Source organism: Mixophyes fleayi, chromosome 11 (assembly GCF_038048845.1).
Source record: "Mixophyes fleayi isolate aMixFle1 chromosome 11, aMixFle1.hap1, whole genome shotgun sequence".
Taxonomy (NCBI): Eukaryota; Metazoa; Chordata; class Amphibia; order Anura; family Limnodynastidae; genus Mixophyes; species Mixophyes fleayi.
The window spans coordinates 94,846,873-95,119,349 of record NC_134412.1 but is presented as its reverse complement, the minus strand read 5'-3'; the positions used below and the strand labels follow the sequence as shown (position 1 = coordinate 95,119,349).

Genomic DNA, 272,477 nt, shown 5'->3' with positions numbered 1-272,477 from the left:
TAGTAACCCCTTATTATTGGTTTTTCAAACTGTCCCCCTTCTCCTAATTTCTTCATAAATATACATCCTTATCATAGCGTCTGAAATACCTCTTATCTATACCCATAAATTATTCCTCATCATTCACTTTACTTTTCTGTACATATTAACCACTTCCACAGACTTGCTAAATAAACCTCCTCCCTAATTATTTCATATATTAACCCACTTACCACAGCCTATCCAAATTAACCCCCTAACATCATTGCACCGCCAGCCAACCCATTCCTTATCATCATCATCACCATTTATTGATATAGCGCCACTAATTCAGCAGCGCTGTACAGAGAACTCACATCAGTCCCTGCCCCATTGGAGCTTACAATCTAAATTCCCTAATATACACACAGACAAACACAGACTAGGGTCAATTTTGATAGCAGCCAATTGACCTACTAGTATGTTTTTGGAGTGTGGGAGGAAACCGGAGCACCCGGAGGAAACCCACGCAAACACGGGGAGAACATACAAACCCCACACAGATAAGGCCATGGCCGGAAATTGAACTCATGACCCCAGCGCTGTGACGTAGAAGTGCTAACCACTGAGCCACCGTGCTGCCTTATATATTAACCCTTTAGCACAAACCCCAAAATTAGTCACTTTTCAATTATAATTTCTATAAATTAACCTATATATCATAACTTTTCCAAATTATCTTCCTACTTCATAAATTAACCCAATTCCATACACTCTAAACATTCCTTCATTTTTAACCCCCTCATAACTCCACCATCCCAACTTCTTCATAAATTAACCCCTCAGCCTCTCCAAATTACCCCACTCAGCAGATTAACCCTTCCTCGTAGATCTCAAAATCATCCTCTATCCTTCACTCATAATTTAAACCCTTATCATAGCTTCCCCAAATTAACCCTAGCTTTGCTATCACAGCATCCCCTAATTACCACCTAACCCAATTCATACCTGGGTAGTTTGAGATGCTTCGGTAGTATATCCAGACAGAATGCAGAATAATATGGACTATACCTGTGAAATTTGATGTTTTCCTTTAACCATTGCCTCACCTTCATTCCCTTGTACCGCCACTTCACACCTACCCTCTTAGCAATATACTACTACAACTATTTCCGCTGACTTGTAATATAACCTGTCACCTGTACACAGTAGAGGCAGCCAGTTATGTGGGCAAAACATTATTTATGAGAATGTAGCCTATCAATTCACTAGAAAGAAGTAATAGCGAGGCATTAACCGCAAGGTACAGGCAACATTTTATGTACTGGATCAATACTTATGAGAATGCAGCCGATCAATTCACTAAAAATGAGTGACATCAACGAGGCATTTTGTGAATTCACAAGTTCTTAGGTAAACTTTACTGTCATAAGTGGGAAATATTCACTAACTTAAATCAGTAATTCCATTAAAAAATTAAGTGTGTTTTTTAACATCATTCACTGTGGCCGGCTATAAGAAGAATGTCAGGTGGCTATTCTTGATTTATAATTCTGCACAGTGTCATGTGACTACCATGGCAACCACAGTCACATAGCACATGATATAGCAAGCAGAGATGCTTTGGAACAACCCTCTTAGCTCTGTCTGCTCTGTGCACTGTAATCATCCCTCCTCCCCCTTCTGCCTTCACATGACATTATGAGAGCTTTGAGTCTGTGTATGTGTGATTAGCAGCTATACTGGTCTCCCCTCCAGAGAGATTTTAAAAAGGACATCATGATTTGTAGGAGGACAGCTAAGAAAATGATGCATATTACTTAACTTGGTATTTAAAGAAAAACAAAATATTCTATGTGGTATTGCTGTGCTATTAAGTTCTCAGCATTTTCGGAGTAAAAATGCTGCTAAAATGCATATTTGCCAACAGTTCCGATTTTTGTGGGACAGTCCCGAGTCCAACAACTGAAAGGGATGTGACTTACTGGGAATTGGGTGTAGTATTACCTGAAATGAACATAGTTTGGGTAGATTTCATCATGCTGTAGTTTGTTCCAATTTTTCATATAGAATGTTGTCAGTTGTACATAATTCTCTCTCTGAGAATGAGCGATACTGTAGTCTTCATGAGATGAAGACGTGTACTTGATGGGTCTCATTATTCATTTCATTTATGCAGTCCAGGAGGTTTTAAGTGTATTGTTCAACAAGCTGTAATTCATTAAACATGTACTGCATCTTTTTATTAAAACATTCATTTTTGTAAATTGAATAAAGGATGTAAATAAACACATCTTTAACAAATATTCCAAAATGAGGAACTATAAGGAGTCTGGTCTTCCTTAGCTTCATCGCCACCCCAGGGCTCCACCAGCTCTGCAGAATTCTAGACGTATTGTGGCTGCTTCCCAGCGTTCTAGCACTGGGATAGGTTTATCTGTGTGCCGTTATATTATAGGACCAGACTTCCCATGATGCATGCTGCACTTGGCCCTTTCAGAAGGAGTCGCTTACAATCCAAAATACCTGCAAAATCAGAGAACAAATTCTCCTTTCGCCTTCCCTCCAAGAACTGCCTGAAATTCAGGAATCTCCCGCTGGTCCGAGAGACTGGATAAGTACAGCTCACTGACATTTGGATGCATCGCTTCAGGAAAACCACATTGCTAGGTGCTCTTTAATGTAATAAAGAAAAAAAACAGAAAAGTGGCATATATTAAACAGGGTCCTGATGTCCCCTCGTTATCATGATTGAAATACACCTGAAGGCAGTCTGAGCAGCATTTTAGGAAAAAAAACTCAATTGTTGACATGAATGAAGGATGATCTTAAAGTGTTGGTAAGTTAGACTTTAAAGTGGAAATCTCTCTTGCCCGGAACCGGGACATACACCAGTAAACTCAGCCCTGTCGCTCCATGAACGCATATGACACTTCAGCCTAAGGTTTTGGGGAATGAACGGGGCATTTTGCAGTAGTCACAGTACAGTAAGGGCATTCCAAACTAAAGCACACAGAGCTACGTCCGAATCCAGCTCAGCGTGTCTCAAAGATACTTGTTTTTCTGCCGTATCTCTTGCTTCAGCTACAGGGCCAGTCTAAGTCCTGATCAGAAGTGATGACAGTGTCGTACGCATGCTATAACATGTGTTTGAAATCAGGAGCTACTGTAAAAATGTATTTTATGTGGGGTAGACATAAACAGCATCCTAATAAATGTATTTCCGAGTATAGGACAAGCCCAAAATGTGGCAACATCAGCCCAATAGAGGGATGAAACAAAGCTCCAGCAGCTAAGGGGTTAACGAGGAGGGGAATGTCAGTATATTTTAGGTATGGTGCTCCAAAGAATGCATTTAACACAAACTAAAATTATTTAGCAAACAAGACATCCGGCCTCTGAAAAAGTTGCAGTATGGAGTATGATAAAATTGATCAAGATAAGCTGTTATGACAGATTTCCTGTTGTTTAGATGGAGATAAACGTTTTACTTATCCAGTGGCAGATGCCTGATCCGCAAGTGAATTTTTGATACAAATTATTAAAACCCACAATTTCTTATATTAAAACATTTTATTATAATACAGGGAGGCTGTTTTCCAAACTTTAGGAATATAAGGGGGCTTTATAGATGCAATTTTTTTTATTAAGAAAACACTTAAATACATTTATATCGAACATACAAACAAGTTTACGCACAGTGGCAAAAAGCAACAATAGGGGTATATTTACTAAACTGCGGGTTAGAAAAAGTGGAGATATAACCTATAGCAACCAATCAGATTCTAGATATCATTTATTTAGTACATTCTACAAAATGACAGCTAGAATCTGATTGGTTGCTATAGACAACATCTCCATTTTTCTAACCCGCAGTTTAGTAAATCTAGCCCTAGAATTAAGGATTAAATGACTTCTTTAAAACAAATTTATCAATGGTTTTGCTAAAGTCTATTTTTTGAGCCCTGTCCTCTTCTATAGACAACGTAGATCCTTTTTGATCATTTTCAATTTTAAAAAAAGATCTCTCTGCCTTGGCTATAGAGAAGGAACAGTTACGTACACGAAACAAGCAGGACGGACGTCTGGATAGCTTGATGACAAGGAACTATGTTCCTTCAGTAACATTACAGCCAGCAGCTAACATCCTTCATTTTATTTATCCTGTCTTCAAATGAAGACCCAAATAAAAGTAGCTGTGATGGGAATAATAGAGATATATATTTGGAAAATATTATTGAAAACGTTCATATAACTCTAAATTGTGGTGTAAACATAAAGCTGTCCACAATTTTCCCTCTATGCAAAACAAATAAACACATTTGTCCCGTCTGCAGTGCAACTTGGTACATTAAGAAGCAAATTTGTATCCTTTTGCTTTAAAAATGCAATAAATGAAAATTATTTAACTGCCTTCTGTCATGTTACATATTCTGTGATGCAAGTACTACATAAGATATACGTTATGGGGCGTATTCAATTGTTAGCGAGACGGCTGAAAATCCCGCGCTCGAAAAAAAAAAAAAAACGCACTCGTTTTTTCCTGTTCGAGTGCTCGTTTAAAAAAAAAACCCGCTCAATTCAATTGTTAACATTGCATCCACCCCCTCGCGCTCTATTATTGGTCCTAGCGAGTTTGAAATGAGGAGTGGTTAAGGCAGTCATTTTAGTATAAAAAATTAATGCAAATTAATGCAATCAAGAAGGGCCCCAGCACTGCAAAGGAGATTGGGCCCCTACACTGCAATCAAGAAGGGCCCCAGCACTGCAAGCAACTTTTGGTTCTACAAGTGCAAACATGCCCTGGATGCCATGGGTACGCTGGTGCTTGTAGTTAGACAAGTAGCAGCATGCCCACACTATTTAGGCCAACATGGCTGGCTGGGACATGTAGTTCCACAAATCAAAATTTATTTATTTTTTGTTTTTTTTTCATACAAAATCCCCATTTATTACCCTACTACCCACAGCCCAGGGGTAGTAGGAAGAGCCCTAGTGCTATCGGCACTGGGCTGGGTGGCCCTAGGGGGGTGGCCCGCTTACATTTTTCAGCGGACCACACTCCCTAGGGAATCCAGGCCAGCGCTGAACAGTGTGTGGGTGTTTAGTCATTATGGCCGTGGGACCCAAACTACGTTCCCCCCCCCGCTATAGTGCCTATCACCCCGGCTGGTTTGCCTAGTGCTGGTTCAATTAAAATAGGGGGAACACTACGCCAAATTTTTCAAAGATTTTAACTCACACATCAATAGCCTGCCAGCACTAGTGTTAAGACTAAATAGAGTGTGGAGCAAACAATTTTGGTTTTAAAAAAGAAATAAATAACATGCTACTTTTCACCGAGAGCTGACTGAGGTCAGGCACAACCACCCCCCCCTTAAAAAAAATGATATAAAGTTTAAATACATGCACCACTAATGTTTTTTTCTAAAGGGGGAACTTTCCAAAAATTATTAATTATTATTACACTTTTTTAAGTACTTTTACGTTTTTAGGTTATTTTTATGAACTTTTACACCTATTTTTTTCAGTTTAATGTATATTTTTCTTAACTTAATAAAAAAAAATTTTCTTTGAGCAGACCAAGGAGGTGCGAGATTAAACAGCAGATTTGCCTGTTTCACCCACAGCGTTAAAAAACAATTGAATAGCTTTTTCCGCTGAGGGTTCGCATCCAGCCTATACTTTAACATTGACAAACTGTTGGAGCGCAATAACACCGTTTTGGTAAAAAAAAAAAAAAAAAGATTAGAATTGCGGGAGAAGCGGGAAAATAAGGAAAAAAAACAAAAAAATGACTTAACGCGCTCGAACTTCTAAACTCGCTAACAATTGAATACGCCCCTATGAGTGTTATCTCAAATAGCCATTCACAATTTTTAGCGCACACTTAAATAGAAATCAACAATGGGAAAGAGTGTAGTGATGATAAGTGGATACTTTTACAACATAAACATCAATAAATTATGTAGTAATATTCCCCCCTACTAAGGGTCCAAACCCGTAAAACCAGGAGTATCCAACCCCAAGAAATGGTAGTAGGTGCTAAATTGTTAAAAATATGCAAAAATCGGTCTCTGTCAAAAACCCTTGAGGCATGTAGTCGTATTTAGCCTAACTGCATTAAAGGTTCTGTAAGGTTCTTCAACTTAGTATTTTTCTTTCTTCTTTTCAAAAGATGGTTTTATGTATGTTTTTCATAACATTAAACTTTTCTGTGAGTGTACACGCTACTCAGTAATAGATTCCTCCTATAATGTTTTTATAATCTCACTGCAAAGAGGTCTCTACAATTGTGCCAGATTTGGTTGGAATAATGAATCATTATAAAATGTACGTTTGATATGCATTCAAGAAGCCTGGTCTGATTGGAACGGCGTGCGGTATTTCTGAGCCAGGCATCCAAGCCACACACACAGATGGTTGTAATAATTGCTCATTCTAATATAAGACTCCAGCACAATATTGTCCCAATAGTTCTACTCTTAGTTAGAGCAGAATTTGGCTCAGTTATGTCAAGACGCTTTCAAAGAATTTTGTTGGATTCGTTTCTGAATGTTTGTATTGTATTCTGTGTTTAATACATATTGGAGAACACCATCTTGCTCGAATTGAGACATAAATTGTCATCTTACTGTTCCTAGAAATTAGCCCTTTTCCAGGATTTGTGGAGACAGTGATCTTGGGACTTTTGTCAAGAAGAGAAAAGTTTTGAAATGTGTAAAAAGTGTGAATGTGATTAACATAATGTAAGTCTCCCTCTGTTGCACTTTTATTCCTTCTATCTTAGCCATGCCAGGACTATTCATTTGCCACAAATAACATATTTATGAAATTCCCAACGTATTGTAAGAGGGGATCCATTAGTGGGCTTAGAGCAGGGTTTCCCAAACCCAGTCCTCAGGGCTCCCCAACAGTACAGGTTTTCCAGATCACACGTGACATAATTAGGACCACCTGTGGATCTGTTACAATGTGTCAGTCAGTAATGAATACACCTGTGCTCCAGCAAGGAGATGAGGAAAACCTGCACTGTTAGGGATCCCTGAGGACTGGGTTTGGGAAACCCTGGCTTAGAGTAAAGTCATCGTTTAGTGTAAGTTCTAGATCTGAATTGACCTCAGGGATTTGTACAAGTGAATCCTTCAGTATCCAAAATTAGAGAGGTCCTGCCGACAGCTAAGTGGTCTGTGGTGATGTAGGACGTATCAGCTCTCACAGACACCCCACGTCCTGAGGGGACTGGTAGTGAGGTACAAGCTGGAGTTGGAGAAGGTAGAATAGTGATGGACAGTAACACAAAACAAGTCTTCTGCCAAGAGCAGAGAAATTCAAAGCTGATGGACTTTATAAAGGCTACAACATGTAAGATGAATTGTTCTGAATGACTTGACCTTTTCACTGAAGGGCCGATTGCAAAGTGAGGAAAGCTGTGCAGTAGTCCAGGTGAGGAGACTAACTAGATTGCTGTTCTTAGCAGAGCGCTGATTACAGGAATTGAGGGAAAGTATTTGTAGCTGTCATTGTGAACTGTTTTATGGAGCTAGTGTTGTGAATCCTCTCAGTAATTGTTCTCAGACAGCTGTCATCTGGAGCTAGTGCTGTGAATCCTCACAATTGTTTTCTGACGGCTGTTATCTGGAGCTAGTGTTGTGAATCCTCACAGTAATCATTCTCAGACAGCTCTCATCTGTAGTTAGTGCTGAATCCTCACATCATGCAACCACGTGGTCATTAAGATAATCCATCAGGGAGATATTAATAGTGTAGATTCCACTAAAAACCTGTGTTTGAGAAAGTTTGGTGAGGATGGGACTAAAATGTGCAGTCTGTTATGTGGGGGTTTGTTGATGCCATGTATCAATTAGGGAGTGAGTCTTAAGACTTCTAAGATGTTTAGAAGTAGGGGGGTGCCAAGCTCGAGCGCACGCAGCCACATCCGAATCCAGCTCTGAATGTCTCAAAGTTGCCTGTTTTTCTTCCGTATCTCTTGCTCCAGCTACAGGACCAGTCTAAGTCCTAATAAGTAGTGATGAAGGTCACCTACATATGCTATAACATGTCTGCAATCACCAGCAACTGTATAAATGTATTTTATGCTCAGTAGACATTAACAACATCCTAATAAATATATCATGGGGGGGGGAACATAACACTGTTTTATCATTAATGTCTTCATTATTAAAAGATGACATTAATTCAATATATTTTTTTTCCTGTGCATTTGTCACAATGAATAAATGATCTATGTCAGTCAGGTAATCAGAGATACTAGGATATCTTCTGTCATTAAGAACCATAAATCTAAAAATGAAAACATGAAAACGATAATTTTCTTATCCTTCCGGAGAGCAGCTTAAATTATCAACGTGAAATAAAATGAGAAGATGAAATATATATAATGAAACTGCTTAATTAGCTGGTGTGTGATCTAATAAGTATGGACTGAGGTCTGGGCACCTTCTGATTTCTCCGTTCCACGTTCACACTTCAGTATCAGACAATTCTTTTGTTGATATATAACCAGAATTACCAGTCTGCTGAGAGCACAATACCCACAGACCGAGACAACTGAGAATCCCGGGTACTTTCTGTAGACAACGATGAACACATGTGAACTTATACAAACACAAGACTGGTCAGAGAACCTTCCAAGACATGCAATTATTTAGATGTTGTCATTGAGCAGAGCAGTGATTTAATTGGTGCTCTTAAAACCTCCCCCCTATTCCCAGTACTATCCACATATTGTTCCTGACTTGCAGATTGGTCTTCGCCTCCTCTCCTAATAATCTCATTAGTGCGCAGTCTATAGCGGTTTTGGAGAGTTGGTGACAACTGCGCAGCCAGTCAGCGCTCAGGAGAAGGGGCTGGGTGACGAGGTGCAGCGGGATGCGCCCCCTATCAATAGAGGAGAGAACTGCACCCCTTCTTCTCCCCTGACTACAATATATTAGGTATAGTGATACTTCTGTATCTCAGATGTATCTGTCAGTCTGGATTTACTGAGGAATCTGGGCAGCAAACCTTATGGTGGAATCTGGAATATTGGGTCAATAATGGCCTTGTGCATGGCCCCCAAATATCTCTTTCCCAGTGTGCTCCAGGGTTCTGCAGCAATCACTGGTTCTCAGTGCTCAGTACAGACAGGGACAGATCAGAGGGAACATACAAGGCCTGATTCATTAAGGAACGTAAATGCCGATATATGTAGCATTTGGCGTAAAAATTGCTCTGCGTCTGCCCAGGACTGGAGCATACACCAGAGAACACGGCAACGTCCAATTCATCTTCAAGTGCAAAGGACCCTTACTACAGCCTACGATTTCATGGGCGTAACGGGGAGAGGACTGGGCGTATGCACGTAGTCAGTGTACAGTAAGTGCTTGGGCACGTAGTCAGTGTACAGTAAGGGCGCCAAGCTGGACCGCACACAGCGGCATCCAATACAAGTTCTGGGCATCTCTAAGGTACATGATTTTCTGTCCTATCACTGGCACCAGCTACAGGTCAGGTGTAGGTGCTGATTACTAGTGATGATGGCTGTGTATACAGCTAGAACATGTGTTTGTAATCAGGAACAACTGTTAACATGTATTTATGTACAGTAGTCATTAATAACATCCTGATAAATGTATTTTAGCAGAAAAAAAAAAAAAAAAGCTAAACACCTTTTATGTATTCTTAAACGTTTTGTCATTAATGACTATAGTCAGTGCTTTTTTTGTAAGATAAAAGGTGCCAGAACTCACATCACGGAGTCACTCACTGTACACCCACCCACACACATCAGTTGTGTAACGAAACATAACGGTCACCGCCCGCAGTAAGCTCTCAGCTCGCTCCCACTCGACCAATCACAAGCTGAGCAGCACCACAAGCCGAGCAGCGCCATCACAACCAGCGCGGACAAATTACGCATCCATCGGACTGGACACACAAGCAGCCGCATGCACCGATTTAATGATTTTGCCTCCGACCTGCTGCGCTCAACAGGGCGATTCAAGTCCACGTGGACCAAACCTCAAATGTTCAAAAGATACTTTTAAAACTCGGAAAATCCGTCAAAAAAAAAAGGTTCCGGAACTCAGTTCCGTTGAGTTCTAGGACAAAAAAAAGCACTGATTATAGTCATAGGTGAAAATAATTTAATATTTTTTTCTTCTCTGCGTTCTTTTGTGACTTTATATTTCACATATATACTGGACGTATCCTGCAGTGTGTTGTGTGTTAGAGCAGAGCGCACCTAGACACGTATTCATCACCAGATGTATCTTCACATCCGCTCCTTGCTGAACACAGATGTGTATACCTAATGTTTGTGCGTTTAAAAAAAAGCTCGTATTACGTTCATTTTGCGTTTCTTGATGAATGAGGCCCTGTAACCCCCTCGGCTGGGTGCGCAGTGAAGCCAGATTGTGAGTCACAGATCGGGCACCCTGTGGATCAGTAACACTTGTAGATTCAGTTGGACCGATCTCAGTTCTGATTCCGGTGGTAGAAATGACTGTAGATAAATTAATATTCAGTTCTTTTGGATGTAGTTTATGCAGATGTTTGAAAAATGATATATTGATGATATATTGATGATGTATTGATGATGTATTGATAATATATTGACGATATATTGGCTTGCAGCCATAATACGCTCTCGCACCGTGTTTAGGGTACAGATGTGTCCTGCATGCAGTATATTACTAATAAGGAAGAAGTCGGACAGTCCGGATAAACAATCAGTGGTCGAGGAAGGAACTTGTTTGGTCTCTTTAATACTAACCTGCCATGACGAGGCCAAGTGGATATAATTATGACACCTCTGATAAACAGCTAATTAAGTAACAATTTCTTTAACCCAATATATATGTCACGTTCTGTCTGTGCAATGAGATATACCACAGATTGGCCCATATGGCTGTCTTCACTGTAAGACATTAAATGGTCCTCTCATCTCCCCACAGCGCAGGCAGCTAATCTGTGGACATGAGGTTACACCCTACCTACCTGTGGCATGATTGAGGCACGAGGCACTAGTGAACGGCGCCTCTTTCCTCAGTGATTGCTCCTAGTGGATTGATAGGCTAGATTTACAGGAATATTATCTGATAATAACATGCCCATTGTAACTGTTATAAGGACACGTCTCTGTCTGTCTCTTTTTATTTTTCTGAGAAGCAGCAATTCTTGGAAACTTCCTCATAATGATGAATGGTCCTGGCGTTGGCTGTTAATCATCCCTTACAAAGAATAAGTTGCAATGCACCAGCTTCCCTGCCTCTAGCACATGGTGCGTTGTGGTTCGTAGGGCAGGAGGCCAGACCCCGCTTGGGTAACATGTAGTTTATACATATTATTTCCAGCACAGTACAAACCGAGGGCTATCAACACGTCGTATTTCTCCCTAAATGATGGGACATGACCACATGATAGGTTGGTGTATGTTGGTGCCTGCGTTTCATTCTTAGTCCTCCAGTATTATATCAGTGTCATATCTGCTATGTTGCATGCACTATGCAGAGGAGCAGGTTGGGTGGTGGAGATTTAATGAACGCTCTAGCACGAAAGCAGAAGCAGATTGCATTGGTATTGTCATCCGGCTGAAATGTCATCTGACACTCCTTAGCAACATCTGTAACCATGGAAACAGTCGTTGCAGCCCGCAGTTTGTCTCCATGGTTACAGATATTGCTAAGGAGTGACAGATATTGACTTGCCTGCCAAATGGCAGTAACAGACTTATCTGAGTCTTTAAGTGCTGATTTCGGGTACAAGTCCCTATGTTATGTTTCAGGAGTTATTCCAATACGTTGTGTTACCCAGTATAATGATTTTAAATAGGCATGGTTTTTTTTGTATTTTTTGGGGAGGTTACTTAAGGGTGGTCCGAAAGTGATGTGAGTGCGCACAACTTTGTCCTAATATTTTGGGGTAGATTTACTAAAGGGACAATTTTTGGGGGGCTACTCAACAATGGGTCCGGTCCTCTAGATGGCGTGGGCACATTGGGTACCAGGGAAATAGTATATATGGTTACAATGTTAAATAAATAAAATATAGGGCCCCCTTAGTGAAAAGAAGGCACATTTACATGTTTTTCCACTTTATCTCAGTTAGACAACAGAAATGACACAACACCAATAAATTATCAATATTTAAAAATCTCTGGCTCTTTGCTTCTGTGCAGGTGCATATAATAAGCGCGTCATGCTGGGGCACTACAATCCCCAGCATGATATATTTGCTAAATGTGCAGTTTTAATATTCCTCTTTCATAGATGTTAATTTAATTTAATTAATTTCCAAAGCTTGAAGAATTACAACTGATAATTGATAGTTTCCCTCACTATGAGGACTTTTACTGTGCATTTGGGCAATACTGAAATATAGGCTCCTGGGTCTGTTCCTGGTAATTAGGGATAGGTAATAATATTTATAAATATTCTGTGTAATTGGGTGGAAGAAATGCAGCAATGAGCCGCAGATCTATGTTGTGGATGTGGATTTTTACCCAATAATTTGCAACTGTTGTACATTTGTTGCTTTTCTGTTGCTAAGAGGGGGTTGTGACTTTTCTGCCGCCTCACAATCTTAAAAATGTGCAACAATGGTAACATTTTTGAGCAAAAAAAAAAAATGTGCGAATAACACAAACAGACTTGTCAACGTTCATAGTCAATAGGGCTCAATTATTGTCTTTTGCACTAAACCACAGCAACCAATCATACGCATGTTTTCATTGTGTACCTGGCACTAGTCAGATAAAGACTAATTGCTGATTGGTTGTTGTTATTCAGTGCAACTTTTGCATTTAAATGCTAAGTGAGCAAATGAGCCGTTCTGCTGATTGTTGAGGATATAACTGTGTTCAGGGCTGAATTTCACCTGCTGAGTGGATGAGCCAGTTCCACTGAATTCTGATGACTCATACAAGAATTCATATAAGGAAGTGGATGAGAGTTATTTCCTCCTGGTACACACTGCGTGCACTCAGGACAAACAGCCGGAGATCCAGTTGTATACTCCGTCCATGGCCCACTACACCAATAATCTACCCCACATATTTGTTTGCTATGTTGGGGCAAACAGACCAATTTTTCCCCCTTTGAAGGGACAGTACTGATTTCACGCCCTAAAATGGGCGATCTATAGGGATGGGCTTGGTCGGATCAGGAGTCAGACTTTTTTATCTGATTTTACTGTTTACAAATGTTTTAATTTTAATTGTGGCGACATAATGAAGGTGCTGCCTGATTGGCGGCAGTAGGGTGTCGCTATTGTGAATGGCGACATTTTCATTATCACCATATCGTACCCAACACATACCCCCCAACTTTACGGATTCAAGCACGTTAAAAGGGGAGTGGCTTAGCAGCAGAACCGTAGCTTAGAATTCTAGCACCCGGGGCGAGAAAGACAAATGCCGCCCCCCTATCCCTCAATTTTAACCAAATGAACCTAAATCATTCCTAAACTGCGCCCCCCTTCAGCGTTGCGCCCTGGGCGGTCGCTCCTATCGCACAGCCCTAGTTACGGCCCTGGGCTTAGGCCAGAAAGCAGACATGGTTAGCCCAAAAGTGGGTGTGGTTAGGTGGATTTGAATGGTGGGAGGGTGTTGTCTTCAATACATGATTTGCGCAGTTTGAGGTGGGGCTTATTTTGTACTGATTTTGCCTGTATAATTGTGGGATAATACCTATGCGGTTATAGTCACGGATATCTTTTTGCTACAGCTCGCTACAGTTCTGTACCTTACAACTTTTGTGAATTGGGATACTACATGAAAATGAGACATGGACACCTACCCTCTGTGCGTGGCCCGTTTACTGCCACTCCTCTGGGCACATTGGAAGTAAGAGGGGCAGTCGGGACAAAAGTCCTGAGTGTTTTGGTGGCAGGACAGTCCCCAAAACGCAGGACAGCTGGGAGGTATGTGGTGATGTAGGTGAAAGGCTCCTGGGCCTAGAGCAGACTCAGATCTGGCCCTCTGTGCATGTGGAAGCACTCACGTGGCCTACTTAGAAGATACTGGATATTTAAAGCTAATTTCATGCAAGAGTTCCAGGGGATATTTTATACAAATTGAAGCCCCAGGAAGAAATCAACCTGACCTGACGCGTTTCCTCACCGAAGTGACTGAGTGAGACCCCGATCTGAAAATACTATCACAGACGGCAAGCAATCTCAGCGAGACGGATTGCGGGAGATTTCTTCCTGAGATATTGCGATTGTCAGCACTATTACAGAAGTCCCAGCGAGACGCCACTGTGGGAGATTTCTTCCTGAGCTATCACATATAGTCTGTCAGCGTCTATACAGAAGTCTCAGAGAGACCTAGAGGGAGATCTGCTTCCAGAGATATTGGTGAACTCCCAGAATGACTGAACTTTATTTGCTGTTTTTGGAGACTAAGCAGACGATGCCGAGTTGGTCGCAAAATGAGCATAATTTAAATTTAAAAAAGCCAACGCTGAAAATAGCATATTTACGCCCATACGTAGGCATCCCAAAATGCATCAAGCTCTGCACCTGTAGTGTGCACACCAGGTATACGTCACGTGTACATACACCCACATACACATACACACAACCAAGACAAAGGCACAAGAAAAGCTTGTTAACATTTGAATTAATAGCGAAAAACCACATTCACTCTTAGGCATGATATAATATAGCAGATATAATACAGCAGATATAATATTCCTTCTTGCGTAATATAAGCGCAAAAAAAAATCTAATGTTTTTAGAGTAACCTTTGGCTGCAACACAACTTTGATTGTGATTGGCTGGAGGACTGGACAGCAGTGTGACATACATGGCTTAAGAGGTTGCCCCGGAGTAGGATGCATCGCCAAGGAGTTAATTCGCAACAAATTTGAAGGTACTCCACTGCTAATTGAACATGCCCCGATGTGTCAGGAGGTTTGCTATCTTTTTAAGTTACTTGTATTTATTTTCAGGAAAAAAGCACCATCTAGTGGTAACTATCTGGAACTGCACTTAAGAATTTGGCATTTCAATGTGATTTCTGCAACCAATGGCCTGTTCATTAAAGAACATAAAAAGCCGATTCTTGCAATGCACATTTGCAAAAACTAGAGAGAGAACGTAAGTGTGTGCGATTCATCACTGAGCGGCAAAGGACAATTCAGACAGGTTACTATTTCATGGGTGGACCAGGGCAGTGACTGGGTGTATGCATGTAGTCAGTGTACAGTAAGGACGCCAAGCTCCAGCGCACACAGCAGTGTCTGATTCAAGTTCTGGGCATCTCTCAGGTACGTGATTTTTATTTGTATCACTGGCACCAGCTACAGGTCGGGTGTAAGTGCCGATTAGTGATGACGGCTCTGTGTGCTGCTAGAACATGTGTATCAGGAGCAACTGTAACAATGTATTTTATGTGCAGGAGACATTAATAACACCCTGATTAATGTAGTTCACGTGAAAGAAATCAAAAGAAGGAATTTTTTTTTTTATTAATAACTATATATGTTATTAACAGGTTAGAATAATTGAACACTTTTTTTTTTTCTCTGCGTTTTCTTGGATCTTTATATTAAAACGTATATATTGAACGTATCCTGCAGTGTGTTGTCTGTTAGAGCAGAGCGGCCCTTACAGACTGGATACTGTCCTGTTCCTCCTCTTCCTTCACCTCCCATCCCCCTGTCCTCTCCGCTCCTCTTCTTTCTTCTACTCCCGCTTCTCCCTTTCTCCTCTGCTCCTTCACTCCCTTCCCCTCTCCTGTGTCTCCCCTACCCCTCTGCTCCTCCTCTCCCGTGTCTCCCCTACCCCTCTGCTCCTCCTCTCCCGTGTCTCCCCCACCCCTCTGCTCCTCTCCCGTGTCTCCTCCACCCCTCTGCTTCTCCTCTCCCGTGTCTCCTCCACCTTCTCTGCTCCTCCTCTCCTGTGTCTCCCCCACCCCTCTGCTCCTCCTCTCCCGTGTCTCCCCTACCCCTCTGCTCCTCTCCCGTGTCTCCTCCACTTTCTCTGCTCCTCCTCTCCTGTGTCTCCCCCACCCCTCTGCTCCTCCTCTCCCGTGTCTCCTCCACCCCTCTGCTCCTCCTCTCCCGTGTCTCCTCCACCTTCTCTGCTCCTCCTCTCCTGTGTCTCCCCCACCCCTCTGCTCCTCCTCTCCCGTGTCTCCTCCACCTTCTCTGCTCCTCCTCTCCTGTGTCTCCCCCACCCCTCTGCTCCTCCTCTCCTGTGTCACCCCTACCCCTCCTCTCCCGTGTCTCCCCTACCCCTCTGCTCCTCCTCTCCTGTGTCTCCCCAACCCCTCTGCTCCTCCTCTCCTGTGTCACCCCTACCCCTCCTGTGTCTCCCCCACCCCTCTGCTCCTCCTCTCCCGTGTCTCCCCCACCCCTCTGCTTCTCCTCTCCCGTGTCTCCTCCACCTTCTCTGCTCCTCCTCTCCTATGTCTCCCCCACCCCTCTGCTCCTCCTCTCCTGTGTCACCCCCACCCCTCTGCTCCTCCTCTCCCGTGTCTCCCCCACCCCTCTGCTCCTCCTCTCCTGTGTCACCCCTACCCCTCCCGTGTCTCGCCTACCCCTCTGCTCCTCCTCTCCCGTGTCTCCCCCACCCCTCTGCTTCTCCTCTCCCGTGTCTCCCCCACCCCTCTGCTTCTCCTCTCCCGTGTCTCCTCCACCTTCTCTGCTCCTCCTCTCCTGTGTCTCCCTCACCCCTCTGCTCCTCCTCTCCTGTGTCTCCCCCACCCTTCTGCTCCTCCTCTCCTGTGTCTCCCTCACCCCTCTGCTCCTCCTCTCCTGTGTCTCCCCCACCCTTCTGCTCCTCCTCTCCTGTGTCTCCCCCACCCTTCTGCTCCTCCTCTCCTGTGTCATCCCCACCCCTCTGCTCCTCCTCTTCCGTGTCTCCCCCACCCCTCTGCTCCTCCCCTTTCCTTTTCCTCCATGCTTCAGTTGGGCTGATGTTAGCTGACTGGCTCCCCAGAGACTGCACAGAAGGCAGATAGAGGACTCCCACAACAAAGGCCTGCAGAGCATCCTTGCAGATGAGTATTGCGGTGGGTTATTAATGTAATGTGGGGGAAATTACGGTTATGTAGTGGGGCTGCTCCACATTACATTAATGTATGTTATGGCTGTTATGGACTTTTCATACAAGGTATCAGCAGATGTGGGCTATTAGCATAGTGTGTGATTTCTTTCTATTAAATGTGGGGGCTATTGATATATTGTAGGGACTAATAATGCAAAGTTGGGCTTTTCTATTAAATGTAAAGATTATAACTTAATGACCGTGATAGTTGGGGGAAAGTGTGGGCTCTATTGATTATAGCTTTTTTGTAGCTTGACCCCGATAGCCAACACCATCGAAGGCTGCGTTCGCTGCTGTGGTCTGTAGGCTGCCGCATTGCTGGACAGGAATCCTTAGATCCTTTCCGGTAGGCAGGACTGTGCACATCTGTAGCTCGATGGTCGCACAGTACAGACAGCGGGTCTTCCTTTCACCGCTGCGATGTGCAAACAGCAACAGAAGACATTGTGTAATACGTCCCTTAGAGAAAATATAGGAATGAACTAATGTTTACAATCTTAACACTCCTGCAGTTCTAGTATCCATTGATAGGAAGTTAGTGAGCAGTGTGAGCCAGCCGGGGGAGAAGCTGGACGGATACTTGGTGGTAGGAAGAGGTATTAGTAGCAGGAAAGGAGGTTGTGTTACCGGTTTATAGGTCCAGCCCAGTGTACAGCCTGTGAATGTGACTGTAGTTACACCCGTGTGCTCGGTGTACAGCCAGTGAATGTGACTGTAGTTACACCCGTGTGCTCGGTGTACAGCCAGTGAATGTGACTGTAGTTACACCCGTGTGCTCGGTGTACAGCCAGTGAATGTGACTGTAGTTACACCCGTGTGCTCGGTGTACAGCCAGTGAATGTGACTGTAGTTACACCCGTGTGCTCGGTGTACAGCCAGTGAATGTGACTGTAGTTACACCCCGTGTGCTCGGTGTACAGCCAGTGAATGTGACTGTAGTTACACCCGTGTGCTCCGTGTACAGCCAGTGAATGTGACTGTAGTTACACCCGTGTGCTCGGTGTACAGCCAGTGAATGTGACTGTAGTTACACCCGTGTGCTCGGTGTACAGCCAGTGAATGTGACTGTAGTTACACCCGTGTGCTCGGTGTACAGCCAGTGAATGTGACTGTAGTTACACCCGTGTGCTCGGTGTACAGCCAGTGAATGTGACTGTAGTTACACCCCGTGTGCTCGGTGTACAGCCAGTGAATGTGACTGTAGTTACACCCCGTGTGCTCAGTGTACAGCCAGTGAATGTGACTGTAGTTACACCCGTGTGCTCGGTGTACAGCCAGTGAATGTGACTGTAGTTACACCCGTGTGCTCCGTGTACAGCCAGTGAATGTGGCTGTAGTTACACCCGTGTGCTCCGTGTACAGCCAGTGAATGTGACTGTAGTTACACCCGTGTGCTCCGTGTACAGCCAGTGAATGTGACTGTAGTTACACCCGTGTGCTCCGTGTACAGCCAGTGAATGTGACTGTAGTTACACCCGTGTGCTCCGTGTACAGCCAGTGAATGTGACTGTAGTTACACCCGTGTGCTCCGTGTACAGCCAGTGAATGTGACTGTAGTTACACCCGTGTGCTCCGTGTACAGCCAGTGAATGTGACTGTAGTTACACCCGTGTGCTCGGTGTACAGCCAGTGAATGTGACTGTAGTTACACCCGTGTGCTCGGTGTACAGCCAGTGAATGTGACTGTAGTTACACCCGTGTGCTCAGTGTACAGCCAGTGAATGTGACTGTAGTTACACCCGTGTGCTCCGTGTACAGCTAGTGAATGTGACTGTAGTTACACCCGTGTGCTCAGTGTACAGCCAGTGAATGTGACTGTAGTTACACCCCGTGTGCTCAGTGTACAGCCAGTGAATGTGACTGTAGTTACACCCGTGTGCTCAGTGTACAGCCAGTGAATGTGACTGTAGTTACACCGTGTGCTCCGTGTACAGCCAGTGAATGTGACTGTAGTTACACCCGTGTGCTCGGTGTACAGCCAGTGAATGTGACTGTAGTTACACCCGTGTGCTCGGTGTACAGCCAGTGAATGTGACTGCAGTTACACCCGTGTGCTCAGTGTACAGCCAGTGAATGTGACTGTAGTTACACCCGTGTGCTCCGTGTACAGCCAGTGAATGTGACTGTAGTTACACCCGTGTGCTCAGTGTACAGCTAGTGAATGTGACTGCAGTTACACCCGTGTGCTCAGTGTACAGCCAGTGAATGTGACTGTAGTTACACCCCGTGTGCTCAGTGTACAGCCAGTGAATGTGACTGTAGTTACACCCGTGTGCTCCGTGTACAGCCAGTGAATGTGACTGCAGTTACACCCGTGTGCTCGGTGTACAGCCAGTGAATGTGACTGTAGTTACACCCGTGTGCTCAGTCTACAGCCAGTGAATGTGACTGTAGTTACACCCGTGTGCTCGGTGTACAGCCAGTGAATGTGACTGTAGTTACACCCGTGTGCTCGGTGTACAGCCAGTGAATGTGACTGTAGTTACACCGTGTGCTCCGTGTACAGCCAGTGAATGTGACTGTAGTTACACCCGTGTGCTCAGTGTACAGCCAGTGAGTGTGTGACTGTAGTTACACCCGTGTGCTCAGTGTACAGCCAGTGAATGTGACTGTAGTTACATCAGCTTTTCACCCTCATGTATAATAGGGGAAGTTTTCTTACCGTTGTTAGTGGCCCTGGGTCAAGTGGTGCATTGGTTGTCTAGGATGAGGAGGAACCAGTCACCAGCTGAGGACCCTCGGTGTCTTCCATACTAGCATCCTACAATTCAGGGGCTTCTCAGAGGCCCGTCTTGCTGGAGGGGGAGCTTCTAATTGGGGAAAACCAAAAGCGTTGCACAAGCATTCAAGAAGGCTGCAGAGAAAGCTATGGAGGTGAGTGATCAGGGGAAAGTCCTCAGCAGTTACTCACATGTAGCAGTTACTCACATGTAACAGTTACTCACATGTAAGACCACTCAGGTCCTGACAATAATGAGAGCACTAGATACCAGCATCTCCCACATCCTCAGACAGGGATCAGACATCACAAATAAGAAAAAGAACATTGATAGTTATTAAAACTAGTTTATTTTTACAAGGATAGTCGTATTTATTCAGAAGTAACCACCTCTTTCAGCCACTTATATCTAATTTATGTAAAATATACAGTCATTTCATTGGCACACGTATCCGGTGGATATACATACATTATATACACAGTTAAATTAAAATACAAATCAAAGCATTAAGGAGCAGACAGGGGCTGCACAAATCATCCTGAAATAAGTACAATGTAAAGGAAGCAATCGAGGTACCAGAGCCAGAACCAGAACCAGAAGTTCAGTACAAGGCCGGGTGTTTCTCCACATCTGTCCGCTGGTTCCCTAGAACGTCAGCCTCCGTATAACCGAAGGTCTGTGTGCTCAGTAACCAGGAGGACCATACGCATAACAATGCACCGTATTCACCTAACCGGTCAACGTAAAGCCTAACCGCAGCCTCCGGTTATTACACAAGACCCAGTGACAGCGTTAATACATGTACTATACATCCTGATCACCTACCCCAACCTATCCAGTCTATTCAGAGATGTTACCGGTACTTCCTGTTATTTATACATATAACTTATGTCATGTACGAGGATATGGACACTCGCTTTTAAAGGTCTTGTTTTAATTTGTGTATTTTGAGATTTTGTGAGGGTATGTTCTGTAAACACTTCTTGTATTATTTTCCGTTAGCACTAGAAGTTTGCCTTGGTGGTTTTAATAAGTGAAAACTAAAACATCCTCGGCAACTAAATCATGAGCTTCTATGTACTAACGTCCTCCTCTGTGTTTCCTGCATTTTGCTCCATCAGATCAGACCCAATCGATCAGAAAAATCTAACTCATAACCAGTCTAATAATTAATCCCAGGGAATATAAACGAAGGTCAGCAGACTTTATACCTGAGTTTCAATGTCATTTTCTCTGTGATAACTTATCAAGCTGGGCTATATTATCCTGTGTGATAAGCCACCAGCGTAGAGCGTCCCCGTTCTGCATGTCAACACTGCACAGATTACATACAACAAGCGTCTCCTCACCAGCTGTAGGAATTAACTCCACCTTATTCACTAAAATATACATTGCAATTATAGAGGTTACCTTGAATCATGTTGGAATTATGACTGTTATCCCTTATAACGCAGCGTAAACGGTGGCGCAGAGAGAGGCTAATCTACAGAGATAACAGTTCCTCAAATTAAACTTAAATAAGGTGCACGAGCCGTAAGAGGATTCAGGTTCGCTGGTCTCTCTCGGATCTTATTTCGTCTTTCTCTCTTCCTGGTTGTTCTGGTGATTTCTCTCTTCCTCCAGCTTTTTGCAAACATCGTGTGGACCGTTTCCTTCACGAGCGGAGGGGTTCTTGTAGGACCCCCCTATCTTATCCCAGAGAGTGAAATACTGCCCGTAATTGTAATCAAAATACAGGTGATGGTCCGTGTGATGAGCGGCCCCATTAATGATATTCTCAAGATACTTAGGGACGCGGTAATCTCCGTCGTGGATCGAAACCGTCCAAATATTGACGAAAATGTAAAGGCCCAGATAGGTTACCTTGTGCAAGGGGAAGATAAAGGGATAGATGTGATAGGGCAAGCTCTGCAGGAAGCCATCTAAGGGGTGAAACGCGTGGCTGGCGAAGGGCGTGGTCACTTTCCAGGTGTGGTGAGGCTTGTGGACAGTCTGCAAAACATGAAACAGGGCACACATGTATAATAAAAATAATATACAGGATATAGCGCACACTACACAGACATAGGGATCTTGTGGCTGTCCGGCTGCGGTAGAACTAGAAGTTCCAGCATGCCTTGTCAGGATGTGCCCTATGCAGACGTCTGCATGGGAAATCTACAGCTTGATGTTACCACTTCAAACTCCTTTTTTGAAGAGGAATAACAGCCTACAGCAAGACCATGGGGAGTCTATTCTACAATAGCCAACACAAATGAAAATATTATCAAATATTACAGAATTTATCAAAATTACCGAATGTATCAAAATGTCAATTGTAAGAGTCATTTTTTTGGAACTTCCTTGGAAAATTATCTAAAAAAAAATGTGTTAAAATGTTCTTAATGAAATTGACGTTAAAAGAGTGATTTGTTTTTAAATGAATGAGTTGTTTTTAAGTAAAAGGTTGTCTGGAGTAACCGAGGCTGTCAGTTTATCCATGTTTATTTTGGAGTGGTCTGTCTTTACTTTGTCTGCAGTGCTGAAGGGGACAACCCAAAATGAAATGTATAGCAGTGATTTATAAAACAAATACTTTTGCTTTGGAATATATGATGATAAACTGGAGCTATTTTCACACAATACGGACGTAATGTAATTTTTAAACATGTTTTTCTGCCATTTCTGCCCTGCTCCCCTTAGACTCAGTGACGGTAAGAGCAGAAGTACAGATGTGATGATACCTGGCCCTGTACACCATCAGTGACTTAGATAACTGGCTGTTATCTGCTGAGGGTTCGACCTTGTAAAGTGATCTAAGCAGAGCGGCAGCCTGTACACAACATAGAGCAGAGGTCACATTAATCCCTGTGTGGTGACGTATGTATAAGATGTGTACATCACTCTCCGCTTCTGGTCTACACTGGGATATTCTGCTCTAGAAAACACTGAAAAAAAAAAAATGAACATTTTGGGTCTCCATTTCCACATTTATTTGGTGGCAATATGTTACATCCCATTGCTCCATCCCCTAATGACTGTACAACATATCAATGTCATGTCCAGGCCAGCCCCAGGCGTGCGACCCCCAGTTCTATGCGCCATAACAGCGTATAGGTTTAAGGTCCTTGTCCAAGGTTTACGTAGGGAGAGACACCGAGGTTTTGTTTAGTACGCTCGTCACTTAGCAGAATGCTCGTCAAGTCAGAACACTGTTATTACAACTGCTGACTTTAAAAGGGACATCAATTAGGAAGGAAATAGTTATTAAAATGTAGTTGTTTTTGTTTTTTTTAAATGACCGCTAAACTTTAAAATACAGATTACACACAGACACTATACCTTGTAGATCAATTTGTGATGCAGGAATCGATGGATCCAGTATATAAACATATCGGTGAAGAAGAGGAAGGAGAACATACTGAAAATGACCCCGAACCAGCCTGTAATATAACACACACATAATTACCAGCTTTCCAGTAACCGGCAAGTAACACAAACATTTTTTCACATTGTGTGTATTGAATGTCACATCTACGGCAAATAACAATCCTTAGGTAAGATCAGCATGATAGAAGTACTATGTGTGCTTGATAATAGCTTTATAAGCTACACTAAAGCTGGGTACACACTACAGAATTTTCCACCAACTTTTTATGCCGAGCGATTTTACATGTGACCGATGGTCCGATCGCTCGGTCCATGGACTGCATACACACTAGCCTTGTTTAGGACGATAAAGGAAAGAGCGGACGTCCCTTTAGCGACTTTTTACAGCCATGTTGTCGTGAGCAATGACTGTAATTTTGTACTCACAGTTGTGGATCGGTCGGAAGTTTATACACACTGCACAACGGAAACGAGATTGGAACGAAAATATTAAACGGTACGACCAACCAAATGAGGCGACAATCGTCCATTTGGGCAGACTTTCGACCATCGTGTCACTGCACACACTGACCTGACTTTTGAACGAGCGGTCGTATGTCGGCTGATTTAACCGATTATTGGATGAAAACTGTGTAGTGTGTACCCAGCTTTAGCAATACTCTGCAGGATATATTACGTATATTACTAGGGGAATTATCTAACCCTCTGCTATCTCTGTATGTAGATGGACAGACACGAGTTCCTTAAATGCTGTATTACTGCCCCTGTGGGGGCCTAATAACACATTTATAAGTAATAGCCTTCAGTCAAGCACTAAGATATAGCCAATATTGTCTTATAGTCCTATCTGTGGTATCATTATAAGTGTATTTTGGTATCTCAGAATTATGTCTGATGCTGTAAAAAAAGGATTTGTCTGCTACGGTCGATTTCTTTATTCCTTTTTTCCTAATTTGTCAATTTTAATCGTTTTTACAAATTAAAACACTAAGAAAGTTACAAAAACATTAAGGGAACAAATCCAAATTTGCACATGCGCAAAAAAAGCTCATAGTTGGAGCTGAACTTTGTAAAATGCTTTGTGATGGGTACAGAGGGCACAGAATCATCCTATGATCCTGTTGGCATATTGGGACAATTTATGTATGTATTGTGTCCTTGCAACAGCATAAATGAGTAAAGAGTAAGGAAAGTACCACAACACTTTATAAACATAATAACAGAGCCGTAGGTAGGTATAATACACAGTGCGGCAGAAAGTGCTTCCTCTTATGTATCCATTACAGTGACATTATAATGGTGCAGTAAGGCCTGTGCCATTGGTGGGGAAGCTCCAGAATATGTGGGTGCAGGTAAGTTACCGTAAGGCGAACTGTCAATGTTGTCATAAAGCCGACTGTATCCCCGAACTTCAAGTAAAAATAGGGCGACCGTCGGAATACTCATCCAGGGCATGGACTTCACAGAGTAGACAATCTCTCGCCGGACTTGGTTCTAGAAACAAGAATAAGACCAGTGAATATACACGTTATCTTCTCCCTGCAGCACCAAACGCAAATCGTGACGCAGTGTTGTTTTTCTGGCGCGACAATTACTCTGAATCTTGCAGTAAGATTATACCGCAGCGTCTAGGGAGTCTGTCCTTCCACTTAGTCCCATGACACTAGAACGTGATATAATTCTACAGTAGTGCTCCCCGGCCTGTATCCCCGGTTGCCTGTCAGTTCCCCGGCCTGTATCCCCGGTTACCTGTCAGTTCCCCGGCCTGTATCCCCGGTTACCTGTCAGTTCCCCGGCCTGTGTCCCCGGTTACCTGACATTGGAACATGATATAATTCTACAGCTGTGCTGCCTAAAAGCCCATCTGAATTTTAAATAGTAGATTTCTCACCCCACTTACTCAGAATGATGCACCAAGATAATAATAACTGATATAAAGCTTTCAGGACTCGTATTACCCTTCTATATTTCATGCATCTGCTATTGTTGTTTTCTTTGGTAGAGTAACGAGTATTAAAATGACGGTCTGCGACCCTTCACCCCACATCATTTCCATTATGCTCCACACAACCATCTACCAGCTGTACGCAGCGAGCTGGGTGTACACAACTCTCCTCACCTCTAGGAACTGCGGGTGTTTCATCAAAGAGTGGTCGAATATAAAATAGTAACTAAGAGAACCAAAGAGAAAGTAAATGACCAGACCCCCCAGATTGGTGATAGCCATTAGACCGATGAACTGGCGGATGGGATCATCTGCACTCCAGGAAGCCGGGTACACGTAAGGGGTGAACAAGTAATTGTCTGCGACATCTAGTACCAAATCCATGGTAGCACCTGGAAAGGGGAAGTAGAAAAAAAGAGAAATTGTCAAAGATTTTAACGTCATCTCTGTCACACATCTGTCAACCTTCAGTCTACCTGTCCTGTGAGAATTGTGTGAAGAAAGCAGTTACTATGTTACAGGTAGCAGTGCGAGACCCCCGAAATCCCACGTTACCTGTCAGCTCCCCACTCTGTGTCCCCAGTTACCCGTTAACTCCCCGCTCTGTGTGTCCCCAGTTACCCGTCAGCTCCCCACTCTGTGTCCCCAGTTACCTGTCAGCTCTCCGCTCTGTGTCCCCAGTTACCTGTCAGCTCCCCGCTCTGTGTCCCCAGTTACCTGTCAGCTCCCCGCTCTGTGTGTCCCCAGTTACCTGTCAGCTCCCCGCTCTGTGTCCCCAGTTACCTGTCAGCTCCCCGCTCTGTGTGTCCCCAGTTACCTGTCAGCTCCCCGCTCTGTGTGTCCCCAGTTACCTGTCAGCTCCCCGCTCTGTGTCCCCAGTTACCCGTCAGCTCCCCGCTCTGTGTGTCCCGTTACCTGTCAGCTCCCCGCTCTGTGTCCCCAGTTACCCGTCAGCTCCCCGCTCTGTGTCCCCCCAGTTACCCGTCAGCTCCCCGCTCTGTGTCCCCAGTTACCCGTCAGCTCCCCGCTCTCTGTGTCCCCAGTTACCCGTCAGCTCCCCGCTCTCTGTGTCCCCAGTTACCCGTCAGCTCCCCGCTCTCTGTGTCCCCTGTTACCCGTCAGCTCCCCGCTCTGTGTGTCCCCTGTTACCCGTCAGCTCCCCGCTCTGTGTGTCCCCAGTTACCCGTCAGCTCCCCGCTCTGTGTGTCCCCAGTTACCCGTCAGCTCCCCGCTCTGTGTGTCCCCAGTTACCCGTCAGCTCCCCGCTCTGTGTGTCCCCAGTTACCCGTCAGCTCCCCGCTCTGTGTCCCCAGTTACCCGTCAGCTCCCCGCTCTGTGTCCCCAGTTACCCGTCAGCTCCCCGCTCTGTGTCCCCAGTTACCCGTCAGCTCCCCGCTCTGTGTGTCCCCAGTTACCCGTCAGCTCCCCGCTCTCTGTGTCCCCTGTTACCCGTCAGCTCCCCGCTCTCTGTGTCCCCTGTTACCCGTCAGCTCCCCGCTCTCTGTGTCCCCTGTTACCCGTCAGCTCCCCGCTCTCTGTGTCCCCTGTTACCCGTCAGCTCCCCGCTCTGTGTGTCCCCAGTTACCCGTCAGCTCCCCGCTCTGTGTGTCCCCAGTTACCTGTCAGCTCCCCGCTCTGTGTCCCCAGTTACCTGTCAGCTCCCCGCTCTGTGTCCCCAGTTACCCGTCAGCTCCCCGCTCTGTGTCCCCAGTTACCCGTCAGCTCCCCGCTCTGTGTGTCCCCTGTTACCCGTCAGCTCCCCGCTCTGTGTCCCCAGTTACCTGTCAGCTCCCCGCTCTGTGTCCCCAGTTACCTGTCAGCTCCCCGCTCTGTGTCCCCAGTTACCCGTCAGCTCCCCGCTCTGTGTGTCACCAGTTACCTGTCAGCTCCCCGCTCTCTGTGTCCCCAGTTACCTGTCAGCTCCCCGCTCTGTGTCCCCAGTTACCTGTCAGCTCCCCGCTCTGTGTGTCCCCAGTTACCCGTCAGCTCCCCGCTCTGTGTCCCCAGTTACCCGTCAGCTCCCCGCTCTGTGTGTCCACTGTTACCCGTCAGCTCCCCGCTGTGTCCCCAGTTACCCGTCAGCTCCCCGCTCTGTGTCCCCAGTTACCCGTCAGCTCCCCGCTCTGTGTCCCCAGTTACCCGTCAGCTCCCCGCTCTGTGTGTCCCCTGTTACCCGTCAGCTCCCTGCTCTGTGTCCCCAGTTACCTGTCAGCTCCCCGCTCTGTGTCCCCAGTTACCTGTCAGCTCCCCGCTCTGTGTCCCCAGTTACCTGTCAGCTCCCCGCTCTGTGTGTCCCCAGTTACCCGTCAGCTCCCCGCTCTGTGTGTCCCCAGTTACCCGTCAGCTCCCCGCTCTGTGTGTCCCCAGTTACCCGTCAGCTCCCCGCTCTGTGTGTCCCCAGTTACCCGTCAGCTCCCCGCTCTGTGTCCCCAGTTACCCGTCAGCTCCCCGCTCTGTGTCCCCAGTTACCCGTCAGCTCCCCGCTCTGTGTGTCCCCAGTTACCCGTCAGCTCCCCGCTCTGTGTCCCCAGTTACCCGTCAGCTCCCCGCTCTGTGTCCCCAGTTACCCGTTAGCTCCCCGCTCTGTGTGTCCCCAGTTACCCGTTAGCTCCCCGCTCTGTGTGTCCCCAGTTACCCGTCAGCTCCCCGCTCTGTGTGTCCCCAGTTACCTGTCAGCTCCCCGCTCTGTGTCCCCAGTTACCTGTCAGCTCCCCGCTCTGTGTGTCCCCAGTTACCCGTCAGCTCCCCGCTCTGTGTGTCCCCAGTTACCCGTCAGCTCCCCGCTCTGTGTCCCCAGTTACCCGTCAGCTCCCCGCTCTGTGTGTCCCCAGTTACCTGTCAGCTCCCCGATCTGTGTCCCCAGTTACCTGTCAGCTCCCCGCTCTGTGTCCCCAGTTACCTGTCAGCTCCCCGCTCTGTGTCACCAGTTACCTGTCAGCTCCCCGCTCTGTGTGTCCCCAGTTACCTGTCAGCTCCCCTCTCTGTGTGTCCCCAGTTACCTGTCAGCTCCCCGCTCTGTGTCCCCAGTTACCTGTCAGCTCCCCGCTCTGTGTCCCCAGTTACCTGTCAGCTCCCCGCTCTGTGTCCCCAGTTACCTGTCAGCTCCCCGCTCTGTGTCCCCAGTTACCCGTCAGCTCCCCGCTCTGTGTCCCCCCAGTTACCCGTCAGCTCCCCGCTCTGTGTCCCCCCAGTTACCCGTCAGCTCCCCGCTCTGTGTCCCCAGTTACCCGTCAGCTCCCCGCTCTGTGTGTCCCCAGTTACCCGTCAGCTCCCCGCTCTGTGTCCCCAGTTACCCGTCAGCTCCCCGCTCTGTGTCCCCAGTTACCCGTTAGCTCCCCGCTCTGTGTGTCCCCAGTTACCCGTTAGCTCCCCGCTCTGTGTGTCCCCAGTTACCCGTCAGCTCCCCGCTCTGTGTGTCCCCAGTTACCTGTCAGCTCCCCGCTCTGTGTCCCCAGTTACCTGTCAGCTCCCCGCTCTGTGTGTCCCCAGTTACCCGTCAGCTCCCCGCTCTGTGTGTCCCCAGTTACCCGTCAGCTCCCCGCTCTGTGTCCCCAGTTACCCGTCAGCTCCCCGCTCTGTGTGTCCCCAGTTACCTGTCAGCTCCCCGATCTGTGTCCCCAGTTACCTGTCAGCTCCCCGCTCTGTGTCCCCAGTTACCTGTCAGCTCCCCGCTCTGTGTCACCAGTTACCTGTCAGCTCCCCGCTCTGTGTGTCCCCAGTTACCTGTCAGCTCCCCTCTCTGTGTGTCCCCAGTTACCTGTCAGCTCCCCGCTCTGTGTCCCCAGTTACCTGTCAGCTCCCCGCTCTGTGTCCCCAGTTACCTGTCAGCTCCCCGCTCTGTGTCCCCAGTTACCTGTCAGCTCCCCGCTCTGTGTCCCCAGTTACCCGTCAGCTCCCCGCTCTGTGTCCCCCCAGTTACCCGTCAGCTCCCCGCTCTGTGTCCCCCCAGTTACCCGTCAGCTCCCCGCTCTGTGTCCCCAGTTACCCGTCAGCTCCCCGCTCTGTGTGTCCCCAGTTACCTGTCAGCTCCCCGCTCTGTGTCCCCAGTTACCTGTCAGCTCCCCGCTCTGTGTCCCCAGTTACCTGTCAGCTCCCCGCTCTGTGTGTCCCCCCAGTTACCCGTCAGCTCCCCGCTCTCTGTGTCCCCAGTTACCTGTCAGCTCCCCGCTCTGTGTGTCCCCAGTTACCTGTCAGCTCCCCGATCTGTGTCCCCAGTTACCTGTCAGCTCCCCGATCTGTGTCCCCAGTTACCTGTCAGCTCCCCGATCTGTGTCCCCAGTTACCTGTCAGCTCCCCGCTCTGTGTGTCCCCAGTTACCTGTCAGCTCCCCGCTCTGTGTCCCCAGTTACCTGTCAGCTCCCCGCTCTGTGTCCCCAGTTACCCGTCAGCTCCCCGCTCTGTGTGTCCCCAGTTACCTGTCAGCTCCCCGCTCTGTGTGTCCCCAGTTACCTGTCAGCTCCCCGATCTGTGTCCCCAGTTACCTGTCAGCTCCCCGCTCTGTGTCCCCAGTTACCTGTCAGCTCCCCGCTCTGTGTGTCCCCAGTTACCTGTCAGCTCCCCGCTCTGTGTGTCCCCAGTTACCTGTCAGCTCCCCGCTCTGTGTGTCCCCAGTTACCTGTCAGCTCCCCGCTCTCTGTGTGTCCCCAGTTACCTGTCAGCTCCCCGCTCTGTGTGTCCCCAGTTACCTGTCAGCTCCCCGATCTGTGTGTCCCCAGTTACCTGTCAGCTCCCCGCTCTCTGTGTGTCCCCAGTTACCTGTCAGCTCCCCGATCTGTGTCCCCAGTTACCTGTCAGCTCCCCGCTCTGTGTGTCCCCAGTTACCTGTCAGCTCCCCGCTCTGTGTCCCCAGTTACCTGTCAGCTCCCCGCTCTGTGTCCCCAGTTACCCGTCAGCTCCCCGCTCTGTGTCCCCAGTTACCTGTCAGCTCCCCGCTCTGTGTGTCCCCAGTTACCTGTCAGCTCCCCGCTCTCTGTGTGTCCCCAGTTACCTGTCAGCTCCCCGCTCTGTGTGTCCCCAGTTACCTGTCAGCTCCCCGCTCTGTGTCCCCAGTTACCTGTCAGCTCCCCGCTCTGTGTCCCCAGTTACCTGTCAGCTCCCCGCTCTGTGTGTCCCCAGTTACCTGTCAGCTCCCCGATCTGTGTGTCCCCAGTTACCTGTCAGCTCCCCGCTCTCTGTGTGTCCCCAGTTACCTGTCAGCTCCCCGCTCTGTGTCCCCAGTTACCTGTCAGCTCCCCGCTCTGTGTGTCCCCAGTTACCTGTCAGCTCCCCGCTCTGTGTCCCCAGTTACCTGTCAGCTCCCCGCTCTGTGTCCCCAGTTACCTGTCAGCTCCCCGCTCTGTGTCCCCAGTTACCCGTCAGCTCCCCGCTCTGTGTGTCCCCAGTTACCTGTCAGCTCCCCGCTCTCTGTGTGTCCCCAGTTACCTGTCAGCTCCCCGATCTGTGTCCCCAGTTACCTGTCAGCTCCCCGCTCTGTGTCCCCAGTTACCTGTCAGCTCCCCGCTCTGTGTGTCCCCAGTTACCTGTCAGCTCCCCGCTCTCTGTGTGTCCCCAGTTACCTGTCAGCTCCCCGCTCTGTGTGTCCCCAGTTACCTGTCAGCTCCCCGCTCTCTGTGTGTCCCCAGTTACCTGTCAGCTCCCCGCTCTGTGTGTCCCCAGGTGCGAGTGACAGTGGGCGGAGCTCAGCTGTGGAGTGAAAGCTATGAGGGGGCGGGGACAGATGGACTGATGTGACGTCACGCTCCGTACCACTGGCGAGAAACACGCCAGTCCTGTCATGTGACAGCAAGTCAGCCACTGATTAGCGGGACTCCTGTCTGCAGTCACATTGAGACCCGCCCCTCCTCAGAGTGGAAGCGCGAGAAAAGGCTGGGACGGGGCGTGGCCTCGTGTCCCTTTACATGAAGCAGGAATCGTCGTTATGGGCGGAGCTTCTGAGATCTGGGTGTGGCGACATCCTGGAGGGCGTGGTTAAGTGTATTGCGAATGATGTTATATTATATGAGTGACAGGTTGTGTCCAACAGCGGCGCCCCTCCCCCAACTGTCCCAGACTCCACCCCCCAGCACCCTACATCACCCCAACCACCCCCCCCAGTACCACATCACCCCCAAACTCCACCCCCAAGCACCCTACATCACCCCAACCACCCCCCCAGTACCTCATCACCCCCAAACTCCACCCCCAGCACCCTACCACACCCCCCCGCACCCTACATCACCCCAACCACCCCCCCAGTACCACATCACCCCCCCAGTACCACATCACCCCAACCACCCCCTAGTACCACATCACCCCAACCACCCCCCCCAGTACCACATCACCCCCAACCTCCACCCCCAGCACCCTACATCACCCCCCAGCACCCTACATCACCCCAACCACCCTCCCCAGTACCACATCACCCCCCCAGTACCACATCACCCCAACCACCCCCTAGTACCACATCACCCCAACCACCCCCCCCAGTACCACATCACCCCCAACCTCCACCCCCAGCACCCTACATCACCCCCCAGCACCCTACATCACCCCAACCACCCTCCCCAGTACCACATCACCCCCCCAGTACCACATCACCCCAACCACCCCCTAGTACCACATCACCCCAAACCACCCCCCCCAGTACCACATCCCCCCAACCTCCACCCCCAGCACCCTACATCACCCCCCAGCACCCTACATCACCCCAACCACCCCCCCCCCAGTACCACATCACCCCAACCACCCCCTAGTACCACATCACCCCAAACCACCCCCCCAGTACCACATCACCCCCAACCTCCACCCCCAGCACCCTGCATCACCCCCCAGCACCCTACATCACCCCAACCACCCCCCAGTACCACAACACCCCCAACCTCCACCCCCAGCACCCTACATCACCCCCAGTACCCTACATCACCCCAACCACCCCCCAGTACCACATCACCCCCAACCTCCACCCCCAGCACCCTACATCACCCCCCCAGTACCACATCACCCCAACCACCCCCCAGTACCACATCACCCCAACCACCCCCCAGTACCACATCACCCCCCTGCACCCATCACCCCAACCTCCACCCCCAGCACCCTACATCACCCCCCAGCACCCTACATCACCCCAACCACTCCCCAGAACCACATCACCCCCCTGCACCCATCACCCCAACCACTCCCCAGTAACACATTACCCCAACCTCCACCCCCAGCACCCTACATCACCCCACATTACCCCAACCACCCCACCAGTACCACATCACCCCCAACCTCCACCCCCAGCACCCTACATCACCCCCCAGCACCCTACATCACCCCAACCACTCCCCCAGTACCACATCACCCCAACCTCCACCTCCCATCACCCTACATCACCCCAACCACACCCCAGTACCACATCAGCCCCCAACCTCCACCCCCCAGCACCCTACATCACCCCAACCATTCCCCCAGTACCACATCACACCCCAACCTCCACCTCCCAGCACCCAACATCACCCCAACCACTCCCTCAGTACCACATCACCCCCCAACCTCCACCTCCCAGCAACCAACATCACCCCAACCACTCCCCCAGTACCACATCACTCCCCAACCTCCACCTCCCAGCACCCAACATCACCCCAACCACTCCCCCAGTACCACATCACCCCCCAACCTCCACCTCCCAGCAACCAACATCACCCCAACCACTCCCCCAGTACCACATCACTCCCCAACCTCCACCTCCCAGCACCCAACATCACCCCCAACCACTCCCCCAGTACCACATCACTCCCCAACCTCCACCTCCCAGCACCCAACATCACCCCCAACCACTCCCCCAGTACCACATCACTCCCCAACCTCCACCTCCCAGCAACCAACATCACCCCAACCACTCCCTCAGTACCACATCACTCCCCAACCTCCACCTCCCAGCACCCAACATCACCCCCAACCACTCCCCCAGTACCACATCACTCCCCAACCTCCACCTCCCAGCACCCAACATCACCCCCAACCACTCCCTCAGTACCACATCACTCCCCAACCTCCACCTCCCAGCAACCAACATCACCCCAACCACTCCCTCAGTACCACATCACTCCCCAACCTCCACCTCCCAGCAACCAACATCACCCCAACCACTCCCCCAGTACCACATCACCCCAACCACTCCCCCAGTACTACATCACCCCCCAACCTCCACCTCCCAGCATCCGACATCACCCCAACCACTCCCCCAGTACCACATCACCCCCAACCTCCACCCTTCCAGTACCCCACATCACCCCAACCACCTGTCATCCTGCACCCAGTACCCTACATCACCCAAAGCACCCCCTCAGCCCCACATCACCTCCCCCAACTATCTATCTTCCATCACCCCAACCTCCAGCACCACATCACTCCCCCAACCTGTACCCATCCCCTCCCGTACACACATTGTGGTCTCTCCAGTTCCTCCAGCATCTAACACCTAAACCGTCCCTCTTATCACTCCAAAACCGGCTACTACCCCTGTATAATATACCAACCTTCCAACTGTCCATTTTTTGGAACCTCAACTTCCCCCACTCACTACTGCACATCACCCCCAAACCACGCCCCCTATAGTACACCTTATTGTCTCTCCTGTTACCCCACAAATAACCTCTCTCTGAGCCCCATACTACCCGTGGGATGAGGCAATTACCAGAAACAGGTGGAGGGGGGAGTTGGACCACAGACAGAACACAAGCGGGACTGAAGGTTGGTTGGAAAAGAAAACAGGGGTCATATAGATGTTCCAGCTGGTGGTGATGCCCACGCTCCTGGGCAGCACTGGGCACGGGCATAGGCCAGAAGGAGGATTAGTGCTGACAGTAGACCTGACATCCTCCTTTTAATAGTGGGAAATATTTGTTACTGTCTAGCAGTGCTGGGGGGGAACAGCAAAAGAGATGCAATAGAAGGGATTAGGAAATAGCCAATTGGGAAACAACAGGGCAAATTAAATGGGATTTTCTTGGGGGATTAAAGGGATTTAAAAGGAGATCAGGAACAGCTAGGAGCAGTATGCTGTGGACCACACCCAAGTAAAATGCAGAGTAGTTAATGCTACTTTGCTAACACGTTTTTGCAACAGGGACACAGGAGGAAAGTCCTGCAGTCAGTGGCAATGGGTGGTGCAATGGACGGGGAGGGATTCAGTAATTGTTCAGACCAAACACCAGATGGGGAAGAAGTGTGATCTAAGTGACTTTGACCGTGAAATGATTGTTGGTTTGAGTATCTCAGAAACTGCTGATTTCCTGGGATTTTCACGCACAGCAGTCTCTGGAGTTTACAGAGCACGGTGCGCCAAAGATCCAGTGAGCGACAGCTCTGTGGGCAAAAATGCCTTGTCAATGAGCGAGTTCAGAGGAGAATGGCCAGACTGGTTCAAGCTGACAGACTGGGTACACACCACAGATCTTTAATCCGATCATCAGGATCGTTCGGCCCGATATCGCATTAGTGTGTACGCTTCAGCGATGAATGATTATCGCTCCATAGCTCATCGTATCGCTTGATTTGATTTTACAATCGTACTAAAAATCTTGTTCGGCGATGGAACGATGCCGTTCCAATACTGTAGTGTGTATGTACTAAGGATCAGATCTCTATGGAGGGTGCAGAGTCAGCATCTTTTCAGCCGATGGTTTTTAAAGATGAAGAGCACAGATCTGAGGGTAAATCCTGTAAAACGTGTATAGTGTGTGCACAGGAATCGGCATGATGATCGGGATTCATCATATGCCACAAGGTGGCATATGTATATGTATATAACTGTCATGGACTACCCGATAGTGATCAATGGATAATATACCTAATTATATATATTGCGTTCACCATGTGGCTGAATGAACCACATCTGAGTCACAAAACTGCTTGTTCCCAGCATTACTAGAGCAGACATCTGGAATCCCTGGTCACTATTAGTCCTCCCCCCCTGAATACAATTGTCTTTATTTTCTCTAAGTTGATCGATACCGTGCTTCACCACTAGGTGTCAGTGTGATCACAGTGTATTTTATTCCTATGTCCTTACACCCTGTTCACTGGTGTGGTTCTAAAATCTTTATCTTTACTTGGTGCAATGAGAGGCCATTATTATCTCACAGGCCTGTGCATAGGGTAATGAGGTCAGATACACTAATCAAATTATGTCTTATTAATAAAAATGAAAGTCGCATTTATCACATGAAAACATAATTAAATACACCATCTGCACATCCCTGGATTATCCCTTTAGAAGTTTAATGTGAATTGTCTTTCCTGCAGCAGCCAGTATAGAAAGGACCATAAAGTAATGTAAATAGATAATATATAGTATAATATAGCAGCAATGCTAGTATTTTCATTGCTATAAGCTGAAGAGGGCTATCCGCAATCGGACAACCGAAAGTAGCTACATAGTACTACTGATAATCATCATCTAAATGCACCTCCCACCAGACATATGCCTCCATGTCTGATTGGCTCGCAGTTAGATGATCACACCCTTTCCGTGCCTTCTAGCAGAAAGGACCCTTAGTACAGCCTATGATTTCATGGACAGAATGGAGATGGGACTGGGCGTACGCCCGTAGTCAGTGTACAATAAGGGCGCCAAGCTCCAGCACACACCGCAGCGTCCGATGCAAGCTTTGGTCATCTCTAAGGTACGCGATTTTCTGTCGTATCTCTTGCTCCAGCTACAGGTCTGGTGTAAGTGCTGAGTGATGATGATGACGGATATGTATACAGCTATAACATGTGTTTGTAATCAGGAACAACTATATAAATACACTTTATGTACAGGAGACATTAATAACATTTCTTGGGGAGAAAAATGAAAATTTATTTGTTTTTGTCTTTAAATGTTTGGTCATTAATGACTATATTATTACAGGTGACATTAATTGAATATTTCTTTTTTCTGTGCGTTTTTTTGTGACTTTATATTCCACATATGTACTGGACGTATCCTGCAGCGTATCGTCTGTTAGAGCAGAGAGGACCTAGACCCGTATTCATCACCAAATGAAGAATAAGTATAGATTGTCTACTCTCCGCTCACCCTAGTACGGGATGTGTTTGTCATTAAGCCGCATACTGTAAAGAGTCTCAGAACTTCATGTACGATTCCGCAGGTGCTACACAGATCACTGCTTCTTAATGGTGCCCGCATATAGTTCTGAACGTCCTTAAGAAAATATTTCCTACTGATCGTGTGTTGTTCTCCTTGATGTAAGCTAGAAGCAGGGACCACCTGTCCGCCGTAGAACAATGCATGGCACATAGTTACAGATATAAGGGGTGGTTTATAAACCAAACCCGCAGGACCAGGGCGCCTGGATTTCTGCAGAGATGCCTCGGTTTACAGATCCCGATGACCTTTAGACCTTTATTTGTGGAGGAGCAGCAGTTTGCACAGGTAGGGGGGGGGGGAGGGGGGAGGTAGTTAGAAGGGGGGGGGGGATGCACATCACAACTGTCCAGAAATATGGATGCATTTTACAGAGCTCGATTATTTTAATAAAATAAAGCAATAGAGGAGGAATATTTTTAGGGGTGATCCTTGCTAAGTGAATAGGCGCATGGTCATTTCCAGTATGCAAAATGACTTTGCTTTTGCACCAGCTCAGCTATCGTTCTATCCCTTTAATGATACCTGTTTTGCCCCTGCAAGTTGCCCTTTGGTGGAGATGTACAAAGAGGTCCGCAGTAGGACATAACGGCTCCTTTTATTTTCTCCACTTCAATATCATCATCATTTATTTATATAGCGCCACCAATTCCGCAGCGCTGTACAGAGAATACTTGTCATTCACATCAGTCTCTGTCCCATTGGACTTTATAGTCAATAGGACAGCGGTTCACACACCTGATGTTACTGCACCAGGTGTGTGTTGTAATCAGTCCTGCACAGCCCCCAATAGTCCTTTAAAATGCTTTAATGCTAATTCCTGACTCTGAAACACAGGCAATTAATTCTCAGAGGGAGACACTTCCACCTATGAACAGTGTTCTATAAAGTTGGAACTGTCCATATAAACAAAACATACAAGTTTATTATTATTATTATTATTATTATTAACGATACAGAAATGGGCTTCTTTTATCTTATTTTCACCTTAAACAAACCAATTTCACAAACGCTTCTTTGATCTCTTGGTTCCGTAAAGTGTATATTAAGGGATTTAAGGACGGGGTAATAACTGAATACATTAAGGAGAGAACCTTTAGAACAATAACAGAGTGTCCTGATGCAGGAACCAGGTATATAGCAATAAGTGATAAATAAAATATACAGACGACTGTGAGATGAGAACTACAAGTAGAAAAAGCTTTCTGTCTTCCGGTAACAGAAGGGATGTTGATGATTACAACAAATATACATATGTAGCTGACAATGATGCCGGTGAACGGTAATATAGTCACCGGTGCGGTTAGAATTAAGTCGACAATTTGTAAAAAGCTAGTGTCGGAGCAGGAGAGTTGGAGGATGGGCACGAAGTCACAGAAGAAATGGTCAATGACATTCGGACCACAGAAATGTAGATTAGACATCAAAATAGCGATGGTCAACGTGATGGCAAAACTCAACGCCCAAGACCCAGTGACCAGATGATATCGAAGCTTTGTACCCATTATTGATACATAAGACAACGGATTACAGATGGCCAAGTATCGGTCATAGGACATGGCGGTCAGCAGGAGACATTCCGTGCCGGTGGATGCTCCGAAGAGTTGGAATTGGGTGATGCAGTCGATGAACGGCATGGCTTTTCCATCCTCCAGGATAATATGGAGTAAATTGGGCACAATGTCCGTTGTCAGCAGCATGTCGGACAGAGACAGGTGGCAGATGAAGAAGTACATGGGTGACTCTAGGAGGTGACTGGTGGATACTAGGACAATAATCATGATGTTTCCAACCATACACATGACATAAACCAGGAGACACAGCACGAAGAGAAGTACTTGGAGGCCATGTAGACTGCCGAAGCCAAGGAGAAGGAATTCAGTGACTACAGTCTGGTTTTTCTTATTCATGACTCTTAAACACACAGAGGATCTTCACGTGGGGAGGAAGATTTTATCCGGCCAATTCAGCACCTACAGGCATCTGTGGTTTCCAAAATATGACCATTAGCCCAATGAGCTCTTGGTTTTGGATGTATGTACAAGAGATCAGCTCAGCTATATCATAACTAAAATGTACCGATTAATAATGACATTTTTTTAGATCCCATAATATAGCAAAATCCAATATTTTAAGTGTCCAAATATTGTTCTCATGTTTCATAAGTGTCGTAAAACAAAGTGGATTTTTTTGACCCATAATTGGACTTACATTCCACAATATATCAGGCTCTGTAAGGCACACAGAGAGAGAAGCAGAATGTACAGGTTTATTTAACCCACAGACGTTCAGGAAGACAAACTAGCCAATGGCAGCTGTTTCAATCCTAACACGGGATCTGTATCAATGCTGAAGTACTACTGAACAAAGACTTCTATTAAACTACACAAAAATGGCGGCAACATCAGCCCCTGCAGCATTATGCTTCTCAGCGCCTCATCACGCCGATTGTCATTGGTTCACTAGTACTTCAGCCTTGGTAAAGATCCCCTTTGTTGGATAGGAGTTTACTGTTGGCTCGTTTGTCTCTCCGAACATTTATGGCTTGAAATAATTGTCTGCATTCTGGTTGTGCTTTCCATGTGCTGACATCTTGTACTCTTATTATATGTCTTCCTTTGCCCTGTAGCGGATGATTCACAACTAAGTGAAGTGTGTACAGCACACATCTCTACAGAGAAATGCTGGAAATAGTTACATATTTGTACAGTAGTGCACCTAAGTTAAAGAGATACAGTTGGAGGACATACTGTATGTGTGACAAAATAATAGTAAAAAGTCTGATTTAGCTTACATATGTTGAAGTGGTTTAAAAAGCATCTTTTTCACAGCTAGCAGCAGGCTGACAGGGTGTGTCTGCAATCAAACAGAGCACCTGCAGGGAACTCCTTTTTAAAGGCAAGTTGAGAGTGTCATCTGTCCTTCAAGTTAGGGCTGTGGGAGGAGTATAAACTATTTAAACCATTTTTTTTCCTTTATGCAACAGTGGCCGGTGTCTAGGGAGCTGATCTCTGTAGCATTAGGGTCACAAGGAAAGAGTATGCAAACTTTATGTTATGAATTACTTTGCCATCCTGAGTATAAAAAGCAAAGTAGAAGCAATAAGGTATTCGTGTGTGCATCACCTGAAGTGTACCCATGTCACTATATTATATATATATATATATATATATATATATATATATATATAAAATTTTGTTGCATTACACCATGGAAATTGACATGAAATGAAAACATTTTCCAGCTTTACTTACACATTGTACCAATTAACAATTAATATAATTTAATTACTAGAATACCTGGTTTAGGTAAGTGATCATACCATTAGATTAACCATTGTAAACTTGCTCAGGTACAAACTAATGACCCTCCAGATCAAACAATAAAGGTTTTGGGTTCGTCGGACGATTCCGTTACTAGTAGTACATGGTAAAGCAGAGAATTCATCATGGTTGGAAAGGTGCTTTCAAAGGGGCTCTGAGATGAAGTTGTGGAAAGACACAAGTTAGGAGAAGGATGCAAAAAGATTTTAAAGGATTTTCCTCTTCCTCCGAGTACCGTACGAAGCATTATTAAGAATTGTAAAGCATATGGTGCCATGAACATTGTATAGTCCCTCCATACTGATCAGGGAACCGAGAGGCCAACGGCGACTTTGAAGGATTCACAAGTCTTTATGGCTGAGATTGGTTCAATGTCCATGATGTAATGTGACAAAACGTATTGATATTGATGGTATGAGGATTCTCTATAGGCTCTGTGTATATACAGTGTTATATCTCAGTTCTGTTAGTACACAATGCTCTGTGTGACGTAATGTAAACCTGTTGGTGTATTGTATAAGGGGCCCACAAGGAATTTATGTTGTAGCTATATTATAATCAGAGCTTTATATAACCAATGTCCCACCTAACGTAGAAACCCATTGGAGTCACAATAAACATGAACAGATAGGTCAGTCTAAATTTAAAATTGATACAAATTTGTTAGCATTGAACAAACCAGATCAATTTGTGAATGAAGCCTAATTGGGATGGTAACCAGTGAATTAAAAACGCTTCTAGAATCAGACCGATAACCGCACATTAGGTAGCGTAATAAAATGTGGTAGAAATGCCTCTTGTTCAGTGAAATAAGATTGCAGAGTTGAAGTAAGATATTAACATATTATATTTTACTGAAAGTGGGACAGCAAACTGGACTTTTTAGAAATGTCTTTATTCTTCATTAAACAGAAAAGGGGGAAGGGGTTCAAGGTCAGGGCTGTACGAGAGGGACGACCGACCAGGGTGCAAAGCTGAAGGGGGCGCAAGATTATGAATATTTTAGGTAAATTTGGTTACAACTGAGGGCTAAGGGGCGGCAGTTTTCTTTCGTGCCCCAGGCACTAAAGTTATAAGAGTTCAAAGAATAATATGTCCTTGCAATAACAACAAAAGAATGTGTGTGCTTTAAACATTATCATTTGAAAAAAAAAATAGCTATCACAGCAGAGGTGGATGAAATTATTTTAACATATTTTATGTCAACTGTGCCCAAAAATTGTCTTATAAAGTGCAAAGTGCAAAAAAGGTAAGTGTATACCTTTAGTGGCAAAAGCTAAAAACAATTATGGCAATCATCATTACATAAGTCACAGTTTGTTGTTTGATAAGTTGCGGATTTAAGAATATTGTGATCGAAATGGATCAGTAATAAATCGCATTTGTGATCAGTTTGCCTACCTCTGGGTCCCACAATCTCCCTCTGGAAGGGGTAGGGAGAATGCCAGACTAGAATCTTTTCAAACTCACTTGATGCAGGTTGGCCGGATTCTCTAGCACACCGTTGCCGTCAGGGACATATCCTCCGGTCCGTTCCTGATTGATATAGAGATGGAAACAAGTTGTGTGTGTTTGTTTCATAAGGAGATCGCGTGTAACAGTTAGTGGGTGTCTGCTATATTTTGTACTGTAGATATTCTAATTCTCTCTGGCTGAAGGTTGGTTTTCCTTGTGAACGTTCCCTAATTGGCTCCAGAATATTTCTACCGTCATCTACGTCTCAGATGCTTAAACACAAACACCTCTGAGATAGAATAGCAAATGCAGTAGGTGCTTATACCCAGTTAACAATGCTCCAGAACGTCCATACATGCTTTATTACCACCAGAATGCAACAGTAATATCAATAAGAATAATTTGCAAATTATTTATTGTTAATGAGCCAGTGAAATAAATTGATCTAGAGACAACATGATTAAGTTAGGTCCGGTTAAACATTGTATCTCTAGTTAGAAAACTAAATGCAATTCTGACCATTGACTCTTCCCCTCCTTTATCCTCGTCTAAGAAACCCAACAACTGCCCAGGAACCGAACACGTCAGTGTGTCTTATGGTCACACTTTCCCTTCTAGGAAGATAATTCCCGTCATTTGTAGAGTTCAGAAGATGGATAAGGAGAGAGAGTAACATTTTCCGTAGTTCAGTGCTCTCAGGCCAGTTCCTAATGACCAATAATTGTCCATGATTATCCATCATTGGGTAATAACTAGGTTTTAGTCTATTTGTGGTTGCCCTGTGATGTAGTTTTAAGGAGGCATCTAACATTGTCTTGAAAAACACTCTCTAGTTTTATTTTTACTTTTAATTGTCTATACTCTTCATACCAACAAAAGGATTTACCTATTTATATAACCCAATGTGAAGATTATAATACTGAGTATGTCTTCGGAGAATCAACATTAAATGCAATTCAAAAGTAATCACTGAAACGGTCATAGTGAACGCACCAAGTTACAGTAGGTGTTATTCACAAACAGTATATAGGTGCTGAGATAATGAATAAACTTCTTGTTGCTGAATACAACAATGGTCATCTGTGCACCTATCTTGTCTGTAGTTTGATTAATAAGCCTGAATACGCACAATGCAACAGCCTATGTAGGCCACTCCAGTAAGTCCATACGTCAAGCTAATTCAACACAATAAGGACGATGTAGGAATACGAAAACTGTAAATAGCAGCGCGTCTTTTGTGACGTCACTTCTGTATAAGTGAACCTAATTTTAAAGTTTTAAAGGAAAGTGCACAAGTTCACAGGCCGACCATCCAACAACCTACAAAGACAGAAGCAGGTTGATTTTACAGAGGTTTTTCCAAAGACCCTGAATTTGGGGGCATTTCAAGCAGACGCTCCTGCGTGAGTAAATAAGTACCGTGGGTCCAAAGATTTTGCAATTCACAAATGACCCTTACTGTATTGAATGATAGATCCATATTACGATATATCCGTACCAATTAAAATTTCTGTAAAATCTTATGATTAACACGTGATGGGAAATGCAAAGTACATTCTACAATTTTTCATGGACAAAGCACTTAAATTAGTAAACTTTAATGTCAGAGTAAATACAAGATATCTGAGCGAGACAACAGGTGGACATTGGAGATTTAATTTGAGGTTTGTCCATTTCACCCTGTTTAATTTTTACTCTGGATCCTTATTCTATATCCGCCCCCCAAACATTATATATTTGTGAAGGTGAATTTCTTATATATTAACCTTACCTCCAGTATAGCAAAGAAATCACCATCAAATTGAAATTTGTAATGATCATAATGATGACTTACGGAAAGAAAATATGACCTCCATGTACCCTCTCCACACAGTTCCATTGTCACTACTCCAACAATATCTTTATAATATTCCTGACGTCCCTGGTGATCCCACATTAAAACCAAGAATTATTAGGCAAAATCCCACCTGTCTAATTATTTTAAATGATTTGTTTGTTTTTAGATACACTGTTTTGTGTAGGGAACATGAAGGCCCCACCGCACACAGTAAACATCTAATTAACTGACACTTATTTTGAACACAAGATACTGTCAGACGTATTGTTGTAACTGTTGCACAAGTTTTCTATGTCAGTTTCAGAAAGCATCTATTCATTTTTTAATATTTATGTGAATAGTATACCGTCAATGTTTGTATTAAAAACACAAACCTTGTATTTCTAAACATGTATCAATATAGAAATGAATATGTCATTTAAAATGGTGGTTAAAGTCCCCTTAACTTAGCATCATTATTGTCATTGCAGATGTTGCAGAGTTTTTGAAGTCATTGTGTTGCTTCTTTTTTTGCACTGTGCATGTGCCCCGCAAAGTGAAATAAAAGCTTGTGAACAAATTGTGCTAATGTATGACGGATAGGCCATAAAGGATATCTGTTGGGTCTGTAACTTCTGTTTGGTCTTCTAAATATGTTACTCTGTTAGAGGACAGGTGCTCCTTGGCTGGAGAGTCTGGAAGCCAATTTGAGGCTTCAGAGAGTGGAGCCCGCAAGGACCCCACTTTTATTCTAGCCTACAACCTGTGGCTTTGTACTTAATAAACTGCAGTGCTCCCTTCTCAATTCTTCATCTGTCAAGGCTTTATAATCCAATTCAGAGACATCCCTAAAAAAATCACACAATTTTTAGTATACCAAAGCAATTTATAGGTCATCTCTTACATTAATTATTTTTTTGCTTCTAAATTATGTCCATCCAAAATCTTCAATATTTTGTGGGTTCATTTGAGTCTTTCTGAATCAAAGTGTCAGAAATCTCCTGGTTGCAAAGGAATTTTGGGCCTGAAGAATAGAAGTAAGGATCCCATTCGAGGGGGACGATGTAGGGATCGGACAGCAAGTTCACAGATATAGATGGGAATGTCCGTAGCCAGAATGGATGTAAGAGAAGTCTGTGGACAGAGCGAAGGTCAGAGAGCTGGGAAGGAAGTCAGGGATACCAGAGGGCAGAATTGTCACTGTGCTGGTGGCTCCCAGGAATGAACCACTTGGCTGGGGTAACTATCAGAGACATGAGATCATGTCAAAGCTGAAATCAAGGGATTGGAGAAGGTAGAATAGTGAGGGATGAAGCTAAAGTCAAGGGATTGGGAAGGTATAATGAGGGACAAAGCCAATGTTAAGGGATTGGTGAAGGTATATTAGGGACAAAGTCAAGGGATTGGAGAATGTAGAACAGTGAGAGATGAAGCCAAAGTCAAGGGATTGGATAGTGTAGAACAGTGAGGGATGAAATCAAAGTCAAGGGATTTGTGAATGTATAATAGTGAGAGACAAAGCCAAAGTCAAGGGATTGAAGAATAGTGGGGGACGAATCTGAGCTCAAAAGGATTGGAGAAGGTAGATTGGTGATGCACAGTCAAACAAAACAAACCATCTTGAAAGCACAAGCAGAGAGATCCAAAACAGAATTTTGCTTCTTCGATGGTTTGGTAGAACTGAGGGACTTTATAAAAGGCTACAAGCAGGTGAGTTAAATTGTTTTGACGTTTTCAATGAAGGGCTTATTGTTGAGTAAGGAAAGTCGTACAGTAGTCCAGATGAGGAGACTAACTAGATTGCAGTTCTTAGCAGAGCGCTGATTACAGGAACTGACAGAAGATGTCTGTAGATGACATTGTGAACTGTTTTCTAAAAAGTGTCACCTGGAGCTAGTGTGGTGAATCCTCACAGTAATTGTTTTCTGGGAGCTCTCATCTGGAGCTAGTGTGGTGAATCCTCACAAGAATACAGAGAAACGCTGGATCACGGCCATCTGAGAAGCACGATAATCTGGTAGTTAGTGCAATTAACGGCCAGCTTTATTTACTCCCTTATTTCAATGATTGGCTCCAGACAGGAAGTGGGCGTTAGGCTGAACCGAGCATGCTCCAAGTTCATAGGGTACAAATTCTTTATAATAAAAGTAGAGATAAACTACTGCTGCTAGATAGCGCTACTGTTCCCAATACAAGGACTCAAGTCCCGTGTAGTCCATCTGCACTTTTACTCTTGGATTATACGGCAGCCTCCATCTGTGAGGGATGAAATCAAAGTCAAGGGATTTGTGAATGTATAATAGTGAGAGACAAAGCCAAAGTCAAGGGATTGAAGAATAGTGGGGGACGAATCTGAGCTCAAAGGATTGGAGAAGGTAGATTGGTGATGCACAGTCAAACAAAACAAACCATCTTGAAAGCACAAGCAGAGAGATCCAAAACAGAATTTTGCTTCTTCGATGGTTTGGTAGAACTGAGGGACTTTATAAAAGGCTACAAGCAGGTGAGTTAAATTGTTTTGACGTTTTCAATGAAGGGCTTATTGTTGAGTAAGGAAAGTCGTACAGTAGTCCAGATGAGGAGACTAACTAGATTGCAGTTCTTAGCAGAGCGCTGATTACAGGAACTGACAGAAGATGTCTGTAGATGACATTGTGAACTGTTTTCTAAAAAGTGTCACCTGGAGCTAGTGTGGTGAATCCTCACAGTAATTGTTTTCTGGGAGCTCTCATCTGGAGCTAGTGTGGTGAATCCTCACAAGAATACAGAGAAACGCTGGATCACGGCCATCTGAGAAGCACGATAATCTGGTAGTTAGTGCAATTAACGGCCAGCTTTATTTACTCCCTTATTTCAATGATTGGCTCCAGACAGGAAGTGGGCGTTAGGCTGAACCGAGCATGCTCCAAGTTCATAGGGTACAAATTCTTTATAATAAAAGTAGAGATAAACTACTGCTGCTAGATAGCGCTACTGTTCCCAATACAAGGACTCAAGTCCCGTGTAGTCCATCTGCACTTTTACTCTTGGATTATACGGCAGCCTCCATCTAGGCGGGTGACACATTTCCCGAGACACCACCAGCTTGTGACCATATATTACTAAAGCTATGAGTGACGGTATACTCTCTTCACCAGTGGTGGCAGTGGGCTAATATATAGTGGTGGCAGAGGGCTAATATATAGTAGTGGCAGTGGGCTAATACATAGTGGTGGCAGTGGGCTAATAAACAGTGGTGGCAGTGGGCTAATACATAGTGGTGGCAGTGGGCTAATACATAGTGGTGGCAGAGAGCTAATACATAGTGGTGGCAGTGGGCTAATATATAGTGGTGGCAGTGGGCTAATATATAGTGGTGGCAGAGGGCTAATAAACAGTGGTGGCAGAGGGCTAATATATAGTGGTGGCAGTGGGCTAATATATAGTGGTGGCAGTGGGCTAATATATAGTGGTGGCAGTGGGCTAATACATAGTGGTGGCAGTGGGCTAATATATAGTGGTGGCAGTGGGCTAATATACAGTGGTGGCAGTGGGCTAATATATAGTGGTGGCAGTGGGCTAATACATAGTGGTGGCAGTGGGCTAATATACAGTGGTGGCAGTGGGCTAATATACAGTGGTGGCAGTGGGCTAATATATAGTGGTGGCAGTGGGCTAATATATAGTGGTGGCAGTGGGCTAATATACAGTGGTGGCAGTGGGCTAATATACAGTGGTGGCAGTGGGCTAATATATAGTGGTGGCAGTGGGCTAATATATAGTGGTGGCAGTGGGCTAATATACAGTGGTGGCAGTGGGCTAATATACAGTGGTGGCAGTGGGCTAATAAACAGTGGTGGCAGTGGGCTAATACATAGTGGTGGCAGTGGGCTAATACATAGTAGTGGCAGAGGGCTAATATATAGTGGTGGCAGTGGGCTAATATATAGTGGTGGCAGTGGGCTAATATACAGTGGTGGCAGTGGGCTAATATATAGTGGTGGCAGTGGGCTAATATACAGTGGTGGCAGTGGGCTAATATACAGTGGTGGCAGTGGGCTAATATATAGTGGTGGCAGTGGGCTAATATACAGTGGTGGCAGTGGGCTAATATATAGTGGTGGCAGTGGGCTAATAAACAGTGGTGGCAGTGGGCTAATACATAGTGGTGGCAGTGGGCTAATATATAGTGGTGGCAGTGGGCTAATATATAGTGGTGGCAGTGGGCTAATATACAGTGGTGGCAGTGGGCTAATATACAGTGGTGGCAGTGGGCTAATAAACAGTGGTGGCAGAGGGCTAATATATAGTGGTGGCAGTGGGCTAATATATAGTGGTGGCAGTGGGCTAATACATAGTGGTGGCAGTGGGCTAATATATAGTGGTGGCAGAGGGCTAATATATAGTGGTGGCAGTGGGCTAATATACAGTGGTGGCAGTGGGCTAATATATAGTGGTGGCAGTGGGCTAATATATAGTGGTGGCAGAGGGCTAATATATAGTGGTGGCAGTGGGCTAATATATAGTGGTGGCAGTGGGCTAATATACAGTGGTGGCAGTGGGCTAATATATAGTGGTGGCAGTGGGCTAATATATAGTGGTGGCAGTGGGCTAATACATAGTGGTGGCAGTGGGCTAATATACAGTGGTGGCAGTGGGCTAATATATAGTGGTGGCAGTGGGCTAATATATAGTGGTGGCAGAGCGCTAATATACAGTGGTGGCAGTGGGCTAATATATAGTGGTGGCAGTGGGCTAATATATAGTGGTGGCAGTGGGCTAATATATAGTGGTGGCAGTGGGCTAATATACAGTGGTGGCAGTGGGCTAATATATAGTGGTGGCAGTGGGCTAATATATAGTGGTGGCAGTGGGCTAATACATAGTGGTGGCAGTGGGCTAATATACAGTGGTGGCAGTGGGCTAATATATAGTGGTGGCAGTGGGCTAATATATAGTGGTGGCAGAGCGCTAATATACAGTGGTGGCAGTGGGCTAATATATAGTGGTGGCAGTGGGCTAATATATAGTGGTGGCAGTGGGCTAATACATAGTGGTGGCAGTGGGCTAATATATAGTGGTGGCAGAGGGCTAATATATAGTGGTGGCAGTGGGCTAATATATAGTGGTGGCATTGGGCTATTACATAGTGGTGGCAGAGGGCTAATATATAGTGGTGGCAGTGGGCTAATATACAGTGGTGGCAGTGGGCTAATATACAGTGGTGGCAGAGGGCTAATATACAGTGGTGGCAGAGGGCTAATATAAAGTGGTGGCAGAGGGCTAATACATAGTGGTGGCAGTGGGCTAATACATAGTGGTGGCAGTGGGCTAATATATAGTGGTGGCAGAGGGCTAATATATAGTGGTGGCAGAGGGCTAATATATAGTGGTGGCAGTGGGCTAATACATAGTGGTGGCAGTGGGCTAATATATAGTAGTGGCAGTGGGCTAATATATAGTGGTATGCCATACCGCCACTTCTCCAACTGCTTAGATTATAAAACTATCAAAATTTAATTTACTTATATTTTTCATATCGTAATTTCTAAAATTCCACTTTGACCATTACACTTCACAGTAAATTAGCTATTTTGCACAGCATAATGTATCCATAAAGGACAATTATTTTGAAATTGATACGTTGATTATAGCTTTATTCCATCAAAATATTATGTATAATATTTTTTTAAGTTGGTCTTTGTTTAACATCTGAAAAGGAAATAATATATTACTTTGAAACAAAAGCAAACTTACGCTCACAACGTTAAACAACATCCAAATAGAAAAAAAAATATTATTTTGCAGACATAGATTTTAGTTTCTCGAATTTGTGATCTTTGTCTTTTCCAGAATCTAAAATGTGACCCATAGCCATTGCTCTAAACAATGCGGGTCATACCATTTAATTGGGACAATTTAGAAAGATATATCCCATTTTGGCATCTGGAAATCATCCATTCAGTGCATTAGAACTTTAGGTGGAATTTCTGTCCACATTTTAAGTTTTAAGAATATACTTGGTAAAAATGTGTATTTTAATTTTGTAAACTAAAGCCCCTTCTTTCTGACAAAGGCAGAAGAGAATCTGCAGCACTTCACCTCTGTGATAACCTTTGAGGATCAAAGCATGAAATTGCTTCCATTACTTGCATTAGCTCGAACAGCCGAGACAGAGGCCTTCGAATAAAGTAAGAAATGTATTTCTGAAGCATCTGAGTAACACACTTTGCTCATAACATTTTGTATTACATTGCCTGTTTGCTGGTTCAACTTAGCCTGGATCTGGGCACTTTATTTTAAGCACTACAAAAGTGGATGACATGTCTGCTACGAGCGGAATCTATTTTACATCCAGCAAATGCATCTTCAAATAAAGCTTTTAAACTTGAAATTAGTTTTTAAAATAGCATTTGTACATTTTCAAGAATGTGGTATTGAAGAGATTGCATGACAAGGAAACCGGCCTTTTGTAAGCCCTCTGATCGTATTAAAACCGAATTGTTTCAGAACCATTAATTTAGAGCATTAAAACTTGCTGGGTAGGATAGAGAAGAGGAGAGCAATCAGGAAGAGAATGATATTTCCAAAACTTTTTCGGTTAGACTAAAGCCGCATCTGCAGATTAGTTTCAAATTAGTTGAGAGTCTTAAAACCTCAGAATAAATCCATATATTTCTTGCAGAATGGAATAGACTATGCTGTGTATCTTACTGCTAGAACCACAGGAGAGTTATAAACATTTACAAGCCCTGATTGTGTATAAGGACTTCTTTCACCACAATACTAATTTATCTTTACGACCTCTCACCCCCCCTCCCACTACAACTTACCCAATATATACCAACATTTTATATATATATATATATATATATATATATATATATATACCAATATACATACAATATATACCACCATTTATCCACCACTTTGTTCTCCCAACTTCCACAACACCTTAGATTCTCTGCACACAATGGGCCTGAATCGTGCTCAGACAGAAGCCCATTTACGTGCCATATCTTGCGTGAAATTGCTCTGTGCAATCTCAGAAACTCACCTTCTACCAAATCAACGGATGCGATGTATTTTAGTACCATAAAACGTGATCGTGGGAGTCTGCACTCTTGCAATATATGATCAAATGGTTGTGAATCGAGTGATATGTGCGATAGTTGTATACATGGTTACCCACCTTTCCGACTGTCTACGACTTGAAGAACAGGCTTAGGCGATGTACACTAAGGGATTGCCGATGCAGATGCGACCAATTCAAGTCTTGGGCGTCGCGTACGTACGCCTGGTTTCAGACGTATCATTTGCAGCTGATCTTGAGTTCCGCTTTGACTTGGTTTGAATACACTCGGAACTGTGCTCGAGTTCCGGGCTCTTTATTAAACCGCAAGTTGTGTGCAAGATTTAAATCAGGCTCAATATCACTATCTACTCGCCTACTTCTACTTCATCTACTTACTGTGTCACCTCTAGTCCCTGCCACCTACCAACACTACATTTCATCTGCCTCCCTGCTGTTACTATCCCACCCACCTACCCTCTTTGCTCCCCATCATCAACTTTCTCACCACACTTCCCCAACCACCCACCACTCTCTCCCCTCTTGTATCCTCTGCAGTAGACACGGAACTCCAATGAAAGAGAGAATAAGAAAAGAATAAGAGGCTTGGAGTAAAGGCTTCTGGTACATCCCTACAAGGACAATTGATGCACTGCTCATTTTTACTTTCACCAACAGGGCCGTGCGAGAGGGGCGACCGGCCAGGGCGCACTGCTGAAGAGGGGCGCAGTTTCTCAATATTTTAGATTAATTTGGTTCAAATTGAGGGCTACGTGGGCAGCATTTTTCCTTCTCGCCCCAGGCGCTCTGCTCACCAACAACTCCTCTAGCTTACCACCAAAATGTACATCAAACTAATCGCACCAATCACAAAGGGAGAGACAAGCCCAAGTACACAAAGGTAGTTTATTCTCCCCCTTTATCTCTCCACCAACACACCAGGACCACAGTGCGCCATGGACGGTACTCCAATACTGTGAAGAATCAGGACCACAAACACACCACACCACCTCGCACACAGCTCTATCCATTTACAGGGATCATTGATGGCAGAACTAGCATACGGTCATCCAACTAAGTTGGAAGATCATGAGCAATGCCTTTAGAGACAGTGTACGATGGAGGACAGACGGTGGAAGTGATAGACTACTCCATCCGTGTTCCATCATGCGCCGTCTCATCCCGCAGTACGTAGAGATTGAGAAGATTTATTTTAATCTCTGTTTCCCACAGGTTAACGGAGTGAAGCTCAGAAAACGGAAGAACATTCTTGTGCGCTTCAGCCTAAGGCTATAGGTACAAGAATGCAGAGAGTATCTTTACTAATGGAGAAGATAAATCACATACAAAACAGGGCTCTATAAGTGGGAGAGACAAATGAGGAATATGATTTTACAGACATTAGTGAAACAAATACTGGCGACTGGGCAGAAACAACGCGGATGAAGTGCTAAATAAAATGCCATGAAACGCGTTGGTTGTTTTTTGTCTTTTATATATTTTAATAAACAAATAAAATTTCTTCACCACTGTTCAGCTAACAGGTCCCAGAATCTGCACATTCAGAGCCCTTACCTGAGTTTTGTTTTGGCCAAGTACCAGATTGATTTGGATATAAGTCCATTATTCACCAACAGGTAAAGGTTAGTGTGACAGGATGGACCGCCAATGTCACCCTGTCTGTTGTTGCTGGGAACTGACTGGACTTACTTTGCCACCGTTCCCTTTCGTTATCACAAATGCGCCCTCTTGCTGCAGTAGGAGGGGCTTACACGTGCTGCCACCACTTGACTCCTTACCGGCATCCAGTACAGAGTTTCTTCTGGGTAACCGACGCCGCGAGTGTACCCTGTTATTGGTGTACCTGGGCTGGTACTCCTGACCTCTTACTATGGATCAGGGAAGCTGTGGATGGATCCTCCCTGAAATATCACACTGCATGGGTAGTAGGCAGAATGGTGGTACTGGAAAACTTGGGTCCAAGCCTCAGAACAGCCGGGAACGGATTAGATTTTGAGTCTAATCTGCAGGTCACAGAAATATTGAAAATGTTTCCAAGCAGGTCTTGAAGCAAGATGTTTATTTGCCCTCACATGGGTTAAAGGTACCAGGTAATCACTCAAGTCAGATGAAATCAGAAAAACAAGTTTTCAATACAAGCCAGTGCCTTTTATACAGTTCAGACACAGGCTATTTTTAGAATCAGGATGTAGCCTGTTTACACAAACACGGATTTACATACATTGCAAAGCCAGCAATATTTACACTTATCTATAAAATTCTTAAAAACCTTGCTGTGATATCCTGCATCTTATTTCAGAGGCAGGAGACCTACTAGCAAGTCAAAAGGTCTAACTGGCATGAATACTTCAGACAGTCGCAGAATACACATTCCCAAAGAAAAAGTACAACCCTCAAACAAATAATTTCCCCACATCACAATACACAAAAGACTTTGTAAACAAAGGCTCATTGTATCAGATATATACATCAGAAATGAGACATTTGCTTTAGAAAGGTTAAACAGAAAAAACTAATTTTCTACCCTGGTCTTAAAAATATCTATTTCCTATCTCAACATATACACTATATTCAAACATAAGTGCTTGTGAAATTATATAAATAAGCGCCCTTCGCTATTTCCTTTAAATAAATTCATACCATAAGTTACTTATGAGTGATCCAGTCACAGTTAGTATCCAATATGGACAGTCATTTACTCTTTTTGGAGAATTTGACAAATAGGCACCATTTCTCCTGCTTCCTTGTCAGGGCATATACATAGGGCTCCTGTGTGTCCTGATTTTCATAGAACAGTCCCCTTTTTTACACCCACAATGTGTAGCTCACAGTAATTATTTTCCAATAATTCAGACTCCTTCCACATGCAGATTATCAGGATAAGTGGGGATAGCCTCCTACAAATATTTAGCTTCATTTGGGAGCGGAATTTATGTCCCAAATAAATTTTAGTTCACAGGTCTCTTTATGCAAATACATATTTGCTGAATGACTTTGAACGTGTAATTGTTCAGCTCTAGGCAATATGTCAGGTCTGACTCTTGCTAAACCCCTGAAGGAGTTAATGGCCGTTATGTTGACATGGAAAAATAAAATCGATAGAAAATGAATTTCTAAATAATAAATGCACGTGACAAAGCAGCAAAGCCTCATGTTCCTTACGCATTAGATGGCAATAACCTCAAAATGATGGCAAATAAATTAGAGAAAATGCTCCACTAATTTCACCAAACAATCACTTAACGGGAGCAGTGAATTTGTGCAGACGAGGTGAATGCAGTACTGATACATTATGCCGCGCTGTGAATAAAATAAATCTCGTCTGCTTTCAGGATAAGAAGCCGTATTTATCTCCACACATAGAATCTGTGTGCCAGCAAAGTGCAGGAACTGACAGGAATTTCAATTATTTAATCAAAGACGAAATGAAGAGCTCAAGTAAAATGATTAGAGACGGGCTTTTCGCAGAGATGGCTAATGTAGGCTTACATTGAAAATGAGTCAAAATGGGAAGTAAATTAAGGCAGCTTCGGCAGAAATCATATGGTTACAAATTGTGAATTAGTTTCCCGATGCTTTCATTTAAGTATTTAAGTGGAAGGTTTTATTATTAATATGACATAAAATAAAACACTTGTTCCTCCGTCTCTTGTTCACGCTGCAGACTAAACAAGTATGAAATGGTTCTCAAGCACGTCTCTGCAAATGCAGAAAACTTATACACGTTAAATGGAATCCAGAATAGATGGCCACGTTTTTGTTTTTTTTATGAATTTAAAGCAATCCGGCGGAATACAAAGATATTGCTGTTTGATTGGTACGCTATGTTTTCAAAACATCCATTTTAGAAGAGGGGGTCGAGAGGCCCCAAAAGACTATCTTACACATTCTGGACATACGCTGCATTTATAATTCATATACATTGTTATTCATATATACACACAGAGTAAATTGTCCCCGACCCAATCCGTCTGGGAGTGTGTCACTGCAATAACCTATTAATCAGGAAGTTATAACCAGAGTATTGTGTGTTACAGTCTGGGCTATTTTGGGGGCTTGGGGGTGACATATTTGAGGCCTTCCCAATAAATCCACTCCAGGATAAAGGAATTATGAAAAGTATATTGTTCTGTGGAAAGACCGTCTGGATTTACCAGGGTTTATTCAAGAAGCTGGAAGAGTGTGGAAATGAAAATGTGACATTGGGCTAGTCAACGACCCAAAACAGGATTTTGTGTTGTGGGGCAAGATATTTAAATGAGCAAAGGATGGAGATTGCGCTATCACAGGTATTCCTGGCTTGGGGAGGGGGGGGCAGTAGATTTAAATTAGACAGTAAGACCCGTTTAGAGCTGCACACATACGACAGCAAAATATCATATACAATGTACTACTCCCAGGTATACTGTCGCTCCCACGGCTTATTTAAAGAGGCTATGCCCTTTATGCCAACGACTCCTTATTACTATGTATAATTATCATAATGCCCTAGGCAGGAATGTGGTAATTCAAAGCAGGGTAAAGTACAAGTTTTGTATATACCAACCATCTTTTACTAGTGCTGGCGCAGCTTTAATACAGCATAGTTATGAATAATGGCTTTAATTAGGTAAAACAGTGTTTGTTGTAAGTTTTAGGCAATATTTTAGTAAGAATAAGTAAACCCAGGCAGATGGAGGAGCACAGAGAAACACACGACTGAGTCTAGTGATTAGGGGATAGAGAGTCAGTACTAGACAACCGGAGGGATCCACAGGATACCAAACCATCCAATGTGAGGAGAAGACATCCAGACAGTGAGGACTATGCTACACCACTCTGAAAGTCATATGATCCAGATAAGTGATACAACTATAACAAACACCTTTATATACAAACCAGCAGACAGCATATTAATCTATCCAAGACTTGGCCAAGTAATTGCCTTGAGAATACTCTTACTAGTACTGTACATCTAACTAACCAGAGACTAGAGCATGAAGGACCAATCATAGGGATTGATCCTAGAGCTTAAACCTGAGTGACAGACAGATATACTGAGCCGGATAAAAGACTAGGGGGTATATTTACTAAACTGCGGGTTTGAAAAGGTGGAGATGTTGCCTTATAGCAACCAATCAGATTCTAGTTGTCATTTATTTAGTACATCCCACAAAATGACAGCTAGTATCTGATTGGTTGCTATAGGCAATATCTCCTCTTTTTCAAATGCGCAGTTTAGTAAATATACCCCTAGGTTGGCTGAATTCATTTAGAGTAGGGATAATCAGAACAAACATGGGGACTTTATTAAGAGTGATATGAGGACACATATGTACTAAGGTTGAATGAATTCTATCTGTAGGATCATTTTTATCTACTAATCTAGTGAGTAATTAAGTAATCTAAAGTTTTAGATAGTATGTGAAAAGTTATTTGGAGTATTATAATCAAATTCATTATTTATTGCTAATATACTGTATTAATATTATGCTGATAGAGGAGTTTAGATCTGTAATATGACAGATAAAAAATAAGAGAAATATTTGGGGGTTTTATTGAACATATACAAATATTTATGCCATAATTACTTATTTCTCAGCGATCTTTGCTGAACCCTTCCCTTGTCTCACCCAATAAACATCATCCCTAACTCAGAGTCTGGCTTACTGGGTCTTAGACTAGTTTGGGGCTCATCTGTCTCTGCATTGGGGTTGGTGGCACACTCTCTCTGAGAACAGGAGTTGAGCAGCCGCCATCCATGAGATTAAGACTAGAGCACCACATTTAATTAAACATCCCCATGTATGGCCCTCCTGTTACCTGAAGCCAAGAGATGGAAACAAGAGCACAATGAGTCTTCCATAGCTCTTCAATAGAGCTCTCTAGAAGCCAGGGTCCACCAGTGCCGAGAGTGAACCAACTCTCGGCTTCAGGTCAGGGGAATATATATATTAGAACATGTAAGTGAAACGGAATTTTGGTACTTAGACATATGGAGGCAAACTTGTGATGATGACATCATCACATCAAGATCATGAACACCCCCACACACCAGGTCTACACTGGCACCTCCAAACACACCTATACTAATATATAGAACATGCACTCCAACTCTACACATCCCTCTTAACGCACATGTATTCAAGTCAGAAGTCAAGCTTTCACTCTCCTGTGATTATCCCGGACTCTCCTACCCACAACCAAACCACAATCCCCAGCTTCACCTTCCAGTACGCAGCTCACCACTCTCACAAAAACACAAGACCTCCCGCTCTACAGGGAAATCACCGTCTTCCACCCGCTCTACAGGGAAATCACTGTATCCCACCCGCTCTACAGGGAAATCCCCGTCTCCCACCCGCTCTACAGGGAAATCACCATCTCTCACCCGCTCTACAGGGCAATCACTGTCTCCCACCCGCTCTACAGGGCAATCACTGTCTCCCACCCGCTCTACAGGGCAATCACCATCTCCCACCCCCCAACCTGCTTTCACCATTGCCATCCTGCTAGTTCTGAAGTTGCTCATACATGAGCCAATCCTGTCGCTTTACATGTGTGCTGAGCAACCAGATGACATGGGACCCAGACGGTCAGGTCATAGTCATTGCCCGACCGTATTTTACTGATGTGTACCAGGAAACTTTTAGAACATTGTTTGAGTAATAACTGTGTCTCCTTTTTTGTAATTATTACGTACAGAAAAAAGGACTTTCGATTGATTCTCTGGTCGCACCCTCATTGGCCAACTTATTTAATATTATTATTAATTAATATTCTGTATCGTATACTATTTCTATGAACATTGAAACCAATAATTTCTTGTGCATTATGATCTATTGTAAGAACAATCAATTTTTGCTGTCCCTTATCGCAATTTTCTGCATGAATTCTACATAATTCTTCTCCCCACCATTTGCCTATGATACAGAATATTCTTTAGAGACAATTAATGTGGCTGAAATTGTTTGCATTTGTAATAACTTCCAGAAACATCTTAAACATTGGAATGAAATGATAAATCACTCTGTTAAAAGAGAATATACCAGACACACTTTAGGTACACAGATAGATACGTTGATCATGACTTTATAAATTATCAAAAATAATGTGTCTAGTTGACAGTATATCTACTTTTTCATCTATGTTACATCAAGTTGTAAAACTCTGCTTTATTGGTAAAAAGGATCCCTCATCTAATAACAAATTAATAAACTGCTGGATGTGCGACAGGAATACTCATAGTACCTACCCAAGTAACTGACTAAAAGCAGACTGAAAGTCTGAAACATCCCTGCCGCCAGAGCTACTGTGATCTGGAATGATCCAGGTCCACAGAAATGTAGCACAGCCAACAATTTATTCATGGGTGGCATTGTTGTGTGTATGGCGATCATAGGCTCAAGGTCACTCTGCACAATCTTTGGGTTTCCAGGATGATATGAGGTGGGAGACTAAAGTAGCAAATCATGTCTGAGTCAGGCATCCCAAAGAGGCTTACAAGTGACCGGTACACACTCTCTCTGGTTGCAGAGCCCACTCTGTCTTTGCCTAAGAATGACATATATTTCAGAAAAAAGACAATAATAAAAACATTGCTAAAAAATAAGACAGAAGTAAAAAAAACAAAAAAAAACAACTTGTTTTATGTTGGCTAAAACTTTTAAAAAACTTCCCTAGGTATGTGGCCACAAAATATATAACATAGATTTGCAAAAGAAACACCAATTACTGGTAGAAATCCTGGCATGTTTGATGTCCAAAGCACAATAGAAAGAGAGGAAAGAAAAAAATATTAATTACATTTATTTTTATAGTACAAATTCTAAAACTGTTGCATAGACAAACATAATTGTAATTCTCCTGCATCTGCATTTGCCTTTTTGCAGACATGCATAGAACAACTTTGCCCATTAAAATAAACGGACCCTTTCCAAGCTCTCATTAGTGTATCCAGTTTTGGGCACAGAATGAGGAGATACACAACTCCCAGTGGTAGTGCCAAGGGGTAAACAAATTTTATGCAGGGAAGTAGGGCTGATATTTTTGGATCAGCACTTTTTAAAAAAAAAACTGAGTAGAGTAGGTACATATGCGTGTCCATATATATATATATATATATATTGCTCATTGTTTCCGTCAGCTGGGTTGGGTGCTCGGTAATTTCTAATGGGTGGAGTATTATGTATAAAATCACAGCGACAGGCACTCTCCCTTTACAGATGATGTTCAGGAACAGAATTAATTATTTCCTTCTGTGAATTCTTCTTATAATTATTTATCAATGAATGATTTTGTGAGTGTCCAATCTTAGAGCGATTATGCCCTACTAGACCGGTCCACGTTCCTCATATATTCCTCGCCTCTCTGCCATCCGTGCCAGTCTATAAACATCAACCAGTTTGTGTGTATAGTATACAAACCAACTGATGTCTGTTTAAAACCTCACTATGGGCCCTATGTGCATAGAGCCCCTGAGTCGCAGCAGTCTTCTGTTTTTGTTTTTTTTTTGCATCAATATTTTTATGACATTTTTCCAAAGGCATATGGGGTACAGAAAAAAAAAAAGGAGGAGGGGAAAAGGAAATATAGACACAGGGAAAAACACATAAGGAATCCCCACGCAGGGGGAGAAGGATCACTAAATTAAGAAAAGGCACACAGTATTAACAATATACATTTTAAAATAGAAAAAAGTGGCAAGACATATCAGTCGACATTTTGGCATTCTGAAGGTGATTCCACCATAGATGGGCTAACAGGGGATGCAAGCTGATCAACTCAGTCTTCTGTTTTTGAAAAAAGCGATGGGGTGGTATACATGTTGCATAATTATTACAATTCTCATTATCAAGCATGCATTATGTATCACCGCTCTGATGACTCCTCCTCCGGCGCATGGCCATTCAATGCGGCAGAGAGAGAGAACATTCACAGGGCGAGACCAAGCTTTAGCCAATCAGATAATTTGACTATGAATAGAACTAGTGTAACCTGTAGCCAATTTGAGCATTAAAACATTCATACAAGTAGACAGACCAGTAGCCAATCAGAGACTTAGAACATTCATAGCAGTAGATCAATCTGTAGCCAATCAGAGCATAACAACATTCATAGAAGTAGATTAATCTGTAGCCAATCGGAGCATTACAACATCATAGAAGTAGATCAGTCTGTAGCCAATCAGAGTGTTAGAGCATCATAGAAACAGACTACCTATGGCCAATCAGGGCCTTAGAACATGCATAGGACTAGACCAACCTATAGTCAATGAGAGCATATATTACATCCATATACATGATATATAGATATTATTTTTAACTGTCTGTCTATAAACATCCAATGATTCACAAACGCGCCTTCTCTTACCTAATCATAGTCCCCACTATGAAACAGTTAACTGTCTATTATTTTAAAGGTTACCCAACAATTTCTTATTGAGGGCAGCTGATGTCTTTCTCTATCAGCTTAAATTAGTTCATTGATTAAAAGCCTGACAGCTGTGATGGATTTCTCCGACAAAAGAGTCCACGAGATTAGCTGTGAGAGGCTGTCTCTATTGAAAGGGAGACTGTCTCTGCTCACTGCAGGCTGAGAGCTTTACTAAGCAGATATAATGCACCCAGGGGGGTTATAAAATCATTTACATTCCTCAATTAAATCACCCAGTGATGATCTCCATCGCATTTGTTTGCGGGACGAGTGAACATTATTTGCATTCAGAGAAAAGAAATAGCACCAAGATCAACATAAGATGTCATTATTTTACAAAGCTCCTACAAGTGCGGAGTTTATATCGGTTTATTTGGGTGGTTTTGTTTACTAGAAAAGAAAGTTTTGGTTTTTGTAAACTCCTGAGTGGATACAGCTTTGTAGGGGAACAAGAGCAGGTGTGAAATTTGGTCTTGAAAAGCTACTTAAAATGAATGCATTACTTATAGCGAAAGCCGCGGCTTAAAGCATTACAGAGAAGTAATTTCATGTAATCAAATGAGTATCCAATCTGCTTCTATCGCTCCGACACCGTCTTCCCATTAAACAGAGATACATCAGATCAATTCCATCATCATTACTGCATTCAGTCCAACTTACCTGGGGACAATAGCAGCCAGTTCTCTTATTACTACATGTAACTGCTGCTCAAGGAAAGTTAATGCCGGAGATAGACTACTTCACGGAAATTAAGATGTGAAGCTGTCAGTCGTCCGCGCTCACTGGACAATATTTATCATCAGCGGTTGTAGTAATAGTCCTGTCGCGAGGACGTAGTCTCCTAAGGTGGGTGTAAGCAATCGATCAAATCGAATTGTTCATAAAGCTTCCTGACAAAGTAAATCTGATCAACTTGATACAGAGATCGTGACCAACAAAGAGATGACTCCATTTAATTACGTTCAATTTGCCCACCCACATAGCCGTACAAAGGTTTGGAGTGATCAAAATGTTCAGACTTGGAGACCACATTCCTGGAAAATGTTTTCAAGTGAGATGTTTTGTGTAACACACGTAGCGATACTAGTAAGATCTGCAAGTTAACTGCGTTGGAACATTGTTGTTACATTATTATTATTTTTTTATAGGGCGCCACTGGTTCCATAGCGCCAGATACCGAAGCTGGGAACAAATTGATAAAGTAATACACGTAAGTAGCACAGATGAGTGCGAGTAATACTATGGGGACTCACACAGAGTGCCGCAAAAGACGTGACAGGACGTACGAGGGAGTCAGACAGTGGACGGATGTGGGACAATAGGTAGAGAGGACCCTGCCCCCAAGAGCTTACACTCCTATCAGGATGTGTCTCACCGGATGTTGTGGTCCATTTCTTGCCATCCGAAGGCTTTAACTATGATGGCGAGCCAGCTGTAACCTGCATAACCTACCGCTCAAAGCATTAGGTAAATTGTGGCTTGATGAGTATTGTTGAACTACAAGTCCCAGAAGGATCTGACAGGACATGCTGGTACTTATAGTTTAATAAGAACTAGCGAGCCAAGTGACCCACTGGTGATGTATATATTGTAGAATATATACGTATACACCCTCTGCACTACACTGTGAACCTCATTTGGTGCCCTATAGATAAAGGATAATAATAATAATAATCCAGTAATGGGCAGACTGATACACTTACTATTGTAAGACATACATCTGTTTAGTTGATTTCCTATGAAAGAACAATCCCAGCTTAAGATAATATCTGTAATAAAACCAATATTTGCCAAACAAATTTAGATATATTTTGTTTTATTATTATTTGCTAAATTCCCCATATGTAGTACATTCTGTGAATCCTATTAGCAGTTTTCCAGCTTTGTTTCTTTCAATCTGTTCTAATGGAGGAAGGACAGCCTGCGTGGGAACTAGTGTCAGTGATTGTGGCGCTGAACTACAACTCCCATCATCCATTACGGGTCCAATAACAGCACGGAACGCGGTCTGTCTCTCCCTTATGACATCATCACTATGCTGCCTGCAGAGCTGACTGCTGCAGAGAAAAATGGAGTCTGAAGGGAGAGGGAACAGGACACACAGTCCAAAGGGTGGACGTATCAAAGCTTCTAAAAAGTAAAAGCAGAGGTGTTGCCCATAGCAACTAATCAGATTCTAGTTATAATCCCCTAGAACGTACCGGATGAATGATATCTAGAATCTGATTGGTTGCTATGGGCAACACCTCTGATTTTATTTTTTAGAAGGTTTGATAAATCTACCCCAAAGTCTGCATAGAAGTATTTGACAAAAAAACTAAACAATATTACTCCACAGTATGTAAAGGGTTGTTAAATATTATAATTATTACATGAATATCATACAAGGACATGATTAGACGCTATTGCAAACAGCACACTCATGATATTAGTCTAAGTGTAGTATATTAATGAGAAGGTGTGTTATATACAGTCATGTATATGTTCTTGGTCTGTAGGGCGTACAACATGCTTGGTGACCATGGGAAGATGAAGAGGACACCGATCACTGTCTGTCAATACCACATATTTTCTTCCAATACTAACTATAATAATGCTGGAATAAATAATTAACTTCATAGTAATATAATACATCATATCTATTGTAATCAATACTGAAGCTGATTATTTATTTATGCATTTTCTTATAACTGGCCATATATAAAATAAATAATAAATTCTAAATTTAGAAAAAAACCTAAATCAGAAAAATATACTATGTATGTTCGGTTTCCCCATGTATTCATATTTGTTGTGTATTATTTATTATCTGATAGAATTGTATTAATTCATATTTGATACGTTTAACATATTTTATTGGATATTCCGAATTGGACCTAATATATATAATTAAAAGTCACTTGTTTTAAAGTGGAATTATCAGTTGGTTTAATTTTACCAGAGAAATAATCAGATAATGGTGAGTATATTTCTATTTGTTTAAGCCATCGTTAACCAGGGGCTAAAGATTCTTATTCATCTTTACCAGGAGATGGGTATTATTGAACTTTGAGCGTAAAAATAATTTACAAAAAGCAAAGAAAATGAGTGTAGAATGAAACAAAGTTTATATTACTTATGTCACACATCAATTGACTCAAACAGTATAGTGTCCGGTTGATTGCATCCTACCCTCGTCCATTCACGGACCAGTCACTCATCGCAAACAATGTGTGATTATTAATGGAATTAGCGAGTCAGCTGGAAGACAAAAGACTTGTTAGTCATGTCAAGAAGTCAATTACGTGTCCATCTCTGGGAATTAGACACACACGAGACAATCAGACACAAATACCTCAGCGTAACAGAACGTCCATAAATAGTGATTATTATAAGTTATTCTGAAGAGAGACGGACCACCCATTCCAAGTTATAGGTTCCACCAATGCAAATGGATCGATGATCCAATACGTAAATTGTTTACAGATTAATTAAGACATTGAGAGGGATTATCAGTATAAAAAAAATCTAAGATATTGTACCCTGTATTATCATTTATTAGTGTACGGAAAGCTTTTCACAAGAATAAAAAATAAAACGATAATGATCATAGACACTTTGATCAGCTAAGAGCTTAGAATATATGTTGTAGCAGTTTCAGTGCTGAACTGAAGAGCTAACAATCCACGTGGGGGAGGAACCAGGGGGAATGGTGTCACAAGGTGACGTCACAAGGTGACGTCACAAGGTGACGTCACAAGGAAACATTTGAAGTCTCAGGATGGTTTACAAATTGATAGCGCCAAGAAAAGGCCCACAAGTGCCCTTGTAAAACATAATAAAAGTGTATTTGAGGATCATGTGTCTTTTATTACAGGAATTTGGAACAATACATTATTCTAAAAACACTATGAAGATAAAGGACCTCATTTAGAGTCGGACGCAAAGTCCGATTTAGGCGCATCCAACAAAAAAACGCTATCACGCGTGTGCAGAAAACACCAAATCCACCTGCTTCTTGGACACAATTAACACTTGCGACAGCTTGCGACTCACTACGAGAGAATGGGAGGAATGCAGAATTGTGAAGGCGTGACCATGTAAATACATCCAAGTCGCAGTGAGGCGCAGACGCAACACACGTCAAAACAGGGCTAAAGCTGTGCGGCAGGAATTAGGTGGCGCAGGCGTTAGCTAGCTGCAGGAACTGCTCGCAGCTCGACAGGGTATTAAGAGTGGGATGCAACTGGGGTTGCTTGCCACTGGAAATACCCTACCAAGCTGCGGCACACTCCCACTCCTACACTTCTTAAACACTACAAATAGTGATCATCACGTAAGTTGGGACTTATGACCCCACTCAGTTATCTTACAGTGGATCAATCACCATGTCATAGAGTTTATTTTGTCATTGTACAAATTGCTCATATCTTTACACCCCCATATAATTTTATTTAGTACTGTAATAAATCCAAAAACTCATGAATCGTTATGGGTCCTTATCCATGAAGTGTCCAAACACCCAGACAATATAAAGCTTTCTATCTCGGGCTTTTTCTACAATGCATTGGTTTGTTCAAAAAAATCCCTAAATTCCTCCACTTCATCACTAACGCCATTAACTAAGTGTGCAAATACCCATTCAATATATTGTTATATGATAGACGCAAACAACCTGTCTTGTCTGTACTTTATCCCTAACCCAGGACAATCCATCGCCTCTCATTGAAGCCCTTTTTGTTTTGAGAAACCCCAATATCAAGTTGATGCAATTCTCTGCCCATTACTTCAGGGAGGTCGACGGCACATGAAAAGACGAAATGTTCCCCCCAAACAATATGATAACTTGACTTAAGCCAAAGAGGTGTTTTGATAGAAATGAGTGAAACATGAAACGATGGAGCGTCTACCGGCCCTAGCTCCCAATGTGAATCCCCATCATCCTCTTTATCAAATTGTGACACAGAGAGGTCTTTATTCAATCATTTATGGACAGTAAATCAGGTACTAACAGTGGTGAAAACACTGTAATTATAATTAAGTGACAGAGACTATTCTCAGCAGTTCGATGAAGATGATGAGACCGTGGTATTGTGATGTGATGAATGTTAGACGTCGTCCTATATACAAAGTGGTCAGATGAGGATAAAACTTTGCCACCAGCGATGACCCTGGGCCTGGCATGGGCAAATACACTCTGACAACCTCACATCAAGTACATTATACAAGAAACCAAAAATGATTGTGCCAGTTAGGCTGGCACACTAGTCAGCATTGCTGCCTGGCAACCGTCGGACCTGGGGTTCAATCCTCACCATGACATGATCCGCATCTGTATGTTTATTTAGAATTTTACAAATGAAATGGGCGATAAACACTTATCAGTTGTGCACAATGCAAAGGGTTTTAGCTCATAAAATAAAATGAGTGTAGATAAACTATTTTCTGAGATGATGAGGAGGAAACCATCACACAGCAGCCAATCAGCTGGCTCATAGGGAGCCTAAAACGACCTGCCCCTCTGGCGGCATCTGAGAAGCATAACTGTCTCCATCCCGCTATCCCAATAAAACATTATGCATCTAATACGTTATAAACTAGTGTAAAGAACTTTTCCAAGTTAAGAAATAAAAGGCATACATTAAAGGTCAGATGTCATTGTAACCCAAGAATTGTTTGGAAATCAGGTTAGCTGCATAGAATGTTCAAAAGGGATCAAAGTTATCAACAAGTGGAACGGAATCATAATCTCCCTTGGGAGAAACAGACAAAGGGGTAAATGTATCCAGCTGCGAGTTTCCGGCAGGTTTGAGAAGTGGAGATGTTGCCTATAGCAACCAATCAGATTCTGGGGGGGTATTCAATTGACCGTGAGTTGTTGTTTTTTCCTGCAGCGTTTAAAATAAAAATCCCACGCGGGTTTTTAACTGCTATAGCGACTGTTTTTAGTTAACGCAGCGTTAAAACTCGTGCAATTCAATTGAAAAAGAGGGAACGCTGCCCCCATACATTATCATTGATGTTTGCGAGTTTTTAGGAGAGTGGAGGGGAGTTTTAACGTGGGCATGTATAACAAAAAAAAGGATTAGCATACATTTACATACATTAGAATGCATTACACATTGATAATTTCTACATTACAGTACTTTCTTTAGCATATTTTTTTATTTCACTATTTTTTACTATAGAATCATCTATACCATGTCAAAACACATTAGTACATACATATTTGTACCAAACACATACATAAATATATTTAGTGATTTTTATTTTTTTATGTTTTTTTTTTCATTATTTTTTCACAAGAAAATCAACTTTTTATTGTTATGCATTCCTGATAAACATAGTTTATCTTTTTTTATTATTATTACATGATTTCAAATAGTTTTCATAGGTTTTAAATTTTTAGCACACCACAAAGAGGTGCGAGATAAAGTAGCATATTTGTCTGTTTAATGCGCCGCGTTAAAAAACAATTGAATAGTTTTTAACATGGTGGGCTCCCAACCACCTTATACTTTTAATAGACCTTCTACTGGAGCGCGAGAGGACCGCTTCATGAAAAAAAAAACGGGGCGTTAAAAATGGAATTGAATCGCAGGTACAGTTAACCCGCTCGAAAAGGATAAAAAAAAAAACAGCGTTAAAATGGCTTAACGTGGTGTTAAAAAAGTATCCCGCAGCGCTTTGTCTGTTAGAGCAGATTGCACCTAGAGCCGTATTCATGACCAGATGTATCTTTACAGCTGCTCCTTGTTGAATACAGACGTGCGAATTTCTAATGCACATTTCGCATTTCTTGATGAATGCTGCCCTACATGAGCACAGAAAAGCCATGTTATATGCAAAATTTCTTAAATATGCGCAGCACGGTGGCTCAGTGGTTAGCACTTCTGCCTTACAGCACTTGGGTCATGAGTTCAATTCCCAACCATGGCCTTATCTGTGAGGAGTTTGTATGGGTTTCCTCCGGGTGTTCCGGTTTCCTCCCACACTCCAAAAACATACTAGTAGGTTAATTGGCTGCTAACAAATTGACCCTAGTTTTATCTCTCTCCGTCTGTCTGTGTGTGTGTATGTATATTAGGGAATTTACACTGTAAGCCCCAATGGGGCAGGGACTGATGTGAATGAGTTCTCTGTACAGCGCTGCGGAATCAGTGGTGCTATATAAATAAATGGTGATGAAATATGTGTTTTGCACCCAAGGCAATGGCAACTGGTGAATGATAATTGTAACCAGCTGCAGCCCTTTATGAGATGACCACGTTTGCTATTAGGATGACTGTGGCATTAGCAGTTATTGTTTTAGCTCGTTGTTAGGCTGTATGCAGAAGGATCGGTACATGGGACATCTCTCCAGCAATTAGATAGTGAACCAACAAAAAGAAAACAATCCTGGATTTAGTTGCTTAAAATCAGAGGTATCCAAACCTCAGGAGCTACCAGCAGGTCATGTTTTCAGGATTTCTGTCTGTAGAAACAGGTTGTGATAATTACTGACTCAGCCAAATAGATGAACTCAGCTGTGCATGATTAAAGAAATCCTGAAAACATGGACTGGTAGCCGCTCTTGAGGACTGAGTTTGGACACCTCTGATTTAAATGGTGACATAGGGGCTGATGCAGAGACGGTCACGAAATGGGAATAAATTAATCTTAAAAAGTGCATGGAAATATAGTGTATTTCTGGCTGTGTGCAGCGCTGTACACAACAAGATGCGTCCACATCAGCATCATACGCGCCATGTTTGCAAGTCTTCATTATCAGGGAGTATTTGCCCTATGTCAGGTGCAAAACATATTCCCTGTAATATGTGTGTTTCTGCAGGGTCTGCATTGGTGTAAACACTCCTCAACTGTACTCTTACAATGTAAGAACTATGGATGTATAGAAAATTAAAAAGCATCAAAAACACTTAGAAAATAAGGGGTTAAAAAGGGATATCCCCCCAACACACACACTCACTACAAACACACACACTCACTATAAACACACACACACTCACTACAAACACACACACACACACACACTACAAACACACACACACACACTACAAACACTCACTACAAACACACACACACTCACTACAAACACACACACACTCACTACAAACACACACACTGTGTTCTCCAAGCTCCCCCATCTCTGTTACAGATACTACCAGGATGTATTATAACTTGACCTTAAGAATGTGTAGATAATGTGAGACCTTACAGAAAATGTTACCATTATCCATATTAATTTATCTTCCAAAACATATACTGAGGCAGTATGTCTACAACTAATATATCATGTTGTTTGGAAATTTGCAAGATAAGATATAGATTATTATTAGTAGTAGTAACAAATAATAATAATAAGAATAATAATAATATTTAGGTCATGTGACAACAGCTACTAAGCCACCAGTTGCCTATCTCTGGCCCTCCCTAATCATTTTAGAAACGGTTATATGTGTGAAAATATAAAACAGGAAAATAAAATGAATATTTACATTGTATCACGTCTCCAGATCGTTTTACAGACTGAATATCTTTTCGTGCAAACAAGGAGATTTCATCCCAGAGAAGATAAAGGATTTGATTTACAACTTTCCACCACAATACAGCAACCTGGGAGGAGGGAGAGAGAAGGGGGCTCCAGAGACATCATATTCTTGTTTTAAATCTAATCATTTGAATATTTCTCCTGTGGTTTGTGTGATAGTGAAACCACCCAGCCTGCGAGTCCCTCTTATTAATCCACTTTATGCTGTATGTGGAGCAGGCTGTGGATACAATGGCACAGCCAATACCTTGTAGACTCGCCTCGTGTTATTTTCCAGGCAGATTCATTAAAACTCTGATTGCCATTTCAGTTCTTTGAAAGGTTGTTACATCTAGTTACAATTTACCAGCTCATACATATGGAAGACGCGGCCGCCAGCCCGACAAATACACTTCTCAGCTCTTTCTTTTTTTTTTTTTGCAGACCTAATTGATTGTGGTAATTAATTTGTCCTACCTGCTGCAGCGGATAGAAATCGTGTCAGTGAGCAGGAGGATTAGCTCCAGACTCCCCTAATTATCTAATAGCAAGTCTTGCAAGGATTCCTGCTCTATTAAAACACTTTTAACTATTAACTACAGTGATTGGAATTGTAATGATCACTACTCGATTTCCAGAAATTAAAGTGAGGAATCAAAGTGCTCCGCGTAATATCTGCGAGTTTAACATCGATAATTAGAGCAATTTGCGAGCAGGAATTAGCTGCCTCTGATGTTGGATATGACGCTAATTTGGGAAAATTGACTTGAGGGAAATGTTTTATATTAAAAAATACAAAGGGCCCCGGGTAATGGAATTGGTCTAAATTAACCCAAAGGGGACAGAGATATTGCAGTCTGTACACAGAAGGATGGATAAATATATATATATGTATGATATATAATGTACAAGAGATACACATACATATATACATTACCTGTACCCTGCGGAGAATACATACAGTGTAGTGATATAGTCCTGCATATATCACACACACCTACTACCTAGTACATATATATATATATATATATATATATATATATATATATATATATATAAAATATGCACCCACATACATATAGCATATATATATGGATAGATAGATAGATAGATATGTATCTATCTATATGTATATATATATATATATATATATATATATATATATATATATGTATATATATATATGTATGTTGTATGTGAGTACATATTTATATATGTATATATATATATATATATATATATATATACACACACACATATGTATATGTACATATATATGTACACATATATATGTATATATATATATATATATATATATATATATATATATACATATATAAATATGCACTCACATACAACATACATACATATATATGGATAGATAGATAGATATGTAAATATTTACAGTATGTATGTGCACTTCTGGAAAGACATCTCTCAATATATGTTACAATATACAAACATTACATGTTTACTCTGCAAGTACAAAACAAATATGTATTTATATGTATATATTAACTGTACTAATATATATATATATATATATATATATATATATATATATATATATATATATATGTTTGTGTGTGTTGATTATTACTAGGTATATAGTTACTTTCCATATAAACTGTTATGTGTTTATTGGCTTTTATTGGAGACTAGTTTACCCCATTTCTATTAAGCGATGAAGCAGGACGGTGTTAATAGGCTCTCAGTAGACCATCACAAGGTAATATAGTGGCAATTAATGTACAATTTCAGCACCTCGGTCAGCGCCTGTGTTATGTCTATGGCAGGAGCCCCCCCTCTCCCCCCTTCGCTGTCTCATTGGCTCTCAGTGAAGCTCTGTAGCCCCTAGTACAACAAATGTCATCCTCATAGACCAGAGCCCTTCATCCTCCTCCTCATCCTCCTGGCAGCGCTGTCTGGATGCACCAACCTCATCCCCACCTGTTGTCCATCGCTGGGACCATGAATTTAAATTTCACTTCTCCGCTCCACCAGGTTTCCACCCAGAGACCAACTTCATTCTTCATAGAGGACATCTTACTGCACAAACCCAAACCCCTGCGAGACACAGCCAGTGCCCACTTCAGCACCTTCACCTCCAGAGTGCCCCTTCTAGACTATGGGTACCCCTTAATGCCAACCCCCACCATCCTGGCACCCCATCCCCACCACCCTCTGCACAAGCCCGACCACCACCCCTTCTTCCTGGCCGCCTCAGGTAAGAGAACTGTGATCTGAGGCCTGATACATTGATTTCCGAATCAGGTTTATGTTACCAGGATAATAATATCTTGTGTTATAAACACAAATTATTTGTCACAGTTTCATTTTGTTTTTGTTTTTTTAGGAGCTTTTTGTCTTTATAGTTGTTTTAGCTTCTTTTAGACAACAGTAAAATCATTTATGTAACATCAACTTAAATGATCGGGTATTACAGAAAAACAACACAAATACAATACTAGCAAATAAGCGCAATTAGAAATTACTAAAAAAATATTAAAATGACCAATTTACAATAGGTTGAATTTCATGGACATAGGAAAATTAGTCGGATAATCGAATGTTTATTTTCTTTTCATGCAGAAGATAGAAATAAAACACGTGAACGTACATGTTGCGCCTGTTGCAAATACGACGATTTAATTTACTCATTTCACTAATATTAAATAAACATTTTTTCTCTTAGAATCTCCGCTCGGTGCAGTGTAATCTGTAATATGTTATATTATGTCATATTATAAACATTATATAATGTTTATTTATATCCCGAGCGGCTGGAAACTGGAAATGTTATATAAATGTTATTACTTTGTCTAAAATCAAATCGGATAAATAATTTGCAAAAGTAACAGTTGTTGGTCAGTTGTATATTTGTATTTATCATTCATTTAGTGTTGGCGACATTAACATGTGATGGCTGATAACATCTTGGTGCGATTGTGAGGATATTATGTCTCACTAATAGAAGAGATTTATTTTGAAACCTGGATTAAATTCGATGAGGATCTGTTATGTTTGTTACAGGCAGGAACCGGCGGACAAAACAGATCATGGTGTGAATCCACAACACTCGTTAGATATACTGTGTATACAATAATATATATATATATATATATAGATAGATAGATAGATAGATAGATAGACTTTATTGGGTTTATATCAACTTTTAATGAAGCTATTTAATTATTTGCGCTTTATAACAGTGAAGAATAAGTTTACATGTAATACAGAGATGGTGGCTTGTTTTGTGATTATTCATATAAATCACTGGGTACTGATAATACTGAGCTATATTTCCATACACATCAGAAATATAGCAATCATGGTGTATTGGTAATACTAGTCTGTATGGCCATATTCCTAACATATATATTTATTCATAGTTTGTTAATACTACTATACTATATATCAATACATCTTAGGTACATATCAGTCCTGGTGTGTTGATAATACTGTACTGTGTAGCCATAGACCTGGGATACATATCAGTCATGGTGTATTGATAGTACTGTACTGTGTAGCCATAGACCTGGGGTATATATCAGTCCTGGTGTATTGATAGTACTGTACTGTGTAGCCATAGACCTGGGATACATATCAGTCATGGTGTATCGATAGTACTGTACTGTGTAGCCATAGACCTGGGGTACATATCAGTCATGGTGTATTGATAGTACTGTATTGTGTAGCCATAGACCTGGGGTATATATCAGTCCTGGTGTATTGATAGTACTGTACTGTGTAACCATAGACCTGGGATACATATCAGTCCTGGTGTATTGACAATACTGTACTGTGTAACCATAGACCTGGGATACATATCAGCCCTGGTGAGAGGTGGGGTCCTCACTTCCTGCTCTTGGTCCCCAGGTTTGCCGATGCCAGCCCTGTTCCCACATCACACAGACCTACCCGGGAAGCACTGTCGGAGGAGAAAAGCCCGAACTGTGTTCTCTGACTCTCAGCTTTCAGGACTGGAGAAACGATTCGAGTTACAGCGTTATCTGTCAACCCCAGAGAGAGTGGAGCTGGCCACTGCCCTCAGCCTGTCAGAGACCCAGGTAACCGGGGACCCCCAAACTAACTGTACACCCCTAACAACCAAACTACTACAGAATTGTGCAACCCTACATACCCTATTACTACCACAACTGTGCACCCGTAACACCTAAACCCTACACAGATCTGTGCACTCTAACCTAAACCCTACACAGATCTGTGCACTCTAACCTAAACCCTACACAGATCTGTGCACTCTAACCTAAACCCTACACAGAACTGTGCACTCTAAACTAAACCCTACACAGATCTGTGCACTCTAACCTATACTCTACACAGAACTGTGTACTCTAACCTAAATCCTACATAGAGCTGTGCACCCTTAACACCTAAACCCTACACAGAACTGTGTACCCCAAAACCTAAACCCTACACAGAACTGTGCACTATAACCTAAACCCTACATAGATCTGTGCACCCCTAACACCTAAACCCTACATAGATCTGTGCACCCCTAACACCTAAACCCTACACAGATCTGTGCACTCTTACCTAAACCCTACACAGAAATGTGCACTCTAACACCTAAACCCTTCACAGAACTGTGCACTCTAATACTTAAACCATTCACAGATCTGTCCACCCCAACACCTAAACACTACACAGAACTGTGTACCCCAACACCTAAATCCTACAAAGATCTGTGCACTCTAACACCTAAACCCTACACAGATCTGTGCACTCTAACACCTAAACCCTACACAGAACTGTGCACTCTAACACCTAAACCCTAGACAGATCTGTGCACTCTAACACCTAAACCCTACACAGATCTGTGCACCCCTTACAATGATATGCTACATGTGTGGCCCCAGAAATAAACCAATAAAATAAACCCATAAATAAATAAATAAAGGAACTATTTATGAAGACAAATAAAATATGTTATGAGAGGAGAATATGGACACATTCAAAATATTTCAAACCATTCAAATAAAACCAGTGTCTGACCCTGAATGGGAGGGGATGACCCCAACCTGACCCTACACACTGTGCCTCTCCCCCTTTACCTAGCTGGGGACAGATCCATATCTGTCTCATATGAATCAGTTTTTGTGACCTGTGTCTGTTTTGTATTGAATTTCATGAGGAGTAATTGTCACTTTCATACTTTTATTGAGAGTATAGATGTCACCCCAAATACAAAGCATTCGGATGGGGATATATTCACCCAGTGATCTTTATTCTGTGTAGGTAAAAACGTGGTTCCAGAACCGGAGAATGAAGCACAAAAAGCAGCTGAGAAAGACCCAAGATGACAAGACCCCCTCCAGCGAGGGCCAGCTGGACCCCAGCGACACAGAACTGGGGGCCACGAATGGGGGCGAGCTGGGGAAGGACAGTCAGGGGCTGTACCTGCCGGAGGAGCCGGATGATGATGTGGATATTATTGAGGATGACCTGTGCCCCCCACACCTGGTATAACAGGACCCCGCCGTCCAAGGCTTCTAGTATTCTCTATGTCATTGACAGCCCCTCGTAGAACTGTGACCACAGTGTGAGACATTCCCACGACCACTCGTGATTCCAGTCTGTAAGGGAGCTGCCTCCTCCCCTGGGGGCAGCATGACAGCAGCGGGGAGGGGGTCTCATATTATTAACCCCTTATGTGAAACTGCCCCCAAAAACTATCTTCGATGTCCGAGTCAGACAATTTGCACCCAATGTGATCGTTCCAACTGCAGGCGATAAAAATCCGGGATGAGAAGGACAGAGTGGAAAGTAGAATTATTATCCGGAAACCATCAGTATGCTGGACTGTAATCTGTCGTGTTACAGTGCTGTACTGTGCTCCTATACACATCATACAGCAAGTACTGCGCTGAGCTGCTATATCCCATCTGTTCCTCTGTACACGGCCATCAGGAACAATCAGCAATTACCTCGATCTAATGGTTACAATTTATTGAATAAGGAATCCCACTTTCCCTATTTTCCTTTCATCTCATCCCCTTATTCCCCTCCCTCTAATATCGCTCATATTGCTATTACCAACCATTTATCAATCAACGAACGAGTTCTTCGTTTATTTGGTTGTTTCTAAAACTCTCGTTCATTGTTGCAAATACAGCGCAGTTACATTGGTCAGATATTCAGCCCCTGCAGTATATATTACCCCCAAGCTTATATATATATATATATATATATATATATATATATATATATATATATATATATATATATATATATATATATATATCTATTGGTGGGAAAATTGTTGAGGTTCGATAATAAAGTTATATAGATGTTTTATATCTTACTGAGTAATTCCCAGCATATATGTCCAGGGTACAACATGTGTATGTTTTCATACAGAGATTAAACTGGGGAGCAAAGTGAATATCCCGTTATTATGTAGTAAATCAGCCTGGAAATAATTATCTGATGCTTATATCTGAGCACATACATAATCTATCGACACCCCGACACCCCTGTGTGTGTATGATCACCCAGGTATCATAGTTAAGTTGCGTTGAATTGAGGATATTTTAGGAATGATGTTTGAAGCCCCATCATTATGTCTAGTCATTTTCTTTGGGTGTAAGTTACCTAACTTGGGGTCCACTCTGAAGGGCTGCAGTTTGGAGATCTCTCGTGTGAAGATTCTGGATCGTAGGATTGGACGATCTGTGGTCTGCCAGCAGCAGGACATGCTGGGATTTGTAGTTCCACCACAGCTTTCGATGCTGCAGAGAGCTCATTGCAGACCCTTAGTGGTCGGGGTGGGTGGGGTAAGACTGATCTCTGCAATCTCTAATTGCCTGAACCCCAGTGACTGGATCATTGTACTCACTCAGCAATGTGTGTTTCCCACGGATGGGTTTTTCCGTCTCGGTAATTCCAGTCACAGGATTACTACTATCTGGGATAAGACAACTGTTTTCTGGATAAAAACACACAACTTGCAACGTGATTGTGTAAATAGGTCACTATCTCATCTCTGCAGGTGACACAATGTATCAATTCTTCTCTAGAAACAGCAACATTCATTTTTCTACCAAGCGGAATGTGTCATTCAGAGGTTATATCACATTTAAATACATCCTTTTATTTAAATAAATATATTTTGAAATGATGACTGGTTTCGTTCTGTTTACAGATAATTGGATCTGTTTTAGTAGAATATATATATGTACAAGTTTGAGGGAAAGAATAATATTATATAAAACTTTACGTTTCCTTTATACCATTTACCGGGTTTCGTGATATTAATTCAGAATTAAATCTAGAGACCTTTCCTTGTATACAATGCCAGTGGCTGGCTCTGCTTTTATCTAGTGTAATGTTCTATGAGTCAGTAAACAAACGTTCCATTGACTAATAAAATGACTGTATATATAATAATAGCATAATATTTGTGGAATATACAGTGCAACGCTGTATACAATATTACATTTATCTTATTTGTTACTGAATAATCGACATTTTCAGTTTCCTATATAAATGTTTTGTAAATAAACGTCAAGAAAGTACTGGAACAATACACAGTATACCGCCTCATTTGCTACAATACACAGTGTCAGGTACAATGTAATGCAGTGTACTCTAAAATGATACAATATTGTCTTGTAAAATATGGTACACAGTATAAAATATATAATATATAGCAATTTACGATAAAATGTTATGCAATATACTATATACAATACAATATATAGTATATAACACGGTATAATATACAGTATTACATGCAATATAATAAAATACACTTTGTATACAGCTTAATAAAATATAGAAAGTATACACTAAAATATATTATAGTGCAAATAACACAATACAATATAGTACAACACCTTAGTTAAAATAAAATACGCAGTATATAGTTAAAATAATACAAAGTACACTATAAGATAAACAATGCAATGTTCATAGTACAACTTATTTCAATATGCTTAATACATTACAATATGATATAATTCGCAGTATACAATATAATGCGCATTGTACAATTTAAATATATTACATTAAGTTCCAATAAACAACAAAATATACCGTAATGTAATACACGATGTACAATAAAACACAAAGTACGATCAAATAAAGTAGTACACCATATACAAGAAACTATACAGTAATACCACACACAATATACTACAAAAAACAAAAACAAAAACATTACACAATACAATATACAGTAATACAATTGTCAATACAAAATAACATTAAAATACCAAGTATACAATCAAATTAACTATAATATAATACACAGTGTGCAATAAGATATAAAGCAATACAATTAAAATTATACAATACATTACGTAATATAATGCATAGCAAAAAAATACAGCAATACTATTCCCAGTATACAATAAATGAAATACTACAATATGCAACAAAATACAAAACACATCATACAACAACCGTACGACCATTCCCAGTATAAATTGCAGTATATAGCAACATACACGATATTAATACACACATCTTCTGTTAGGAATCAATCACTATTTTAAATCATACGTTATCTTCAAGCGGATCATCAATTTTTTAAATAATCCCCGTCAAAGAATTTTAGGTCCACAAAAGATTTTGTGGTTGCAAAATTGAACGTTCAGTTGTAGAATATACAACACAGGAGATAATGATTCAGAGCGATTGTTCCATATTAAAAAGAACGTTCTCTGATATAATAATTTCAAATATGGCAAACATGTTATCAATTACAGATAACTCCTGCAATTAGTATATATATAGATAGATAAATAGATAGATAGATAGATAGATAGATAGATAGATAGATAGATAGATAGATAGATAGATATTTTTGCAGTATATGTTACTGTATGGACACAAATCAGAGCCTCAGTGGGAATCTTATCTATTATCCTGACTAAATAAATAGTTTACACCTCTCCAGGGAATAGACCAGTGTTTTGTACATTGTTATACACCACAATATCACTTGAGGATGTGAAGATCTATTTATTCTAACCAGTTTCCCTGTCATTGTACTGAGTCCGTCTACCGCACACCCCATACTCCGCATCACAGCACATAATCCGATTCATACCTATTATTATCTATCTATTTCCAGCTACTAGTTCCCAGGAGCTGACAGTCTGGGAATGTATAGACACAGATCCTTGGCCGGTGATACCTGGAGGCAGCAGCAGGAAGCGCTTCACTCTCCAGCAGATACAATGTAACAAGATGTATTTTATCTGCGCGACGCACCGCAGAGGCTGTTTATTGCTCAGTGTCAGTACAATGTTACACGCAGACACCAGTGCCGGGTAATTATAATAACTGTTTGTATTCGGTGGGAAATAATAATAATTGCAGCCATGGAACAGACTGTATCTTCCAATAAACTCTCTATCAAGCACCCCAGTTACTATTTACACAGTGTTCCCCCAAACTGGCATCATCATGGAGGGGGTTGTGATTCAACTTTGATATTACAATATACTGTGTTGCCTTATAACTCAGTATTAATAATAATAATAATAATAATAATAACAACAATAAATAATTATAACGGGTTTTGTGGTTCTATTTGGGCTATCACTGAGGAGGGGGCAGTACTATAGTCTGTAATGTTACCCTGTAGGAGAGTTTTGATTAATTTGAGATATACCATGGGGGAGGGGATTTGATACAAAGTTATATCACAATGGAGGGGGGTGGGGTTAATTATAAACTGTGATATCACCAGTGAAGTGCAGGTTTTTTTTAATTCAACTTTTTAACATCACCATAAAAGAGGTGCAACTTAAACTGTGCCATCACCATGGGCAATTTCTAGGGTTTAAGCCGTGATACTGTCCCCGAGGGGGCAGGGCTGTTCCCTCCTTCCTCCATGCGCCCCCCCCCCTATTACATTACATGGTACTGGGCTTTTGGGACATTGTGCCCCTGTCCCATGGTGCTGTCTCTCTATCCTCTCTCCATGTTATTCTCAGTGTTATCTCACCCACTCTCCTGTTCTCTGCTTCTGGTTCTCCCCTCTCACTGATCTTTCTCTCTGCCCCCCCCCCCCCCCTCGCCCCTTATGGTTTCTTCTCCTCTGACTCCCCACTCACTCAGGGGTGCAACAGTGCATTACTGGGCCTCATAGCAAAGTTTGGGTAGAGGCCCAGTGATGACGCGGGGAACGTGGGGCCCCTTCTGAGTGTCCGTGGTCCAGTCCATGTACACAATTCTCATGCGCCATTCAGAAGACATCTCCGCTGTGCTGTTATGAGAGCAAAACTGGTGCCTGGGGAGAAGGAGGAGCTCGGTGAGGAGTGTGGGGGGGGGGGGTCAGCACAGCATTGCTGGGCCCCCCACGTCAAGGCCCCATATCCGCTAAACTCCCTGAACCCCATATTGTTAAGCCCCTACCCTCACTGATCTTTCTCCTCCGCTCCCCCCCCCCATGGTTCTTTCTCCTCCCCTACTCCCCCTCTCACAGTATTTTCTCCTTTAATCCCCCCTACACGGTTCTTTGTCCCCCCCCCTCTTGGTTCTTTCTCCCCCACTCCCCCCCTCACGGCCCTCTCCCCCTTCACAGTTCTTTCTCCTCCACTTCCCCCCCCTCACGGTTTTTTCTTTTCTGACTACCCCCTCTCACAGTTATTACTTCTCTTCTCCTCCTCTTCCTTCTCTCCTCAGCAGGTCACTTACCCTAAGGCCAAAAACAGTTTTTCTTCTCCAGAGAAAAGAACCACAGCTTTCCCTATAAGTTTTAATGACCAGGCAACACTTATTGAGGAAGTAATTGGTCTGCATTGTTTATAACTACTGTAGATCCACAGTATTAATATAATACCAGCAGTACCCTAGGCTGATGGGCCATCAAAGTCATTGTCACCTGTGGTACCCCCAGAAGCTGGTCATGGAAAGGGTGCATATGATTCCAGCTGTGATTTCACCACTGTCTGGACCCATATACCCACATGTTTTGAACCTCTGTACCAGTTCCACACAACCAACTCCATTCCCTCATTTCTCTGAAGGCCACTGAGAAGAAGTTCAGTCTTACTTTGTTCCCTCCAATATTGGTTCTTATTTGTGTTCACCTTCTGGGGACGCTGGATGATCTTCTCTGCACCAAGTGTAGACTGGCCTGGAGGACATCTGTCTACGTAGTCTGGTTTTGCTGCTCTCTGAATATGTTCTGGTCTCAAGCCCTGAACTCTGCGTCAATCAAACTAAACTCAGTGGTTTACAACACTCACAAATGTATCACTAATGTAACATTAACTTTTGCTAAATAAAATCCTTAGACCCCCGATGATCCTTTTAGATTACTGAGCAACCTCCGGAAGGTTTTAATTCTGAAAGTACAGATCCCCATGTGCCTGGGGGTAGTTGGTGCTCAATTCATTAGTTTTCCTGCCTGGTATGGGGGTAATGTTCCTATTCCCCTGAGTTGGATTCCTGCTTATGTCTCAAGATATTAGCTACTAAATCAGAAACTACAGAGTTACAACTGTATATATACACCCAGATTCACGGGTCTTCGTTGAGCGCAAATCATGGTCCATTTCTGCCTCCTCTGAGTGTGACCACTGTAGTATGAAGGGTGGATTCCTTATTTGCTACTTTGTACAAGTGGAAACATCAACATTAGGCATGGTCCACCATTATAGTTCACTTACCACATCATCAATAAACCTTTATCTTTTCTCCCATTATATAGTCAGTTTGTTTCATATAACTTCAGACATCAAGAAGACATCAGAATAATATTTTAATTTACTTTTTTTTTTTTTAAATATATTGGTTTACATGTACATATATTTACACACTGGGCCTTGCTTGAGGTGTTCTTGTGTCTACCTGGAGAAAAAGACAGGTAACATTTCAGTAAATGTTGATTTCCTCTGCCTTCACGGTGATGGATTCTAAAATCTGACTGGGCAAGTTCATGATGCATTCATGTATGCCTAACCCTCACCCCTTCCGGACCACTTAACTCATCAATTGTCATTTATTGTGCAAAGTTTGTATATTTTTATGCCTATCCTGCAGCAGTAAGCACAACCCAGGTTAGTCAATAACCAGATACAAAATGTATTAACTTTATTTTCAGCAATACAAAATAGTGATGTTTAACAGCAACAGTCAACTTACCACATAGTTGTGTATTATGCTCCTGCAGTTTGCCCAATTTTCCAGATTGCTTCTGTATAAGGGAACTCCCTCCTGTTTTAGCCAGTCTTCCTTATATAGGGAACTGTGATTAACCAAGAGGAGTCAGCTGGGACCTTAACCCCACTCTCAGAAACGGCTGCAAGTCCTGAGAGGGAATGATAGGACTGTAGCTACACTCTCAAAAACTGAAATATAGCAAAAAGTCAGTGGAGCAGGAGTCTTTCTGCCCTACAAGACTGAAAAAAGGGCACAAGCCTGAGAAGCAGAAAACACTCTCTTACAATATCCTAGATACTTTTCTATAGTACACTTCTTCAATTTGGCAATTAGTAAAGCAGCACGAAGAGACATAAGGACTGCCTGCAACCTAATAAGCTGAGCCTCCCTGTGATTACTGCAAACGACTATATCATCCAGTATTGTTTTGAATTGGAATAGTCCATATAACATTGCAAATTCAATTTTGTCCATTGCCACGTTGGCCATCTCAACCTGCTAATACGCTTCATAAGATCCAGAGTAAAACTATATCAATCAGACCCAAGATGGTTGAGGGGTTCATCCACACAAAGCATAGGATTGATATTAAACTTGGAGGCACATTTACTTGGTGGAAATCCACACAAAAATGAGTAGTTCTATCAGCCTTTGGTACATGGACAATGGAGCTACACCACTGACTTGTGGACACTTTAATGACCCCTAACTTTACCACTTGGGCTTCCTTTTTTTTACCTGGTTCCATTACCCTCTGGGGAGCATATAAGGACTTTGATGAACTAAGACCTCTGGTGGAGTAACAATGAAATGTATTTGCCAGGCTTATTCTCCCAGGAATGTCAGAAAATACGTCTGGAAACTCATTAAGACAAAAACACTTAATAACTCCTTTTGGTCCTTGGAGAGGGATGGCTCATGAGGGACAACGGATTCTGGGACATGGCTTCCCATAACCTAGTGGCCACAACTGGGTGTACAAATAGAGCCTCTTGTTCTATGTTTTTAAGAGGTTAATGGAGTATATTGGCTTCCCTTTTCTAGATTCGGTCTGGGCAAGTTCATCATTTACTTCATTTTGTCTTGGAACTAACAATTTGTTCTCCTGCATGTTAATAATAACATAACCCCGTCATGTAGACCAAATAAACGAGACTAGACATTCCAATTATACAAGTGCTCTCCCAAGTCTTTTGGCTATCGTTAGGTGTAAGTATATACACTAGTATTCCTGATGTTCGTCTGGCTCAAAACTACTTATTTTGAACTGGATGCATCTTGAGATACATCGGACTCCACACACAGAAGTACCCTTTTATTTTGTGCACCTCTTTTTCTATGTAAGGTGCGCAAAGGTGTCTAAAGCTAAATGGGACCCAAAATGTGCAAGTATGCTCTTTGGTGAGCGCTGAAACATTTTAATGCACCTTTCTTCCCTGGAGGAGAGGGTAAAGATGAAAAATAGTAAAACAAATGGGGGCATGACGATCATGTGTACACGCTAAACACGTTTTACACGATTCACCTTCAGATCTGTGCTCTTCATCTGTCATAACTATCGGCTGAAAAGATGGTGACTCAGCACCCTCCACCTAGGCAAACCGAGGGGGGGGGGGGGGGGGGGGGGTTCCAAGTGCCTGGAAACCCCCCTCCAAGCCTGGGGCACTGTATAATTGAGGTGGCAGGACCATGCCCTAACTTCACACGGCTCTGCTTGAAAAGGGAGAGCTGTGTGCACCTAACAGTAGTGCACGCAGCATTGCCCATGTATATTATAGGGATAGGAAGAGTTGGAGAGCAGCCAAACACTGTCTAATATTATAGCCACGCCCCCATGCATGCTGGTCACGCCCACTGGTGGTGTGGTGTGGAAACCCCCCTCTACAAATCCTGCGTTTGCCCCTGCTCCAAAGAGATCTATGGACACTGCCGGTCCTAACCATATAAACACTGTAGGATTGGAACAACTTTGTTCCACCATTGACTGACAGTTTTATTCCAGTTTAAACATCAAACAAAATGAAACAATGTCATGTGGAACGATAATCGTTCATCGTGGGAGTGTACAGACTAATGCGATATCGGGCCGAACGGTCGTTTAACGTGTGATTGGCTCGATAATTGTCTGAAAACACTATAGTGTGTACACAACTCAGTTCCACGCACAGTGTGATCCACAATGTAATGTCCAGCACTTAACACAAAACTAATATTGCAACTGTGACTCCCAGTAATGCACAAACAATGTGCTCAGATTCTATTCGATGTTCGGTGTAACATAATGTAATTCCAGGCATCGCACAGCGTAAAGCAGTGTATTATATAGAAATACCTTCTAATCCAGCACCCACTTGGTCTGAGCTCACCAGAATCTGACACTCGTTGTATTCCAGGAAACGGTTCCTAGACTCATCTTATTGACACTAAATAAACAAGCACACAACCTCCTGAGCGTGGCCTTGGGGGCCATTGAAATGGCAGAATTCACAGTCAGTAAGTACCCAATTATCTGGAGAGATAATTTCAGTCTCCAGAGAGGCTTCTGGAAACCGCGTCTATGCTGAAGTGGATGCATCAAGATCTGCCGTGACCTCCCCTAATGGCGGGGTGTAATATATATAATTATTGTTATTATTTCATCTGAAGGGGGGAAATTACTATGGTGTGACAGCTTTATAGATACAGAAGATACAGTTATCAAAAAGAGATTAGGTTTATTAGGAAATATGTCTCTTATAATAGAACACCAAAGACATTAAGCAACTGTATGTGTCACATTTATGGTAAATGTGTATTATTGTGTACTAAGACTGTACCATGTACAATAGGAAATATAAATATGCAGTAATAATAATAAATATGGAGTAATAATAAATATAAATGCAGTAACATTGCTATATAGTATTTTATCAAAATTACAGCGAGGTGAAATCATTCACACCACTAAAATATATCAATGCTCATCGGTGCTACATGGTAATGAAATGGGTGGTTTAGATTAATTAGGCAGCTATGTGATAATACACCTGTCAATACTTCGTTCAGACTCATTTTCGGAACTGCAAAGGTGCAAATTTGCAGCGCTAACACCCTATAGTGATGTTTTACGCAATTGCACCTGTTTTTTGAGTGCGTGGATTTGCTGCAAAGATGGTGTTTGCCCGGCTGCATCCACTGGTACAGGGTACGAAGAGTTGGGCAGATTGGAGGCTAAATGCAGATTAGACACAAGAGTACAAGTACTTTTACACCACCAGGAAAGAGATTATTTCAATGAACCAAAGAGATGGCGATGGGGACATTGCTCACATTCCAGATCCACTTTTGCGGTGAATCGCGTTTCTAGGCTCTCAGACCTATGTAACTAAACAGAAAGGAATACATTGGGCAGCTCTAAAGTGGTCGTAGGTTGTAAATATTTCTAGTGTAACCACCCAGTTGCTTTTCTGGTCTATTCACCAAACCACAGAACTAGGCACACAACGCTTCTGCAGGAGTGTTTGCAAAGACTGGGAAGGGGGCATGTACCCGAAAATGTGTGGATTTCCTCAGTGTGATCTTTTAAGCCAAAGCAATCCTGGAATCGCTGACTGTATGGGCCAAAATGACGTAATCTGGTCCAGATGACCCGGTCATTAAGACTGAACCATGAATGAACAGTCCAGTCCTATCTGACATGTGTTTTGGAATTGGGCTAATTTAGGGTACGTAGCCAAAATCATGAACCATGAATAAACCAGATGACTTTATACAAAGGTCAACAAGCTTATATATGCAGAATAAGACCCAAAAATGTATGAGCCTAACACTGAACTAACCAAGAGCATCTAGGGACCTGGATAGAGACAGGTGCTCGTTTTTCACATTTCTGACCAGAATACGTGGACAGAAAGGTCCCAATTCTTCCGCAAATGCTCAATTTCATCAACTCAGAGAGAAAAAGCGGGAGCTTCACAGTACAAGTGAGCTGGTTCCAACCACAGTAAGTGCGTAGACATAACCCAGAGGTGGCCAGAATCACAATACAGCCCCATGGAGGTGCCTAGTCATTCAGCGGATTTGGTGCTCTTCCCATGTCGTACACAAATTACTATAAACACGGGTATATGAGTTGTACGCACTTTAAATGACAAATACAGTCAACCATCCATTTTCAGTTCTTTTCGCCGGACCAGAAAAAAATTGCGTAAAATCCATGAAAACGTAAAATAAGGAAAAAGACTAAGGGGCACATTTATCAATCAACGGCAGAAATGAGAAATAGTTATCAATCCTTATCGCATGGATAAGGATTGAACTATTTCTCAAATATATTAAAAATGAAACTGCTGCTTCTGTGATAAAAAAAAATCATACTTACCCTGCCTCTTCGGGACGCTCTGTCTCTAGGATCTCCTGCTGGTCCTCTTCGTTCCTCTTCTTCCTTCAATTGCGCATGTGCAGTTCGAAGAACAAAGATCCCAGCTCTGTTTCTGCAATTCTGCGAGCGGTGAGTGACAGGGAGGGATCATGTGATCCCTCCACACATGCGCTGTCCAGCTCTGCTCTTCGGAGCAGAGCTGACAGCATTGGATTTTTTCATTTCTGATAATGTACATCAGCTGAAGCTGGCATAGATTATCAAGACAAGTTTCCGAAAAAAAAAAAAATTCGGGACTTGTTAGATTGCGGCCAGGAGCAGTCACCATTCTGTAGAATGGTGACTGCTCCCAAAAACGAAGAGGAATGCAAAGCAGCAGATTAACCACGATATCTGCTGCAATGCACCTTTCATAAATTTGCGGAGGACACGGAGGCACCTTAATTACCCGGTAAGAGCACTATCGTGCTTTCTTAAATATGCCCCTAAAACATCTGAAATGTTAAGTAAAATATGAGCAAAACACATGAGGCAGTTACCCGACTGGCTCGTTCTATTAAAGTAAAAACAGCATATAAAATGAATATATAATAAAGTCTGTGTATTACTGAGCTAAATAATATGTGTAAAAACTGGAGGGTATATACTTATCTAAATATGTCTGCCTTGTTTTCCATCACTCCTCTGCAGCAGGAGCCATGTTAGGATTTGGGCTCCTCTAGCGAAATAGGCTGACAGTGACTGACAGCTTTGCAGACTTGCTTTGAGAGGAAGTGAACGTCCACAATTTGGTGGCCCTCCAGACTGTGTGAGCCTAGGGGTGTGTGACCAATAGAATATGACATATTGCTCAATAAATTCTAATAGTATTACCTGGTACTACAGTATATATCGCAGCCACCAATACAATATACTACTCAGCCTGTCCTCATATATACTATATATCTCTGTTACTTAATTTTCAACCATTTCATGGTCAAACCAGCAGCCATCTGTCCAGATCTAACACATTCATTCTTCTTTTGTTTGCAAATCACAAGGAAATAGCTCAACCCACTTGTTACCTTGCGCGCTACAGAACTATACAATTCTATTGCGTCCCATAGTCATAATGTTGATAATTAAGTTTAAAACAATAATGTGAATTGCGCACACAACAGTGTTTAACAAGGGATCAAATATGGCAACGACCGAAACCTTGCCTTTTCCAACAATCTCTGAGTAACCTCAATGTATCACTTCCCGGTGGAACAGTTTAGAACTATTTTGTTTCAAATGTTATAATTAGGGTCTAATTACACGTTTCAAAATGTGTCGCCTTAATCAGATCATCATCACCCTTGCTTCACAAGTGTTGGGTTCAACAAAAATCTTCGTGAGGATATCAAAGACCTATTTACGTCCTCCTAATATTTTAATTAAATCACAAGCTCAATTTAACCCTTTCGCTTTTCTTTGATGAAGAACCCCCACCCCCCTCTCTCTCAGCATTTAGGCGCAGATGGAGGATAGCATGAGTATTGGCCTATTGATTTAATGAGAAATCTTTGCTGCCAGACAGATATTCGTTCCCTTTTATTTTCCGAGCTATAGAATTCATTTAATTGAAGGCGTCTTTTAGTAAAACACATTAAAGAGTCTAAATTAGCAACCCCTTTGCTGCTCTAAAATACAAGGAGGCCTGTCGCCTTTGATGTGAGGACCAGGCTAAAGTGGATACTGTGTCCCTGAAAACGAGCTGATGGGTCTATTATTAAAATAAAATGAATGTACTCCCCTGTGGAGAAGACTACTTAATTTCTTAATTGATCACCTTTTACTCTCGTGTAGGTGCTCTGCCCTCTTACCCAATATATGTCATTCGGGATCATATGTTTCAATTAGGATAGTTGATACAAAGGGCATCCTGGAATATTTACATATTGTTAGGAAATTCAGTGAATTAAAGACCTCTTTCCAACAATGATTGAAAAGAGCTCTCTCAGATTTAGGATGTTCAACATGTGTTAATTGATTTTTTTTTGGGGGTAAAAAGGGAAAATCATTTGATCTCTTTTAATATTTATGGTAATTATCACAAAGGGTTTGATCACAAAAGAATTAAACGCGTGAATGACGAACGTCCATCTGCCAAGTAATGTTAATTACGCCACAGCCGAACAGCGCCACAAATGTCTATATTATCGTCTCTTTCTAGGGTACTGTGCTTCAGTGCAAGGTACGTCTAGGGCAGAATGTCTTGTATCTTATTTCAGTGCTCGTTAAGACCAAACGAACAGTGGTTTTGAAATAAAATATATTTGGCAAATTTACATTTTCTCTCTTGATAAAGAGTTCTGTCAAAATGATCTCGAAAAAAATAGCTTGAATGTATATTATGTCAGTTTTAATTAAAAATAAACCGGTCTGAAGCCTGCCCACACAGGGTAAGATTTGGTTAGTAAGTTTGGTCAAGTATTGTACAAAATAGATTGCAAGCTCTTTCGAATGGGCCACTCGCTCTATTTGTGTCAAGGTATCTTCCTGTGTTATAAGCAATGTTTGTTTATTTTAGCACTTTATAAATAACACATAATCTCCCCTTGACACTAATATAAACTACAGTTGGGACCGTACAACATGCATCAGATGATAAATGGTCATAGAAAAGTTGTAAAATATCTCATCCAGTGAAGTAACTGAATTATTTAGAATTAAAAGAAGAGGAAGTCATTGTAAACGAAGATGAGTTAACGGATACACTGGTCCACACCCTCATGGTTGGGTCGGATACGGTCAGGCTGGGTCGGATACGGTCAGTGGTATGGGAAATGACCCGAGTGATTACATTACAGTATTGTGCTTTGTGTAGCGATATCGGACCAATTCTCCAATATCACCAGTCATGATGTGTTGTCAACATTAGACTGATGGAAATATTTTGCAGAGATCTCTATGTAAAACAGTCTGTGAACAGACATCCAATGTTATACTCTGGTGTTTAATTTGTTATACTCAATACCGTCTATTTGTTGTTCTAAACGTATAATTGTTTAGCGAAGAACCAAGTTGCAGCAAAAATTTGAGCGAATCGAGTTTCTCGACCAGACCATGTACTCCGGTGCGTAGTTCCAGCGATAACATCCCTCAGTTACACTTTAAGTTCCCCCATCTCGCACTTTATTTGTGAATTTGCATTTCTGGAAATTTATAGTCTATGGAGAGAGCTATGATGCTCAATTCAGTCTGTGGTGAAACATGGTAGGTTGTGTAGCTACATGCGGAGAGGAGATTATTTGGTGGAAAAGTTTTTAATATTTCGCTCTTCTCTGAAACAATATTCGTGTATATTAAGTCTCCGTCGCCCAAGCCCTCTGCTTTGATCCTCACATCCAGACTCTTTCCCAGTCCTGTCGACCCCACCTTAAATACATTGCCAGAATATGCCCTTTTCTTACTCAACATGCTACCAAAGCTCTTATCCATTCTCTCATCATCTCCAGTCTTGACTACTGCAACCTCCTGCTATCTGGGATTACTGACACCCATATATCCACACTTCTATCCATCCTAATTGCTGCTGCAAGACTGATCTTCCTCTCTCACCGCTCCACATCTGCTGCACCACTCTGCAAATCTCTACATAGGCAAACTGAGGGGGGTTTCCCAGTGCCTGGAAACCCCCTCAAAGCCTGGTGCACTGTATAATTGAGGTGGCTGGACCTTGCCCCCGCTTCACACGGCTCTGCTTGAAAAGGGAGAGCTGCGTGCACCTAACAGTAGTGCCCATGTATATTATAGGGATAGGAAGAGTTGTAGAGCAGCCAAGCACTGTCTAATATTATAGCCACGCCCCCATGCATGCTGGTCACGCCCATCCCTGCTAACATTACTCACACTAATGCACCCTCACAACTATCCCAATCTCCACTCTGAGCCACACTCGCTCCTCTTGTTCCAGCTGTGCCCTCTTCCACTTCGAATGTAAGCTCTGTAATGAGCAGGGTCCTCCGTACCCTTTCTTTTCATATCTGCATTCATTATGTCTACCTTGTATGTCCCTATTTTACCATTGTCCTTGTTTTCGCCATTGTCCAGCGCTTACAAATCTAGGATAATAATAACAAGGTATTTGTGTACAGAATGATACAGCTTAACATTTCCGCTTCCCAAAGTACCTGAATGCAGTGATAAAACTCCCCTCTGACTTAACCAGATACTCAAAAAACTCGTTCACAATTGTGACTCATTGATCGCTAAATAAACTGACCTTACAATTTCCTGCCTTCATCATCTCTTCCTATGTCCAGTGTCGCTATCGTTCTCCAGCCGGCTGGATGGACTCACAAAGCTCTATAGGAATATGTGTCACAGACACAAACACATTGTTGTATTAAATGAGAAAATAAGAGTTCATATATAAATGGGTAATGGAGATGGTTCCTTACTCATTGCTGTGACATATTGATTATTGTAGCTCTTGATTATAACAAACAGATGCCGTGTAATCAATCCACTTATTCATCCAGTTAATCCATACGGCGTAACCTTCGACAGCGGCATTCCTGTAGTATGACTGCCAGCATTGTGACAAAACAAATGTCCCCTTAATTTGTAAATCACACTCCTTTAAGAACATACAGTGTCCTATACCAGCTCCTATACACACAACACAACACGAACGCTGAAAATGAACAAATATGATGAACAATGAGGGATTCAGGACTATTAATAATCAGAACCAGTTTTCTGCATTGTCAAACGCCACACTAAGGTTGTAATGTGCACAAAATTAATTTTCATATTAAGAGTTGCATGTACCGGACACACCCTTGTACTTGGAGAGGCGGATTAGGGGTCTCAACATGAATCTATAGGGGGGTCGCAGACAAAAATGAAGAAAGCCAGAGATGGATGAGATCTCCCATTAGTCATGGGATATAAACTTTGCATCTACATAGAGCAGGTGTTGGAGTTGTTGAGGATGATTGTTACATCTTCGCTTCAGACATATCTATACATTAGGTTTAAGGTTGCTCATATTTAAGTTGCAAAACAAGCAAATGTTCACCTCTAATCTATAAATCAGGTCCCCTATATATAATATGCTGACGGCTCTCTGATTGGCTTTGATCTCTTACAGTTGGCGCTGCTTCAGTTGAAGGCCAGAAATTAATGCACATTCTGTTGTTCTCCAGAGACCCCGGCAAGTGGACGGTGCTGGATATTGCCCACAGGTCCCAACCCCTTACCAGGGTCCCAGTAGAGGGCAATTGACAGGAGGCATAAAGCCACCCAAGAGTCACTGAAGGGGATAGAGATGTAGACCACACAAGGCAGATAATACACATAGGCCAGATTGGTTACATATATGATTACACTTGTATATATTCTTGTAGAATTAATAGAAAATTATGTTTTTAATAGTATTGGCTATAATGTTGGCAATGCTAAAAAAAAATAAAAAAATAGGAAAATGTTTGAATTATTAAAGTTCTTGACACAATCTTAAAACAGTTGTATTGTTTTGCTAGGGTAACGTTTATTCTGTATCTAAGCATGTGTAGAACAACGAGTGATGGTAAACGTAGCAGAACTGTAGCTGAATTACAACCTTAACAGTTGTGGAATTAGTGGCGCTATATAAATAAATGGTGAAGACGATGACGATGATAAAAAGTTTGCACTAACTTCTAAGTTAAGGTGTAATTTAACATGTCATATGTTGCTATGGTATACTGAAGTAAAATGCAAGTAACGGTTAGACAGAGCGTACTTACACCCAGATTCAAATGGAAACGTATATATTTATTTATTTATATTTTTTAAATGTAAGTTGTGTGCAGGTTACGTCCAAATATGAATCAGGTTCATAGTGAATAGTAAGTGACTAGTAGCTATATATCTGGTATTTCCTGGAATATTGACTATAATTTCACCCAAATCTAAAAACCTGTAAGAGACAGTTATTTATCCCATACATCAGTTCTACAACATCAGCCATTGCGAGCACCTTTCTGAGATTCATGGTTCTGTACTATATCTCTCTCTCTCTATATATATATTGGTGGCTCAGTGGTTAGCACTTCTGCCTCACAGCACTGGGGTCATGAGTTCAATTCCCGATCATGTCCTTATCTGTGTTGAGTTTGCATATTCTATCCGTGTTTGCGTGGGTTACCTCCGGGTGCTCTGGTTTCCTCCCACACTCCAAAAACATACTGGTAGGTTAATTACCCTTATTAAATTGCCCTTAGTCTCTCTCGATCTGTCTGTCTGTGTGTGTGTGTTAGGGAATTTAGACTGTAAGCTCCAATGGGGCAGGGACTGATGTGAATGAGTTCTCTGCACAGTGTTGCTGATTCAGTGGTGCAATATAAATAAATGATGATATATATATATATTTCGGGAACTAGTGTGTGGGATGGACTTTCAGAGAAATGTGACAGTGTCCAGCCCTTTTCTTGGTAAATGGACCAGATATATAAAGAAATGTAAGATTCAGCTCAGTGTCCTTAACAACATATATAGTATATACACATTTTGGGGGACTTGGTTCCGCTTTAAATTTTGTAAGAAATTATTATGACGTTTATTTGTGCTGTAGTTAGAAGCATCACGTTTTATTCAGACAAAAGAGGAAAGTATATCTTTTTGTCCTGTTTATTGGTAAAACACAATATGACTCCTGCAGGTGGATACAGAACATGGAATCTGCATCGCTCATGTACCATTTGTAACAATATAACCTGTATATAGAGAGCGCTATTATTTACCAGCCTAACAGGCAGGAATATGATTGTGGAAGTGGTGCTGCTTTCAATGAAGACTTTACAGTATGGCAGCTACAGCCTGGGTCCAGCAACTATTAATTGTTAATGCATTTTGCATTAACCCTGGGAGATGGCAGCTCCTGCGGTCATGGGATTAAAAAATGATTTCCAGCGTGTTGCTAAAATGGCTGCAAAACAGCAGGACGCTATTACCTTCTAAGTAATACGCTGCCACTTAAATGGCAATTTAAAATTAGGCCATTAACAATTTGAGGCAATTACGGGGTTCTTTCAATAATATTATTTTACATTTTGAATTAACTATCAAAATTAGATTAGATATAAATACTCCACAGACTTATCTGATACCAGTTTCTTTCACACCTAGATACAGTCATTTCTTTCTTGTTATTTTTTCCTTTCTATTATTTACATAAATAAGGTTCAAACTGTTGCTGTTAGGTCTGACATTATGGTGTTTTATAATGAAGTCGTCTTCCTTTTATACTGTGACATAAAGATGAATTTCATAATAACTCTCATACAACGGCAACATGTACAGAACAGACTCCAAACACATGTAACAGGGACTAGTATGACTAATATTAAACAATGAATTGAATATATATGTATATATATATATATATATATATATATATATATATATATATATATATATATATATATATATTCTCTCTCATATATATAGATGGTGTCTTTCTCATACTTGCCAACTCTCCCGGAATGTCCGGGAGACTCCCGAAATTTGGATAGATCTCCCGGACTCCCGGGAGAGCAGGCAAATATCCCACAAACGTACGTGATTCGCGGTTAATCGCGTTATTTTGACCCGTCCCCCTACAACAAAAATGGAATTTTGTCGCGGGGGTGGGGCCACAATGGCGCGATTCACTGCACCCCACCCCTCCTGCCCTCCAACCACGCCCCCCTGCCTGGGATCTCCCGGAAAAAAACTTTAAAAAGGTTGGCAAGTATGGTCTTTCTATATATAAATCCTTGTCCATAGTGTAGTTTAGTGAACAATTCACAGAGCGGGTGCCCAGAACACAGATTATTAATATTAATAAACAGAAAGTGGATAATTTTCAACTAAGCTTTCAATGAACACGATTTGTAAAACAATATTTGGGGTAAATACATGAACATATAAATAACTCTGTTGAATTTGGAGGACAGGTGGTTTCATGTTACTGTACAATAGAGTAGAGAAATGTTGTCATTTAAAAATGATGATACATTGTAGATGACACTGAATTGTATTATTATTATTATTATTATCGTAAAGGGCCACAGTAGGGGAAACAGGGACATACATAAAACAGGGATATACAAGGTAGACAATATAAACGCAGAAATAAAACAAAGGGTACGGAGGACCCTGCTCATTACAGAGCTTACAATCTAAGTGGAAGAGGGCACAGCTGAAACAAGAGGAGTGAGTGTGGCTCAGAGTGGAGATTGGGACAGTTGTGAGGGTGTATTAGTGTGAGTAGTGTTATCGGGGATAAGGTCATCTCTAATAAAGATTTTCAAAGAGCATCTAAATATTTGAAGGTTGTGGGAAAGTCTGATTGGGCGTGGTAGGGAATTCCATAAGTGGGGAGCAGCACGGGAGAAGTCTTATAGGCGGGAGTGAGAGGTGGTTACCAGAGACAAGGCGCAGGTCAGGGGTAGATCTAAGAGGGCGGGAGGGAGAGTATATTGACATGGTTTTGCACCACTGTGCCTGGATGGTCTTCTATCATCTCATCTTCCATTGTATGCCGGAGCAGCTCCATTTACTCAGTTATATAAATCATATAAAATCAATTAGAAGTTGTACACTGGATGATGCCATATTGCTATGAAAGTCTAAGAGACATCAAATACTTTAATCAATACATTTTGCTCTTAGCGGCAATAAATGCTCTTGTTGTTTCTTTTGTCTCCAAAGTTCAGTAAATATCTTTGTAACTTGTAATTATTAACATATAATACCATAGGCTGGATGTAAGAAGCACCCAGGATATGTCAGAGCATGTAAACACATGCTCTAACCACTAGGGGCAGTGTGACAGAGGTGAAACAGATCACCCCTTAATGCAGGAAGCTCTGGTTATCCCATCACCGCTCTCTCTGGGCTGTCACCAGCTACAAGACTACAGTGGAATCAATTCCAACTATTTCAATTTACTGGAGCTGTATAATAAGGTACAAGCAGTTTGTCTGGACTTACACATTACATCTTTTATAATATATGAGGCTATATAAGAACTTATTTGCAGAATTTTATTGATAAAATAACACTCTGGCCATGACTCACACATACCAGCCTGTGACAATGACATACTAGGACGTTTATACAGAAATCATGACAGTGTATTATCTTTATATAAAGACTCACATCCGGCGCAAATCTGCAGGTGATGGATGTGCAGGGAGATTGTCTCACGTGGCCTCTGACCGCCATGTGCACATAAGTAACATTTACATATATTATATATAGATAAGAACAGGGACAGATTTTGCCCACATCTTCAATACCTCATGTATGATGGAGAGAGATCTCAGATTACATTACATATTATATTGTCCTGGATGAATTACATACTAAGCTACCTGTCACACACAACCAGACACATCACATATTATATCCATGTCACAGATTGCAGAACATAGCACATATTATATCCATGTCACAGATTGCAGAACATAGCACATATTATATCCATGTATGGGAGCGTTCTATGTACATATTGTATAGGAGTGTTCTATGTACATATTGTATAGGAGCATTCTGTGTACATATTGTATAGGAGTGTTCTATGTACATATTGTATAGGAGTGTTCTATGTACATATTGTATAGGAGCATTCTGTGTACATATTGTATAGGAGCGTTCTATGTACATATTGTATAGGAGTGTTCTATGTACATATTGTATAGGAGCATTCTGTGAACATATTGTATAGGAGCATTCTGTGTACATATTGTATAGGAGTGTTCTATGTACATATTGCATAGAAGCGTTCTGTGTACATATTGTATAGGAGCATTCTGTGTACATATTGTATAGGAGCATTCTGTGTACATATTGTATAGGAGTGTTCTATGTACATATTGCATAGAAGCGTTCTGTGTACATATTGTATAGGAGCGCTCTATGTACATATTGTATAGGAGCATTCTGTGTACATATTGTATAGGAGCATTCTGTGTACATATTGTATAGGAGTGTTCTATGTACATATTGCATAGAAGCGTTCTGTGTACATATTGTATAGGAGCGCTCTATGTACATATTGTATAGGAGCATTCTGTGTACATATTGTATAGGAGCATTCTGTGTACATATTGTATAGGAGCATTCTGTGTACATATTGTATAGGAGTGTTCTATGTACATATTGCATAGAAGCGTTCTGTGTACATATTGTATAGGAGCATTCTGTGTACATACTGTATAGGAGCATTCTGTGTACATATTGTATAGGAGTGTTCTATGTACATATTTTATAGGAGCGCTCTATGTACATATTGTATAGGAGTGTTCTATGTACATATTTTATAGGAGCGCTCTATGTACATATTGTATAGGAGTGTTATATGTACATATTGTATAGGAGCGCTCTATGTACATATTGTATAGAAGCGTTATATGTACATATTGTATAGGAGCGCTCTATGTACATATTGTATAGGAGCGCTCTGTGTACATATTGTATAGGAGCGCTCTATGTACATATTGTATAGGAGCGCTCTGTGTACATATTGTATAGGAGCGCTATGTGTACATATTGTATAGGAGCGTTATATGTACATATTGTATAGGAGCGCTCTATGTACATATTGTATAGGAGCGCTCTGTGTACATATTGTATAGGAGCGCTCTATGTACATATTGTATAGGAGCGCTCTATGTACATATATACATAATAGGAGCTATTTGATATGAAGGGCGCTGAGAGCTGCCACCGCCACCTTCTCCTTCTCGTGTCTGATCTGCAGATCTTCTAGTAATTTGATCTGTGGGAAGAGGGAGTCATAACTCATCGCTCGTCTCTCCTTTACCCTCGTTTCACCGGACGCTTTGGGTGAGGGCTGCGGACGCGGAAGGTTCTTCGCATATTCCAGACTCTGTAATGGGACAAACAAACCCACATGGACATAAGAACACTGTGAGAAATACACTATCTGCCCCCTAAATCGTCATGGTCACTGGGGGGATATAATATATTGTATATTACTGACAGTTCTACCAAGTAATGAAGCTTTACACTAATTCTGTACAGCAGACTTGTACCTGTCGCCCCTCAGCTTCTGTAGATTTACAAGAACCAAAAGTTGTAAAAGACATGCTGAGACTTGTAGTTCCACAATAGCTGGTGAGCGACGGATGGCCTGCCTATGCCCTGTGATGACATTTTAGAGCAGAAAAGCAGAATTATTGCTGTATAAACCCAGAGAGGTCGTCTCCTGCACATTATCGGGTTATTATCACTGTTACACCCTGTACTGTGTTGTGGCTGTTTATAACCTATGAGCTGGGATTTCAGTATCTGTTGGGATTTAAGAGATAGAGGTCTGAGCTCTCCCCCCCCCCCTATACAGTGCCTTAGAACTTGGCAGGCAGACAAATCATTTTGTCTGTAGGGGATTTAAACAAATTTAAGTGGAACAATAATGATATAAAACATAACTTGTAACCACTGCAGTTATAGTGTTATCTCAGTCCCTGTCACAAGTACATGAGGACTGAGTGCTGTTATTATGACACGACACAAGGACGCACCTTCTGCCGCTTCCCTTTATTCTGGTCATTCCGTACGACCTCGGTTTCCCGAGCTTTCATCGGTATGTTCCGGTTACGCTCCTGAATCATTTTTGCATATTCCCTTTGTTGCCTCAACTGCTCTTTCTGTAGAGGTGTAAAAATGTAAAGTAATCTGAGTGAGACAAGTGATCACCACATAGACAGAAGCGGCTTTTCTTAGTAACTATAATACAGAACCATCTCCCACCTCCAATCACAGCTCATTGCAGTAAACATGATATGAAACTGAACCTTATATGCTCAAAACCCTGTTTTTCTTTCTGGCTTTTATCTCTATCAGCAAAGCCTTTTAATGTGGCTCTTGGATATGACACAGAACTGCTCCGTGGATTCAAATTTATACCATTCATGGAACAGAACTGAACAAAACTAAACAGCTATATCTGGATGAAATAAAGGACTTGGTGAAACAGACCAAAAGAAGCACAAACAAAGGAACAAGAATAAGAAGTAATATATGTAGTAAAAGTTTCAGGATGACAACTGGACACAACTAAAGTTGTATGAAGGTTAATAACCTCACTAAGTTGACACACAAGGACGTGACGTTGGATTTGTTTGGAAATTCTTTGCTTTTCTGGGAACCTGTGAATATTTATTTTTGAAGTATATTACAGGTTTAGGAGACCTACGAGAATCAGGGTTGTACGGAACAGAACACAGGGGTAGAGGAACATAATGGCGGTATTTAGCGGCACGGAAAGGGCTGAGCTATGGAATGGCGCTAATACATTTTCTCTTTTATTCATTTATTCAAGACGTTAAGAAATAATGACTTACTTTCTCTTGGCTCATTGTGTATGTGGGTCCGATCCCTCCTAATTTGACCTCTTGTTTCAAAAAACTTATTAACTTCTAAAATAAAATAAATGAACAAATCATTTCTCTGTGCAACGTATAACAAAGGAACTATAATACTAATATTTCATATATATTTCATATATATTTCACCGCAGCAGTCTGACATAGAGATATGCTCCTAAATTACTACGAAATACTATAGAAGTATTTTCTGCAACTAAAAGCAGTGTCTCTTTATACCCGCAGGTGGCGCTGTGCCAGTCTGCAGACTGGTAGAAGGCGTTGGCTGCAGGGAGGACTACACTAATATGCCCTCACCCCCTTTATAACTTTATCAGTTTCTATACACTGTGTGACAGATTATTATACAGCCCATCTTGCTGGGAGACAGTATAGTGAGCTTGGCAGCATCTATATGGTATGACGTAGTGGTATATAATAATCTATAGACATATAGGGGCATATTCAATTGTTTAAAAGTTCCGCGGCGTTAAAACTAGTACAGTTAATACGGTAAAATCTAGCTGGATTTCAGCTCACGGCTCAGGGAGCTCGGAGCTGAAATCCAGTGAGTAAATTACCGTATTAACTGTTTTTCCGCACACGATTACCGTAAAAACAGTAATCATGCGCGGACCGCGGGATTTTCTGCGTTTCCGCCGACAATTGAATACGCCCCATAGAACGGTATTGCATGGTATGACAGAACTACACAGCAAAATATTTGTGCCATTACTATACTGAAGTGATGACTGAGCAATGGATTTTTAAAGCATTTTAAGACACAGGGGTAACAGGAACGCTGGAGCGAATCAGACAATATCTCTCCCTCTGAGTGTTGCCTCCTGCGCTTATATTACATTGAAATTATAGATTGACTTTATGAACAGCAGCTTTTGACTTTCAGGATGAGAATCTGCATCGGACGAGCCTGGTAGAGAGTACTGTGCCCCATCACGGCTGCATTACCACCTATAACACTCACTAACGTCATATAGTTACATGGTAGGTTAGATTGGGAAAACAGGTCCATCAATTTACACCTCTCCCAAATGCTTCTGTCTAAGGGACGGTGTTATCCCACCAGCAGGGAGGGAAGACGTCCAAGAAACGCTGCACATTCTGTTCCAAAAGGCTCGTTGCAGCTGAGCAAAACAATTCCGCTAGGGATCGGGAATGGTTTGCCATCCGCTTGGCAAAGAGAGGTGACGCCAACTGGAGGGTTCCCAGGTGCCGATCACAGTTCTCACCTACTGAGGCTCCTGGTCAAACCAGATTATTTATCCCAGCACTTAGACATTTCATAGACCCGTCTCTCAGAACAGAACTCCTTTCACCTCCAGGCCAGGTCATAGCAATCACTCTACCGCCAGCACGGTGGCTCAGTGGTTAGCACTTCTGCCTAACAGCCCTGGGGTCATGAGTTCTATTCCCAACCATGGCCTTATCTGTGTGGAGTTTGTATGTTCTCCCTGTGTTTGCGTGGGTTTCCTCCAGGTGCTCCGGTTTCCTCCCACACTACAAAAACATACTGGTAGGTTAATTGGCTGCTATCAAAATTGACCCTGGTCTCTCTCTCTCTGTCTGTGTCTGTGTCTGTGTGTGAGTGTGTGTCTATATTAGGGAATTTAGACTGTAAGCTCCAATGGGGCAGAGACTGATGTGAGTGAGTTCTCTGTACAGCGCTGCGGAATCAGTGGCGCTGTATAAATAACTGATGATGATGATACTGTCAGACATAGGAATACAAATATCTACATTACATTACAATACATCTACAATACTGTATATGAATCATTTAGCAGTTTATTTCCTTCAATAATTCTGATGCAAGGTGTTAAAAACAATAGTGTTTAATGGCTCAGTGGGTATATAAATAAAATTAATTCCTTAATGATTTAATTTCAGCACAACAGCATTTTCCATAGTTCTCAATACATTACTAGGACCTTTCTTCTCATTAGCTTGACAAAAGCATTATGTTCTATAAATGACATTTTATCTCAATGGGAACAAAGTATTACTCCGCTTCACCAGTGTGTCCTCTGGATATTCATATTCAAATCATAATCGCTTTCTATTCATTCTGTTCAGTCCTGTTACTCGCTGCAGCGTAGAAAGGATTACAGCCGCGCACAACAAGGAATCCATTGAAAAGCATTAACAATGTATAACCTGGAACTGCGTGTTCATCCAATACCCAGATCAATAGGTGGATCAAAGGCCAGGTGGAGACAAACCTGCCTATAATAACAAACACCACTGTACAGTACAGCACTAACATGGGTTTAATGATACATTTTAATAAAGTGTAATAAATTAAATGGTGAGGGCTAGAGGTTTTGTCAAAATTCAAGGGATTTCATGTGATATTGAAGAGAAGCTATGGTGACCTGCTAATATTTGTATCTGTGGGAAAAGGGAATTTATTAAGGTAAAATAAATGTGTCAAAGAGGCTAATTTGCCACACCTCTCCTGTATAGGGATAGGTAGAATCCTAAGGAGTCTGCAGGAACAGCTAAATTCCCTCTTGGTCTCCCGTGCAGCACACAAACACACAGGTGCACCACAGGGGTGTAATTGGGTTGTTGTTTTCTATGATTGGTTTGTAGTGCTTGGGTGAAGAATAAAGCACTGTCTGTTCCTGTGGGTGGAGCAACCGATGCCAGCTAGTTGGCCGGTCACTAGGGTCGCCTGGTGTCATCCAGACAAAAGGCTGCTGTGCCATTTATGATGTGCACAATAAAAATCAACGTTTTTCCAGCAAGAACTTGTTTGTGTCTGTCATCTGCTGGGTGTCAGTATCACATAATGTATTAAACTGACTCTAGTACAAGTTAGAGTAATGAAAACTAATTGCTTTGTATACACTATAAAACATCATTTTTATATATGCTTTATTTTCTATAGATAAATGTAGAAAGAATATTAGACGATATACTACTTATTCAAATCGCCACTATCTAACTTGCATATACCTCTGTATTGTGCGTTAATCCGGCCCAGTCATTGAACAGCCGGAAGAAAAGACCTTGGTGGTTTTGCGGGTGGCAGACTGGCACAGAGGTGACGTAAAGGATGGGCACCCCAAATAAAGTACTGTTGCTGAACTCCCAGAAGGGACCACCCCCTCCTACCTATACCCATATCGCATCTAGGTGTCATCTGACAAGTGGTTACCTAAACTTGTCTCTTGCTACCAGGCACCTGCTAGAAAGGACCTCTGATGCCAAGGTGGTGCCCGCTATCGTGGGGAATGTTACACCAAAAGACTTTAAGGCCTCATTTTCTGCAATGCTTGTACTGAAGATATTGGAGATAATGTAAAGACGGTTGGAAAATGGGAATAAATTATTTAAATCACTAATAATAGCATATTCCCGCCAATATTTTATCAGTTCTAAGTGATGCCCTGCTGCATGCTTCAAAGGCTAACTATATATATATATATATATATATATATATATATATATATATACACACACACATGCATATATATATATATATATATATATATATATATATATATATACATACATAAATATACAGATACATATATATATATATATATATATATATATATATATATATATATATCTATATTATATATATATATAACACACACACAGTATATGTATGTTTTTATTAAAAGTTATTCAGATTTTATTAAATATGCAAACAGACTTAATGAACCAAATGAAAGTCAGACTTCCTCTGATAATAATAGAGCTATTTCCATAATCCTGGTTACAGAGTATTCCTCTTTCATATAATGTAGAATTGGATGTGTGTGATCACAGAGCTATCATCTCATTACTCAGACTGCTGAGGAGTTAATAGCGATAATGTCACTGCGTACGGATATGACTACGGCGCGGGGACGTCCTGTAATGTGTCCTATTTATGTCTTACACACAATACGGCGATGCCGCCGCCTCTAAGGGATTTTTTTTAATATAACTTATTAAACTTAAACTATACATTTTATTTTTGTTCCTTTTTACGATACAAATTTAGACCATTTGGGCCAGTTGTGTGATCTCTGCCGCTCAGTTGGTCAGTAAGTGATAAGACATTAATAAGGACAGATGTTTATAGCTGCAGTTCCTCTTAGTAATATGCAGTTGTCTTTCCCAGGGCTCTGCTGATTGAATAACACAGAATTGGCAAATCAGTTTAGTTAATTACTATCTGTGTAGTATTTTTTCTTCTAACATCTTTCTAAATCTTATTATTTTGCATATATATCTAATATCTTGGTAACCTGACATACATACATATACATTAATAATAATAACAGCAACGATATATTACCTTCTGATGTTTTTCTTCCATCTGGTTATTCTTTATTAGTTGCTGCTGATTGGCCCCTGGATGAGTGTCCTCCCCTTTACGTGTCTCATAGAGCGCGGTGCCCGTCACAGCTTGCAGGTCACTGTAAGATCTTGCATACGCCTCACATGGTGCACTCTTCAGCTGAATGATATGGTTTGGCATGAAGATGTAATTGTCGGTGTTACAGGTCACTGCAGAGCAGACCGACGGCTCCTGAACATCAATCTGTGAGAACCTTGAGGCAGAGATGACAACAAACGTGAAAAACTGCACAAATCAGACATGTTTTGTCCATAAATAAATGTCAGGTCACACGGATGGAGGGACAACAATGGAAAATTATTTGACAGAAAGCAATTGTTATATACAAGTCTAACTGATCCTTGGTATTGACCCAGATATCCTTCAAAACTCCAGTTGACCCAACCTCGGATAATTTTACATTCCAGTTCTAACTCCTCTGACCATTCCCTGACCCTGATCCATCCTCAGCACAGCCCGGTCAGTAGGTACTTAGTGCTGGGGGCACAACCTGCAAAGTCCAAGTTTTGTAGGGAAAGTTGGTGAATTCTGGAGAGCACATTAGTGTTTGTGCACAAGGAGAGTCAGCATAAACCGCTAGCAGAAGATCAGGTCTACTGTCTTCTACTGTCCTCTACTGTCCTCTACTGTCCTCTACTGTCCTCTACTGTCTTCCTCAACACTGATGGAGAAGAGCGGAAAAAGAAAACGAGACAGGTAGAGACAATGGACACTGCCCTAAATGAACGGGAACTGACGAAACAGGAAACAGAATGAATATGGACGTTTGCTGCTTCTATTGGTTCATTCGACGGCTGCAAGATACAAAACATTGGTTGAAGACGTTGAAACGTTATGGGAAGGACGCCTATGTGGGAACTTTATACATTTCCAAATAACCCAACAATCACCCATATCATTGAAGAGCTACTGATTAGGGAGGAGGAAGTGAGTTGAGGGACAATAATTGACATAAAGTTCAAAGACATAAAGAAAAGGAGGATTTGCATAGTAGGGACATTGATGACTGAAGACTGGGCGGTCTAATATTACCAAGAGTGTGCAGGACAGAGATATGATGTCGGTAACGTGATTTAGTAACTAGGGACCTGATTCATTAAGGATCTTAACTTGAGAAACTTCTTATTTCAGTCTCCTGGACAAAACAATGTTACAATGGAAGGGGTGCAAATTAGTATTCTGTTTTGCACATAAGTTAAATACTGACTGTTTTTTCATGTAACACACAAATACTTGATAGCTTATTTGTACACTGAAATTTAAAGTTGATATTTGTGTGCTACATGAAGAAAACAGTCAGTATTTAACTTATGTGCAAAACAGAAAACTAATTTGCACCCCTTGTTTTATCCAGGAGACTTAAATAAGAAGTTTCTTAAGTTAAGATCCTTAATGATCTAAGGTCCTAGGTGATTTCAACTACAGGGAAGGGTAAAATGTGATTTTAAATCTGAAAACAACGAGTGAAATAATGGTTTGGTTAATGATTAAAGATTAAGTTTTGTGATGGGGGAATGTGGTTAATTTCAATTTTGTGAGATTAATTTTGAGCTAATTGGGGAACAGGATATAAGGCAACAATCCAACATGTACTAAGATATTACATGTACTAAAACCCAACATGTACTACATACAAAGAACAATATATAAGAGCATATAATATCAAAAACATATGGTGTCATAAACTAGTATAATACCCCATTCATACTGCACCAAAATCCCGGGTTTTTGCCGGGGCGAGCTCAAACGACCCGGGTCTTGGTGCAGTATGAATGGTACAAGTCAAAAATCCCGGGTCTAAAATCCCGGGTCTTCAACCCGGGATTTATCGAGGGGTAATTCCCGGGTCGGACCCGGGTTGCCTGCACTATGAATGGTGCAACCCGGGTTTTTCAACCCGGGTTGCACAGAAAACAAGCTGATTGGCTGTTTGCCTGTCTCTGGAGGATGATGTCATCGGTGGGAGCCCGTGGAAGATTCGAGAAGGAGTTTAGGAGTTTCAATGACATCACCATTTTTCAGCCAATGAAAACTGCTCTGGTGATGACTCCCACAAATTGCCAGGGCACAGACTTGTGCAGTATGAATGGGGTCAACCCGGGAAATTCCCGGGTCCGAGGTGCAGTATGAATGGTGTTTCTGAGCTGGGACGCTCCGAGCCCCGGCAAAAACCCGGCTTGAAAAACCCGGGATATTGCCGGGGCGGCAGTATGAAAGCGGTATTAGTTGGAAAGATTTACATAACTGTTTTGTTCGCCCAGAATAATTGGACCTAGTAGAGATCACTACATGTCCACAAGCTGCATATTATTATATTGGTATCAGATGACTAATTACATTAACCAAATGAAGTAAATAACTGACCTACGCTCCCCGTAATGAACAAGAGAAGAGCGAGGATTGAAGAACTTTAAGTTCGGAAGTTATTTCTCGGACACATCTCTTATCTCCTTACCCTGAGTGAGTATAATTGTCCAATGTGTCTCCTGCAGTTTCAAATTTCTTAATAATTTGCTGGCCGTGTTTTAACTTTTGTGGTTTGATCTGGTGGTGAAATAAGACCATTTGGCCCGGACCTTCTGGTGATACATAAGTGTCCTTTGATGCTCCCGGGGGATACACACGTCTATCAGGATAAGAAGTGCCAATCGGACACTCATTGAGGAACCGCAGATTGTCCTGTACTGACACATCGATGTCTGATGAAGGATTCGCCATGTTTGTAGTATTTGATACCATCTGTTTGACAAGGCCACTTGGAAATCCAGTTTCTCCTATGGATTCCGGCATTATAGATGCGTCGCATTTCATTTCTTGATGTGATACGCTCTTGGTCTGTACGACGTCCGACTTCCCACCGCCCTATAAGAGATACATTATATTATCTTACATCAGGCTTAGAACACTTAAGGATCATCTTTGAATATAAATTATTGATCGAAAGAGAACCTGTGATGATGTTCTGGACTGTATCATTATTAATAAGAATGCAGCCTATTAATTCACTGGGAATAAATGACATCACTAAGTCATGAAGAATGACAAATAACATTCACTAGGAACTTATGACATCACTGATGCAGGAGTCAGGATGGGCGTCCATCCTTGGTAGTGTCATCAGCTCCCATGGATTTGATAAAAGCTGCAAAAAAGGTTCCCTACAGTCATAAAACATGATTCTGTCCCAGAGCTCTGGTCTGCAATTGCCACATCTCATCAACCATCTAACCATTACCACCCCTACATATTCTATTCACTAGGGCAATATGAAGATTACTTCAAGCCAGGAGAACAGAACCTACGCAGTTTGGCTGTGTGATGTATATATAGACCCTCTGTATCAACATGGCCACATATTTTGTTATATTCAAAGTTTTTCTGGAAAACCCAACGGGGAAAAGCTTTGATTAAAATGCCAAACTTTAATTTTGACTGCAGTTTGTGGTTCCATTAAAATCAGCGTTTAAATGCTCATTATGTGAATGAGGCCCCGCCGGCCCTTCCTGAGCCCCCGCGGACTGGGCCACCACCCTCCCTCTCACAGCGCTGGGAAGGTTCTGACTCCCCGCAGCAGCAGGTGGGCTTAACAAGAGAAACAGGCAATTAGATAGCACTCATTATACATTAAGTGGTTCCAGTACGGTCTGATAAACACTATCTATTTACCTGAACCAGAGAGAAAAAATGTCCCACTTTGTTTGCCTCCGTATCTGAATGATTATGTTGTTTTGCAGGATACATTGTATCAGTACGGATATAGTTTACTGGGCCAGCGAAACATAGTTCTACATTATCCTTTAAAACGAGGAACAGGACACAACCTCCTTGCTGCTTGTTTCCTGAACTATTCTATTAATACCAATCAAATTGAGAAAATGATCAAATGAAATTGCATTTTGAGCATCATAAGCTGTGTAATGTCTATTCTGTTAAATTGAGGCCTATAATTGCTTCTCTACAGAAAAGGTACAACAAAGGCAGCAATCATTTCATGTCATTATCCAAGACTAGGAAACGGCCTTAGCAGCCCGGACATCAAAGACTTGTGATTCTCCAATTGCATTTGGCTGCTATTGTGGAAGCGCAGACATTCTGGATGAGGTGTTTAGACGGAGGCGAGCCGTTGTGCACAGCCCGTCTGAGTGCCCTGCTCTAGAGCCATTAAAAGATTGTACATTATGTTTCTGCCTTTGAAGTGATGGTTGTAGGTAGGAAACCAACTCACATTGAGTAGGGCTGAGTGAGATTGCTCGTCTACTTGTGATTCTCGCTCAAAGACACATAAGGTTCTTAGACAATATGAAAACACTAAAAAGTTCATATTATGGAGAATATTAGGAACAGAAAAAAAAACAAAAACACACACATAAAACAAACCCACAAACACACACTCGAAAACAGTAAAGCAAGAGAAACAATTATGCTTTTGTGGAATTTGGGTAATCTTTTTTTTTTTTTTTTTTGAACAAACGTCAAAACTGGGAGATACGGGGATAAGAAATATATATAATGCTAGTGTTTGAAGATATGAATAATAATGGTTTTATAGCTCTACAGAACCTTTATTTAATATCCACTTAGGAAATGCAGATAAAATAGGGTCATGTGACTGCATATGTGCTACATAATTAGACATCTTCTTAAGTTTCATTGTTTGTAACGAAGTTTCACTTCTCCCGTTCTCCATTTAACCTCTGCCCTCTAAATTATTGGGGGTAAAGGTATCAAAACTTCTAAAAAGGAAAGTTGGAAGTGTTACCCATAGCAACCAATCAGCTTCCAGCTATCATTTTCTACACTGTACTAGAGAAATGATAGCTAGATTCTGATTGGTTGCTATGGGTAACACTTCTGCTTCTCCTGTTTAGAAGCTTTGATACATTTACATACTAGTATCAGGTATACACAACATTTAAGGGGTGTTTTTAGGGGAGGGGAAGTGTTTTGGGGCCCTTGGTGCACCTCATCATAAAGTAGCCCGGCCCTGCGAGTAGCTTGCTCCGGTCTACAACATCCATAAGTCAGGAGTATGAGAGCATGTTCTACAGATAATGCACATTCTCAAGCTCCAAACTAGTATTGTGGAAGGAACATTGTTGACCAGAAGCCTTCTGTGGTTTTCATCTATGACGTTATATTATCTGACTGAGCCGTTTTATTTGTGTCTCCCTTGAATACGACACGGATCTGCTGCGCTCCCAGAACTGAAAACAATAGTGCGCAGTCAGCAAATTTGTGTTGCGTCCAGAGGCAACAAAATCAATCAAGTGATGAGATAAAGACATGGATGAAAGGCACATAAAGAGGCTAAAAAGATAAAGTAATTTATTTACTAAAAGTTCCAGAAGATCACGTAGAACCCAATCAAATAAAGTCACGTGAAGGTGGGAAAAACACTTAAAAATTGCACCGTTCTGAACTACTTTTTCTGGCCTAACTTACTATAGTTTCCGGAGGGTTCACGGCAATAAATAAAACATATCTGAGTTCTGAGATACATGTAACAGCCCCAGAGTCCCAGCGACCTACCTGATCCGACTTACTTTCTTCTGCTTTCTGCTTGTGAATATGAAGATAAGAATGAGTTTTCTGGGTGCGCACCCCCAGAGTCGCTCTGTTCCTCTCTATGAAGTCTTTTCTTGCCGCCTCTTGTGCAGAGTTTGCCGCCTGGTCTGTAATAGCCACGTTTTGGTGGCCACCACCACGCCTGGACCGCACATGTTTGCTGTGGGCGCCCTTGGCTGTCGCTGGGCTCTTCTTGGCTTTCTGGTTACCATTAATATGGTCCCTCTCCCCAGATGTGTCTGATATAAGTTCTTCTGGTGAAAGCTGGTCTGAGAAACCAGAGGACACATCTGACAGATCCTCCTCATCCTGGGGAGACGTATTTAGTAGACTTTGGTGTCTTCTCCAGTTCGGGTCATATCTTAATTCTGAATAAGTGGGTTGTGTATCCTGTGACCTAAAATAAATGTAACAAAGTCATTAGTCATGTGTGGTTTGTCTGTTTATCTGGAGCCTGATTCATTAAGGAACTTAAATTAAGAAGTTTCTTATTTAAGTCTCCTGGACAAAACCATGTTACAATGCAAGGGGTGCAAACTAAGTTTCTGTTTTGCACATAAGTTAAATACTGACTGTTTTTTCATGTAACACACACATACTTGATAGCTGATTTGTACACTGAAATGTAAAGTTAATATTTGTCTGCCTTATAAATAAAATATAATAATAAAAAATAATAATATCCTATTTATAAATATTATATATAATATATATTATATATATATTTTTAAATAGTGTAACAAAGTAAATTGCTATTTGTAATGAAGAGGTGTCCACTGCTACTTAACCTGTCACCCCATCAAGTTGTCATTCAGTGGTGGCGCTATATATATATATATATGAATGGTGATGAAGGGGGTCGACATGAATGAGCGCCATGATGTCACTCATTCAGTGTCTTTATTGTCATCGCTGTACGCCGGCCGCTGACACAGAGGGGGGGCAGCAGCAGTCGGCAGATTCACAGGTAAGAAGGTTCTGACTGAGATACCCCTGGAGGTGTTATTGTTTGGTTTAGACCCAGACAGGAATAATCTCACTCAGCGGCATATTAAACGTTTCATCACATTGTCACAGTAGTAATATATATATATATATATATATATATATATATACCGGCTCTCAGTGTTTGGATGTCACTCTCTCTGTTTGGCAGCCTCTGTTATGTCCCCTCTGTAGTGTCCTTATACCTATCAGTATATGAAGAAATAAATACATAAAATCCTCATATACAGATACATATGTCAGACTGAGTCTCACTTTCTAATTGTCCTTTGTTGTAATGTGAGTGACTTAAGCATGTGAGGGGCTGAAGCCATTAAGGAAAATGATCGTTTAATTAAAGTTAAGAACCGGGTTTGATGCAATGTGAGGGATATTGGATTTTTACACGTCAAACTGTTTCCTCTGTTTCACTCAGAAGTTATGTTTATCTTAATAACCTGATAGATTTTACACATTTCTCTATATTCTATACATACTACACAGTATATTTAATGCTTCAGGAATACAATATAATACAACTGTTTACTTTATATGGTGACTATAATTACGTTGCCCTATTAAAGAGGAATTGCTGCTACTGGGAAGTGGAGATTACAGATGAAGCCAAAGTTATCCCAAAATGACAAGTATTGCAGGCTGATATCAGTGTGAACTAAACTGCATTCTTAGCTACAATTAGGGTGTGGTTGCTCAATATAAAATAAACTCATTTTGGGTTGACGTTGGCTACACCTGGAAGGATTGTGGCTCAAGAAAAACTAATCTCATTTTGGGATAGTGCTGGCTGCATCTTTAGGTCTCGCTGTAAGAATATAACACTGTGGCTGGGTCCTGTCCTCCAGGATTGAAGCGATAAGTTGGTTCTTCATAGATGTGAGGAACCATCATTGAGACATGTTTTGAAGGGTTACACTGGTGGCCACAATGGATGACATACAAGTTTACCCATCCAAAAATTGGGGTGAGCAATTGGTATCTCTCACACGCACAGACAGATAGATTGTTGAGGTCCAGACACAGCACCAACCATTTCCTGCTCCACCCAAGACAGTTGTCTCTTCTTCCCTCCCAACGTCCCGGCCTCGATTCCACGACACGAATACCATAACCTTCATACGAAGGCTCCTCGCTGTTTAATTAACAGAAAGAAAGACAACTGGTCATTGTTCTTTGGAGCAAATATAGAAAATGTTTCAAATCTTCACCTGTAGAATTGTCTCTTATTTTTCCATTGCAGCGAGATAGAATTGTTTTGATGTATTCATTATTTGTACTAAATAATGCGTCAAGTGCAAATAGATTATTCTGTTCCAGGTTTGCTGAGGATTTTCCCTAGAAATGTTTAAAAAACAAATCTTACTTTCTTATTCAAAAAAAGAAAGGTCTTTGATTTGTATCAGACTGTAAAGCCTGATTACAGCACTAACCGAAACCTTGTATCATTTCCAGAAACGCTACATAGCAGGTTCATCTAAGACTCACTGAAGGTGGTTACAATATTGCAATAAATATTAACTTGCCCAGTCCAGAAAATAAGAACGTATAATGATAATTATATAATTAATATACCGAATATTATCATTGATCAATACTGACAAATATGGACATATAACCAATAATTTGGGCGGTTTATGAGTTTATAAGTACAAATATTACTCGGCCTAATTTAAGTATCATGTTAATCCTAAGAGCGAGGGACCATCAGGTCTTTCTTACATGTGTCACTTTTGTGAATGTTTTTATATTACATTAATTGATGTGCACCTAATGAGTGCGCTTTCTCCCGTAAGTTCTAATGAAAGGTGCAGAGTGCAACCTAGTACAAGGATTGGGGGTGAGACCAAATCTCCGGGACCTCGGAGTATTCATCACCTTTACAAATTCAAATGTAGATGGTAATATTAGGTCAACAATTCAAATGTAGACTGTATTATATGGTTAGAGATAGGGGTTGGGTTAGGGATAGGGTTAGGAATAGGGTTAGGGTTAGTGGGTTTGGGTTAGGGATTGGGTTAGGGATAGAGTTTGGGTTTGGGATAGTGTTAAGGTTAGTGGGTTAGGGTTAGGATAGGGTTAACCCTATTAGGGTTAGTGGGTTAGGGTTAGTGGATTGGGGATAGGGTTAGGCTTAGTGGGTTTGAGTTAGTGGGATAGGGTTAGGGTTAAGATTAGTGAGTTAGGGTTAGTGGGTGTGGGTTGCAGATAGGGTTAGGCTTAGTGGGTTAGGGTTAGTGGGTTAGGGTTAGGAATATGTTTAGGCTTAGTGGGTTTGGGTTACGGATAGGGTTAAGGTTAGTGGGTTTGAGTTAGTGGGATAGGGTTAGTGGGATAGGGTTAGTGGGATAGGGCTAGTGGGATAGGGCTAGTGGGATAGGGTTAGTGGGTTAGGGTTAGTGGGATAGGGTTAGTGGGATAGGGTTAGTGGGATAGGGTTAGTGGGATAGGGTTAGTGGGTTAGGGCTAGTGGGATAGGGTTAGTGGGATAGGGTTAGTGGGATAGGGTTAGTGGGATAGGGCTAGTGGGATAGGGCTAGTGGGATAGGGTTAGTGGGATAGGGCTAGTGGGATAGGGTTAGTGGGTTAGGGTTAGTGGGATAGGGTTAGTGGGATAGGGTTAGTGGGATAGGGCTAGTGGGATAGGGCTAGTGGGATAGGGTTAGTGGGTTAGGGTTAGTGGGTTAGGGTTAGTGGGATAGGGTTAGTGGGATAGGGCTAGTGGGATAGGGTTAGTGGGTTAGGGTTAGTGGGATAGGGTTAGTGGGTTAGGGTTAGTGGGATAGGGCTAGTGGGATAGGGTTAGTGGGATAGGGTTAGTGGGATAGGGTTAGTGGGATAGGGTTAGTGGGTTAGGGTTAGTGGGTTAGGGTTAGTGGGATAGGGTTAGTGGGATAGGGCTAGTGGGTTAGGGTTAGTGGGATAGGGTTAGTGGGTTAGGGTTAGTGGGATAGGGTTAGTGGGATAGGGCTAGTGGGTTAGGGCTAGTGGGATAGGGTTAGTGGGATAGGGTTAGTGGGATAGGGTTAGTGGGATAGGGTTAGTGGGATAGGGTTAGTGGGTTAGGGTTAGTGGGTTAGGGTTAGTGGGATAGGGTTAGTGGGATAGGGCTAGTGGGATAGGGTTAGTGGGTTAGGGTTAGTGGGATAGGGTTAGTGGGTTAGGGTTAGTGGGATAGGGCTAGTGGGTTAGGGCTAGTGGGTTAGGGCTAGTGGGATAGGGTTAGTGGGATAGGGTTAGTGGGATAGGGTTAGTGGAATAGGGTTAGTGGGTTAGGGTTAGTGGGATAGGGTTAGTGGGTTAGGGTTAGTGGGATAGGGCTAGTGGGATAGGGTTAGTGGGTTAGGGTTAGTGGGATAGGGCTAGTGGGATAGGGTTAGTGGGATAGTGTTAGTGGGATAGGGTTAGTGGGATAGGGCTAGTGGGATAGGGCTAGTGGGATAGGGTTAGTGGGATAGGGTTAGTGGGATAGGGCTAGTGGGATAGGGTTAGTGGGTTAGGGTTAGTGGGATAGGGTTAGTGGGTTAGGGTTAGTGGGATAGGGTTAGTGGGATAGGGCTAGTGGGATAGGGTTAGTGGGATAGGGTTAGTGGGATAGGGTTAGTGGGATAGGGTTAGTGGGTTAGGGTTAGTGGGATAGGGTTAGTGGGATAGGGTTAGTGGGATAGGGCTAGTGGGATAGGGCTAGTGGGATAGGGCTAGTGGGATAGGGTTAGTGGGTTAGGGTTAGTGGGATAGGGTTAGTGGGTTAGGGTTAGTGGGATAGGGTTAGTGGGATAGGGTTAGTGGGATAGGGTTAGGCTTACTGGATTAGGGTTAAGGACATTATTGTCGATCTAATAATACTGTTTACATTTCAATTGTTGATCTAACAATACTGTTGATGCCATCATTGTTGACGGTCTATATTATGGTGTCGACCATATAAATGTCGGTCATGTAATTATCAAACATATGTACCTCACCCGTTCACACAACCCATTTTATGGTGCAAACTGCTGCCGCTAACCTGCCGCGCGACATCACACAAGAGCACTTTCATAAATGGGTCTTATTCATAGGGAGAGACATTTTGAGGGACATATCTTTCAAACCTGGAACTGTGGCAGGAAATGAAGGATTTAGGACTTGGCCACGATACCACACTCTCCCATCTGGCTCTAGGTCCCTGGATGCCGGGATTTGAATGATATGTTTAACATGTTACAGCAATGGAATCATTTGCACTTTCTGGATTAAATTGACAGATATTTCTATGTACGGCTGCTGTGCAGCAGATTTGCAGATGGTTTTACTGGCAGCATCTGCAGATCCACGATAAGAATCCGTTTCAAGAGGGTCAGTAAATGGAAGTAAACAGTTGCAGGAAGAGACCACCAGATGCTCCCGAGGACAGAAACGTCCTTTCTTTGCCAAACTACTGAAGAATCCTATTAAAACATTTAGTGTAATTTAATCCTTATGTGTTTGGCATTAGATCGGACGTGTTTATATCACTTGTGTGTCATTTGTTCCTTGTTATTAGTTATCTCTACAGAATGTGCTGTATAATATGTAGGACTATTTATAGATTTTCTAGATAGTGAGAAAATTACTCATTTCTGACACACGTTATACTTTATTGGGGTCACTGGATAATGACAGTCTGACGCATGTGAATAACTCTCACGTGTGAATACCCAAAATTGCACTTTGCTGATTCCTGTCATTTCCTGTAGAAAACAGGGAGTTTCAGCTGGAGAAGTTATATAAAAGCTTTCAATCCGGGCTTTTATTTATAATGTTTCTTTAAATTTTAGTTAAGTTTCGTTTGTTGTTAAAGGGTCCATAGAATTATTTGTGTCCATTTCTGTGTGCAATTCATTTATTCATTAGTTATCTTGTAGCAGCTTTATTTAATCAAATATTTTAAAGTTCATTCAACTATTATTTTTTGCATTAGTTTTTATTTATTTGAGAGTATCTTTACTCCAAGTAGAATGAGGAGGAAGCTGAATAGGAGTTACCTTGGCCTTAGACTAGCACAGTATATACTGTCGTGATACCGGCTACTGTTAGCATTCAGTCAGTGAACAGACTCTGGAGAGCCATGTTCTCAGTCATAGTTTTAAGGACGGCTGTTTAAGCCGGGAGTGCCATGACCTCGTTGTGAGCCTGGGAGACTTCTCCACCACTCTTGCTAGTGACGGAAGACCAATTGACAACGCTCTGCAAGCATTGTCTGCGACAAATGTGGAAGGTGTCGCCCATAGCAACCAAACAGATTCTAGCTATCATTGTTTAGAATCTACTAGATAAATGATCGCTTGAATCTGATTGGTTGCTATGGGCAGCACTTCCACTTATTCATTTTAGAAGATTTGATGAATCTACTTTGTCTCCTTCCCAGGACTAACGCTGCACAGACAGTGAGATAAGAAGCCCGGCGTTCCAGATTCAACAGAAGAAAAATAATAAAGTTGTTATTTTGTTTGTTTTTTTAAATGTAAAAGGAATAAAAAGATAAAAATAAACTACTGTATATTAAAAAAGAAGAAGAAAAAATGCTTTATTTTAATACTAAAACAATTTTTTTTGTACCCAGTGTCTGCTATTGCCATCCTGAGTTGGCCATAGTGCGGAGTACAGCGGCTGTACTGCCCGCTTCCACTGGCTTTAATAAATACACAGATATTGTTATTATTATTATCGTAGATTTGTAAGGTGCTACAGTGCTCCGCAGTGCCGTACAGTAGGGAAGATAAGGACATACGTAAAACAGGACATACGTAAAACAAGGACATACAAGGTAGACATAATGAATGGAGACATGAAAAGAAAGGGTACGGAGGACCCTGCTCATTAGAGAGCTTACATTCTAAAGGGAAGAGGGCACAGCTGAAACAAGAGGAGCGAATGTGGCTCAGAGTGGAGAATGGGAGAGTTGTGAGGGTGCATTAGTGTGAATAGTGTTATTGGGGATAAGGTCACCTCTAATAAAGAGATGGGTTTTCAGAGAGCGTCTAAAGATTTGAAGGCTGTGGGAGATCCTGATTGGGTGTGGTAGGGAATTCCATAAGTGGGGAGCAGCACGGGAGAAGTCTTGTAGGCGGGAGTGAGAGGTGGTTACCAGAGACGAGACAAGGTGCAGGTCAGAGGTAGATCTAAGAGGGTGGGAGGGAGAGTATTTTGATATGAGATTTGAGATGTATGCAGGGGTTGTGTTGTTGACGGCTTTGTAGGTCAGGGTGAATAATTTGAATTTGATCCTGGAGGACACATGGAGCCAGTGTAGAGATTTGCAGAGTGGTGCAGCAGATGTGGAGCGATGAGAGAGGAAGACGGTCTTGCAGCAGCATTTAGGATGGATTGAAGTGTGGATATATGGGTGTCAGGAGTCCCAGATAGTAGGAGGTTACAGTAGTCAAGACGGGAGCTGATGAGAGAATGGATAAGAGTTTTGGTAGCATGTTGAGTAAGAAATGGGCGTATTCTGGCAATGTTGTTAAGATGGAGTTGACAGGACTGGGAGAGAGTCTGGATGTGAGGAATAAAGCAGAGGGCGGAGTGAAGAGTGACACCGAGGCAGTGGGCTTGGGAGACTGAGGAAATTGTAGTGTTAATTGTGGAGATATCTTAAATCCAGTGAAAACTCCCATTTTTGATAAATTTAGGTCTTTTCTCCCTTTAATAACAGACCCCTGGGTCTGAGTACAGCTCAGGGTGTGATCTAATTGTGATAGATTATGGTTCACACTCAGCCCCTACGATCTCCTAGTTAAATTCTTGACATGCTATTTAAATCTACATAGGCATTCACATGCAAACAATTTCCATTTTCTTTATTACACTAAACACGGTTGGGTAATAATTAGCAATCATCATCTTCACTTAACTGCCAGGAATATTATTCACTAAATTGAATTACTTCTTCAGTATTCACAATCATTCTCTGCAGTTTGGTCTGGAGCATTGCTAATTGACCGGCATATGTTTGCTATTTTCCCATTTATTATTCATTATTATTCATTTTGGGTTTTTGTGCTACCAAAATAAAAAGCAAAAAAATATACCTTCTATCACCCATTATAAACAGAACAATGTTCTCCGCTTGGCAGTGGTGGAGAAGGCTGGAAATTATCCCAATTCATGGGGGTGGGGGGGAGGGGACTGTCCTAAAAATAACCCTAATTCTATGTTACAAATATGGTTTATTATGTTAACGTGTCACTTGTTAATACATTTTACAATCATCATCTACTACATTTCTTTAAATGTTGTTCTATACCCCAAAAAAAAAAAAAAAGGGGAAGTTTAAAAGATGTTTGGGATAAAATAATGTTCTTACAATGTAAATATTACTGTAATTTAAAAAAAGAAGAGATCAGCTCACATGTGATTTAATGTTTATCAACACCAAATTATTTTTTTATTTTGTTTATTCCTTCAATTTTGTACTTCACTAAGTTTCACTGGAATTAAATATTTGTCATTTAGAAAAAAAACAAAACAAAGAACAATCGAAGAACATCCCAATTTTTTGTGTTATTGTCTACTTAATATTTTAATGCACAATGTAAATCTGATCTGCATTTTCTTTAAATTGGTTTTAAATGGTCTGTACAAGTATAGAGGAAGTAAGATGGTGGAATATTATAATTAATGTGTGTTTATAAAGACAATAGTGTCATATCGTGCGCAAAATTGTTCTGAGCGTACTCAGAAATGGACTATACGCAGGGAGCGGAACCCAACTACTCTCTAAATGCAAAGGACACGTTCGACTGCCTACAACTAGACGGGGGGAACAGGGCGGAGACGGAACGGACATTCGTAGGCGATATATAGAAAGGGCTGAGGGCGAGCGCACACATATTCTTGTACCAGCTACAGCGCTCATGTAAGTGCCAACTGATAGTGATGACTACACGGATGCTGCCACAACGTGTGTTTGCAAGTTAGAGAATCTATAAAAAAGCATTTTACGCACAGTACATGCTGACTTATGTATTTCATTTAAAAAAATATATATATATATTTTTTTTTAATGATTGTATTATTAGTTACAAATTTATTTTAGAATTTTTTTTTGCCTGCGTTCTGATGGGACTTTAAATAGCACATATCCATGTGTGTATCCTGCAGTCTGTCTACATACAGCAAGTGAGGCATTGCCAGAGCGTTCTTGTACCCAGATTCAAATGGAAATGTTTCTTGAGATCCGCCTGCACTGGAATACGGGTGGACGTGCGTGAACATTAAGTCTGATTTTTTCGAACACAAGTTGCCTTCACATTGTGTTCTAAAGTGAATCAGACCCGTGGTGTTTCATCACAAGGTGCCACCGTGGGTTACCAAAAATAAATAAATATCTATATATATATATATATATATATATATATATATATATATATATCAGAATCATATTTATACCGTGCACATACTTATCGCACTGACAGAGGTCACCGGTCTGTAATGTTCACAAGTTACATAGATCAGCATCATTTATCTATTTATATAGCGCCACTAATTCCGCAGCGCTGTACAGGGAACTCACATCTGTCCCTGCTCCATTGGAGCTCACAATCTAAATCCCCTAACATACACACTCACACACACACACACACACACACAGACTATGGTCAATTTGTTAGCAGCCAATTAACCTACCAGTATGTTATTGGAGTGTGGGAGGAAACCGTAGCACCCGGAGGAAACCCACGCAAACACGGGGAGAACATACAAACTTGACACATATAAGGCCATGGTCGGGAATCAAACTCATGACCCCAGTGCTGTGAGGCAGAAGAGCTAACCACTGAGTCACCGTGCTGCCCAATAAAATAGAGAAAATTTAAAAAATAAAATAAATACATTTTACATACAGAACTGAAAGGAATCGCAGCAATTCTGTGGAGCTCTACAAGTGTCTCTGTACAGAGAAAGGACACGTATCACTCACTAAACAAGTCTTCCATTTGCTTTTCTAATACCTGGTAGTCACCGTCGTTTAATATAGAATATGTGATTAATGTCCTATCTGAGGCTTTTCACACATTATGTAATAGCTCTGCAGGCAGAGAAAACGGACGCGTAAGTGATCATTGCGAGCCAGGCGCCCTGCGGATATTTTTATTATTCCCTTCCATTAGTTTTCATGAGAGCAGAGCTACCCTGTGGGGGTCCTTACAGCTGACGTCTTTATCGGGGTCTATTCAACACTTGCAGAGTGCTGGGACTTCACTTCACAGGGATAAAAACCTTTTCTGCTGAAACCCACTGAAGCCGGATTTATTTATCTATTTTCTCTTAATAATAATTGTCAGGGAAAACTGTTCATGACTATGACAGTCTCAAAAATACAAGTTTGCACGTCATTATCCACATTATTGCTAATTTATTCTCTTATCATCATCATCAGCTATTTATATAGCGCCACTAACTCCGTAGCGCTGTACAGAGAACTCGCTCACATCAGTCTCTGCCTCATTGGAGCTTACAGACTAAATTCCCTAAATACACACACACACACACAGACACTAGGGTCAATTAAATAGTAAGCTATGTTTTGGAGTGTGGGAGGAAACTGGAGCACCTGGAGGAAACCCACGCAAACACGGGGAGACCATACAAACTCCTCGCAGATAAGACCATGGTCGGGAATTTAACTTATGACCCCAGGGCTTTGAGGCTGAAGTGCTAACCACTGAGCCACCGTGCTGCCCAAATTACTTTCGACCAAGGATTGTTCCATCAAAAAATAAAAATTCCTTTTTGTGTGAAATATCCCAACTACAACCCCCAAACCTTACTCCATTTAGTATTGCACACTCCCGATGGCATATTTTCAGACAAGCAGTGTGTTGTCCATTCATTTTCTTACAGGAACTAAACTTATTGCCCTAAATTTGTATCGTCAGATCATCCTGTTTTACAGAGAATCCACTTATTAGACTAGCTATCTGCAGATCTTTGCCTTGTTGCAAACACCAGACATATGTTGGTACATTCTGCAAAATATTCATTTAATATTGAACTCTCTACAGATCTGAAGAAAGACAGATACATATTTATATATTATACTTAAACACTGGTAACAGCCTTTGGGATTATTTATTTTACTTCAGTGCTCTTTAATTTGCACCTTTTCAGAATTTTTTTTTATTGTGGTCCAAGTCATTAGTTTGAAAGACTAATTCCACCCAGAACTTCAAAATTCAGTTTTAGGGACCCTCCACACAGCTATGATGAGGCATTACCCCAATCTGGTGAAGAACAGTGACACAGTGGTTAGTATTGCCAACTCACAGCGCTGGGGCCATGGATTCAATTCTGGGCTTCGCCAACATGGCTGCCTGTTTTTATCAGGGACATCATAGATTTTATTTCTGATAAAGATGGGACTGGATGCAGCAATTTCAAAAGGTCTTCTCTGCTTTTAGCAAATGATTACTAGTTTGGATTCAGAAATGACAATTTTCACCATGGAGCAATAAAGAGTAACCGGGCTGTCAGGGAAATATTCCCGGTTTCCTTAATATCAGGGGACAGTGCAGATCAGCTAATGGAGCACTGGATAGGTCTGGAGGTTTATCTAAAACTCTTATAACTAGAAATAAACCAATATAATTATTTACCGCTGTAGGTTTGCTCATAAGATATATTTCAGTGGATATTCTGCATGTTACAAATGGAAAGTTAATTACCGGTTGTCACTTTGTGTCGTCCTCTCTTCTTGTTGGGATGTATCCGACATATCAACATCTCCTATCTTGGTGTCGCCATCACCGGCTCGTTCAGTGGTTTGTAAAACCATCTCGTCAGTATTACAGATCCGGTTCTGAAGCTCAGACTGATATATTCTCTCTTCGGACAAGCTGTCAGAATCAAGGTCCTCTAAACTATCTAAACTGAGGTTTAGATCCATCCCTCGTCCATGGAAGGTAGAATATAAAGACGACAAGACTGAGTCAGGCTCCATTATGGATGTCAGGAAAATCTACCCTAAAATGGAAGAAAACGTGGTTTATTATTTGTCTCAGATTTCACACTTTACTGTTTTACAGGTAATAACAAACTGAAAAGGACTTGAAGAAACGGAGAGGAGCACCGCTAAGTGCGTCTCCTGACTACACAGTGGAGGCAGCCATTTTGTGAGCTACACCAATATTCAGCCTATCACATAATCCATCTGAGTCACTGACATTTCAGCTTAGAAATCAGCTCTATTATTATGTGTAGATATACCCAGAAGTGCTGAATGCCCATTACACAAAGGGTGCTACTCCTGTACATTGGGAGTGACCCTGATGTCATGCTACTGCCCAGGATGCCGTTCTTCCATAACTTTTACTATATATAATGTATGTGTCATACCAGCGCTCCACACTGCTCAGTGTCACTCACCACTGGGTGATCAATTGTCACGATAACATTTGTCTCCAATGCAGGACCCACAGTGCCTGAGGTATGTACTCAGGCCTCAGTACATCTCGGTCTCCAGAAAAATGGCTGCCGCTCTCAGCGAGTCATAAAGACACATTGTATATGGAAGTTACTTCATCTAAAATTTTATTTAGGAACTTCCCCTCAGCAGAATGAATAAGGCAGGAGGTCTACTATTTATTTCTTCATACTCAGGAACATACTGGATGATATTCCCAGTCTCTGCTGTGTGACTGTGTGTCCCATGTATGTCTGTGTGTCATGTGTGTGTGTGTCTCTGTGTCCCAAGTATGTCTGTGTGTCATGTGTGTGTGTGTGTGTGTGTGTGTATCTGTATGTCCCATGTGTGTGTGTGTGTGTGTGTGTGTATCTGTATGTCCCATGTGTGTGTGTGTCTCTGTGTCATGTGTGTCTGTGTGTATGTCTCTGTCACGTGTGTGTGTGTCCTGTATGTGTGACATGGGAGAGGTGGGGGACAACAGAGCCCTACTTTTCAATGCCTTTTAACATTATTTATTAAAGTACAAATTCCAATAAAGGGCGGTCGCTTAATATGTCTTTGTGTGTTATTAAATAGGGCTAAAAAATACCATCTAAAATTAGGGCTTAAATGAATTTAAAAGCATAACAAGCTCTAAAACTTCAGTGACTAGCCGGCCCCTAGCCCAGTTACATTCACCATACCTCCACTAATAAGTATCCACTGTGTGTATCTATATATATCTATATAACTCTGTATAGCGCTTGCACAGGAGTATAAATGCGCATTGTACGCCACAGAGGCAGTTTGCGTTCAACTCCACAATGTCTCCGTACAGAACAAATATATCTAACACCCCCTAAGAGGTCTCACAACACATCACATAATGTATCATTAGTGACCGTACAATACAGACTCCACAGACACGATCCAAGTGTCACAATGTAACATGATTGTTAGTAACTGTACAGCATGAATGTTGCATTAAACTGTCAGAAATAAAGATAATAATATGAGCAGAAGTGAATAACGATCTGGGATAATATAATATGCCTGTTAACCCATTGCATACCTGATGAAGCTGCAAACCCCTATCCTGACGCACCCAGCAGCTACCAGAGCTCTCGTCTCCTGTCAACTGTTACGTTGTCATAGTGACCAGAGGCCACAACAAACTGCTGGAACAAAAGGCTTTGGTGCACGTGTAGGCCTCAGCCAGGGAGACTGCAGGGCCCCTACTAACCATGCCCCCGGGGCCCCTGGTAATCACCCTAGATCAGACTGTGTCAGCATATTGTGGACTCCTAGCTGGCAGAGGGGATGATTATCTCTCCTATATTTATATATATATATATATATATATATATATATATATATATATATATATATATATATATATATATATATACGTTGCTTTGTGCAACTGACAGGAAAAGTAAAGTTTATTTGAACCCTTGTAAAAACCCTGTGAGAGCCGTCATCACTTGTTGGGTGAGCGCATATAGACAGATGTACATAGACGTAGTGGGAATAATGAGCTCTCCTAAAAGTGTAAGGATATTAGAAGCCAAGGAGGGGTTACGAGACCACTACGCTGCAAATATAATCTATAATTTACAGGAGGTATAATATATTTATGTCCCTTGAGTATGTATGTATATATATATATATATACACACACATACACACACTGACACTTATGTAATAATAAAATAACAGAAAACCTAAAATCTAAATTGTGTGTGCAATTATATATATATATACACACACACACATACGCACTTGAAATACAAGAACACTTCTTTTGCCATTTCTAAAAATGTAACAGTTTATTTTAGTCAGAGTGTCAATTAAAGTAGATTCCCAAAAAATACTTTTTAGATGGAAAGTAATGAAAAAACAGCAGTCAATGTAAACCTTGCAGCAGCGACAGCAGGAACCACGTGTGACCAGGGGGCTTCTCACACCCACGTTAGGATAATTGGGGGTTTTACAGATGACTGATCATGTGCATTGTACCACAAGACAAACCTATACAAATACTGATAGAAGTGGAGGGGAAGTGAAAGCCACAACTGCCATGAGATTAGGGCACCAGATCAGGCGTGTATGAAGTACACAGGCTGCTGGCGGAGCAGGAATTAGCGGACGTACCTGTGTACTGTGCAGGAGCTCACATGGGATATTACAAGAGATGGACAGTGCTACAACCACCGTAGTCCATGCAGATCTCTAGGCACCTGATTCATTAAGGATCTTAACTGGAGAAACTTCTTATTTCAGTCTCCTGGACAAAACCATGTTACAATGCAAGGGGTGCAAATTAGTATTCTGTTTTGCACATAAGTTAAATAGTGACTGTTTTTTCATGTAACACACAAATACTTGATAGCTTATTTGTACACTGAAATTTAAAGTTGATATTTGTGTGCTACGTTAAAAAACAGTCAGTATTTAACTTATGTGCAAAACAGAATACTAATTTGCACCCCTTGCATTGTAACATGGTTTTGTCCAGGAAATAAGAAGTTTCTCAAGTAAAGATCCTTAATTAATCAGGCCCTAGATGCGGATCTTAGGATATTTTCCTGGACTGAGATATGCGGATTAATCCTCCCATTGATCTGTTCTGATACAGATTGTGTTGTGTTTATTACGGCCTTTGGAGAACCTATTACATTAATAATTACCATGTATGTTATTTCTTCTAGCTGGAACTTTTTACATTGTTTTGATATATTTTTTGCTATTTACTATATACAGTTTGGTTTATATACGGTCGACCATATCAACATTTGTGGCATTTATTCATGTTGTTTTAAGCTTGTGTGATTCATAGCAAATATGTAAATTATATTTCCGTTTTATTCTCTTTAGCACACTTACTGTGACTTGGGACTATCTAGGTTTACATTTCCTTTGGGGAGGGGGGGGGGGGTACCTGCATTTCCCTAGTGGCAGCAATACTTACTATACAGCATGCAGAGCAGCGCTGATCACGCTACCCATATTTTCTCATGTTTTTGGTGAATTGCCGACAGAGTATGGCAGATATGAAGCCGCCATTATTGCTGAATCCATCAGACACAACCAACGCGTTATATAGAAAATACTTTATTAAAGTTACAAAGTGCTGAACATATAAAACTATTACACATAGATAAAACCATCATTTAAAAGACTGAAAGGTCTCTTCACACTGCGGAGGGGGCGGACAGGGGGCTTCTGCGTCCACGGACACCTGGTTGTTGTACTGAATTGCGGCAACGCTCTTATTTGTAGTCACTGCGGAGAGAGACATTGGTTACCTGAGCTGTGTGGAGGGCACGACGGACACACGATGAGCCCTGTTACATTGATATGTTATCTACAGGACCCATTAATAAACTAAGCATTTCATCTTGTTCTTCAGCACCAGGTTAGGCAACCTGTAGCTCTTTGGCTATTGTGGAACCACAAGTCCCAGCATACCTTGTGTTTGAATCCTATCTAACACAGTTGGTAGTTTTAGGGGGGCATGGCGTGTCTATTTTTGTGGATAATAGGTACTAATTACTAATAGATAATCAAAATACCATTCAAACTCATATATATATATATTATTCCTTATCAGAATTTCACACTTTACTATCACTATAGTTCACCCGGAGCTACAGAACGCTGTATCCGGCTTACAGCCCCAGCCTGCGGGCACTGGGGGGGGGGAAGGGGGGGGGGGTTGATATAAATACCCTTCAGCTGACAGGTGGAGACCCCCCATCACAGACCTAATCCTGCCTGCACCATATCCTCTGGGAGTCTGTTCCTGTCTGGGTTCTGTTCCTGCCCGCACTACCACATGTAGATGTGTGCACATGAAAGTACAGTGCAAAATGCATCACAAATTATTATTAGAATGATTAATAAGTCAAAGATTTATGTTACAATCAGTTTTGTAATTATTAAGCAATTTACGTTGGTTGTAATTGTTGCTAATGTAAAAATCTGACATTTATAGACATTGCCACAATTTGGCCGGTGAAGGTATATTGCAGCATGTTTTTATTGTTGTTCATTTATTCCATAATAAAAGCGTTTTTGGAGCCCCCGTCTAGGAATCCTGCATTAGCCCCCTGTCCAGCTTTCTAAGTGCCAGGGATAGGGGGCAGGAAACTCTAATATAGCCTCTCCCTAACCCTGGCATCTCATTGGTTTCAACAGACTGTGCGTTCGCGGCGTAGGACGCCGGCGTGCACACACGTTTCTAATGCTGGAAAGATCCCTTTCCTCCGGCATTATCACGGTGGGAAGTGCACGGTGGCAGTGCATGTCGGGCGTGACGTCATGCCACACGCCCGACATCCGTTGCGGAGCGCGACGGAGGAGGAGACCAGGGAGGGAGCCGGATCGCCAGCTGACAGCACGGTAAGTATTATCTTCTTTTTTTTCAGGGTTTTCTTTTTTTCCTGCCTCCGGAGGGCCCCCCTGGGCTGCATGGCCTATATATATATATATAATCATTATTTTTTTATTTTTGTATATATAGGGGCCCCGGTGCACTGCTGTGCCCGGGGGCCCAAAAGGTTCTTAAGAGGGCCCTGACAGCCGGGAGACTGCTGGAGAAAGGTTAAGAAAACGCTTCTGTTACTTAAGGGTCGATGGTGAATTCCAAGACTGGATGTACTGGTCGTACCGCCATACGCAACATCTAAAGCGGCATTAAATCCTCGGGTCCTATTAAATCATCCTTATATGAAAGGATGGATTAGATGGAGATTACCAGCTGCCATAATTAGACAGTTTGATATAATGAAACAGAACGAGCTGCATGGAAGAGGTCACGTTACTGGACCTCTATGAGTGTAATACTGACGCTGGAAAAGCGGAATATAAACTGAAGTTTATAGATATAGACAGAAACTGGGTAATACTGACATTATCCAGAAGGACATATCTAGTATTACCCTTTATTTATAAACTGCATATCTCACAGAGAAATGTATTTGGGCATATCAGTCTGTGCTGCAGTGAAATGAATTTTCCTAACAGTCAAATAAACACAGAGTATCGGAGATATCTCCTGCATTAGACAAAGTACCGCATTAAACTGCAGTCCCCATAATACTCAATGGGACTGCAGTCCGGGCAATTTTATCACGCTACGAAAACCGTGAGAGGGATCTTTTGATCCCCCTCCGGCAGTGTTGCTCCTCTCGCTTGCGCTGTTTACCGCAAATGGTTAACCGCGCATCCTAAAGTCTCTGGGTCAGAACCCTTAGTCTTCCTTAGGAAACAGTCATCGACACATAACATGACTTGTACATTAAATTGCCTTGTAAAGTCATTTGTCATCGTTGTGATGACAGATGATACTTAACGGGACAAAAACCCCGATAATTATCAAATTGGCCCCCATTTCACCAAGTCTGTGGAGCGCTGAAAAGAACCTGAAACGCGTGGAGGAAATCTACGCAGTCACGGAGAGAGCGTAGCGGCGAAACACAAACTGCGTGCTGGTGGCGCTGTGTGTGTGGGATCAGGACGCAATAGCAATGGCTACCGCTGCGCAATAGTGTCGCCCCATTAGGGCGAGTGTTAATTGACGAGTCAGCCCCACTTGCCACTGGTTATAGAACAGCACCCATCAGAAGTCATATTTTCCTCACCTTGGGCGGCAATCTTGGCTTGGCCAGAAGTGTCCTCGTTGTTGGACCTGGATTTGGTGCTCTCCAACGTCTGATCAGATACTTCATTTTCTGGTGGAGGGAAATAATAAGATAAGATCTTCTGCATCCACTTTTCTTACAAAGTTATAAAACCCGGTGACTTCAGCTCAGAATACAGTCTACAGACCCCCCTAGTAAACAGGCCGCCTCGACGCAGACAGGAAAGGCCGAGGTCACAGAATGAATCGGTAACTCAGCTCGTAGATAATTTCATCCGAGCCGGGAACACCTTGTAAACAGCCTTTTGTCTGCTGGCTAAAGAATGGGGAGCGGCAGGTGTGCGGAGCGCCAATAACAAAACCGTGGCAGGCGCATTGAGTTCCCAGCTGCCCCCAGGAGAAAGCCCTCGGCCTATTGCCATTTAATTCATTCTCCTAAACTCGGATAATTTGTTGATTGTGTGGGTTCGTGGATTAAATCGTAGTTTTGTTCTTTAAAACGAGGGAACATAAACAAACCTCCTCCATTAATTAATTAGAATCCCATTAGGGGCCAGATGAGTGCTGGGCGATGTCCACTCTGCATTACTTAAGACAACGTCCTCCCCCCTCAATGGGCGACATCCCCCGTTAATGGGTTATCCATAAGATATTGTGAGCTTTAGCATGAATGATGCTTGAAGCCCCGTTATATACAACAGAGCGGTAAATATGTGCTTGAAAAACGTTGTAATATAATTAACCACAATGAATAAAGGGAGAGCTGGTTTATAGTGGAAATATGAACAATTAGTGCGGCCTAATTATACGGCAATGCTTTTTTTTTTTTTTCTACATATCCCAGCACTTTGCATTTTTAATTATTAGTTTAAGCATCTTAGTGGTTTTACTAATGGATAAAAAGCCTGAAAAAAAACAAAACAACGGAAAATCTGCAGCCGCCGTGAGTGTTACGGACGCAGGGAACATGTTTAAATCTAAATGGGCTATAAAACAATTTGCTATAATGATGCTGGGAACCAGAACCGTCACGTTAGCTGCTGAGCTACATCAGAAAAGTTTATAAACGGTTAGCGGCTTATACATCTAAGAGACGATCGTTACGTAGGTAATTGTGTTACACCAGGTACGAGAGAGAGAGAGAGAGAGAGAGAGAGAGAAAGATATATATATATATATATATATATATATATATATATATATATATACATATATATACATATACATATATATACATATACATATATATACATATACATATATATACATAATATATATATATATATATATATATATATATATATATATATATATATATATATATACATATATATACATATATATACATAGTCAGTGCAGCTGATCTCCGGCATTGAGTAATTGACAGGACGCTCTATGCTTGTTGTCCCCATTTATTTGCATTATCCCCATTTTTTAGCACCGACTGGACGAGCCAATCTCGAGGGAGCGTCCTTCCTTTATGCACTCTGGAGAGCCGTGGCAGGGCATGCTGGGTCTGTTAGTTCCACATGAGATGGATAGCCACAGGTTGTCTGTCTCTGCAGGGTGACAGTTCCAGCAGCAGGTGGCGATCCTGTCTACATGACCGATACACCTGCTGTTCCCATCTTACAGCTCCTGTATGAGCTCAGATTATCTCTACTTAACCTCCCTTCTCTACCACCACTCCAGCAATTACTAGCAATTCATATACACGTATAATTTCCATGTAGATCCGCACGTCCCACCTTTCTTCCACGTTGAATGGGCTTTTTTCAGTTTCACCAGGAACAGGTAAACAATGACCAACAACACACAGATCATCAGAGAGACCAGGAGCAGAACCAACGTGTTGTGAGATTTTCTTCTGGTGTCGTCAAACTCTGCAAAACAAAAAGACACTACTTACTATTCTGCTGATAGAAAGATACATTTTACATCTACACATAGAAAGGGAAACACTCCAGGGGGTAAATGTATCAAGTTGAGTGTTTTCCGGCGGGTTTGAAAAACCAATCAGATTCTAGTTATCATTTATTTAGTACATTCTGCAAAATGATAGCTAGCATCTGATTGGTTGCTATAGGCAACATCTCCACTTTTTCGAACCTGCCGGAAATCTCTCAGCTTGATACATTTACCCCTAGGGGATATATTTACTAAACTGCAGGTTTGAAAAAGTGGAGATGTTGCCTATAGCAACCAATCAGATTCTAGCTGTTATTTGCAGAATGTACTAAATAAATAACTAGAATCTGATTGGTTGCTATAGACAACATCTCCACTTTTTCAAACCCGCAGGTTAGTAAATATACTTCCTAGGTATCTAAAGCATTAACATTTTTGAGAAGAAAGCAGTAGAGAGGTCTGTCTCCTGTGCACACAGAGCGGTTATTAGATTGTGTCATCGGTGGAATGATATGTTGCCTCAGTATTCAACCCCCTGACCCCTCTCCCCTGGTCTAATCCTTCCAGGTCTTTTTGCAATTACTTTATCCCTAATAATGCGCACACATGGAATTCTGGATTATAAAGATATATGCACACGCCTGATCAGGATAATGTCCACCCAACTAGCAGTACAGGTAAGTACTGACAGATATGACATGATAAAGTTTCCCATATGTCCTCTCCACAGCGTGGGATGCTTAAAGTGGCTATAGGGGCAAACACAGGAATTCAGAGGCCATTATACATGTTATAAGATAATATAGATGGAGAACTATTACAATGGTCATCTCACCTTTACTTGTGATCACTAAGCCATATTATAAATATTTGCAATGAGCCGTGCCCTAGAATAGACCACAAACTACATCGTACAGTAAACCTGTAGCTTGAAAGAGGGCACACCTTGTGGTCACAAGTGGTACTGCAGCTTTGTTTCTTATTAGCTGCTTGTACGGTATATTTAGTCTTGGTCAGTTCTACCCTAGTAGCTGCCACTTAACTCTCCGTGTCCGGAACCTTTAATATCTTGTGTCTCCTGACTCTGCCCTGGGATTGGATCCTAATTTTGACCCCAAGCTGCCTGAGCGGACCCCCGCCATTCCTGTTGTCTATCAGGCGTCACCTAGCGGGGAGGCAGCGTTCTGAGCACTCTGTCACTTCCCTTGTGAACATCATGGTTCCCATCAGACTCTTCCCCATGGGTTAGCCAACGCCTACTACTAGTGTCACAGCATCCACAACTAGGATATTCCGTGACAGTAGTGTGTACAGACAGACAGACCGGGACTAGTAGGTTTGTGTTAAGACACATTTGAAGTTATTGTGACACTTTTCTCATTTTATACAAGTCAGGGACTTTGGTGGTAAAATATTTTCAGTAGTTACCTGAGCTGAGATTATGATTATTTTTGCTTGTAGTGTCTATATTAATACCCAATGTTGTATATCCCTCTGATGATGGAGGGAGTGTTACAGCCTCTAGAAGGGTAAATGAAATACAGTTAGTCAGTAAAACAAGACTACAAGTAAACAATAGGCACATGAGGCCACACCCCTGACCCACCCAGACACGCCCCTGACCCACCCAGACACGCCCACAATATGCACTGGTCAAACCCCCAAGGTTATGTGCAGAGTTAACAGAGAGTTTGGGAATATTAAATACAGTCCTCAAAACATTTAATAATGTGTGACATTGGTAATATTGTATAATATTTGAACCAAAGTATCACCTGTGGTTTCGTTTCTTCTTGTGATTGGATCATCGGTCCCTAATGTGGTATTTCGTTCTGATAATGGAGTGAGTGTTATAGTCTCTAGAAGAGTTGATACAATATAAAGAGACAGTTAGACCAGATGATGGGTCAGAGAATGTTCCGTCCAGCTCTGTCAGTGCCGCAGTATTCACAGATTATACAGATGGTTGGCGATGTCCGAGCATGAAGCCAGTTACGTTCTGTGTATCTCGCACTGATCATCAGGAACTGATACACAAACAAAATACCATACCCCCTCCTCTATCATCAATTGGACGAATGAGGCCACACCCCTGATTAGCATTACTATTACAATATATAATGGTCAAACCCCCAAATTGCTGCATCAACCCATTTACGTCTACAGTAAATATAAGATTTGGTATTGAATACCTGTAACATTTTAAAATGGTGATGTGGCTTGAAATATTATAAAATATTACTAAACAATTACCTGTGGTTCCGTCGCCTCTTGTGATTGGAACATCGATTTCTAATGTTGTATGTCCCTCTGATAATGGGGGGAGTGTTGCAGCCTCTACAAGAATAAATAAAATATAAAGAGTCATAAGACAAGACTATAGCTGGGTCAGAGAATGTATATTCTGTCCTGAACGCTCAGTGCCGAGATATCCACAGATTACAGCATAGGCAAACTGAGGGGGATTTCCTAGTGCCTGGAAACCCCCTCAAAGCCTGGTGCACTGTATAATTGAGGTGGCTGGACCCTGCCCCCGCTTCACACAGCTCTGCTTGAAAAGGGAGAGCTGCGTGCACCTAACAGTAGTCCACCCTGCATTGCCCATGTATATTATAGGGATAGGAAGAGTTGGAGAACAGCCAAGAACTGTCTAAAATTATAGCCACGCCCCCATGCATGCTGGTCACGCCCACTGGCAGGGTGGTGTGGAATCCCCCCTCTACAAATTCTGCGTTTGCCCCTGTGCAGGTTACTAAACAGTTACCCGTGGTTCCGTTCTCTCCTGTGATTGGATCTTCAGCCCCTAATGTTGTATTTCTTTCTGGGATTTCAGCCGCAGAGACAGTCACTAAGAGATACAAGCACATGACAACGTTAGATGGCAAATATTTAACTGAGGAAACATTGAAAACCTTTTTATTGTTAATATGTTTCCAAAACAATCTGAATACATAAACTGTATTGGGAAACTATGACCGGTGATGCTATATATTATTTAAAACGTAGATGGCTGGATTATTGGGAAACACCCCAGACTCTGGGGACCACTGGCTAAGCTTCACCTACCTGCAACCTTGTGTGAATTTATCTCTTAATTGGAGTGGTAATTAGAAGTGGTATATTTAAAGATTATACCCAGATAGTGTAGCATAAAAATCTACCCAACATCTCTCATCGTTTCAGTGAGGCATCGATATATCTGGTCACAAGCTCACCAACAACTTATCCCGCACTGGAGTCCACATAAGGCAGAAACAGGCTGTCTGCATGTAGATTATCTGTACACGTCTAGGTCATGTTCTAAGAATTCTGCAGACGAAGCAGCGACTTAAAGGGCTGCTGGGTAATTCGCATTACCTAGAACAGTTTCTCCCGTCCAGTCCTCGGCAGACAGTACATTTGTCCCTTTGATAAATAGACCCCTAAGTGATGGATGACTGAAATCTGTACATAGAAGACAGACTTCAACCATCCCTACTGAGCAGTGTTACATTGTATCGCCTGGGTCTATGCTCACCAGTAACAGTGTTACATTGTATCGGCTGGGTCTATGCTCACCAGTAACAGTGTTACATTGTATCGCCTGGGTCTATGCTCACCAGTAACAGTGTTACATTGTATCGCCTGGGTCTATGCTCACCAGTAACAGTGTTACATTGTATTGCCTGGGTCTATGCTCACCAGTAACAGTGTTACATTGTATCGCCTGGGTCTATGCTCACCAGTAACAGTGTTACATTGTATCCACTGGATCTATGCTCACCAGTAACAGTGTTACATTGTATCGCCTGGATCTATGCTCACCAGTAACAGTGTTACATTGTATAGCCTGGGTCTATGCTCACCAGTAACAGTGTTACATTGTATCGCCTGGGTCTATGCTCACCAGTAACAGTGTTGTCAAAGAGAAAAGTAATGACAGAGGACTTGTATCAAGTGTATAAAGTGTATAGAAGAGTAAAACAATTTATTATTCTTCGGAATCTGACAGATTCTGCCACAGACAAATTATTTGCAGAAAGTTCTCTCTTAGAAAAGTATTCAATATGTGGAGTTTTGATTATCTTTGTTTAGAATGTTTTAAATCACTCAATTTAAATTAAAAAGACAAGTAGCTCCCCAAAAAATATCTGTACTGCATTTTTTTTTACTCTCAAAATGGGTCAGTCCTTATTATCCTTATTAGGGGAGTTTAATTATTTAGGGGCAAAGCCTCGTTATTTTGTGGTGGTTTGGGAGAATGAAGTGTGGTCAGGGCGGGGCAGGGTGTGTCCCAATTTCTAAATCAGGACTGTTTGATATGCAAATGTCTACATTAGGGGTCTACATAAAAGTAACAATATTTGTGTTTTAAATAATGCGCGTTACCCCAAAACAAATCTTTCTGGTAGTCTAAGAACTGAGACGGTCCCATTCCAGTTGTCCCTTCAGGCGGCACAAGAGATCCCTCCCTGGGACTACTTATGTCTTTGGTAACAAATAGAGGTGAAAATCTGTCGTTTCTGAAACTGCTAAAATAACGCCACAGGCTCCGTTCAGCTGAAGCCCTAACAACCAATGATTAATCCTCATGGTCAATCCGTGTTTGTTCCGCAAAGCCTGCAGTGTGCCGGGCTCTGATCTGCCACAATCACTCTCAATTAATTTACTAATTGTTTGTTTCAATCCTGCAATTACTGAATTGCTCACAGTCATCTCATCGCTGCCGTCAGAGCGGCTCTTTTATCTTCCCCGGTCTAGACGCATTCAGGCGCCCGGTCTATGAGATATTAAAGGTGATGAGCATGAAACGCAGAAGCTGTTTTATGGCAAATTAATTTAATTGAACTTGAAGTTCTATTAGTTATGCAAAAGAGAATTTAATGTTGGTTAAATATCTGGAAACTGCCTCTGTTTGCAGAAAAGTTTAAGCACTCAGAAGAGGAGGGGAACAATTGCACGGCTGCTTCGGACAATCTCTGGGCTGCTTCAGGCAATCGCTGGGCCGCTTCGGACAATAAAAGACAGACGGGTTGACTGAACCCTAAAGTGCTTCTTAGCCTTTTGCAAGAAAATCAGCCAAAAGCCATTATAAAACCAAAGACTGGGGTCTGCAATTCAACATGTTTCCAATATGAGATTCAGTGGCGGAACTATCATTGGTACAGCAGGTGCAGTCCCAGGGCCATCTTAACAACATTATGGGCCCCCGGGCAAAGCAGTGCACCGGGGCCCCTAGATGTAGATATAGATATAGATATAGATGTATACAGATACAGATATAGATATATAGAGATAGAGATAGATAGATGTACTTGCTCAGTGACCCTTGAAGGTTTTTTTTGCAGGTTTTTTTTCTTTTGCAGGATTATTTATTCTCATTAAGAGCCGTGCCTATGGGGCCCCCTTGCCCGTGGGGGCCCCCGGGCAGCTGCCCATCATGCCCAATGGAAAAGATGTCCCTGTGCAGTCCTCTGGGGCCCATGAAGATAATGGGGCCCGCTGTACAGGGAACTAGCGAGCTGTGGGCCCCGTTCCCTCCTCCCTGCTTCCACCTCCAATGAGATCTCACATTATTTCATTGGGCTACTGAGTCATATATATACAGCAATGCAAGGGGTGCAAATGCATTGATTTTTGTCCTGCATGCAAGGACAATAATACTAGCTAAGTTTGTACGTAGCAGACAAATACTGTACAGCTTCATTTTTACAGTGCAATTTAAAGTTGAACGATTTTCACATTTATTAATAACACTCTCCAGCCGCCTCTCTGCGCTATCGTAGGGCGTAAGTAGAATCATTTCTGTGCCTGACGTAGAAATGCTGCTGTGTTGTCAGTATCTTGAAATACCTGCGACTCAACATCCACATGCAAGACCACAATTTTTGCAACTAAAACATCTAGTACATTCAGGACGCAATGAGTCAAATTCTAAACCAGATCCTAAATGTGTCTTCTTATCTAGTGTTTGCTCCCTAACGGTCTATTGGATCTTAGATAGTCAGCTCCTATTCCCAGGCTGGTTTCCCTATAGATCTATAATATATATGTGTAATTATATATATACATATACACACACACCTTACCAGTTTCATGGAATGAACGTGTATTAATATGAAAGTTACGAATGGGATGTCAGTTGTCTCGAGATCGATAGTTTTGCATTAGTTCACTAGTTACCATAACTGTTAATATAGGATATAATGTAGCAGACGGCAGCACATTTTTCCAAAGGTCAAAATAGGAGATCCTCAGGGTTGTGGGTAAAGCTGATGTTAATAGGTTATGCAAAATATCCACGTTGTGTCTTAGATTTAGGGCAAATCTTTGTCTTGGACTCATAACGTGAACCGCTTGGAGCTGACAAAAATTAATTCCTAATTAACTTATGGCGCCAAATTTTATATTTGATAGGATTGAGGGGGCAATTTTTTTTGTATTATTATATTATGGGGGTACTAGGTAATGCCACGTGTGTGCATCATCAATACTATATATGCCTCTATTAACAATCAAATAGTATTGCCCAATAAATAAAATTATATATTCATATTTCCCCCATAATATAATACAATAATAGTAATATATTGAAATAATATATATAATATAATGAAAAATAAAAATTTGCCCCATAACTTAATTAGAAATTAATTTTGCTCCTTAATCGATAATTATTGCCCCCATTATTTATAAGTCAGAGGTGCTTCCTCTTATGTTCTAAAAGACAGTATAGCTCAAACAGCAGCAGCTTTGTAAATCCGGCGGTCTGTAGAGTTGTAGTTTGTACAACTTTGTTTTTTAGCCTTTTAACTGGCGATTTGGTCTTTAGTGAATCCGGCGGATAGGTGGATCTGGCAGAAAAATGACAAAAGCTGTCGATTTCGTCAAACAGCCCCGTAGTAAATCTAACCCAGTGTTGTAGCAGAGTCTGGGTTACATACACCAGGGATATCCTATCACCACGTATCCTGTGTTCGAGCCCAGACCACTTCCATATCGACATGGATGAGGTCCGCGTATTGATATCTTATCCTTCCTAGATGTATCTGACAGGTTATCCGTGGCCTCCGGCGCTGTATGATTGGTACATCCTACCCGCCGGGGCCATCTTCTCTAGCAAAGATTCCCTTATATTTCCAGACAAGAAAAGCAGCATTACTTAGGCTTGAAATTAATTTCGGGTTTCCCCTATTAGGATAAATCTAGAATAACTATAATTATTGTCATATTTTCTATTTACTTTGATCCAAGTTTTACAGATATCGCTAAAGTGAATATTTTGATGTGAGATTAGAGGCCTATTTATTAGGGAATAACGGCTCTTTCCGCATTGGTTTAGGCATTTTTACGTATCCCTTCCATCTAACAAAAGCCGAATACAGCAGTTATCACAGATATCTCCATTGAAAGTTTCAATGGGGACTGCTGTCTGGGGCCATTTATCACGCTCCAAAGATCCTAGTTTTCCGGTGCTTGAGCCCTATGGCCAACGCCATCTATAGATAGCAGTATATATTCTACCCTGCGGGGAGATCACTGGGGTAGAGAGATCTTCGGATCCTTCACCGCAGCCTCACTGCTCTCCATTGTGGTTACTATTGCAAAACATCTCTGCGCACGTGAGGTTACGCATGCGCAAAGCCACTTGGCGATAGTAGCCGGAGGGGAGAGACAGACTGCCGCAGGTAAAGTCATCGCTATCAGACGTGCTGTCCCGGGATGATTCTTTTAATTAATACTTCGAAAAAACATCTGTCATCGTTGTCATGACAGATGATAATTAACGAGCCAAGACCCGTTAATTGATAAATAGGCCTCTAGAGCTCTTGGGAGATGTAACGGGACGGCTGGAGAGAAGGGGGTGGAAGGGTTCCCTTTCTAAGGGAGCCTATACCCCGTTGTTGTTTTTTCAAGAATTTATTTCTAGCAATTTGTGATTTGTATTACGCTACAGAAAACAGGAGAGTACCCTGGTACAGATATGAAGATCACATTTAGTGAGGCTGAGTTGGAGGATTTGAGTTTTGGGAAGATTACACCTTTGATGGCAGCATCAACGCCCAACAGCGACAAGATAAGTGGTTCCAATGTACTAGAAGTGATGATACTTTTTCGATGATAAGGGGATAATTCTTTATACGTTTATTGTTTCCCTGGCGTTTGATGAACGGCGCTGAGTGACACGTTTACAGCACCGCTACTTTTTGCTCTATTTTATTTTCTTGTTCCAGATAAATCTGTTAAACGATTCCTTAACAAAACATCCCTACGCCGACAGGCTGAGCTTTAAACAGACTGAGCCGTTTCTGCCAAGCGTTAGATTTTTTTTTTCTTCTTAATGTTTAAAGTGTTCACTCTGCAGTGCCAAATACGTTCCCTTTTCCAGTCACCGAGCGCTGCTTTGCTATCGATTGAGCCGGCTTGGTTGGGCGAGAGTGCGCGGAGTTACAGGTCTTGTCCTGCCATTGATTGCATCCAGGCGGTTGTGGCCCCACCAGCTGAGACTGAGCACATTTACAGAGAATGAAAAGCCATTTCACTCTATAAATGTACAAGATAGCTGTGAAGCCAATACCATTATCACTAATTCTGTACCCGGCTTCCTGCTTCCTCCGCTGACATGTCTGCAGCTCCCTCCTGATCAGAGAGGGAAGGAGCAGAGGTTTCGGGCCGGGGCAAACGAGTGCATAGAACTGGCGTTAACCCTTTCAGACTATGCGCTGGACTGTGTGCCTTAAGGGGCCTATACTCTATAAAAACTGCAGTTTGAGGGGGTGGGGGATTAAAGCAATAGAAATGGGAACAAGGCTATTTATTAAGATCTCCGATATCTGTTCCCCAAATCCAGTCCCCATAGGTGTCTATAGGGACTGCAATTCATCAACATCATCATCATCATCAACATTTATTTATATAGCGCCAACAAATTCCGTAGCGCTTTACAATTGGGAACAAACATTTATGAGACAATACTGGGTAATACTCAAGCTCCGAAATTAGGAAGAATGTCTGAAGATGGCGTTAGCCGTTATAACCTTTGGGGAGGGCATTGCAGGAGGAGGAGCTTGGGATCCCTCCCTGGGGGGTAAATGTATCAATGTCCGGATTCTTCAACTCCGGCGAGATAGGTGTCTTCAGCGCTTAAATTTAAAACGGAGCTGCCTTGTAAAGGGAAACTTCCCTTTACAAGGCAGCGCCGCTTTAAATTTAAGCGCTGAAGACGCCGATCTCGCCGGAGTTGAAGAATCTGGACATTGATACATTTACTCCCTGGTCGGCTCCGTGCTGTCCCCATCGCAAATTCTGCCTGGCCATAGAAACCAGTAAGCAAAAGTCATCGATCACTTTACTATAGACTATATACTGTGCGCTGGGACAGGATCCTATTGGAGCCGCTGTCCCAAATTTTAACAAATTGCCACAATAATTCAGTTCTTATCATTGCAATAAGGAATGAAAATTAACGTGAGCAATTTAAGTTTGGTCATAAATAGACCCCTTAATCGCTAAAGCAAGATTAGGTTTTGCAGAGGGGATATTAAAAAGCACTTTAGGTGGGTTTAAGATGGAATTGAATGCGTTACCAAATGTATTTATTTAACATTGCCCCAAAGGCGGCATTACCCCAATACTGTTCCTCTCATGAGGGGAGCACCTCAGTGGTTTCATCTCAGGGGTGGAAGAGTTGAGGCGTTCACCGTGCCTGATGGCCCCCGTGTGCCTCTCCCCACATCGCACAGAGCCCGAGTTACTGGCTGTAAAGAGACTTCTGCCCTCCGTCCTGCTATCACTGTGGTGCAGTGACTGACGGTGTGAGAGGATCAGACCTTCCCCTACTGCTCGTAGTAACAGTCACTGAGCCTGCTCCCTCAGTGCCCATGGTGCATGTGAATAACTCAGCCCATGGCGCATGTGAATAACTCAGCCCATGGCGCATGTGAATAACTCAGCCCATGGCGCATGTGAATAACTCAGCCCATGGTGCATGTGAATAACTCAGCCCATGGTGCATGTGAATAACTCAGCCCATGGCGCATGTGAATAACTGTGCACATGTATTTGGAATTGTGAAATGAACCATGGATTTAGCGTTAAAGCCCAGCAGGGCCTGTATATAGCGGAGGGTGCTCTTACCCTGCAGAGATCGTTTGTCCCACTGCTGATCAGCAAAGGAAAATGAACTGTGGGAATAGAGAATTTTATCCAGGTTTCACTGAATCGTGTCCTGATATTTAAATTTGGGAGATGTATAATAAGTGGGGATCACAAGAGCTTTATATTGAAAACAGAAAACCTGCAGATGAATGGGGGGGGGGGGGTACGAATGTGAGATGAAGCTGTGAAATGACTTTCGGACATTACTAACCATGTGCGTTTCAATGACATTAAACACACACATTATCACAATGCAAAGTGATTGGTCAGACTATAATGCTGCATTTTGGGGTCTGACTGTTGACCAGGAATATGCAATAAATAGAGAATTCCTGATTATAGTCCTACACGGTTGTTGTGGTGAATGCTGTCCTATATGATGGAGCTGTTAAGAGGTGAAAATCATTTTACATTATTTCTGTTTGTATTGTATAAGGTGTGTACATAGTTAAACATAAGTGGACCAGCGGCAGCCTATCCGTCAGGTACGTTGAGCGAAGCAGTACTGGGTGACCCAAAGCCAGAGGAGAACTGGTGATAAAATGAGTCTGTACCTAGCTCAGGTACTAACTTGATGTAACAGGTTCGTATATTGAACAATACAATACACCAATGTGGGGGGGGGGGGGGGGGATGCAGCGCAGCCGGTGAGACGCTTTGAGCAGCGCAGCCGGTGAGACGCTTGCAGCGTTCAATATTCTGTCACGGGGGCTGTAATTTGTACTTATGCAGATTGTATTAAGGAATGATCTTCGTTAAAATTAAAAAATTGGAAAACTTGTTGTGTAAATCACTGGACTCTATCCCTGTATATTATGGTTATTATATCCTCTTAAATCAATCCATTCAGTAGAAGTTCAGATACATTACAGAATAAACTATTACAGGGTCGATAATTAACCCTCATTTTTATTCAAAATGTTATCCGTCCCCCATTATACTGAACATTAAGAAGAAACATAGTGTACATTATGCTGCCATCTACTGCCCATCTGAGGAACAGCAGCCTGAGGTGAAGAATTACAGAACGCTTGTGGAATCAGGCGGCTACCTGTTAATGTGTCGCTAATGTTATAAAAATATTCTCACATTGACATTTTCCAGGGCAGCAGGGAGTGTGGGTGGGCAGAGGTGTGGAGGCATCTCCGACACTTAGTACCCTTGCAAGTTATCCCAAAAGTCTAAACTTTGTCCTGGGATCATCAATGTTTTTAAACAGCCCTGTATACTTGGATATGCCCCTATGGACTATTAAAATTTCTCCCTATTTAAACGGCTTTTGTATAGAGAAGAAAAGCTCAAATTGCAAAGCATAGCCTGCCAGTTATATCTAGTCAAGCATTTAGCGACAATAGGCAGATCATTTCTATAACCTAGGAGAGTTAAAAGCCAATCACTGCGTCACATACCTCTGCCCTCTGAACTGCACTGTGGAGGTGTAATCTCTCATCACAACCAGGGAACAGAGTTCAAAGTCAAATATAGACAATATTATTTTATTTCAGGCTTTGCTATTTAGCTTTGAGAAATATTGATACCCAGCAATGGTTATTTTGTTTCAATGACCGGGTACAAAGTTCGGATTGCAAGTTTTACATTAACCAATAAGTACTCTCTCCAAATATAAGTAAACACTAACTGTGTACACAACATTACTTCATATTAAAATCCTAACGTTCTATAAACAGATGAAATCTTACCTGTGTACTGTGGAGAATCTTGTTCAGTGATTCCATCCTGTTGTGTGATCTGTGATTCAGTGACTGTCGCTGCAAAAACAATTTATAAATTACTATTTATAACGAAAACAACCTCACGTGTCCAGATAAATACACTCTGCCCTATGTTTAATCCCCTATCTTTGTACTTTGGGAATCGCTCATTTTTCATTACTTGTATTTGTAAATGATAATTTTGACCATGTAATTGTTATAAACGTCGTTTCTTGTTATGGTTTTGAATTGTCTAATACTCATATATGGTAAACAAAATATATGTCTTGGAATTATACAAAATTCCTTTCTTTGATGTCTATTAAACAAGTTTGGCCAATTCTGGTGACAATTTCTTAGTTGACATTGACAGAGGAGTTTTTAATACCTTTATAGAATAAACCATCACACAAAGTATCATACAGAGTGAGAGTCACTATAGGCTCAGATAAGTGACATTATATACAGCTGGTACTGGCTGTACGGCAGCCCGAGTTATTACACAGAAGAACATATAAAAAGAAAACAGGAAAAATACGTGATCATTTGAAAGGCCCAAAATGTACAAGTGTAATAAATACAAAACTACTGATACATAAAAGTGTGAGGTCTATTTCTCTATAATATAAGGAGAAAGAGAGGACAAGGGGACGTAAGGGAGGGGAGGGGGGTGTATAGGACCACACATGGGACTCCCGGCGAGACAGGTGAGTTTGTAAATATACAAACGGCTGGGGGTAAAATAAAAGCACATTAGCATTGGTAGTGAAGTAGAAGAAGCAGCAGCAGCAGCAGCAGAAGAAGCAGCAGTAGAATAAGTGGAAGAAGCAGCAGTAGAAGAAGCAGCAGTAGAAGAAGCAGCAGTAGAAGAAGAAGTGGAAGAAGCTGCAGTAGAAGAAGAAGTGGAAGAAGCTGCAGTAGAAGAAGAAGTGGAAGAAGCTGCAGTAGAAGAAGAAGTGGAAGAAGCTGCAGTAGAAGAAGCTGCAGTAGAAGAAGCAGCAGAAGAAGAAGTGGAAGAAGAAGCAGCAGTAGAAGAAGCAGCAGTAGAAGAAGAAGTGGAAGAAGCAGCAGTAGAAGAAGCTGCAGTAGAAGAAGCAGCAGTAGAAGAAGAAGTGGAAGAAGCAGCAGTAGAAGAAGCAGCAGCAGAAGAAGCAGCAGCAGAAGAAGAAGCAGCAGAAGAAGAAGCAGCAGAAGAAGAAGCAGCAGAAGAAGAAGCAGCAGCAGAAGAAGCAGCAGCAGAAGAAGCAGCAGCAGAAGAAGTGGAAGAAGCAGCAGTAGAAGAAGCAGCAGTAAAGGAAGAAGTGGAAGAAGCAGCAGTAGAAGAAGCAGCAGTAGAAGAAGTGGAAGAAGCAGCAGTAGAAGAAGCAGCAGTAGAAGAAGAAGTGGAAAAAGCAGCAGTAGAAGAAGCAGCAGTAGAAGAAGCAGCAGTAGAAGTAGAAGAAGCAGAAGTAGCGACTACTTATTTAGTATCTTCTGCTATTATTGCCAGAGCTCCGTTTCCTGACAGTCCATCAGAGATTACTGCAGACAGAAAACAGAGCCGGGCCACAAGTCCTCTCCCCTTGTCCCCTCTCATCGCTCTGTCTCTTTACTAGAGCAACTGACTCATTAACTCAATTGATAATGCTTCTTTATCCATAATTCTGACCCCTGAACCCTCAAATATGCAGACTAAGCCTGGATATGTACTTATAAGCGATGAGTGCATGCACAGCAAACCTCAAATCACAGGGGTGTCCCAGTTTTCCATTTCCAAATTATGGGACCACAAAATCAGTTGTCGATAAATACACCCGTTAGATTGGGGCTTGCTTTGTTCACTAGCCACCAATGGGTGAGCATGCATACTAGCCACAGGTCCATAACTAGGGCACAGTGCTCAACGCTGAAGGGGGCGCAGTTTATGAATATTTAACATTTGGTTAAAACTGAGAACTAAGGCACGGCGGTTTTCCTTCTCGTCCTAGGCGCTAAAACTTTCAGTTACGGCTCTGACTAGCCACATGGAGATAGAATATAAGAAGATTGCCATGGGGGCATGGGTAAAATGAAGCCACTGCAGAGTGCCTACTGGTTGACCAGACCACTAACAAAGCGTTACAGCACTCACATAACACGTGGAACTTATATGACGCGGTAAGGTTTCCCGGGGACAGAGTTCTGTGTCTCACAATACACCTGGTGGTGGAAAGGTGCGAAAAGGCGTTGATCCGCAGCGCGCTGCTCGCTGTGCATCTCTTCCCATCACTGTCAATGGTGACCTTCTTGTTACCTTCACAACAGAAGAGGGACATGTATTAATAATGGTGCAGTCACCCATAGCAACCAGGCTCGGACAATTATCTAGTACAGCTTAGAAAATGAAAGCAAGCGTTTGAGTAGGTGCAGTTCTTGTTTTGTGTAGTTACCAGTGCACCATTTGTCATCAATGTCCCTTCTTTGTGTTTAGTTACCTACATAGAGATCAAAGGGTAAATGTATCAAACATTCTAAAAAGGAAGTGGCGTTGTTGTCTATCGCAACCAATCAGGTTCCAGCTGTCATTCGTCTACTGCGTTCTAGATAAATTACTAGAATCTGATTGGTTGCTATGGGAAACGCTTCTACTTTTCCTTTTTAGAAGGATTAGTACATCTATCCCAAGTCTGATGAGTGGAGCAACTAGAAATTATAATGCCCCATAGTAAACCAATACCACAAAGCAATAATGGCATCTGACGTAGGGGGCGGAGCCTGGACTATATATAATACACACCTGATGATTATACATTAATGTAATGGAAACGGTTATAAATAATATCCATATAATCGTTGATCATTAGGAAGCCCTGTGTGTTATAAGATATAACAGACCTCCTACTGCTGGAAATGATGACAATATTATACATGTAACCGTGGATTTCTGTGACCTTTATAGAAGGCGTCGGCCTCCAGCCTGGTGTTTTCATATGGTCACAAAGCTCCTATGATGACTAATAATATACTGATAATTTACAGCAGGTGCATTATCTGTAGTTAACATATTGAAGTCTTAAAGAGAATCTGGCAGACGTTTGACTGAACGCAACGGGCAACTGTGCATCAGTCTTCATATATGTCCCACGTTGTGTCGCACACGCTTACACGGAGTTAGATAAGGTCAGACTTAAATAGATTTCCACGATAGAGTGGTTAATTATTTAATGGCTTATACGCACCCTCCTGTAGCTTATACTAAGCACATTGCTATTTCTAGCTTATTTCTGCCTCCCAGACACAACTGTTTATTATTATTGCATGACCCATCTCTGCTGGGATGTCTTCACTGGAACTCAAAGTGACAGACTCTCTGTGCTGTGTCTATGGGGAAGAAGAATAACTCTCTGCTTAATACTATAGAGGTATGGCTGAAAGACACAGAGAATGCATAGGAGGAAAAGCAATATATTTATTAAAGGTCTTGTAGGGCAGTAAGTAGTGAAAGTTATCTGTAGGTGGGCAACCTCTTTGTTTCCTGTTATTGTAATGAGTAAGACAGCAACAAATATCACTGGTGATCTGAGCAGTGCGAGTGTGCGAGGCTGGAGTGTGTGTGTGTGGGAGCAGACGGTGATCTGAACAGTTTGTGAGTGTGCGAGGCTGGAGTGTGAGCAGACGGTGATCTGTGCGGTGTGAGTGTGCGAGGCTGGAGTGTGTGTGTGGGCAGACGGTGATCTGTGCGGTGTGAGTGTGCGAGGCTGGAGTGTGTGTGTGGCACGAGGACACAGATGTTCCACACTCTCACCGGATACTTCCGTGTGGCCGCTGTCTATCAGCCAGGTGAGTCGGGGACAAGGCCAGCTTTCCGATGTGGAACAATTGACCACGTATTTATCCTTCCCAGGGACCTGCAAGACTTCAATCACAGGCTGGGACGGGACAGCTAGGACATAATCACATATATTCAGTTAGTACTATACAGAACACTGCATCTACAATTATACAACAATATATGCTTCTTTTTATATTTATTCTAAAATGTTATCACTGAAATGAGCCACTTTCACAGAACCATTACCCCGGAGTGATTTATACTGAGAGCTCATTGTATATATGTTTACTCTACTTTTTGCTCTATAATGGTCCCGGGTGACACACTGCTACGTGCTACTTCCACGCCAGTAGTTACTATGAACTACCGGCCGCTATGTGCTACTTCCACGCCAGTAGTTACTATGAACTACCGGCCGCTATGTGCTACTTCCACGCCAGTAGTTACTATGAACTACCGGCCGCTACGTGCTACTTCCACGCCAGTAGTTACTATGAACTACCGGCCGCTACGTGCTACTTCCACGCCAGTAGTTACTATGAACTACCGGCCGCTACGTGCTACTTCCACGCCAGTAGTTACTATGAACTACCGGCCGCTACGTGCTACTTCCACGCCAGTAGTTACTATAAACTACCGGCCGCTATGTGCTACTTCCAGGATAGCTCCTATTCTGGCCATCCCAAATCAGGACAGTATCCTCTATCTTCACTCTGGAGGAAGCCTGAGTGAGGAGGGAGCAGCGGGTGAGTGGCCACTCAGTATTCCCGTCTAGAGGGAGATCTCGGGCACCTGTAGTTTCCCCAGCAGAGAGCTCTGTTTACACCATTCTGTACATTTCCTCTGTTTAGACATTTTATTTAGGTACTTTCCATCTGATCTGTGTTATCAGTTTCACTTTCACACTTGTTTTATCATCCTGGAAGTTCCGCTTTGTCACATTGTGGCTCATGTGCTGAAGTTTTGTGAAATTTTTGAAAGAAAGACTTTAATATTTTGAAATGTTGTGTCACAACGTTACCATATAAATACCGTCTATATTATAAGCAATGCCAATATTAACATTCTGTTATCTCTCACTTACCTAACACAGTAACCTCCACCTTCTTCCTCTGCACAGGGGAGCTGTAGTATAAACACGTGTACACTCCTCCGTCTGCAGCAGTTACATTGGATAAACGGATAATTAGCTTATTCCTTAGATGCTGAACTAACTGGTATCTTCTGTCTTTTAAAACTGCAACAAGAATTTGTCTTTGTTATAAAAATATCAGTAGAGTAATAAGAAATATATAACAAATATAAAAAACAGATGTTTGGGTGTATAAGTGACCCATTGGCTGCCTTAATGTTCAGGATAGATCTTTATTACTCATCAGATTCCTGTCCCGCAGCTTCAGTGCATGGAGTCTTGTTTCAACCCCTTCTGCTTCTTTAAAATATACCAACCCCCTCCCACCTGAACTCAGTGTCTGGCAGTCATACATCCCCCCTGCGGCCCCCAACTCCTTCCTCCTTTATTGTTTATTTATGCTGCTATGTTATTACAGACACCTTACTCATGATAATACAACTAATTACCTGAGGACTGTAATCCATACTTTAAACTCTATATCAGTTATAGCATCTGATTACTGTCCCAGATACATTTATTTAATTGTGGCCGTGTGCAGATGGAATAGTATAGATGTCACTGCAATAAGTTCTACTCCATCTGTACAGTAATATGTTGAGAGTTTGTTTCCATTACATAATAACCTGAGGTTTACTCACCTTTCTCCCCATTAAAGAAAGTGACGTAGCCCCCTGGTGTGAGCCACTGCATAGCCGAGCAGTCCCCCCGTGGAAACACACATCTCAGAGTAAGTGTCTCTCCTTGTGTCACAGTGAGGCGCGAGGTGCGAGATTCCGCTGCAAGAAACCACCATGGTTAAATCTCCCCACAGGAAATGCTAAATGTAACTATTACATTATGTCTCAGAGGTTCTAAAACACGATACTCAACAGAAGAAACTTCTCATTTCTTTACAGCAACTTATACAAACATTGTATCTAATAAACAAACAGTTCCTTCCCCTCGCAAATTAACAGATACTGGTGGAAAAATACCCTCGCTCTATAGGGCTGACATAGCTTAAAGGGAAAAATCCTACATTAAGAAGGGTTTAAACCTTCCGTAAGACTTACACATTATTCTGCACAAAGATCCTGGGTCCTTCTCAGATTCCTCACTAGGAGGTGGATATTGGTGGTTCAGCTAAAAATTAAGATAATGTATCACTCAAATGAGACAATGCCCCCTACTGGCCAAATAACTGAGAAAAAACTGGCAGACTATGGGAGTATAAATCATCTGTTTTCATAGTGAGAAAGGATTTATATATAATAAAAACATTTAACTAAAAGCAGCTACTATTGCTAGTCAATGTCTAGATTGGTATCAAAGGATAATTTAGCTGTATATCCCTATGTGTTCCAGAAGGAAATAGACTGTTACAGACTAATTAGATCTCACTTTGATTTATTTACAAATATATTCTCTTTCACACACATTGACTTCAGTAGATCATAGACAGAGTAAGAGAACTTCAGCTACTAAGCACTATAGCTCATAAGGGTATATTTATTAAATAGAGATAAGTCCTAAATCCTGGGAAAATTTGAGTTTTTGCAGTACTTATAGACCAGGGGCCTGATTCATTAGTGATCTTATCTTGTGCAAAAGTTAAGATGCTCAATTTTAAGAAGAAACGGGGAGATAAGAGTGAAGTTAAGAAGGATTTTCATCTTAACTTAAGAAATTCTTCACTTACGCAGTGGATTTTGCTTCTTATCTCCCTTTTACTGAGCATGCACAGAGTGGATTTGCTTAAGAAAAGCAAAAGACGGCAGATAAGATTACTAATGAATCAGGCCCCAGACCGGTAAAGTCCATCGCCGAGGGCAGTACTTGTACTCTCAGGGGCTGCTCACAGGACAAAAAAGCTTTCTTATTAAAATAAAGGATTTTTTTTTTAACTGTTATATTTTTTTCCCTTAGAATCTGGTACTGGAAGCTTCTAGTTCCAGTGCACACACCCAGGCTTGCTCAAGAAGAAGTGGGGGGTCCCAAGACTGGTTTGGTGAGCGGTAAGACCCCTCTTAGCGCTGCCAATCAGTGAGCTGAGAATCGCTGACACAGTGACATTTTCTTTATAAATTGCCTGATAAATCTTATTATCTGAGAGGCCTTACTGATTACACAGCACAGTGAGCTGCAGTAACCAGAGAGGGGAAGTGCTGGGGGCTTCCAAGCTGCTGGTCCATGACCAGAGGGTTTTCTAAACTCTCCTAGGACCATATTTTACATTTGATCACAGCCAAAATGCCAAAAAACAAGATGTCCAAGATGTGTAACAACATCGTACTGTGATAATTGAGACGTCTGACCCAGTGCAAACTACGAATGTCTATCAGCCCTCCAACATGACCCATCCATCTGGTACAAAATGCTCTGCACCCAAACATCCCACCAGACTCTCCAACATGACCCATCCATTTGGTACAAAATGCTCTGCACCCAAACATCCCACCAGACCCTCCAACATGACCCATCCATCTGGTACAAAATGCTCTGCACCCAAACATCCCACCAGATCCTCCAACATGACCCATCCATCTGGTACAAAATGCTCTGCACCCAAACGTCCTACCAGACTCTCCAACATGACCCATCCATCTGGTACAAAATGCTCTGCACCCAAACATCCCACCAGACCCTCCAACATGAACCCATCCATCTGGTACAAAATGCTCTGCACCCAAACATCCCACCAGACCCTCCAACATGACCCATCCATCTGGTACAAAATGCTCTGCACCCAAACGTCCTACCAGACCCTCCAACATGACCCATCCATCTGATAGAAAATGCTCTGCACCCAAACATCCCACCAGACCCTCCAACTTGACCCATCCATCTGGTACAAAATGCTCTGCACCCAAACGTCCTACCAGACCCTCCAACATGACCCATCCATCTGATACAAAATGCTCTGCACCCAAACATCCCACCAGACCCTCCAACATGACCCATCCATCTGGTACAAAATGCTCTGCACCCAAACGTCCTACCAGACCCTCCAACATGAGCCATCATCTGGTACAAAATGCTCTGCACCCAAACGTCCTACCAGACCCTCCAACATGACCCATCCATCTGGTACAAAATGCTCTGCACCCAAACATCCCACCAGACCCTCCAACATGACCCATCCATCTGGTACAAAATGCTCTACACCCAAACATCCCACCAGACCCTCCAACATGACCCATCCATCTGGTACAAAATGCTCTGCACCCAAACGTCCTACCAGATCCTCCAACATGATCCATCCATCTGGTACAAAATGCTCTGCACCCAAACATCCCACCAGACCCTCCAACATGAACCCATCCATCTGGTACAAAATGCTCTGCACCCAAACATCCCACCAAACCCTCCAACATGACCCATCCATCTGATAGAAAATGCTCTGCACCCAAACGTCCTACCAGACCCTCCAACATGACCCATCCATCTGATAGAAAATGCTCTGCACCCAAACATCCCACCAGACCCTCCAACTTGACCCATCCATCTGGTACAAAATGCTCTGCACCCAAACGTCCTACCAGACCCTCCAACATGACCCATCCATCTGATACAAAATGCTCTGCACCCAAACATCCCACCAGACCCTCCAACATGACCCATCCATCTGGTACAAAATGCTCTGCACCCAAACGTCCTACCAGACCCTCCAACATGACCCATCCATCTGGTACAAAATGCTTTGCACCCAAACGTCCTACCAGACCCTCCAACATGACCCATCCATCTGGTACAAAATGCTCTGCACCCAAACATCCCACCAGACCCTCCAACATGACCCATCCATCTGGTACAAAATGCTCTGTGCCCAAACGTCCCACCAGACCCTCCAACATGACCCATCCATCTGGTATAAAATGCTCTGCACCCAAACGTCCTACCAGACCCTCCAACATGACCCATCCATCTGGTACAAAATGCTCAGCACCCAAACGTCCCACCAGACCCTCCAACATGACCCATCCATCTGGTACAAAATGCTCTGTACCCAAACGTCCCACCAGACCCTCCAACATGACCCATCCATCTGGTATAAAATGCTCTGCACCCAAACGTCCTACCAGACCCTCCAACATGACCCATCCATCTGGTACAAAATGCTCTGCACCCAAACGTCCCACCAGATCCTCCAACATGACCCATCCATCTGGTACAAAATGCTCTGCACCCAAACGTCCTACCAGACTCTCCAACATGATCCATCCATCTGGTACAAAATGCTCTGCACCCAAACGTCCCACCAGATCCTCCAACATGACCCATCCATCTGATAGAAAATGCTCTGCACCCAAACGTCCTACCAGACCCTCCAACATGACCCATCCATCTGGTACAAAATGCTCTGCACCCAAACGTCCCACCAGATCCTCCAACATGACCCATCCATCTGGTACAAAATGCTCTGCACCCAAACGTCCTACCAGACCCTCCAACATGAACCCATCCATCTGGTACAAAATGCTCTGCACCCAAACATCCCACCAGACCCTCCAACATGACCCATCCATCTGGTACAAAATGCTCTGCACCCAAACGTCCTACCAGACCCTCCAACATGACCCATCCATCTGATAGAAAATGCTCTGTACCCAAACATCCCACCAGACCCTCCAACTTGACCCATCCATCTGGTACAAAATGCTCTGCACCCAAACGTCCTACTAGACCCTCCAACATGACCCATCCATCTGGTACAAAATGCTCTGCACCCAAACGTCCCACCAGACCCTCCAACATGACCCATCCATCTGGTACAAAATGCTCCGCACCCAAACGTCCCACCAGACCCTCCAACATGACCCATCCATCTGGTACAAAATGCTCTGCACCCAAACGTCCTACCAGACCCTCCAACATGACCCATCCATCTGGTACAAAATGCTCTGCACCCAAACGTCCCACCAGACCCTCCAACATTATCCCATCCACTGCACCAGAAGTCCCCACTAACTTTTCTGCCGTTACCTCTGATGTATTAATTAATAAAATAAAAAGCATTGGAGTTTTTTCATGTGGCATTAGATAGTTTTCTCTGTAACGTTTATCAAGTGGAGCACAGATAAAACATTAATTAGTGAAGATACAGAGTACAGAACCAAAACATGATCTGTAATTTTAATTTTAGTATTTAAACTTTCCTATCTGCATCAAGACAATAAACAAACATCTGAGTTTTGGTGAGATTGTTACAAACATTAAACTGAGGAGAGAATCTAAATAAAATGGGGAAAGGAGGGGAGAGGGATTGTAGAGGGTCATGAATGGGGGGGGGGGGAAGGTCATGGCTTTAATAAATGCATTTTGATTCCATGATGTAAGAAAGTTAATGATCAAGTGTCTTAAAGGAATGCTAGTTATGACCACTGTAAAAACATAAATGTAATATGTATGACAAAACCCCGACATCTTCAGGTATACTGGTACCATCCTGATACAATCTAATGTTCATGTGTTTATTTAGATTGTAAGCTCATTTGGCACATAGGGGTCTTCATGTCAATATATTTATTGTATTTTACTATGCTCATTTTATTTCTTGATCTCCTTGTGTATGTAGATAAATACACAGATATAACCAGCAGTTACCAGCTTCCTACTTGTTCCTGGTTACATGAATCTCACATAAGTTGCACAATAATTAGAATGATACATTGTATCCAGACTCTTACCTTGTGTGGGTATCAGCGATATTAGTACATACAGAGCCGCAGTGACAATCATGAGTCCTGTGTGATATACGGCACTTCTCCCTTGTGGTGTTTCCTCTGCAGGGACAACACTTCATGTAACAGCTTTAAGGGGGCACGGAAGTATTTTGTGACCAATTACATCAATATGTCAGTGAGTCTGTTGCTCTTTCCACTGAGAAAGTGACTGAGTGGTTAAAACTTCAAAGAGAGTCTGACCACAGTTACATCTACAGATCTCACAGATACGTCCACCTAGATGTACCACTCCTGACTCGTGGTCCGATACCGATACATAGGGAGGATATTACTTCCAAAAGCAGAAACTAAGAGTACACCGTCTATACCACACACTAATTATACATACTGTACACAGACAATACTAAGCATACACACCACACACTAATTATACACACTGTACACAGACAATACTAAGCATACACACCACACACTAATTATACACACTGTACACAGACAATACTAAGCATACACACCACACACTAATTATACACACTGTACACAGACAATACTAAGCATACACACCACACACTAATTATACACACTGTACACAGACAATACTAAGCATACACACCACACACTAATTATACACACTGTACACAGACAATACTAAGCATACACACAACACACTAATTATACACACTGTGCACAGACAATACTAAGCATACACACCACACACTAATTATACACACTGTACACAGACAATACTAAGCATACACACAACACACTAATTATACACACTGTACACAGACAATACTAAGCATACACACAACACACTAATTATACACACTGTACACAGACAATACTAAGCATACACACCACACACTAATTATACACACTGTACACAGACAATACTAAGCATACACACCACACACTAATTATACACACCGTGCACAGACAATACTAAGCATACACACCACACACTAATTATACACACTGTGCACAGACAATACTAAGCATACACACCACACACTAATTATACACACTGTGCACAGACAATACTAAGCATACACACCACACACTAATTATACACACTGTACACAGACAATACTAAGCCTACACACCACACACTAATAATACACACTGTACACAGACAATACTAAGCATACACACCACACACTAATTATACACACTGTACACAGACAATACTAAGCCTACACACCACACACTAATAATACACACCGTACACAGACAATACTAAGCATACACACCACACACTAATTATACATACTGTACACAGACAATACTAAGCATACACACCACACACTAATTATACACACTGTACACAGACAATACTAAGCATACACACCACACACTAATTATACACACTGTACACAGACAATACTAAGCATACACACCACACACTAATTATACATACTGTGCACAGACAATACTAAGCATACACACCACACACTAATTATACACACTGTGCACAGACAATACTAAGCATACACACCACACACTAATTATACACACTGTACACAGACAATACTAAGCATACACACCACACACTAATTATACACACTGTACACAGACAATACTAAGCATACACACCACACACTAATTATACACACTGTACACAGACAATACTAAGCATACACACCACACACTAATTATACACACTGTACACAGACAATACTAAGCATACACACCACACACTAATTATACACACTGTACACAGACAATACTAAGCATACACACCACACACTAATTATACACACTGTACACAGACAATACTAAGCATACACACCACACACTAATTATACACACTGTACACAGACAATACTAAGCATACACACCACACACTAATTATACACACTGTACACAGACAATACTAAGCATACACACCACACACTAATTATACACACTGTACACAGACAATACTAAGCATACACACCACACACTAATTATACACACTGTACACAGACAATACTAAGCATACACACCACACACTAATTATACACACTGTACACAGACAATACTAAGCATACACACCACACACTAATTATACACACTGTACACAGACAATACTAAGCATACACACCACACACTAATTATACACACTGTACACAGACAATACTAAGCATACACACCACACACTAATTATACACACCGTACACAGACAATACTAAGCATACACACCACACACTAATTATACACACTGTGCACAGAAAACACTAATCATACACACTGGGGCATATTCAATCACATTTCCGGTCTGCGGTAACGCACGTTACCACGGAACCTGCGCAGTATTGCCGGTAATACGGTATTGCAATAACGTGGATTTTCGTTCACAACCCTATGGTGTGCGAAGGAAAATCCACGTTATTACGGTACTATGGATTAACTTCGCGGCCCGTTCCGGCGCGATCCCGCGGACCGGAAGCGTAATTAAATATGCCCCACTGAGTGTACACACCACACACTAAGGGGGAATTCAATTTGGCTGTGCTCAACGCGGCGTTAATTATTTTACCGCCAATACGTTAATTTTAACCCTGATTTCTGCTTGCGGCTCCTTGAGCTGTGAGCAAATACCAGCGATGAAGATTACCGCATTAATGGTAATAATGCGGACTATTATAGTAATAGTGCGCAAGCCGCGTAACTTTCGGCTGTAAAGCACCCAATTGAATCCCCCCCTAAGCATGAGTTCACAGGCAGCAGACTCCAGCGATAATCCCATTTGAAGGTTCCCTGCTCTTTGGTGATAAACTAGACACCACGATTCTCAAGGTTTTCTAGGCGTAAATCTGACCATCTGCCGCAGGATCGAAAGGTAAAGTATTCCCTTCCTCCTCCTCTCACCAAGACTTCAAAGATCTAAGAAGTGACAACCCTGGGAGACACCACACCAGCCAAGGTGCATCCAAACAACGGGCGCTCAGGCTGAAGGGTGACAGATCAGGTCACAAGTCCTCACAATGACTATGGCACGGCTGAGTCCCCGCTATCGGTTGGCAGCAGGATCAGGATTCAAGATGAATGGGTTCTGGACATCATCAGAAAGGGTTAAAACAAAGAGTTCCCAGGAAACACGTCTTTGCCAGATCCAGAACCTTCAGCAGAAGTGGAAGCTTTTTAGATCGGTCGACAAACACTGCAGGAAGCTGTGTGACGTCTCTCGTCCCTCCAGAACAGTCTATAATTCCAAACTCTTTCTGGTCAGAAAATCCTCAATGTTTTCCATACAGTCCTAGACGTAAAAACACTCAATCACTTCATCCATGCAGGACATTTCTCTATGGAGTCTAAAATGTAATTCTCACTACTATAAGCCAAGGGGATTTTCATGAATCCATGGACCTCCAGGATGCCTACTACCATGTCATGAGCAGGTTATCATCAGATATTCCTGAGGTTCTGTGTCTTGGGACGTCATATCCAGTTCACGGTCTTCCCTTTGGCCGGCAAAATCCCGGAAAACCTTCACCAAGTTATTAATTACACTGGTGGCAGGACACAGGGAATAACTCTATGGTCCTATCTGGACAACATCTTAATGACGGGGATGTCAGAGCTTCTTGGGTAGCTCGAGTAATGTCTTTTCGGCAGGAATATGGCTATATTATAAAGAAGACAAAGAGTCATCTTGTGTCATCACAGTACATGCAATTTATGGGAGTCAAAATAGACACTGTACAAAACAACGTCTCTCTAAGAATGGAATGGAGAGTGGCTCCAAGATCCAGTCTTTTGCTTGTATTTATTTATTTATATATATAGCGCCACCAATTCTGTGCTTACCTCCACCATAGACATTCTCCCTTGGGCAAGGTGGCATATGAACAATCTCTGGTTAGACTTACTCATTCGCAGTAAATCATCACCAAGGCGTCTCTCAACTGAAATCCAAAACTAAGAACTGGGAGTGTCTCTGTCAGAACCAGACAAGGGGATACCAGGAGCAGAACCATAATGACTGCAGTAGCAAGAGTCATGTCATAGAGAGAAACATGAATTCGCTCCCGGTACTTCATGTGGGGGGCTGAAAGAATTTCATAGTTGATAATCTCAGGCAAAAGTCAGTTCATCCAGGAGAGGGCACCAGGGAATGTTCCAGTTGTTAACAAAAGAGTTTGGCCAACTCAAGTAGACATAATGAAGACAAATCAGAACAGCAAAGTGCCCAGATTCTTCTCTTGCCACAAAACTTCCAGGAAGAGAAGTGATAGATGCTCTGGTAATCCCATTGACCTTTCATCATCATCATCATCATCATTTATTTATATAGCGCCACTAATTCCGCAGTGCTGTACAGAGAACTCATTCACGTCAGTCCCTGCCCCATTGGAGCTTACAGTCTAAATTCCCTAATATAGACTCACACACAGACAGAGAGAGACTAAGGTCAATTTTTGATTGCAGCCAATTAACCTACCTGTTTTTGGAGTGTGGGAGGAAACTGGAGCACCCGGAGGAAACCCACGCAAACACAGGGAGAACATACAAACTCCACACAGATGAGGCCATGGTTGAGAATCGAACTCATGACCCCAGTGCTGTGAGGCAGAAGTGCTAACCACTAGGCCACTGTGCTTTCTGATAGATGCTCTGGTAATCCCATGGACCTTTCTGATAGATGCTCTGGTAATCCCATGGACCTTTCTGATAGATGCTCTGGTAATCCCATGGACCTTTCTGATAGATGCTCTGGTAATCCCATGGACCTTTCTGATAGATGCTCTGGTAATCCCATGGACCTTTCTGATAGATGCTCTGGTAATCCCATGGACCTTTCTGATAGATGCTCTGGTAATCCCATGGACCTTTCAACTAGGGTATATCTAACACACTAGGCGATGGACACACTTCTACAGGCAAGAATTGTTTCCTCCCGCTAGACTGCTATAAGATTTGAAATACATTCATCATACAGGTGTCTGCACTTCGTGTCTTACTAGATACCACGTTAACTTCAAAACACCTTATCCCGTTTTTTTCAAGCACTGAAGGTAACGTGTCCTCATATTAAGTCCTTCGTGGCACCATGGGATCTCAATTTAGTTCTCAACACTCATGATCCCTATGAGCTTTGGCAAGAGGTTTCCCTAAGGCGGTTTACGTTGAAGGTGGTCTTCCTAGTAGCAATTACTTCTTCCTGGAGAATTGGATAACTGTAAGCTTTGTGGTGCAGAGAGACCCTTTTTGAATGTTTACACAGATGAGGTAGAATTAAGGATGAATTCAGCTTTCTTACCAAAAGTGTTGTCCACTTTTCATATATTCCAAGAAATCATATTATCTTCCTGTTGTTCACAACCAACCGGGGATAAAGGAGCTACACATATTGTCAGAGCAATCTCTGGGTACTTTCTAGAAGTGAGGGATTTAGTAACACAGAAGAACGCTTCGTGGACCAGAGAAGGATGAGGAACATCTAAACAGTCTTGAAATGGAGGAGAGAGGTCATTGCACAGGTATACAAGAGAAGGACAGGTATCCTGAAGGCTCACTCACCAATTGGCATCGTCTTGGGCACGTAGGGCTCATCCTGCAACAGTGGGATCTCCGCAAGGCAGCCAGAGTGTCACCTATTCATCACTGGACTTCATCTACTGGAGTAATGTCACCTTCTGATCCACGGATTGGTAGACACATTGTCCACACAGCTACTTAATAAATGTGTTCTCCCTATTACTATAGTTTGGGGACATCCCATTGTAATGGCTGTAGTGGAGTGTCTGGAGGAAAAGGAATGATTGTGAAGGTGTTTTATTATGCTAATCAGATATAATATATGAGGTATATACGCACGGTGGCGTAGTGGTTAACACATCTGCCTTACAGCACTGGGGTCATGAGTTCAATTCCCGACCATGGCTTTATCTGTGAGGAGTTTGTATGTTCTCCCCGTGTTTGCGTGGGTTTCCTCCGGGTGCTCCGGTTTCCTCCCAGACTCCAAAAAAAACATACTGGTAGGTTAATTGGCTGCTAACAAATTGACCCTAGTGTCTGTCTGTGTCTCTGTCTGTGTGTGTGTGTGTGTGTGTGTGTGTGAGTGTGTCTATATTAGGGAATTTAGACTGTAAGCCCCAATGGGGCAGGGACTGATGTGAGCGAGTTCTCTGTACAGCGCTGCGGAATTAGTGGCACTATATAAATAAATGATGATGATGATAATGTACAAGTTGGCGCGGTTTAACTTATGCCACAATGAAATTTTTATAGAAGATGTATTTTTTGCCAATTAAATTAGTGCCCCACGTTTCAAAAAATATGAAATTATCTTGTCTAATACAAGAACAGAAACAACATATGAAAGCACAGGAAAAAAATAGCATTTTTCTAAGGACTAAACAAGGTGTTTTTACTTCTTAATAGAACATTGTGTAAATTGGATCAATCAAAGACATTTTTAAAAACAACTTAGTGAGAAGCTAATTACTCACCAGAGTGTTGTTTTTTTTATTGTGGGAGGAAACCTGAGACCCCGCAGGAAACGCACAGACGGGAGGAACATACATCACACATACAGCCCCCTGCGTGATCTCTGATCTCCTACTACTAACACATACAATATATAAATATAGCAGTTATTAATCTGTAGTAGATGTGTGAATATATATATATATATCTATGTGTCAGTGACATATGAATTTCCCACACATGCTGCATTAATAAGAGAATGTCCCATACTAGGATTTAATAGACAAACAGATATAAGAGTAACGGTGTTAGTGTCGGTTACAGCTGTGGTCACAGTGAGACTATAATGTGTAATTTCCTCTCTATGACTATTTGTGTACAAAGCCTGGAACGAAAAATACACCCAGTCCCACACTGCCCTGGTCTGGGGGAGGAGGCTGATGTCACGGAGAAGGGGCTGCTGTATACAGAGGCACAGTGTAGTTATAGAGAGGGAGAAGGGGCTGCTGTATACAGAGGCACAGTGTAGTTATAGAGAGGGAGGAGAAGGGGCTGCTGTATACAGAGGCACTGTGTAGTTATAGAGAGGGAGGAGAAGGGGCTGCTGTATACAGAGGCACAGTGTAGTTATAGAGAGGGAGGAGAAGGGGCTGCTGTATACAGAGGCACAGTGTAGTTATAGAGAGGGAGGAGAAGGGGCTGCTGTATACAGAGGCACAGTGTAGTTATAGAGAGGGAGAAGGGGCTGCTTCTATACAGAGGCACAGTGTAGTTATAGAGAGGGAGGAGAAGGGGCTGCTGTATACAGAGGCACGGTGTAGTTATAGAGAGGGAGGAGGAGGGGCTGCTGTATACAGAGGCACAGTGTAGTTATAGAGAGAGAGGAGAAGGGGCTGCTGTATACAGAGGCACAGTGTAGTTATAGAGAGAGGGAGGAGAAGGGGCTGCTGTATACAGAGGCACGGTGTAGTTATAGAGAGGGAGGAGGAGGGGCTGCTGTATACAGAGGCACGGTGTAGTTATAGAGAGGGAGGAGGAGGGGCTGCTGTATACAGAGGCACAGTGTAGTTATAGAGAGAGAGGAGAAGGGGCTGCTGTATACAGAGGCACAGTGTAGTTATAGAGAGAGGGAGGAGAAGGGGCTGCTGTATACAGAGGCACAGTGTAGTTATAGAGAGGGAGAAGGGGCTGCTGTATACAGAGGCACAGTGTAGTTATAGAGAGGGAGGAGAAGGGGCTGCTGTATACAGAGGCACTGTGTAGTTATAGAGAGGGAGGAGAAGGGGCTGCTGTATACAGAGGCACGGTGTAGTTATAGAGAGGGAGGAGGAGGGGCTGCTGTATACAGAGGCACGGTGTAGTTATAGAGAGGGAGGAGGAGGGGCTGCTGTATACAGAGGCACAGTGTAGTTATAGAGAGAGGAGAAGGGGCTGCTGTATACAGAGGCACAGTGTAGTTATAGAGAGAGGGAGGAGAAGGGGCTGCTGTATACAGAGGCACGGTGTAGTTATAGAGAGGGAGGAGGAGGGGCTGCTGTATACAGAGGTACAGTGTAGTTATAGAGAGGGAGGAGGAAGGAGCTGTATATAGTGTAGTAATAGAGGAGGAGGAAGGGGCTGTATACAGTGTAGTTATAGAGGGAGGAGGAGGGGCTGCTGTATACAGAGGCACAGTGTAGTTATAGAGGGAGGAGGAGGAAGGGGCTGTATACTGTGTAGTTATAGAGAGAGGAGGAAGGAGCTGTATACAGAGGCACAGTGTAGTTATAGAGGAGGAGGGGGCTGTATACAGAGGCACAGTGTAGTTATAGAGGAGGAGGAGGAGGAGAAGGGGCTGTATACAGTGTAGTTATAGAGAGAGGAGGAAGGAGCTGTATACAGAGGCACAGTGTAGTTATAGAGGAGGAGGGGGCTGTATACAGAGGCACAGTGTAGTTATAGAGGAGGAGGAGGAAGGGGCTGTATACAGTGTAGTTATAGAGGAAGGAGGGGGAGGAGAAGGGGCTGCTGTATACAGAGGTACGGTGTAGTTATAGAGAGGGAGGAGAAGGGGCTGCTGTATACAGAGGCACAGTGTAGTTATAGAGGGAGGAAGGGGCTGTATACTGAGTAGTTATAGAGGAGGAGGAGGAAGGGGCTGTATACAGTGTAGTTATAGAGAGAGGGGGAGGAGAAGGGGCTGTATACTGTGTAGTTATAGAGGAGGAGGAGGAAGGGGCTGTATACAGTGTAGTTATAAAGAGAGGAGGAGGAAGGGACTGTATACAGTGTAGTTATAGAGAAAGGAGGGGGAGGAGAAGGGGCTGTATACAGTGTAGTTATAGAGGAAGGAGAGGGAGAAGAAGGGGCTGCTGTATACAGAGGCACAGTGTAGTTATAGAGGGAGGAAGGGGCTGTATACTGTGTAGTTATAGAGGAGGAGGAGGAGGAAGGGGCTGTACAGAGCTGCATTGGGGGAGGGGGTTTCTGGAGCCGGACAAATGAAGTAACCCTGTGTGTTACTCTGTTACTCCCACACTCGGGGTAATGTGATCTCAGTCTGGGCCCTGTGCAGAGATCTGCAGCTCTGGGGCCCCGGGACACTATGATCTGTATATTGCTGGTAGCTGGGCACGGTGCAGTGCTGGAGAGACACATCAAGGTGTGATCCTTATATATATATATATATTATATATATAATGTATGTGAGGGAGGCTGCACTGCTCATGGTGTGATCCTAGTATTATATATATAATGTAGTGAAGTCTGCGCTGGGCAGACACAGAACTAGTTACATAATTGCACTTTCTGTTACGATGAAGCCGATTTACTACCTGGTCTCTGATTTGCACCTTAATGATGCCCGGATGACTGGGGTCACAGGAAACGGCTGAGACTATGTGAGCGATTTCTAGTTGTACGATTAAATTGCTGCGACCAGTCGCACATGAAGTCAGTGTAACTACATGCTAATATAGTCACATAGTGATTATTTTCTGTGTCGTGTGTTGTTTCCATCTATGATGCAAATTAACAGGTTTAGAGTTTGACCAGTAAAGTGTCGCCAGAGAGTTCTCTAATGTCGCAATGTAGAGAGACAGAAGCGCACGTACCTGCGTCTGTGCGGTTATAACAGGTCCGACCCGATTTTCAGGCGTTTGGTTATGGTAAGGACATAGGTGGGGGCTTCTAACCTGGAGAGTCCAACAGTCTATAACACTTGTCGAAGCGAGGCTAGAATTAGCCTCAAAGTATTTTATTTTGTTAATTTCTGGTATGAACAATAGACATCACAATACCCAAAAACCTTTATGCCCTTCTGCTAATAAACATGACCCAGAAATATTATTATTAAATCTGAACTACCTGTTATGTTCTATTTCCTAAATGGTATTTTGGTTGGTTCACTGAACAGTTTGATAACCCAAAAGTCTGGAGGCCGCAGACATCACTGGTACCAAACTGTTGAAGATTGCGTCAGAGTTTGCAGAAATATATTTACATGTCAGAATACAATTTTACATTACTACTATTTTCATAGCAGTAGAGAAAACGGTTTTCTCTTACATTTCCATCAATGTCAGAACCGTTCGGTTTGTTTAGACAAGTTGCTCACTGCATGTTGCCTAATTATTCTAACTTGTATCAATAAGGAATGTGAACCGTTATCAGTAGTAGTTGTAGCAATAAATCTGCCATTCTGTTATAATCTAATAAAACCTGTTACAGTCTGAGAGGCCTGTGGATATTACAGGAATCTTCCTCCTACGTGTGAGAGGATTCAGCAGATCGTTCCTACAAACTGTATCTCTGTTGTTTCCTCCTCTATTACAGAACGATCAGAGCGGGTTGTACGGGTTTCTGGAAGATGTCCCTAAAGCTCTTCTGCCCGGTGTGGGGGGGAAGAAGATTCTGGATTTCTGGTGGAAGGCTGTGAACACGTAAGTGTGTCATACCTGTGGTGGTGGACACGTAAGTGTGTCATACCTGTGGTGGTGGACACGTAAGTGTGTCATACCTGTGGCGGTTAACACGTAAGTGTGTCATACCTGTGGCGGTGAACACGTAAGTGTGTCATACCTGTGGCAGTGGACACGTAAGTGTGTCATACCTGTGGGCGTGGACACGTAAGTGTGTCATACCTGTGGCGGTGGACACGTAAGTGTGTCATACCTGTGGCGGTGGACACGTAAGTGTGTCATACCTGTGGCGGTGGACACGTAAGTGTGTCATACCTGTGGCGGTGAACACGTAAGTGTGTCATACCTGTGGCGGTGAACACGTAAGTGTGTCATACCTGTGGGCGTGGACACGTAAGTGTGTCATACCTGTGGGCGTGGACACGTAAGTGTGTCATACCTGTGGACGTTGACACGTAAGTGTGTCATACCTGTGGGCGTGGACACGTAAGTGTGTCAAACCTGTGGGCGTGGACACGTAAGTGTGTCATACCTGTGGTGGTGGACACGTAAGTGTGTCATACCTGTGGTGGTGGACACGTAAGTGTGTCATACCTGTGGCGGTGAACACGTAAGTGTGTCATACCTGTGGCGGTGAACACGTAAGTGTGTCATACCTGTGGCAGTGGACACGTAAGTGTGTCATACCTGTGGCAGTGGACACGTAAGTGTGTCATACCTGTGGCGGTGGACACGTAAGTGTGTCATACCTGTGGCGGTGGACACGTAAGTGTGTCATACCTGTGGCGGTGGACACGTAAGTGTGTCATACCTGTGGCGGTGAACACGTAAGTGTGTCATACCTGTGGCGGAGAACACGTAAGTGTGTCATACCTGTGGGCGTGGACACGTAAGTGTGTCATACCTGTGGGCGTGGACACGTGGGTGTGTCATACCTGTGGACGTTGACACGTAAGTGTGTCATACCTGTGGGCGTGGACACGTAAGTGTGTCATACCTGTGGGCGTGGACACGTAAGTGTGTCATACCTGTGGGCGTGGACACGTAAGTGTGTCATACCTGTGGGCGTGGACACGTAAGTGTGTCATACCTGTGGGCGTGGACACGTAAGTGTGTCATACCTGTGGGTGTGGACACGTAAGCGTTATACAGTCGTGGGCCAAAATTATTGCCACCCTTGCGTTTTTTTATAATAATGCCCCATTTCTTCCAGAAAATTGTTATTCAAAATTAAAACAATATTTTGTAATCCACATATACAAATTTATTTGGTTTGCAATGGAACAAGGAAAAGCAGAAACCATCACTAAGTCGTAGCTTATGCCACACACAGAGATCCTTAGATGGGGCAGACAAAATTAGAGAGAGCTTAACATTAAGTGGACTAAGGTTCGCCCCATGGTGTGTGACCACACCCCATTGTAACATGACTATGCCCCTATTGTGCAATAGCTACACCCCTGTCAAGAGGCCGTCTACCCTAATATTTGAAGATATGATACGTGTGGGTGGGGGTGACGTGCCCGTAGGACTAGCTGGTGACCATAAAGTGTAATGGAGGAGGGCGGTGGTAGAGTAAGTCCATAATAGCTGGTTCTAAAGTATTTGGACTTTGATGTGACTATGACACCAGCCGCCGTTTCTTCTATTTCCACTTCCTTCGCGTCCTGCGCTGCGTATAGTTGAGGAGAAGCCATTGAAATTGGCGTGAAATTTGGCTAATAACATTAGATCACAAATTATCTGATGTGTGTTGTTCTCCTTGTGCCGAGCGCTATGCAAAGAGCAGACTGGCCAGTCAGGGGTTAAGTCATCCTCACAGTTGGGTTGTTTTGGGGGGCTGGGGGGTAACTTCCTGCCAACGGTTAATACTTTTGCAACCGAATGTATTGTTTAAAAATACAAATGAGAAACTTTGTAGCGTTTTCCGTGCGTTGTCGCGTAGATGTGTGTAGGAGCCATTGTAGCTGTCACTATACAATCTTATTGTCTATGTTTTCTATATGACACCTGTATCCGGATCCAGGCTTGTAAATGGAGCCGGAAAAAGTCCTGCAAACATGAGGGTTTTTGGGGGGTTGTCACATTTTTGTATGTGTCTCCTGCACCATGATGTGCGGACATAAGACGTCTACAGATACAGAACAATAATTCCATGTGGCTGTCCTCTAAAGCCAACAATATGTAATATGGACATTAATTGTAGGAGAAGTCGTTAAGTGATTGGGAGACGATTAATAAAAATCGACTGAGTGGTAACGTGAAACTTATAGGCTCTGAGTCACATCAGAACGCAATTTGCGGTTTAAAAGCACCGACCTTGAGCGCAGTCTCACCGTATTCAAATCCACGCAGATCTTAAGAGGCGTTTTTATGTGAATCTGGGTGTAAGTGGGCTCTGCCTAAACGTCACTTGTTGTATGTTAACAGACTGCACCGTACGCACTCAAAAAAATGGATTTTCTAAAATAACTCTAAATAGTATAATCATTAATAAAAATAAGGTTGGTTTAAAAAAAATATATATATTTTAGTTAAATACATAAATCAGGACGTTCTTAATGCATACTGCACATTTAGTTTTTATAGTCTCTCTTACTTGCATAAACATCATCATCATCGTCTATTTATATAGCGCCACTGATTCTGCAGCGCTGTACAGAGAACTCGCTCACATCAGTCCCTGCCCCATTGGAGCTTACAGTCTAAATCTCCTAACATACAGACTGAGAGAGACTAAGGGCAATTTAATAGCAGCCAATTGACCTACCAGTATGGTCTGTACTATCTATGTTTTCAGGCCTCTCTATCTGCAGTTTGTCACTTTAATACACGCTGATGGTATTTCCTGTAGATTGTTAGGTACGTCATACTTTAATCAGCTTTAGATGTGCAATTTATAATCCAATATTTGGTTACTTGAAATTAATATAAATATTTTTGTTTTGTTCTGTTAGTATATAATATTTATCCATTGCTGCCTGAATTTCTGATTATTTATATATTCTAAACACTAATATAAAACACAGACTATTTGTTTACTTCTTACCAGACAATCACTATTTTACCGGCATCTTTAGTGTAGGAAAAGTACAAGTAAAGTAACAGTATCTGGTGGGTTTGTTTCATACATAGATAATAAATATATATATATATATATATTATATCTTTCTAAGTACCTGTGCACTTTGCATTTTCTATTCATTTTTATTTCCTTGTTTCTTTCTCCTCAGGAGACAGCTCTTCAGTGAAGTTTACCTGGTGACAAATGCGGACAAGTAAGTTTGTTACATTTATATAATTCTATAACACGTCCGTGATGTTCCTTGTGAATTAAACTTGTTTATTATCTTTATTAACAGATCTGTATTTCCAGTATTGCTGGGTCTTTGTGATGTACTAGTCTCTTCCTGCACTTTTAGTTTAAATTATAACTGCGTAAGAGATCTGGCAGCGGTCCGTGTGCGGTACAGCGACGCTGGTGTCCGCCGTAATCTCGTCACATTCCATAGTCAGCAGCTGGCACTATGCCCACCCCCCCCTCCCGACCTGATACTCCTTATACTCCTTTCTCTGTGTGTACTACCGGCTGCGCTGAGTCACGCTACGCTGTCCTCTGTCTCTAGACTGTAAGCTCTCAGGACCCCGTCTACCCTCTGTCACATGTCTGCACTACATTCATCAGCTTAGTATGTACGTGTTCTGTTTCTATGTATGATTTGTGTTATGTTTGTTATTCCAAATGTCTGCTGTGTTTTCTGGTCTCTACAGATAAATGATGATGGTGATAATATGGTCGCTCTCATGTCTCCCTACATCCCACGTTATCACCTATATATGTATTTATATACACATTTTGTGTATGTTCAATGCCCGTATGTATGAGTCACACGTGGGAACCTACAGCTGGTTGTTTTGTACTGTATTATATTACAAGAGAACTGCACACACAGCTGTATATAGCCAGCTGGGCTTATACAGAGGGAGCGTAAGCTACATATAGCCAGTAGATAGGACGTCATATGATTTATTGATTGACCATTTGTGTCAGTGGTGTATAATAAGGCTTGTATGTCACAGGTATAAGCACTATGAGCGATGGGCCACGGCCAATGACTTCCCAGTGGATAATATCATTAATGATGGCACCACCACCTATGACACCAGACTGGGCGCAGTCGCTGACTTGGAACTCGCTATTTCCAGTAAGAAGCTGGATGATGATATCATGGTGGTGAGTGCAATCCTCATGCAATACCTTCTCCCATAGATGTGTCCTTTTTACTTTAATTTTGTTTTTTTTAGAAATCATCAATGAGAATTTCTGTAATTACTTTGCAGGACTAGATTACTGCCAATATATTGATGAGTATAATATTCTGAGGTCAATAATCACAGGCGGAATCTGTGTTTCTGACCGTTCCCGCCTATCTACACTTCTCCCTGACCGTTCCCGCCTATCTACACTTCTCCCTGACCGTTCCCGCCTATCTACACTGCTCCCTGACCGTTCCCGCCTATCTACACTGCTCCCTGACCGTTCCCGCCTATCTACCCTGCTCCCTGACCGTTCCCGCCTATCTACACTTCTCCCTGACCGTTCCCGCCTATCTACACTGCTCCCTGACCGTTCCCGCCTATCTACACTTCTCCCTGACCGTTCCCGCCTATCTACACTGCTCCCTGACCGTTCCCGCCTATCTACACTGCTCCCTGACCGTTCCCGCCTATCTACACTGCTCCCTGACCGTTCCCGCCTATCTACACTGCTCCCTGACCGTTCCCGCCTATCTACACTGCTCACTGACCGTTCCCGCCTATCTACACTGCTCCCTGACCGTTCCCGCCTATCTACACTGCTCACTGACCGTTCCCGCCTATCTACACTGCTCCCTGACCGTTCCCGCCTATCTACACTGCTCCCTGACCGTTCCCGCCTATCTACACTGCTCACTGACCGTTCCCGCCTATCTACACTTCTCCCTGACCGTTCCCGCCTATCTACACTGCTCCCTGACCGTTCCCGCCTATCTACACTGCTCCCTGACCGTTCCCGCCTATCTACACTGCTCCCTGACCGTTCCCGCCTATCTACACTGCTCACTGACCGTTCCCGCCTATCTACACTGCACCAGTAGTGGGGTGCAAAAATAATCATTTCCGTTCTGCACATGTGTACCATAAAATACATCCGTATTTAGAGTATGTTAAACTTTCAACCCTGAAGAAGCCAAATTTGCACCAACACAATACCACATTGCACAGCAGGGGGGCAGTCAGAGTTAGTTAGGAGGGGGCATATAACAAAGCTGCCCAGTGTTTGTGTGCTACATGGAAAACCAGCTGGTATTTTACCTGCAGGGAATACAACGAATAAATACATTTGCACCCCTTGCATCGCAACATGGTTCGTCCAGGAGCAAAAAGCCTGATGCAAAGAGATGTGTTTATAATGATGACAATAAAGGGTTACCAGCTATGTTATATACATCCCCTCCCCTGTGTAATTGCAACCTTAAATTATAGTGATTTGCGTGTCCTGTGAATGTCACATATTGCACAACACTGCAAAATATGATCTATATTGGTTTACATTGCATATGAAATTGCCCTTCCCCAGGTCCTGCAGTGTTCCCTAATCAGAATTCTTGTGCTGTCCTCTTTGATAAGTGCCTTTCCCTGATCTAATGACTGCCAAGAGTTTCATTCCTTACAGATGGGCCTGGCAAATGTATTTATTTGGATGCAGTCTCTTTTTAATATTTTCCTGTGTGTGTCCTTTTGAAACTCCAATTGGAAAGAGGAATTAAATTTAGATCACTCACTGGGCTGAGACGACATCATGGCTGAACATGCGATTGTCAAATCAAAAGCAGTTTAAAGATTATACAATGTCAGCAGAGCCGTTGCGCTCTCTCCCTGCGTCTGCTCTCGGCTAATCATCCTGTTATAGCTTTTCTTCCATCAGTCCTGTCTTGTCCTTTTCATTTCCTCGGCAGATGCTGCCGCACACACTCCTACAGCTGTTTTAGCATCCAAATGCATTATTCAAAATTCACCAGCCGCATGTTTGTGACATCTTATGAAACTGGTTAATTGTCAATTTGGTGTGTAATAGAAGTTTACCTACCTCTGTGATGGAAAAACTATACAAGATATTTTCAGCTAGATCTTTTTCTCTTCTTGAATATTTTATACATGTGTCTTCTTGTTTTTGTTTTTTTTACCCAATCGTAATCTAAAGAGATTCTTCCTGCAGAATTCTGAGTACATTGCTGCACTTTATAATACATCACGCAGAGGTGTTTCCTGTAAATTATATCATGAAATTCCTTTTTTACCCAGATTGCAGCTGACATGTTGTGCGCAGACCAAAACTTTGACATGGCTCAAGTGCTTAAATTCTTCAGACTCAAGGTAAAGCATGGCGATGGTGTTTGCCGGAGCTGTAATATTTATTGTGTTAGTGGTTGTGGTTATTGTGATTGTTCCCTTGTTGTGATTGTTGTTCCCCAGTGGTGGTGGCGGCGGCAGTTGTGATTGTTGGAATTGTGATGATAGTTGCCGTGATTGCTGTTCTCCTATGGTGATGGTGGTGGGTGTGATTGTTGGGGTGGTGGAAGCCATGATCGCTGTTCTCCGGTGGTAGCGATGGTGGTGGGTGTGATTGTTGGGGTGGTGGTTGCCATGATCGCTGTTCTCCTGTGGTAGCGATGGTGGTGGGTGTGATTGTTGGGGTGGTGGTTGCCATAATCGCTGTTCTCCGGTGGTAGCGATGGTGGTGGTGCTTGCGATTGTTGGGGTGGTGGTTGCCATAATCGCTGTTCTCCGGTAGTAGTTGTGGTGGTGCTTGTGATTGTTGGTGTGAATGTTGTCCTCCAGTGGTGGTGGCTTTGATTTCGGAAGTTGTGCAGGTAGTGGCTGTGATTGTTTTTCTCCAGCTGTGATGGTGACGTCTGTGATCGTTGAGGTTGTGGCGGTCATTGCTCTCCTCCAGTGGTGGTGACGTCTGTGATTGTTGAGGTTGTGGCGGTCATTGCTCTCCTCCAGTGGTGGTGACGTCTGTGATTGTTGAGGTTGTGGCGGTCATTGCTGTCCTCCAGTGGTGGTGACGTCTGTGATTGTTGAGGTTGTGGTGGTCATTGCTGTCCTCCAGTGGTGGTGACGTCTGTGATTGTTGAGGTTGTGGCGGTCATTGCTGTCCTCCAGTGGTGGTGACGTCTGTGATTGTTGAGGTTGTGGCGGTCATTGCTCTCCTCCAGTGGTGGTGACGTCTGTGATTGTTGAGGTTGTGGCGGTCATTGCTGTCCTCCAGTGGTGGTGACGTCTGTGATTGTTGAGGTTGTGGCGGTCATTGCTGTCCTCCAGTGGTGGTGACGTCTGTGATTGTTGAGGTTGTGGTGGTCATTGCTGTCCTCCAGTGGTGGTGACGTCTGTGATTGTTGAGGTTGTGGCGGTCATTGCTGTCCTCCAGTGGTGGTGACGTCTGTGATTGTTGGTGACGGAGGCTGATGTGTTAGTAGTAGTTACGATTGTGGAGGTTGTGGTGGTGGTTTCTGTCCTTTCTATTGTTCTCCAGGTGGGATTGTTGCTGCGATTTGTTTTTGCATCCACATGGGAAATGTTTTACAGAAATGTGACTGTTCTCATTGTCATGTACAAGACTTCAAGCCAAATTATATGGAACAGTTTGTTCATATTGTTTTAGGGGGGAGAGCTGGCAATTTATTACGAGATGGAAGAGGGTGAATGTCCGTCATCGAGGGGGATTGTGGAAGTCTGTCCAGATACTCATCGGTGAGAGCAGAACTGTCGTAATATAAACTATTAATATCCTGTACGTCTACAAGTATTTGTTTATATACTTCGAGGAACCCGATAGAACGTGACAGATGTCATTTGTCAATATATAAAGTGTAAGCGATACATCAATATCGTTATCTGCTGAACCAAATGGTCAATGGGCGAGAAGACTTGACCACCCGGCCGCGGTGGATGACCCACCTATGGGACTATATGATGGTGTCTATTGTTCACCACTGCGGTCTGTTGTGTGGAGGGCTCATGGAAAACCTATAAGGGTGGTATTTATACACTAGGTAGATATATGGGATAATGTATCTCCTACCTAAAACAATAATAATTCTAGAAGTCATTGACTGGTTCCTTGACCATCTAAGGGCACAAGGAGAGGACATCTGAGCTGACTTCTCATCTCTTCACCAATTTCCAGTACAGGCCATGTGCACACGTACATTATATACATCAATATTTATTCTGGGGGACTGTTCATATTAATGTCAGTGGTCTCATGAATTGTTGGTAGTGGAGTGTGTTTGTGGGTGACAGTGTATTGTGGGAGAAAGCCTGCGCTGTTTAATTAGTGCGAGTGTAGAGTATGTATTACGGTATGGTGTTTATTGTATTAGTGTGTAGGGTGTCTGTACAGTCGGTACTACGCACAGTTTGTCAGTAAATACGCCTCTTCTGTCTCTTGAAAGCATTACACGTTTTTTCGAGAAGCCTCGGCAAGGAGAGACAAGCTCCAGGTTGGCGAGCGTTGTGTTCTACTGTTTCCAGAGACGGACGTTACCCACCCTGGAAACTTTCCTAAACGAGTTCCCGAACACGGAGGAGAGAGTGCTGGGACGATACATGGTAATGTCTCCTGTTTTCAGTGTAGTCCCTGTCACACGTCTGCCAGTAATGCCCATAAGTAACATGAGATTTTCTGTTTCTCGGTGGCTGGTCTACGAAGGAGTGGCTTATAAACATCGCTGCCGTTCCTGTTTACGGAATGAAGCTCCCCACAGGCTTCCAGCTGATAGGACAAGTGGTACGTGTCCTGCGTATAGTCCACTGAACCACGGCAGCCAATCGGCAAATAGCTTTTAATCTGTGTTAGGCAAGCTAGACAATAAAGCATTTATTAATCTGGGTGCACAGCTCTGCAATTATCCCGCAGATCACATGATTTAAGACCGTTTGGTCAGATATTGCGTTAGTGTGTACGGTCCCACGATCATGTTTTATTGTACTAAAACACATCATATCTGGTGATTTGGTTTTATAAACTTCCTAAAAATCCCGATCAACGATGGAGCGATGTCGGGCAAATGTGGCAGTGTGCACGCACTCACCACCAGCAGTGTAGGCAGATATCTGTACAGAGTCACCATCTTTTTAGCAGATGGTTATGGGAGATGATCACAGATCTGAAGGTAAATTGTGTAGGTGTGTACCCAGCATTAGTGTTTCTGTATATCATTGTATGTTGAGTGGTAATTCCCTTATGTCTGCACAGTATAAATCTTAATTTTTGTACATAATTTGTCAGTTTCTGTGATGCTGAGTTTATAATGTGTTTCAATAGGGGTTGCCGGATTACACAAAGTGGCTGGCGCACTACTCTACGATAAAGAGTGAGCCGCGGGTGAAGGTGATTACGTGCCGAGCGTACGCCAGGTATGGAATTTAACGTCAATATGTCTGGATGCAATTTCCTGATCGAGATCTTATTTATTGTGTGTTAAACAAAAGACAGCTAAACAACTGGCTTTCACAAGAAGGAGGCTGTCTGGGATAAGCACAGAATTATCATATATTCGCTTTATAATGTGTATCGTCATTTGCAGATAACAAGCGTCTGTAAATGTCTAATAGATAGATCTGTGTCGCAAACTAGTGGCCGAATGTTGTAGTGCATCCGTTGTACTTGGCAATATTAGTTATTTAGTAGAAGCCGAACATTGTAAAATTAAATAAAATGGGCAATTTCGTGGGCAAATAATTGCCCTGCATTCCTCAATCAATAAAACCTTTCATACAACCCACTAAAACACTGAGTGTGAGTATTGCCTTTGAATTTACCCCCACCTTCGTTCTACCCTCTCGGGATCTGCCTCTCCCCTCTAGAATGTCAGCTCTTGTGGACAGGGCCCTTTCTCCTAGTGTTTTCCTTATGTTATTATGTGAATATGCTGGTTATAATGATGTAAATTTGCTGCATGCCTTTATATAATTTTGTCTCATTTGTGCTTGTTGTTATTAAATTTTGTTGTATGTTCTAACCCCCTATGTACGGCGTTGCAAAAGCCTGTTGGCATCTAATAAATAAAAGATAATAAAAATAATAATTTGATAATAATGATTTTACACTGTTTTATAATAAGGCTAATAAATCTGCTTGTGATTTAGTACAGTTCCATTGTTTCCTCTCTGTCCTTTCAAACAGTAATGTTTGACTGATGTGCTGATATCAAAGGAGAAGTGAAATAACGCAATTGTTGTTTTGCCACATATCAAATTGCTGTTTTTATCTCTGTGATAAAGGGTCAGACCACCTGGCAAAATACAAACATCCTACCTTTTTATCATTGGTTAGATACGCTCTGTTATAGAGTGTATCTAACAGATACCTGTTATGTGAGTCTCTGTTTTTTAGGGGGGCGGGTGTTTGCAATCCTCTGACCCCCACTGATGTATCATCTGTCTGATGTCTCTAGTGTGACTAGGTTCATACGTACAGTTCCTGTGGGAGATGATAGTCATCTACAGCTTTTTTTTAATAAATAAATGCACAAGTCTCAGTGTAATAAATAATATATAGACTCCAACCAAGGGGTGGGATCTTTTTATAGACAAATCATTTCAATCTATCTTTGTTTCTCAGTCTGTAGACTTTACTATATTACTAATATGTCACACATTGTTCATTCCCCAGAATTGGGATCATTGGAAACCCTTCGGATGGTTATTATGGGAAGACCATTTCTATGACCATCGCCAACTTCTGGGCTGAAGTCACAATCTCGGAGAGTAAAAGGCTGGTAATAATCTCTTCCTTCATAATCTCTTTCCCTCTGTGTCTGTAATCTGCTATTATGTGATGGAAGTCTCCGGGACAGGAAGAGAGGATGTTTGTTGTTCAGTCACAGATCAGACCCCCAAACAAATCACTGTCATTATGAGACGTGGTTTCAGTCTGTCAAGCATCGGACGAGTGAGCGGTATGCACATCTGCCTGGTATAATAACCCAGCGAGTCCGCGACCTCTGAACGCAGCGACGATCTCCTGGGATATTCGGAATGAGGAGATGACTGCACATTGTCCACAGGTTGAAGAGCTCAGTCTTGTTCCAGTGATGTCCTCATTTGTAGATTACCTCCAGCAAGGTTCAAAGCTTACGGCTTACGCTGAACCCAGCCTCAAAGAGTAATAACTAAGAACAGCTTTATACAAGATGACAGAATTGTAATCAGCGCTAATGGCTTCTCCCCCCTTACACACGACCCATCTTACTCTGTAACTGAGGCCTCCCTTCCCTTCACTCTGCTGCAATTCTCTGCTTCATCCGCTACGTAAACATCTCTACTTCGTATCTCTGGGGAAACTGGCAAATGTGTATATTGTGCTGATTCCTGGGCGTAAATTGGGATTCTGCCATTCGAACCTTTACTGTAAAACCAGCGGATAGTTATCTGTGAATGCATGGGGCAATATGCACAGTAGTCAACATTGCTGCCTCAAAATTAACACTAATGTGTGTGTATGTAAATGCCCTCCGCAATACGGGTGCGCTATATGAATATACGATAAGAGGTTGGTATTTTCTAAGTGTACCAGGAGTCGATTGTGGACACATGAATAGTGCTTGAAGTTTATAAACTATATAAAAACAATGTTATGTTCTTTTTTGCACCAGTTTTTTGTTTTTTTTACTTATTTTATATAGCGCTGGGCTGTGATACCATAAACCTCCCCGTAATTATGCCACTTTATCCTGTACAGTGAAAACACAAAGGAAAGGTGTAAGTTCTAATCTGTGGCACAGAAAAGACCTGTACACAAACTGCGGACACCACTAACTTCAGTGTATAAGTCCTGTACACAAACTGCGGTCCCCACTAACCTCAGTGTATAAGACCGGCTCTAACATACACATTTATTATTGGTTTTGTACAATGTGTTGCTAATTTAATTTATTTGCTTACATAAGGTTTTGGTTCCACATCCCTTAAATGACCCAACAGAGTTTGGGAGTCTGTCGGATTTATACTACATCAGTAGGAAGGAAGGGTGAGTACGTCTCATATATCTGCATCACTCCAATGCTTATTATCTGGAAACGTTCTCATGTCTGTAGCGTTATAGAATAGATGTCATTATTTATGTAACAATTATTAGGTGACGGTTAAATTGGGAGACCCAACTAATTCCAATAACACAGATGTCAAATCTCAGTGCACACAATTCAACAAGAGTTACATCTGTTCAATCTAATTTACGCCAATCTTCATTTAATAAGAATTTTTGCAATTTGTAATTTAATGACTTCATTTTTTTTTTCTATATTTTCCCATGTTCCCATAAACACTGTAGAAGTGCTCGATAGTGTCCGCTCCGGCTTACCCTGGTGATCATATAGATTGACAGGTCATAGAACTGACAGAGGGCCACAAACAAGGAAAGTGAGGGCCACAGGCACCCCCCCTAGAACATAAGTTGTGTCTACTTTCTGTTAGTGTTGTAGAAGCAGCGGCCATCACTGATAACTAACCTCATCACTGGGATAATCTGGGTGCCATGGGCAGCGCACAGTGTGTACCCCTCAACTGAACGGAATGGGAACTCGCAGGACAATTACCCCCCAATGCGAAGCCACAAGGATGGGGGTCACATGCTACAAAACCCAAATACCCAGCTGGGCTGGTTCCTTCCTGTCACCCTGTGTAATAAGTAGATACTGTAAAATAATTGTAATTATTGTTTTACCTACAACTTCCTATATATCTCTGTCTGACAGATACCTGGGGGGGCTCCGGCTACTGCAGGCGACATGCAAGAAGTTTTATCAGTACTGCTCCGAGAAGGGGTGAGGATGGTTCTTAAGATAACTCGAAATACAGACGATTTTGTTGTAAAAATAAATTGCATTTGTGTTAATATTTTTTTATTTTAATGGCTTTGTAGAAAAAAAAAAAAAAAATGTATTCATCATTTTTAGTGTCTTAAGTTTTAATCGTATAAACAGTGAACGATCCAGAGGCCCAGAATATTGTGCAAGGTTAATTATCGTTATCGCTGAGAGTACAGATATATAGGTAGTGCAGCGGTAATCATGTTACCCTGCTGTATATATCTATATATATCTGCTGTATATATCTATAATATTTATATATCTGCTGTGTGTGTGTGTGTGTGTGTGTATATATATATATATATATATATATATATAATATATATATTAGGACCTCAGACTACCGTAGTTTTACACGTCTGGTGAATACAAGATCACGATACATTTTTTAAACCACTTTAAAGTGCAGTTTAATCCTTTGCAAACCATCTTGTCCACTGGAGATAATGAGTCGTGTGGACTTTTTACGTTAATTCACATTATGACTTTAAGTATAAGCTGATTATTATGTTATGTATGACGCTAATAAGAAACAGATGTACTGAGAACTACACAGTTATTTTATTTTGTACAGTTACATTTGGGGCATAAAGGACCCAGGTGAGATTTGCTCGAATTGTGGTAATTGTGTCATGAGATTGCAGGATGTAAAATAATCATTATTATAATGCTGTTTCTAGAATTGCTCTGTCCAAGCAGAACTTTACCCTGAAGTATAATGTGAACATTCCCCGGCAGGTGGTAAGTTGTGGCACGTCTACTGCAGAAGTAGAGGGAGTTATTTACTTAGGTGGCCCCCCTTTGTCCTTCCTTAACTGCCCCGTATGCCCTATACAAATAATTTTTATTTGAGCACCCCACCAAATAAACCCTTCCCCCCCCCCCCCACTCCCCCGTTGTGTGGGAATACATGCAGCTGGGCAGATAGGGTAGGAATGTCAGACTTTCTCCTGGGCATTATGCATTGTGTTCGCATGTGGCTATCATTATATACTCCAGGAGGTAAATGTATCAAGCTGAGAGTTTCCGGTGGGTTTGAAAAGTGGAGATGTTGCCTATAGCAACCAATCAGATTCTAGCTGTCATTTTGTAGAATATAGTAAATAAATGATAACTAGAATCTGATTGGTTGCTATAGGCAACATCATCACTTTTCAAACCCGTTGGAAACTCGCAGCTTGATACATTTACCCCCAGGACCCCGACAGAGGGGTACTGCAATGTAGCAGTCACAATTCCCCCCCGCCCCCTTCTGGTATAAAGACCAGAGGGGTCGGCTATTTCATCCTGATCAGCCTAGTGTGCGCTGTACTGAGGGAGAGGTCTATATACATGGCGAGTGGGTGAATAAAATTTCAGGGGGATGGTTAGTACCCTTTATAGCTGAGTACAATCCACAGATTGAACCCTGTTTTCTTACTTTCCAGCATCCGTTTTCGTTAATGAACGTAAAATGTTCTCATAGATAGCAATACCACCAGTGACCCCTTACCAATATCCGACCTCCCAAATCACCCCACATAGTCTAATAACACAAACTGCCGGGTTCCACGACACTTACTTACGCTAAACGTATTAAATAGAATGTTTGGATGAAATTTCCTCTCCAATATTTTCCAACGGGATCGTTTTTGGATTATAGAAGGTGAGAGAGCCGTGTTATAGAATTCATCCTATTAAATACAGTATTTTTATTGAATGAAACCGAGAGGCGCCTGCGATGATAATTGACAGTAACGTAACCTCTGCTGCTAATAGAATCGCCGCTCAGCCTTCGATTGGCAGAGAGGAGACGAGAGTGCAAATCACAGCCGGAGGTCTCTATTCACTTAGCAGCCCCCTCGCCTGACGATCAATACACAGTATGTACCCCAGCTCCTGCCAATCACTACTGACAGGATAAAGAGTACCTTTCACAGCTCATGGTGCCTCCTTTTAGCTGCGGTGACAGGGTGTGATCCTTCTATTTGAAATGGTTTTAAGTTTAATCCTCATTAAGCATGTAGATGTACCAGTGCCCATGCCGGGCTGCTTGTCTAGAAGGAGCTAAGTAGGTGAGTGTAGGACGTTGGCTGCTTGTCGTTCGGGGAAGGAAGGTTGAGGCTTTTGTCCTGGATTCTATAAAGGTCTTCAAATAATTTAATAGAGCGTATCATTTACCGGTGCCAAACCTTGTACTGGGATAAAAGCTGCCTGTACATTATACAGGGGTATCGGTGAACAACACAGTCCCGGTTTAGCATCACAATAAATATGAATCTGTGTAATGATGAATATGTAACACTTGGTAGAAAACGCAGCCTTTTAATAAAATCCTTGTCCTCTTTTTGCAGGGCTTGGCTGGAAGCAGGTAATTATGGCTCTTCCGTTCTCTGGGGTCTTGAAAGGGGGGGTTGAAGTTTTGTTCTGCGTTAATCTTGAAGGAACAATTTCCATTTTTACTTAAAGCACCAATCACACATAAATTTATATTTTTAAATAGCAAGTTAAGTATCTTTTAAAGCATCGGATAATTTTCTTCGCTATCCATCTACATAGAAATCACTATCCACTTTTCAAAATCTCTCTGGTTGGCAAACAGAAATGGCTGCAAGACACAGTAAGCCAGCTAGACAGACACAGGCTTGCGGCTCTCAGCACGCTTACACAATTCATCCCCCGCTTGTGACCTGTGTAGACCCAACTGTATAACTCTTATCAGGTACGAAAAGTGATCACAGAATCACATTCTACCACCAGATCTGGTCTGTGCTTCTCCTGTATTTTAGGATAATATTCTATTGCTATTATATTTGTTGTCTATAATTGAACAATTCCCATCTCCCGGCTGCCAGGAAATAAGACATCATTGTTTTCTCTTTTTTTCCTGGTCTACAATACTCCTATTAATAACACTTTCTATTTAAATAAAAACCCTGCATTGTTCTGCTGTACGATTTGTGAAGCTTTTTCTCATTGGAGCAGTAAATCAGAGGTGAGCTAGAGGACCCTGCGCTCGCCCTGCAGACTATGAAGGTGTTTATGACGGTTCTAGATGGAAGTCTGGAAATTGCTGTTTATTATCCCGTCCGGCGTCTTTCCCGGGGAACGCGTTCGGCCGAGGCTGCGGGTTGTCAGCTCTTCAGTCTGTGTTGAGAGACGCAGATGGTGATTTAGTGACACTCCTGCAAATGGCTGTAACACATTCATGAGTGCGCTCACTGCCAAAGGGTGTTTAATATTAGTGGTGGTATTATTAGGTCGTTTCCAGGGATAAACTTATGATGTGGCAGCCTCTGAATTGTAAATATCCAGCACAACAGCCCCTAGTACTTGTATTCAGGGGGGGTTTATTAGGAGATGAAATGTTTCACTGTTTTATCTTTCAGTGCGATCGTGTCGGCGACTCTGAAGTGTCTGATGAAGTTCTATAATCTGACGGACGACGTAAGTTTCCTACAGGTGGGGGTCACGGGGTCCCCGACTGTCGTCTATCTAGTTACCGACCACGTTGTAAACATTTACTGACTCATTGTCAGGTTATACAGGTCTCAAGAAATATAAATGGTAGCAAAATGTATATTTATAGGACCAGCGTATTGTATCGCGGTCATCTCTATGCAACGTAGTCGTGACAGAAAGAGGCTTCAACTTGTTTTTTTCGTGTTCACCGTTCTGAGAACATTTGGTAGTTTGGTGGACACCGCCCACCAATCATACATGCAGGATTGGAACAAAATAGCTCCGCCCCTTATCTGCCCAAATCCCGCCCCTAAACAGGCTCTTTTGGACAAAGCTCTGCCCATTTCCAGTTTAAGCTCCACCCCATTTTGAGAGCCGCTATTTGGGACTGTCCAGGGTGTTCTGTACCTAAAACTCGGTATATTAACAACGGTGAAGTAGATTATTATACTGTATAATGTACATTATAGCGAGCGGTAGTATAATTGCTGATGATGACTAGTGATAGGATGACAGAGATGAGGATAATTGCTCACAGCTGATTATACGATTTATATACACCACTCATCGATTATAATGTTATAACGCACATGTATCTGCTGTAGGATCTCCCAAAGTCTGTGAGGCCAAATTTTATCCTGGATGTTGAGAAAGAAGAGCTGTTTATCACAGCCGGGCTGCAGGACCGCGTTGTGCAGGTAAAAATGGAATATATAATATTAATATATTAAAATATATATATATATATATATATATATATATATATATATATATAATATATATTCATGACACACACGCACACCAATTTGTTAGCAGCCAATTAACCTACCAGTATGTTTTTGGAGTGTGGGAGGAAACCGGAGCACCCGGAGGAAACCCACGCAAACACGGGGAGAGCATACAAACACCACACAGATAAGACCATGGTTGGGAATATAACTCATGACCCCAGTGCTGTGAGGCAGAAGTGCTAACCACTGAGCCACCGTAATATAATTCACTGTTAATGTTTTCTTTTCTAAGGTCTACGAGGGTCTTATCTATATGGACTTTAGCAGATCCATAATGGAGGAACAGGGCTGTGGTACGTTCTGTGTGTATATGTAGTCATTACTTGTACTGGCTGCAATCTTTACTTTTATATAATTCAGTTACAAGTGTTGTCAATCTATTAATAATAATTATTATTAATAATAATAATAATATTATCATTATATAGAGCAGTTATTGTCAGTGTTTGTCCTTATCAGATTCTCAAGAATTTTCAAGTGGTTCATATATATTGATTGATTTGCACCTGTTCAGCCTTGAGTGTGTTCTTGGTACAATTGTCTGTGGACCCCAATTAGAAATTGCAGTTCAAAATTTGGGCCTTAGATTCATCGTTCACTTTGCCTTTTGTGCGTTTAAAATAGTTTTTTTTTTTAATAATAAGTACAATCAAAATAATGATTTTAGTTAATATAAAAGTATTGTAAAAAAATTTTTAAATCATACTGTGACTAACACAGTGTTCGCTGAAATATGATAAAAAAAATAATGTTAATTTCACTCATACATGTTAGTACAAGTTATTGGCATTTATGTGAACCGACTGAAACACTCTGGATCAGAAGGTTCTAACAGAAATTCCAAAGAATTTTTGAATTTTATAACTTATTCGCCGGACTGGTTTGAGAAGCGATTTATAACTGGTTCCAACATCTGTACTTATCAACACAAATCTGAATACGTTTATTTGATCAAAACATTTAAGCTTGTAGCCCAACGTCAATTGTCCTGATTTTTGATGAGTCCCCGCACTCACTGAAATGCAGTTAACATCGTGCGCTCGCCTCGTTAATTAGGAGGCTAAAATGTGACAAGAAGTTTAAACCACAGCTAAGTATATAGTTTGTAAGTGTATCACTGTATATTAGTACACATTCTATATATAACAATATATCTATAATTCACTTATTCTGCCATCCACATGGTTCCGGAATCCCCAACTCCTCCGATAACGAAAACTGTTTTATCTGTCATTGGTTATACTCAAAGTGCTTTCTGTAAACTGTGTTCTTTTTATCCTACAGGAAATTACGTTCCCCTGGACATCCGCTGCGCCCCGCCATTTTGGCTTGCCTATTTAAGAGACCCAAGTGATTCGGGGGTGATTCATAACAATGTTCGGCAGCGATGGCAGAACGGTGAGAGAGTAACGGCCCCTCGTGGGGTGAAATCTTGTTCTTTCCTGACAACTAACCCCCATAATTACTACCCCATTCCCCTGTAGCAGTCACGTGGGCATCCCCCATACTGCCCCCCCCCCCCCCCCCCCCCGTCCTGCTGGACCTTCTCGGTCAAACTTTAAATGACGCCATCCTGGGCCCCTGAAGCCACCACTGAAGCCAGGGGCCCCTACCCCCTATGCCTGAGGTGTGACCGTTCTCCAGATCTACTGGTAGTTTTGGGGATCTGCGTTGCTATAAGTTTTTTGGTGACGTTCAGGTTCCAGGTGTGATCCAACCTCGCTGTCACGTGGGGGAAACTATTTAGGTTTCAGGGTTTCCTGTGTTCTACATCCTATAAAACAACTTGGTGGGGGCCCTCTGGCGTTGTGCCCGAGATGAGAACAGCGATCCCTACTTTTTATTGGATCTCTTATCTTCCCGGATGCACCAGGGCAGAGGTAAAGAGCATATATTAGTAGGACGCCTACGTGTACCCATCTGACTGGGGCGGAGCCCTGCTCTCCTCGTATGACCGTGACCCTGGTTAGGGGCACAAGAAATTTACCTGTTAATATATTTTTCCTGGTTCCTTTTAAAGCTACACACACAATTCTCTTACAGGTGATCCCGATGTTATTGAGGCCATGAAGATCTTTGCAGAACTGACCGATAAAGCGAAGTAAGATGTTATCGCGCGCTATTTTATTATGATCTATTATTATACATATAATAGTGATACGGTAACTGGGCACCTACCTACTGGCGCTGTGTGATTGTAGATTATACATATAATAGTGATACAGTAACTGGGCCTTATTATTTGTAATAAACACGTCTGTTTGATTCGCTGTTTAGTAGAAGGGATTGATTACAGCGTTGAGGTTTCCTGTCCTTTCAGAGATGCGTTGGAGGGAAAACATTGGAAGGAGCTGGCGGAACTAATGAACAAGAACCTGGAATTGAGGAGGTAAGTGGGTCTTCTTAGGGGGTGAATCCATTAATAAGTACCATCCTCAGGTATAGTCCCCCCCCCCCCCCCCCACTCACATACAGACATGGGGGAGGCCGGGCTCCCCCAGGATTTAGTCATCTTGTGTGTGGAATGTTTGTTCCTCTGTATGATTCTCCACAAACTAATTCCTTAGTTTTCTTTTCTGAGCGTTTCAAACAAATTGGAAAATATAAAGATCCCGACATGGCCGAACTCTGAGACGTCTCCCAGATCGTTCTGTCGTTGCATAAACCGCGGACTATTCCAGGGTTTTGTTTTTCCATTTATTTTCAGCCCCCCCCCCCCCTCACTACCCGCCTAAATACGGGGAGATAACAGAGTCAGACTCTGAGCGTCCTCTGATTTCTTCATCATGTGATTCTTTATTGTAAGGAGTTTAGAGTCTTATCCTGAGCATCTTATCTCATTCATATTCCGTAATGACCGTGGAAGGATTTGGCTGTTGATGAGATTCCAGGTTCCAGCCGGGATCTGATCCCAGATAGATGGACGGACGGATTGTTCTGAGATAACGAAGAAACTGCAGATTGTTAGTGGATAAGAGAATGTTTGGTGTAAATAAGTCCTATACATTTTATATACATCATTTCAGGGGTATGATTGAGTGATTCACAGAGACCCTGAAAACTTTGTTGATCTTTTTATTCCAGCTTAAATGACCAAGTGAAAGTCCAGTTCTGAGTTCTTCTACCGTGGGTTGTGGCCCAAAACCTATCCCTACCCCCCGCAATACAGTGTGGATTCACTTTTTCAAAACTGCTTTGTGCACCCAGCTAATAAAATAGTTTACTATTAAGTCATATCGTAATATTATTTTGTACAAATATTTTATTTACTGCATTTCCTGCACTTTAACATCAATAATATATTTTATTGTGTAACCAAGGAAATGAAAGGAAACACATGATTTACTGAAAGATGAGCCATGGGTCCAAACTTATCCTGTGCCCTGCTGGGAAAGACTAAGGGGTATATTTACTAAACTATGGGTTTGAGTAGTGGAGATGTTGCCTGTAGCAACCAATCAGATTCTAGCTGTCATTTATTTAGTACATTCTACAGAAGAACAGCTAGAATCTGATTGGTTGCTATAGGCAACATCTCCACTTTTTCAAACCCGCAGTTTAGTAAATATACTCCCAAATGTAACGGATACGCCCAGCAGCGGCACAGTGTCTATCGCGATGGCCTACGGGACAGTGTCATGTGACCCCAGAACGCCATAAACATTACAATGCGGACATCCCACTTAATATTTAATAATTCCTAGTATAGATGTGAACCGCTGGCCCAGCTGAAGTCTGTATATAAGGTTTATTGTCTATAATTCCTAGAATAAAGATAATTTTCTCTTCCTTTTTCTCACTCTAGGTCAATATTCACTGATGCATGTTTGGGACCTGGGAATCTGAAGATGATAGAAATCGCTAAACAGGTAAATTCGGATACAATGGAGATTTTTTATCTAGTAGTACTTAGTGTTCGCTATGAGTGATAGAACCTTTTCCCCTATGCACCAGTTTTCTAAATGTCCCCTTAAACCTTTTGTGAAAAGGATACTACTCCTGGTGTAGTGTATTCTTATTTGTTTGTTTTTTATTTATTTGTTTATTTTAAATTTGAGGGATTATAAAACATTTAAAAACTACAAATAAAATGATAGAAAAGCAAAACTTTTCCTGTTAATGTAATAATATTTGAGGTAGCGCTTTGGCGACACCTAGTGGTCAGCAGTGAGTATTACAGTGATGACTCTACATGTTTTTTGATTTGCTGCGTTTGTTCCTCAGCAAGGGTGTGCGGTGAAGCTACCGGGCAGCGGTGGCGCAGTTATCGGATTATGCTTCGACTCCAAAAAACTGGTATGTTGTTTTTTTTTGTTGTTTTTTTTATATGTCCTATTTCTAAATAAAATGCTATCTCCTTTCTGTAAGACAAATTAACCTGTCTCTGCTTTAAGGTTGACCTCAAGAAATCTTACCAAGAGGCCGGATTTGTGTTCTGTCCAATCGTTCCTTACTGCCCTGAAAATTCGGACACAGACGCTGAGCCTCAAGTTGGTAAAAGCTGAACCCCGGGTACCTGGATTCTCGCTCCTACAGTATGGAAACCATTAGATTTTTTTATATTTGATTAAACTGTAAAAAATGTCTTGATGTAAAATAATAGAGGAAAAATAATTGCTGTAATTTGTACAATAAAGTGACCGTATGTCCCGTTGTCTTATGTGCTGCTTAGTTACAGCTTCTGCTCATCCTGTGAGTGAGGGGACATCGGGAGGGTCTAGTACATGTGACAATTATGTGTCTGTTGTGCTTCACAGAACAAGGAGCATTGGTGCATTTACTCCGTATTATATCTTCCCCTTGAACAATGCTGACCAGGCACTTGTCCAATTATCCTTCATGGTAAAATGTCAGATTGTCTTATTCCAGGATCCTCTGCCCTCGCTCCTCTCCTCTGTCTCGCTCCTCTCCTCTGTGCCTCGCGCCTCTCCTCTGTGTCTAGCGTCTGCACACTGTCCGTCATCCTCCCTGTCCGTTTTAACTTGCGCTAAATTATTTCTGTATGCCATGTGATTTATTCTGTTAATTGCATCCATGCATTTTTTATTCTGCCTAGCTGTACCCATTGTTATCTGTATCTACTTATGTCATTTTGTTGCATGTTCTGACCCCCTACCTCCGGCGCTGAGGAAGCTTTGTGGCGAGTTCTATGAATAAAAGATGATAATATTAAATTCTACTATGTCTTTGTACAGAAACTCCTAGAACAAGAGTTCTCACAACGGTGTCTTTACAGATTGAGAGTGAAGAAACGTCAGGTCTAGTAGTAGAACGATGACCTCACGCGTTTCCTCTATGAGAGCGCACGAGCTGCGTTGTGTGGTCTGGACTTAGATATATTTAATGGCAGTTGTCTCTGCTCAGGTGTCAGTGAGTTGTCTGTTATTATCGGGGGGGTTGTACTTTGCCCCACCGGTGTAGATCTTCCCTCAGTGCCGGTGGTTGTTTTGCTGGTAGTTGATTGATGTTGAAGGTGGGCGTATCGTACAAGCCCACTCCTGAAGCCTGGTAGAGTAGAAGATTATACCCCATCCCCCATGTCATTGTATAATGCCCCTTGTTAAATATTCAATGGGTGGGAGAGAATTGGATAAAGTCTAATAACTTTGTTTCATTTCTGCTGATTTCTGGTAGTTTGGAGAACTACTACTGTGGTGTGAACCTGTCCTATCCCTTTGCTGAAAGCTGCATTTTGAAACCATTCTTAGGAAGCGGAAGGGGAATCGCCCAGGAAGAGCGGATAGATAATCATTGACTTGATTGACTTGTGGTATGAAATGAAGGGAGGTGTTTTAATCTTTTTTTGGGGTTGAATCCCCACAGTTATAACTGTACTAAAAGCTCTTCATCGGCTGCACAATTATGTCCACACATTGCTGTCTGTCTCTTCCATCTCTATGCAGTGATTGCCCGACCACAAGCAGTCTGTAGTTCTAGGGTCACGCAGTGTCTGCTGCCCCCTACTGTTCACCAGCAGTGTGTACAGATAATTAATCACCAGGCTGAGGACTTGTTGGTGTCCAACGTCTCAGGAACGCAGTGCAAGAAACCACAGGGGTGAGTGTGGAAGTGGGAGTGTATGTGTGTATATATATATAGTTTAGAGCACGAGGGACCGTTATCTCATACTCCAAATATCCACAATGAAACTCCAGGGCTGTATCGGCCACATCCCTTTTTCACGCAACTGTGGCCACACCCGTCCTTCTGTCCATCGGAATGTTATTTTATGGATAGTATGATACATTTCAGAAAATACAATTACATTTCTACAGATCTCTGCCCCAACTCGTATATTTCATTACAAAGTAACAAACAGAGCCTTCAGATACAGAGAGACACGTTTATTTCAGTAACCCAACGCGTTTTATGACAAAATACATAACTAGCACTGGACTGAAAAAGGGAATATTTGAATCTTCATTTCAGTTGACGGGACATCTGCATTGTAATACACGCTAGACACAATGAAGACGTGTCGGAATCCAGTGTGAGAAATCCCTATTAATGCTACGATGATCCCTCCAAGCAGATTAGCAGCCTGCAAAGCATAAAAAGTGCAACGAGAGGACGGCGCGTTCAGGATGACGCCTCTCCGTAGGGTAGGGCTGCAGTTCCCAGAGTGCTGTGCGCTAAACAGGGACATCCTGAATCTCTTCCTTGCTTCTCTGAGCTAAATATCTATCACTGTTTTACTAAAAGGCACCGTCAAGTCAAGTGCTTGGGAATTTATCAGATAACCCAGAAATTAGCCGCCATGACGGCGACGGACCTCCGCTGAGGTAACTGCTTAGCTGCAGAGTTCATTATTATTGTGAAAGTCTCTTACAGAGCGGCAGAAACAGGGACTCTTATGGTCCCTGTTTTATCAAACCATCTACATAATAAGAAGTCTTAAAATAATACAAATAGCTATTTCATGAACCCAATATCCAACCATACAACGTAAAGGTAATTAAAGGGGGTTTAAGACATCTGTAATGTATTGGTTTGTACTTCGCCCTCATGCAACTTTTACGAAATAAATTACATTATCCTCCGTGTGTTTCATCAAATAATTATTTTTGTTTTGGTGAAAGACACAGAAACACGACAGATAAAGCGATGCATATAGTAACAGTGCAGGAGGCCACAAACAAACACAAGTTAAAGTCACTTGAAGGTGAACCCCCTTTAATTAATATGCTGCAGTGGCCATTGGATGACAGCTCCCCCTGGTGGTTACCCTGGGAACACCATATAATTATCTCTTGACTAAACATCACAGTTTTTAAACACATTTCACATAAGTGTCCGCAATTTTTGGTTTGATTGTCGTTCTTTAAATAAACATTTTTCATTCTCTTACACTCACAGAAAGTACAAATATAGCAGAATACTCTGTAGTACAGTGCAATTCTAATAGAAACAAGCTGTAGAGCATGCCGGATCTTGTAGTTCAGCCACCGGCCATCTTACTGTCCTGTAGAGGAATTATCATGTTACACAGGTAGGTAAGTACTTGGTATATGTGCAAATTCATTCCGAGAGTATATAGTTCAATATTGCAAACCTAGAATAGCCCTAAAATCCTGCCTGGGTCATACCCCTGTCTCTAAGACCCTCCAATGTGTGTGTATATGTTATATATTTATATATATATATATATATATATATATATATTTATATTTTTATATATATATATTTATATATATGGGATAGGCAGAGCCTATACTGGAAACACTGATATATATACACAACATCTGGCACATCAGATTTCCATCATTTGCTTTGGAATAAAACTGCTCTGGTTTCAGTAATCTGATAACTTCATGTCGGCAACAATTTGGTTTAGAGACGATCCACTAACTTTAACCAGTTCATTATTTTTGGGGCAGCATTGTAGAATAGATTTGTCATTTAAAAAACGACTATATAATTATTTGGGTGATCTGAACTTTCCTTGACAAAATTGGAAATTTGAATATTTAACTACTCATGCCCAGAATTACTGTTAGAATTATTGATGCAATGATTTCAATAGTGAAGATGCAGTTTGGTTTATACCCAAATAATGTTAAATTGTTATATATCTTCCCCTATACTAGTTCTGCTTTCTAAATATCAGGTCATCACAATGAATTAGACTCGCGCTTTGTGCAACAGCTTCCATTTAATGGATTTGTGGTGACTTGTCATAACTCCTGTTGATATGAATACCACCCTTAGGCTATGTACGCACAGACGGTGAATTTAAGTGTTCAGCGCGCGTTTCGCCTCACTTTGTAAACACAAGTGAAATGTTAAACATATATATATATAGTTATATGATCTATATCTTAAGTACACACAACAAGCAGAGTTTATCGTCATGAGATGGTTGTTTTGTGAACAACTTTGCCAACATCTCCATATAATGCTACGGGGATGGAAAATAAAGGTATATGACTCCCCCAACTGTAACAGACCTCCTAAATATAGGCAACGATGGTAACTGACTGTGTGGGAGTACCACTATTTTGTGGGCCAATCAGGATGAAGTGCTATAATCCATTAGCTGCCAAAACACTAAACATTGTACCGTATAGTAGCTGCCTGTCGTAGTATGATATCGCCGTATCCACGGACGCTAACGTCACACTTCATTTGGTTGGGGCTGTAATTTAGTTTCTCTGTCACTACAACACCTAACACAGGTAAACATTACACACAGCCCCCATTGTCTGTCTAACAGGTTCTATGTACATATCTTGTACTGCATAGCTTATCTCGCAGTAATGCAAAGTAACGAGCCTCTGGCATCTTGTGGGTTACATCAATACTCATGAGAATGCAGCTCATTATATATCCGTTATATTTCATGTCACTGCAAACAGGACAAATTAGGCCACTCCCAGTCTGACTGGACACACCCCAAAAAATTTAGGCCATTGGCTAGCATTAAATTGTGTGTGTCCCTCAAAAATCGGGACTGCTGGGAGCTATGTTACTACTTCCTATTGAGCCCATATGCTACATTCTCATAAATATATTATTTTTCCCAAAAAAATGTCTGCCTCTATCGCCTCTCAGACTTGCCAACCTTTGTAATAATGTCGACTCTCAATTTGTATTTATCATTATTATGTTATAATAAATTATTTCCAAAAACTAAGTATTGGCTCCATGTGACGGCGAATCGGTGTCAGAAACTTACTGACGTGTTACTTGTGTCAGCAGCACCCCAGGGTCAGAGGATGTTTAGGATATATTAACCGACCTCTGGTTTTATTACAAACGTTTCACTTCTTCTGTTTTTACGATCAATAATTCTAGCGCAGGTTGGCAGAGCCCGGTGGGCGAAGGCGACAAACGCTCTTTAGACGCGAGCCGTGTACCCAGCGCTGCATGGCAGAGAGACAAAATATTATAACTGAGTGAGGACAGCTCCACGTGTGATCTGGGGTCTGTCATTCTGCAGGTTTTGGGGGGTAATTTGGGAGAGTTGTGCAGATTTGCAGTGGTCTGAATGACCAAAACTTCTATTGTCCGATACCACCCGCTCAGGGTCAGGCTGGGCTGGGGGGTATTTGCCCCCCGGCCCGTCCCATAGTCGGCTATCTTGGGCTGCGTCACTTGCATTTTTTTTCTTTTAAAAGTCGAGTCTTTCCCCCCCAAACTAAAATTTGCCAGCCCTACCCTGACCCCACTAAATCCTTATACCCTGCTCATATTAATACTGTACTAGGTCTGTGATTCGCCCAGACAGGAGCTGCAGTGATTGGTGGAACAATTATTAATTATTAGAAGATAATCTACAAAATTCAATCCAAAAATGAGAACATGAAATGTTGAATTGGGAACAAAATTGTCCATTAATTTATCTTTTTTTACGTCTAAGTAACGTCAACACGATATTTCGTGTTTAAGATATTTGGGTGGAACCTGCCCAGAAAACATTATTTCTTTCAGGAAAAGTTAATAATCAAGAAATAATGATTTTGTTACTCTGCCACACGAGTACGTAGGGTCTGGATTCCACATTAATGGACGCAGCAAGTAATAAAAGGACCAGGAAGACGAGAGCTGGCTCAGCTCGGTGCCGGGACGCTCCGGCGCATCGATTCGCAGACGCTGAGCTTTACCTTGTATAAAGTGGCTGCAGATTCATGCTCTATATACACGGCCAACGCTATCTGTTTAATATACAGATATACCACTTTCACCTGGTAAATATTCATTTTCAACAAAAATATCTTATAAACCTCACATATATATATATATTTATAGGCGAAACATTTAATACATTGGTATATTTGGCCAGCGCCGTGATGCTTTGCCTGCATTTGCATCCAAAGGCAATTATGTTCTACAGTTTGATATGGATAAATAAGTGGGTCCATCACCAGTCCTCAGTCCTGCAGTAACGTCTCTCTCCAGTTAAAGCCGCCGGTTGGTCCGTGAGTGAGCGGGAGTATTGGAGGATCATTCAACTGCCAGAGATCCGAGTCTCCCAGCTCCTCACAGCAGCAAAATCCCAAGTACGGGATCTAGAAAGAGACCAGAGATCAGTCATTAGAAATTATATTTTCTTATTGTTATATCTAGCCTCAGCTTAAATAGATAAGTGGATAACGCACTATCTACAAGAGGGTAAACCTGTTTTTCTAGGTTCTCCTGCTCTGCATATGCAGTAAAAGTACTATCCATAGGCTCCAATGGAACAGCGCCCTCCAGTGGCCAAACGATCACACAACTGGTGAAATACTTCCTTCATTGACATAAATTATGGGGACAATCATTATTTATTGATTAAGGGGCAAAATTAATTTCTAATGAACAAATGTGGCCAAATTAAATGTTTCATTATATTAAGGGGGCAATATTATTGTATTATATCATAGGGCACTATGTAGTGCATCATGTGTGCATCATAGATAATTATTGCCCTCATAATTTATATATCAATGGTGCCTCCTCTTAGGTTCTGAATGACAGCATACAGGGGGAGCCATCTCCCCTCATTAACATCTCTTGTTTTGGCCGTTTGGATGGCGGTTTTGCAATTCCCAGCTTAGTAAATCCGCCTGTTTGTATGTTCATCAATGTTAATATCAGGATGGCGATCTGTAATGTGGCTTTTAATAATGTTCATTTTGGCCATTTTAATGGCAGTTTGGCCTTTACGGAATCCGGTGTTTTTAGAACGGCAAGAAACTGACGGTTTCATCAATCCGCCCTTTAGTAACTCTAGCCCTTAATGTTCGAACAAAGACATGAGAGTAACTGTATTTCGTTGTGAGAGGAATACTCTGCGCCCTCATGTAATGTAACTGTATCTACAGCTGGACTGGGTGTAAGTCAATAACCCCAAACAACATTCACCTCCAACCCCAGACGGGACGACGTCACCTCTCGGTAATTACCTTTCTGACCACCTGCACAAAGTCCTTGGCGTTCTGTAGGGGGAGACCCTGTAGCTGGCGGGTGCAGGCCTCCAGCGAGGAGGCGTGAGCTACGATCAGGATGTTGTTACCTGCGGAGTAACGGGGGGCAGGTGTAAGAAACGAATCTCGACCACACAGACAAAACACGTTCACAATCGTTTCTCCAGATACAGCCAGGAAAACGGAGGCTGAGAAACACACGGACCACGCGTTTCACCCACAGCAATATGTCTGTCCAGTACCTGCACCCTCAGGTTACTTTAATACCAACAGTTGTCTGGTCCGTTATCAGTAAAACATAATTCCCGGCTGCGGACGTCTCTACTCGGATCTCACCTTTGCTCTTACACTCGCTCAGAATATCACGGGTCACCTGGGAACTACGACTCATGTATGTGTCGTACGTCTCCGAAACCTGCAGTTTGCTGATCGCCAGGTGAGGTCTGCGGGATAGAACCAGGATCCATGTAACAAGCCAAACGTGATAAAATGACAGTACTCGTATTATATCAATGTAATACACAGATATTTACCCACAGAGTGAAGTAGTCCAAGAATTAAATTGCAAATCATGTTAAGAATGCATGTGCAGTACCACTTATGACCACCAGTTGGCGATAGAGTCCTTACATTCAATCAATCTATTTTTGTGTCATGTAGTTTGTACACTAGGCTGGGGCAGGATTTATCAATACCCTTATACCTTACATACAGATGTAGGCAGACTATATGTCACAAGTGAGAAGTAAGGGTGGCCCTGTGACATTTATAATGTGTATAAGTATTTCACCAATAATTACATTGACTTATCATCATAATTATGACTGTCCACAAAGATGGAGATATTTAAATGACCGGTAACATCACAGCAATAAAACAGATCATTCTGCAGCCAGACTGAGGGGCACAGAGGTGGTTCCTGAATCACACCCCCTGCCCCATCGCCCGGGCTCAGGATAGATAGATAGATAGATAGATATATATAATAGATTATATATATATATATATATATTATATATATAATCCTCAGGATCTGCATCTTGTGGGCGCTGAGCGTGAGACACACATATGAGGAACATTCTGCAGCTGGAGGTGGGGATAATGAAGGATGTAATTTGTATTACTCAGCAGCTATTTCCATAGATGTTTTACACAACACATGAAAGACGTTTGATAAGCAGCTAATTCAGATCAATCCTCCGCCCCGCACAGAGCAGAACATGAACAGATATTAATAAGGCACCTACTGAGCACAGTCACTCTCCCACTGATACAGACTAATCCCCCTCTGCAGTGTTACATGTACACTGAGCCCCTGCAGTGTGTAGTAATACGTTTATAAGAACTGAACCTGGAACCAGAGCTCCTCAACAAAGACCAGTATTCTACCGCTAATGACAGATATGTATGTAACAAATGAGATAACTATCTGCTATTAGGAATAATCCCTCGCTGGGGTATTAATGTACATTGTGAAGGCAGCTAATTTGTGATCTGTACCAATATCCAGTCTATCAGTTCACAATTAATTTGTCACATTACAGAGGTATGAGACACTTGGTGCCTCATTAATTACACTAATTCCTACGGATTTGATAAATTGCTTGAGACTGAGTGACGTCACTGGTTCCTAGTGACTGGATAGGCTGCACTCTCAGTGATGTCACTGGTTCCCAGTGACTGGATAGGCTGCACTCTCAGTGATGTCACTGGTTCCTAGTGACTGGATAGGCTGCACTCTCAGTGATGTCACTGGTTCCTAGTGACTGGATAGGCTGCACTCTCAGTGATGTCACTGGTTCCCAGTGACTAGATAGGCTGCACTCTCAGTGATGTCACTGGTTCCCAGTGACTGGATAGGCTGCACTCTCAGTGATGTCACTGGTTCCCAGTGACTGGATAGGCTGCACTCTCAGTGATGTCACTGGTTCCTAGTGACTGGATAGGCTGCATTCTCAGTGATGTCACTGGTTCCTAGTGACTGGATAGGCTGAACTCTCAGTGATGTCACTGGTTCCTAGTGACTGGATAGGCTGCACTCTCAGTGATGTCACTGGTTCCTAGTGACTGGATAGGCTGCACTCTCAGTGATGTCACTGGTTCCCAGTGACTAGATAGGCTGCACTCTCAGTGATGTCACTGGTTCCCAGTGACTGGATAGGCTGCACTCTCAGTGATGTCACTGGTTCCCAGTGACTGGATAGGCTGCACTCTCAGTGATGTCACTGGTTCCCAGTGACTAGATAGGCTGCACTCTCAGTGATGTCACTGGTTCCCAGTGACTGGATAGGCTGCACTCTCAGTGATGTCACTGGTTCCCAGTGACTGGATAGGCTGCACTCTCAGTGATGTCACTGGTTCCTAGTGACTGGATAGGCTGCATTCTCAGTGATGTCACTGGTTCCTAGTGACTGGATAGGCTGAACTCTCAGTGATGTCACTGGTTCAGTGCAAAATATGCATGTGGATTGTGCTGCATTATATGTACTAAAATCAAATGCAGGACTGTATTCTTACCATAGTTATTATAACAATCATCCAGTATTTATAGAACACCAACATTTTTTTGTAGTGCTGTACAAATATGTACTAAAACTAACAGATACAAGAAGAGTGAAGACAGACCCGCTCCTGGGAGCTTACAATCTAATGGAAAATTGAACAAGGTGTCGGTTCACTGTGAATGGTCAGCACTGCGGTATATGTTAGTGCTATATAATAAAAAGGGTTAATAATACTATTTGTAGGTGTAGTTTTGGCAGCTGATAATTGTGACTGTCCCACAGAAGTATTGGGGTGTATATCTATAATGAGGTTCCAGGTCCGCTCGGGAGTACATATAAACCTTCTGTTACTGTGACGGGGGCTAGCGACCATCAGCTTTGTACCTGTACGTTGTATCAACACTTAGATTTGCCGACGCGAGTTCCGTGGGGGAAAGCCAGGCGGGCAGGGCGTTCCCGGACACCCACTTTGTCCATTCAAACAAGCCAGGTTCAATGCGGATTTTTCCCTTATTTTCTTGGTTGAGCCCTTGAAAACATGGAACGCAGACACAAACGTTTCTGGTTTAATATCACAAACTCAGGATATCTGTATCAAAGTTTAATGAACCCGCAGCCCCTTCAACCTGTCTGCTAGAATCGTTCTACATTGATACAAGACTTCCTCTACATATACCGTGTATTACAGTCACAATAAACCAATTGGGTACAAGATAAGAGTAAAACCACAGGCTTTATTCCTAATTTATTGGGTGCTGATTGATTTCAGAACAGAAGCAACGGACATATCATTAATCATATTATATGTGTTGAGTTTTATCTACGGTTATAGATGAAGCTGCTGACTGCGCTGTCAGATGAATTAAAAAGGGTCTGTAACCGCCCAGTTACCCAGCATGCATCACCAGACATAGGTTGGCATGGTATGCTGGGATTTACAGGCTGCCTTAGATAATTCATATACTGTAATTTGTGGCGCGGAATGTTCTCCAGAGATCTGCAGTTTAAATAACCCTGTAAAATTATGTAAGATAGAGAAGCACCACCCGTTCATATTGTCATTATGTCTCAGTTTTAAACATAACAGGAGGTTTAATGATATAATCAGACTGACAGCACATTGTAGACCAGAGTGAAGACGGTGATTTGTATGACGTACTGACCTTTTAGTATGTGGTGCGCAGTTTGTACACAGCGCAGCGATGGGGAACAATAGACATAATCTACCACCGTGTTACTCTCCAGCAGGGCTTCTCCTGTAATATACAAAACATCCGTCACAGATCCTCGTACGGCCTCTAATACATGAGGAAACTTCAATGCAATAAACAAGATTCAGGAACCTTATTTGTGTCATTTACAGGTCATTGTATTGGTGGCTGCATTATGCAGACTGTGTAAAAACTAAACACAACTGAATTTAAATGAATAACAGTATTTGTGGTTTCATCTGTGAACCATGTGTTTAGCTAATATTCATGTGTACAAGCTTATCTAGTGGCGTGCCTCTAGATATCACAGAATATGTGTATGCAAGTAAGAAACACTGTGTATGTACATTACACGCTAGGAACATACTAATTTAAGTATGTAATGGAAAAAAATGGAAAAATGTAAGCATATTTTTTATTAACTATTATAGTGTTATGTGTGGTTTATTTATTTATTTTTTGTATGCATTCTGATGGGTGTTTGTACAATACAGTCTGTTCTGTGGGTCTACATACGGCCAGTAACGTATGGCCGGAACTTATATCCAGATTCAAAATCGAAACACATCTCAAGATCCACACGGACTTGTATATGGGCAAAATTACACTCAAGTTTTGTGCTATTTTTGTTTTTTTTTAAACGCAAGTTGTGTCCGAACATAAATCAGGCCCTGTATGTACAACTGACATGCATGTGCTGGAAGCGTGTTACACACTGCACACATGTTACACAGAGAGATGTAAAACTCACCGACAAGTTGTGCTTGTGTGCATCCAAAGACTGTTATCGGGGCGTCCTTCTCGTAATCCCTGTAGCTGCCGCTTCTCTGCGGTAAACTCAGCGGCATGTTCAGGTTCGTCCGCATGTAGCGGCCTGTGAAAGTCATAATCCAACAGTACAGACCAGTGCAGGAAACATAGAGATTACCTTGGTAGTATTTATTTAATGGATTATAAGAAACCATTTATTAATAGAGTGTGCAAAACAAATCCCAATTTAATTTCATTGGTGACCATTATACATCTACATAACAGACACTGACCTTTTGCATCAAAACATTGAGAGAGCCAATATTTCCCAAACACCACGTCCATCCGCTCCCCGTGGCGGCACACGAAGAGACAGCGCTTCCTGTGGCCCGACTGGCTGTCCATTCGCAGAGGCTGGGTAAGGAGCCAGGGAGGGGTGTTAGAGGTACAAGAGGAAACATTCATCACCTTTAATTAACTAAATTATTATTGTTATTAGTAAAGTAGATTTGTAACGCGCCACAGTGCACATCCGTGGACAACCCAGGAGACACTTTATTCAGTTCTCTCAACTCGTCCACGTCTGAGGGATACAGGACCATCGGCCAGTACTCTGTGTCCGAGACCCGTACCTCCCAAATCTCCCAATTTGTGGACCTGAGAAGGGGCGGGGTTTACAGAGAAGGTGGAGCTTCATATACTACTACCCACCTCCTCCTCTGTGTATATATATATATATAGATACCACCACACTGTACACAACTACTACTGCAGTAATAGGCATCACTTCAGGGGCCACCTGTTTGACACTTTAACCATGATAAGTTAAAAAACTACATTTAATAAAAGAAAGAGTATAACTAATACTACACTTTAAATAATTAATACACTGTATTATAATTTTCCATTATTTATATCTGGACATTCATGACACAAATAAATAACAGACAATGACATAAAACACAGGGTAACCAGATGTGTGGGGAACACTTGATACATTATGTAGTGGAGTAACAATTGTAGCTGGTGGTGATGAGAGTGGGTGTGGCTACTGTAAGGCAGCAGCGTTATCAGCCAATCATAAAGCAGCCATTGGTGACTGGTGTTACTGTGCAGTTATTGGTGGTGTGGTTGGAATGAGGACACCGTGGATGGTAGAGACATGAAAGGTGATTTAGTCATTGTAAAAGCTGCTGACACCTAGGACTGAGGCCTCTTATCTCAGCTGACCCTCCGGCTTCTTCTGTTCCATGGACACCCTGATTATCCTCCAGCTCCGAGGAGCCGTTACCTGGTATGGCAGAGAGACAGAAAAGCTGTTCCCCATATTCACAGAAGTTGTGTTGTCGGCTGCTGTCACCAGAGAGGCCGCAGAGATCACCAGACGGGGAACAGAGATGGCAGCAGCTTTGGTGTGATGACTCCAGCCTCTACCTTCTCTCTGCTTCACAAATGATGGTTATATGGGATGTGGGGAACAGAGCGGATCCAAGCTGCAGCCACCTATAACTGCCGTCCGCATGCCACTGTGCAACTACTACTGCTAGCACAGTGTCTGTAATCACCAACTGCCCAGAGCCAGGAACTAGCACAGTGACTGTAATCACCAACTGCCCAGAGCCAGGAACTAGCACAGTGTCTGTAATCACCAACTGCCCAGAGCCAGGAACTAGCACAGTGTCTGTAATCACCAACTGCCCAGAGCCAGGAACTAGCACAGTGTCTGTAATCACCAACTGCCCAGAGCCAGGAACTAGCACAGTGTCTGTAATCACCAACTGCCCAGAGCCAGGAACTAGCACAGTGTCTGTAATCACCAACTGGCCAGAGCCAGGAACTAGCACAGTGCCTGTAATCACCAACTTGCCAGATCCAGGAACTAGCAGAGTGTCTGTAATCACCAACTGCCCAGAGCCAGGAACTAGCACAGTGCCTGTAATCACCAACTGCCCAGAGCCAGGAACTAGCACAGTGCCTGTAATCACCAACTGCCCAGAGCCAGAAACTAGCACAGTGCCTGTAATCACCAACTCCCCAGAGCCAGGAACTAGCACAGTGTCTGTAATCACCAACTGCCCAGAGCCAGGAACTAGCACAGTGCCTGTAATCACCAACTGCCCAGAGTCAGGAACTAGCACAGTGTCTGTAATCAACTGGCCAGATCCAGGAACTAGCACAGTGTCTGTAATCACTAACTGGCCAGATCCATGAACTAGCACAGTGTCTGTAATCAACTGGCCAGATCCAGGAACTAGCACAGTGTCTAATCACCAACTGCCCAGAGCCAGGAACTAGCACAGTGTCTGTAATCACCAACTGCTCAGATCCATGAACTAGCACAGTGTCTGTAATCACCAACTGGCCAGATCCAGGAACTAGCACAGTGTCTGTACTCACCAACTGCCCAGAGCCAGGAACTAGCACAGCGTCTGTAATCACCAACTGCCCAGAGCCAGGAACTAGCACAGTGTCTGTAATCACCAACTGCCCAGAGCCATGAACTAGCACAGTGTCTGTACTCACCAACTGCCCAGAGCCAGGAACTAGCACAGTGTCTGTAATCACCAACTGGCCAGATCCAGGAACTAGTACAGTGTCTGTAATCACCACCTGCCCAGAGCCAGGAACTGGCACAGTGTCTGTAATCACCAACTGGACAGAGCCAGGAACTAGCACAGTGTCTGTAATCACCAACTGGACAGAGCCAGGAACTAGCACAGTGTCTGTAATCACCAACTGGACAGAGCCAGGAACTAGCACAGTGTCTGTAATCACCAACTGGACAGAGCCAGGAACTAGCACAGTGTCTGTAATCACCAACTGCCCAGAGCCAGGAACTAGCACAGTGTCTGTAATTACCAACTGCCCAGAGCCAGGAACTAGCACAGTGCCTGTAATCACCAACTGCCCAGAGCCAGGAACTAGCACAGTGTCTGTAATCACCAACTGCCCAGAGCCATGAACTAGCACAGTGTCTGTACTCACCAACTGCCCAGAGCCAGGAACTAGCACAGTGTCTGTAATCACCAACTGCCCAGAGCCAGGAACTAGCACAGTGTCTGTAATCACCAACTGCCCAGAGCCATGAACTAGCACAGTGTCTGTACTCACCAACTGCCCAGAGCCAGGAACTAGCACAGTGTCTGTAATCACCAACTGGCCAGATCCAGGAACTAGTACAGTGTCTGTAATCACCAACTGCCCAGAGCCATGAACTAGCACAGTGTCTGTAATCACCAACTGCCCAGAGCCAGGAACTAGCACAGTGTCTGTAATCACCAACTGCCCAGATCCATGAACTAGCACAGTGCCTGTAATCACCAACTGGCCAGATCCAGGAACTAGCACAGTGTCTGTAATCACCAACTGGCCAGATCCAGGAACTAGCACAGTGTCTGTACTCACCAACTGCCCAGAGCCAGGAACTAGCACAGTGTCTGTAATCACCAACTGCCCAGATCCATGAACTAGCACAGTGCCTGTAATCACCAACTGGCCAGATCCAGGAACTAGCACAGTGTCTGTAATCACCAACTGGCCAGATCCAGGAACTAGCACAGTGTCTGTACTCACCAACTGCCCAGAGCCTGATACTAGCACAGTGCCTGTAATCACCAACTGCCCAGAGCCAGGAACTAGCACAGGATTATTGCTTGCGATAGAAAATCGCCTATCACCATAATTTATTATTAAATTCTCATAGAGGCAGCTGAGCTGTCTCAGTAATACCGGCCTGGAGTGGTAAGAGTTAACTTACCGCCTCTCTCGGCCTCAAGGGATAAGATCCGTCTGACGCGGTGGAATGGAAAACCCAGGCGTAAGCTTTCAGTTCCACTTTGTGAACAAAACAAACAAAAAACCTTGTTAAAAATTAAAATATTTAAAAAAATATTAGCCATAGAAAAAAAATGCTTTATTCCAATAAAGCATTTTTTTATTTATTTTCTTCTGCTATCACCACCCTGAGATTGCGCAGGTACTTGGGATCCTTGTTAAAAAGGCTCTGCTATAATAAATAGAGCTGACAGCTCCTAAAGTACCTTCTATTACATTGCTGGCTCACGGGTGAGTTCTCAGTCTGATAAAGGAGCAGGTTATCTGTGTATAGTTCTATCAAGGACTAGAAATTCCTTTACCAAAAAATTCCACATCTGAGCAGAGGCCACTAGGGGGCGACAAGTTGTAATGAATGAATAGAACAATTAGCACTAACACATGCAGTACAGACGGGTACACAACACACACTGCAGCAATGTGACGTAAGAACGATCCTAAGAGATATAACGGCCAGTAAGTAATTCAGACACAGCCTGTGTACAGACTGTACAAACCTCAGCATTATACCATCAGATGAGCAGACAACATTTTCCATTTCCTCATTAGGATAAATAAGAAACAGAAGTAATTTGGGGAAGTTCTAGTTGGAGTGAAAGGGTCACTTCCAGATTATGGCTAATTTTATACCAAAAACATCAACAATTAGTTTCGTTGCCCTTTCACACGCTCATCAATCACGCGGATTGCCGAATTCACGAATACGCATCAAGGACAAGTGAATGGGTTGATGTGTATATATAAAGTGATAGGCGCAAGTCCGCCTTAACAGGAGCCAAAATCCTACGTTTATATGTATTGAAAAACCTGCAGCTGCGTTTCCATTTAGAGTCCGTTCCTGGGTGGTCCGGGTTATATACAGCATTTCAATAAGCCTCCCTGCGCTACGGTTACATTCTGCACCATGCCATTTCCTCTATCGTTAGGGGGTTCATGCTTTAATGTGGGGTACAGCCGACGGGCGTGTAGATATAACACGGTTACCCCCCCCCGATAACTGAAGACCTTTATCTCAGAGCTGTGAATTCACTTTCATTTCATTCAGCAGTTTATTTTCACGTTGCTTCAATTCATCTCCCTCCTTTTACAGAACATCTAATTCGGGGTTACAACCATCGTGGGCTCAGACACAGGGTGGGCGTTCAAAGCCGGCAATCATCGCTGTTCTGAGAAACGACCACACCAGACACTGCACATGTTTCTAGGTGTCCCTTATTTATGTAACAAGGGGGGGGGGGTAGAGGAACACGATACAAACAGAGTTTTACTATTGTAAAGGTCACTGGTTAGACCACAAGCTGAACACGGGGCTCAGTTCTGGGCAAATGGCTGTGAGAGACACGTAGAGGAACTGGGGAGGGTTCTGAGAGGGGCTATTAATACTTTATTACAATTACCAACAGTATCAGAAAGAAAGAACAGACAATTTCGGCTTGTTTGGAGAAAAGGTGCCATAGAGGTGACCTAATTATTATGTATAAATGTCATCCAGGCTGCTGAAAAGATTTGTTGAAGAAACTTATATTATCCAGGGCAGTGATATCTGCGGCAAGCGGGGCAACGTCTGCGGCAAGCGGGGCAACGTCTGCGGCAAGCGGGGCAACGTCTGCGGCAAGCGGGGCAACGTCTGCGGCAAGCGGGGCAACGTCTGCGGCAACCACAATAGACCGTGCGGCTGTCTCACACGATTTCGGATGATATGTGGGCTTTGAAATATTGAGGACTTGTGAACATTCAATTAAATATTGGGTGGATATTAACGGTTTATCCTGTGTCTCAGCTTATACATGTCACACTCCCATGAACATGAGACCTGTACCGTGTTACACGTATAAGGCATGTCCCTGTGCTCACCTGCATGGGCTGACAGATGATAGTCAGGGACGCTGCGTCCCCCAGACCCTGCTCATCTTGGCGTCTCCTGTCCAGGACACCATCGCTCGGAGGGTAAGAGGAGCCACTGGCGGCGTTAAGGAGCGAGTAGGACCTGCAAACACACCGGAGGGTGAGAGTGAAGGAGAGATTACATTTTGCAGCAGAACGACTCTGTAAAAAGGAGACAACATATCACTGCGGCCCAGAGATCTAATTATAATACAGGAGATCCCTAACTTAACTAACTTAGGTCCCCTCCCAGTGCAAGATTAACTGGAGCTCACTATTTCCGTCAAATGTATATAGAAGGGACTTATCACCAATTATTTATTTTAATTTCCCTGTGTAGCAGAATCGGCCTCTTTTGTAGATCAGGTGGACGCTGATTGGTTTGATAGAAGTTGCAGCCACTATGAATGTCGCCCCTCTCTCTAGATTTGTCTAGTTCATTATTAGCTGCCATCAGGTTGGCTCTTTGGTGCCCACTTACCCATGAAACACCCAGCTGCCACACTCATCAGCCTTCATGACATAATTTTCCGGTAAGAGACCGGAACATCCCGTTGCCAGCGAGGACCCGTAAATCCAACCTTCACTGGCGACGGTCTGCTCTACCGGCGACATGAAGATAAAGTCTCCGGGCACCAGCTCCAGCTCGTCATCGTTTTGTGGTAGATACGGGTATAATACCTGCAGCGTCTGAGCGAGACAAGAAAATGCACAAAGTTACACCATAGACGGAGAGCAGCTGAACAAGAATAGTCAAAAGTGTTAATGAGATAGTGACCATGTACTGGCAGGAGCATGCTCACTGTGTGCCCCAGAAACATCCTGTGACATCATCAAGTTGCCAGCTTGCAGTACATTGGCTCATAACGATCACATGGATAGTAATGATAGTGAACCACCCATGTGCTGGCAGGAGCATGCTCACTGTGTGCCCCAGAAACATCCTGTGACATCATCAAGTTGCCAGCTTGCAGTACATTGGCTCATAACGATCACATGGATAGTAATGATAGTGAACCACCCATGTGCTGGCAGGAGCATGCTCACTGTGTGCCCCAGAAACATCCTGTGACATCATCAAGTTGCCAGCTTGCAGTACATTGGCTCATAACGATCACATGGATAGTAATGATAGTGAACCACCCATGTACTGGCAGGAGCATGCTCACTGTGTGCCCCAGAAACATCCTGTGACATCATCAAGTTGCCAGCTTGCAGTACATTGGCTCATAAGGATCACATGGATAGCAATGTTAGTGAGCCGCCCATGTACTGGCAGGACTGTGCTCACTGTGCTTCTGAGAAACATCCTGTGATAACTGCAGACTGGAGAAAGTCAGAAAACGTTACAGACAGACTCCTGTACGTTTAAGTGATCACATGAGATTATGGCCACAGGTTTTTCAGCCCACAGGACAGCCCGCTTTGGCTAACTAAGAATATGCCTGAGGCATTACAGCAGGAAGAAGTCACTGTATAATAGCGGAGTTTCTCAGTATGCGAGGTTGTGATGTAATAACTATACATTACAAGTAGGCTCTCTCTTAGGCTGTACCATTATTCTTAGATTTTTAAAAAATGCATTATGCCTATGTAAAATAAATGTCATAATCAGGATTGGGATTTGGGGTGTACTGACGTAATCTAGGGGGCCACATATAGACAACACTTCCAAAGATTTACTTACACAGTGATACTTAGAGCAAAGGAACTTAATTGACATCTTACAGCTTCAGATATAACGTGATCTGTAATTATGGGTTCAAGAGTATTTTTAGAGACTGTCTAAAATACTTTGTTTAAATGGCCACTAAACACATATATATTCTATACACACACACACACACACACACACACACACTTATACACACTACTGATACACATATATATGTAAACCATTCCACACCTTGATAGAACTCAACATATTTGACTTTGTATTTACATTTACTATGTAGCCAAGTGTGTTAGTGTTCTCTGGTATGAGCTATTGTCTGTAAAAGGTGACTGGCTCTAGTATCCTACAGTGGATGGAGGATTGCTGACAGGAAGTTGAGTGTGCATAGGATAATATCAACCTCCCACCCAAAAAAAAACAAAAAAAACACAACTATATCTCATAGCTGCTATTCTCATGTGCTGCTTTTACGTATCTACCCGTGAATGCTGTTGTTGGTGTTTACATAACTCCACTTGTATTTTAGGGATATTGGTCCTATGGCTGATATTTCGGGTCTACAGCTCCAGTTATTAGATAACCTTAATTTTCCTGGATTTTGACATAAAATAAGATAGGAATCCCTAGATAACATTTCCTTTCCAGTTGATTCCACCGTAATAGGCGATATAATGACCATGATATTATATATATAATAATGGCCGTACCTCGTGGTTGGCGTATCGGATGTCTCGGGAAAATATTGCAGCCACCCAGTCGCATCCCAGGTTCAGATCGATGCTCTTGGAGAGTTTCTCCAGCGTGGGCAGGTGATTGGCCTGGAAGTGATAAGCCAGCGTCACATGTAACTGCTTCTTGTGCGGCTCCACACGGACATCTGCAACAGACGGTGCTATCATCCAACAATATATTATTATCACTCTCACCCCAGGCTAACATCGCTCTAAGACCGCTGCCCTAGCTGCTGAGCGGCAAAATTACTACCTGAATAGACTTATAATTATATATACCTGATAAATGTTACAATATTAATAGAAACTGCTGAAGAGATTTGTCACCTTCTGACGACTTTAAATTAAATAGTAGGCGCTTGCTATCCCCCAACCTTTACTCCTGTCGTGTATCAGAAACATATCTGTGCCATCCAGTTTATTATCTGCCGTGTCTCTGCTATAGGCGTAATTCTATCCACAGAGCAGCTCTGTGTCGTATCCAAGACCTCAGACATAAACAACTTTTACTGGATGATATCAACACAGAGCTGAGGGGGGCGCAGAAAGGTAATTTTTAAAGTAATTTTAGCAAACGTTGCAGTAGGCAATGTATTGTTTTTGCTAAAAGTTGCACGAGAGCGCGTGCAAGCCAAAATATTTAACCAATCTGCAAGCGGACAAAGCAACAGAACATGGTCACACATCTCACAGATAAAGGGGCCATCCGCTGTAACGGAGAAGGTACATGTGACACGCAGGTAGTATTACATGTTTGTAAGAGGAGATTAGATTGTAAAACAGATGTTATTTGTTCAGTATTCACATCCTTCACAGCTGACGTGTCCTAAGATTTGTGCTATAACACGTATACTGCCTGTTAGCAACATCTGTAATCATGGAAACAACTTGTGGGCTGCACGGACTGTTCCCATGGTAGCAGATGTTGCCAAGGAGTTGTCTGTTCTCAATAACCCATCTGTCAAATGTCAGCAACAATGTGTTTCTGAGATTTAATCAGTCAATTTCAGGCAGAAATCCTATTTTACAGGATAGCAGATAGAACCCCATACAATAAAGGGAATTACCCTCTTAATACGAACGGAGTGGACATTACATTAGAAGAAATGGAAGCAAAGAGGTCAATTGAATGGGGGGAGAGGGTTATCCAAATGTACAAGCAGGCCGTGCTAACCCCGGATACATTAGAGTCACAGACTGCAAAGGACACTGGGCACACAAAACTAAAACCATAAAATGTAATACTTGTGAGGATTGCTCAACGCGAATCAGCCATGAAAAATTAGGCATAAAAGAACTAAGTAACTTGCAGTAAAGAGGTACGTGGGACAGACTGATAGAAATATGGCAGCACGGAGTGAGCAATCATCTATACTGATATTAATAAGATAATGCAGTTAAATCTAATTTACAGTATATCGAAATACTTCGGTGGCAGGGGTTAGTATCACTTTAAAAAAACAGGATTTGTTCCTTCATAAACGTTGGTTACAACTACTGCTACGGACATCGCATAACCACCCCCATAGAAAATAGACACCTCCGGATGCTCTTTGCCCCCCGATTCCCCCATACCAGTCCGACAGTGGGTCCTGGGGGCAGATGTTGTGTAGAACTAAATACTTCATAACACTACCCTCTGCTACCACCAGGTGCTCTACTCGGTATTTACTCCATTACATGCCACCCTCTCGCTACTGCCAACCTCTCGCTACTGCCACCCTCACTATGATGCCAGTCTGGGATTGGGCTTTCACCTGTTTTTAGCAAAGCTTCTTCAGCAAAATCAGCGGCAAACTTCTTTAGAATCTCCGCACATTCCTCGCTGACGAAGAGGCCGATGAAATTGGACGAGGTGTAGAGCTCCAGAGGCAGGGGGTTGGGGAATTTGGCTTTCCAGTGAGAGACGGTGGTCTGCAAGGCTTCACACAACGCGTCCACGTTTTTATCCTCACACTGCGGAACCAAGAATATCACAGCGTCAGGCAATTCTGTACATCTCTACTTGCAATTGTGGTCCGGACCACAATTATTTATGCACGTACCAATGTGATTTAGGATACTGTCTATTAAATCATTCGTTCATTCAAAAATTTACTATCCGATTGAGAACTGCCATCTACATACAATATGATTTTGTGCCCAGGGATATTATTTAGTCTGACATCTCAGCCTCAAACCGCCCTATAGTAAATGCGGCGGTTTAGAGAGCTAAACCGCATGCGATGTGCAACCTTTTAAAACTGCCAATCCCCCCCCCCCCGATATTTTTTTAAATCTAGTCCCATGTCTTAGGGAAGTCCTAAAACTAACATTGGTTCATCCCTCAAAATTGCTGCCTCCACAGTGTGTAGATGAAAAGTGCATTGAGTCACTTTTACGGAGTTGCGTTTGGCCACAAATAGGGCACTATCGATGTCAACCAAAATTGATTCCCTGCTGTAATGCTACATAAGGGGGAAAGGGGGGGTATAGAAAACTCATTGAAACACATTTTAACCGTGAGTTTGCTGCTTCTGTCGAGATACATACTAACGTACAACACTTAAAATTTATTTTTATTGCAGGTTTCTTAAATGAACCACAACTGGTGGATGGAGCAGAGTTTTACTTTCTGTTCACACGTGAGATCTGTAACCATGTGATCTTGGTTAACTTAAGGAAGACGACACCACTGAACCTAGCGTGGGTGTTCAAAGCATGTGACAACGTTCCTGTACTGAAGACAAAACCAAACCGCCAAAACTGCCGGTGATCTGGGTAACCAGCAGCGACGGGCAACGTACCATGAAGAACTGGCAGAGGGTGATATGTGGAAATATGTTGTGAGCCTTGTTTTTGCCGCACAACTGCTTGGACTGTTGCCAGAAGTCGGAGAGTTTCTGGGCGAGGGGGCCCATGGGCCGTAGGTACAGGACATATTCACGAGGCAGAGGGTCGTCCAAGAATGGGTCATCGATGTGCGAGAACAGCCTGTAAGACAAAAGAAGGGATCTCAGAGCTCCGGTCATAAAATCCAGCCCACGCTTTCATCAAGGTCCCAAATAAGGGAACACAGTTCTTATTTCCGATCATGTAAACACCTGATGCATAAAAATTAATAGAGTACATGAACGTAAGATGTGTCAATTAAATTTAAGTGAATAAATACAGAATCAGCTGTAACTAACGGAAGGAAGATGTGACGTATGTGGCGTTAAACAGAACACAGTAAGGAATGGAAGCTGGGGCGCTCTTGTTCATCAAGACTCACCCCAGATCCAGTCTATGAGCGGGGGGATACGAGGGTATTATCAGACAGGCGGCATGGCCATAAGTGGGGTCATTCCTACCACAGACTCACTACGCGGAGATTCTATGCCCTGAAAACGTTACACCCGCCTCGGCTCTGAATTACAAGAACACAGAGAATTCATGTGAGAATCGGGAAGTTTAAAGATAAAATCCTGCACGGTCAGCGGAGAATAACATGAAACTATCACAGTCCAACGTTATTCATCCTAAGCTGGCGACAGTAATATTACGCAACCGGCAGGATAATTAGCAGATGGAAATTACACTGATTATTATTAGAGGTGGGGTACGCGTTGCCAATGCTGATAAATCCGTCGCTGAGGACACCTACTAAAGAAAAGCGATTTGAGAAGAAACCGGCAAGAATATACACAGACTGACCTGATCAGCAACTGTCCACATATCCGATCCTAGCAAAACACCGACAGGATCTTCTTCCGAATGCACAGGTGTCCGCCAGTAGTGTCTGACGTCAGTGCGCCCTCAATGAATTTTAATTTAAAGCGGCAATGTCGGGGTCCCTCTCTTAAGAGTTAACCTGCGCGGGTCCGACATTGCTGCTTTAAATTTAAATTAATTGAGGGCGCACTGACGTCAGACACTACTGGCGGACACCTGTGCATTCGGAAGAAGATCCTGTCGGTGTTTTGCTAGGATCGGATATGTGGACAGTCGCTGATCAGGTCAGTCTGTGTATATTCTTGCCGTTTTCTAAAAATTTAAATTATCTAAACATTTCTAAGACAGAGACTGACTTTCAAAGCGATTCCGAACAGGAAATCTGCTGTGTACAGAGAAATATCTCCCACCGCCCCTACAATCACAGCTCTGTATGCGATATTGCCACAAGCTCCTGAAGCCTAAACATATACACACACAATAGTATATGTATGTACATCCTGACACCTTCGCTCTCAATTTAAAGACACATGAATGTAAATACGACCCAATATGGTTACTCTCAGTGTTCACGGTTAGGACCATCCTATCGGCAGAAGTAGCCCAGACACTATTAGTTACACGCCTGATACATACATACAGAAACACACAGCTACACATCACATGTATGTGTTACAGGGCTGAGGCATTCAGTTGTCACCCCCTGGTACATGCCATGAACAGAGTATTAATGGCAGGACGGAGGCACACAAGGTATTTATACCCCTCCTATATATTGTCAATTCTCATTTATAGAAGAACTTTTATTTTCCGCGTAGTTGTCCCCGTGTTGGGGCAGGATATCACCGCATCCTATAAATTGCTCTAAACCTTATTCCGGATGGATAAAAATAGATATATTAATGGTAATAAACATTCTAATAATCCTAACAGAAATGGATATTGTTCCAAAAACATCTTCATCAGTCTATAAAAATCACACAATATATAACAGCCGTAGAGGAACAGCACAGGTGCGATGTTGGTATATTTCAGTATAATAATACAAACCAGTCACAAGCGGCTTGAACGCTTCGTCCTCCTGTTGACGCTAATGCTTTCTGCCTAAAAACAAAGAAAATATATATATCAAAATAACAGAAAAAAAAAACTTGTGTAAAATTTGTTGTAATTGCATCATAAAAAAAAAACCTCAACCTACTAATATATAATGTCTCACAATGCTACATATTACAATGGACTGTATTAGGACAATGCCATTCACACAGTGAAGACTGAAGCGTAGGAGATATAATCAGTATATTTAGTACTATCAGGACTGTGTGCACGGGGGAAATACAAATCGGAGCCTACATAATAGGGTTATCCATTAGTCTGTCCTCAGACACAGGAGAAGGTAACTGGACATTTTTAAACAAAAACATCTATTAGCCTTTTTTACACTTATACGTAATTATTTTTAGAGATTGAATAATTCTGGTTATTTCAGTGTGGGCATGTAAGGTGTGTCCATCGTACTGGTGAGACAAGGAAGTGGTAAACAAATAGATGGGTGTAGTAAGGGATCTTCAGCCTCTAAAGATAGGGTTAAAAAAAAAAAACTTGTTAGGAGAAGTCCATGGTGGAGGATTACACTGAACAGCAGATCCTCAGTGTGACTCTTTAGTAATGTTATGGGAATTGTCCTGCGTGCTACTGATAAGGTCCAGCCAGCCCCAGCTAGCAGCCGAATAAATACTATATACCGTGAATCGCAGGGCTCTGTATACCATGCAGGAAGCCATGACCCCTCTCCGCAGCCACCTACATAAAGTAGTACTAAAAATGAACCCAAAGGAAATGGGGGGGGGGGGGCATCTCCTCATTACCAAACAACCCCCACCTCAGTATTGCCAAAATTACATTTTCTGTACCTATATCTCCATCATTCTTTCTTTACCAAGGAAATATAGTGACATCCTACAGATTAGAGGTAGAGTCAGGTCCTGAGACTTGTACCAATCTGTTATACAAAATCGCCGAGGATGGAAATATTTATATCAAAGCATCTTTCTTAGTCATTTCTATAACCAGAGGGGAAACTGCCATTGTCTATTTATAGTAAGAGGATTCTGTATTAAAACATCATTTGTCAGCATGATCAATTGATAACTCTTGACAAGCGCTCAAGCTGCATTCACCGTACCGACTCCAATGCACCATCCACCGTTGTGTTCTGTACCCTAAACAATGCACCCTCCCTCCTCCCCCTGAATGTCGGGTGGCCCCTACCAGTCCGGCCCCTAGCGCTTCTACACTGGACACAAGTTGGGTGTGCAGCTCGGAGAGATAATACGAGCAGTTGAGTGACCCGTCTATGCTGCATACTATGTATATAACACACTTACATCCACCTTATATTTTCCATTCATAATTTAATGCATTTTGACCAAAGTTTGTTTAGTCATTATTAACGTTTGTGCCATGTTAACATTCTATATCCATGTGAATGTTTATGTATAGTAAATCTGGACTGAACTGAATAATACACAAGTGATGTATGTATGTATAAAGTCCTGTAACAATATATGTACCAATGAGCTCTGAAGTCATTGGTTATACTGAGTTCTGAAGCTAGCACTTAAATATTTATTATGTAAACCTGTGTGTAAAAAGTAACGAACCTCAACTGTAACTTATTGCAGATATTAGAAATCACCTGAAATTACTGTATTACAGTATATCATTTTATATGGTCACAGAACGTCTTGTGTCCAAATACTTTACAAGAAGTTGTGCCTCTATCTATCCATCTTGCATGGCGTACCTACCCCTTCAGATGGATGATTGGTGCATGAGAAGGTGATCCCAATTTTTGCTGACACCATTTATTTATATAGCGCCACTGATTCCGCAGCGCTGTACAGAGAACTCACTCACATCAGTCCCTGCCCCATTGGGGCTTACAGTCTAAATTCCCTAACACACACACACACACACAGACAGACAGAGAGACTACGGTCAATTTTGTTAGCAGCTGTACAGTATGGTTTTTAATGTTTAAACACTTATTTTTATTGCAGATACCAATAAAAATAAACTTCATTTTATTGATAATTTACATTGTTATTCCTGTGTGGTTATGTAGGTAGGGGCCCCATGTGCACTGCATTGCCCGGGGGCCCATAATGTTGTTAAGAGGGTCCTGGGTAACACACCTGAAGATTATTATTATTTAAGCAGAGGATTTCAGGGGTCTGTTGTTGAAACAGAAGCAGAGTTCCCATCTCTTATTAAATTTGGGCAGCGTCATTGATGGGGCAGTATTCTATTCCATGGAGGATATATGCCATAGCCTAGTCGAAAAAATAAACATTTTAAAGTAATTAAAATAGGACAAAAATGCTCTACTAGAATAATAAAGCATTTTTTCCCGGTGCTGACCACCGGCTGTCTTCATCCTGAATAAATAATTTCGCCCACACAGGAAATGTTCATCGCACAGACCCGGTGACCGCTATCACCAGCAGAGATAGCTTGGTAAATAGGGAGAGGGGCTATATCCAGCGCAGACACCAGTCTCGTCTTCTGCTAATAAGAAACAGGCTCCAATGTGTTTTCATTGCTTTTTAGTGTTTGTATCTGTCTATTGTAAGCTGTTTTTATGATCATTTGTGTCCTAAAGAATCCAAAATAAATCATGCGTTAAATATTTACTGGACCTGGGGTAAAGTGCGCGCTGTAATCTATTAGTCTGGAACCCGGCAGGGAAACTAGGTCAGGCAGAACCGCTCAGCAAATTATTTTGTGAAACTCCAAATATTGAGACAGGCGGAGAGAAGGATACATCCCCACGTCGCTTCCCGTACAGCTTCATGAGATATATATATATATATATATATATATATATATGTATAGCACCTGTCAATCATGTACAGGCTGAATTCTGCTGATACCTGTACAGCAATTCACAGAACATCTATGCACATAACTCAGAAAATGGCCACCCAACTACAGTGTGTAAAGATGAGGACATCCCAGGAAGGTGTCATTATATTCCCCAATTTATTTGCAAATACTATGTTTAGATGTTTTCTGCTGTGCTATGGTTACAAAACAATATTTAAACTTGGCAACTTCTTGCCCGCAGTAAGGGTTAATGGTTTTTGAGAAAGTTTATTATTTCGTTGTTGTTGAAATTGGAACTGAGAGCGGAAATTACAGCTAATAGTTCCACTGCGCAATTGTGAACTGGGGAGGGGGGTGGGGGGGTCAGGAATGAGCAGATGCATGAAGGACGGGCTGGTAAAAGTGGGAAGACCCCACTTACTGCTGGCAGCCGCCATCACTGAGCCGCCCCAGCAAAATGACGTAAATTGCGGTGATACAAGAATTTCTGCCGCTGCGATAAGCGGTGATAGACAACCGTATTTATAGCCACACAGGGAGGGGATGGCATTTGAAAGGAAAAAAACATGCAGGTGGCCCAGAAACCCAGCCCAAAGTAGCCCACTATGCCCCCCCCCCCCTGCCACTGCATATAGTACAATTGCTCCCGATCATATCAGAACGAGGGCAGTGTGCAGGCCACGTGGCTTACCCGGAGGAAGGGGGGGGGAGGGGGAGAGGGGTACACTGTGCTCCCCCTCCTTCCCTCTGTGCGGCCTTTATGAGGGCTGGGGGAGCCAAACATGCGGCCCTCTGCCTCTTTCATGTTGGCGCTCACTCCTGTAGAGTTCTCAATACCTCAGAGACCTTAATGAAAGCATTGCGCAATGTAGCAAACACACAAAATGACTCTTTAGTTATATATTACAGACATGACATCACTTCCTGTCCTCTGACATCACTTCCTGTCCGCTATGTCACTAACCACTTGTGTGTCTGTCAATCCCATGTCGTCTGACATGCCAGCTCATTTGATTAAAAGCGTCTCTTCCATTGGTGCCTCACCATGTCATTAGTTCCTCCAGAATAGATGGGGTACATGTTCAGCTCTCAAAATGGCTGCCTCCTCTGTGTGAACGTATTTGTGTCCCCTTTAAATTAAGGAATCTTTACCCTCTGTGATTAAATAAACTAGACCCATTATCGGTGGTTACTATGTAGCAGGAAGCCTGGTAATCTCCACAACGGGACAATATTAAACCAACATTTAAAAGACCCTAATTTGCAGAATGAGGGATATACGCAAGATGACGATCCGGTCCCATGACGATCAGTACGGTCCTCATGTGACTAATAAGAGACAGAGTGTGTTTGTGTGGTACACGCCAATATCTCCAGTGTTGTGTAACCCGTCTGTAGCTCACAGGCCTTCCCTTAATTCATGTACAGAGACAACACATATGGGGTTGTGGGGGTGACAGCTGCTCAGTAGTCACAATACACAGCAATGTAGCTGCAGCAGACGGTGTTTGGGTAATAAAACTATAAAGACTCAGTCACACATATGTTCTGGGGAAATGGATAAAAAACACACAAAGTCTAACACGCACTTTAGACGATTTTTAATGAAGCATTTTTGACACGTTTACCGTGTGCTTATCATGTTCTGTGCGGACACCAAATCCATCCATTGTCCTGGTAGCGCACGGTAACCAGTTATCACAAATATAACAAAACAAAAAAACAAGTTAACGTGACCTGCGCAGAGTAGGCACACGGACAGGACGTGTTTCTGTAACATATATACATGTATGTTTGACACAGAACTACCCGCTCTGTTTCTCTCGTTGGCCGACAAGTGGTTAATACCGTTAAACACACAATATTACAGCTATCAGCTGAGGTTTTATGTGACTGATAAAGGTTGCGGTTTAACAGCTAAAACCTAGTTAGCATGCGAAATACAGGCTAACCGTGATGGGGCTTCAATCTAGGACCAAATATATATATATATATATAATCAGGGGTGTTTTGAGGGGGTTTCTTTAATCATATTATAATGCATAGTAGCCGTAATAGGATTCAACATTTTTTTGCTTAATAACATTTAAATAAAAAGACATCAAGATGCGTCAAAAATGGTATTTTGCATGATAATTATAATTGATAAAATATTTACAGACTTGTGTAGCAGATTCACATGTGGCCAACTTATTGTAATTTTTACATTAGATAAATGACCCCTTACTGTAAGTTATAGGGATATTAATATAAAGCAGGGGGACAATCTGTCTTATAATATAGAAGCTTTAATAAAAAATAAACAAACAACTAGTTTGAATTTTGTTTTGTTTTTGTATCTCCATGGATAAGCAAAGTTTTGTTACGGTTATTTTCAGGCAGCTGTGGAAACAAGATGTATTAATACAACCCGTACCCAGTGCGACATATTGTGAGGTTTACAAAGTGACGTTTACGTTAATGAAGCCCTTAAACTAAATATTTTCTCTGCATATTTACATCCTGAATAGAACCGCGGAGCGATCAACTTCTCTAAAATCACCATAATTCTGAAAAATGCTAAAAATATCTTTATAGTAATATTCCCTGGTAGATAGTGTGAATATTATCATTTCAAAGGATTGTAAATTGATTTTACTGCTGTCTTATAGTTAAAAAAAAAAAAGCAACATTTAACCGTATCAGATTTTGTGCAGCACTCTAAGGGTTAACTGTTAACAATTGGAGGTAAAAATGTCAACACTTAATCTGTACAGTCCCTTTGTAAGCACATTACTGTGTACTGCAGCACAGCGTGTAGCAAATGACCGTAATATCGGGGAGCATGAGGGGCCGGGGAAGATGGAAACTAGTCAAAATAAAATTTGTGATCTTTCCTTGCCACACAAGGGTGTATAATTAGGGTAAATCCAGGTCTCTGACAAGGGGGGTTGCAGCATTGACTTCCCCCAATATATTCTGTGTCTATAGATACTGAGGGGCCGGGTACAGTCAGAATGACGACATGTTCGTTATGTCGACGGTTAAAATGTCAAAATTGTGACAGACAACAGGTTGTAAATTCGACAGTCACAATGTCGACATTAAGACGGCAATGCTACCTCCACCCGTAGGACATGGCCGCAAAACACCCGCCGGACCCTGCAGTCGCCGGCACAGAATGCCCAAACTGTTAATGGTAGCCCGGGCTTGCTGGGATTTGTAGTGCACCAGGGCTAAAATGGTGTTTTTACTATAAAATATTTTTTATTAGCACACATCCATGGCCCAGAAGTGTGGGCCGAGCCCTTAGGGAATCCAGCGCAGCGCTGACCACGCTGGGGTTGGTTGGCATTATGGCACGGGGACGACACACTGCGGGCTCCTCTGCTTAGTTCCATAAGCCCCGGCTGGCAAAGACTAGTGCTGGTAATCGTAAATTCAGTGTGACCCCAAGCTCCCCCCCCCACCTTTGTTAGTACCAGACTAGGCTGCAGCACTAGGGTTGGTTAAGCTGTAAATACTACAAGTGCATTACAAAAATAGCAAGAAAAAAAAAAAAGTCTTTAAGCTGATCTAATTCTATTTACATTCACAAACAAGTTTCCCTGTCAATCTATTTTTAAATATTCAATATTTCACCAAATCTAAAACTACATTTCCTCTCCTTATTTTTGCAACTATATAAAACATTCAGGACATGTACCCACAGGTGTGAATAAGTTCTGCATTTAGCATATCCTTTTATTGCAAGATTAACGTGCGTTGCGTTATTTTGCACACACACCAAGGTCAGTTGATTATTGAGTAATTGTGTATATTTTATATATATATATGTACACACACACAGTGTTCCTGTTTCTTTTAAATCTAATTGCAGTTTCTTTAAATTTGAAGACCATTCTAAAAATAAAAATGTGAAATTGATTCTGGTTGTATTTCTGCTGAAATTATATGTATGTATATATATATATATATATATATATATATATATACACACATATATACACATATATATACACATATATATATATACACACACATACACACACACACTCCCAGCACACCGTTTATATAATATGATGTCCCCGTCCCCCCAGCACACCATATATATAATATGATGTCCCCTCCAGCACACCACGCCTGTAGTTCCTCTGTCTTAGGGAAAGCACCTCTCCAAACCACTCTGCATCTCGCTAACCTCCCACACAGTGGAAACACAGTTTCAGACACTTGAACACCGGTCTGAATGTTCGCGGCCGTTGAGCAGTGATGTTTCTTTCTCGTCTTCCCTCGGTACATTGTCACTGTCACCTCCAAACCATTTATAATGAGCGGCAAATTGACACATCCACTAATAAATTGACACTAGATCAGTAGTTTCCAACCTTTGTGTTACAATAAATGTTGCGTTATAATAAATAACACAGGAACCATGAACACATGTATGTTATACATAATGCCCTGTGGACTGTGTAATAAAACAAAACAGGTTTTCAATAGAGGACAGGATTTGAGTCAGTGGGCTATGCAGTCTCCTGAGCATGGGCAACACTAGCATGGCCAGACTGGGGGGCATCTGCCCCCACGGGGTCGGTCCCATACTGGGCTACCTTGGGCTGGATCACCTACATTTTTTCTTCCTTTAAAATGTTCCTTATAGGCTGCTGAGCCCAGTCTTACCCCCCCCCCCGCGCTAAAATTTGCCAGCCAGCCCCTGACCACCAGCTATTGCCAACTTCCGCTCCCCCACAAAGGCGGCCGTGTTACGCTGCAGGCACTTTGGCGGTAACCAAGGCACACTTGGGCCAATCCAGGCACAGGGCTCCTCCAAAGCTGATTTTCCGTTTCATAAATGACCGTTGTCAGGTGAATAGAGGAATATTCCACAAGTGAAATCTGCATTCTGTTTCCTCTACACACACGTCTCCCTCTTCACATGTGAGAGGTTTTACATTATTAAAAATGAGAAACTTGATGACTCATTTAGTCAGGGGAATAAAAATACAAACGGTCTCTTCCTTGAACTTGTTTCCGTAACGCTTTCAATGGATTCCCCTTCAAAACAAAAAGTCAATATCTTTATACATTTCTCCATGTAGAAATGAGTTAGTTTAACGTTTATGTATAAGAGACACGTTTATTATCATATGTGCATCAAAATACAGGGAACAATTATTATTATCATCAATGTTACAAAAATAAAATGTTTAGTGAACGTTGTCCTCTCAGTTACTGACGCGTAGTCACTGGGCCGGACTCAAAGCGCAATTTGCACGCAAGTTGCATTTAAAAAAAAAAAAGAAAAAAGAAAAAAAAAAAGAGAGAGCACGGACTATGAACGCAGTTCCGACCGGATGTGAAAATGTATTTCAATTTGAATCTGTGAATCTGGGTATGTTCTGCGTAAAAGTTACTTGCGGTATATTAACAGACCGAACAGACTGTACATGGCATTCGTTACTCCGCAAATTCCCTCCTCCGTTCCGCTGCTCAAGTTGTAGTGTCATTTGTCCTATAGACAACACTATCTCTGTGTGCTACATGTAAAGGCAGCCAGTAATTTCCCTGCATGCAAAAAAAACAATTTAATTCGTACACTTTGCATAGCAACACGATTTACCTAGGTGCAAATTTACTCCCTTTAGCTAGATTTGCTCCTATCTCTTACTGAGACCCTCTGGGACAGACAGAATTAGCCGCGAGGCGCCATTGTACATCGCCTCGGTGCAGGGCCGGACTGGCCATCTGGCACTTCTGGCAAATGCCAGAAGGGCCGATGGCTATATGGGCCGGCCCGACTCCCCCTATCTTCTTGGTGGCTGGAGGAACCAGCCATCTCTGCTGCGCGCTCCCCAGCTCCCTCCCCCGTTATGCTGTGCAGCCAGTTACACTGGTGAGTTTCCTGTCTTTTTTAATTTGTTTTTTTTTTTTACTGAAGAGGGGGGGGGTGCCGCGATTCTCGGGGGGGGAGGGGGGGTCCCGGGGTTGCCGCGATTTTCGGGGGGGGGGGGGGGGCGCGATTTTCGGGAGGGGGTGCCCGCGATTTTCAGGGGGGGGGGGTCGCGGGGGTGCCGCGATTTTCGGGCGGGGGTGCCCGCGATTTTCAGGTGGTGAGAGCCAGGGAGTGCTGGGAAAGGGGGTGAGAGCCACGGAGTGCTGGGAAAGGGGGTGAGAGCCAGGGGGTGCTGGGAAAGGGGGTAAGAGCTAGGGGGTGCTTGGAGAGGGGGTGAGAGAGCCGGAGGGGGTGCTGGGAAAGGGGATGAGCGCCAGGGGGTGCTGGGAGAGGGGGTGAGAGAGCCGAAGGGGGTGCTGGGAAAGGAGGTGAGAGAGCCGAAGGGGGTGCTGGGAAAGGGGGTGAGAGAGCCGAAGGGGGTGCTGGGAAAGGGGGTGAGAGAGTGGAAGGGGGTGCTGGGAAAGGGGTTGAGAGCCAGGGGGTGTTGGGAGAGGGGGTGAGAGAGCCGAAGGGGGTGCTGGGAGAGGGGGTGAGAGAGCTGAAGGGGGTGCTGGGAGAGGGGGTGAGAGAGCTGAAGGGGGTGCTGGGAGAGGGGGTGAGAGAGCTGAAGGGGGTGCTGGGAGAGGGGGTGAGAGAGCGGAAGGGGGTGCTGGGAAAGGGGGTGAGAGCCAGGGGGTGCTGGGAGAGGGGGTGAGAGAGCCGAAGGGGGTGCTGGGAAAGGGGGTGAGAGCCAGGAGGTGCTGGGAGAGGGGGTGAGAGAGCCCAAGGGGGTGCTGGGAAAGGGGGTGAGAGAGCTAAAGGGGGTGCTGGGAGAGGGGGTGAGAGAGCGGAAGGGGGTGCTGGGAGAGGGGGTGAGAGAGCCGAAGGGGGTGCTGGGAAAGGGGGTGAGAGTGGAAGGGGGTGCTGGGAAAGGGGTTGAGAGCCAGGGGGTGCTGGGAGAGGGGGTGAGAGAGCCGAAGGGGGTGCTGGGAGAGGGGGTGAGAGAGCTGAAGGGGGTGCTGGGAGAGGGGGTGAGAGAGCTGAAGGGGGTGCTGGGAGAGGGGGTGAGAGAGCTGAAGGGGGTGCTGGGAAAGGGGGTGAGAGAGCGGAAGGGGGTGCTGGGAAAGGGGGTGAGAGGGGGTGAGAGAGCCGAAGGGGGTGCTGGGAAAGGGGGTGAGAGCCGGGGGTGCTGGGAGAGGGGGTGAGAGAGCCCAAAGGGGTGCTGGGAAAGGGGGTGAGAGAGCTAAAGGGGGTGCTGGGAGAGGGGGTGAGAGAGCGGAAGGGGGTGCTGGGAAAGGGGGTGAGAGCCAGGGGGTGCTGGGAGAAGGGGTGAGAGAGCCGAAGGGAGTGCTGGGAAAGGAGGTGAGAGAGCCGAAGGGGGTGAGAGAGCCAGGGTAGTAGGGGGTGCAGGAAGAAGAGTGAGAGAGCCGGGGGGTAGAGGGTGCAGGAAGACGTGTGAGAGAGCCAGGGGAGTAGGTGGTACAGGAAGATGTGTGAGAGCCAGCGGAGAAGGTGGTGCAGGGGGTTAAGTGAGAGGGACAAAGGAGAAGATGGTGCAGGGGCATAGGTAAAAGAAAGTGTAAAGGGAGAGACATCTTAAGAATGGGAATGTCAGGGATGCAGCCATCATAAAACACAAGTAGTAATGAAGAATGGAAATGCACAGAGCAGACAAGTGTTAAAAAAAATAAAAAATCAAGCCTTCATACTCCATTCACTTATATTTTCTATACCCCCACTCCTAAATTTCTGCTTCGACCACTGCCCTCTATTCCTGCTCCCGACTGCCTGTGTGAGCTGACAGCTGCTGATCCCTCCTCGCCCAGCGCGCCCACTAGGAGAACAGAACACAGGATGCCATAATCAGGTAAGTTCATATATTTTCTCGTGTGCAATATGTTTTTAACCATCCTTTCTTGAACTGGGGACACTACAGCGTATCCAATAATGTTTAACACTATGTATTGCTCATTATTGCGCTGTAATGCTTTTTGCATATTTATCTGTACAGAGATTTTTAATTAAGAGGAAAAAACATTGCTTGTCATAAATTTTATCTGTAATTGTGTCAATATATCTATTTTTGTTTGCATTGTAAATGATGTATTAAGCTGCTCTTGGGACTCACACTCAGTATCTGATATGCTGTAGCAATTTTTATTTGTGAATGAGTTTTTATCTGAGCTTTACTAATGATTTGGGGGCACTACTATGCCATAATATGATTTGTGGGCACTTCTGCATGACCAAATATGAATTGAGGGTAATACTATGTGGCATAATATGACCTTGGGGCACTACAATGTGGCATAATATGAACTGGGCACACTACGGTGTGGCATCATATGAACTTCTGCCAAAGGCAAGTCTTTCATTGTTGAATATGATGGGAGCCCAAAGAAGTTGCTGTATCGGGGCCCAAAATTCCTCTTGTCAGCCCTGCCTGTGAGTCAAGGGGGTAGACGCCTCCAGGTAAATAATCTAAATGTTTCCTATCTAATCAAACTGATGGATCACATCCAATTATTTCTCACCCACCTCCTCTATCCCCCTTAATTTATATACTGTGTTATTTAAAATGAATAGAAAAGACGCATATCCAATTACTGTAGTAAAACAAAAATATTTTTCTCTGACATTTTGCTGTAGATGGAAATACTTTTAATGCGGCCGTGTGGATTCAACTGATCATTCAATAGTTATGTTTTTTTTAGATATATGTTAGAGTTTTATTTCATGTGGAATGATTCATGAAAATTCTGCCATTACTATTTAATTGAGGGAAAGGGGTACCTGTTACCTATATGTGTGTAAGTACTCTGTTCGTTGTTGCTATTTTTTGGGAGATTTGAAAAAAGCAAAAACATTGGTTTCCTACAGTGGCGCCTGTATAATTGGTGGTATTGCTGTAGTATGGGGTGGCGTGCTGGTGGCAATGTTGTAGTGTGTTTGGTGCTTAGTATTGCTAATAAGTAGGAGAGGGTATTGCTGTAATGTGGGGGTGATGCTGGTTGCTGTAATGTGGGGGTGATGCCGGTTGCTGTAATGTGGGGGGTGATGCTGGATGCTGCAATGTGGGTGTGATGCTGGTTGCTGTAATGTGGGGGTGATGCTGGTTGCTGTAATGTGGGGGTGATGCTGGTTGCTGTAATGTGGGGGGTGATGCTGGACGCTGTAATGTGGGGGGTGATGCTGGACGCTGTAATGTGGGGGGTGATGCTGGAGGCTGTAATGTGGGGGGTGATGCTGGATGCTGTAATGTGGGGGGTGATGCTGGACGCTGTAATGTGGGGGGTGATGCTGGATGCTGTAATGTGGGGGGTGATGCTGGACGCTGTAATGTAGGGGGGTGATGCTGGTTGCTGTAATGTGGGGGGTGATGCTGGTTGCTGTAATGTGTGGGGTGATGCCGGTTGCTGTAATGTGGGGATGATTGATGTAGTATGAGTGTGTGTGGGGGGTTATTTATTGCTGTAATTTGGGTACTAATAATGTATTGTCATGGTGTTTATTGATGTAATTGGGGTGCTAATAATGTAATGTTGAGGGTCATTAGGAGAAATAAATCCCCCCCCCCCCACACACACACTCATACTACATCATGTTGTACTGCGCCAGCATCAGTGTGCAACAATATAGTGCATGGAGCCCACAACACGGGCCTGTGTGCTTTAAATGCCAGGGCTGATTTTTAGTCCCAGTCCGGCCCTGCCTCGGTGTCTGGCATCTCTATGGGACACTAGGGAAAATGAGAGATTTCTGTAAAACTCGGACTGTTCCAGAGACACATCTCCTCCCCTCGCACCGAATTAAATCTGCCCCGATGTGTTTAAAATGTTATCTGCATAAATAGCAAATGATTTCACACTTGTCGTTTTTCTTCCAATAAATTCATAAATTTGTATTATCCAATTATTTTTACAGTGGACCTTTTCCCCTCTAATGAAGAGCAATAATGGGAATAAAATCTAATACAGAACCTGTTTTTTTTCTGTACGCTGAAATACCCGAACGCTTCAATCTCCCTTAACACTGGTAAGTGGGCTACAATGTTTAATGATGAGTCAGAAGAGGAAGACCCTCCTTAATATGCTAATCCTTATCATCGTCTTACCATATAATCAGCAAAGGGTGAACATATATGAAATAAATATTATTAAGTATCCAAGAGGTTAAAACGGGGGTATTGCCCAAGTCCGAAGTGGACCACAAGGTTTCCATAGTAACCCCGAAGATGAAGGAAACTAGTGTTACAAGACTTAATGTATGCGAGCAAAATATACCTAATTTTAGTTATTTATAGATAGAAGCAAAAAAAACCAAAACATTTTGGGACATATTAGCCTCCAATGTCAGGTATAGCAATGCAAACCAGGGGAGAGCAAGGGGTAATTGCCCCATTGGTGGTTCTGAGATAGGGCTATTGAGGACAAGCTGCAGAACAGGAGTAAAGCAAATTAATAGTGTATTGGTCAGAGCAGAGTACACAGTCAGTACAATCCTCTATCCGATTTATCTCAGCAGTACTCTGAACCAGACTGATGTGACCGGTGTGATGCAGCTTTAACAGTTAAAGTTCCCAACATGCTTTGCTCATGTACTATAGCGTACATTTATATCCAGCACCATAAAATGTACAATGTATCAAATTCAGCATCATATAGACAATATTTACTAACATTCAAATATACAGAAGTCAAACAATAAACAGATTTTAGCAAACTTTTTCTCCCCGTGTTCTCAAAGTGGCAAATGCGAGAAGGGGAAGCAACGCGATTCACATCATCATGACTATGGTGATGCAAATCACGTCACCGAAACCCCCTGAGCACCCACTTCACCGAAGCACAGGGCGGGATGCACTGTAACCTTGGAATCTCCCGGAGAGAAGGCATGTATGCTTTATAATTAAAAACAACTACTTGGAGAATTAGTAGAAGAAAGTGCGTTTTATTTTCAGTCGACATATAAACGCTCATCTCTTTTCCGATTATGATGGATTTTTATGGCATTCGTTTGGGAATAGCACAGGTTGCATTGAGAAGGAATGTATAGTAGGGATAAGGAGCCAATTACTGGAGCTTGCTGGCCCTTTCCTCACATCATCCGTAAATGCCCAATTGAATTACTTTGTATCCCGACTAGCAGCCTAAAACTTTATATTTGAGGATTTTGCAACATCCGTCTGCATCACCCGGCCCTGTCACTATGATATTTCATTTCATTACATCAGACGCAGGAAGAGACCAGACTTGTTTCTCACAGACACAAACTTTCAATTAATTATTCATGACAAATGGCTAAACGATCCAATTGTGCAATATGTAGATAAGAAGGCTAATAGGATGCCCTCTCTGGGAGCCGGCAGAGATTCACCACAGCTAACTGTGCAGGAGAGCCCCACGGGCTTCTGGGTACAGGCCTCTATCACATAATGAACTGTCAGCTCACTGGCCCACGGTCTGATGATGTATCTGCTTCTCACAGGAGGAGCTGTGGGGTTATATGATAGCTGTTTGTCCTAGAGAGAGCTGGATATTCACTACTAAGCCCAGTTACAGGTTCAAACACACTGAATGACATATACAATTATTTCATGTTCATACATGTACAGTGTACTTATAACCACCGACTTAATGAATGCAACATGTTTCTGAACTTGCCACAAAGCAAATGCAGGACTACCAACTGTCCCCACGTCCCAGGGACCCCCGGCTTTTAAAGATTTGTCTGCCAATTTTTTTCTAGTACTGACCAACTGAGCAATAAATGTATTAATGGTCCGCAACGTAAACACAATTCTTACTATGTCACTATTTTTCCCTGGACTTTATACAATAGTCTAATATTTACAGAACTCAAAAACCAAAATATGTTATTCAGCAAACATGGCATGCTGGGGATTGTAGTGCTCCAAGGTCCACCGAGACAGGATCATGTAACACGGACTGAGTTTGCATAAAATCGCTCTGCGCGTGTTTACGAAAATGAGACTTGCGCTATTGAACGCACCTGCATGCAATTCATATTCTCACACAGATTACACTTCAGACTGGCAACGATACTACAGTAAGCAGGATTTGTAGAGGGGGTTTCCACACCACTCCACCAGTGGGCGTGGCCAGCATCCATGGGGGCGTGGCTATAATTTTAGAGAGTGCTTGGCTGCTCTCCAACTCTTCCTATCCCCCTAATATACATGGGCAAAGCGGCGTGCACTACTGGTAGGTGCACGCAGCTCTCCCTTTTCAAGCAGAGCCGTGTGAAGCGGGGGCAGGGTCCAGTCACCTCAATTATACAGTACACCAGGCTCGGAGGGGGTTTCCAGGCACTAGGAAACCCCCGCTCGGTTTGCCTATGGTAAGGGCATGCCAAGGGTGAGCGCACGCAGCAGCATCTGATTCAAGCTCTGGGCATCTCTAAGGTACATGTTTTCTAGCCGTATCACTTCCACCGGCTACAGGTCAGGTGTAAGTGCCAATTAATAGTGATGACGATGCACGCTAGAACATGTGTTTGCAATTAAGACACACTGTAAAAATACATTTTATGTACAGTAGGCATTAAGAACATTCTGGTATATGTATTTGATGCTTAAAACATGATTAAAATAAATAATGTATTTGTATTAATGATTATATTATTAAGTGGCGTTAATGTGTATTTAATTTACATTGCACATACGCATTGTGCGTATCCTGCAGTCTGCTCTATCTGGCAGCATGCAGCAAGTAACGTAGAAACCCGGATTCAAATGGAAACGTTTGTTCACATCTGCTTGTGCTTGAATACCGGTGGACATGCATGTGAGTTTTAAAATGCAAGCTGCATTCAGATTGTGTTCCTTAATGAATCAGGCTCAATATGAGTATATTATAACTGAGGTACAGGACGTAGAAATAAAATTATATATTATTTTTCTATAAGCAGAGGGTTACTCTCAGGTTTCCCCAACAGCCCACACTGGTAGGAATCAGTAAAAATGGAGCATTCTCACTCCAGATATAACACAACAAGCGACACGTCACACAGGAGACACCGTGTAGTGGGGCTGAATCAATGTGATTCTGCAACAGGAAGTGGGACGGAAGATTGTCTGTGAAATGAATGACAAGCACTGAGCCAAATCTATCTTCAAGTGGATTAGCAATGTGTTATTAGCAAGATCTACCTTATATATTATCAGTATATTACAGTGTTTACTAATCACAGAGCCTTATACAGAGAAGAACAAGTTATATGTGTGGGTAATTCAGAGCACCTCAGGTGGGTAAATAGAATCCCTCTATATACAAAGAGCGGTAATTATGTCGGGTGGTCTCTCTTGTCCACTTTACAGGTAGTTGTTAGGGGTCAGTTCTTTATAACCTTTAATATAATTTCCCCTATTGATTAAAGAATAGCTCCAGATATGTTAATTCAAGACACTATGAAGTTTTTCTAACACCAGACACACACACTCATTCAGGAGGGCACCTCAGCTTCCCCCTTCCCTAACACCAGACACACACACTCATTCAGGAGGGCACCTCAGCTTCCCCTTCCCTAACACCAGACACACACACTCTCATTCAGGAGGGCACCTCAGCTTCCCCTTCCCTAACACCAGACACACACACACTCATTCAGGAGGGCACCTCAGCTTCCCCCTTCCCTAACACCAGACACACACACACTCATTCAGGAGGGCACCTCAGCTTCCCCCTTCCCTAACACCAGACACACACACACTCATTCAGAAGGGCACCTCAGCTTCCCCTTCCCTAACACCAGACACACACACTCTCATTCAGGAGGACACCTCAGCTTCCCCCTTCCTTAACACCAGATACACACACACTCATTCAGGAGGGCACCTCAGCTTCCCCCTTCCCTAACACCAGATACACACACACTCATTCAGGAGGGCACCTCAGCTTCCCCCTTCCCTAACACCAGACACACACACTCTCATTCAGAAGGGCACCTCAGCTTCCCCCTTCCCTAACACCAGACACACACACTCTCATTCAGGAGGACACCTCAGCTTCCCCCTTCCCTAACACCAGATACACACACTCATTCAGGAGGGCACCCCAGCTTCCCACTTGCCTAACACCAGACACACACTCTCTTTCAGGAGGGCACCTAAGCTTCCCCCTTCTCTAACACCAGACACACACTCTCATTCAGGGAGGGCACCTCAGCTTCCCACTTGCCTAACACCAGACACACACACTCTCATTCAGAAGGGCACCTCAGCTTCCCACTTGCCTAACACCAGACACACAGACTCTTATTTAGAAGGGCACCTCAGCTTCCCACTTGCCTAACACCAGACACACACACACTCATTCAGGAGGGCACCTCAGCTTCCCACTTGCCTAACACCAGACACACACTCTCTTTCAGGAGGGCACCTCAGCTTCCCCCTTCCCTAACACCAGACACACACTCTCATTCAGGGAGGGCACCTCAGCTTCCCACTTGCCTAACACTAGACACACACACACACACTCATTCAGGAGGGCACCTCAGCTTACCCCTTCCCTAACACCAGACACACACACTCATTCAGGGAGGGCACCTCAGCTTCCCACTTGCCTAACACCAGACACACACACTCTTATTCAGAAGGGCACCTCAGCTTCCCACTTGCCTAACACCAGACACACACACTCTCATTCAGAAGGGCACCTCAGCTTCCCACTTGCCTAACACCAGACACACACACTCTTATTTAGAAGGGCACCTCAGCTTCCCACTTGCCTAACACCAGACACACACACACTCATTCATTCAGGAGGGCACCTCAGCTTCCCACTTGCCTAACACCAGACACACACTCTCTTTCAGGAGGGCACCTCAGCTTCCCCCTTCCCTAACACCAGACACACACTCTCATTCAGGGAGGGCACCTCAGCTTCCCACTTGCCTAACACTAGACACACACACACTCATTCAGGAGGGCACCTCAGCTTACCCCTTCCCTAAGACCAGACACACACACTCATTCAGGAGGGCACCTCAGCTTCCCCCTTCCCTAACACCAGACACACACACTCATTCAGGAGGGCACCTCAGCTTCCCACTTGCCTAACACCAGACACACACTCTCATTCAGGAAAGATGTTGTACAAAGCTACATATACGCACATACACAATCAACTCAAAGACCAGCATTTGTCTCAGTTGGAACAGCCTCAAAGTAATCCCACAGATATCCCAGCAAACACCTGTGAAGATCACAATACACAGCACTGTTAAACAGAATTCCCTTTTTCTCTACAAAAGAACCAAGATTACTGTTGCTTTGTTGCAACCCTTTGTCCAGAAGTTAAAACATTTAAATGTTGCTCTTTTCAGAAGCAAAATAAATGAGTAACAATATTTACAAAGCATCATATTATCAAACAGGTAAATGAATTAAAAAAATATTAATTATTATTACTATTAATAAAGAGAACTTAAAGCAAAATACACATTAATCAGCCACAGACAACATTTCCATTGAGCTCCTGGGAGGGGATTAATCAGCAGCGATACATGGGAGAGAATTTATTTAAACTCAATTTTCTCAGTTTCAGGACAGGCTTAGACCTCTCACGATGAGACAGATTAGATCATATCCGAGCAGAGTATTTAAAATAAATACACAAAAACATATTGAATTATTCCATTATACAATGATATGCTAAGTTATGATATGGTAGATGATAAGTTTCTGCCATTGACCATTGTGTATAACACTGATGCAACGAGAGTGGTCTCAGTACACCGAGCGCACTCACAAACCAGGGACTAATTGCAGTCTGCAGAGATCTAGCAGCAGGAAGTTGCAGATTCAGCACAGGACAGAATATAGATCCATCTGCTGAGGTTATGAGTTAAACAGCTGCATGGACTGATCAATGATTTACTGACACACAGCACAGCCAGCCTCAGTGCATGGGGTCCTGGGAGATAACACGCCTGATACTATGGATGTAACATGTGAGAAAATCATTCTCCTCCAGATGGAAGACAGCTAAGGGCCCCTGAAGTGGCCCCCACAAGGCTGGGCTGCTGATTACATTTACAGCTTCCAACCCCAAAGTGCTTATTACAGACAATTAGATTTCCTCTCTGACATAAGACAATTTGTTAGGGGGAAGTGCAATACTCAAATACAATCACAGCATTATTTAAAGGAGTCACAAGATGTCTTTCTATTACCATCATTCACATACATATGTAAAAGTTGCCATACCTTGACTGAACTGGAAATATTTAACATTATATTAACACTTGCTGAGCGCAGTTTTGTTCTCTGTCTTGATGAGAGACTGGCTGCAGTATTATTCCATGGTATTGCTGTGTGCTGGAAAATACCTTCCCCATGATTATAACCTTAAATATATATATTCTCAATCTCTTTATATATTATTACTTATAACCTAATTTAAAAGAAACCCACCTGTGTGCATTACAGCCAACTGCCCCTACTTTCCAGTCCCCGTTTTTTGTATGTGTTTTTCTCCCTAACGGCACCTTCCAGTAATCTTTTTCAGCCTCTAGGATGCAATTCTGCCTTTGTTTCAGCTGCTGCATTCTGAATTAAAGTGCCCACAGCCACTCAGTCAGCAGCTATCCACACAGAAGTGTCAGAGGTGCGCCTAAAATCAAATCCTGAAACAAATTTCATAAACCCACATACTTCCCAATAACCCTGATTTTGACAGGAAAATCCCTACTTTTGCAGCTGAAAAGTGTCAGCCTTATATAGTCCCAGAAACGGGTAGTTCTACATGAGTGGAAAGAGCTGATTATTATCATATACTATATGGGTTGTAGATAACAATGCTATATGTATCTTATTATTGCATTTGCGTCACCATAGGAACAAGGTTTATACATAGATTAAGGCTGGGTACACACTACAGGGTTTTCAGCTGATTATCGGGCTGATAACACACGATAATTGACTGTTTGGCCTAATATTGTATTAGTGTGGACACTGCAACGATGAGGGATTATCGTTCCATTTGATTTTTAAACTGGACTAAAAATATTGTTCGATGATGGAACGATGTTGTTCCAATCCTGCAGTGTGTAAACACTCTCAATAGAGTTTACAGAGTCACAATCTTTTCAGCTGATGGTTATGACAGGTGAAGAGCACAGAACTGAAGGTAAATCTCGTAAAACGTGTATGGTGTGTGCACAGAAATCGGCTGCTGAGCTGAGCTGGACTTTTTTTTTTCTTCTTCAGTCGTTGATAAAATCATTACAAATAACACATTGGTTGAAATTTTCATTAGTGTGTACCCAAGCTAAGAACAGCCACACGGAGGGGGAGAGTTACTGAGGGGCTTAATACATAACATACTGCTATGTGCATATACATCAACTCGGTTATACAGATTATGTCTCTGGGACAGGTTAGAAAATAAAAGCAGACATCAAGCGATGAATAACATCGTCAAACCTGTTCCTTGGACTATTCACCCTGTTCCCTATTTGGCTGCAGAATTTGGCCTCAAGTCTCATGTGTGGAATTCCCCCAATGATATTTTGTAATCACAAAGATCCCCTAACATTTCTGTGCCCCCAGCTCTTCTCCCTAATTATACCCCAACCACACCAGGTAGCAGAATGTCACTGTCATCGCCGCAGAATTGCGGAACTAGGAGATTGTATCAACGGGACTTTGCATCTCATTTGCATAGAATATTACTGCTATTCTGCTGTATTGTAAAGACATCTGATTGATTACAGCACATTCATGCTGATAGAACAATATTAAATATGCCCCATAGTGTTCATATGAGAGAGACCGCAGGGAGAGTGTCCCTTAAATAACTGATGCATCTAAAAGGGGTTCGGCTATAATGTATCCATTAGTCCATGTATCAGGGGCGTGGTCTATATATCAGGGGTGTGGTCTATACATCAGGGGTGTGGTCTGTTTATCAGGAGTTTAGTCCATGTATCAGGGGCATGGTCTATATATCAGGGGTGTGATCTATGTATAGGGGTATGGTCTATATATAGGGATTGTGGTCTATGTATAAGGGGTGTGGTCTATATATCAGGGCTGTGGACTATTTATCAGGAGTTAGTCCATGTATAAGGGGCACTGTCTATATATCAGGGGTGTGATCTATGTATCAGGGGTGTGGTCTATGTATCAGGAGTTTAATCCATGTATCAGGGGCATGGTCTATATAAGTGTTGTGGTCTAGGTATCTGGGGTGTGGTCCATGTATCAGGGGCATGGATTACATATCAAGGGTGTGGTCTATGTATAAGGGGTGTGGTCTATATAACAGGAGTTTAGTCCATGTATAAGGGGTATGGTCTATATATAAGAATTGTGGTCTAGGTATCGGGGTGTGGTCCATGTATCAGGGGCATGGTCTATATATAAAGGTTGTGGTCTAGGTATTAGGGGTGTTGTCCATGTATCAGGGGTATGTTCTATATATCATGGGTGTGGTCTGTATATCAGGAGTATATCAGGGGCATGGTTTACATATCAAGGGTGTGGTTTATGTATAAGGGGTGTGGTCTATATATCAGGAGTTTAGTCCATGTATAAGGGGCACTGTCTATATATCAGGGGTGTGGTCTATGTATAAGGAGTGGGGTCTATGTATCAGGAGTTTAGTCCATGTATAAGGGGCACTGTCTATATATCAGGGGTGTGGTCTATATATCAGGAGTTTAGTCCATAAATCAGGGGCATGGTCTATATAAGGGTTGTGGTCTAGGTATCAGGGGCATGGTCTATATATAAGGGTTGTGGTCTAGGTATCTGGGGTGTAGTCCATGTATCAGGGGCATGATCTATATATCATGGGTGTGGTCTGTATATCAGGAGTTTAGTCCATGTATCAGGGGCATGGATTACATATCAAGGGTGTGGTATAGGGTAAGCTTTGCCTACTGTTCTGGGATCCCTGAAATTCAGGAGCCTCCCGGGAATTCTGGGAGAGTAGGCAAGTATGACTTACATCTGTACTATAACAAACTCGATATGAATCCTACCCTTGTCCTCACCCACTTTTCCCGTCACCCGGGACAATTGCAGATTGAGATTTTTAATATACATTGATTACGTCAACGTATACAATCTCCATTAGCGGATGGATCTCATTACCAACTGATTGTGCTCTGAGATAACAATCACTGCAGCGAAGGAAGGCACTGTTACATTTGTTATTTATACAAATACATCTAGAAATAAAATATGAATAATTCACCAACACTGATGGTAATGGGGCCAGTACATGACTGGGGGGGGGGGGCACTGGGTCTATATTGGGTTACTTGCAGCAGACAGCATTGTATTAATTGATTCTTGCTGTTTAACTGAGGCTGTTTCACCAGTGGGGAATATTCAGCTATGTGTATGGGAGGAATGCTTTTGTTTATAAATATTTGAACAGCTTCCTGCTTCATTATGTGGGGAATAAAAGCCCTTTATGTGTTTGTGATGGCTGCGATATTACAACTAGTGGGAATCAACAAGATGTAGGGAGGAAGACTGATGATGTCCTAGGCAGTGAATGAGCGGTTTGTTTTCTTAAACGCACATATAAGGGGCTATTTATCTATGGACAGTGTCTGTAGCTGCTGCGACCCAGCTATTATTAGACCAGGATGTTGTGTTACAGAGACACCAATGTTACAACTAGGTATTGTGTCATTGTTTCGCTGTATAAATTTGTCAGTGGCCACGATAAACATTACAGGCCCCCCCCCCCGAGTTAGATTTGATGGAGCCGAATTCTGCTGTGTAAGACTCTTGTAGAACGACAGTGAAGATTAAAACAATAAAATAATATATTTAAACCTTTTCAAGCTAGTACTATACTAGTACTTTAAGTCACTAGTTCGTAGTTGTTGTATTATGAAGGTGTTGGTGAGATCACGTAGATGGGGGGTGGAATTTGTTGGTTCCATTGATCCCATAACCACTTACGCATGCGCCTGCAGTCGGGAGTGGCAGAGCCGTCGCAGCATCTATTAGGCGCTACGCCTTTCATTTACACCCCGCCCCCACTGCATGCGCTGGTTACCATCGGATGTCATGTTTTCGCTCATTTTATAAACAGCATCAAATCAATACAACCACGGAACCGACAAAACATCACAGGCCGAGGATAAACGCTATCAAACTGCGATTTGTTATGGAGCAAAGGTCACCAGTAACTGCAGGTCTAGAATCAACATAAAGAATAAATGAAAACATTTTGATGCTTGGTTTTTATTTTAATTGTAGGAAAAATAAAAGGAGGTAAAATATACGAGTGGTTACGACAATTCTTGTCACTGATTTTGTTTTCATTCAAATCAAAAAGCAAGAACGGGCGTTACAGAGGGTGAAGATGTGAAGGAGGAGAGGGGGAGTTGACGTACATCTGTCGCCATCCTTGTCTCCACTACTCACTTAACCTCCAGCGCCCGTCCAAGGATCATCCTCATCATCATCATTTATTTATATAGCGCCAACATATTCCGTAGCGATTTACAATTGGGGACAAACATAATAAACTGATAAACAAACTGGGTAAAACAGACAGAGGTGAGAAGGTCCTGCTCGCAAGCTTACAATCTATGGGACAATGGGAGATTGACACATGAGGTTAAGTATACATTTTGCATTTTGGCCCAGCCAGACTGCAAAGGTAAAAATGACTCATAAGCTAGATGAACCCGTCACACAACAATGTTGGTCAGGGGGTAGTTGTCTTGTGTGAAATTGTGTAACAGGCTAAAGGTAGCGAGGTTAGGAGGGTGGCTGAGGAATATTATAAGCTTGTCTGAAGAGGAAGGTTTTCAGAGAAGGCTTGAAAGTTTGTAGACCAGAGGAGAGTCTTACTGTGTGAGGGAGAGAATTCCATAGAGTGGGTGCAGTCTGAAAAAAGTCCTGTAACCGGGAATGGGAGGATGTAATGAGGGTGGATGAGAGACGCAGATCTTGTGTAGAACAGAGTTGCCGAGTTTGGAGATATTTTGAGACAAGAGAGGAGATGTATGTTGGTGCAGTTTTGTTGATGGCCTTGTAGGTTAGTAAAAGTATTTTATATTGGATTCGGTACAAAACAGGCAGCCAGTGTAGAGACTGACAGAGTGACTCAACAGAGGAAGAACGATTTGCAAGGAAAATCAGTCTTGCCGTAGCGTGCAAAATGGATTGTAGAGGTTTGAGTCTGTTTTTGGGAAGACCAGTAACGAGGGAATTGCAATAGTCAATGCGGGAGATGAGTGCATGAATTAAGGTTTTTGCAGTGTCTTGCGTGAGATATGTGCGAATTCTGGAAATGTTCTTTAGGCGTATGTAACATGATTTAGATATAGAGTCAATGTGGGGAACAAAGGATAGGTGTGAGTCAAGGATTACACCTAGGCAGCGAGCTTGTGGGGTGGGAATTATGGGCATGTTATCAACAGAGATAGAAATGTCAGGTATGCTCTTGTTGGTGGGTGGGAATATTATTAACTCTGTTTTGGAAAGATTAAGTTTGATGATTCATTGTCTTCAGCCTTCACCATGGAAAAACGTTCAAGATTAGATCGTTACTACATTGTTCTTCCAGGATTTCTTTGTACTTTGCAGAACTACTATTTTGTTATATTTTAAAATTAATTTTAGTTTGCGCTTCTCCCTGTCACCATTTTGCATCTCTAAAAATATTGCTCCCCCTTAAAAGCCTTGCCCCCTAGGCTACAGCCTTGTCAGCCTACTGGATAATCATGCCCTGGCCGTCCTAAACACCAGATGAAATAATGAGGGCATAAACCATATTGCGTATACAGACAACAGTCTATGTATGTGTATTCACTGTACACCTATAATTATTATTATTACTCTTTAGTAACATAGCACCAACATATTATACATGCACACTCAGACGTGACGGTCTGTCTTTGGATCATTGATGGAAATAGGCGCACACAGAGGAAACCCACACGGATAAGGGGAACACACTGGCCAGATTTGAACCCAAGAGCCCAGTGCTGCCAGCTTGAGCCGATGCGTCGTATTGACACTGTGATTTATATATATATATATATATATACAAGTTAACCCGTGCATGATACTCATGCATTCTAGTCAAATCAAGCTACTTAAGGTGTTAAAAAGGTTCTTGTCATGCATTTGGGCCTAGCCCAGGCCTCCTCAGGGGAAGAGCGTTACTTCCCAACGCAAGCGCCCTTTTTTAATGTGGTTTTGTCCACATGTCACCACCTCATCATTTTTCTCCATCACCTCATCCTTCATCTTCATCGCCACTTCCTTCATCAAGCTACTTAAGGTGTTAAAAACTCCCCACTGTTACCCCCGGCAACCACCAACCAGTCCCAACTGTCACTTCTCCTTCAAGAAATATATAGGTCAGTGTATAACTCTGCCCAGCAGGTGGCGCTGCAGCTTGTTTTTTTTTTTTTCACACACGCCACTAGGCATTTATATAGTAGATATATACACAGCTGTATGCCATGGGGGCTAATTTATATCTTTCCTATTATTAACACATAGAGAGTTTCCGAGTGCAGCGTCTCGCATGACACTCTATCCAGCTGGGTCCTCGCTCTCCGGGCTGCCATTCAGCTCCACCGCCTGAACCTCAGCCCCGGGCAAAGTAAATTTCACAGTGAAGGAAGTGAAAATTCCTTAAATGACTCCAGCAAAGACAAAGAGAGCGACTGTGTGACATGTGACTGCCAGCTGTCTCAGAGGACGCTGAGTTAATATTAGATTGTGGGCGCAAGGACCGTCTCAGATCTGTGTATACAGCGGTATCACTTACAACGATGGTGTATATTCATTTTATATTTCTATAGATGTTCTGCTTACACATATGACAGAACGCCGAATGTCACTGCTTAGGTACATTAACAAGGAGCAGTCTTACTGGTATATACTCCAATGAAACAACGCCCCCTATTGGCTAAATTATACTGAAATATGGTGGAATATTAATACTGTAACACCTCTGAGATATAAGGTACTCTTGGTTTATTAAATAAAAACAACTCTATTAAACAATTATTTTTTTTTATAGCAATGTTTTAGTGTGACAATTTTAGGATATACATTTTAAGGTTGTGACCCCATTTACAGATCGGTAATGCAAAAACAAAGTGGGGCACATCCCCTCGTGCGTCATAGCTGACCTACAAAAGCAGCCATTTTGTTCACTGAACCTATATTCAGGATGCAGCCTATCAGGTCACCAGGATGTAGTCACATGACACGAGGCCACCTGTCACTGTTTTCCTAGTGAAGCGATATTGGTTGCAATGTGAGTAGGTTATTATCCACTGACAAATCGCCTTTTTACCATCTGCGCGCTCTAGCGCGAGGACAGTTATTATTGATTAAGGTAAAAAGCGCTTTTGTTTGGAGGCTTTTTAAATTGGAAGTGTGGACAAGGCTCTAGGCTGTATATAACATAACACGTCTTATTCACAAGCAAATTCCAGATAATCGCTGACCGACAAGCCAGAAAGTCATGCGCTCTCTTTCCTGTCTGTTACCTAAAGCAACAAATGTTTTCAATTGTTCTAAGGCTGTGACTTAGCATTTAATGTCAAAAGCGGAAAATAATGTTATGTTATTGTCAGTCATATGGATCAGAAGTGGAAAGTGCTATTTCTAAACCTCTCAACCCAACATAGGACTTCAACAATCAGCCGAGTGGAGCTCAGACAATCTGTCCTATTTATCACTCTGCTGCATGATTTTCTATCGCCGCTTATCTCTGTGTTAGGAAATCAATTATTGACGCAATTTATTAATAATATATCACTGGGTCAGCTGATTTATACTAAGCAGACCGGCGGTACTGGCTGGGAGCGCTAAGACATATCTTCACCTGGCTAGACTTTTTGAATATGCGTGCACGTGACATGGCTAGTGTGCATAGTGGCTTTCAGTTTCCCTAATAAAATAAAAGTGCACCTTTTATACATTAGTCACTATAGTTCTCACTCTATTTTTCCTTTAATGTGCAGTTCTAATGGTGTATTCGCAAGAATGCAGCCTATCCATTTAATAGGAACCAGTGACATCACTGAGAATGCAGCCTATCCATTCACTAGGAACCAGTGACATCACTGAGAATGCAGCCTATCCATTCACTAGGAACCAGTGACATCACTGAGAATGCAGCCTATCCATTCACTAGGAACCAGTGACATCACTGAGAATGCAGCCTATCCATTCACTAGGAACCAGTGACATCACTGAGAATGCAGCCTATCCAGTCACTAGGAATCAGTGACATCACTGAGAATGCAGTCTATCCACTCACTAGGAACCAGTGACATCACTGAGAATGCAGCCTATCCAGTCACTAGGAACCAGTGACATCACTGAGAATGCAGCCTATCCAGTTACTAGGAACCAGTGACATCACTGAGAGTGCAGCCTATCCAGTCACTAGGAACCGGTGACATCACTGAGAATGCAGCCTATCCAGTCACTAGGAACCAGTGACATCACTGAGAGTGCAGCCTATCCATTCACTAGGAACCAGTGACATCACTGAGAGTGCAGCCTATCCATTCACTAGGAACCGGTGACATCACTGAGAGTGCAGCCTATCCATTCACTAGGAACCGGTGACATCACTGAGAGTGCAACCTATCCATTCACTAGGAACCGGTGACATCACTGAGAGTGCAGCCTATCCAGTCACTAGGGACCAGTGACATCACTGAGAATGCAGCCTATCCAGTCACTAGGAACCAGTGACATCACTGACAGCAGATCCCTAGTTATGATAGTAGAATAATTAAGTCATCTGCATCTTGCATCAAAATTTTCCTCTTTAGAAAGTCATAGTTTAAATATAACGTATCACGCTCACTGTTTCTGATGACTCAGACTTGGGGGCATATTGCTGTTACAGGACAAAGCCCACTAAGTGCTGAGCAGAACAATAGTAAAAGTGCGGATTAGACACTTCTGTATGTTTTATTTTTAACTCACCTCATGTAAGTCCCCTGAGATAGGATCAATGTCTGTGACTGTAGGAGCTCAGCAATGTCACAGACCTGCCGTGCATTATAACAGGGAGGAATATTATGTGTACTGTAACAAGGTAAGTACTCCCTGTATTATAATAAGGTAAGTACTCTGTGTATTATAATAAGGTGAGTACTCCATGTATTATAACAATGTGAGCACTCCTTGTATTATAATAAGGTGAGTACTACGTGTATTATAATAAGGTGAGTACTCTATGTATTATAATAAGGTGAGTACTCCGTGTATTATAATAAGGTGAGTACTCAGTGTATTATAATAAGTTGAGTACTCTGTGTATTATAATAAAGTAAGTACTCTGTGTATAATAATAAGGTGAGTACTCCGTATATTATAAGGTACTCCATGTATTATAATAAGGTGAGTACTCAGTGTAGTCTAATAAGATGGGTACTCTGTATATTATAATAAGGTAAGTACTCTATGTATAATAATATCGTAAGTACTCTGTGTATTATAATAAGGTGAGTACTCAGTGTATTTTAATAAGATGAGTACACCGTATATTATAATAAAGTGAGTACTCTGTGTAGTATAATAAGGTGAGTACTCCATGTAGTATTATAAGTTGTGTATTATAGTGGGGGTAATTATATAATAAAGGCACTATCCTGTACTCTGTGGAGTATTCTGTACATTGCAATGAATGGCTGTATCTGTGAACGAGAGGAGCCGGGGGGGAAACAGATGGGCCGCATCTCATTATTTTCTCCTGCGCTATTAAAAGTCCAAATACAAATAAAATCCATGTGCAGGATCGCAGAGGTTCTTGGCAGGAGAGGACTGTTTACACCACAAATGTTATTACAATAAGAGGAAACAAACTACGCTCCCCCTTCCCCCCCGACCTTGCAGACTATTTCCCCTCCGCAGAGCGTCCCAACCCTCATTATACTCCCCTTACTCAATAAGGAGAGCTGAAGATTCCCTGCATGGTCCAATGACAGAGACCCCCCGACCCCCCCCCCCCTCCTGTACAGAACAACTGTATCCTGTGCTCCTAATTAGAAACACAATTGTAGCCTATTTTCTTCAGGAAGATGTCTCTCTTCTCCGGTTTCACATCTTGGATATGTCTGTGCCCCCCCCCCCCCCCCCCCCTTACATCTGTCTGTTCTGTGTCCTAGAAATATGTCTATAAACACGGCCAGTCCCATCCATACACTGTGTCAGGTTATAGGGCTCATTCACACAAATACGACCGGATGAGAAACGCAGAGGAAGCGTTTATACTGATAGAGGGAAATGTTCCTGGGACATCAGATAGAATCAGACTGGTTACTGACATGAATTCTGTCCCAGTGTCTCTAACCAAGACCAGATGGATTATTGTTTCGCACTACACTGGAGAGTTAGGAAATGAAATGGACTGTATGTAATCTCTATACACATCGCTCCTGGCAAAAGAAGCGGCTTCCACAGCCCTCTTATAGTGCACACCTATCTCTGGTACGCACAGCATGTTAGGGGCTCCCATCATTGGGGCACACCTCCCAACTGTCAATATCCCGACCTGCAGGACGACGGGAAAGAGCCACTTAAATCAGGACAGTTGTGAGCGGTGAGTTGATAGGTTGGATTTTGACGTTAAATTTTTACAGTGTACATTCCAATTTTTGGGGTGTTTCCAATGTCCAGGAAGTGGGCGAGCACCTTGAAATATGTGTGCGTACAAGTTGGCGCACGTGCTCAAACATTCACACCCTGCATGCGCCACGCTAATGGCGAAGGCTGCTCCATTTAACACGCGCGCCTATTGTAACCGCACTCTAATGTCTGTCTATATACAACTTTAATTGACCTATTTTCCTCTCCTCGTCGGAACGCTCCCATAATTCCTATCCAGAAACCTCCTCTGCTCTTCATTGCATCAGTTCGGCTGACCCAAATACAACCTTTTACACATTAAAATAGCAAGTCCCCTGCTCCCCCCTCTCTAATCATAGCCCTCGTCCTACATATCTCGCTCTCACACACAAACAAACTTCCGCTAATATCAGCTCGGCCAGGACGCCTTCTCTTCCTCGGAACAGATATATTCCCTTTCCAGTGAATTTGCAATGCAAAAACACAGGCAAACTGTCAAGTACGAAATAAATGTCTGTAAGTGCTCTGAAAATAGCTGACTCAGACCAAGAGGATGGAAAACGGGAAGTTAACATACTTGGTGTGTTCTAAATATAACCCTCAACTTGGTGCAGCCTTCTGGAAGGTGAATAAGCATATACCCGTATGTAAGGACAGTACCACCCTAAAAGTACTTTTTTTTTTTTTACCAATCAACCTACCTCCCCCTAACTAGCAGGACCGTGGGGGTGCCATGTAAGTGACCCCCGCAGTATGGGACAGTGCACCCCACCACCACTTAAACACTGTGTCAGGAGGGACTGTATTCATTTTTAAGCTCTAAGCTACTGCATCTCTCGTGAAGGTGGCCAGAAGAGACCAGGCAACACTTTATATTATACTATCAGGGGCAAACTCAGGATTTGTAGAGAGGGGTTTCCACACCAGTGGGCGTGGCCAGCATGCATGGGGGCGTGGCTATAATTTTAGACAGTGCTTGGCTGCTCTCCAACTCTCCCTATCCTCATAATATACATAGGCAATTCTGCGTGCACTACTGTTAGGTGCATGCAGCTCTCTCTTTTCGAGCAGAGCCGTGTGAAGTGGGGGCAGGGTCCAGCCACCTCAATTAAACAATGCCCCAGGCTTGGAGGTGGGTTTCCAGGCACTAGGAACCCCCCTCAGTTTGACTATGACCACCAATGGTGGGTAAATTCAGGTGTCTATTGCTGTTGACTTGTATCAAGTGAGTTAGAAATGGTACCAGTCTGAGGTCTCAAATCCCCCCCTCCTTCCCTTATTGTTACAATAAACCTTGGCAGGCGGTCACAATAGCTCTTATTTCTTTACATTGTTGCTACAATGTTACTGCACTCTGCAATCATTATTGCTGCAGAGAAGATGTTCAAAAGTTTTTCAGCCTAAAGAAGCTGCGAGATCAATATGTTTTCAGAACATTTTATAACCAATTTGGGAACACGCGTCTAAAATATTGTTTCATTACTCAATAAAATGTCCTGGTGATTAATAATTTATCTCTACTGTTTTATAACTTTAGTAAACATGTACTCTATACTGATAGGCAAAGTAGAAGAGGAAATTTGTTTGAATCTACTGAAGGGAACGGCTGCCAGAGAATGAAGTAAGGACTGTGAGGTACTGATAGAACAGGGAAATAATACCTGGGAATATTAAGGGTTAATCTGGTGGGAAATGTTTCTGAGCCATAGTTTATCTGATGGTAAATAATTAAAGATCATTTTTTTGCATGGGAAACTGGGTCACAAACAACTCGTTTGAACTTATTCTGTTTTTATGTATCACTTGTTTTTCTGTATGATTTTGTTTTATGCTTCATTTGGTTTCATATATGACTTGTTTTATGTTTAACTTGTTATACTGACTGTTTGTGGCACCTTAAAAATAAACGGAAAATGCTTTGCTCGAATCGTCTTTTCTGAAAAAATTTGAAAGAAACAGGAAAAAGTCTGCAGTAATATTTGCTGCTACTAATAGGTCAATAAATGTAATGATCCTAATTAGTAACTTGAAATATGGAACAGACATGCACAGAAATATGGCAAGGTGATGTATTCTAAATAAACTGAGCTGGCCTTTAGGAAAAATGTAAATAGTATATTTCATCTACCTTGATGGAACTGAAAATGGTGACAGATCTATTATACTTACCGTATTGTCAGTTACCCTCAGAATCCCCATTTTTATCAATGATCAATAAATTTCCCATACAAATTATACATTCATTCCTTTCCCCCATGTCATAAATAGTTTAATTTTTACAAATTTAATATTTACAAAGCGGCAGTTTATATCAAGTACTAGACGATCCAACGGCGCCAACACTTGCCAATCTGGTTACTCAATCGCCAAACCGCCAGGTCTGTACTGGAAGTAAAATAATTATAACTTTTGTCTTCAATATCAACACAAATAAAGTGGCTACAAATAGATATATCTCAGGTAACGAATTCACTTTGGATTGTAAATATTAATATCTTAGGTACATATATTTGATATTGTTAATACTGTTCTTTCAAAATGTTCTGCAAATATTTTCAAGAAAATGTATTGAGTTAAAAATAGTCTTTTATTTCTTTATTTTAATAATATGTAAATATTATTATTGTAACTTCTTTTGTAGTCCTACAAAACGGTTCATATGGAAATAAAGAAGAAGTACATAGTGTACATGAATTGCACATATGCACGCAGGACACAAACATATTGGTAGATTAATGTAGTGTGTGTGTTTGTGCAGTAGAAAAAAAATAGATTGCAATCTCTACTGGGACAAGGAGTGATGTAAACAATGAAACAATCTCTTTACAGCGCTGTGTAATATGTTGGTGCCATATAAATAAAGAATAATAAAAATAATACAATATATAGGTGGTGACTTAGAGATTAGCAGACATATAAACCTGCTTGAGAGCACAGGTCATTATTGTGAAATTGTGTTTTGTTAACAAATTACACTTACACGTTACCTATTGCCATTTTCATGCCAAATTCCAGCCACTCTACCCTCCTTCACGTACACTCCCCCAATCCACCCTCAATTCTGCAGTAACTGAAGTCTGAATCTCTGCTCTCATCTCACCCTACAACCTCTTCTCCACCCTATTCCCTCCCAACTTCCCCGCTCCCTCTCCTCTACTGCATGCCCACCTCTATCTCACCTCTTCAACCTGTCTCTCTCCACTGACACATTTCCATCCTCCTTTAAACATACTCATCTCACCTATTCTAAAGGAACCATCTCTGGACCCAGCCTCTCTCTCCAACTACCGACCTATTTCTCTCCTCCCCGTTGCCTCCAAACTACTTGAGCGATTAGTGTACAAACACCTGTCTCACTTTCTCTCCTCTCCCTCCATTCTCGACTCTCTACAATCAGGCTTCTGCCCCCAACATAACACTGAAACTGCTCTCACAAAAGTGATCAATGATTTACTGCAAACTCTAAGGGTCATTTCTCCATACTCATCCTCCTGGACCTCTCTGCTGTGTTTGACACTGTTGATCCCCCTCCTCTCTTACACACCCTTCACCTCCATTGGCCTTCATGGACCCAGTTCTATCATGGTTCACTTCCTACCTATCGAACCGCTCCTTTAGTGTTATTACCTCTGGCACATCCTCCCCTCCACTCCCACTATCTGTTGGGGTCCTACAAGGCTCTGTCCTTGGCCCTTTACTTTTCTCACTTTACACCTCTTCTCTTGGGGAATTAATTTGCTCATTCGGTACGATCACATGTAACCAACTATCTTTCTGCTATCTCCACATGTGTCAAAATGCTACTTAAAGCTCAACATGTCCAAAACAGAACTTATCTTCTTCCCTGATCCCAAAGTCACAACCACCAAATGTGCTAAAAACTCAACCTGAGAAAGCAGCTACTGGTTTTATGTCAATGAGTAAGGACCAAAGAAGAGAAAATAATGTCCAGCAGAGGTTATAATGTCAAGCAAAGAATATAATGTCCAGTAGAGATTATAATGTCCAGCAGATATTATATTGTACAGTAGAGATTATAAAGTCCAGCATAGAATATAATGTCCAGCAGAGAATATAATGTCCATTAGAGATTATAATGTCCAGTAGATATTATATTGTACAGTAGAGATTATAATGTCCAGCATAGAATATAATGTCCAGCAGATAATATAATGTCCAGTAGATTTTATATTGTACAGTAGAGATTATAATGTCCAGCATAGAATATAATATCCAGCACAGAATATAATGTCCAGCACAGAATATAATGTATGAGCAGTACAGGGAAAGCATCACCATACCGCAGGTGATGAAACTATGGAACACGGATAACTTCCTCTGGATTGGTGGTGGGATGTTGTTAAGGCTAAATCGAAGAGACACGTCCTTATTATAACAACAATATCATATATGTAACCCTCTAACCCCCCTAAGACACTGACTGCAGAGCAGTTACTGTAGATCCCAGTGTTTGCTACTTTTAATCTTGGACAAGTCACATTGTGTAACTCAGTCCCAGGCAGCGGTACAGAAAGACACGTCACTGCTTCTGTCGGCAGCAGCTGGACAGATTGGGGGGAGAGCCCTGAATTTGTACACATCCTCCCAGGTTGAGTTCAGTAGGGGGCCTTATGCGCCATCCAAATGCTCTTTAAATGAGAAACCACAGAGGTTTGTAGATGACCCTTACTGACGTGAACGTGACTACATTTACTGACATCGGTAAAACATTTACTGAAAGAGAAACATTTTGACAACTGGCTTCTTCTCCAGAACATGACTCAGAGTTATTGTAATCTCTTATTAATAACTTCTGCCAGCATATTTCACAATGAGGAAGATACAATAAATATTTTATTAGCGTTGTTGTTTTAAGAAGGTATTATGGTTTTGTATCAATGTAGTTAGTTGTTCCATTAACGTCTCAGTATATTAACATTCCAACATTGTCCAAGTTCATCGTAAATGTATATTCCTCAGCAATATTCTATATATAAGTATGTGAATATTGTAGCTGCTTTCCACTAAGGCTATACCGTGGACCCCCAGCTCCTTGTCTGTGGGGGGTCATTATAGGACATATATTTCAGTCAATACAACTACCGGAGTCAATATACAATATAATATCTTTACAGTTATTAATAAAGAGAGTTTACACAGGGGCAGTGCGGTGGCACGGCGGTTAGCATTGCTGTCTTGTACTGCTGGGGTCATGGGTTCGATTCCAACCGGGGCCCTATCTGTGTGGAGTCTTCATGCTCTCCCCAAGTTTTTGTGGGTTTCTTCTACGCGCTCCAGTTCCCTCCCACATTCTAAAAACATACTGGTACATTAATAACCCCAGTGTGTCTGCGTGTTACGAGTTTTAGATTGTAAGCTCTGTTGGGGTAGGGTCTAATGCGAATGATTAAATATTCTCTGTAAAGCGAATTGATACTAAGGATGGCAAAACTAATATATGTTATACACATAGACTGGATTTCTGAACCTATATTACATTATATGTTGTGAACATTTGGATATAACGAAACATTGTATTTGATTGTAGCAGTTTTCATAGTAACATTTAGTTGTTGTGAAGCTCCGACAACTGTCCCTCTAACACACAACGAGCGGCTTCAATGGACTGATGTCTGTCTGAGATCTATATTGGTAACCAGAAAGGAAATTAACCAATAGTGTTAAACACTAAAGAAAATTTCCAGATAAAAAAAGAGAAGTTTGGGGTTATCGCACCAACTCGTCAGGTTCTCAATAATTATATCAAGACACAGATCTTTCATGTCCGCATGTGTCAGCTATAAATATTGCAACAGTCATGACTAGTAAACAGAAGAAGTTTAGGACTTGAGTTCCGTTTACGCACTGCCATTAACGCTGTATTTGTAAATTCACATTTTGTACAGTATTATAGTCCATAAATAGAGCTGGAACGTCGGTCTACGATTCTGCTGTGTGATACGTCTAGGGTAGGACTGGGGACGGTTAAGGCCAAATTCCACCAGGGAAGAGTGTGAAATTTCACATCCAAATACAATGAGGCGGATATTAAACAGGACAGTCTCATCCTCTACGTTATAGTCTCTCGCACGGTTAGCGCTGTTCAGACAGGTGCTTTCTCTGGACACTTTAAGATGCTGAAAATCCTCCTAAGACAAACCCCCCACCTATCGAGTACAATAAAAGTATATTTATCTGAGGACAAGAAAATATCTATAGACCATGGAAATGTACAATTAGTACAGGTAATATTTATTAAGTGTGAAGTCAATTAAAAAAACTAAAGATAACAGATGCTCCTCTTACTGGATTGAATCTCAGAATCTCTGTGTGTCGGGTTGGGGTACCCCGAGACCACCAAAGGGATCTACTAAAAGGCCCCACTCCTGAGATTAAAAACATTGTTGTGCATAGTGTGTGCCTAACCATTACTTATTAATTAAGGGGCAAATTAGATTTTCCATTATATTAAGGGGGAAATATTAATGTATTATTATACTATGGTGGCACTATGTAATGCCACATGTGCGCATCATAAATAATTTTATCCCATATTAGCAATCAAATAGTATTGCCAAGGTAATATAATTATATATTCATATTCCCCCCATAATATAATACAATAATATCGCCCCCTTGATATAATGAAAAATAAAACTTGCCCCCATAAGTTAATTATAAATGAATTTTGCCCCTCAATCAATAAATGATTGCTGCTATAATGTATATCCCATGAGTAGAAGTGTTTCAAAACAACAAGTTAAACAGCACAAAAAAGAATATCTACAAGGCGCTAATCAAATGATGTGTCTAGGAGGTAAATATATCAAACTGCGGGTTTGAAAAAGTGGAGATGTTGCCTATAGCAACCAATCAGATTCTAGCTGTCATTTATTTAGTACATTCTACAAAATAACAGATAGAATCTGATTGGTTGCTATAGGCAACATCTCAACTTTTTCAAACCCGCAGCTTGATACATTTCCCCCTAGATATGCACTGTGCCTATGTAATTAGACATAAGCTAAGAAAAACACAGCTGTTACAATAATAATTTATTAATAATATTCAATAATAAAATAAACCAAAACCATATTACATGGGCCGATATATAGTATCTAATAACAAATGATTCGTATAGATCAGGAATCTTCTTATCATAACAAACAACAAATAGAAAAAAATCAAGGATAAAATAATCACTAATATAGATCGTTAATAGTATAAAACCACAATGAATGCTTTTTTTGCCCATCAAACCAACCTTTAGTAATACTTTAGTACTAGCCCTGAAAGCTCTCCCAGAGTAAATAAATATACTGCATATTTTGAAAGGTAGCTTTTTAGGACATAAGACACCTTGAAACAAGAATCTAGATAAATCTAGCCCTTGTATGCAGAGTATGTGACACTGTACAGTGCTGTGCACACTGCTAGAGCTCAATGTTACTGGCTCACACAGCACCACATGAGCGGAACACAGCACCATCTGACAGTTACAATGAGTGATTGTCTCACTAGATAAACGTGTTTTTCCATTGTGTGGATGTTTCACAATGTGACCATGACTTCAGCGCAGAGAGCAGAGTAAGTATCAGTTTCTGCACAAGACTCAGACAGTAGAGATGACGCAATCACAGCCCAGCAAAGTCATTTCTGTGATCAATTCTGCAAAGGTCAGATGGGGGGAGCAGGTTGTACCACCAGGAAGGAAGGGGGGGGTCTGTTACTGCTCTCAAGTTGTGGTTGAGATAAGGAAATTCAGTGAAGGTCACGGAACAAGGAGAATGTTCAGAGATATTTTTAGCTCTGCCAGCGCAGGTGATGGCACTGTATAAGGGCACGTAGATGTGCCATCTATCTATACGGGTCGCTGGTATTATCAGCGCTGTGTCATTCCATCTTAGGGAATGATTAACATATAAGATGATGAATAATAATTAATTAGCGGAGCGCTGGTGTGTATCAATGGTTCTCACAGGGGGTTTTTCACTTTTTGGAAAGCCCAAATTAATGACACACTCCACATATGGGCTAATTTGGTGGGGATGGACGTTAACCAGTACCAGAATGCAATAGGAGCGGTGGGCCTGTGTGCAATAGTAATGCTGGTTCCCAGACCCCCTCCCCAGGCAAAGAGATGAAAAGCAGGGACCACGCGGCTAAGGTGATTTGGGGACTCCTGGAACACGGAGGCAGAACTCTCCCAACGTCATCAGTTTATGTCCGCCTGCTGGGCTGTGTCTCTCTGGTTGCAGGAAGTCAACAAGTTACCGAGATGGCATGAGACGCCCCCGGACTCGTTGGCCCATGTGCACAACCAGCCCTGTGGGCAGTGCAGCATTTGGGCCATTACAAATATAAATGAAGCCCACCCAGCCAGTAATAAAGGGGTTATGGTCCCAATGGGTTTATAATTGGAAAACTCCTGTTACCATTTCCATGCACGTGATTAAAACGGTTATTCCCTCCTGTTTGTACGGCCTCACTGTTGGTATGACTGCCGCCAGAATGGCCAGGAACTTTCGGTGACCAGGGGGTAGTGAAAGGGACTTCTTCCGCTCAAGTCGCCATTAGCCATGACCCAACCCCTCCACTGTTGTTGTCTGGCTATTGTCCCCTCTGTTTCCTATGTTTTATGTCCTTGGACCTATAGCCAGACTCAGAGGAGCCGAATCAGCAGGGAACCCAGCAGAGGAACAAGGTATACCAATTACCATTCCATCCCCAGTAGGTATCCTTTCCTGTGGAAGCTAAACCTGGCACCCAGAGAGCCATAACTTGGGAACCCTAAGGGGTAAGGCATCCCAAACATGGGGGGAGGAGGTAATCCTGTTTCGTGCTGACTGTGGATTATGCTTCCCACTGGGATAACGCAATTGGATGGAGGAATCTATTCTCTGAGTAATATTGCAGGGAAACTAGCAGTGACTGTTCAAGGCTTCATCTGCCAGTGTTGGTCTTCCACAAGAGGGGAGGCACCTGGGTTTGATGGCTGCCAAGCTGGTAGCAGACCTGTGTGGAGTGGTCATAGCACAATGAGAAGGCAATAAATCAATTAATGTATTGTGATCATCAGTAAACTCACTTTGTGAGCATCCAGCGTGTTCACTCTGAGGCCACTGTAAGTAGAGTGTATATTTTGTTAATATTATGATTGACAGCTTGCTGTCTGACTAAACACTTTTTTATAAACATTGTCTGTCTGAGTGTGTACTGCTACCCATGGATACAACATTCCTGTTCCCTCATTAGGGATCACCCTTGGCTGTACAGTCAAGCTACTTGCAGCATGGCTGCACAACTTGTTTGGCTCTTGCCTGAACAGAGGTAACGGTAACAGAGAAGGTAACACAAAATAAAGTTTGCAATGGGAGGGTGCATGTTGTACTTTCCTAAGGCTGCATAACATTGTGTTTCCCAGGGCCAGCAAAATATACAATATTCCCCTATAGGAGGACAGGCAGTGCTGTATACTCTAAACTGAAGCTCGGGCCACCTTGTATTGGAAAATATGTATCTTTGAGGCCAAAAGATTCAATGGAAGCCACTTGTTTGAAAGCGGGCATCTCCTCTAGATGTATGCAGGTCACACACACAAACACAACTGCCACATTACATTCTTAAGGGGACGTTGTCATGGAAATAGTGTATCATGTACATTTGTGCTTACACATAACCTTTAGAAATACAATGCACAAAGTCTCAATAGTTTTGTTTTATTATTGGAGCTGCAAACATAATTACTGTTGAGGCTCCCTTAATAGCCCTTCGCTTTACCCTCTGCTGCAAAGACCGTATACCTGCAAACAGGTACTTAGTAAACAGCCTAGGAAGCCCCAGCTCAGCTACATGGCTCCATATTGCTAAGGATGCTGATTGTATGTACTGTGTAAAGCTGGTACACACTGATGCAATTATTGTGCCCATCATACGATAAACAACCGTTTTGTCAGATATCACAAGAGTGTGTACGCTCCCACCATCATGTTGTATCTTACCAAAACACATCGCATCTGATTCGGATTTATAAACTTCCTAAAAATGATAATCAACAATGGAACGATATTCCGGCAAATGTGGAAGTGTGTACGCACTAACGACCAGCAGCGTAGTCAGATATCTATAGAGTGTACAGAGTCAGGATCTTTTCAGCAGATGGTTATGAGAGATGAAGATCACAGATCTGAAGGTAAGTTTTGTAGGTGTGTACGTATGACCCGGATGCTCAGCGGGACTTCAGGTCGTTGGTAAAATCATTACAGGAATGCAATAGTGTGAACCCAGGCAGACACAACCTGCGGCTCTACAGTCATGATGGGATTTGTAGTCCTACATCAGCTGGAACCACGGTCACCCACCTCTGCTGTATAAATACATCGTGCAAAGTGCTTTCTTCCTCTGTTCTGGTAATATCAATCAAATCTCTGCATTTATGCTCACGATAATAAACTACATGTCTATTATATCATATAACGCTAACTCCTCTAATCCATTATAGATAAAAGTAGGGAGTCACTACTTAAAGGCTTGTTCTCCTGGACGTATCGGCAGTCACGCCTGATCCTCTGGCTCTTTGAATAAGATACAGATGTGTGTGCGAGAATAGATTGTGCATCGCCATCACCTAAGACCCTCTCTTACACTTTAAAGCCTTATTAGGATTAGGGCGTCAAAGCAGATAAAAGGGATCTATCTATCACAGTTGGGTTTGCCCCGGTTTTTGGAATCTACGCCCACATTTCTCACTACGTTGCTTTCAACTGAGTCATCTGGTTTCCAATAAAATTTGTACTACAGACATATTTCCACCGAGCATGTGAAGGAGTAATAAGGAATATATAGAGCTACTTAGGAACAGAAAATCACAAGAGCTAGTAAGAAAGTCAATCGACCAGACACTCAGCGCTGCTCACTAATCACTTTGTGTCTTGTACTGTACGAGAGACACAATCACTAAAGACTTCTAGCTGTGTTAGGGCTTCATACAGAAGATCGCATAATTGTGTATGTTAAATAAAACGCAATGTGCTAAGATGTACTGTATCCTGCAATCAGATGCTAGCTTTCATCTTCCAACCTCTGCTAGAAAAACAAGAGCCGCACTGCGATTGGTTGACCTAAATGGAAACGCTTCTTGAGATCCGCTTGTACTTGAATACAAGCGTGCAAGTTACGTGCAATTTTTTTCAAATGCAAACCGCGTTCATTTTGCGTTCCACAATGAATCAGGCCCTATAAGCTTTTAAAATCCTCTATTATTCATGCTGTAGCACTTTCTTTACAACAAATGATAATTGACAAGCGATATTCATAATCAAACACATTCATTTTGCAGGATATTATCACTGTGTTGAATGATAAGCCGGCTATCTGCTTTATATTCCAGCAACGTTATATATGATCTGTCTTCCCGTATACACATTCTGAATATCTGACACTATCACGTTACTGTCTGTTAAACATCCGGGTGACTGATGAGAGATTTCTATGCGGTGTGAGATTATTTCTGCAATGAGATAAAGGACGACTGGTCTTCTCATCTGTCCGCACCATATTTATATCTGTTATACCTCCTTCCTGGGAGATTATTTGTTTAATGCCCCATAAACTGTGGTATATTTTGCATTTAACCTTCTACCGAGGGGAGCTAATGTCGTGTCTTCTTTAATACAGAATTTTAGTCTTGTAAACAGCTCTGAGTATTTCTTTTCTCTTGTGAAAGTGTATAAATGTACGTTGGACCAATTCGGACACATTCCTGTTATATTATAAAAGCAAATATAAAACTTAGGACACAACGTACTTTTACTTCACTATAAGGCTTTATCCAGAGGGGGATCCATCAGTGTATTTGGAGTGTTTTGCTTATAGAGTTTCTCAAGGGGATGTAGCCTAATTTCAATGTATATATTAATTTATGACAAGTGCAGTCTATCAGACGTAATAGTTTGTCTGCATTTTTATCATATTTAGGAAGTGCTAATACCTTGACTGGTATTAATACAACGCAGCTGCTGAGTGAACTAGAGGAAAAGAAGATTTGTCAGACGAAGCGCAGAGGGAGGAGCCAAAGTACCAGAATAAAGTTATATAATGAGAGAGGGCTATGGGTGGGTTCTGAGCTGGCATCTGAAGTTGGCATTAGCTATTCAATCCTACGGGGAGAGCATGGCAGGATCTTCGGATCCCTCTCCGACAGCGTTGCTGCTCTCCCCTGTGCGGTTTTACGTAAATGACACATCTGCCTTCGTAGTAAAGTCTTCATTAGAAAAAAGTCATCACTGGGACAGTCTCCTATCGGACGTGCTGTCCCAACATGACTTCAGTAGTAAACTGTCATCTGTCATTACTGCGACGACAGATGATACTTAACGCAGCAAAAAGCTGGTAATTTATAAATAGGCCACAAGGTCTCTGAGATCACATAGGAAAATGAAAGTGTGTAGGAGACACAGGGATGTGAGCTATATATAGTATCGTTAGATGGTGGTGCAGGGGGAAGATCACACAAGTTTCCATTACAGACAGTGAAATATACACTCTTACACAATGTTTATTCTGTAGCGTGTGGGAGAGAACTCCCCGTGCTGACCAGGAAACGGCCAATCATCTCTCTCTACCCCAGTGATCATTTCACACTCGTGTCGGATGTGAGCAATGCACCATCATGGACTATCAGGAACTCGTACTCTTAGTCACTGACTAGGGGACCCTCGGGTCAGGGGTCACTGAACCTCGGTGATTGCAGAAATAGGGAGCGAGCTGGAGAAATCTAAACGCTTGTTCATTGGAAAGTACTAAAAACTACGCGGACAATTTATGCCAATTAGCAGCTGCCCAACCAAGAGCCGGGTTAACCAGGAACCAAAATGTTCCTACGTTATAAATTTCACCTCCTCCAACGCAGCCGCTAATTATCCAAAACTTGAAAAAACAAAAATTGTAAACGCAACTTTTTATCCTCTCCAATAAATATTATTCTTCACAATTCCCACAATACACCTGGCGACTTCCGCTGTAGACATTAAAGCTGCGCTACCTTCTACTCTATGGACCTCATTTAGAGTCGGACGCAAAGTCCGTTTAGGAAGTGTAGGAGTGGGAGTGTGCCGCAGCTTGGTAGGCTATTTCCAGTGGCAAGCAACCCCAGTCACGTCCCACTCATAATACCCTATCGAGCTGAGAGCAGCTCCTGCAGCTAGCTAACGCTTGCGCCACCTAATTCCTGCCGCACAGCTTTAGCCCTGTTTTGACGTGTGTTGCGTCTGCGCCTCACTGCGACTAGGATGCATTTACATGATCACGCCTTTACAATTCTGCGTTCCTCCCATTCTCTCGTAGTGAGTCGCAAGCTGTCGCAAGTGTTAACTGCGTCCAAGATGCAGGCGGATTTGGTGCTTTCTGCACACGCGTGGTAGCGTTTTTTTGTTGGATGCGCCTAAAACGGACTTTGCGTCCGACTCTATATGGGGTCCTATATGACTAAACCTTCTGGGCTCCAGAAGGGTAGTACAATGTACTGAGTAGGTGCAGACCACCGTTACAGCTTTCCCATATGATCCGTTGGGTGTACAAATAGATTTCTATAAACATTTGTACATAAAGACTTTCAGCACATTCTATCACAGTCCTTGCTACAAACAGCAGTTAGAACAGCCCACGTGTGTAACAATGTATCAGCAGCATTTTACACAAGTGTTACACATCTGACAATAATCTCACAATTCCTTTCCTGCACATAACACAAATAAACAAATAAGATGTTTGAGGTTCGAGTCCCTTTAAACGGGGGTTCTCTATGTGCCACTAATAAGTGTTAAAGTGCAACACGTAATCACACAGACTAAACTAAAACAAACACTGTGTATTCTAAAACGTGTTACTCTGTAAGTGAGCTCAGTGATTCAGTGAATGCTTGTTAGACATGACGTAACTCTGCCCCACAAAGCTTGCAATCTAATCCATGAGACCCAGACTGTACAGACTTTATACTGTCAAAGAAGATTGTTTGACAATAAGTTTGCAGAGTCGTCGTCGTCGTTCCCCCCCCCCCCCCCCTTCCCCGAGAACTAAGTTTCTAAGGGGGTACAGTCTATACTGATGAAAGTGTCTTTGTCTTAAAGTGTTTTATTTCTTCCCTGCTGCCCACGTTGTATGACATTGTGTTTCCTTTCATTTCAGCCCGATAAGTGCATTTATAAAGTCTGCGTTGTTCGGAGAGATAGAACACAATGCAGTGTATTTGAATATGTCCAGCTTTGATACAATTTAAAAAGAAAATTGCAAGACAAGTGTTACACAACAAATCTGTCTCATGAGGGGGGGGCACAGATACCATCGAGGACACAGTGCCCCCCCCCCCCCCACTGCGGTGATTAGGTCACTTTGTTTTCTGTCTTCAGGCTGCTGCATATCTGTCACATTCACTCGTTAAACATCTGAAATATGTTCTCTTTCTTGTGACACTTGTTCCAGGCAAAAAGTGTAAAAGTCAGAGGAAAGTTGGTCAATAAAGTACAAAAGGAAAAAATGATTTTACTCCAAATAAACTTTTCTAAATATATCGAATATTTTCCACATTCTGACCTTTTACTTTACATATCGGATGAAACACAGAAAACGATCTTGTGACGCTCGCTCTATATTCATCTATAATCGTCCCTTATTAAGGACTTTTCTGTTAATGTGTCTCCTGTTGATACAATTTAAAATTATATTGAATCTGAAAACTATTTTTTTTTCCTTTACCTATGGTTACTTTTATAGCTCCTCCTTATATGTCTGCAGATATAATTACCATTTCATCAATAACCCCACCTAACATTCCTTCCAATAACCCCCAGAGCAGAAAGTGGTTACATTTCCAATTAATGTCCATCCGCAATTTAAAAAAAACAAAGTGCATCTGTCACCCCCGTATAAAGCTGTATTATTTCTTTACAACATTGGGCAATGGTTTGTTTAGATCAGGGCTGTCCATTTGGCGGCCCTCAAAAGGCTTTTTTAGGCCCCCGACAAGCTTTGTAAAGGCCCCAGGAATATATTTGTAATGTACGTACAGGCCTCTTCGTGTATATATTTGGAACAGACTGGTCTAGAAGTTTGTGTACTAAAAATAAAATAAAAATACATTTGTAATCACCTTTTGATTTCTCTCCATAAAGCTACACTGATACGTCACAGGGACCATATTTCTCTATAAATTACCGGACTATCTGCATAAGTCGTTTCCTATCCCGCATTCGCATAGGACGCCGCTGGCGTCAGGAGAGGAGAGAGGTAACACGTGAATGAAGGGTAATTTTAAAATCTGGTGATTTCACATATGAAACAACACACGACTCTCCCCCTCCGCAGTGGAGGCCGCCTCAGAACAATGTGGCTGAGGACAGGGGGTGCAGTAAAAACATTATCGGGTACGCAAAGCCGCTACGGGATAAGTGGACTAAGATTCACTACACAATAAAATATCAACTCTCCAGTGAGTCAATCTCTGCCAATCAAATATGATTCATGGTTAACGAGGAACTTAAAATACTGACGTGTTCTCAATATAGATCCACCAAATTCTCTCACGCGCTGTGACTATATAGAGACAGTTTACAGAATGTGTTTTCGTAATCTCATTTCAAGAGAAAATGGGCAGAGAGACGGTTCCCACCGGGGCCGTATAATAAAAACTCATTTTCGTACAAACAAAAAGACATTTTTAAGACACATATTTCTACTCTCATCCAACAATTTAGGACTTAAATTATTCCAGCTCACGGCAACTTCTAAGATCTCTGGTTTTGCACATCAGCTTCATACACTACAATTACTACCCAGCAAACTGATCCCAATATCCTCAGTGTGCCCCCCTCACCAGATGTGTCTGGACATCCAGAATATAACCAGGGGATAGGACAATTCACAACCAAATAACAACAGATCACCCCAGGAAATACTAGATTATAACACTGGTATAATACAGAGGTAATGTTAATATATGTATAAAGGGAGAGTTACGAAGTCATCACTAGAGCTTATTTGGAACACTTGCCTATTACAAGGAATAACAAAACCCCCCAGTGTACATTATATGGATATTAAAAGTCACCGGGGATTGCTCTGACCTTTATAAAAGGCGTCAGTCTGCAGCCCCACGCTTTTATAGGGTCACAGAGCTCCCCGAAGACTTGTAATACCAGTATAATTTATGGTAAGGAGTGCATTATAGCAATACATAACGACATTAGCTCAAACATACGTACTTAGCTAAGAACTCTGTGTGCACAACCAGGGACACGCAGATATTACTGTGCATGTTTATTAATGTCTGATTTATATACACACAGGGGCAACGTTCTCAAAATACCCCGGGTCCCCGTTCCACAAACATTCGGACCATTTACACTTTTACCCTGGAAGTTATACTATACTGGGCTGTATGTTATCTGTATATTATTTGTTTATTCAATATATAATTTGTTTTTCCTGTATCATTGGGTTCTGTATCTGTCGTGTGCGGCGCTGAGGATCTTCTGTGGCTCCTTATAAATAAATGATAATAATACTGGTTTTGTAATCAATAAAAAAATGTTATAAAACAGATACATTTTGAAAATGACTAGCGGCAGTGGGTGTGAATCTCAGGGCCGTGTAAGTATATACGGTATGTGCAAAGTGTGGTCGCATGATCACCAATAACTGTTGCCATCATTCCATCTGCACTCGGCTCACTTACATCGTTCTGCACAAAACTACAAATTGTGCTTCTAAAACTGTGAGTTTACTCCAGAACGTAATAACTCGGGACAGAGAGAGAGAGGAAAGTGAGTGTCAGTGTTATTCAGGGAGCTCTCTCTCCAACGCCTGTGGAAATAGCAGTAAACACGCTGGATAAACGCACACAATGCAGAGAAGTAGAGAACGCAGACCTGGGCAGCTGGGGGATCCCATGCCAGTCACTGGGTACAATAAAATGACACCTTTCCTACACCATGCGGGCTACAGACACACAGGACGGACAGGGAAAACTAGTCTTGAATAAATGAAATATCACCAGTTTTGGGATATAGTTAATCTAAAATAAAATGAAAAACAACAGCTCACTTCCTCCACAAAAGGCAACAATAGTTATGTGAGTTCACAATCTACTTTCTGTCTCTGCTAAGGATAAATACATACATGGGAATGATAATAAGTCTATCCGAGCATGCAGCCAACTGGCTCAGTGTAAACGGTACTATACATGAGTACTGTTATACTGTATGCAGTGCTGTACACAGAAATGTTCAGACACAGTTTCCCTGACCAACTGCGCTTACAATCATTTAGTACCTGGGACGCATGCAGACCTAAACAGGGTCACAAGGAATTGATGCTAAAGAGAGATTTACAGCTGTCTCCAATCAGCATCACTGAGATGCTACTAGATTGTAAGCTTTGTGGTCAAGGCCCTCTTACCTCTCTGTCTGTCTGTATTACCCATTATTATTTCATTACTGTGCTTGTTGCCAATTGTACAGTGCTACAGAATTTGCCTGCGGTATATAAATAAATGCTGATGATGATGTTAATAGTATAGACAACAGCTACTCAATTGGAATGGTTTCATTTAGATTGTAAGCTCTTTTGAACAGCGTACTGCTCAAGCTGAAAAGCACTGGATGGGTGCTGTCAGTTTAAACTTTATTACGAATTATAATAATCATAATAATAATAATAAACAAGTGATTAATATAAAACAGACAAGGAGGCCATACTTGTGTGTGCTGTATTCCCATCCCTAGCACTACTAGACACAAATTATCCTGCATTATATAGCCAGGACTACGTGTCCAGCACACAGTTATAATGTACAGTAGTCTCCTACATGGTGATATACCAGTATAGATGTACAGGACACCAATACACGCATCTATCTTAAATCAACTATTTAAAGCATTCTTAGTTCTGCGTCCACTGACGAGGGGTGGGGGAGTTATAGGCAGCTGCTGCAGAATCTCTTTGGAAGTTTACACTAATGGTCTTCTAGAGGTGGCGGAACAGTTCTTAAGAGCTGTGCAGTGGTAACTTGCGCCCACAGACCAGTACCACTCATCTATCCCTCTAGCACTGCAGCTGTGCGCTCCCTCTCTCCGCCGCAGTCCATCTGCGATGCAGAACGCTGGGAGATATTCCCCAACAGGACACATACACAGCAAACATCAGGAGCCAGCTGGAGGCCCCTGCACACCAACCATTCAGGAATCTGCCAGATGATGATCCCCCCCCCCCCTCTCCCAGTAGGACAGTATAACAGATAACTCACGCCCTGGCGTTCGGGAATCCCATGGAGAGTAGTATTTCCAGGGAGGATCCATGCTTGATGGTGCCTGTGCGCTGCTGCCTGTTCCTCTTTGGGATGAGTTTGCTGTACAGATCTTCCTTTGCAGCCATGGTCGGGGAAGGGTTAATGCACCATCTCTCAGCAACCAGCCATGTCACCAACACAAGGCTCTGATAAGAGGCAGCTTCCTGGTGCTGCAGTCACAGACAGGGTAGGAAGTGACACATTGTATGAATGATCCTGGTCCCTCAACGCAGGCGAGCCCCCCTCTCCCCTCCCTGCAGCCAGGTAATGGGCTCTCTCTCCCAGTCATGTGCCAATGGATTAAAAGATGTGTCTTTAGGGCACGCTTCCCCTGCCACTCCTTCTTAAAGTGACAGCGTATGAATCCTATTTGTCAGTAATAAGGAATTCACAGCAGTCTGGAGTTACTGCCCATTTCATGCACATACAATTCTTCTTGCACACATTGTTCCTGTCTGGGTGCCCCCTGGTGGTGGAAAGCAGTGGCTGCAATAAGACACAATTCAGTCGTTTGTTGCTTCACTAGTTTGAGAGTTGTAACACGACTGCAAAACTGCAATCTCCAGAGGCACCGAAAAGACGAATAAGACTAAATAATTTTTCTTCGCACCAATAGAAACAGCAAACCATAGTGTTAGGCGAGCAGCATGGTGGCTCAGTGGTTAGCACTTCTGCCTTACAGCACTGGGGTCATGAGTTTGATTCCCGACCATGGTCTTAACTGTGAGGAGTTTGTATGTTCTCCCCGTGTTTGTGTGGGTTTCATCCGGGTGCTCCGGTTTCCTCCCACACTCCAAAAACATACTGGTAGGTTAATTGGCTGCTATCAAATTGACCCTAGTTTGTCTGTGTGTGTGTGTTTTAGGGAATTTAGACTGTAAGCTCCAATGGGGCAAGGACTGATGTGAGTGAGTTCTATGTACAGCGCTGCGGAATTAGTGGCGCTATATAAATAAATGGTGATGATGATGATTATATAAAGATATATTATTATAATAATGACATGATCCATAGGTTTCGGCAAAGGGGTTGCTCCAAAAAAGATTCAGACAGGGTTTCAGATATATTGGGCTTTCCATATGTAAGGTCACCAAGAAAGTCACAAGATCACTATTCACCTCCACTTATAACATTGCGGCAAAAAACGTTACAGAAAACCGTCATCAAGTTAGTCATCCTGCCATCCGATACATCCTATTCTTCAACATTTTTGCCATGTTTCTCTACAAAAGAGGTAAGAATCTAAAAGATTCTTTGGTGAATAATGACAAAATTCCCTTTAAACTAAGACCCAGTGTCATTGGTACCCCAGGTCTGTGTTAAATAGCGGACATACCACCTAGAAATATGGTGACCAGAAAATCCTTCAACCATCCTCAGTCAGGAAAGAAATGGAACTTCAGATAATCTAAGATCTAAGCTGCAATAACAGGGTAATTAAAAACCGACTCGTACGGTTTGAGTTAAGTTGGCAAAAACCAAAAGAAATGTACGTGAAAGGAAGACCCATCATCGGTCAGCCATCAGGGCAGCCCGTACCACTGGCAAACCACATCAATCTGTTGAATCCCATTTAACAAAAACTGGACACCAACTGCCCATCAATATAGACAACAAACAAGGGTTAGGCAGATAATAATGAAAAAAGTCCAGTGACAGCTTCAATATTTCTTTCTGATTGGCCAGACCAGGATACTATCTACGTGGGGTCTGTACGCTGCCCCCCCATACAGGTGGGTTTCCGAGGGGTGCCCAAGTTTTCTCTTTATACTAGTAATTTACCGGTATCTGGCTTCTGTTTTTAACTTTGTATTGATTGAAGAAGTATGTGCAATATTGGACAATAAACTATCTCCAAATATACCAGTGTCATGCTGACTTTTTTTTTTTTAAAAAAAGGCAATGATATAAAATGAGGAGGGAGATGCGGGGTAAGGGAAGGGTAGTAATGGGGAAAGGGAAGGAAAACACATACACAGTAAAATAACCATTCATTAAATTTCCTTTAAAATTTCTTTACACTTAACATTACTCCTGGGTGATGATTTAGTATAGATAAATATTACCACTGTATCTGATCAGGAGACCCCAGTACACCCATGATTGGTAGATAGGTATAGTCATTAATATACAAGGACGGGCGGAGGCCCTGGCAGAGTGCGGGCAGTTTCCTCTAAAGTAACAGGGGGCCCAAATCGCAACAAATTTAGATTGTCTGTCATGTAGTAAAGTCATATTTTCCATGCACGTGATATGCCAGGCAACATTTTTTTAAAAGCTCACAGGGAGGGTCTAATTGTTTCCAGTTTTAGGCAATTAAACATTTTGCAGTCGTTAGGATGTGAGAGGCCAGTTTTTTAGTTTCACCATTTACATCCTAAGGTGGGCGAGCGAGGAATGACGTTCAAGGGTCTCTGGGTATTACTCCTTCCGTCACTGAATTGATGGTGGAGGGCAAAGACGGTCATGGCTGCTAGCAGACATCTTGATATTTCTACATTGTCTTCATGTCTCCACCTTATCGCACCACCCAAAGCTATACACCTTCACTTCACACAACATTCACATCACTTCCCACAAAAAGTCACGGGTCTGAATAGCCACATTTGCAGTGCAAATATCTAATCAGCCAATCATGTGACAGCTACTCAATGTATAAAAGCATGCAGACATGGTCGAGGGGTTCAGTAGTTGCTCAGACCAAAACACCAGAACGGGAAAGAAATGTGAGCCAAGTGACTCTGAACACACAGCATGTCGAACAATGAAGTGGATGGGCTAGAGCAGCAGTCGGCCCTGCTCACTCTCGTCCGCTAAGAAAAACTGAGGCTACAGTGGGCACAGGCTCACCCAACTGGACAGCTGAAGTTTGGAAATACATCACACGGCCTGGCGAGTCTCCATTACTTACGCAAAGCTCCTGTAAAAATCAAGTGCGTTTACGGAAAGAAAATGGCTGTGCGCCCTTCCGCAAAACAGGGAACACCATTCCCAACCTCTGCATCTTTTTAATAATCTTGTTCAACAACATAAAATCATGGTTTACCAATGCTCTGCAAACTTAGGCCCACTTCTGCTCCGTACGAAGTAAGGAAATCCCTGTGCTAGGCCCAACTCCCCCCATGATCATCCAAATTCCAGCTTCTCTGCTAAAGCCTCCATTGTTCTTCAGAAACCCTTGGACGCTGGTGTAAATCTAGGGGTCCCATCGCACATCAAGGAGTGTGACATCACCAACGAGGATTCCACACTGCGCAGAGGCCATATTAAGGTCTATAAATAACATCCTCTGCCAGAAATGACGACTCTTCTCACGTTTATGGATGAACTGAACCACGAAATCTCTATCTCATATGTCAAAACTTAGATATGCTGATCGGTATCGATGAGCGAAACTTTCCATTAAATCTGTCTTTGCCGTCAACTATTCTTTCTCAACTTCTTCATTCCAAAAGATTACATCTACTCAGCCTCTGGAGCTATTTTCTCTGTTGAACCTGGTTATTTGTGCAAATATATTATTTACTCAGAAATTTCTTAAGAATGGGTTCAGAGGAAATCCTGCTTCTCTGAACTATTCAAATATAACTGCATTGAAATGACTATATATGGTATCCCTTGTTTACAGTCTCCAAAAACCACTTGTCCAGCAGTCATTAGCTCACTCAATCCTAAATCCTTTGTGTCTCCCTTGTACGTGGCAATGCTGGTTTAACAAGAATTTTCGGTAGCACTTTCCCCCTTTAGAAGGATGACCCTGATTAATGCTTGCAGTTAGATCTCTGGTTACACGCTCTTCCTATCCTGTATTGCTCGGTTCCTTCATGTGACTGAGCAGGGGTAAAGCCTGATACGGTCTCCAAAACCTCTACACCATAGCATCAGATCATAAATTGCTTTATTGTCCAACTTGTGCTACAAAAGTGTCAGAATGTGATTGGTTTCTATAGACAATACCTCTTTTTCTACACATCAACCTGTTGAATAGTATTCATAAATGTCCCCAAATATTTGTGGAGGTGAGGGTCCTGATACAATGGGTAGAAATAATAATTGGTACATCGTTAAGCAAGAATGTGAGGAAGTAGCTGATGATGTTGAAAATTAAGTCTATTTGGTCTCTATCATCTCTATATCCTCTTCTAGTGTTTTCTTATCTCTAGTTTTTCAATTTTGGAGTATGATGTCAATGTATAGTGAGCGGACAATTATTGTGCAACTGATGTAGAATATTTCCATGTGTGGTCTCTTGAGGTATGATGTTGTATTATCAATGTGTCTGTGTCATATGATAAGTTTTGTATTAAAGAAGCAATCCATAATACAACTGTTCTAGCAGGCTGGTTGGTATTTTGGGAAGGATGCAGAATGAAAAGGATTTGTAGTTTGGTTTGTGTACTTTAGGTCACAAAAATCACCCATGCCACTCAGCCAATCACAAGATGGTATTTTTTTTTATACATAATTTTATGCATGTAGTAGTAAACATTTTGTTTTGTACCACTTGGTTTAGTTAGACTGTATTAGACTAAGCTACCCACAGAATAGGTGACTGTCCTATCAGTGTCCCCACATTACAAGGAATGAGGAAAAACAAAAATGCAGCTCTATGATAGAAATAAAATGCATTAGTGCAATAGTATAAAACATACAAAACATTTTCAAATAAAACACAAAGGCTTTGGAATGAGCTAAAAACCTCAATACTGGTCCGATTGGACAAAAGAACTTTCTGTTTAATGATAGGTACCACGACACCATCCTTTTTTTTTTTAGAACTAATTTGCAGGGTCCTTTCATCTCACTTAGTATATGAATTCCCCAGTACACGCATCGTCCTTAGTTAGGGTACCAGTCGTCCCCCTGCCCCCCAATCCGTAGAACATTAATTCACACAGCAGAAAATAATTATTTAGGGAACAGCCCAGAGCACTTGACTGTCAGATGCTTCTTATAGTAACAGTGTTTCCAGAGGGGGAAGGAAGGATTTCGGGTCTTGTGCTTTTTCATTACTACACAGAATAACCATAACTTAAACACCAGCTGTCTGGATTTGTTTAAGTTACTTTGTGTGAATCAAGGCCAATAATGTAACCAGAAGAGGGAGAAATAGAGGAAAATGTGCTAATCGGGGCACTCAGCGATCCAAATATACTAAAATGTAATACTTTACTGATACATTAAAAAAATAATACATTTTTTTTATTTCATTCCCTATACATACAATTAGCGAAATATTTAAAATACAAAATTAGTGAATTAAGTGTAATGGTGAATTAAAATAGCTACTTATGCTATGCCTCACTACTAGGTATGCAATGAATGAATTTTTATTATATACTATAAGATCGCTATTTGTATACTTAATAAACTGCTCCAATACAAACTGACTTGTTGGTCTTAATAGCACTGTCTGATTGAATTGTTATAATACCTCATTGGTATAATCAGCCTTCTCAAGGTGTTAATAATGGATTATCCAGTTATTCTTATTATAACAGAATCTTTATAACGAGGTCGGATATGTTAGTACAAACACATAACTAATCCTTCTGGACCTTAGTACCTTTAGTACTCAATTTGCCTAAATAGATACAAAATGATGTATGTATAACTTGGAAATAATGTAATATTAGTCTCTCTGTGGCAGATCTCACTTCAAGTATATTCACAGGTAATCAGAGCGTTTATTGGTGAGAGATTAACTCGCTACAGGAGACAGAGTTAAAATTCAATTGGACTACTTAGAGCAGGATAGCTATTGTCTTTTTAGTGACTGCCAATTGTATTATCAAACAAGGGGATTACCCTAATAAGAAAGACTGCTATCTAGGGCTAATTCGTTCAAGAGTAACCCTGCCGTGTCATCATCTACGTTAAATAAACCCTACAGTCAATTGATATTGCCTTTAAAAAGCGAGTAGCGAAATGTGTGTTGGCGTCTGCCTCGCTACTATTATGTTCTGCTCCATCAATGAATTTTAATGCTAATATTTTCTACTAGGATCCCTTAAAGGGTTCATTTTGCAACACACACGATCACATGGCAGGGTTATATTTGAATTAATCAGGGAATCTTTAGAATATTGATTGACTGTAGGGTTTATTTGATAACGTAGATGACTCGGCAGGGTTACTCTTGAACGAATCAGCCCTAGATAGTCTTTTCCTTATTAGGGTAATCCCCTTGTTTGATAATACAATTGGCAGTCATACTACAAAGACAATAGCCATCCTGCTCTAAGTAGTCTAATTGAATTTTAACTTTGTCTCCTGTAGCGAGTTAACCTCTCACCAATAAATGCTGATTACCTGTGAATATACTTGAAGTGATATCTGCCACAGAGAGACTAATATTACATTATTTTCAAGTTATACATACATCATTTTGTATCTATTTAGGCAGATTGAGTACTGAAGGTACCAAGATGCGGAAGGATTAGTTATGCGTTTGTACTAACATATCTGACCTCATCATAAAGATTGTATTATAATAAGAATAACTGGATAATCCAATATTAACAAACACCTCGAGGAGCGCGATTATACCAATGAGGTATTATAACAATTCAATCACAGTGTTAAGACAAACAAGTCAGTTTGTATTGGAGCAGTTTATTACGTATACAAATAAGAACGACATTATAGTATATAATAAAAATTAATTCATTGCATATCTAGTAGTGAGGCTTAGCATAAGTGATATTTTAATTCACCACTGCACTTAATTGACTAATTTTGTATTTTAAATATTTCACTAATCGTAGGTGTAGGGAATGAAACTAAACATTTTTTTTCTTTTTTTTAATGCATTACATTTTAGTATAATTGGATCAGAGTGCCTCGATTAGCACATTTTCCTCTTTCTCCCTATTACAAAGCAATAACAAACTAATCAGATAACTCAGGAAGGACCTGGGGCGCCTCTTGCCCATCACCGACGTAAGGCCTGTACTAAATATTACAATGCCACTATAAATGTGTTTATTAGTTGTTGGTGCACAATCCATAGACAAAGAGAATCAAGTTAGGACACAGTACAGGGGTCACTGTACACTGTGGTCCCATATTTGCAGTGTGAGGTAACTACAAGCCCCCTTCTACCAGCCCGAGGGATACATCTTAGTGAGCAGAACTCCGCTCTGGGTTTCTGACTATACTATAAAATTTCCCAACCACAAATGTTGAATTTTGAACATGTGATGTCCACTTATATTAGCACATTATCAATGGTTACAGAATGTTGCTCCTTCTTAGGGCTGATCTGCTGCTTACATCAGGGAGTGTTAGTCATTGACCGACGATTGTGGTCAGGAACATTTCCCCGGTAGGGACAGAGAGGCAGTGTTGGACTGAGGGTGCATAGACGAAGGCAGTGGTGGGAGATCAGTGGCCTGGACCTCATAACTACAAATTCCACTGCTATGCTCATCACTTACTTTCTGCTTCGTTATAAAGCAGAGAACATGGAACAGATGGCTTCTGCGTCACAATACACAAGGTCACAACACAACCAGCCAGAAGGTGGCAGTGTTGTGTATTCTGCAGCCCTCCTTTCTCTGTAGGCTCCAGCAGTAAAGTTAAGGGGTGTGTGTAGTTTTGGAGCACATTTTATGGCAAGTGTGGATCAGAAGACACGTAGTGGGAAAATGTGATGTCTGAGCAGGCATGGATCAAGTGAGGGGCATTATGGGATGAGTGATGCGGGCTGTTGTTTTTTTAGGGCTATTTTTAATTACTGAAATTGAGAGAAACGTGGCCCTTTGCGCTGGAGGACCGAGTACATAATGTTGCCCACTAGGCAGTTAAAATGAAGGAAGTTGAAACTATATCTGCCCCCAGAATGGTGTTGCCATTCATTGCAGCTCCCATATATCAATCTTATCACCTGATGTAAGCATAGATCTCTATGGGACCTACACAGCTTACAGCCTATGAACTTGTTTTGTGCAACCAGCCGAGGTACGTGTTTTGATCCTAGGTGAACAGTACAAAAGAGACCGCTTTCTTTAGGCAGCATGACCTGTTCAAACATCAACCATTGTACACAAGACAATATATCCTTCCCCATGGACAGGAGCATTTGCCAATGGGTGAAAGACGCTAGGGGCTCCCCTATTTGGATAACCCACTCAGGGCAGCCACCTCTGCTACCGGATGTGAGAAAAACCTGGAGGACATCAAACTCTAGATCAACTTTAAAAAAAAAAAAAAAAGCAAATTATTAACATGTATAACAAGTACTCCCCAAAATATCATATGCAAGACAGAAGTATTTTGCTTGGAGCCCAGTTCTAAGTGCCAATATTTTTTTTCCTCTATTAAAAATTCAAGTTTTATTTCATAGCTTCTAAATAAAAAATATTCTGACTTTAAATATGGGCTTGTGCATTATAACCTACACTTGTGACTAATTGTGAACATAAATGGTATCTGTACCTCCCGATCCCACGGTACTGGTAGTATATGAACAGTGCTCGGCTCTAAGCCTAAATGGGAACAGATGAGATGGGTCCATATAGACCCTTATTTCCATGCAACCTTCTTGTCTAATATAAGACAGGACCAGGAGGTGACACCACAGATTTACTAAGACAAGTGGCTTCCTGATTGAACATTTGCAATAATTTGATCATAACTTCCCTGCTGACCGCTGCTTTAGACGGGGAGAAGGCATAAAGTGTTTAGAGCCAGGGGGGGTCACACAGACCACACGGAGCCACCTCCAGCAATAAACGCCACCTGACACCTCTGCTTTTGACAACGAACCGTTTTAAACGGGTAAACTTAAAACCTCTGACCAGTCCATTTACAAAGTATGGCATTAATATTCATGTACGAAGCCAAATCAAACGTATCAGAACTGAACTAGCTGCTTTAAAGATCACATTAGAGGGGAGATTCAATTCAAGCCAAAGAGCTGTCAGAATCCACTGCGATGGCTGCTCACATTGCAGACTGTTACAGTAAGGACTCTCCGCTCATTTATCTGCGCAACACAGAGGGGTGTCAGCAAAAAGTAGTAAGGATTTCTTGCTAGACATCGCTTTGATGGACCTCCAGACTGCTCCAGAGACACACCCCATTGAATTGAATTTCCCCTATATTTATATAAACTACCAACCTTTCATGAAGGGGCCAGTAAAGCTCAAATACATTCAGAGGTTCCTTGAATGTGCAAATAAGTAAACTAATAAGTGTGTTGCAAAGTCCTGTTGTCATAAAACCAAAGTGAAATTTATATAAAAAAAAAAAAAAATACTGAAAAACTTTCCCTGTCTGTTCAACAAGTAAATTATCTGTGGTATTCTACCTTGTACTAGAGGATTACACCAGTGGCATCTCTTTCCACAAGATGTGACCGCACTATTATATATTCAGTTCCAATACACTTTTCTCAGCTATTTGTTACCTTTCAGAGGTTGATGGGTTTTTACTAAAATGAAAAGAAATAAATAAATCTCAATGTAAGATAACCCAATTCTATAGAACAGACCAGGATAAACAAGGCAACACTGTAAAGAATGTATGTGTTTATTCATCGTTGGAACGTTTATGCTACCAGCACACAAGCACCGCCGACTCCTTTGATCTTCTCCTCTGCGCGGCGGCTGAAAAATTTGGCTTTTACGATGACGGGTTGTTTGGGGAGCTTGCCTTTCCCGAGCACCTTGTAGTAACCCTGAGGAAGGAAAGGGGAGGGGTGTGTTAGGTATAATTTAGAAGAGTAGCCCCACACAATTTGTCTGAGGATACGTTATTTGTACGGTCACAAGAGGTAACCAATAAGGTTATATCGACAGGACTATGGAACATTGTATCTCTCATTATGAAGACACTTACTGCATGTACAGCGTCAATGATGGGTGCGGGGCCTTCTGGGTTCTTGGCGTGGTTGAGCCTGGTTTGCTCACTGACCAGAGTCCACAGCTTGTCCAGGTTGATGGTGGGACAGAAGTGCTGGTTCTTCTTTAAATGGTAATGTCTCATACCGACTTTACCGAAGTAACCAGGATGGCTGGAAAATCAGAAGAGTCTTAGAGGTCTCATTGGCTGAAAATTCATCCAGAAAAAGAGAAAAGGTTTCCTATGGTCTCTTTACAAGTTATTCTAACAGCAAACACCTGGGGAGCCACAAGATGACCAGGGCAGCCTTAACAGATCCAGGTAATGTGGAACTGATCGTACAGATGTCACTGAGCCGGTGACTGGTTGAGCTACGGTGGGAACCAACCAGTGAATAAAGATCAGTGATTACTCTCCGAGTACTCTAGCACACCAAGGCCATGATCAGAGCAGAGATGTGACTCTAGTCTCGCAACGCACAAGACGGGTCAAGAATACGGTTTGCTGCAGAACAACGTTCTGTTCTCCCCTTTACTAGGTACTATTAGACAGTTTACATTGGTCATGTAACTGCTAAAGGATCCTCATGGTTCTATATAACCATAGAATAAAATCATGCCCTACCCTCTAACTGTACCAAAAGTAAAAATTTTAGAAGGGCATACACAATCATTTTATATTCGAACGATATACATTATCGCTACCAAAATACTAACATCTATCTGGACAAGTCTTTGTGAATTGGCAACATTTTTTAGAGTTTTTTCTTCCTTGCTTCATCTATGTTGCCCCTTTATTACATATAAGAATATGAGCAGGGTCCTTGTTGTATTAATGATACACTGCTTTAAATCTCACTGTACAGTAACACAGGTCTGCTGTTAATGTCCTTATACATCAGATAATTATCCATTACCTAAAAGGACAACATAACTACTGCAAACCTGCATCCATGAACGCTGTAATATAACACAACAGAAAGAAAACAGGACGCTCACATACATAAGCCCTAAATGGGCAGGAGAACCAGAATTGAAGATCAAAGTAGTATAACTGGTCTGAGCTTAAAAAATGATTAAAAGTGGGAGAAAATGTCTACAATCAGCTACAAGTGTGACCAACAATCCCCTCAACGCGACTGTTACGATGTAAATTCTCTAGAAGATGGGCTATTTTATAAAGTTTCCAAATACTCACTATTTATCAAAGTTGATTCTGTGATGATGCATACCACCGGCATTACCACGACCACCAGGATGCTTTCTGTGTTTGCCTAGAAACAAGAAAAATAAAAGATAAGACAATTTTGGCAAGAAATACTATATATATAAAAAAAAATCCTAATTCATAGTCCAAGACAGCTACAACACATTCTTTATTGTCCAGAGATCTGTAGATACATATCTACATCGCAGTCAAAAAGAAATATTTCAGCAGAAAACTGACAAATCTCATCCTCTGCTATTTGTAGGACATCATCCAGTGTAATATTTATAACAGAAAACCATGAGGGTGGGACCTAACCCCTTAGTCTGTGTCCCGTAGATGGCACACACTTTTGGAGCAATATTTGCAAGTCTATTTACCATCACACGGTAGATTGGTGTCCCAAGAACAAATTCTAGATCAGGTTATAAATGTCACTGAGCCGGTGACTGGTTGAGCTACGTTGAGAACCAACCAGTGAATAAAGATCAGTGATTACTCTCCGAGTACTCTAGCACACCAAGGCCATGATCAGGGCAGAGATGTGACTCTAGTTTCGGGTAAGGTGCATGAGATGTCAATTTTACAGCTTTTATAAAAATGAAAGCTGATTTAGTGTGGTTGCTATGGGAACACCACCTTTTCCTGCATCAGTTCTTTCACGTGCCCCCATTAGGTTTAATATAGAGCCGAAAAACGTGAACATATACTCACCAATACGGCCATGTCCGTGGCTGACATGTCCACGTAGCTTCCTTGTCTTTCTTAGTTTGGTAGGCTGTAGAAAGACGTGACATAATTAAGTATGATAACTAAAGGCAGCTAGTTTCATCAACACGTTACTATTAAGCAGAATATGCTCTATCAGACGTGTCACTGAACCGGTGACTGGTTGAGCTACGTTGAGAACCAACCAGTGAATAAAGATCAGTAATTACTCTCCGAGTACTCTAGCACACCAAGGCCAATATCAGGGCAGAGATGTGACTCTAGTCTCAGGTAGGGTGCACACAAGTCCAGAAAGAGAAATCTCACTTTGAACTATACAAGGAAAAAGTTAGTATGAAAATATTTCTAACAAAGACCATGCTTATTATCACACGAAAACTGAAAAAATATTTTGGATTTACATGGTATGAGAAAATGGCCTAAAACTATTTTTTCACATTGTTTAAACATTATGGTGCTTTAGGGAAAATTTAAAGTAGCACAAAAAAAAAAAAAAGTGATTTGTCTAAATCCAGCCATAGACCGTTACACGACAGGAGCTGTAGTCAAATTGTATGTGGCATGTGAACAGGCTATATGACAATCTACATATAAGCATGTAATCAGGTCATACTAGTATACTGTATAATATGGGGAACAATAGAATGGATTAAATACCAACAGCAAATAGGTTATAATGCGAGGTTAAAGTTGCAATGCTTTATAAGGTGCAATATACAATGGTGGAATGTAATTTTAGGGGGGAAAAAACTGAAAATCAGCACTCAAGGGAAGTTAAGATTGGAGTCCACTTCACTTGAATCCCATTAACTGTCAATTTTCTGATATAACCCCAAGAAAATAATATGTATGAACAGAAAGTTATCCCATCATCCCAGTGATCACTAGAGTAATATGTGTGTATTAGATGGAAACAGATATAAACACAGCCAAGATCTGTAATCTATACAAAGGACCCAGACTGCAGTTATCTTGGATTTATAATATTATTTAATAGTGGGGTTTATATCTGACAGCATAAAGCATCAATATCACATATGGTGAGATCAGGCTGTGGTGCCAGACCTAGGACAGAGCAGGATATAATCACATTATCAAATCTGTTATATAGTAAATATAATATAATATAATGACACTGGGTGATTTATAGTGGATGTTATAAAAGCTCAGTACAATGATTATACAATATAGAGGCTGTTATATATCATACTATATAAAGGCTCAGTGTGATGTATATTACAGGGTATGAGGAAACATCGGACCACACTGAGGTGCCATTATATAAGGGCCCGGTATATATCATACTACACTATATATATATATATATATATATATATATATATATATATATATATATTATACATACTGGTCAGCAGAGGCTTTGGCGCCCCGCCACCCCCCGAGCACATGCCGCCGTCACCCCCCGAAGACACATGCCGCCGTCACCCCCCGGGGCCTCCTTACACACCCAGCTGGGCATCCTGTACCCCGGCCCCAGTCCTCCCAGCACACCCCCGGGTACCTCAGTCACCCACCCAGGCTCACCCCCGGGTACCTCAGTCACCCACCCAGGCTCAGCCCCGCTCCCCCTCAGCACAATCCCCGGCCCCGGCCTCCGCTCCCGGCCCCGCTACCTACCATGTCGGCGGCTGCAGGAGAAAGAGAGCGAGGCCGGGAGATCTCGCGAGAAATCACTCACTGGCCGCGCTGACCTCACTTCCCGGGAGATCTCGCGAGAGGTAGCTCCGCCCGCCCGGACGGCGCGAGGTCTCGCGAGAAGAGCGGCGGTAAGCACTAGGGAGAGCACCGTGTGACTGGCGGTCCTCGCTGGGCTGCGGGGCGGACATTTTGTGGAAGACACGTGATCTGGTAACTGTATTTACTGGTAGTCACTGCTCTTATTATCACCTGATGCCTACTGCTCAGTGCCCTGTGCCTTGTACCTCATTATACTGAGCGGCTGTACCCCACTGTAATATACAGGTGCACCCTGTACCCTAATATAACACACAGTACCTCATCATAGTACACAGGTGTATCCTGTATCACAATGTAATACACAGTACCTCATTATAATACACAGGTGTATCCTGTACCACAATGTAATACACAGTACCTCATCATAGTACACAGGTGTATCCTGTACCCTAATATAACACACAGTACCTCATCATAGTACACAGGTGTATCCTGTATCACAATGTAATACACAGTACCTCATTATAATACACAGGTGCACCCTGTACCACACAGTACCTCATTATAATACACAGGTGCACCCTGTACCACACAGTACCTTATTATAATACACAGGTGCACCCTGTACCACACAGTACCTTATTATAATACACAGGTGCACCCTGTACCCTAATATAACACACAGTACCTCATCATAGTACACAGGTGTATCCTGTACCACAATGTAATACACAGTACCTCATCATAGTACACAGGTGTATCCTGTACCACAATGTAAGTAACACACAGTATCTCATCATAGTACACAGGTGTATCCTGTACCACAATGTAATACACAGTACCTCATTATAATACACAGGTGCACACTGTACCACACAGTACCTCATTATAATACACAGGTGTATCCTGTACCACAATGTAATACACAGTACCTCATCATAGTTCACAGGTGTATCCTGTACCACAATGTAATACACAGTACCTCATTATAATACACAGGTGCACCCTGTACCCTAATATAACACACAGTACCTTATTATAATATACAGGTGCACCCTGTACCACAATGTAATATATAGTACCTCATAATGCACAGGTGTACCCTGTACCTCGTTATAGTATACAAGTTTACTCTATATCCTATTATAATGCACTGTATTTTCTACACCCCATTATAATAATCAAGTGTTGGCCTCCTGCTTATGAAAAATAATTTCTCTCTCTGGGAAACCGTTTCCAAAATTATGATCAACAGAGCGTCATCAAATGCTCACTCACTCCTTTTATGTTTATTTTATGCATGGAAGCCTTAGCAATAGCAATACAACATCACTGTGGGTTTGTATTTGTGAGATAGACCACAAACTTGCTTTTTTTGCTTTTTCACCTATTGGCAACCATAACAAACACTACCCACCTTAACTTCTGGATTTCAGAAGTTTGAACATCTCTCAAATTTTTAAAAAATCAACTCTTAAGTCGGCAGCTCTCAGTCTAAATGTATCGGAGTAGGAAATACAAACTTACAAAGCGGTTTTGCATTTAAATGGAATTCTTCTCAAATTAAGTATTTGGGAAATAAAATTACCAAAGAAACAGATGATTTGTACAATGCAAATATTGAAACCGAATTAGCTGACATACGTTCAAGTTTAAAAGTTGTCAATCGAAAATACTTGGGTGGGAAGAATTAACATAATTAAAACGAACATCCTAGCTGAAATATTATACTTCATCCAGACATCCTATCCTTATCCCACATTCATAAGGTCACTAGGGACTTTGGGGTGGAAGGAAGCCTTGATTTAAACATGAGATACTTATTTGACGTAAACATTCAGAGGGTCTACAAATACCACATTTCTAAGGATACTACCAGGTCCATGGAGTGTGTCACAATAAAAGAGCACTCATTATCCAAGCCTGTGGAAATAGCTCCATGGACTTCAGACTTGCCACCCAATAATTACGCCAGGTCTGCAACATTGGGAATCTTTGGGTTGGTCAAATGGTGGGCACCTAGGGGAAAACATCCATACCAGGTCTTACAATAAAACCTAGCTCTCCCCAACAATGAATTTTGGACATATACTCAAATGAAATATTATTTTGGGAGAATTAATAGGAATAATATCCTATTATGTGACATGACCCCCAACATTTGATGTCAGCTATCCATAAAGTAATTTTGGAAGGCTCTCTGCCCTCTCTTCCTAAGTTCACAACAGCATGCAAACGGGAACTAGGCCTGATAAGTGCAGGAGATGGGACAAAGAGTCAGGAGACCCCCTAGAATATTTGCTGGGACTGCTCTAAACTTTATACATTTTGGAAAGTTGTAATAGAGCTATCTAAGACATAGGGAGAAAGTGTGCCAACTTGTCCTAGGTTCTGGATCTTAAACATGACTAATATAAACATCCTTTTTGAGACATTTTAATAATGTAACAAAAGTTGTTATCACAGTCAAAGATTAAAGACTGGATTGATAGACTCGACTTTGAAATGTCTGGAGGATATTACGCCATCAGCTCTAGTTTAAATCTACCTGGTTCAGTTGGTTGGAGTTGAAAGAATCTGATACGTATAAGAAATATACTAACTAATCTACCATCCCTCTTCCATTTGTGAAGAATCTCAGGCACTAGAGTTTTGACTGGTCATTTGGTTTTTGTTCCCTAGGTGAACATTAACTTTGATTCTTGTTGGATTGATAACGATTGCAAAACAACATACAGAAGTGTACCCTATACTTTATTACTTTACACTGCAAATCTCTACTCCACATTATAATACAGAGCATATCTCTATAATCCATTTATTACACAGCTGTACACCTTACCACTTTATAATACACTGCATATCTCTATATCACATTATAATAGGTGTACCCTATAAATCAAATAACTGATTTACTGTATATTATGTACATATTGTTTCAAAGTGTTCTATTGTTTTGTCTACATATAGAAGTGTAAGTTTACATGACTTAATCTGCAGCAGATACTGTTCTATATCATGATGCATGTGCCCATGTGTCTATCACTGTCAATTTGTTAAAAAGATTATTCCAAGTAACCATTTATTGTGGGTATGTGATGTATACTTCTGCTGTATGAACCTGTGAGCATCAGATAGCTCCTATACCTGTGCTTTCTGGGATCCATAGATAATCAGTACTCACTGAATGTATTGTTATTTCCCTATAGTGGAGACGAGAAAGCCACTGAGCGACAATGACCGTGTGTGCTATGTTCGGGTGCAAGAATCGCATGCACAAAGGGTGCGGGAAACATTTCTTCAGGTAATCCGCGCTATGGGGCTTGATGTACGTTGCGTTTTAGGATCTGACGCTCAGTCCAGATTTTGTTATTGTACTTGGATTTGGGACCCTGATATAGAACTTAATTGTAAACATTATAAGTTTATATTTTACTGCAGTTCATTTTGACATATCTCACACTTTATGGGTAACACAAAATAGCTTGTGCACAAGAACAATTACATTATAATAAATGAACATTAAAACCATCTTTTACGTAAGATCAAGTTACTATTTGAACTATGTGACTGCAGGTTTCCCATAAAGGACCCAGAGCGTCTCGCCAAGTGGGTGGAAGCGGTTCAGCGTGACGACTGGAGACCAACCATTCACAGCAAAGTCTGCAGCGACCATTTCACAGAGAAGGATTACATGATACGGCCAGGGGCCGCCTGCCCCTACCTCCGTATGGATGCTGTGCCAACGCCCCTTTATCCTGTCCAACGGAAACGGAAAACTAAAAAGAGAAAATATGTTAAAAAATCAGCAAGCGAACCCCCTGCGTTTAATGAAACGGAGGTTAAGGTTGAGTATCAGGGGGAGGAGAATCCCAGTGAGTCCTGTGTGAATGAAGAGGCAATGGAGGTTCAGGGTGTACGGGAAGCAGAAACACAGACGCAAGTGGCGGAAGTACAAGGTGGGAAGCAGGAGGAGGAAGAGCAAGGCAGGAAGCAGGGAGAGAAAGAACAGGGCGGTGGACTGGGAGTAGTAGTGCACAGGGAGGTAGCGCCGAGGCAGAATCAGGAGGAGGTAATGCAGAGCGAGAATCAGGGGGCGGTAGCGCCGAGCGAGAATCAGGGGGCGGTAGCACCGAGCGAGAATCAGGGGGAGGTGGCACCAAGCGAGAATCAGGGGGAGGTAGCACCAAGCGAGAATCAGGGGGCGGTAGCGCCGAGCGAGAATCAGGGGGAGGTAGCACCAAGCGAGAATCAGGGGGAGGTAGCACCAAGCAAGAATCAGGGGGCGGTAGCACCAAGCAAGAATCAGGGGGCGGTAGCACCGAGCGAGAATCAGGGGGCGGTAGCACCGAGCGAGAATCAGGGGGCGGTAGCACCGAGCGAGAATCAGGGGGCGGTAGCACCGAGCGAGAATCAGGGGGCGGTAGCACCGAGCGAGAAGCAAGGGGAGATTGCGCCAAGCGAGAAGCAAGGTGAGGAAGTGTCGAGTGAGAAACAGGGAGTGGTAGCGCCAAGTGACAAGCAGGGGGAGGTAGTACAGAGCGAGAAGCAGGTGGCAGAGATGCTAGTTGATGTGGAGGATACACAGTGCAGGAAGAACATGGCAGGGGTGGAGAATATGTCAAGCCCGCCCAGTGAACAAGTTGAATATATCCCAGTTGATCACGCATATTCGGCTGTCACTAGTGACAAGGAAAATGATACTCCGGCTCAGCCTGGGAACCCTAAAATTGTTAAATTGAGGAAAAAAATTAAAACTTTACAAAAACAAGTACTTAGGCAAGGTGTTAAGATAAAAAGTCTGAAACAAATGTTGGTCGATTTACGGAGAAACAACCTGGTGGAGAAGGACCCGGAGCGGGTGATCTCGGAATACTGCAGTGGGCTGGCTCTGGCTTTGTTTACAAATCAGCTGAAAAACGGGCACAAGAGATACAACGCCATCCAGTACTGCGGCCTCATGAAGGAGTTTGCCTTAAATCTGTATTGCGCCTCTCCAAAGGCTTATAAATTCTGCAGATTGTTTCTGTGCCTGCCACACCCTGTCTCGTTGAGGCACTGGAAGACAGCAAGCGAAGGAACCCCTGAACTATTACAGGAGGGAACATTGCAGGGGGAAACTTTACAGGACGGACCTTTACAGGAGGAACCATTAATGGAGGAGTCGTTACAGGAGGTTTCTTTACAGGAATGAACCTTTGCAGAACGTTCACCTCGGCTTCATATGTTAATCCCATGATATATTTTTTCTCCAGGAACAAAATCTTTGTTGTCACTTTTTTCTTATTTCTTAAAGAAGGCATTTCCTCTGTTAGTTGACCAATGCAGATCTTTTGATGTTCATTACAGAGCTCGTAACGTTATTTGCAGCTTCTAAGTGATGAGAACGGTTTCGACGAATGACGGTGGTCTAAGTGTCTGGATCACTTCTGTATGGAAAACGGACGTTTTATAAAAGCCAATGTGCATCAACTATACACAGCATTGGCCGGGTCAAGATTCAGCCTGGCAAACTTGACTGGCTTCATTGTCAAGAATATAGGCTTAGGCAACAAAATGGCACCTTTGGTTATGTGTTAGTGACTGGTCTACTTTAAAAACATGCAATGTCTTTTCACTTCCATTTTATATTGAACTGTCTTCGCTTCTCACCATATTAAACAAAAACAGTAATTGAGCCTGTGTCTTCATGCTTTTATCAATGACATGTCTTCTTGCAGGTCAAGTCTACTACTCCTTTATTGGTGTGGTGTTCTAACTGGATAGTGCGGGCTTGTCATGGAGGGAGCCTATGGCAGTAACTGCAGCTTGTCTTTCTAGATGGTACAGCAACATCCGTGAAATTAGTCAGGACTCTTTCCACTGAATCTGCCCTTGTTGCACACCTTGAACAACCCCATACAGCTGAGGTAGTCATAACAGTGAGGCTGTCCCATCTACTTTATACTGCACACTCCTGTGTTGTCTTGGGAGTCTGGCTCGATTGTTAGATTGCGGTGCATTGCTGGGGGATATTTGGTACATGTGCCGTCAAAATGCAAGTTCACGATCCCTTGCCTAGGAACATTCATATATTTGCACAAATAATAAAACATATAAAACTGGACCCGAAAAATCAAATAATT

General features: G+C 42.4%; 9 protein-coding genes, 1 long non-coding RNA gene and 3 other non-coding genes across 18 annotated transcripts; 4 read left to right on the top strand and 9 right to left on the bottom strand.

Annotated features, from left to right (window-relative positions):
* Nucleotides 1–20,059: 20,059 nt before the first annotated feature.
* Nucleotides 20,060–30,808, bottom strand: SC5D (sterol-C5-desaturase). 2 transcript variants are annotated; one of them, XM_075190427.1, is made up of 5 exons: nt 30,673–30,808; nt 25,222–25,439; nt 24,464–24,596; nt 23,055–23,155; nt 20,060–21,725 (listed from the first exon to the last, which is right to left on the bottom strand). In XM_075190427.1, exons 2-5 carry the CDS (start codon nt 25,429–25,431, stop codon nt 21,303–21,305), a joined length of 867 nt encoding a protein of 288 aa, XP_075046528.1. In that variant the 5' UTR covers nt 25,432–25,439; nt 30,673–30,808; the 3' UTR covers nt 20,060–21,302. The 2 variants fall into 2 exon arrangements, with proteins under 2 accessions (XP_075046528.1, XP_075046527.1); XM_075190426.1 differs by lacking the exon at nt 30,673–30,808 and adding an exon at nt 26,927–26,951.
* Nucleotides 30,809–37,143: 6,335 nt separating this feature from the next.
* Nucleotides 37,144–38,070, bottom strand: LOC142106697 (olfactory receptor 6B1-like). Its single transcript, XM_075189681.1, has one exon. The coding sequence runs from the start codon at nt 38,068–38,070 to the stop codon at nt 37,144–37,146; it is 927 nt and encodes a 308-aa protein (XP_075045782.1).
* Nucleotides 38,071–69,659: 31,589 nt separating this feature from the next.
* BSX (brain specific homeobox) lies at nt 69,660–74,851 on the top strand. The gene is made up of 3 exons (XM_075191592.1): nt 69,660–69,976; nt 71,629–71,819; nt 73,012–74,851. The coding sequence occupies exons 1-3, from the start codon at nt 69,679–69,681 to the stop codon at nt 73,240–73,242; spliced, it is 720 nt and encodes a 239-aa protein (XP_075047693.1). The 5' UTR covers nt 69,660–69,678; the 3' UTR covers nt 73,243–74,851.
* A 19,777-nt stretch (nt 74,852–94,628) lies between these two features.
* Nucleotides 94,629–118,560, bottom strand: JHY (junctional cadherin complex regulator). Its single transcript, XM_075191584.1, has 7 exons — nt 118,267–118,560; nt 106,547–106,979; nt 103,473–103,879; nt 100,955–101,210; nt 96,619–96,693; nt 95,797–95,922; nt 94,629–95,141 (listed from the first exon to the last, which is right to left on the bottom strand). Exons 1-7 carry the CDS (start codon nt 118,539–118,541, stop codon nt 94,947–94,949), a joined length of 1,767 nt encoding a protein of 588 aa, XP_075047685.1. The 5' UTR covers nt 118,542–118,560; the 3' UTR covers nt 94,629–94,946.
* Nucleotides 118,561–122,083: 3,523 nt separating this feature from the next.
* On the bottom strand, nt 122,084–154,745 carry CRTAM (cytotoxic and regulatory T cell molecule). Its single transcript, XM_075189679.1, has 14 exons — nt 154,477–154,745; nt 148,978–149,073; nt 143,950–144,087; nt 143,261–143,413; nt 142,150–142,287; nt 140,497–140,658; nt 138,375–138,443; nt 129,302–129,493; nt 128,791–128,874; nt 128,313–128,396; nt 127,966–128,058; nt 126,378–126,512; nt 124,631–124,720; nt 122,084–122,270 (listed from the first exon to the last, which is right to left on the bottom strand). Exons 1-14 carry the CDS (start codon nt 154,484–154,486, stop codon nt 122,155–122,157), a joined length of 1,560 nt encoding a protein of 519 aa, XP_075045780.1. The 5' UTR covers nt 154,487–154,745; the 3' UTR covers nt 122,084–122,154.
* Nucleotides 154,746–157,780: 3,035 nt separating this feature from the next.
* On the top strand, nt 157,781–180,941 carry LOC142106695 (uncharacterized). Its single transcript, XM_075189678.1, has 23 exons — nt 157,781–158,026; nt 159,199–159,305; nt 162,518–162,562; nt 163,365–163,518; nt 165,630–165,701; nt 166,993–167,081; nt 167,786–167,942; nt 168,043–168,120; nt 168,658–168,749; nt 170,008–170,113; nt 171,284–171,363; nt 172,091–172,159; nt 172,885–172,945; nt 174,538–174,554; nt 175,573–175,630; nt 176,251–176,343; nt 176,669–176,729; nt 177,721–177,834; nt 178,480–178,537; nt 178,757–178,825; nt 180,242–180,305; nt 180,661–180,732; nt 180,831–180,941. Exons 1-23 carry the CDS (start codon nt 157,970–157,972, stop codon nt 180,939–180,941), a joined length of 1,884 nt encoding a protein of 627 aa, XP_075045779.1. The 5' UTR covers nt 157,781–157,969.
* LOC142107198 (uncharacterized) lies at nt 180,941–182,239 on the top strand. Its single transcript, XR_012679892.1, has 2 exons — nt 180,941–180,971; nt 181,632–182,239. It is a non-coding gene; the product is annotated as an uncharacterized LOC142107198 (long non-coding RNA).
* A 526-nt stretch (nt 182,240–182,765) lies between these two features.
* UBASH3B (ubiquitin associated and SH3 domain containing B) lies at nt 182,766–253,207 on the bottom strand. Of its 4 annotated transcripts, none has more exons than XM_075190419.1 (14): nt 252,832–253,207; nt 205,174–205,227; nt 203,217–203,403; nt 202,188–202,386; nt 200,407–200,591; nt 198,506–198,714; nt 197,995–198,127; nt 192,600–192,720; nt 192,308–192,484; nt 191,509–191,601; nt 190,730–190,874; nt 188,178–188,284; nt 187,821–187,930; nt 182,766–186,944 (listed from the first exon to the last, which is right to left on the bottom strand). In XM_075190419.1, exons 1-14 carry the CDS (start codon nt 252,957–252,959, stop codon nt 186,807–186,809), a joined length of 1,986 nt encoding a protein of 661 aa, XP_075046520.1. In that variant the 5' UTR covers nt 252,960–253,207; the 3' UTR covers nt 182,766–186,806. The 4 variants fall into 4 exon arrangements, with proteins under 4 accessions (XP_075046520.1, XP_075046521.1, XP_075046523.1 ...); XM_075190420.1 differs by having other exon boundaries at nt 200,407–200,576; nt 252,832–253,205; XM_075190422.1 differs by having other exon boundaries at nt 192,308–192,430; nt 252,832–253,204.
* A 9,179-nt stretch (nt 253,208–262,386) lies between these two features.
* RPL27A (ribosomal protein L27a) lies at nt 262,387–266,361 on the bottom strand. The gene is made up of 5 exons (XM_075190415.1): nt 266,293–266,361; nt 264,640–264,703; nt 263,917–263,992; nt 262,717–262,891; nt 262,387–262,555 (listed from the first exon to the last, which is right to left on the bottom strand). Exons 1-5 carry the CDS (start codon nt 266,293–266,295, stop codon nt 262,427–262,429), a joined length of 447 nt encoding a protein of 148 aa, XP_075046516.1. The 5' UTR covers nt 266,296–266,361; the 3' UTR covers nt 262,387–262,426.
* On the bottom strand, nt 263,062–263,193 carry LOC142108073 (small nucleolar RNA SNORA3/SNORA45 family). Its single transcript, XR_012680096.1, has one exon. It is a non-coding gene; the product is annotated as a small nucleolar RNA SNORA3/SNORA45 family (small nucleolar RNA).
* Nucleotides 264,355–264,486, bottom strand: LOC142108072 (small nucleolar RNA SNORA3/SNORA45 family). The gene has a single exon (XR_012680095.1). It is a non-coding gene; the product is annotated as a small nucleolar RNA SNORA3/SNORA45 family (small nucleolar RNA).
* LOC142108071 (small nucleolar RNA SNORA3/SNORA45 family) lies at nt 264,794–264,925 on the bottom strand. The gene has a single exon (XR_012680094.1). It is a non-coding gene; the product is annotated as a small nucleolar RNA SNORA3/SNORA45 family (small nucleolar RNA).
* Nucleotides 266,362–266,399: 38 nt separating the features above from the next.
* Nucleotides 266,400–272,029, top strand: LOC142107193 (uncharacterized). Of its 2 annotated transcripts, none has more exons than XM_075190414.1 (3): nt 266,400–266,441; nt 269,562–269,656; nt 269,929–272,029. In XM_075190414.1, exons 2-3 carry the CDS (start codon nt 269,589–269,591, stop codon nt 271,544–271,546), a joined length of 1,686 nt encoding a protein of 561 aa, XP_075046515.1. In that variant the 5' UTR covers nt 266,400–266,441; nt 269,562–269,588; the 3' UTR covers nt 271,547–272,029. The 2 variants fall into 2 exon arrangements, with proteins under 2 accessions (XP_075046515.1, XP_075046514.1); XM_075190413.1 differs by having other exon boundaries at nt 266,417–266,523.
* The last annotated feature ends 448 nt before the right edge of the window (nt 272,030–272,477 follow it).

What these genes read in the sequence shown, in the direction of transcription:
- JHY (XM_075191584.1), bottom strand. Translation starts at nt 118,541, where the DNA reads ATGGAGCCTGACTCAGTCTTGTCGTCTTTATATTCTACCTTCCATGGA. An exon ending in GACAATTATACTCACTCAGG is followed by an intron (nt 101,211 to 103,472) that starts GTAAGGAGATAA and finishes CTCTGCCTCAAG; the next exon opens with GTTCTCACAGATTGATGTTC. An exon ending in ATAAAGGGAAGCGGCAGAAG is followed by an intron (nt 95,142 to 95,796) that starts GTGCGTCCTTGT and finishes GTCCCATTACAG; the next exon opens with AGTCTGGAATATGCGAAGAA.
- LOC142106697 (XM_075189681.1), bottom strand. Translation starts at nt 38,070, where the DNA reads ATGAATAAGAAAAACCAGACTGTAGTCACTGAATTCCTTCTCCTTGGC.
- UBASH3B (XM_075190419.1), bottom strand. Translation starts at nt 252,959, where the DNA reads ATGGCTGCAAAGGAAGATCTGTACAGCAAACTCATCCCAAAGAGGAAC. An exon ending in AGAAGCTTTGCTAAAAACAG is followed by an intron (nt 200,592 to 202,187) that starts GTGAAAGCCCAA and finishes GTTGGATGATAG; the next exon opens with CACCGTCTGTTGCAGATGTC. An exon ending in GGCAGCTGGGTGTTTCATGG is followed by an intron (nt 198,128 to 198,505) that starts GTAAGTGGGCAC and finishes GTGTGTTTGCAG; the next exon opens with GTCCTACTCGCTCCTTAACG.
- CRTAM (XM_075189679.1), bottom strand. An exon ending in ATATAAGTTCCACGTGTTAT is followed by an intron (nt 138,444 to 140,496) that starts GTGAGTGCTGTA and finishes TTGTTTTTGCAG; the next exon opens with CGACAGTCACTGAATCACAG. An exon ending in AAGAAGAAACGAAACCACAG is followed by an intron (nt 128,059 to 128,312) that starts GTGATACTTTGG and finishes TTACCCTTCTAG; the next exon opens with AGGCTGTAACACTCCCTCCA.
- SC5D (XM_075190427.1), bottom strand. Translation starts at nt 25,431, where the DNA reads ATGGATTTGGTACTAGATGTCGCAGACAATTACTTGTTCACCCCTTAC. An exon ending in CATTGACAGTTCGCCTTACG is followed by an intron (nt 23,156 to 24,463) that starts GTAACTTACCTG and finishes GTTATATTACAG; the next exon opens with GCTGGTTCGGGGTCATTTTC. An exon ending in ATCACAAATTGATCTACAAG is followed by an intron (nt 21,726 to 23,054) that starts GTATAGTGTCTG and finishes CATGTTTTGCAG; the next exon opens with ACTGTCCACAAGCCTCACCA.
- LOC142106695 (XM_075189678.1), top strand. Translation starts at nt 157,970, where the DNA reads ATGATCTGTATATTGCTGGTAGCTGGGCACGGTGCAGTGCTGGAGAGA. An exon ending in TTAAATTCTTCAGACTCAAG is followed by an intron (nt 165,702 to 166,992) that starts GTAAAGCATGGC and finishes ATATTGTTTTAG; the next exon opens with GGGGGAGAGCTGGCAATTTA. An exon ending in TCCAGCTGATAGGACAAGTG is followed by an intron (nt 168,121 to 168,657) that starts GTACGTGTCCTG and finishes GTGTTTCAATAG; the next exon opens with GGGTTGCCGGATTACACAAA.
- BSX (XM_075191592.1), top strand. Translation starts at nt 69,679, where the DNA reads ATGCACCAACCTCATCCCCACCTGTTGTCCATCGCTGGGACCATGAAT. An exon ending in CTTCTTCCTGGCCGCCTCAG is followed by an intron (nt 69,977 to 71,628) that starts GTAAGAGAACTG and finishes CTTGGTCCCCAG; the next exon opens with GTTTGCCGATGCCAGCCCTG. An exon ending in TCAGCCTGTCAGAGACCCAG is followed by an intron (nt 71,820 to 73,011) that starts GTAACCGGGGAC and finishes TATTCTGTGTAG; the next exon opens with GTAAAAACGTGGTTCCAGAA.
- RPL27A (XM_075190415.1), bottom strand. An exon ending in AGAATCAACTTTGATAAATA is followed by an intron (nt 262,892 to 263,916) that starts GTGAGTATTTGG and finishes CTGATTTTCCAG; the next exon opens with CCATCCTGGTTACTTCGGTA. An exon ending in TCATTGACGCTGTACATGCA is followed by an intron (nt 262,556 to 262,716) that starts GTAAGTGTCTTC and finishes TTCCTTCCTCAG; the next exon opens with GGTTACTACAAGGTGCTCGG.
- LOC142107193 (XM_075190414.1), top strand. Translation starts at nt 269,589, where the DNA reads ATGACCGTGTGTGCTATGTTCGGGTGCAAGAATCGCATGCACAAAGGG. An exon ending in TGCGGGAAACATTTCTTCAG is followed by an intron (nt 269,657 to 269,928) that starts GTAATCCGCGCT and finishes ATGTGACTGCAG; the next exon opens with GTTTCCCATAAAGGACCCAG.